Source organism: Eurosta solidaginis, chromosome 2, assembly GCF_040869045.1.
Source record: "Eurosta solidaginis isolate ZX-2024a chromosome 2, ASM4086904v1, whole genome shotgun sequence".
Taxonomy (NCBI): Eukaryota; Metazoa; Arthropoda; class Insecta; order Diptera; family Tephritidae; genus Eurosta; species Eurosta solidaginis.
The window spans coordinates 303,916,481-304,140,381 of record NC_090320.1 but is presented as its reverse complement, the minus strand read 5'-3'; the positions used below and the strand labels follow the sequence as shown (position 1 = coordinate 304,140,381).

General features: G+C 37.1%; 7 protein-coding genes across 30 annotated transcripts; 3 read left to right on the top strand and 4 right to left on the bottom strand.

Moving 5' to 3' along the window:
* The first annotated feature begins 7,210 nt into the window (after positions 1-7,210).
* On the top strand, positions 7,211-66,278 carry LOC137241362 (uncharacterized). 6 transcript variants are annotated; one of them, XM_067768883.1, is made up of 10 exons: positions 7,211-7,798; positions 44,794-44,974; positions 45,038-45,343; positions 49,234-49,335; positions 49,739-52,807; positions 53,033-53,131; positions 55,506-55,589; positions 57,213-57,281; positions 64,635-65,175; positions 66,136-66,278. In XM_067768883.1, the coding sequence occupies exons 2-10, from the start codon at positions 44,863-44,865 to the stop codon at positions 66,140-66,142; spliced, it is 4,389 nt and encodes a 1,462-aa protein (XP_067624984.1). In that variant the 5' UTR covers positions 7,211-7,798; positions 44,794-44,862; the 3' UTR covers positions 66,143-66,278. The 6 variants fall into 6 exon arrangements, with proteins under 6 accessions (XP_067624984.1, XP_067624986.1, XP_067624989.1 ...); XM_067768884.1 differs by lacking the exon at positions 7,211-7,798 and adding an exon at positions 7,805-7,954; XM_067768885.1 differs by lacking the exon at positions 53,033-53,131.
* A 1,606-nt stretch (positions 66,279-67,884) lies between these two features.
* cact (NF-kappa-B inhibitor cactus) lies at positions 67,885-121,669 on the bottom strand. Of its 6 annotated transcripts, none has more exons than XM_067768900.1 (6): positions 120,581-121,669; positions 91,025-92,195; positions 90,046-90,223; positions 89,752-89,935; positions 69,774-69,862; positions 67,885-69,701 (listed from the first exon to the last, which is right to left on the bottom strand). In XM_067768900.1, the coding sequence occupies exons 2-6, from the start codon at positions 91,681-91,683 to the stop codon at positions 69,450-69,452; spliced, it is 1,362 nt and encodes a 453-aa protein (XP_067625001.1). In that variant the 5' UTR covers positions 91,684-92,195; positions 120,581-121,669; the 3' UTR covers positions 67,885-69,449. The 6 variants fall into 6 exon arrangements, with proteins under 6 accessions (XP_067625001.1, XP_067624999.1, XP_067625005.1 ...); XM_067768898.1 differs by lacking the exon at positions 120,581-121,669 and adding an exon at positions 98,232-98,369; XM_067768904.1 differs by lacking the exon at positions 120,581-121,669 and adding an exon at positions 98,232-98,353 and having other exon boundaries at positions 91,025-91,918.
* On the top strand, positions 104,046-172,002 carry LOC137241363 (NF-kappa-B inhibitor cactus-like). Of its 8 annotated transcripts, none has more exons than XM_067768892.1 (8): positions 104,046-104,173; positions 108,581-109,379; positions 125,163-125,340; positions 126,065-126,275; positions 162,693-162,781; positions 162,849-163,112; positions 169,211-169,295; positions 171,789-172,002. In XM_067768892.1, the coding sequence occupies exons 2-8, from the start codon at positions 108,703-108,705 to the stop codon at positions 171,794-171,796; spliced, it is 1,512 nt and encodes a 503-aa protein (XP_067624993.1). In that variant the 5' UTR covers positions 104,046-104,173; positions 108,581-108,702; the 3' UTR covers positions 171,797-172,002. The 8 variants fall into 8 exon arrangements, with proteins under 8 accessions (XP_067624993.1, XP_067624997.1, XP_067624994.1 ...); XM_067768896.1 differs by having other exon boundaries at positions 104,132-104,448; positions 108,601-109,379; XM_067768893.1 differs by having other exon boundaries at positions 104,132-104,448.
* Positions 134,740-136,725, bottom strand: LOC137241366 (uncharacterized). The gene is made up of 3 exons (XM_067768905.1): positions 136,608-136,725; positions 136,029-136,544; positions 134,740-135,399 (listed from the first exon to the last, which is right to left on the bottom strand). The coding sequence occupies exons 2-3, from the start codon at positions 136,529-136,531 to the stop codon at positions 135,294-135,296; spliced, it is 609 nt and encodes a 202-aa protein (XP_067625006.1). The 5' UTR covers positions 136,532-136,544; positions 136,608-136,725; the 3' UTR covers positions 134,740-135,293.
* Positions 172,003-172,463: 461 nt separating the features above from the next.
* Positions 172,464-179,252, bottom strand: LOC137242902 (putative uncharacterized protein DDB_G0282499). 3 transcript variants are annotated; one of them, XM_067770150.1, is made up of 9 exons: positions 179,231-179,250; positions 178,998-179,162; positions 177,328-177,465; positions 177,052-177,231; positions 176,607-176,800; positions 175,000-175,091; positions 174,471-174,899; positions 173,622-173,784; positions 172,464-173,514 (listed from the first exon to the last, which is right to left on the bottom strand). In XM_067770150.1, the coding sequence occupies exons 2-9, from the start codon at positions 179,022-179,024 to the stop codon at positions 172,773-172,775; spliced, it is 1,965 nt and encodes a 654-aa protein (XP_067626251.1). In that variant the 5' UTR covers positions 179,025-179,162; positions 179,231-179,250; the 3' UTR covers positions 172,464-172,772. The 3 variants fall into 3 exon arrangements, with proteins under 3 accessions (XP_067626251.1, XP_067626252.1, XP_067626253.1); XM_067770151.1 differs by having other exon boundaries at positions 174,471-174,785; positions 178,998-179,252; XM_067770152.1 differs by lacking the exon at positions 174,471-174,899 and having other exon boundaries at positions 178,998-179,252.
* A 4,104-nt stretch (positions 179,253-183,356) lies between these two features.
* On the bottom strand, positions 183,357-190,967 carry shv (DnaJ homolog shv). Its single transcript, XM_067770149.1, has 3 exons — positions 190,018-190,967; positions 189,741-189,951; positions 183,357-183,713 (listed from the first exon to the last, which is right to left on the bottom strand). Exons 1-3 carry the CDS (start codon positions 190,810-190,812, stop codon positions 183,658-183,660), a joined length of 1,062 nt encoding a protein of 353 aa, XP_067626250.1. The 5' UTR covers positions 190,813-190,967; the 3' UTR covers positions 183,357-183,657.
* A 4,062-nt stretch (positions 190,968-195,029) lies between these two features.
* On the top strand, positions 195,030-219,293 carry crq (croquemort). 5 transcript variants are annotated; one of them, XM_067768881.1, is made up of 6 exons: positions 195,030-195,196; positions 217,018-217,193; positions 217,253-217,555; positions 217,857-218,656; positions 218,729-218,819; positions 218,891-219,293. In XM_067768881.1, the coding sequence occupies exons 2-6, from the start codon at positions 217,056-217,058 to the stop codon at positions 219,041-219,043; spliced, it is 1,485 nt and encodes a 494-aa protein (XP_067624982.1). In that variant the 5' UTR covers positions 195,030-195,196; positions 217,018-217,055; the 3' UTR covers positions 219,044-219,293. The 5 variants fall into 5 exon arrangements, with proteins under 5 accessions (XP_067624982.1, XP_067624979.1, XP_067624983.1 ...); XM_067768878.1 differs by having other exon boundaries at positions 216,879-217,193; XM_067768882.1 differs by lacking the exon at positions 195,030-195,196 and adding an exon at positions 202,214-202,579.
* The last annotated feature ends 4,608 nt before the right edge of the window (positions 219,294-223,901 follow it).

The window sequence follows — 223,901 nt, the reverse complement described above, 5'->3', positions numbered from 1 at the left end:
TTCGCGACATATCAATCGCCAACATTTTCGCCATTATAAAATAGATTTCATATAATATCCGTTTTGCTTTTAATAACAAAATCACTTTTGCAAATGCTTAAATTTCCTCCACAAATTGATCAGCTATTCATTTATCTGTCAAATCATCACTTTCTTAGGTTGGCAACATCAATTCAACTTCAACTGAAATAAGTTTTAATTCGTAATACCAAATAGGAGTTGAGTTGTCTTAAAGTTGAGTTGTTTTAATTACAACCCAACTAAGTTGAGTTGTTAACCATAATAGGGGCACAAGTTAATTTTGTTTCCTAGAATTCCAGAGAGCATGCTTCGGTGGCTAAATGTCGGGGCCGGAAAAGCGGGCTAAATGAAAACTCTCTTTAAAAGTTGAAACAAGCAGAGGTCACAGGAGCTCTAAAGTCGCATCCAACTGACGCACCAAACCTGCTAGAAGTTACCTGTTCGGCAGCAAGACTTAGTGAGTTTGACTGTTCTGACAAAAGTAAATAGACTGGAAGGGGACAGGTTGGGGGAAAAGGAACCAGTCTCGTTCTACACATGCGGGTCCAAAATGGATCGTTTTTTATTCCATTAAGTATTTTCAAGACAAAAGTTCTGGGTTTAGAGAGGGTCTTAAAGGCTTGGTTTCCTCGAAAGCGGTGCCGCTATATAGCGGCCGTTACATAGTGGTACATTATTTTGCAGTGTAAAAGTAATTATGTGGAAACTAAGAAGACGGCGAAGTTCACCGTAACGTAATGTAGCGACAGGGCATACAATATTACGGCTGTCATGACGGTAGAAACTCGTTCATCACCGTTTTTTGCCATCGCTATTGTCAAGGCGGTGAACATTTTGTCAAATAATTTAAATTATTTATTATTTATTTACATGAACATTTTTGAATTAAAATTATTTTCTTGTACGTTTATTTAAGGAAAATAGTAAAAAAAAACACGCAAAAATGCAGAATTAAATTTGGCGAAGTTCCTGATCACACGAACATTGAATTCAGGGCAAGAACTACGCAGACAAACTTACAAAGCAGAAGCATTGTTGGCTGTTGCTGAGGCTGTCAAAATGTATCATCCAATCACATCAATGCAAAGAAACAGCAGATTTCAAGTGGTAGAGTATTGCGGCTATTGTTTATCGGACGCCTGTATGACAGTAAAGCAAACCAGGCCCGTTTGCGATGTGTACAACAGAGTGAGAAGATGAGAATAGTCAATTTTAAATGCGAATGCGTCATATGGGAATGAGAATATTCACTTGTAAATGAGAAAGCATCCAATGAAAGTGCGAAAGCGTCATTTGTAATTGAGAATACGTACTCAGTTATAAATAAGATAGTATCACTTGAAAATGCGAAAGCGTCATATGCAAATGAGAATAGTCATTTGTAAATGAGAAAGCATCAAATGAAAATGCGAAAGCGTTATATGGAAATGAGAATAGTCACTTGTAAAGGAGAAAGCAGATCCAAACAAATTGCATAAATAACTTAAAACCGTGGGTAGCTTTTAGAATGGTATTTAACCACTACTTCACTAAAATAACACCAGGTATGAATATGGCTTCGTTGATTATTCCCATTGTGTCCAACGGACTTCGGACTCCTTATGCATTTTTTGAAGAGAAGTCCACGTTCTTGTACAGTGGTGGGAAATGGGTAATGAGAGAGAACCATTATATTATACTTTAACATAAACCACTTTACGATTAAAAAGTGTATGCACGAAGTAAGTTATAAACACATATTTGAATTAATTTATAAGTCTATCGGTAACTGACCAAATAAAAACTTATGACCGAACTTTTCGAGCACTACCAAAATGGAGTTTAGAGACAATTATGCTGTGTGCGTAAATAAAATGCAAAGGAAGTCCGTTGTTTGCCCACTAGCATCTCTCTTCATGGGCAATGCATTGAACTAATACCAATATATAGTTATTGTCATTACTCGATATACTATTTATTACACGTTTATTTAAATTCAATGTTAAAATTACTCAATAAAACGAATTTCGCGTTTTCAATTGACAATTTTTATTGTTAATTACAAATAAGTCTTTCGCATTTTCATTTAATGCTTTCTCATTCAAAATTTACTTATTTTTCTCATTTCTATATAATGCTTTCGCATTTGCAATTGACTATTCTCATTTAGCATTTTTAAGTGATACTTTCTTATTTATAATTGACTAGGTATTCTCAATTACAAATGATGCTTTCACATTTTCATTTACGACTTTCTCATTTACATATGACGATTTCGCATTTACAATTGACTGTTCTCATTTACAAATGAGAATTCTCAATTACAATTGACGCTTTCAAATTTTCAAATGACGCTTTCTCATTTCCAGGTGACTGTTCTCATTTTAATGTGACGCTTTCGCATTTATAATTGACTATTCTCATTTACAAGTGACTTCTCATATCGAAGTGATGCTTTCGCATTTACAATTCACTATTCTAAATTACATATAACGCTTTCTAATTTACAACTGACTAATCCCGTTTACAATTTACAAATCTTATTTTCAAATTACGCTTTCTCATTTTCAAGTAACTATTCTCATTTCCAAATGACGTTTTCTCATTTACACCTGGAAATTGTGTAGAGCTTTCAGCAAAATTTGAAAATACGGTTATTGGTAGAGATCGAAAGGTCATAATTTCAAATGAACAGTAAATTAATAAACGATACGAATGTCATCCAATTTTGACAAATTAGTTTTAGTTAAAAAATGAATGCAGGTTTGTGTGGGTAAATAATTGTTTGGCGTGTGGGATGACAATTGATCTTGCGAATTTGAAATAATTTTATGGGTAATACATATAAACATATGTATATATGCACATATGTTTATATCTACTTTATAATTGTCCATTACATAGCACAGTGTACTGTCTGAGACGGCGTAGAAGTTACTGCAATAACAACAATGGGGATACAATTGCGTGTGGGCTAAGGTTGTCTCGATTGAACCACAACGACCAACACAAATAAGAAAAAAAAATATATTTAAAAATTAAAAATGTTTGGTATTTTTGTACACCGTTTGCAAATCTTTTATAAAAAATAAAACAAAAACACTTTTTATGTTTTGGTTTTATTGGTCTGTAAATAATTAATTATTATATTAATTTGTTGTCTTCAAGAACAACTTTCTAATTTTTGTAAAATGTATATTTTACAAGTTTTATTATATTAAATAATTATAAATAGAAAACGAGTAAATTAGAAAAAACAAAGCTCATAGACCGTATAGCCGACTATTTCAAAACCCATGACGGTTTATCATCAGCGATCCACACATTGAAGGCTTGACGTTTTAACGCACCAGGCCATCAATGCACTTTATAATTATTTAATACAATATAACTTGTAAAATATACATTTTACAAAAATTATAAAGTTGGTCTTGAAGACAACAAATTAATATAAAAACACTTTTTATTTATTTATTTGGATTAAAGTCGACACAGATACACTTCTAAGATAAAATATTAACATAAATTAATGTTCCAATTAAAAATAATTAAAAAAATGTGTATATATTAAATTCATGAAAGAAAGTTCAAAATATCAGGCTAGACGTGAGAGTATTGAATTATGCAACGCGGTAAACGAACATTCAAAGATTATGCAGTTATACAAGTTGTAGTGCGAGCACCAGTTACGCAGTGGATTATTTTATTTTGGTAAATGAAAACGCACAACGTTCTACCAGGCACAGCAAAATTTAGCCGACTAACAATGGCGGCTACCGTGGTGTGATGGTAGCGTGCTCCGCCTACCACACCGAATGGCCTGGGTTCAAACCCCGGGCAAAGCAAGATCAAAAATTTAAGAAATAAGGTTTTTCAATTAGAAGACAATTTTTCTAAGCGGGGTCGCCCCTCGGCAGTGTTTGGCAAGCGCTCCGGGTGTATTTCTGCCATGAAAAGCTCTCAGTGAAAACTCATCTGCCTTGCAGATGCCGTTCGGAGTCGGCATAAAACATGTAGGACCCTTCCGGCCAATTTGTAGGGAAAATCAAGAGGAGCACGACGCAAATTGGAAGAGAAGCTCGGCCTTAGATCTCTTCGGAGGTTATCGCGCCTTACATTTATTTATTTTTTTTTTAACAAGATCAGAGGAGTCAATCTCGCTCATAATGAGCTTATGAATAAATATTACCCAGAGTAAAGTTCTTAGATTTTCTAAAGTTGACAGATTAATAAGGAGAAGCCTATTTCTATATGGCGGCAGATGCACACCTGAATCCCAGTTAAGACCATGTAGTGCAAATATAAGGAATTGCTTCTGTACCGACTCAATACAAGCACTAGTGAACATATTCACCAGAAACATTCAAAACACATTCTAAGCATTGAGCAACATGAATATTTTGGCATTCCTCTCTACTACTTTCTTTTGCTTTTTTAGCTTGACATCCATTTGCCATTAAATATGGAAAAGCTTTTTTAATTGAATTTAACATTTTGAGTAACTAAATATAATATATGATATATATAATTGGGTTTATATTGAGAAAAAAATGTTAAATTTCATTTATTGCATTATATAGATCTTCCCACCTATGTATACATATACTTGGGGAGGGAGTGCCACGAAATCACCAAAAAAAATATATATGTATATAGATTTGAAAAAAGTTCTGAGATTTATTGTTCCGAAAACATTTTTGAATTCTCCCAAACTTCATATCATTCCTGCTGTCCCTTCGATGGGACACCACTGCGTATACGTAACTTAAATTACAAAAAATATTTCTTTAAATTGATGGTTGACATTTATTAAAGGACAAAGCTGAGCAGGAAAGTATTCAACGGCGAAAGAGCGGAGCGTCAGCGTCGCGCTGGCGGCGCAAAATGTTAAAAGTACCTGCACGTAGTCGACGTACAGCAGCGTCATGGGTTCATAATCGGGTCGTGGTCGGCTAATCATGCATTTCCAGCCTATCTATGTATCTTGTATATATTTTAATATTGGGCTAACTGAAAAGGAACTACTGATTTCATTGGCACCTAAGTTAATTACATAGCAGTATCTCAGCGGCCGCCGTGGTGTTATGGTAGCTTAAACCGCCTACCACATTAAAATTTTAGAAACAAGTCTTATAGGTTAGAAGAAAAGTTTTCTAACATGCCAATCTAATAAAATGGCACTGCGTTCTTTTAGCGCACGTAAACAACCGGCGTTTTTTGCCCTAACCCAAATAAACATGCGTTGCGACAATGTAAAGCATGTGTGCAAACGTCAAATCTAAATGTCACGCAGAACAAAAATTGGAAATCGAGTTAGGCTTTCACGCATCAAATTCAATTTGGGTTGCTCTCATACAAGTTGTATGTGCATGAGACATTTTTGACAGAAAATGACTTGCATGCGTTTATATTAGGTTGGCATATAAGCGGGGTCGCCCTCGGGAGTGTTTGGCAAGCACTCCAAGTATATTTCTGTTATGAAAAGCTCTCAGCGAAAACTTATCTCCCTTGCAGATGCCGTTCGGAGTCGGCATAAAACAAAAAAGTCCCGTTCCGCAGGTTTGTAGGAAACATTAAAAAGGAGCACGACGCTAATTGGATGAGAAGCTCGGCCTAAAATCTCTTCGGAGATTATCGCGCCTTACATTTATTTATTTATTTTATCTCAGAATTTTTTACTTAAGCGTTATTTTGAAATATATCAGAACAGGTCGTCCTTCAAAGAAGTTCATTTATCTAAATAAAGTATAACATAGCCGATATTTTCAATGCATATCTTTGAGCTTGGAAGAAACGAATCGGTATATAGGACTATGAATTTCAGGATGTGTGTCTGGAACGTCGGGACGCTTATAAAGGTACCGCTACCGATGTCCTCAACAATACAAAGTTAGAAAATAGAATCTTAGGGGCGAACTCCTGCAGAAAAAATAATGGCGACCAAATAACCAACGCACACAGCGTTCTTGAGTTATCGAGCTTGTCCCCTCGTCAGCAAAGGAGTTGACGTATCCGATACACTAATCCCTGGTAAGGAAATATACGTTCCACTGCTTAGAAATAAGAAAGCGCTGGAAAATTGCGTATTATAGACCGCGACATGACCTCTAGCTTGGAATTTATGTGTGCTCTGTCCAATCCACGAGAAATGCGGTACGGCAAATCACAAATGGTTCAATATTATATTAAAACTTAGAAAAAACGTGTCTCTACATTGGAGATATCTTTGTAAAAATTACCGAAGGTTACGATGTAGAATTATCTGCATCTTGCAGTCGATTGCCGGACACTTCATTCCACACTATACTATTCATTTGAGAAACTAATATCACTAACAATCACTTTCAAAAACTGGCTGTTATGATATTTCCCGTTATGACGACGAGGTGTATTGTATAAGCTGAAGACGTTTTACGCAGATATGATTATGCCAGCTGATGGCTTGAAAATGAATGAAGACGTTCATATGAAGAAAGTATTATTCCCAACACCCCCTTGACAGAGTAATACAAAAAGGTGACAAAAAAATCAATCAGCTGTGGTTTAATATCGAAATCATATTGCGACAATGGATGAAATGTCAAAAGTATGAAGCAGCTGATTGATTTTCGCCACAAACGCTGTTCCGCCATGGGCAGAAAGGGAGGAACTTGCACTGACTTCTGAGAAAGGTGGAGGAGGACTTGGTCTTCCAATTAGGGGCATTTGTCACGAAAGATGCATAACTTTCGTGACTTGATTGTGATGATGAGCTAAATCTGATGATGATGAACAGAGGCCTAATTATGTAACTCCATGTAAAACTATGATTTTATAGCTTTCGAATCGCATTTCGTATCGAATCGAGTTGCAGAATAGGCCCCTATCTCTCTCTCTCCAGAATAATTTGTTTCATTATTATTGATGTTCGAATTTCAAACATTGAGATGTCAAAAGCATTTACCGTCAGTATAATTTTGACGATCATAAATGGAAGTTTTTAGTTGAGGCTCACACATGCACACAAAGGCGCTCTCACAGTCATTCACACATACATACATATATCAGCAAAATCGGATCTACATACCAATTCATAAATAACTGCATAGTTTAGATTTGACAGCACCTTGTCAAGTGAATGTGGAGCTTTTTCTGTAAGCTCTTTTAAGCTAAACAAGGCATACTAACTATAAGCTTCTTACACAAAAGTTAGACGAAATCCAAAAACGTTAGCGCTAAACGTGTCAGTTGTAGCTCAACCGCCTATCCGAATAGTGCAAAGTATTTAATCTGCCGAAAATTGTATTTTTTTCTTTTCATTTAAAATCCCTATAAAACGCAATCAAATTATCTTCCAAAGCAGCGGCAAAAAATAAACAGAAAAATTAATAAATAATAAAAGTGCATGCAAAACTAAATTTATTGAAACGAGTTTATTTAATCTAATTCAATCAAATAATCTGCTTACTGACCTTAGTAAACTTCTGAAATCAGCATTATTTTAACGATATATTTTTTTATTTACAAACAAAAAAACTCACCCCAATCCTCTGGATTCTTCCTTGCATTACTTCAGTGTTCAAAAGGGAGCTCTTCCAAGTGCGCGCAGCAAACAAAAATTAAAAAAAAAAAAAACAAATTTTGTGTAGCATAAAAAGTTGTATGCAACAACAACGTCTTTGTGTAGTTAACTTGAGTTAATTGAATGTAACCTGAATTGGTTTAAGAGCTAAAGCACAAGGACAGCAAACACCTTGAGGAAACCGGAAACCTTAATAATTCCCGGCAAGCGGGTGTTTTATTCGGAGAGGCAACTAAGGTAAGCTACAAAATGCTGTTTACTGATAATTACAACAGCGAATGCGCTCAAAGTGCAAAAGTGGGCGGGCGGATTTTTGACATTGGAATCGAGAACTCAGCCAGTCCTTGAGGCGCCGCGGGTGGAAAGCAATTTTACTTTGCAATGCATTTTTAAGTAAGAGAACATTTTCATATGTTTGTATGTTTTGTATATGGTGCGAGTAGTAAACTACTTCTAAATCTATTTATATATATAACTACATATCGTTGTATACTTTATTCATACATACATATGTACATATTTATTGTAGGTGCAAGTTTACTCTGATTGCATTGCGTTTTGGTTTTCGGTTCATTGACTCATTGCTCTGTAAAATAAGGTGGGATAGGCGCCATTGTTGTTTGCACTCATTTACATATCTATCGATCGTGTTACATCTTGTTGTAGTTGTAATAGATTTTATTAAAAAATCTAGAAAAGTCTATAAACATGGAGGCGGGGCTTTAGAAAGCGTTTACGGCATGTGCTACGATAAGTTTTGTTGAGAAAGCAACGGAAATACCCAAATAAGTAATTCTCTCATTAAACTCATGTTGTTTTTTTTTTTTGCAAAAATAATTAGTATTGTGACAATGCATTTAAGAAATTATGACATTCAGCGCTGTTGCCAATTATGGCACCATCTTTTAAGTAGGAAAAAAAATCAATGGCAAAAACAAGAAATTATGTAGGAATAAATGTGAGTTGGTATTAACAATCTTTAATCACACCCATCGTGTTGTTTTATTATAAAATAAAAATAAATGTAAGGCGCGATAACCTCCGAAGAGATTTTAGGCCGAGCTTCTCTTCCAATTTGCGTCGTGCTTCATTTAAATTTTTTTTACAAATAAGAGTGACGGGACCTACTTGTTTTATGCCGACTCCGAACCGCATCTGCAAAGCAGATGAGTTTTCACTAAGAAGCTTTCCATGGCAGAAATACACTCAGAGTGCTTGCCAAACACTGCCGAAGGGCGACCCCGCTTAAACAAATTTTCTTCTAATTGAAAAACCTTGTTTCCAAAATTTTGTTGTTGCTTTGCTCGGGGCGTGAACCCAGGATTTTCGGTGTGGTAGGCGGAGCACAATGCTACCACACCACGTTGTTGAATTAGCAGAGAAATATTGATGCAAAGGATTGAAAGCCGCTGCTGATGTGCGTCGGCATTGGGTTAGCATAAAGGCAGGAAATCTAAGGTAACTGTGCATTGCGCACCGAGATACCGTCCTATATTTTTTGGTGGAGCAACAAGCGATACGCTTTCCTTTCAGGATATTGACTTCGGACATTAAATTTTTGTAAACTGTTCAAAAGTTTTTTGGGCATAGTAAATTGATTAAGCGCCGTTTTCACCATCTTTAGCTATGTTAGAAATTAGCTAGAGGATTGCAATCACTGAGATAGCTTCATTTGACATTTTCGCTTTCACCAACACACGGTGACCAACTCTCAGTTAAATCAATAATTGTGAATATTTGGACACCTTCACACCGTCGAAAGGGAACGGGTTGAAGAACCCAACAGATGTAGTGAACCGATTAACTGACTCTCGGATATATCGAACTTTGAATGGAAAATTCGTGGCTGGGGTATCTGTCAAGAATTCCGGACCTTACATAACTGAATCATCTGAGTAAACTCCTCATTCTCCTCCTATTCTCTCTAGAATTGCCATTGCATGCTCGCTAAGGTAAAAGTGAAGTTAATTATCATTGCCTTTAATAAAACTTTGTAAATATAATTTTTTTATTGGTATTGTTTATTGTTAGGAGGGCAACCTATAACTTTCGGAGTGGAAGATAAACACACTTCTACTGATTGTAACACGGTGGGCACTTTTGTTGTTAAAAAACACTAATGAAGTCGTTTTTCAAAGTTCATACGATAGCCGTTGTTAAATACATACGTACATGCCATGTATAATATCCAGACATGATTTAAGATTTAATTTTTAGTGTAAAATTATGACATCAATACATTCAGATTTACTTCTAAAAAGTGTTGTGTTTGCAATTTTTAGAGATAACAGCGGTTTCAGCCAAATCCAGACTCTATACAACTATTTTTGTGCATATACATATATTAACGTACATATATTAGACCGACTAGAAAAAACACATTTTTTTTCATTTATGGAGCTCATCATAACTTTAAGGTTAGAGCAACATCCATTTGGACCTAATAGGTCTGACGCATACAACTTTTGATGCAGCATCGTGTGCTGACAGATGTATAGTATACATTGGCATTGGGAGTGACAAATAGAACATCGCCAGCGTCATCTGACATGCAAAACTAGCCAACTTTCAACTTTTGTTGCAAGCAAAGTATAAGAAGAAGATGTTGACATTTGTTTTGGCTTGTATGAATCGGATACAAATTATGTCAGCAACTGTTTTTCTTCTACATTGAGATGTTAATGTTTCAGTGCTGCGCGAAATTTTGTATATGATTAGACAAGTCGAAATAAGTTTCACGTTCTATGTCTGAATTGCTCTTTGTACTTACAAATCAACATTTGCGCGATTGTGAGAGCGTTCGTTTCTCATGAACATGAGAAAATCCATTCTGACGAGGCCATAATAGAAAACACTCCTTATATTTCCTTCTTTTTTTTTTCTGCCACTACTCTCGTAAACGGCTGACCCGTTTGGCACATTAATAGTGTATTACATTGGCCATGTTTTTGATGACGCGTTTGCGCTTAAATTTGGTAACAATAGATAAGCGCCCAAGCTGCATCCATATATTCACAGAGTTTATACATATAATATATAACTTGACTTATATATAGCGTACATATCCCACCCGTGACAGCTATAAATTTGCTAGCAGACCCGGCAGACGTCGTTATGGCCTAACTTAACTTTTACGAAGTGTTTTACCTTTTACTCTCCCTCCCTCCCTCTCCTCCTTTTCTCTATCTTATAATCACTCCTCCATCTGCTGCACCTTTCTCTGGATATCTCCCTCTCCGTCTTTTTCGTCACTTTTTTCCGCTCCATCTTTTCCTATCTTTCCATCGTCTAACCGTTTCTCTTTGTCAGTCTCTTTCCATTTCACTCCTTTCTCTTCTCTCTAGTTCTTCCTAGTTTTCTCCATTCCATTCCCAGTTCCAACCAGTCCCAGTCCCTGTCCCAATTCCAGTCTCAATCCCGGCCCAGTCCAATCCCAGCTGCAGTGCCTGTCCCAGTCCCAGTCGGTCTCTGGTCCATTCCCCGGAAAAAAATGTCGTGGTGTGCTGGTTGCGTGCTCCGCCTATCACACGGAAGATCCTGGGTTCAACTCGCCGGTAAAGCAACATCAAAAATTTAGAAATAGTTTGTTCAGTTAGAAGAAAGTTTTCTAAGCGGGCTCGCCCCTCGGCAGTGATTTGGCAAACATTCCGAGTGTACTTCTGTCATGAAAAGCTTCTCAGTGTAAACTCATCTGACTTGCAGATGCCGTTCGGAGTTGGCGAAAAACATGTAGTTCCCGGCCCGCCAATTTGTAGGAAAAATTAAAAAGGAGCACGACGCTTATTGGAAGAGAAGCGCGGCCTAAATTCTCCTCGGAGGAATACCGCAACTTGTATTTCTATGCTTTTTTTTTACGATTAACCGAGGCAAGGGGCTGGCATATACCAAATTTCAGGCAAATCGGATCGTGAATATAATTTATTCGAATAGATCAGTCCCTGGTCCACTTTCCACGGGAAAACTACCCGGGTTGCTTGAAACTATCCTGTATATTTGAACAATCGGCAAAGTAGTATCGGAGTCCGTGAGCTGAAAATAATCAAAAATACATCCTTCTTTATTTATGTATATTAACCTGGGTCGATTTGTATGGACGCGCCATCGATTTTTCGATATGATTTGGGCTCAGGAAAAAAGTTCCACTACGCATACCCAAAAAAATAATTTTCGAGTCTGCGAAAAAAAATGGCGAAAGAGTAAATTTATTTTTCGACCAAAACACTCCCCAAAACCCAAAAAATATTTTTTTTTTCAAAAAGTTGTAAAAACGTTGGCGTTCGCCATTTTTTTTTTGCTGGCTCGAAAACTATTTTTTTGGGTATGCGTAGTGGCACTTTTTTTCCTGAGCCCAAATCCTATCGAAAAATCGATGGCACGATATCGGTTAATAAATCGACCCAGTCTAATGTATATAGAATATAATTTGTATATACATATAACTGGATAATATAATTTTTTTTGTAAATAACAGAAATGGTAATTCTTAAGTGTTTCAACCTATCTATAAGAGGCCGACATGAGTACCTAGTCTTCATAATAAAGTCTTAACCCTCAAACGGGCAAAATCGTAATACTGTTCAAATCAAGTTCATATTTTGCGGGCATGTAAATGTTGGCTATATATGCTTATAAATAAGTTTTCACTAAAAAATAATGTCTGGAAAAATATTTATGGGAGAAATAGTGAACACCGTTTCCAGACGGTCTTGCCGGTTCACGTGTGTATAAAATTACTAAAAAGGAGGCACGTGTTTTTAAAATATTTTTATTTTGAAAAGATCGTAATTCGAACGATATTCTTTAAATAAAGCTTTCAAAAACATAAAGTAATAATGCGCTAAAGCTTGGCCTTAACAACGAAAAGTAACACACAACACAACATAGATATTGTCACGGATATTACCACCCCTAAGTTATCCCATCACTAAGGCGATGCTAAGGCCATGCCAAGCAGTATTTACGTTAATAATCAAATCAAGTATACACATATATAAGGCAGCCCAGAGAGATGTCACACACAGATGCATTTACTTATGCGGCTATGTGCGCGCGAGAGACTGTAAACTACAAACATTCACATCAATAATTCAATCTTTATGTGTTTACATAAACGAATAAATAATTGCGTCTACACATATGTACGTATACGAGCAGCGGAGCGGCAATGCACAAACACATGCATATATCTTATCTCAGTGGTCACAAGAGAGGGCAATAATTTGTGCACGGAGTTGTGGCTGGCGATTTTGTAGCCGAAACAACTAGTAACTTCTGGAAATCGAAGAGCCTAGAAGTATGCAGCGTAAACTATAAAAGCAGTGCAGGCGAGTAAGAAGTAATTGAGTTTAATTTGAGTTATCAATCAGTTTGGTTATTAAGCCAGCGAGTAGCAAAGTAGAAGTGTTATTGTGAAGTACTTCAATAAAGGCCATTTTTTCCATTATTCAATATTGGAGTTATTTATTCAACAGTTTAGCGATACGAACCTAGCAAAAGGGCAAATAAGAAGATTTGCAGCAAATTCGTTACAATTGGTGTCAGAAGAGGAATTGTTGAATAAATTCCGAAGATTGGGAATACAACTTGGACATGGCAAAGTTCAGTGAATTGAAGATCCAGCAACTGAAAAAGGAGTTGGAGAACCGTGGATTAAATACAACCGGCAATAAGATCGAACTTCAAGCACGGCTACGAGAGGTAATGGAGTCGCAAGGAATTTATGTGGACGAGTATGCCTTTTATCCTGATGGGGACGAGACAACAACAAAAATTGAAGAGAAAAATGAAACATCGCAGACAGTTACGAGCACAGACTTGAACATGATATTGGCTGCAATAGCTGCTCAAACATCGACAGTATCATCAATGTCGTCACATATATCATCCCAACTAGAAGCACAAGAAACACGTATGTCAGAAATGTCGACACAGATTACATCGAAGATTGAAGCACAAGAAACGCGTATGGTAGAAATGTCGACACAGATTACATCAAAGATGGAGACACAACTGAAAGAACAAGAGGCACGCATAACAGTACAACTCGAAGCGCAAGAGGCGCGTATATCATCAAAACTCGAAGCACGTATGGACGAGAAAATAACGCAGTTTGAGGAAAAAATCGAAGCCGAGGTGGATGCTTTGAGAGGTCGTATACAAGAGTTGCAATTAAACCGCCCAGCTGTTTCAGCAAGCAATCCAAAGGTAAAAACACCATCCTTTGACGGTTCTGTTCCTTTCCAGGTCTTTAAGCTACAGTTTGAGAAGACCGCAGCAGTGAACAACTGGAATGTGGAAGATAAAGTTGCCGCACTCTTCGTAGCATTGAAAGGACCAGCTGCCGAAATCTTACAGACTATTCCAGAGTACGAACGGAACAGTTATGACGCATTGATGGCTGCTGTAGAACGGCGATACGGAAGCGAACACAGGAAACAGATATTTCAAATAGAATTGCAAAACCGCTACCAAAAAGCTAACGAGACTTTGCAGGAGTTTGCTTCGGACATTGAAAGATTGGCTCATCTTGCAAATGCGGATGCACCCGTGGAATACACCGAGAGGGTAAAAATCCAGAGTTTTATAAATGGCATACGAGATGTGGAAACGAAGCGGGCTACATATGCGAATCCCAAACTAACATTTGCTGAAACGGTATCGCATGCTCTGATACAGGAAACAGCGTCGCTTCTGTGTAAGCCAGTTTTCAAAGCACGCCGTGTGGAAGTAGAAAGGCCAGAGTGGGTAGAAACAATTTTGGAAGCACTGAAGGGATCTCAACAGAAGAATGCCGGAGTTATTAAATGTTTCAAGTGCGGCAACCCAGGTCACATTGCACGTCATTGCGATCTTGGTCCTAATAGTTCCAACAATGTGAGTGGCCATAAACGCAAAGCTGGAGGAGATGAGCAAGAGCGAGTAAGAGGTAGAGAGCTAGATCCAGCAATTGAATGCCCTGTGATATCTGTGTCGCAAATTGGTAGAAAATCGAGCAGTCTTACCGTCAGAGAGAATGTGGATGGCAAAGAACGAGTACTGACTGTAGATACGGGCGCATCTCATTCCTTGATCCGATCTGACTTGGTCAACAGGAGAGTAAAACCGTTACCTGGAGCAAAGTTGCGTACGGTCACTGGCGAGTATAACCAAGTTCAGGGAGAAGTGATATGTGAAGTATTGATTGGGAAGGTCATGGTTCTACACAAATTTGTTGTGGCGGAGATTGTTGATGAAGTTATATTGGGAGTGGATTTCTTGGTTGACCATGACATCAAGATCGATATGCAGAGAAGAGTGATGCGTTATGAGAACCAAGATGTGCCACTTAACTTTAGTTTGGAAAAAGGGTTCAGCAGTAATCGGGTACTGGTGGAGAATACTCAACGAAGGCCACGAAATTCAAAGGTAAAGGTTGATAGATCGAATGGGCCAAATAAATCAAAATCAAAAGTACCTGCGAGAGAAACACTGGCATTGACAAAACCTAAAAGACGCAGGAAAACGAAGAAAGAATGCGAGGGTAGTTTCAAGCCGGAGCGCACTACTGTTGTAAAATGTGGGAACGATACCGATTATGCAAAGAAAATTCGTCCAGCGCAAGCTCTACGAAGTGGTTCATTGGCCAAACAACAGAGTGTGAAGGAACGAACCAGGGTATTGAGTGGTACGATGAAACACAGGTATCATGAGAACAATAATTCGAAAGGTTTCTTGGCGGGAGATTTGGTAGTGTTATACAACCCTCACCGGCGGAAAGGTGTTCCATCCAAATTTCGGTGCAGTTGGGAAGGCCCGTACAAGGTTGTGAAGAAGATCAGTGATACCATCTACCGCATACAAAGCATTGAGAAACCACGGAGTAGAAGAGTGGTACATTTGGCGATGCTAGCAGCGTTTAGATCGAGAGATTTGTCTGATCGGGACGATCAGACTTAGGTGGAGGGCAGTGTCACGGATATTACCACCCCTAAGTTATCCCATCACTAAGGCGATGCTAAGGCCATGCCAAGCAGTATTTACGTTAATAATCAAATCAAGTATACACATATATAAGGCAGCCCAGAGAGATGTCACACACAGATGCATTTACTTATGCGGCTATGTGCGCGCGAGAGACTGTAAACTACAAACATTCACATCAATAATTCAATCTTTATGTGTTTACATAAACGAATAAATAATTGCGTCTACACATATGTACGTATACGAGCAGCGGAGCGGCAATGCACAAACACATGCATATATCTTATCTCAGTGGTCACAAGAGAGGGCAATAATTTGTGCACGGAGTTGTGGCTGGCGATTTTGTAGCCGAAACAACTAGTAACTTCTGGAAATCGAAGAGCCTAGAAGTATGCAGCGTAAACTATAAAAGCAGTGCAGGCGAGTAAGAAGTAATTGAGTTTAATTTGAGTTATCAATTAGTTTGGTTATTAAGCCAGCGAGTAGCAAAGTAGAAGTGTTATTGTGAAGTACTTCAATAAAGGCCATTTTTTCCATTATTCAATATTGGAGTTATTTATTCAACAGTTTAGCGATACGAACCTAGCAAAAGGGCAAATAAGAAGATTTGCAGCAAATTCGTTACAATATTTTTAATTCATTTTGAAATATTATGGGGGATGGGCACGACTGGTTTCATTTTAAAATTTATTTATTTTTGTGATGGTAGTCCCAAAAACAATTTTTGTCTGTTTTCAATATAAATGCAGATTACATTTGGAACAAATGGCTGGTTATTCGACTGTTTGCAATGTTTGTAGCGTTTTTTCCCGTTTCTATCCATCCACTTTAGGAAGTGATCATGGCCGTCAAATCGCGCATCATCGAGAAGATGAAGAGCCCTTTTCCTACCATTGAGAGACCAGCCTGTGCAGATAGTGAGCGATCAATACTTTGCTCCGATGTCTGTCTACCAACTGCCCGCTTTTCTTTGAAAAGGACAAGACCAGCAGCTATTTCCTCACGGAATTGCGGAGGATTGTACTGGTTTTTTTCTTCGGACATATTGCTCAAATCGTTTGCTTTCTCAGAGTGCATACGTTTATGCAAAACATAAGCATTTGTTGCTGCCATGTCCACAAAGTGATAAAAAATTCTAGTCATAATATTTCGGCTTTTAGTCTGAATATGAAACGACCGATAAGACTGTTCATCAGATCGACTCGGCCCATATGAGCATGTATTCTCTAATGATTTGGGGAAAGTTTCCTTGCATGAAAAGCTTTTGTTTTCTATCATATCTTGATACTTTCGCTGGTTTAATATCAGTATTCGCTCTCAAAAAAGGTTCAATACCAGCATATGTAGATGTCAGACGTACACATTTATTTTCCTTCCATAACACCATGGTCACACCGGCTCCTTGAAATAAGGTCACACAATCGACGGAAAATCCTCTGCTTTCTTTGCTCACGTCAGCGCCAGTTGGCAGCTTGCAACCAGGAATGCGATTGACCAAGAAATCCCATACTTCTCATTGTACCCAAACTATATATTGCACGAGTTCGAAGTATATTAACAGAGGTAATAATGTATAAAAATTATCAAAATATAATATGTGATGTACAAGATCGGGAATCGTAAGCGAATGACAGTATTTGATGTGGCTCCAAGATCTCGTGTGATAGGCAAGGCAACGTTATCGCCGGTACCATTGTATATTTCGAAACGGTAGGCAAAGCCGTTCGTGTCCATAGCACAAATAATTTTCCACCTCATTTGTGCGGCTTATTTAGCATATATTGTAAAACTAGGTTGAACTGGCGGTCCAGTAGCTTCAACTGTTGGTAATGGAGATCGAGGCGTTTTGGACGATCTTAACGATCTTTTTGCTATGGGTGTAGACGATGTGTATGGGGTTTGTGAACCAATTGATTCGTCGAAAATCAGTGTTGATCTAGCTACTGGTTGTTTGATTGAACTTATATGCAGCGACGAATTTACAGTCGCGTATCCTGAGCCTCATTCATTTTATTTATACATTCTGCAATTATCTGTTCAGCTGAGTCATTACCCTCACTGTTATCAACGACATAGTCAGTGTTATCGAAACTGTCATCATTGCTGAAAGTTTCGTTTCCGACACCCACGGAATCGATGAATTCTATCAATTCTTCATCGGAAAATGCTTCCAAATTTATTTTTCCTTTTTTTAAGAATGTCCAGAGCGATCCATATTTACCACAAAACTATATATTCCCCTGCAATGAAAGCACATCTTTATGTCAGTATGGAATAATTTTTTACCCACAAACCGCTAAGACGTCCTTGAGACGGCCTTACTTTTTTTGAATCCAAACCCAACTATAAATTACTTTTTCACTTCAAACCATTTTTAAAAATCAAAAAGAATATGTAAGGTACTTACCGTAAAATTATGAACTTGATTGTTTTATTCTAAATGTATCTCTTTTTAAAATGAAAAATGCAAAACTGGATAACCAATGTTTAACGCTACTTCACTCGTTCCCCGCACTTCATTGATAATAACTTTGAAATGCATTGTCACAATACATTAAATATTGCATCAAAATACTACTAAAAGTAATTTGCACCTATATACCGTAATTTTTGGCGACAAAAATGTGTATTCTGGACTCTGAAGGCAAAAAGAAGAAGACTGTTTTGAGACGGTCTTACCCGTTTGAGGGTTAAGCTTTACAAAAATAGATATATTTTTATTCCTGATCGGTCTAATGTACATATATGCATAAAAATTGTAACAAAACAAAACAAACTTATTATGACATCAGCATAAGAAATAAACCGGTCTTTTGATTTCAGAGCTAATCTCACTTACCATTTCCCGACTATGAGCTCACTTATGTATATAATTTGTGCCACAAGAAATAAACCAATCTCTTACATCAAAAACGGTTTGGGCGGCTTAAAAGTAAATGAATTGAACTTTTATTTTTTTTTTTTTGGTAATTCAAACAAATCAAACATAAAAGTGTTTGTTTCCTAATAAGTGGGTAAATACGATGTACAAAATGTTAAGATGTTTGTATGTATGTATGTAACATGTATATGTGCATGTTTGTGCAATTTCTTCACCACCAACGCAAAAAAGTGCGATCTACAAAATAACAACAATCAAACGAACAAAAAATATTTAAAAGTATTTACACCTTTGCGGATGTGAGATGCGTAAAACTTTGTATTGGTAGTTGTATTTTCATATGTATTCATGTAAATGTGCACGTGCATACGCATGTATGTATGTATGTATGTTTATGCACTCGAGTAACCGCAGCTATTTACGTTTTTGATCCGATTCGCGCGACCTGATCTATTTGGCAAAAACCCAATTGTTGGGCCGGCCAAAACGTCAATGACACTTTTCAACATTTTCTCCGTTGAGAGAAAGCAAAACTTATAGGCACACAGTTATAGTCAAAATAATATAGGTTTTGTATTCAGTTGCAGCTTTTTTGACAGATAACTCATAGAAATTATGTCAAAAACTGCAACTAAATTTAAAACCAATTGTTTTTGTTTTTATCGGCCTATTGATAAATCATTCAAGGTTCGAATCGAGCTCAAGGCCAGAATAATAATTTTTTTCTAATGATAATTATTGTTATTTTTTTATTTTTTCTAAATTTGAAAAATTGTATTTTGTTTTTGGAATAGTAGGTAGAAAATTTTTCAGACAACCTGCCATAGCTGCGCAGATAGATCCATTTCGAAGGGTGCTAAGCCTTCATCATCAGTACGCTTTAGGCATGCTGCGCTAACCATTTAGCTATACAGCGGTGGTTTGTTTGACTGGCAAATTTGCTACTTCTATTCCTTTTTACCAACTATATTTATTCAGTGTTGCGCCATCTGGTGCAAATCACTGATAATGCTGGATTTTTGTTTATTGTCAAAAACAAAAACAATTGTTAATAAACCATGAGCACCTGGGAATGTCAAACAAAGTAATTGACAATAAACAAAAATCCAGCATTATCAGTGATTTGCACCAGATGGCGCAACACTGAATAAATATAGTTGGTAAAAAGGAATAGAAGTAGCAAATTTGCCAGTCAAACAAACCACCGCTGTATAGCTAAATGGTTAGCGCAGCATGCCTAAAGCGTACTGATGATGAAGGCTTAGCACCCTTCGAAATGGATCTATCTGCGCAGCTATGGCAGGTTGTCTGAAAAATTTTCTACCTACTATTCCAAAAACAAAATACAATTTTTCAAATTTAGAAAAATTAAAAAATAACAATAATTATCATTAGAAAAAAATTATTGTTCTGGCCTTGAGCTCGATTCGAACCTTGAATAAATTAAAACCTATTTTATTTTGACTATTACTATGCGACATAGAATTTACATATGTATATGTATTTATTTAAAAGTACACACATATGCAAACGTACATACATACAAATACATATATTTACAGAAATACATATTTTAACAAAATTATTTGAAAAAAGGTTAATTACTAAACAATATATAGAAGTAAACAAAGGCCCGTAGTCATAGTCGAATAAAAATAGAGTTTTATTGGTTTAAACATGGTTCTAAATTAAATATCATTTCAAGTCTGTTATAGTCCACTTAAACACTATTTTATCTCTAAAGAAATATTTTAAATTTAAAATGACATGAGCGCGATGCTGGCATTTCCTTTTGTGTCTTCTATTCCCCTTTACATTTGCCAATTCCTCTTAAAAGAAAGCGTGAAATAAAATACGGAATACAACAAGAATTAGCAACAAAAATTTTAAGAACTGCTTGTTACGGTCGCTGTTGTACTACATCCCTCCTTTATCACCCTCTTAGTCTATGTCATGATCGACTTGAGTTCAATGATTTTCTAATGTAAAAGGGACTTACACTTTGCAGATCCATGTACAATGGCCTTAACATTCTACGTCACTTCTTTCCAATTGAAAACTATACTAAACTCGCTTTATTTATGCTGACTTTGCGAAGACAAACCTAAATTTTATTTAACCTGATTATCATTGAATGTCCTACATACTTATTAGTATCGAGGTTAGACATATCCCTATTCGGTTTCTTGTCTATTAAGTTAAACGGCTTTACCGGTTAGGGCCACCCAACATTTAAGGTTTGCATCATTTTGGCCGTCAGATCTGTCTTAATGCAAACAACTTTTCTACAAACTATATAAACTATTCAACATGAATACGAGTGTATGAGTGAATCGCCTTGTTGCCTTGTTGCTCCTAAGGAGCCCAAATCCGCTTTAACTACCTAATCGTTTATGTTGCGAGATTTAAATAACTAAAACGAAATTAAGTAAATTTTCTTTAAATAAGTATGTTCATGTTCCGTTAATAGATTGAGCACTCAATTTTAAATTGACGGCTGATGAAAAACAGCGAATTTTTACAAAACGTTTGCTAATAACTTTTAAATAGAATTGAATGATGATTATCCGCCACCTGATAATGATCAAAACGCGTTTTCAGGTACTCCTTTGACAATTTTTGTGGTATTTTAAGTTTTTGTCAAGTAAAAAGTTACCATTTTTTATACCTGGAGTCAAGTAACCACGGTGGTAAGAAACAGGGTGAAATTTTAAAACTTCCAAACAATTTCTTCATTTTATCAATCAATACCTTTTTTTCATGCGGATACCCTGTCCATGCTGATTTAAGCTGAAAACTGTGTTTAATATGTCTATGACAGATCAAAATTTTAAATCCCATTTTTAATTTAGGCACGATTTTAACAAAAGAGTATTTTAGTCAGCGACTATGATTACGGGCCAAAGAGTTTAGAAGAATTCGCGTGAAAGTTAACCACAAATCTTCGTTCAATCTGTGGACTTTGGATACGTACATACATACATATGTACATATATAAATAATAGTGATTTCAATTCTACTTCGATTTTTATAATGCCGAGATTTCCGAGATCTCTGTATTATAGTCCCGGGGTCTCGCGATCAGTCGCGGGATTGAGGTATTCACTATTCTGCTACTGTTTAATTTAACTAAAGGTGAAGCAAAACTGCTTATAAAAATCACCCACCTGCAACATAAGCAATAAACCAAACGATTTGTTAAATTTTTCATTCAGATTAATCAATTCTTTCAATTATTATAAATTGTGCTTTTGAAAAAAATATTTTTGAATATTAATAAATAGGAATATTTTAGGATAATGAAATAAAAACTTTCGTCCAGCAGAGCAGCTAACGTAGCTTCGAGTAACACGTTTAATAAAAACAATACGGTGTTTAAATTTTTCAAAAATGTTCGCTATATTTTCTATTGCAAAATGCTAAAAAAATAATTCATTCTATAACAGAGTATAGAACCATACCCCAAACTCTTCAAACCTCAAACATTTTCTTTTTTTCGATTGTGTTCTTATATGATTTCCGGAAAACTCGAGATTACTTCTCAATAATACCACCGGGACTGAAAAAAGATAGTTGTCCCGGAACTGGCATTCTCCAATATATACATATGAACATGTATAGCATACTTAAGCCTATTTTAGTCTTGGTAAGGTTTGATCTGTAATTTGTAATGCCCTGCGGCTGTTAAGCAACTAGCTAGTAAGGCTTACAGGCTTTTATTTTTTTTAAATCAGTGCTGGAAACAGTACAAAAAAAATCACAAAATTTCCTATTTAAAAAAAATTTAATAAATTGCCTACACTCTTAATTAAAAGTTCATGGAAGAACATTAGATCGGAACGATCTGTGCCGTTAACCAAAATCCTTACAACTTTTTCTTACAATAAATTAAAGGAGAGGAAAGATTAGAGAATAATTTGGATACCTGAACCTAAACCGGACGGCGTGTATCAGTTTGTTATCGGCGAGCTAACGGTTTGTTATCGGTTCGTTGTTGGTGAGTTACCGACGTGTTATCGAAATGTTATAAAATTGCTGTTGATAACAATAATTATCAAAGTTATCAAGAATTTGCGGCTTATTTATCGAAAAGTCTCCGATGTGTTATCAAACAGTTATCGATTTATTATCGGAGTCTTTCATTCTGTTATTTCCGTCGATTTTTTAAGAAAGACTTGTTTCTTATGGAGCAGATGCCGATAAAACTTCAATATAAAGTCGATGAAATAAATGTAGACCATCGATAACAAGCCATTAACAAACCGATAACTTGACGATAATTTCACGTTCAATAATAAGCCGATAATAAAAAATATAGTTTATCGGTATCGGCTGTTGCCATCTTCTCAAATAGTCCGAAATTATTTGTTGCTGGTAAAGTTGCCGCTGTTGTGGTTTAATATAAGTCTCTTGACGAGCTCTAGATAGACATTAGTTTTCAAGACGTACACCTGTTCAAACCGAGATGCACCTTAATGTTAAGCTAATCGTTTATCAAAAAATTTCCACCGTTTCCGTTGAAACACGTCGAAATATTATCGATAAAGAAATTATCAAGATAAATTGTATCTCGTTTTTAACCGAAACGAAAAGCTTTCGTTAACGTTAAAAAAGTTTATAAAAACGTGATACTTTATGTTCGAATTGTCCTGGCAATGCTATAGCCATGGTGAAGCCGTAAGGTGGTAACAGTGAGCGGACATACACACACAAACTCCATGTAATTTGTTTGTGTAATTCGTTGGTGGTAATGTCAAAAATACTCTGAGAAATGTTCGTACTGTCAAAATTCATGAGAAAAGTTGCACTCAGCTTGGCTAATGCTTTCACCTTTAGTGACTCCGCCATCAATCAGCTTTGGCAGCATAGTTTGATATTAATAATCAACATACACGATTTGATTTCGTTTTGATATGGCAGAAAACGAAACAAAATAATTTCGTTAATTTGACGTTCTTAACGTTAATAAACGAAAATAAATGACTTTGTTTCGTTTATTAACGTTAATTATCGTAACGAAATGATATCGGTTCGTTGTTAAGCATGCCTGGTTCAAACTTAACAAGTATGTATTTGGCACTGAACTTTTTTTTTAAGTCATACAATAAATTACACTGTTGTTGTTTTGAACTCTTCCTCTAAAAGTAATACACTAAATTAAATGAAGTTAATGCACGGCCCAAACAAAATTTATAAATAATTATTTTTAGTAGGCTTTTTATTGTAAAAAGTTTGATATTTGGATGGTTATTCTTCTAAGAAATCAATACAATAAAATAAATTATCAATTGTTTTTGTTTTATCGGCCTATTGATAAAGGATTCAAGCTTCGATTCGAGCTGAAGGCCAGAACAATAATTTTTTAATGATTATTATTATTTTTTTCTATAATCGAAATGGATCTGCAGCTATGCCAGGCATGGTGGAATCACCAGGTGAAGTAAATGAAAAAATACAGAAGATGTACGCTATCTGAAACGGTAGGGATATATTTTCGACGGTCAAAAGAGGGTAAAATTTTTACCCGCTTTCAAAAAATAGGTGTAGAAAAATAAATACCTTGCTACGAAAATTATTACAGGAACTGCTTTTTTCAGCATATCAGTGCCACCTACCGCAAATGCAAAATTGAATACAAAGTACCAGTGCGAGTTTACATTACTTTACTTTTACTTTAGCAAGCTGACCTCCTCAACTTCAACTGCAGTTGAAACTTTCATTGAAAAACCGGACATAAAAGAAACATGTGTTAGTCATATATTGTAGGTATGTACGTCAGTTATTTAGTTGAACTTTTCTGCCTTTTGCGGAATTTAAATGGGTTTCATGTTCGATGAAAAGTTTTACAGTCACACTTGGAAGTGATCGTGATACCTTAAATGTGTTTCCGCCCCTTTAAATGCATTGACATATTCATCTGCTTTGTTGATTTGTCGTTGAGATTCGGGAGTAAAAGATAAATAAATAAAAATAAAAAAAAAAAACAATTATTTACCAAAATAAGTCAGGGCATATACTAGCCCATTGGCAGTCGGCTTCCCACACAGCATTTAGATGATAAATTTTTAAACTTGCCTTCATATCAATACAATTTGACTACTCCTTGCGAATAAATACAGATTTTTTATACAGTTGAACAAAATAAATAATAAAATAAGATTACTTTTAATGATCAAAAACTGAAAATCATTTTTCGGTCACTTTTTGAAATAATTTTCGAATAACTTTGATGAATAAATTTTAAGATTTTATAAAAATGAACATAGAGAATAATTAAACTTGTTTGCTTTTGATGGTCAATAACTGAGAAAAATTTTTCAATCACAATTTGGAATCATTTTTGAATTTAATTTCTTTAACATCGGTGATCAAAAATTTAAAATAATTTTTCAATCAACTTTCTTAATATTTGCAGACTACCTTTCTTGAATAAATGATGAATTTTTTACTTGTTAACACTATACTTCTCATTGAAAATTTGATTTTTCTTCATTAGCTCACAATTTTTCAATCATAAAATCCAAAAAAATGACAAATATACAACACATATTCAAGACTAAAAGTAATATACATAAGTGCTGCTGCTAACCTAAGATGCCTTCTATCATTTCTCTAGATGCGGGTTCCCAGAAAAGACATGCTGGATGGAACCGATGTACGGAAGTTGTAAGCTGTTTAGCCGCTGGTAAGTTAGGCTTGATCGACACGCCTGGACCCGGCTTCAACATCCTCCATGAGTTATGATTGTCGAAAACATCTAGTTATATTTAAAGAATGATATGAGACATAGTAAAATCGTGATTTTTAAAGTGACATCGTTACCATGATCTAAGATGATGATCATAGATGATGTTGGATGTTGTAGTCGTGTGTGTGTACAACGGTCAAGTTAATTACTACCTGCGGTTCAAAAAGCTTACTTCCGAGCTTCCAGATGCTTTCACCCCCTGATGAAATATGATCTTTATATAGTATTTAGTTATGTATTAAATATGATGGAAAAATGAATCACAATCTTATTCACAAATGATTCCAAACCATCATATAATATGATTGAAAATTGTTCTTAAATGTGATCAAAAAATGACTGTGAAAAGTAATCAAATGTTATTCCAAAAGAAGTAAAGTACAATCTTCCAGTAATATCAAGTATGATAAAAAGATGAATAAAAAGTGTTTCGAAATATGAATCATAAATGATTATTCAAGAATAATCACATTTATGGTAAATTTTTATCCCAACGATACGTTAATTTTCGAACAGAAAATGCTTTTAAATTTGAACGTTTTTAATCATCTTGGGGTATGATATTTGAATATTGTTTTATCAAAATTTTCAAAAAATGCTGGCTGGGTTAGAACCAGAAGATGTTGTTGTTGTTGTTGTTGCATTAAGGATAAATGCACTCCCCGAAGGTTTCGGGGAGTGTTATCGATGTTGATGGTCATTTGCCGGATATAGATCCGGTACGTTCTGGTAAAAAAGCACCATTAAGGTACTAGCCCGACCATCTCGGGAACGATTAACATGACCACATTAAACCTTCTAGGCTATCCCGCCTCCACACCCCACATAAGAAACTTGGGTTCACCAGGGTCTCGCCTGCTAAATATGTGTATGATTCATTCATATTGTCACGCGTAGGTGAGGTTGACAATTGGTTTGCAGACGCTTTGAATCTTTGTATTGCGCTTATCAACCCCTTGAATCACAGGACCAGAAGATGCTGATCGGAAGCGTGCTGGATTCATATATTCAAAATTACAATCCTTAAGTGTAACATTCATCTCATCTTAGTGGTCTGATTTTTAGGGCAAAACAGAAACAGTGCGTTACAATTTTTTGTATATTTAGAAGACTACTGTTTTAGCGAAGTATTTTCAAAATAAGGTATAGTACGACAATTGTGGTGTTCTTGTAGGAATGAGAAAAACATTCTTTGAAAGTCTTCACTAGCACTGTTCAGGGGAGATCCTTGGTTGATTACGACGTGAATGCAAATAGTTTGTTCCAACAAAAACCTTTTTAAATTTTTTTGGGAACAAATTAAACATATTTAATGAAAACATCAAATATATGGACATATTTGTTTAGCACGGCCTTACTAATGGAAGCCAACGCATGATGCATCTCTGTAATTAAATTCAGTAAAAGTCCATCGATATTCACCTTAAAGCCTTACAGTTTATGTGAAAAAAAGTACTAAAAGTGGAATATTTTACTCCTGAAAAATGCAAGAGCAACACTTTCGCGGGGACAACATTGGTGAAAAATTCTCAGATAGCCGAATGACAGAACAAAGAAGAATTTAGAGAGAGACAATTGACGGCTTACTTCACCTGGTTATTCCACCATGATGCCAGGTTGTCTGAAAAATTGTTTACTAAATATTCCAAAAACAAAATGCAATTTTTCAATTATAGAAAAATTAAAAAAAAAACAATAATTATCATTAAAAGGATGATTGTTCTGGCATTGAGCTCGGATCGAACCTTGAATAAAATAAATTATACGGAAGTGATATTTATTGCAGGAAAAAAATATAAAAGCCAGGGAATTATTCCCGTTCTTAACTTTAGTTGTTACACAGCTTTCACAATTTTCGCCAAAAATACACAAACCGGCAATATTGACAAGTAAATGCTTTCGATAAAAATGTTAATTTGTTTTGGCATAAACTTATTGTAACATGAAAAAATATAAATGGACTGACTGGCTGCTGTTGCGAACAATAAAGAGTGAAAATAAAATCAGTTGTAAGCGCTCAAGCGGCAAATTTTACTGCCCAAGAAAGCCAATTACCGAATAAAATTTTATTAATTTAAATAAATATATTTATACATACTAACATGGGTCGATTTGTATCAACGAATGTTAACCGCTATTGCGCCATTGATTTTTCGATAGGATTTGGGCTCAGGAAAAAAAGTTCCACTACGCATACCCAAAAAAATAATTTTCGAGCCTGCGAACGTTAATTTTTTTTACTTTTTTTCGACTTTGATTTTTAAGGTTTTTTTCATTACCCAGGTACTAAAAAAATTTTCATTTGATTGTAAAATTTTTATCTATACCCTGTCCGGCCCAAAAATGTCCGCTAAAACGGTTGTCAATAACAGTTTTTTGAAAAAACAAATGAAAGTTCGCAGGCTCTATAATTATTTTTTTTGGTATGCGTAGTGGAATTTTTTTTCCTGAGCCCAAATCTTATCAAAAAATCGATGGCGCGATATCGATTAATAAATCGACCCAGTCTAATACATATTCATGCATACATACGTACATACACATATTCTAAGTCGCATTCATATATTGTATTTGCTCATTTTTATTTTTATGCTGATGAGCAAAATATATTTACACATTTCCTTGGAGTTACTGATCTTTTGCTCCTTTAATTATTATTTATTGTGTTTATATGTAAGTACATACATTCATACATACATATTTGCATTTATTTGTATGGTGCTTTGTTTTTAGCAATGAATTTAATCTCAGTTGTGCCATTTTTATTTCATTTTAAAATTTTTCGCATTACATCATCTAATAATGAAAAAAAAATTGACAAATTATAATCCAATTTTTTGCAAAATTTGAATGTGACAGCATGAAAAAAAAAACGCTAAAATATATTTGCTTACTAATTTTAAAACTGAGTTATTAGAGGCCTATTTGGTACATTCATCACTTTTAGCTACTCGATTGAATATTTGTCTGGTTATATGTAAATACATACGCATATATACATATACGCTTAATGAATATTAAACACCTTTTTACAGTCTCTTTCTGAAGACTTATTGTTAAAAATTCTAAACTTTTATACAAAACAAACATAGCCGGTAATTGAAATATTGAAATCTTCGCCTTTAAAGTGTGAAAAATGTGCTTATAAGTATTCGTTTCATTAGAGCCAAATTAGCATACTTGGACCACGTTTGCGCATGCACTTATCTACAAAAAAAATTACAAAAATCAGTGTACGCGGTCACAATATCCCATGCCTAGGAAATAAATTATTAGCTGTCAAATTTTCACGCTTCGCTTTCCTCATTTCTAGGGGGCTTACCCCTGAACAACCAGTCTTTTAATTGTTTTGAAATCGCCTCAGGAAGGACTGTAAACGGTCTTAGCAAGAATTTCATTGTAAGAATCGCCGAATGTTTGTAAAGAAATCGATATATTCGTTCACTAAAGTACATACTTTTTTCGATAACGTAAACAGACTGAAAGTGACATTCAAAACAACATTAAACATCTAAAAAACATTTTTTTAAATATCGTCGCCTTTCGGCATTATTTGGCAAGCCCTTTCAGTGTATTTCTGCCATGAAAACCTTCTAAGCAAGGTTCAGTTGCATCAGCAGATGCCATTCAGTTAACCCTACCGCCATTAGTCGTAACCATACCCATATCCATATCCATCTCCAATGTGATCGAGTAATGGTGCCTTAACCTAAAAATCGTAAAAATTTCATAAAAATAAAGAAAACGCATAAAATTACAAACAAGTTCCACAAAAAATAAGTCTCTTAGTCATAACGTATCCAAAACAATGAATAAAATCTACAAAAAGTTATTAAATGCACCAACTCAAATATTTTTAGGTTATTGATATGGCGAAAAACCAAAAACGAATTGGTTGGCTATGGTATGGTTATGGCGTTAGCGTTATGGTATGGCACCATTAATCGATTACATTGATTTCCTGGTTATGGTGTTATGGTTATAAGTCACCATTAATTGGCCCTTAACGTCGTCAAATCATGGAAAGCATAGATCTTTTATGCGCACTTACAACTCATTGATCCTCACGCATGGTAGGTAGGTAGGTTGAACTGGCCGGTCCAAGAGGACCTCACATAGACTGATTGAGTCCGTAGTGTTACCAACGTTACCAACGAACAAAACGACCAAACTGAAAAACCCTATCAAAAACCAGGACCTATGTTATAAATAACTCCGTCCTCTTGGCAAATACTAGAAGCTTCCTAGGACTTAAGCCACTTGCTGCTTCTAGATCTGACAGCTGTATCACTCTTAATAGCTGGAGTCTTAGCCTGGCAAGTGCAGGGCACGAGCACAGAACGTGGTCGATTGTTTCCTCCTCCAACCCGCACTTCCTACATCTGCTATCACTGACCAAGCCTAGTTTAAAGGCATGCGACGCCAGAAGGCAGTGTCCAGTCAGAATACCTGTCATGAGTCTATAGTCCTCTCTTTTTAATGATAGTAGCAACTGTGTTAGTCTAAGGTTGTAAGACCTACACATAATCTTCGACACTTTACAGCCCCGCGCTTGAACCCACGCCTTTCCCGCTTGGTCGATCATGTGCACCTCTCGACTTCGCTTAATCTCGCCCAATATAATTGGGACATCTACGGAGCAAGCTTCAAGGGATGCGCCCTTTTTAGCTAGTTCGTCCGCTTTTTCATTCTCATCTATTCCCATATGCCCTGGGACCCAATATAGATGTATGTTTCTCCCTGTCCCGATTCTCTCCAGAGACTGCTTACACTCTAACACGCATTTAGATGCTGTGCTATGCGAGATTATTGCCTTAATTGCTGCTTGACTGTCAATATAAAAGTTAACACGGTTGCAGCTTAAGCTATTTCTTCCAGGGTTTCTACTGCTTTGGTTACGGCTAATATTTCCGCTTGGAAAAGGCTACAGTAATCCGGCAGCCTGTAGGATCTGCTTATTTCCGGATCAGCGCAGTATACCGTGGACCCTACTCCTTCCACTACTTTGAAACCATCGGTGTACACATGTATTGCCTCGTCCGCCATTTGCGCACCCTTGCGCCAACCGTCCACCTCAATTGTGGCCTTAAGATCTCCGTCGAAGCGCAGATAGGGAATCATGTAGTCTGTTCGTCTTGTGATTGATGACGCTATACTACTATGGCCATATGGTCGGCGCTCAAGCTGCCCCGAAATACCGAGCCTGGTTGCATAAAAGCCGCATAAAAGCCACCATTTTCTCAAACTTGGTTGCTAATAAAACGGTCTTTTATCTTCGCTTTTTATGAATGAGGCACTTTGTCAAATATTTCCGAGACTTACTATTGCCATTGAACTCCTTCAGAGGCATCTTATCTATCAAAAAGTCGAGCTTTTCTTCCAATTTGCGTCGTGCTCCCTTTAATTTACCCTAAATTTGGAAAAATTAACGGTACAAAACATGTATGTAGGGAGTTTTCACTGAGAAGCTTTTCATGACAGAAATACACTCGCAGTGTTTGCCAAACTACTGTCGAGAGGCAACCTAATTGAAAAAAAATTGTTTCTAAATTTTGATGTTGCTTTGCTCGGAGCGTGAACCCATGATCGTCGGTGCACCTACCACTAAACCACGGCGGACTGCAATCTGCCTAAATAGATATGAAAACAAGTAAGGAAGGTTAAGTTCGGGTGTAACCGAACATTACATACTCAGTTGAGAGCTATGGTGACAACATAAGGGAAAATAACCATGTAGGAAAATGAACCGAGGGAAACCCTGGAATGTGTTTGTATGACATGTGTATCAAATGAAAGGCATTAAAGAGTATTTTATGAGGGAGTGGGCCATAGTTCTGTAGGTGGACGCCATTTAGGGATATAGCCATAAAGGTGGATCAGGGTTGACTCTAGAATGCGTTTGTACGATATGGGTATCAAATGAAAGGTATTAATGAGTATTTTATGAGGGAGTGGGCCATAGTTCTATAGGTGGACGCCATTTAGGGATATAGCCATAAAGGTGGATCAGGGTTGACTCTAGAATGCGTTTGTACGATATGGGTATCAAATGAAAGGTATTAATGAGTATTTTAAAAGGGCGTGGACCTAAGTTCTATAGATGGACGCCTTTTCGAGATATCGCCGTAAAGATGGACCAGGGGTGACTCTAGAATGCGTTTGTACGATATGGGTATCAAATGAAAGGTGTTAATGAGCATTTTAAAAGGGAGTAATCCTTAGTTCCATAGGTGGACGCCGTTTCGAGATATCGCCATAAAGGTGGACCAGGGGTGACCCTAGAATTTGTTTGCACAATATGGGCATCAAACGAAAGGTGTTAATGAGTATTTTAAAAGGGAGTGGGCCTTAGTTCTATAGGTGACGCCGTTTCGAGATATCGCCATAAAGGTGGGCCAGGGGTGACTCTAGAATTCGTTTGTGCAATATGGGTATCAAACGAAAGGAGTTAATGAGTATTTTAAGAAGGAGTGGGCCTTAGTTCTATAGGTGGACGCATTTTCGAGGTATCGCAATAAAGGTGGACCAGGGGTGACTCTAGACTTTGTTTGTACGATATGGGTATCAAATGAAAGGTGTTAATGAGTATTTTTAAAAGGGAGTGGGCCTTCGTTTTATAGGTGTTCGCCTTTTCGAGATATCGCCATAAAGGTGGACCAGGGGTGACTTTAGAATTTGTTTGTATGATATGGGTATCAAATGAAAAGTATTAATGATTATTTTAAAAGGGCGTGGTGCTTAGTTCTATAGGTGGACCCCTTTTCGAGATATCGCCGTAAAGGTGGACCAGGGGTAACTCTAGAATTCGTTTGTGCAATATGGGTATCAAACGAAAGGAGTTAATGGGTATTTTAAGAGGGAGTGGGCCTTAGTTCTATAGGTGGACGCCTTTTCGAGATATCGCCATAAAGATGGACCAGGTGTGACTCTAGAATGGGTTTGTACGATATGGGTATCAAATGAAAGGTGTTAATGAGTATTTTAAAAGGGAGTAATCCTTAGTTCCATAGGTGGACGCCGTTTCGAGATATCGCCATAAAGGTGGGCCAGGGGTGACTCTAGAATTCGTTTGTGCAATATGGGTATCAAACGAAAGGAGTTAATCAGTATTTTAAGAGGGAGTGGGCCTTTCTGGACCAGGGGTGACTCTAGACTTTGTTTGTACGATATGGGTATCAAATGAAAGGTGTTAATGAGTATTTTTAAAAGGGAGTGGGCCTTCGTTCTATAGCTGTTCGCTTTTTCGAAATATCGCCATAAAGGTGGACCAGGGGTGACTCTAGAATGAGTTTGTACGATATGGGTATCAAATTAAAGGTATTAATGAGAGTTTTAAAAGGGAGTGGTGGTAGTTGTATATGTGAAGGCGTTTTCCAGATATCGACCAAAGTGTGGACCAGGGTGACCCAGAACATCATCTGTTGGATACCGCTAATTTATTTGTATATGTAATACCTGCCAAGATTTTAAGGGTTTTTTATTTCGCCCTGCAGAACTTTTTCATTTTCTTCTACTTAATATGGTAGGTGTCACAACCATTTTATAAAGTTTTTTCTAAAGTTATATTTCGCGTCAATAAAACAATCCAATTACCTTACCATATTTCATCCCTTTTTTCGTATTTGGTATAGAATTATGGCATTTTTTTCATTTTTCGTAATTTTCGATATCGAAAAAGTGGGCGTGGTCATAGTCGGATATCGTTCATTTTTCATACCAAGATAAAGTGAGTTCAGATAAGTACGTGAACTGAGTTTAGTAAAGATATATCGATTTTTGCTCAAGTTATCGTGTTAACGGCCATGCGGAAGCACAGACTGTGTATAAAAACTGGGCGTGACATCAACCGATTTCGCCGATTTTCACAGAAAACAGTCAACGCCATAAAATCTATGCCCCTGCTAAATTTCAAAAGGATTGGTTAATTTTTGTTCGACTTATGGCGTTAAAAGTATCCTAGACAAATTAAATGAAAAAGGGCGGAGCCACGCCCATTTTTAAATTTTCTTTCATTTTTGTATTTTGTTGCACCATATCATTACTGGAGTTGAATCTTGACATAATTTACTTATATACTGTAAAGATATTAAAGTTTTTGTTAAAATTTTACTTTAAAAACAATTTTTTTTTAAAAGTGGGCGTGGTCCTTCTCCGATTTTGCTAATTTTTATTAAGCGTACATATAGTAATAAGAGTAACGTTTCTGCCAAATTTCATCATGATATCTTCAACGACTGCGAAATTACAGCTTGCAAAAGTTTTAAATTACCTTCTTTTAAAAGTGGGCGGTGCCACGCCCATTGTCCAAAATTTTACTAATTTTCTATTTTGCGTCATAAATTCAACTCATCTACCAAGTTTCGTCGCTTTATCGGTCTTTTGTAATGAAGTATCGCACTTTTTCGGTTTTTCGAAATTTTCGATATCGAAAAAGTGGGCGTGGTTATAGTCCGATATCGTTCATTTTAAATAGCGATCTGAGATGAGTGCTCAGGAACCTACATACCAAGTTTCATCAAGATACCTCAAAATTTACTCAAGTTATCGTGTTAACGGACGGACGGACGGACATGGCTCAATCACATTTTTTTTCGATCCTGATTATTTTGATTTATGGAAGTCTATATCTATCTCGATTCCTTTATATATGTACAACCAACCGTTATCCAATCAAACTTAATATACTCTGTGAGCTCTGCTCAACTGAGTATAATAAAAGTCCACCTATGTAACTTCATACGAGTACGGTATATCGCCGTATATGTACTTGAAATTTGTATTCAATAGAAAACTTTCTTCTAAAAATAATTATTCATTGCAAAAACCTACGCATTTTACTAGTTTTGTCCAGTAAATTTTCATTTTCATTTATTGTACAATATTTTTCATTAAATTCTGTATTTGCGCTTGATTTCAACTAAGCGCAGCTCCATTTTCAGCATTGAACCAGCAAATGTAGACAAATAGGTGGGTGTAGGCAAGTTTTTTTTTGCAAACCTGATTCATAATGTAACGTAATGTTTGATGACACAAAAACAAGTCGCAATCAATGATTTGTGTAGGCGTAAAATTTTATAAAAAATGTTCAATGCGATTAATAAATTAAAATATGTATGGATATATGTAAGTATGTGTGTGAATGTTCTTTTCGTTAACCCTTGCATAGACATATTGGTGTAGATATGGTTATACGCAGGCCGACGAGAGGGGAGGGGGAATGGGGGATTCCCCCGGGCCCGGGATTTCTCAGGGGGCCCGCGATTTAGAGGTACTAAGACATTTTTTAAACGACTTCGATTCCGGTACCGTGAATAAGGAGTTATTGCGATCTGAAGAAGTCAACGAAATAATTCGTCGAGGTCATCAAAAGTGTCCTGTTATTTTTCCACGTGATTTTCTTGAAGAGGTATTTCCTACCTCGTTGTTAAGCAGAATCTTGCCAAATGGAGAAAAAGTGGAGCGTGACTGGTTAGTGTGGAGGGCCAGTAGCAATGTTTTTTATTGCCTACCATGTCATCTGTTAAGCACCAATACTTTAAGTCGACCTAAAATTTGAAATTCCAGGTATGGAAGAAGCTATAAGATAAACTGCCATCACACGAAAATGCTCAAGATCATATTAAATGTTATATTCAATGGCGATCTTTACAAAACCTAATTCAAAAGGAGGCTACAATTGATACATTTATCAATGAGCAGCTAATCACTGAAACTCAAAAGTGAAAAGAAATTTTATATAAAATTTTGAACACCATTTTATTTTTGGGTAAAAGAGGCCTAGCTTTCAAAGGCGAAAGTATACATCTTGGTGAACGAATACTTAGAGATCATTTGAAGAAAGTTAGGATTTCACAACAGCAGCACAAACGTTTACAAGTTCATTATCTTTCCCCAGATATTCAGAACGAGTTTTTAGAAATTTGAGCAAAGCACGTGAGGGCAACTACATATATTAGATCAAGGCAAGAAAGCCAAGTATTTTGCTATTATCGTTGATGCTATGTCTGTTCCTAGTCACGTGGACTACATTCATTTTGAGCTAACTCCATTTCAATTCGAAAGCAACAAATTTTACCATTCAAGAATGGTTTTTGGCTTTCGTTAATTGTAACCAAAACACTGGTCAGAAAATCGCTGATCTAATTTGCCATACTCTAGGTAAACATGAAATCCCATTAAAAGATTGTCGTACAAAAGAGCACAATAACGGCGCCAATATGAAAGAAGCTTACAACGGAGCACTACGTCACATTCTCGACAAAAACTCGAATGTTGATTACTCGCCTTGTGCAACCCACAGTCTCAATTTATGTGGTGTTGATGCTGCAGAATGTTGTACGGCTGCAATTACTTTCTTCGGAGTTGTACAAAAATATTTTACTATTTTCAGCAGCACTCCACAACGATGGGACATCCTCAAAAAAAAAAATGTACCGAGCTCTCTTCATAGTCTTTCAGCTAAAAGCCTAATTTGACTGCGCAAGCATACGAAGATGTTACCGGCATTCTGAAGTACATCAACAAGTTCGAATATATCTTGCTGTCCTCAATTTGGTTCAAAATACTGACTACCATTAATGAAAGAAACGTGGTCCTCCAAGCTAGAGACGCCAACATAGATGTTGGGGTCCGACATCTAGATGCTTGATTTCTGGAACCAAATGGAAACAATTTTAAACGAATGCAAAACAGTTGCTATTCAATTGAACATCTCGCCAAAGTTTCCGGACATTCGAAAGAGAAACCCGAAAAGACGTTCTGAAGATAATTTAAATGAGTTCATTACGGATGATTCAGAGTCTGATTTTAAAAACAATACATTGCAGGTGATCGTTGATTCGGTAATTACTGGCATTACTGAACGATTTGCAGCTATGAGAAATTTGAGCCAGCGATTTTTCGAGCGCAGCAAAATTTGTCCAAAAATACAAGTCGGACATTTCTCAAAGCTTAGAATGCGAAATAATTCACTTGAAACCCATTTACGAAACAAATTTTGATAAAGGTCTGTCACCATTGGAATTGTTAAATGCCATCTATGTTCACAATCTGTATACAGTTTTCCCCAACATTTGTGTTGCTTTACGTATCTTTTGCACTATACCAGTCACTGTAGCTAGTGCAGGACGTTCCTTCGGCGTCCTTTCAAGAATCAAAAACTTTCATAGATCGTGTTCATCTCGCGCTTTGTGTTGAATCCGTTTTGGCAAGATAGTTATATTTGTATATTATTATAAAAAAATTTTGCTGCGAAAAAGCAAGAAAAGCCACTCTTTGATATCCGAACCATCTATATTGAATAATTAAAATTTATAATCATCATTCAATTTATCAGAAATGTATTAAAATGTTACCAAATAACTAGAAAAGATTATTTGAAACAATACGTGGCTGATGAAAGAGAATTTTATTTCTACGTTACAATGAGATATTATAAATAGTAAATATTCTGTGTTAATTTTATTTTCAGCTCTTAGTCCAAAAATCATTTAGTTGATGTGGCAAAAAATTTTTTTTTTTATGTAATCCATCAAAAATGATTAATACATGAGACATCATTAATTCAAATTAATCAAATGTATTAGTGGATTTTTTATAGGGGGCCCGTAATTTGTTTAGTCCCGGGCCCGGATTTTCTCTCAACGGCCCTGCTTATGACTATCAATAGAAATTTGACGCGTCCAACGCTTTTATTTAATTGTCTGATCAACGCCCTAGATTGATGAGGAGTGTGATGACTAGTACCTAGGACCTACGTAATTATTTTCTAGCTTTTAGTATTATTATTATTTCATGTAAGTATTGTTTTCAATAAACCCGTTTAACTTAAACATTTTTTTTTAATTATTTTATTTTCAAGTTTTTAGTCTTTATTTAATTCCCTATTATTTCTCAATCTATTTAGTTCATTTAGTGACTCATTACTTTACTGCAAGGACTTTCCTGACAATTTGTTACAATCTAATTCCTCAATACATAATCCTTCCAAAGACTTTACTCGACTCTGCGCCACGTATGCTTGTCCCTCCTCCAACTCCAAGATATTTTGATGTCATTTATACCGGACTGTATGTAATATTTGTTCCAAATATGGATCAAATTGGACCACAAATACGACTTTTTTGAATATCTTGATCTTTGCGCCACCTAGCGGCGACTTTTTTTCATAGGTAGCTTTCTATTCTTGTATTTATTATGTGTTCCAAATATGAGCCAAATCGGACCACAAATACGATTTTTGTGAATATCTCGATCCTTGCGCCACCTAGCGGCAGATTTTTCCTTATTATTGCATTGTCATCGGGTTCTGAACTATATTCCACGTTTCAAGCTCGTAGCTTATCGGGAAGTTACTTAAATTTCAATTACAAAATTCGTTCACAACGGCCATGCATGCGGCCGTGCATGCGGCCGTGCGGCCTGCCTGTCAAGTCAACCTTTTTTCAAATAATACTGAAATTACACTCAAAAGTCCCTAAAATATAGTACCGCAAGGTCTCCAAAGAATAGAACTACGACACATTTGTCATTCCTGAAAACAGGAAAATACCGCTACTAAAGCCCTGGAAATCAGCCACCTCATATCGCCCGTTATCCCTCTTATCGACAGTAGCCAAGACATTTGAAGTCAATCTGCTCCCTTCTTTCGCCGCAAACCATCAGCTTTTCGAAATTGCAGATTGACAAAAACCCCACACAAAAAGACTTGGAAGGGTCTTTCCCTCAAACCGGTCTGAAAACAAGGACCGCAAGCCAAAAAGAAGAATATTTTGCTTAACTTTTATATATCAAAGCTCCCTTTTCTACCAGTAGGAGCCAGCACTGTATCCTATGCCGATGACTGTACGATAATGGCAATAGGTCATGTCTCTTCCACCGCTGAGCGCCGCTGCAAAATTAAAAACTATCTCCCTAATTTTTCCAGCTTATTTTGTCCCGCGCGCCTTGGTACTATCTCCGACCAACCACACAGCGACCTTGTTTACAACGTGGACGTCTCAAATGTCAGCAATTTTGGGCATCCATGTTGATGGAATAACGCTACCGACTGTCCTGTACCCAAAAATACCGGGTGTGATCCTCAATGCACCTAAAGTTCGGAGCCGTAACAAAATGGCCAAGCCCCTCGCTGTCCGCGCTAAGACAAAGGAACGCTCAAAGCTACTTCCAAAGCAATTTCCAGTCGTTTATATGCTACGCGTCTCCGATATGGTCGGTGAGCGAAATAGAAGCACACTAGAGGAAGCTGCAGGCCTGTTAAAACACCACCGCACTGAAAACTGTCGCGGGATGTCTCCTTATGACCCCAAAACATCGTCTACACATAATGGGGATAAACGAAATGTTAAACAAAGAGTTTCTGTTAAATAAACCCGGATATCGCAACAGCCAACTGATTTATGAATCCACGCTACCCTATATAAGGTGACATCTCTGCAAGCAATACGAAGAAGTCCGTTAAACAAGAATTCACTCGTATGAAACAGATTCGCATCAAGAGACCCTCACGTCATCTTCAAAGAGTTTGCAAAGCCTTATTTTGCAGGACAAACTCCATCCTCAGAGTGCAATACCCAAAACTGGAAGTAGAGGAGAGCACTCTGGCGTTGTGCCAGATCGATCTGGGTACTGTAATAGGTTAAGCTCTCATTTATCCAGAATCAACCTCGGCTTCGCCTGTATGAGAAGGTATTTTGTTTTCGATTTTGTACCATGAAATGTACATAACCGTACACATGTATTGTTCAACTATAAACTCTGACCAAAACAGCCTGTAAGCAATTAAACAAAATCTTCAGTATTTTTGCCTATTAACGGTTATTATTGTTCCAACAAATGATTTAATGTGCATTTAAATGTATGTACTATAGCCGTGTTTTTTTCATGTATATATGTATAGCGGCAACTAGCTACAGAACATGTTGTACCGAAAAGCGGAGACACAAACCTCTATATATCCTTGTATGTGGTCAGAAGCACTTTTGTCAAATCATTAAATCCAGTGTACCCAAATAATTAAAAAATTAAAATCATTTCAACAAACAACAAAGCCTTTTATGTGAAAAATTATGCAGCTAGAGTTGACATTTGTCTAATAAGATAGCAGTTTGACGGGTGGTATGCTTAGCCACTTTGATTTCTATACTCAGCTGAGCAGAGATGACAGAGTATATTAATTTTGTTCGCATAACAGCACCCCGTAACGGTATAAACATAGCGTTACCCCATAACGGCATAGATCTAAACTTCCATATATCAAAATAATCTGGGCAAAAAAAGAAATTCATGTAGCCATGTCCGTCCGTCCGTCCGTCTGTCCGTTAACACGATAACTTTGGTAAATTTTGAGGTATCTTAATGAAATTTGGTATGTTAGTTTCTGGGCAATCATCTCAGATCACTGTTTAAAATGAACGATATCGGACTATAACCACGCCCACTTTTTCGATATCGAAAATTTCGAAGAACCGAAGAGTGCGATAATTCATTACCAAAGACGGATAAAGCGATGAAACTTGATAGGTGGGTTGACCTTATGACGCAGAACAGAAAATTAGTAAAATTTTTTTTAAGTTTTGCAAGCTGTAATTTGACAGCTGAGTATGTAATGTTCGGTTACACCCGAACTTAGCCTTCCTTACTTGTTATTCAATAAATTTGACTAAAGCAATGCTTATCCTATGAATTTTTAATACGTTTGTTTGTTTAAAATTCAGCGGACTTGTTTTTATGCCTGCATACCTATGCATGTACATACACACTTATTTATTCTTTAAAAACAAAACGGCTAGGGAAACAACCTACCTCAAAAATAGTTATTGACTCAGTACCACCCAAAATCGGCCAAACACGTTGCTACTGACAACCGAACATCAAAATAAACTCAAAATGAGGACACTTAAATGTTGGCTGTGAAAAGGATATTATCTATATATATGTGTATGTATGTCGTATGTGTGTGTGTATGATAATACATATGGGCGGCACGTCAACTCGCGTATACATCACTGCTTCCTTATATTTTGAACATGGCAGAGTTTCCTTTTTTTTCTTTTATATATTTCAATTTACTGCACCATTATAATAACGGTTGTCCTAGAAAATTCCACATTTTCCACGGAATACCTGTACAAGTGCATACAGTTTGTATGGTTATACTATCTGTGGCATGTTAATATGTATGTATGGTTGTATATAATGTAAACATTTTGTATTTATATATGTAGGTATATATAGGTAACTATTATATAATAACAGTGCAATGAAAATATTCGGTAAAGGTATTTCGAAGTAAACACACTTCCATTTAGTTCAAAGGCAATCAGCTGTTCGACAAACTTCCTCCGGCTCGTGTTACATGTATGAGATACATACATATTTGCATATTTACTTTATTCTAGGTCATGATATTTAGCTTAATTTTATATATTATCATGTTTATAGAGGGACATATGTATACGTGATAAGGTTGATTTAAATACACCGTGAATATCGTGGGACTGTTCTCGCTAAACTCAATTAACTGCTATATCTGCTGTCGATTCGAATATGATCGATCTGAGGATTTGTTAGAACACCCTCCGTATTTATCGCCAAGATAAGCAAAGAATTTATATTTGCATCCTGTGTTGCAAGCGAAAGAGAGAGCGCTGCCTACAGGCGCACTATTCCAGTCGGAGACAATTTTGTCCATTGTGACTGCCCTTAGTACGTGCCAGGTGGCGGCATCATCGTTCAGCCAGATTGCTTCCTAGTGGTCCTTGTCCAAGCACTTGCTTTCTCAGATGAACTTAAATAGGACTTTCAAAAACCGTGCGCCCAAAAATCTCAGTCGTCTTGTTTGCAGCCCTGGACCTCGGAAGAGAAAGTAATAAATCGACTCCTCTGCCTCCTTAGCCTGACAGCTTCTGCAGAGGTAGCTTATTGTTATGCGCCATCGTCGGAGCGTTAATGCAATAGCGCAATGGCCTGTGATGACAGCCAAAAGTACTCTCACTGCAAATTTGTTTAGCTTAAGAAGGGAGCTAGTTCCTTTCTTATCCAAACATGGCTATAAGGACGTTGAGAACTCGATATGAACCCACAGCAAATTCGTCGCCTTATTCTCATATTCCTCTATTTCTCTCAGGAGATAGTCGTACGACATTTATGTCCATTTCGGAGCATTTCCTCGCCATCTTATCTGAAAATGTATTCCCTTCCATATCGCTCTACCCATGGACGCGGCGAAAGAAGACATTGGTATGCCTTATGCACCCCAGCCAGGCTCGAGATCTCCGCACTATATCCGACTTTATTACGTTGGATTTTAACGCCTTTAAGGCGGCCTGGCTGTCGAAAAAGATCGTTACATAGGATCCTGGGACCGTTCTATTCTTGAGTAATCTGGCTACTCACTGTATGGTATAAACCTTCGCCTGGACGGCACTGCATGAGTGTGGAGATGCTTTTGAGCTCCACCTCCCTTTTAAATGTTTGTGCCGTCGGTGTAGGTTGTAGTGCCACCACTACTGTCAAGGCCTTCCTCCCATTCTTTCCTTGAAGGATATCTTATGCTCTGCACCTGGTAGTCAAAAACTGCCACGATATGGTCGGAGTGAAGCTAATATAAGAGCGCTATATACTTTTGCAACTCTTTTTACTTCAATAAACATAAAAAAATAACGGAGAAACTCCACAACCCAATCTTAGTGGAAGAAAATGAATCTGCAGAAAAATGTATATAGGAAATCTAGTTATTTAATTACAGATTAGAAGTTAAGTGCGAAAATGAAGATAACTCTTAGCTTATCGGAAATAATGTCTTGGTAATATTTTTACGGTCATGGTGCGTGATGGGTATCAAATTGGGGTTCATTAGTTAGACCACGCTTACACATGCACGAGTCTACAATAAATCCTCAATAGATAATCTATGCGTTTACATATGTTCCATCTCTAAAAGCCAGATTATTATCAGTTAAATTTCCTCGTTTCTCTTATATTTCGTCCTTCTAATTATAGATTACACTCTAGAGTGGTATTTTTTTTCTATAAATAAAATAATTCAAAAAAAAATTTTAAGTTAAACGGTTTTATTGAAAGCAATACTTACACGAAGTAATAATAATACTAAAAGCTAGAAAATAATTAGGTAGGTCCTAGGTGCTAGTCATTCCACTCCTCATTAATCTAGGGCGTTGATCAGACAATTAAATAAAAGCGTTGGGCGCGTGAAATTTCTAAAAATGTGAGACGTAGCATAATCTGATTAGGGTTCAGTTGGTCTTATGTATGACTATCAATAGAAATTTGACGCGTCCAACGCTTTTATTTAATTGTCTCATCAACGCTCTAGATTGATGAGGAGTGGAATGACTAGCACCTAGGACCTACCTAATTATTTTCTAGCTTTTAGTATTATTATTACTTCGTGTAAGTATTGCTTTCAATAAAACCGTTTAACTTAAACATTTTTTTTTTAATTATTTTATTTTCAAGTTTTTAGTCTTTATTTACTTGCCTAATATTTCTCACTCTATTAGTTCATTTAGTGACTCATTGTTACAAGGACTCTTTCAGAGTCTGATTTTAAAAACAATACATTGCAGGTGATCGTTGATTCGGTAATCACTGGCATTACTGAACGATTTGCAGCTATGAGAAATTTGAGCCGGCGATTTTGCGAGCGCAGCAAAATTTGTCCAAAAATACAAGTCGGTCATTTCTCAAAGCTTAGAATGCGAAATAATTCACTTGAAACCCATTTACGAAACAAATTTTGATAAAGGTCTGTTACCATTGGAATTGTTAAATGCCATCTATGTTCAAAATCTCTATACAATTTTCCCCAACATTTGTGTTGCTTTACGTATCTATCGCACTATACCTGTCACTGTAGCTAGGGCAGGACGTTCCTTCAGCGTCCTTTCAAGAATCAAAAACTTTCATAGATCGTGTTCATCTCACGCTTTGTGTTGAAGCCGTTTCGGCAAGACGGTTATATTTGTATATTATTATAAAAAATTTTGCTGCGAAAAAAGCAAGAAAAGCCACTCTCTGATATCCGAACCATCTATATTGAATAATTAAAATTTATAATCATCATTCAATTTATCAGAAATGTATTAAAATGTTACCAAATAACAAGAAAAGAGTATTTGAAACAATACGTGGCTGATGAAAGAGAATTTTATTTCTACGTTACAATGAGATATTATAAATAGTAAATATTCTGTGTTAATTTTATTTTCAGCTCTTAGTCCAATAATCATTTAGTTGATGTTGCAAAATTTTGTTTGATGTAATCCATCAAAAATGATTAATGCATGAGACGTCATTAATTCAAATTAATCAAATGTATTAGTGGATTTCTTATAGGGGGCCCCTAATTTGTTTAGTCCCGGGCCCGGATTTTCTCTCTACGGCCCTGCTTATGACTATCAATAGAAATTTGACGCGTCCAACGCTTTTATTTAATTGCCTGATCAACGCCCTAGATTGATGAGGAGTGTGATGACTAGTACCTAGGACCTTCCTAATTATTTTCTAGCTTTTAGTATTATTATTATTTCATGTAAGTATTGTTTTCAATAAAACCATTTAAATTAAAAATTTTTTTTAATTAAAATAATTTTCAAATGTTTAGTCTTTATTTAATTCCCTACTATTTCTCAATCTATTTAGTTCATTTAGTGACTCATTACTGCAAGGACTTTCCTGACAATTTGTTACAATCTAATTCCTCAATACATAATGCATTGGCCCTCCGGACTGTATGTAATATTTGTTCTAAATATGGGCCAAATCGGACATCATAGGTCGCTTTCTATTCATGTATGTATTATGTGTTCCAAATATGAGCCAAATCGGACCACAAATACGATTTTTGTGAATATCTCGATCCTTGCGCCACCTAGCGGGGATTTTTTTCTTGTATGTATAATGTGTTCCAAATATGAGCCAAATCGGACCGCAAATACGATTTTTGTGAATATCTCGATCCTTGCGCCATCTAGCGGCGATTTTTTTCTTATTATTGCATTGTCATCGGGTTCTGAACTATATTCCAAGTTTCAACCTTGTAGCTTATCGGGAAGTTACTTAAATTTCAATTACAAAATTCGTGCCAGCCATCCAACCAGCCAACCAGCCAGCCTTTCAAGTCAGCCTAAATAAAACCGTTCAAAAACAATCGCCATTTCTAAAATTTGTTCATAATTACCGATTATCAAAGGGAAAAATGTATATGGTAAAGCGAGTTATTTAATTAACGATTAGTACGAAAATTAAGATAATCTCGTTATATGTAAACTAGGTCTTAGGCGTCGATTTGGTAATTCATTTTTATTTTTTAGTTCCACTAAAGTTTGCATTTCCAATTTAATTTTCAATGTATCGTAATCACTTTGTATGCAAGCTACACAACACCAACTTTTGATTTTGATATGAACTTCAAACTTGAAAAAATATTTCCATAACATAAATGAACATATATATTTGGTCAATCTTAACTATCACCTAAACACAACTCTTAAATAATAAAAAAATGGTGGCGAGGGTAAATAAATGCTATCTTATTTAAACATTTGGTTATAAAAGTTTATCTTGTTTATATTCTAAGGGTAATAAAATTTTAATATCTATCTATCCACCGAACAGTTCAAAAAAGGAAGAACGAAAATTCTACGTGGACCCTGTGAAGAAGTAACTAAAAAACGACTATTGACCATGGGTACCGGAATAGAGCAGAGACCTTGGACACCGACTGTACGCCGCGGTAAAATTGCCGCAGAGACTTCAAGTCCGGGACCAGCGTGTGTACAATTACCAACACTAGTCGGTATGATTTGCCAATGCGACGAATTGTCCTATAATATAATTAATCGTGTTTACATATTTTAAGGCCGTAAAGTGCCAGACTCAAAGAAACCAGGCGCACCAGCATTCACATTCGGTCAAAAACATCGCAAAAATTTCGATTCAATCGGACCAGGCCCAGCGCAATACGATGTTACGGGTCTGGGAATGAAGGGCAAAGCAACACCACCAGCCGCAAGTTTACGCAGCCGCCCCAAAGACAGCACACTTTATAAAACACCAGCACCTGGTGAATATGATGTAGATCGCTCTGCAAAGGCCATCATCGATTCAACGCCCAAATATTCATTTGGCCAAAAGCCGCCAAACGAAAAACCAAGTCTAACCCCAGGTATGTTATTGTTTTTTTTTTTTAATTAATATATCAATTAAGCATGTGGTATTGGTCATATAAATTTAAGATTATGAAAGTTGTAGAGATGGATGGCTAAATGGATGGATGGACTAGAAGCAAATGTGGCAAACTTAATTAATTTTATTTTCATCTGCCTTTGTGCGTTCAAAGTTTTATATATTAACTTGATAATTACATACCTACATATATTGTATATATTTTACTAACATTCATTAAAAGTATGCGCTCCATTTAAAAATTTTTAGCTTTTTAGATTCGTGTTTAACCTCACAATCATTCTAACCAATTCCATTAAAGAGAGAGAAACAGAGTGAACGCAGTTTAGATGGTGGCGTTTAATTATCTGTTAATTTTAAGATTACGCGCATTTCTGATGTCGTTTTACGTGTTTCGAATCTTTAGTTCTGAACTAAGGTAAATTTTGTTGATTCTACTTTACTGAAGTTTCTTGTTCTCTAGTGTAGTAATCTTTATAGTAGTATTGATGGAGAGATAGTTTCACGTAATTTCGTAATTAGAAAGTACAAACACAAACACGTTTAACTAAAAATGTAGATTTAATTATGTGAAGTAGAAATATCACACAAACAACGACATTCACAAGATATGCAGCCTTAACCTTGTGCAAATTATTGGTTGTGGCCGATATAATTTCAACTCTGGCTGAAAGTCTAGACGGATCGTTTTGCATTCTTTGGCTAAACTTATAATATTTTTTATTATAGATTAAAAAAATATAACAACAAAAATTGATTAAATAAATAAATAAAAACAAGTAAGGAAGGGTGTAACCGAACATTACATACTCAGCTGAGAGCTTTGGAGACAAAATAAGGGAAAGTCACCATTTAGCAAAATGAACCAAGGGTAACTCTGGAATGTGTTTGTATGACATGTGTATCAAATGAAAGGTGTTAATAATTATTTAAAACGTATTGAGCCTTAGTTCTATAGGTGGACGCGTTTTCGAGATAATAAGGGTGGACCAGAGGTGACTCTAGAATGTGTTTGTACGATATGGGTATCAAATTAAAAGTATTAATGAGGGTTTTAAAAGGTAGTAGGCCTTAGTTGTATATGTGAAGGCGTTTTCGAGATATCGAAAAAATGTGGACGGACCAGGGTGACCCAGAACATCTAATGTCGGGTACCGCTAATTTATTTATATATGTCATACCACGAACAGTATTCCTGCCAAGATTCCAAGGGCTTTTGATTTCGCCCTGCAAAACTTTTTCATTTTCTTCTACTTAATATGGTATGTGTCACACCCATTTTACAAAGTTTTTTCTAAAGTTATATTTTGCGTCAATAAACCAATCCAATTACCATGTCTCATCTCTTTTTTTCATATTAGGTATAGAATGATGGCCTTCAGATAAGTACGTGAACTAAGTTTAGTTAAGATATATCGATTTTTGCTCAAGTTATCGTGTTAACGGCCGAGCGGAAGAACAGATGGTCGACTATGTCTAAAAACTGGGCGTGGCTTCAACTTATTTCCCGCATTTTCACAAAAACAGTTATCGTCATAGAATCTATGCACCTACCAAATTTCACAAGGATTGGTAAATTTTTGTTCGACTTATGGCCTTAAAAGTATTCTAGACGAATTAAATGAAAAAGGGCGGAGCCACGCCCATTTTGAAATTTTGTTTTATTTTTGTATTTTGTTGCACCATATCATTACTGGAGTTGAATGTTGACATAATTTACTTAATACTGTAAAGATTTTAAATTTTTTGTTAAAATTTGGCTTTCAAATTTTTTTTTTTTAAAGTGGGCGTGTTCGTCATCCGATTTTGCTAATTTTTATTTAGCATACATACGACTGCGAAATTACAGCTTGCAAAACTTTTAAATTGCCTTCTTTTAAAAGTTGGCGGTGCCACGCCCATTGTCCAAAAGTTTACTAATTTTCTATTTTGCGTCACAAGGTCAACGCACCTACCAAGTTTTATCGCTTTATCCGTCTTTGGTAATGAATTATCGCAGTTTTTCGGTTTTTCGAAATTTTCGATATCGAAAAAGTGGGCGTGGTTGTAGTCCGATTTCGTTCATTTTAAATAGCGATCTGAGATGAGCGCCCAGGAACCTACATACCAAAGTTCATCAAGATACCTCAAAATTTACTCAAGTTATCGTGTTTACAGACGGACGGACAGACGGACAGACGGACGGACATGGCTAAATGAATTTCTTTTTTCACCCAGATCATTTTGATATATAGAAGTCTATATCTATCTCGATTAGTTTATGCCGTTACGGTTTACCGTTATGCGAACAAAGTTAATATAGTCTGTGAGCTCTGCTCAACGATTAAGATTATGTTCAGGAGGTCACTTAAGGGTTAAAATGTCCTACAATAATAGCTGTTTTTTTTTTGCATCTATAGACGTTTACCCTTAAACTTTATATGGGCTGCTATGCGTCAAACTGCTGCGCATAAAATTAGTACTCCTAAATTTCAATACACATTATACTCAGATGCAACTGAAATATGTGTCTATGTTTCACCTCAACACCAATTCTATGTTTCACGTCTAAAAATGCTGTGTGTCCACTATTCATCGCAACCGAGTTAGCTATATGTTATACATTATGGCCACCAGAGGTTTGTGTCTCCGCCGCGATGGGTCTCCTAAGCATTATCTAAGTGAGGATAAGCGTTTTTTTACGCGCAAACGTAAACATGTTAAAATAAAAAAAAATAAATGTAAGGCGCGATAACCTCCGAAGATATCTAAGGCCGAGCTTCTCTCCAATTTGCGTCGTGCTCCTCTTGATTTTCCCTACAAATTGGCCGGACGGGACCTACATGTTTTATGCCGACTCCGAACGGCATCTGCACGGCAGATGAGTTTTCATACGGCATACGGGCATACGGTGTGGAAGGCAGAGCACGCTACCATCACACCACGGTGACCGCCCATATACGCTTTTAAAAAAAACACGGCTAATTTGAACCACACAATTCTTATAAGGGTAGCCTCGCATTCCGACTTAAGTTTAATAGTTTATTTTGTAATACATATAATTAAATTTTCGCCACGAAAAAACGTAGTGAATATAGCGAAGAAGCTACCACTATATCACTTTCAGGTTCTAATGTTTCCAAAACGCAGAACCATTTTAAAAATTCTGGCACCGATTTCAGATTCTACGTTTCGGGGACGTTTAGAACAGTATATCATCAGTTCTGGGTTTTTTAATATGCCGGCCTGTGTTATCAACAAATATCGAAATACTTTATTCTGACCAAAGACATATTTTATCTGACATCCGAAAAAAATTTGACCTGTGTTGATATTCAAGCAATCTTAATAATTCATGTCATCTTTCAGTAGATGTGGCAAAATCAAGGACAAACGCCCTAAAGCCTCGTTTACTCATGCACTAATATAAAATAAATCCACAATAGCTAATCTAGAGATTCACATTTGTCCCATTTCATGTTTCACCTTTCTTTCGTGCTTCCATCTAGAGGTATAGAGATTGTTCTAGGTCAAGGACAAAACACCGGCATCTGTAATATTAAACATTGTTCATATCTACTGATTATCGAATAGATAAATGTATATGGAAAACTTATATATTACTGATTTAGAGTGAAGATTACCTCGTTACATGTAAACTAGGCTTAATTTATAGGTAGTTGAAAATTTGTTGAGTTAGTTGCATGTTACTTAAACTTAACTTAAAATTTATTTCACAAAATTGTAGTATTAAAACACTTTTTAAAGTCGACACATTTAAGACACGCGATATTGATGTCTTTTTTAATTTAAATTTTCACATCTTTTCTCTTTTAATTCTGATTATAAAACACAAAAATGGTTATTTGCATAAATTATGAAATTAAATAGCGCCAAATAGTTACCATCCTGAGTTATCATTCATTCAAAAGAAATCACCGAGCTACACATTTGGTACAAGAACAAAGTTAAACTTCGATAAGGGAACTCCAGGTAAATCGCAATTTAAGCAAAAAAAAAATTGTCAACGCGCATTCCTCAACTGGACAATTGAAGGGGACCTAATTCGAGCTTCCTTATTCTTTTAGAATGGCGCTAAAATCATAACAAAGTTAGGTCCCTTTTAAACGTCCAGGTGGCTACGTCCAGGTGACATGTGTGTTTCTCTGCACCCCCCTATAAATTTAAATTACATAGGTAAAATTATGTATGTATGTATGTATGTACATATTGATTTTGAACAGAGTATAAATTCACATACACCGTAATATCAGTTAACCAGTTCGTAGCTTTACTAAACTTTACTTGGCCTTATTAACTATTAATATCGAATCTCATAACACCATCCCGACTTTAATTAACGGCAAAATCTCATTAAATTTCTTTACTTAAACAGCACCTGGCGATTATCAACCAGAAAAAGTTCGTTTGGATCACAGTCCGGCATACTCCATTGCGGGCCGACCTGAATTAAGCAAAATCAACGATTCACCAGCACCAGGAGCTTATTGTCCCGAAAATGTCCGCCTTGATCATACGCCCTCGTACACAATAACTGGTAGACATCAAGTTTTATTGCAAAGTCATAGCCCAGCGCCAGGAGCTTACTATCCAGAAAAAGTGCGTCTCGATAACACACCAGCTTATACGATAGGGGGAAAGCATGAAACAGTTACCATCAGCCAAACTCCCGGCCCGGCGAACTATTGTCCTGAGAAGGTGCGGCTTGATCATACGCCTGCATATTCGATGGGTGGTCGGCACGACCTTCAAAAACCCAGTGATACACCGGCTCCTGGAACTTATTGCCCTGAGAAAGTGAGACTTCATTATACTCCCTCCTACACAATGGCAGGAAAACATGATCCAAAAGTTCCAAACGACACACCCGCTCCTGGAGATTACTGTCCTGAGAAGGTTCGTCTTGATCATACACCAGCATACTCGATGGGTGGTCGCCACGACTTAAGCAAACCCAATGACACACCGGCCCCTGGAGCTTATTGCCCTGAGAAAGTAAGGCTCGATCATAATCCGTCATATACAATGGCAGGGAAACACGATCCCAAAGTTATCAACGATACTCCCGCGCCTGGAGATTATTGTCCTGAGAAGGTACGCTTAGATCATACACCAGCATATTCGATGGGCGGTCGGCACGACTTAAACAAACCCAGTGATACACCGGCCCCTGGAGCTTATTGCCCTGAGAAAGTAAGGCTCGATCATAATCCGTCATATACAATGGGAGGAAAGCACGATCCCAAAGTTATCAACGATACTCCCGCGCCTGGAGATTATTGTCCTGAGAAGGTACGCTTAGATCATGCACCAGCATATTCCATGGGTGGTCGGCATGACTTAAGCAAACCCAGTGACACACCGGCCCCTGGAGCTTATTGCCCTGAGAAAGTAAGGCTCGATCATAATCCGTCATATACAATGGGAGGGAAGCACGATCCCAAAGTTATCAAGGATACTCCCGCGCCTGGAGATTATTGTCCTGAGAAGGTACGCTTAGATCGTACACCAGCATACTCGATGGGTGGTCGTCACGACTTAAGCAAACCCAGTGACACACCGGCCCCTGGAGCTTATTGCCCTGAGAAAGTAAGGCTCGATCATAATCCGTCATATACAATGGCAGGGAAGCACGATCCCAAAGTTATCAACGATACTCCCGCGCCTGGAGATTATTATCCTGAGAAGGTACGCTTAGATCATACACCAGCATATTCCATGGGTGGTCGGCATGACTTAAGCAAACCCAGTGACACACCGGCCCCTGGAGCTTATTGCCCTGAGAAAGTAAGGCTCGATCATAATCCGTCATATACAATGGCAGGGAAACACGATCCCAAAGTTATCAACGATACTCCCGCGCCTGGAGATTATTGTCCTGAGAAGGTACGCTTAGATCGTACACCAGCATACTCGATGGGTGGTCGCCACGACTTAAGCAAACCCAGTGACACACCGGCCCCTGGAGCTTATTGCCCTGAAAAAGTAAGGCTCGATCATAATCCGTCATATACAATTGCAGGGAAGCACGATCCCAAAGTTATCAACGATAATCCCGCGCCTGGAGATTATTGTCCTGAGAAGGTACGCTTAGATCATACACCAGCATACTCGATGGGTGGTCGCCACGACTTAAGCAAACCCAGTTACACACCAGCCCCTGGAGCTTATTGCCCTGAGAAAGTAAGGCTCGATCATAATCCGTCATATACAATGGCAGGGAAGCACGATCCCAAAGTTATCAACGATACTCCCGCGCCTGGAGATTATTGTCCTGAGAAGGTACGCTTAGATCATACACCAGCATATTCAATGGGTGGTCGGCATGACTTAAGCAAACCGAGTGACACACCGGCCCCTGGAGCTTATTGCCCTGAGAAAGTAAGGCTTGATCATAATCCGTCATATACAATGGCAGGGAAGCACGAGCCCAAAGTTACCAACGATACTCCCGCGCCTGGAGATTATTGTCCTGAGAAGGTACGCTTAGATCATACACCAGCATATTCCATGGGTGGTCGGCATGACTTAAGCAAACCGAGTGACACACCGGCCCCTGGAGCTTATTGCCCTGAGAAAGTAAGGCTTGATCATAATCCGTCATATACAATGGCAGGGAAGCACGATCCCAAAGTTAGCAACGATACACCTGCACCTGGAGATTATTGTCCTGAAAAAGTTCGTCTAGATCATGCGCCCGCATATTCTATGGGTGGGCGCCACGGCTTCAGCAAATCCAGTGATACACCAGCTCCAGGTGCTTACTGCCCCGAAAAGGTGAGACTCGATCATATGCCCTCGTTCACAATGGCTGGAAAGCACGATCCAACGATAAGTAACGACACACCAGCTCCGGGTGATTATAGCCCCGAAAATGTGCGATTGGATCACACACCCAGTTACACATTTACGAGTCGCCATGAACCGAAAATTGGGGCTTCAACACCAGCACCTGGTGAATATTCACCTGAAAAATTCCGTGCAGATAACTCGCCTGCCTACACAATAAGTGGAAGACGTCGCCAAACTATAACAATTGAAACCCCAGCTCCCGGTGACTATGCGACTGAAAAAGTTAATTTGGATCATTCGCCAGCGTTCACCATTGTTGGACGTAGAGATGTACAGAAAGTGAATGAAACACCAGCTCCATGTGAATATTATCCGGAAAGGGTTCGTTTGGATCATACTCCTGGTTTCACCATGAATAGCCGTAAATATTTACAACAAACTGACAACACCCCCTCGCCCTGTGATTATAAGCCCGAAGAGAGTAATGTCGATCACAAAGCAGCTTTTACATTTGGTATGAAAATAAAACCAACCGTTAGAAGTGAATCACCGGCACCGGGCCAGTATCATTACGAGAAATTGGATTTGGATCATGGCCCAGCGTACACATTTGGTATGAAGGTGAGGCGTGACTTAATCAGTGAAACCCCAGGTAAGATCTTACAAGTGTTATCAATAAATAATCAGTGCTCGATATAATTGAGGATATTTAAGTTCTAAATCTACGCACAAATTATTTATAAATTTATTTGGAAATTGATTAATACATATCAATTTGTTTGTGTAATTTGTATAAATCTTAATCTACCTCAAACTCTTCCTTGCCTTTGCATGTGTTGTTGCTTATTTCATGTTGACTGGCGTCTAATTTTGACAGCACCCACTGCTTATGAGCCAGAAAAGCACACCTTCGAGCATGCACCCTCTTATACTTTTGGTCTGAAGCCCAAGCAAAAATTAACTTCAAGTGCACCAGGTATGTTTTTTCTCTTTCACACTTGTTTGTTGTTTTTTTTAAAGAAGTCAGTGATAAAAATTATTCATAATCATTTTTGCTTTTATTAGTTAAATTTTTGGTCCAATTTATGTCGAATTTGGAAATACATATATTAAGTTCGAAGCTTTTTTGACAAAAAAATAATTTCGCTCAGATGCGGCCTTATTGACGGAATTCCTTAAGTTCCATTAGAATAGTTCGGTATCTTCACACACATTCGTATTTCCATAAAATTTGTATCACACACTTTTAGGCGCTTGCCTTACGCATTCATACACATCAACATACTTCAATTTATACGACTTTTTAAAGAACATTAGACTGAATTAAAAAAATATTTTTTCTTCCAACAATTTTTCTTCCTTTCTGTGTAACAATTAACTCTTAACATTTGCTTAAACGAAGGAAACGCACAATTTGACATTTTTTTATTAAAAAAAGTTTGGTTAAAAGTGTAAAGTAGGGGTCGACTGCTAATATACGTTTACAAAAATAGAAAGAGGTTTCTAAAAGCGCGTCTTGATCTCGGCATCATTTCTGTCAAAAAAAAATTTGCAAATAATGGTTGACAAATTTTTGGTTGTTCTAATTTTGATGATTTTGTTGCACACACACACCTGTGCATAAAAGTGTTATGGGCGGGGAAAATGTCGATGCCCAAACCGATGTTGGACCGGCTTGAAGCGCGGACGAATGCCTCTAATGTATATGAGTGCTCTTCGCAAATTCTATAGATTAAAATCTCGGTTTCGGAGCGGCCCATTGTAACTTTTTGGTTTTTCGTGAATAATTGTTGATAAAAGAAAATTTTTTTATATCCTCTTTGGATTACTAGCCTGAGCCAAAAACTCGCCTTGTAGCTCCTCTTCTGACATTTTTGGAAGTATATTAGCAGTCGACTCCTCTTGTACACTCTTAACAAGGTTTGAAATAACACATTTGTGTGCTACAAAAAATTATTTTTTTAAGTAAATGCAAGGCGAATTCAGTACCAGGTGTTGTTATCCCAACAGCTGATTGCTTCTTCTTGATTATTTTCCATGGAACGCCTTGTACTACAATATGTCAGTTAATCAATCAATGAAAATTTTCTTTTGTTGCACACACACACCTGTGCATAAAAGTGTTATGGGCGGGGAAAATGTCGATGCCCAAACCGATGTTGGACCGGCTTGAAGCGCGGACGAATGCCTCTAATGTATATGAGTGCTCTTCGCAAATTCTATAGATTAAAATCTCGGTTTCGGAGCGGCCCATTGTAACTTTTTGGTTTTTCGTGAATAATTGTTGATAAAAGAAAATTTTTTTATATCCTCTTTGGATTACTAGCCTGAGCCAAAAACTCGCCTTGTAGCTCCTCTTCTGACATTTTTGGAAGTATATTAGCAGTCGACTCCTCTTGTACACTCTTAACAAGGTTTGAAATAACACATTTGTGTGCTACAAAAAATTATTTTTTTAAGTAAATGCAAGGCGAATTCAGTACCAGGTGTTGTTATCCCAACAGCTGATTGCTTCTTCTTGATTATTTTCCATGGAACGCCTTGTACTACAATATGTCAGTTAATCAATCAATGAAAATTTTCTTTTGACTTGACATTCTTCTGCACGGCGAATTGGTTGAATTCGCTTTGCCACCACCTGGTATGGATTTGCCTTAAGTTAATGAAATGTAAAGGAAAAATGTTAATTTTTCAATAAATTATAAAAAATGTACAAAAACTGATTGACAATACACCGTGGTTCAACTATATGATTGGCTCGTCTCTACAGCAACAACATACTTTTGTTCAGATTGTCAAAATCTGCGTGTTGGTCTTAAGCGAATGGAATGGAGAGAAAACATAAAAATTTGCAATTCTTGTGTGTTTTGCTAAAATAATGCGCTAAATTAGATGCATTTACTAAAAAAATAACTTAAAGTGATGTGAAACTATTTTTTATAAAAAATTTACCACCACGTCAGTAAATAGTTGTCAATGTGTTGGTAATATTTTGCGTTTTCCCTCTCCCTATACCAGGGAAATCAAAAAACTGAAATGAGCTGTTAAGATGAGCCAACTATATAATTGAGCAATGCAACACACCCAAAAAAGTAATCAGAAATAAATAATATAATTAACTCATAGTTTATTTGTCACTGTCTTACAGCAAATTAAACTATTTGACCTGTTACGATGAAAGAAGGGAAACAATTATGAACATTAGATATCAAAAAATCAAACATTTTCCAACTTCATATCTGCATTTAATTATCTTTATTACACATAAACGTTTTGTTGTATTTCCTTGTAAATATTTACATATATGTAGCATGTTTATTTTAAATGTAAAATTTTCATTATTCTCAAAGCACCTGGCCACTATCGTCCCGAAAATTGTAAATTAGACACCTCACCTGCTTACACATTTGGGCTTAAGGTGCAACCAATGCCAGGTAGGTTCAGTGAAAATAATATCTACATACATTTACCCCAATACACTCATAAAATATATATATGTATTTTGTCATTGGCTTCAAAAGTTTTAACTAAATATTGATTGGGTTAAAAATATATTTTATAAAAATACTTTTTTTTCTAAATATCTACTGAATAATTTTAATTACTCCACTATGAATCTAAAACAGTGTACATATAATAAAAATTGCTGCAATCCCTAGAGTAGTCCACTGGATTTATGCGCGGTATCCACAACATAAGAAAACGCTCCAGACATTTTGTGTATTTTCCCATATTGATTTTCACATCCTTCACATTCTTCACAAAAACTCTTTGAAGATGCGGTCTGCATGCATCAACTGAAACGTAAAAGGATTTCCATTTATTCAAGTGTCCAAGAAATACCTTCAGGGTTAAATTAATGGTTGCAGCACACATTAAAAAAACTTGAAATTTTGCGGTGTGTGACAAACACCCTGTGTATAAGCTTGGAGGCTAAAAAAATTCGACTCTGAAATTATTAGCGTTTAGTTATCGGATTTTCAAACTTTCCATACAAATCGCGCTAAGAAATTTGGTTTCACATCTTCCGATTATTATAACTGTCAAACTGAAGAGGATGGCCTATATATTAAAACTTTTAATATGCTATTTTGTAGAGACTATAAAAACATGCCAAAACTTTTTCTCTTCATCAAACCAGTTGAAAGTTCGAAGTATATCTAAAAACTAAATATGAAACAGGCTATTAAGGCAGCAGAGTTTTGTAAATTTGGTATTGGAAACGTTGCTATAGCAAATATAAGCTTCGGATGGTGAAGAACTTTTGTTGCTATTCAGAGTTTAATAAATATATAACGATTTTTAATGTTGCCTATTTTCAATGACGTAGAAAATGCACAGCCGTATATTTTGTTAGAGTATTGCGCAAATATACTACACCAATCTGCGAATTCAATAGGTGGATTCGATTTGTATTGCAAGGTGCAGGGATTGCATGGATTGTTCAATCCTTCGGCAAAATATGCAAGACTACGAGAACACCCCATTGCAAAAGAAAAGCATGCATCCTTAAGCATAGTCAAAATATTTTCAGATAAAATAACAAAATAAGAAAAAATAGTATGAAAAACAAATACTCAAGCTTTTCGGGAGCAAAATGAGAGGAATACCGTTGAAGCACAGTTCATTTGCATTTCCAACAATTCGTTGCACGAAAATATACATACGGTTGAGCATACTATATGTGACCCGGTCTATGAAAAGGTGGCTTATGACTCAAAAACGAAATTGTGAGAAAAATCTGTTAAGAGCTGTTTTTTGTTTTTTGAGTCATAAGCCACCTTTTCATTGACCGGGTCACATATATTGCACGAAGTGCATATAGATTTTTGTATGTATTTTGTTCTTGTAAATTTATAGTCCTTACAATCCGTGCATTCTGTGCAATACAAAGCAAATCCCCCTAATGAAACAGAATCCAAAACTATCCTATTGTAAAAAAATGGATGCGCTTTTCCTTTATTGTTTTTCTTTTTATTGCTTTTTAATTATTTTTCCACATTTGTATATAAATACATCCCTACATACATACATACATCTATGTGTTGCAAATTCAGCTTTACCAAAGGGTGCTTATGTTGAAGATCGAATTTTGCAAAGACGTGAACGGCGTTTAGCAAGTCCTGGTAAGTAAAAATGTACACTCATCAAAACTTCTTTTCTTGCATTGTATATATTTTTTCTATGTTATGTAAATTTATGTGCATATTTTTTACGTTAAGGTTAGGGCGTAGCCATAACCATAAAGGCCCGGTAGTACTTGCAATATACATACGTATTCATAATTTATTTTCTTTTTTGGCCGTTAGTATATACCGTTGTTGTTATTGTTGAGCTCAAGGCCGGATTAAATAAAACGCTTTTATTTGGTTTTAATTTAATTTAATGTCAATATTTCGACCTCAGTCTGAAGTCATCATCAGGACTGCAAAAAACAATACGTATTTATAACAAACATATGCACCTAAAAACATTAAGTAACATATATCATATCAACACAACTTACACTTGCAATACTAACATTTAACAAAACAATTATAAAATGAAACAGCGATTGATAATCTAAACAGAGAGTATAAACAAATGAAAGAACCGTAATTGTAAACAAAAAACTTTCAAAACAACAAAGTAATAGACGGAGAATACATAAATGCGTGGTCATCTCAGTATTACAATTACATTCAAAACGAAGACGAAGCCTTTATATTTGTGTGGGTGGGTAAAAAATGTGTCACGAATGTTTGTTGTTCCTGATTAGGTTGCGGTAGACATGTGAACAATTCGCGATGTCCGTTTTAAAATTCATCCTCTTATCATTAGGGGTGTCCACTATGTGTAGCATTTCTAACATGAAACGTTTATTATAATTTCTCTCCTTTTCTAAAATAGCGACATTGTCAAAGTCCGGGTAATGTCCTGTATCTTGGCAGTGCGAAGTTAAAGCTGTTTTGTTGTCCGCAAAATTGTTCATTAATTTTATGTTAGATTTGTGTGCGGATATCCTTGTCTTGAGTTTTTTTTTTGTAGTACCCACATATACTTTATCGCATATGTGGGACCCGTCACCATTGCAAGGAATCTTGTATACAATATCCGATTTTTCTTGTGTTGAGATTTTATCTTTTAGATTACTGAAAATTTTCCGTAGTGTGTTGTCATAGGTGAAAGCTAACCGCACGTTTTCTTTGTCATACATGTTCGAATATCTTATTCTTTCTGATAATCTCGGGACATATGTTGCAGACTTGTATATCTTAACGCTTTTAGCTTCTTTATTAACGCTATCACTGGGTCGGGAATAATAATCGCGAATTATTTTCTTGGTCAGCTCTGTGGGAAAGTTGTTGTTTTCCAAGATCTTTTTAATAACTATAATATTTTTCTCATGGTAAATATTGTCGCTGATGGACAAAACTCGTCTGACAAAATTATTAGCAGTGTTCAAAATAAGTCTTTTTTCATGTTGTGAGTAGAAATTTATGAGCCTCCCCGAGGCTGTTGTTGGTACCAATCTATGGTTAAGAAATTATTCCTTCTGATGACCAATGTATCCAAGAATGGTAGTTTTCCGTCTCTTTCTATTTCCAGTGTGAATTTGATGGATCTGTGATATCCAATGAGTGTACTCAACATTATGTTCGTATCTTCCGTTCTTATTATAGTGAATAAGCCGTCCACATACGTTGTTAGTAATCGTGGTTTGTTCACCGATTCAGTCTCAAATCTGGTTAACAGTTCTTCCATCACGATATCCGCTATTACAGGTGAAGCTGGTGATCCCATTGGCATTCCTGACCGTTGCTCGTATATTTTATCCTTGTACTTAAAATATCGGTTTTCCTTGATACAGAACTTAACAGCGGTCAAGAAAAGCTCTTTTGCCATGGACGTGTGTTCTTTTATCTGGTCCCATTTGGAATCTATTATATCAAGGGCCAAATCTACTGGGATACTGGGAAATAAGGAAGCAACATCGAACGACACTAAACACTCATCATCATACACATAAGTATCCTTAATCCTATTCTTGAAGTCTATCGCGTCTTTTACATTATACTTGGATACCCGCGTTAGATTTTTTAAAATTTGGACAACGAATTTACACAGACTGTAGGACGGAGAATTGACCGACGAACAAATAGGTCTAAGCGGAATATCTGCCTTGTGGATTTTGGGCAACCCATAAATTCGGGGTGGGTTTGCTGTTTTACAATTAAGACGGAATTTTCCTTTTAGGTCGATGGATTTGTTGTTGTACATTTTTTCTACTATTTCATTATTTTTTTGTTGTAGCCTACTGGTGGGGTCGCGCTTTAACACTCTGTATGTGGAAATATCATTCACGATCGTCTACATCTTTTTGTCATATTCTAACTTATCCATCACTACTGTGACGTTTCCCTTATCTGCGTTGACGATTAATAGTTGTTCATTGTTCCTTAAAAATTGTTTGGTAGAGCGCAGGGTGTCCTTTGTAAATCTATCTCTAACCGAAGTTGTCGTCATGTTTAAGTGATTTTGCAGAAGTGCCGTCTCTTTTTCTTTAATTGTCTGTATGTAATTTTCTCCGTCAGCTATTATTTTAAACAGTGGAATTTTACTCACTTCTGTTGGCAGCGCATGTTTAGGTCCTAGAGAAAGGAGCCATTGAATGTTTGTAGGTATTTGTGTGTTGGTCGTGTTTGCAATCCATTCCGGTATCACCCTAATATTCAATAGTTGTTCTTGTTTTCGATTAAAATCCTCATATTTGTTAACTTGTGACGTTTTCATGTTCGTTTTGAGTTTGTTCGTCAACATTCTTCGCTTTTGAAGAATGCCGTGGAGTCGTGTGTGTTGATGTATTGTGTTATTTCTGTCCTTAATCTATTTACCTTATTTCCTTTTTGACGCAGAAGTTCGTGCTTTATTGCTATGATAATATTTAGAAGTTTCCACTTGATCTTTTCTATGTATGTATTCACGATGTTTGAAAGTTTTGTTGGTATTTTGCTGTTGCTGATGTTGTTGTTGATAATGTAAGTAATGTTTTTGGTCGCATTGCTGATAAATTTCGGTGTTATTCCGTTTCTCCTACACCTCTCCAGAAACAACGTAGACTCTGAAAGTCTTGTGGTCTGATGTGTAGTGCGTTGGTATTGTTTTACGCGTTTCTGGGTTTTGTTGTCATAACCTTTGTTTAAGCGACTTAAACTATGAACATTTTTCGTTCGTTTGTTTCAGTAGCCATTGAGTGTGCTTGTAATTCTCAACTGGTTAGTGAAATATTCTAAAGACATAGTTTGAGTTTTTTAATTAAAATCGAGGTTCTTCGGATGGTGTGTTAATACATCAGAGCCCAGTGCTCGCCTCCATATCACACTTTGAAGGGGTTCTTCAAATAGAAGATGAGGTGGCTCATTAGAGCGAAACCTCAGAGTGCCCAACTCTCGCCCCAAATTAAATAAATAGAGGTTTTTCTTGTAGAAAATGGGGTGCCAATACCTCAGAGCCGTCCCGTGCTCGCCTCCATATCACATTTTAAAGGGTTCTTCAAATAGAGGATGAGGTGGCTCAGTAGAGCGAAGCCTCAGAGCCCCCCAGTGCTCGCCCCCAAATTAAATAAATAAAGGTGTACTGATGCTATGCATCCTCCCATGACTTAAATACACCAATAACACTAAAACTACCCAACTCAATAAATGGAATACATTAAATCAAAAACCCCATAAACTCAATACAGTCCATTAATAATAATAATTTATAAATTTAAAAAAAAAAAAGGAATGCTTGGTGGGAGTTGAACCCGCAACCCCGGGCGTTTGGTCGGGTACGTCAGCCACTGTGCCACGACTCATACGCTTACAAGCACATAAAATTACTCATTTATAACTCTTATTAAACTGCTCGCCCTCAATTGCCCAAAGCTTAGACAACCTTTCTTGATGTTTTTATAGACGTTGGTGACGTCTTCAACTTCTCGGTGTGCTCTCCGGTTTTCCATAATTTATTTTCTTTTTTGGCCGTTAGTATATACCGTTGTTGTTATTGTTGAGCTCAAGGCCGGATTAAATAAAACGCTTTTATTTGGTTTTAATTTAATTTAATGTCAATGTAATGTTACCCACCCACACAAATATAAAGGCTTCGTCTTCGTTTTGAATATAATTGTAATACTGAGATGACCACGCATTTATGTATTCTCCGTCTATTACTTTGTTGTTTTGAAAGTTTTTTGTTTACAATTACGGTTCTTTCATTTGTTTATATTCTCTGTTTAGATTATCAATCGCTGTTTCATTTTATAATTGTTTTGTTAAATGTTAGTATTGCAAATGTAAGTTGTGTTGATATGATATATGTTACTTAATGTTTTTAGGTGCATATGTTTGTTATAAATACGTATTGTTTTTTGCAGTCCTGATGATGACTTCAGACTGAGGTCGAAATATTGACATTAAATTAAATTAAAACCAAATAAAAGCGTTTTATTTAATCCGGCCTTGAGCTCAACAATAACAACAACGGCATACGTATTCATATAAAACAGCCGATTCAAACAACCTTAGAGAAATCAATGCAATCGATTATTGGTCCCATACCATAATATCTTAACCATAACCAGCGGCGTAACAATAGGATGGCAGGGCTGGCAAAATGCCACGGTCCCCCGACCCAAGAGGGCCCCGGGCCAAGAGGCGGCGAGCTCAAATAGATTACATTGTACCTGAGTATTTTATTTTATTTCAAAAGTAGATTTTTATAAGTTCTGCTAAAAATCCAACGTGAGACAACTAAAGACTATAGTACCATTTCAAGTTAATCGGGTAAGGTTATTGATATGCAAACATTTTTTGAAACAGTTCAACAAATTTATAATTTTTTTGGGCATAGGTTCGAAAGATGGAATATGTCATCAAGTTTTATATCTAATGAAAAAATTGAGTGTTCAACTTTAATAACATTAAACCCTACTAGATGGACAGGACGTTGTGATGTCGTTTGTTCTTTAAAAGTTCGGTTTGTTGTCCAAAAAGCGTTAACGAAAACATACCGTTAAATTGCAAATCAGATGAAAGAAATGAAGCTCTTTCATTCAAAAAGAAGAACAAAAACTAGAGTTTTGTTATGTCATTGCACGATCCTACTTACTATCGATGCAGCCTCTAAAGCACTTCAATCTCAAATGCCTTATGAAAATGTCTAGATATCGACATGAATTTGAAAATTTAAAAATTTAAAGATCGATTTTTAATGTAGCAGAAAAATGATTCATCATCCCTGAATTTTCTAAAACTCGCCAGACGATAGTAAAACGCCATTTTGATGAGCTTTGCGAAGATAAGCGTCTCCAAGATCTGGAAAGTTTGTTCAAAGTGAACATATTTTATCGAGTATTGGACATCATTATAAACCAACTGAAATCGCGTTTCAATCCAATGAATGAAATTGTTTTAAGTTCCAGTGTTTTGAAGCCTTCCACTTTTTAAAGCTCTAGAATTTGTTCAGATATATAAAAAAAGACATATCTGAATTATTTGCCAGTTTTCGACCCACTTTCAGAGACGAAAAGGAAAAATAGTTTGTGACTACAGCTAGTGCTGAAGGATCATTTTCAAAATTAAAAATGATAAAACCCTACTTAAGAAACTCTATGAGACAAGACCGGTTACCAGTTACATAACTTGGCTATTCTGTCTATTGAAAATTCGATCTTTAACTTTGATGATGTTATAGACACTTTTGCGGAACAGAAATCTCGAAAATTCTCTCTTGCCTAAGAGAGGAGGCCTATGGCCATTAGTGGGACAAATACAACGTGTAATTGAGTACGCTGAAAATCTCGAAATTTATTAAAACTAAATTGAGTGCAACGTGCCGTAAACAGGAGGGTGCCGAGGAATCGGTTACTCACTTTTTCTGCGAGTGCCTAGCCCTCGCGAATTTTCAGTCCCGAACTCTAGGCAGTTATGTGTTTCCGAACTTAAGGGTTGTGTCAGACTGCCGAATCAAGGACATCAGTAGGCTTATTGATCTAAACAAGTGGTTTGAGTAAAACTATACACAGGGTCCATCAAAAGAATTTGACACAGGCCCCAGATATAGATATAGTTACGCCACTGACCATTACCATATCATACCGAACCAATTAGTTTTTGATTTCAAGTACGTCATATCCATAACCTATAAATAGTTGAGTTGATGCATTTATTCACTTTTTGGATATTTGAGTTTTCGCTTAAGATACGTTTGTTTACGTGACTTATTGTTTGTGTCATTTGTTAAAAATTGTTTGCATTTTCTTCTTTTTATGAAACTATCAAATTTTTTAGGTTAAGGTACCAATAGGCGATGCCAATAGATATAGATCAGGTTGAACTGGCCGGCCAAGAAAAATCTCACATAGACAGTAAGGGTCCATAGTGTTACCAGCATTTATTTGACAACCAAACGGAAAAATACCAGTTAGGCAGCAGGACTTTGTTGTAGAATTACTCCGTCCTCATGGAAAATACTAGAAGTTTTCTAAGACCTGGCTTATTTGCTACCTCGAGATTTGGCAATTCCACCGCCTCTAGTAGCTAGAGCCTTAACCTCGCGAGCGTAGGACACGAACACAAAACGTGCTCAATTGCTTCTTCCTGCAGGTCGCATTTCCTATATCTGCTGTTGCTGACGAGGCCTAATTTATAAGCACGTGACGCCAGAAGGCAGTGTCTAACTAGAAATCGTGAGCCTTGAGTCTTGTCTCTTTAGAGATATGAGCAACTTTGTGAGTCTAAAAAATAAAAAAATCTAAAATAAATGTAAGGCGCGATAACCTCCGAAGAGATCTAAGGCCGAGCCTCTCTTCCAATTTGCGTCGTGCTCCTCTTGATTTTCCCTACAAATTGGCCGGATGGGACCTACATGTTTTATGTCGACTCGGAACGGCATCTGCAAGGCATATGACTTTTCACTGAGAGCTTTTCATGGCAGAAATACACCCGGAGCGTTTGCGAAACACTGCCGAGGGGCGACCCCGCTTAGAAAAATATTCTTCTATTTGAAAAAACTTATTTCTAAAATTTTGATGTTGCTTTGCCCGGGGTGCGAACCCAGGGCATACTGTTTGACATTATTGCCTTGGTCGTCGCCTGACTATCAATATAAAATAAAAAGTAATTTGACTAGGTTTGCCAACTCCTAATATAATCTCCGTTAAATAAAACGTTTACTAAGAATTTGGTACTCTGTAGTTCTAACGCTGATAACTTCCAACTTATAGTGGAACTCACGTTTTATGTTCATGGCATTGTCCCACTTTCTTGATTGTAGCAGACGTTTTTGCGGTTATGGCTACATATGGCCATATTAATTTCACTACCATTTAGGTATACAAATACACAAAAATTGCATGAAAAACCTGTTTCACATTTCTTTCTCACCGACCAGCTCCTCGCAGGCATACTTTTAATTTTATTTTATTTTTAATTTTTCCAAATATTCACTGTACTTAGTACGTCCAAATCAACAAACTGGTGAAATTACCAACACAAAGGTTACAGTAACCGAAACACACACTAATAAAATTGGCAACACCACGCCCACTTCGATCACTTCCACCACAACAACCAAAGCCAACAAAGTTTTGGGCGATCAAGTTGATAAAACAATAAAAATTTTACGAAGCCATGACGGTAGCAACACCAACAAATCAAATTCCACTGCTGTCACAACAACGCACCACAACACTAACGGCACATTGATTAATGGCACCACCAACGAGCTTAGTAAGTCTAGTGCAGCTGATGCAGGCTCTAAAGTAGTCAGCACCACCACAACCACAGTACGCACTATTAAAAATGATATAACGGATAACGGTAAGGAAATACGCACTGCACAAGGTCTAGCCAATGCGATGGCATCCAAATCTGGTAAATCTCATACCAAAACTGTGGTAGAAGCGGACGGCACAACTGTTACAACAACGACAACTACAAAATCGGCAAAAGTCAAATATGCTGTAGAGGCGAGCTCTACACAAGAAAAAATGATAAGGTAATACAGATGGCGTATTTTTATCGATCCCTAACTATTAAAAGGGCTTGAGCGACAAAATTCTAAATTTAAATTTTCTGATCTACCGTTTAAAAGTTAGGTAACGCTTCACAAGACGGTGCCTTTGTTTATCGAAAATATCAAAGGTAGTATCAAAAGACCCGTTTCGAAAGCGACAATTAAAATTTGTATTTCTGTCAAAAGATGTAAGCAAAAAATCGGTTCAAATTTTCATGTGGTTGTTGTATTTTGCGAGATTTGTTGTATACATACACACACTAATGCAGAAAGCTGTTCTGTGCGCACTTAATTTTGATCCCCAAACCAGAGTTGGAACCACCCAGGGTTAATATTGTAAATCGCGGCCGAAGGCCGCCAACGCAGGGAGGTACTCTGTGCAAAAAAAAACTATGGATCGGACCCCATATTTCGGACCCTCTCGGAGTCATTTTACGCTTCCAGATTCTAAAAGCGGAGGTCGAAACGGATCTTTTGATACCACCTTCGATATCTTTGATAAAAATTAGGGGTGCACCGTCTTGTAAAACATTACCAAAAGTTATTACGTATGACATTTTCACTTAACCCGAAAGTTTAGACGAGAAGAACTCAATCAAACTTGTGCGTGCTACGTAATTTCTTAAACCACGCAGGTCTTTAAAACTTGATGGAAACCCAGTTTATTTGCAAAGTTCGCCAGTTATTTACAATTGAATTGCCCAACTATTTTTAACAGTTAGCGATCGGCATGTACATTAGTTCCTGGAAAAGTAAATTTACTAAAGACTAAATAAAAAATGTGTTAATTTCTTTAAACAAAATTTTATTTTCCAGTGCGCCCACTAACCCATCCATCCATCTCATCATATGTTTACTTACTAATTATAACCTCAGTTTGATGTCTATATCTCATCTTAACAACATATCTTCAAAGTCATAATACTTTCCTCTCTCCAACAGCTCCTAATGTCTATAATATCCCAACCGTCTTGGGTGTTAGTAAAGAGGGTCCGATACGTTCAGCACCGGCCTTCACCATGGCTGGTAGACAAAAACCCCGTTTAATTCCTGCACTACTACTACCAGGTCCTGGTTCATACGATGCCGAGTATACGGTTATGAAAAATAAGCCACCCATGTATACGATGCGCGGAAAAATCAAATATCCGAGTGATGAACACAACAAGCCTGGACCGGCTGCGCATTGCCCTGAGAAGGTAATCTATTTGGTTTTTTATGAAATGCTTGTTGTCGATGTTTTTGCAAAATGGCCGCCATATTATCATTGTTACCTTCCTCCTATGAAATTTTCATTTCAATGATATGGGTAAAAGCATTTTCTTTTGATTGACTGAAGATGCAGTAACGCTTGCGCGCCCAGCGTTTTTTAAGATATTTTTGAATTGACGGTCTTGGAAGAACATCAACATTTTTCTCTCCTACGTAAATCCTTATTGAAATTAAATATTTTATTTATTTGTTTGTTCGCTAAAACAGTATCAATTGCACAAAACTGCGCCAGCACCATCATTTTCAATTCATCATACACCATTTGCGGGCATAAGAAAAGCCTTCCTTATACCAAAATCATATGAAACCTATACAAAACCGCATTTAGCAATAACTAAATTTGATATAACTTGTTAATTTTGGAATCATTTGGACGTTAACTTTATCTGATAATTTGAAAAAAAAAAAAAATGTCACCGAACAGCTCCCATATGAAGAATTTTTGCAAGACAGCTTCAAAATAAAGCCGGATTAAATAGTCCACTTTTCCAATTGTTTGTCATATCCTCATAAAGGTTCAAAGATGTATTGAACTTAAGTCTCATATACAGAATAAGATTCATTTATAATAGATTACATGTCGCTGATTTTTATTTGAAACTGCCTTCAAAATTTACTTCCGTCGGTGGGAGCTTACGGAAAACTTTAATATCTTGATATTTATTAGTTTTTATTTCAAATTATTTTTAGGTAAACCTTTCACATGTTCCAGCATATAGTTTTGGCATCAAACATTCGCCTTATGTGGGACAATTTCATGAAAAATGCGACTTCGGTTTCTCCGGCATTTGTTAAACACTGAGCACCATTTGCTCGTAGTTCTTTTGATCATCGGCGACCCAAGACGGACATACTTAACATTTCGAATATTAATTTTAATTAACAATTTATTACTAAAGGAAATTTGTCCCACGATTTCTACTCATTTGATTTTTTAAAATGCTAATATTATTTTGTAAAAATTTAACATTAAGCATAAAATGGAATAAAAGCACTTTTTAAGATAAAATTATTTCGTTTATAAACTGGTGCTAACAGAATATTTGTATAGTCGTCTACATTTTGAGTAAAGAAAATAAAAAAAGGCCCACATGCAGGAAATTCCTACGAATTTTACGTGTAGAATCTTGTCGTAATTTTTTTTTTTTTTTTTTTTTGCAGCAAAGTGTTGTATCAACAAGCTAATAAGTTTTAGCACTTGATTTATTTTGGAAAAGGGTTTGAAATCCATGTATGGAGATAATGGCAGTATGAAATTTTAATCTTTAATTTAAGAACACATCTCGTCTTTGTCAAAAAAAAACTAAAGCCGTTCAAATTTTAGAGGTTTTGATACAAGTTTCTCGAGACTCCAATAAAGTTTAAACAACGTGGCATCAGGGCGAACAAGGCGACTGCTGACTCAATTATACAAGTAGATTATAGTTTCATGTTATTTATTTTTTTTTTAGTTTTAAAAGTTCACACAAAATCAGTCAGATTATATGATTTCCTTATATCTAAGTGTGTACTATACTAGTATGATTAAATAAAATATTTGAAAACGTTCAGTTTATACTTAAAACATAGACAGGCAATTCACAAGGTCTCCTTTTCGCCTTATGTGCTATGCTTAAATCAATTTCTAAATTGCAAACAACTCAAATTTTAAAATTTTAGAAGAATACAATACTCTTGTATTTTCTATTTCTGTTTTTTTCTCACAGGCACATGGACTTAGATTAAAAAAAAAAAAAAACAAGTGTTAATACATTCATTTATTAAGGCACAATTACCACAATTTTCAGAACTTTTTAAGAACTTAGATTAAATATGCAGATGTATGTGTAATTAAAAAGTAAAAGGAGGAAGCATGTATGTAGAATGTTGTGAAAATACTCGGTTTGCAAAACCAAGTCAATCACCCTAGTAAATATCCTCTTAAATAAATTGGCGATTTATACTTGAAAATTAGAATAAGAAAGTAATAACCTCTGAATTTCAAAATTAGTTTATGTATATATGTATCTCAACATGTATGTATGTATGTATGCAACTCAACTAGTCAAAACCTAACGTTAAATAGAAACTCTTTTCGAATAATTTGAAAAGTTTAAAAATTTATATTTACATTTTGTAGTTTTTGCATAACGCAGGATTTGGGTGTGCAGCGATCGACCAGAAAATGAAACAAACTACGATTACCAAAAATATTTAGTTTTCTCTCAAGGCTTTTATTGCTAAAAAGTGGATTCAAATATAGCTATTTTTTTTTAATTATTGTATGTGTCTTGTCTTGAATAGCAAAATAAAATTGTTTAAGCTGATATATAAGACATTAAATGAGTCCCAAAATTTTAATTTTTCGAAGATCGACCATTCTTCAAGGATCTGCTTTTTAATTTTATCAAATTCGCTTTCTGGGATGCACGGAGTAAAAAAAAATTGGAAATGTGGTCCTTTTGAACAGTTACTTTATAGGGAATTCAGAAATATAAAAAAGAACTTGCGGCACTTTGTTATTGCATCAAAATTGGGCTTTTCATTTTGTTTTCTGTATCTAATTTTCAATTTTTATTTTTGCACTGTGGTAAACACTTTAAAGAAGTAATTTCTGAGTAAATTAATGACATACAAGTGTAATTTTAATCTATTCTAATTTTATTCAAAATTTTGGTTTGAAACCTGGCTCAAATTAAAGGTGCAGTTTTTAGGAAAACGTTCATAAAACCTAAATTAAATAGGAAATTTTAAGAAAAAAACCAATTTCGTAACTTTTACAGGGCGTGTGCTGAAAATTTATTTTTTCAATTTTTGAAATATCTACGAAGTATTTCAACACGGTCGTCACATTTTCAACCTTTTTTAGTGGTACACCCTAGTCTAGTGTGGATGGCTGCATTTACATTAATTCTACATGATTTTGGTTAATTTTATTTTGATTCTACTAAAACATAGAACTTTTTTTAACGTAGTCAGATGTGATTAAACAAATATTCGAACATTTAATCAAGTTCATCATCGCTGCTTTCATATTCGCTATCTGGCGGTGTTAGTGGTTCGGCGCCACGATTTTCTAAATGACTTTGCATTTTCGTTCTCTTCAAAATGCATGCGAATTGATATGCTGTTAAACGTCCAAATGTTTCTGTTTCCAAATTTAATTTATTTTTGCATTCATCGATTAGGAATTCGAAAAGTTCATCATCACCCTTTTCGATGGCGATATGTAGCGGTGTGTAGCCACCTTTTCCTTCCTGTAAATATACAAATACGACAAATATTAGTTATTAATATTACAAATGCATATGAATGTTAATATTACTTACTCTTGCATTGATATCAGCACCATAATATGTTAACAAACGCAAAATCTTTATATCTCCCGATTCGGCAGCCAAATGAACACAAAATTCGCCTGAAAAATAAAATGGAAATCATCAAGCTAAAAAATAAAATGTTTTACAAAGCTAACGATAACAAGTAAGAGTGTCTAATTTCGGGTGTATCCGATTATTATATACTCAGCGTGAGCTTCTTTTGTACAGTTCATTTCAGATAAATTACTTTTCTATATAACACGTGGCACCGCCCATTTAAAAAAATGTCTCCCAATTTTTTCTTACAATAAAACTTGGTAAATGAAATATCATTGATACCAAACTATTTTTCGGTAAGATGTAGGTTTTTATTCTAGTCGACGACCTTTTTAAATTTCTTTTATATAAAAGTGGACGTGATCTTTAACTGATCTCGTCCATTTTTTCTAGAAATATTTCCTGCTATAGGGAAAATTTGTGTACCAAATTATATTACGATCCGTTAATTTTTCTTCGAGTTATGGCTCCCGAAACATAGAAAATTGCTTAGTCATAAAGGGGCGGTGCCACGCCCGTTTTTTTAAATTTGAGGTTTTTCCTATTTATTGTTATAAATACACTTGGGATATGAAATACTATTGATATAAAGCTCTTTTTGCAAAGATATAGCTTATTTTATTCGTCCACGACCGTTTTAAAAATCTTTTATATAAATGTGGGCGTGGTCCTTAACCGATTTCGTTGTTTTCTTCAAAGCATTCCTTATAGTAAAGGCAAACTCTCTGCCGAATTTTGTCACGATAGGTTTAACGATTTTTGATTTATGATTAATAATATTTGTAAAATTGATTTTATCACAAGTGGGCGGTGCCACGCTCATTTTAAAAATTGTATTCAAATTTTGATCTAGAGCCTCAATATCAGTCCACACGTCATATTTCAACATTCTAGGTGTGTTATTTACTAAATAATCAGGTTTTTTGTGTTTTCCAAAATGATATATATATAAAAAGTGGGCGTGGTTATCATCCGATTTCGCTCATTTTCAATACCAATCCATTCTGGGTCCAGATAAGCTCGTGTACCAAATTTGGTGAAGATATCTCAATATTTACTCAAGTTATCGTGTTAACGGACAGACGGACGGACGGACATGGCTCAATCAAATTTTGTTTCGATACTGATGATTTTGAAATATGGAAGTCTATATCTATCTCGATTCCATTATAGCTGTACAACCAACCGTTACCCAATCAAAGTTAATATACTCTGTGTGCAAAGCACTCTGAGTATAAAAATATTATGAAAGCGATATGCACGGCGAATTGGGTCTAGATTTGTTTTGATTTCACTTTGTATTGATGAGAGCTTAAAACGCTGCAGCGAATATCGTTAAGTTACGAAGCCAAAAGCGTCACCTAAACCAGGAACAGACAGTAAAATATATCATAAGGACTGTATCAAAATCGATGTTGCGCTTATTTTTCATGGAGAGACTAGAACGTGTTGGGTTATTATATGCATCAAAATGTCCAAAGTAGGCATTAACAGCTAAGCGAACTTTTGTTAGTCCCCTTGTTCAAAGTGTGAATTGCAAATATGGTCATAAATAAATATACGTTACGAGATTGTAAAATGTCTCACCCATTCATAGATATGACTGTGTAAGCCCAACAAACAAATGGTGTGAGCGTTATGAGGGATGAGTAACTCGATGGCAGCGCTATGTTCCAAATAAATGGGTATCTTCCAAATACAAACAGGTATTTCACCTTGTGAAATTTGAAACCACTACCGATTGCACAAGATTTGTTTCATTTCTCTTTAAAAGCTTTCCAGGCGTTTTTCGTCAAATTACGGACTAGGGATAGCTTTTTCAATAATTTTTATCTCACTCCCATCATTCCAAATGCCAACGAAAAGAAGGGCTATTCGCGTTCTATGCTTCTCCCTAGTTCTTTAAAAACATTGCAGTATTTTCTAAACTGTCCTAACCACCGAAGTTCTTTTCACTAGGTAATATTCCTGCAAAGTTTTTTTACTCAACTAAACAATCATAATGCGAAATCGACATTTGTATGACAAAATTATCTCTCAGTTTTAGCAAACAACAAAGCCAATATGAGAAATACTTTATTTTGGTGTCGTATAGTAAAGAATGTTTCATACATATCGCTCATTTAGTTCAATAGAGTCATAACTCAAAAAACATGACTTTTGAGTTAATAAAATAGAAACGTACGCAATATCATGACCTATGCTGTGTAAAAAAATCTGTGGAATCAGTTAAAAATTTGCCACGTGCTATAAAAATGAAAATATGCCTTTATATGCGCAACATATGGCATTTAAAATCTGTGAATGGCTCCCCTGGAAAATTGTGTTTTTTGAGTTATGACACTATTGAAGTAAATGAGCGATATGACCTCCCTCCGTACGAAACCATTCGATGAAATGAAATAAACCTTATATACGATGCAAATTTTTTTTTGTTGGGAAGCAGCTCCAAATACTTTGAGGGCCATGACAATCAAACGATGACGCTGTTAAAACGTGCCTGCACTTATGTATGTGGTCGGAGGGCTGTGTTTGTGTGTGCTTTTGAAAAAACCCGATAAATTCCCATAATAAAGCGCAGGCCAGATAAAAATAGGAAGACACAAAAATGTGAGTTAGATACGTAAAAGCTTAAACTAAATTATATATCAACATAAATAATAACGGAAAGAATCATCATAGTAGTAAATAAACGCAAAATGGAAATAGCACGAGAAGTATTTAGTTATTTTTTTATTACAAATATTAACTGTGTAACGTAGCAAGATAACGTAGCATAACATATTTGAAGTATTTTATAAGACAACTGTATGGCAACTCCTTTCACTTTAAAACGTTCGTTACCATGGTAGTAGTAGTATAACTGAAGAACTATGTTTGTCTCTTTCCTTCTTTTGCATTTGCATTGTATAACATTTTTCTTAACATTTCGTTTTGTGATCGGTGGTAAGAACACTTATCAGTAGAAGTGCGGAGTACGTGGTAAGCGCTAAGCTCGCCGTACAAAGCATAGTGTACAAGTACAAGTGTGTTGACTTATCTGTCAAGCATTCTGACAGGCACTCGCTGGATTCGGAATGACAGCGAATTCAAAATGGATACCATTACCGAGTGCGCCGAATGATTGAAAAATTGAAAAAGTCGATACGATTGGTAGTCAAAAATGTTGTCGTTGAGACCAAAAATGCGACTCTAGACCTGAGATTTCCATCAGGTGAGCGAGGCTGTTTGTAGTTTTGACGTTTATCGCTTAGTGAACACACTTGTATAGGTACACTATGGTACAAAGTACCAATTCCAAGAATTGGAATTAAAGACAATTTTGACTGCGTTGTAGTGTGGACAGCGAATAGTTTTACTTTAGCTGTGAAAATATACATTTTGTGAACCTATAGACATTTTTTTCTGAACAATAATAAATAATTATAACGAAACAAACCAGTTTTCGATTTCCTTCATTTCAACGAGAGTAGAAATTATTCAATTTAAACTCTACAACTGATGATTTATTTTTTTCTTATACCAAAAATGAGTGTCATGCTCCTACAGGGTCTCTGATAATGAAACATTTATTTGATCCAAATAGAATAGCTAATATGCAAAAGAACAACATCACGTAACAATAACAATAGAAACAGGTTTTACAGTTCATTAGCTTAGAAATTATATCGTAAAGTTGTAAAAAAAAAAACAATAACATTAGTGATAATAACAAAGATGATACACACAGAATTGGAGATATGATGCAACTAACAGTTAATTTTAAATTGTTGCAGTTAAATCGAAATCCAATTAAGAAAAAAAAACATATTTACGATTAGTTAAGATATTATTGTATACAAATTATTGGGAAAAGCCAATATTTTTCATTTTATATGTATATCATACATCAATTATAGAACACTTATTGTGTTTTGTTTACTTATTTAAACTGATCTTGACCCAAGTTCATAAAAAATTTACATTTTTCTGTTGTTGTAACTCACTGTACTATGCGTATTATCAAAAGCACTCAGTTTTTCTAATTCAATAGAAGCCAGAAGTAAACATATATTTGATTGGCCAGACAGGCTGTTTTTGTTGTTGTTCTGGCGATAAAAATACCCTGGGCAGTGTAATCGATGTTGGTTCGATACGTTCCGGTAACAAGCAACATTAAGGTACAAGCCTGACCATCTCGGAAACGATTTAATATGACCACATTGAATTCCTCAGAACATTTTCCCCCTGGTGTTTAGGCCGCCCCGCTGATATAATGGTGAATAGCTGAAGCATTGCTAATAACGCAGTGCTTTAAAATCAAAATTCTTTTGAACGCGTCTTAAAATATTCCGCACAATTTGTGAATAAAAGGCAAACTTTGGAGACAAATTACAAAGCGTACAATGCCCTTCATATGGCTGAGTGAATAGAGGCATCAAATGTGGCCACTGCTCGAGATCAAAATTCAGCACTCGAAAAGCTAGCTGATAATGAAGTGAATTTCAGAAACATCCCGTAATTACATCGCCTGGAGAGAATCGGGACAGGGAGAAGCATACATCTATATTGGGTCCGAGGGCATATGGGAATAGATGGGAATGAAAAATCGGATGAACTAGCTAAAAAGGGCGCATCCCTTGAAGCTTGCTACGTAGACGTCTCAATTAAACTTGGCGAGATTAAGCGAAGGCGAGAGGTGCACATGATCGACCAAGCAGGAAAGGTGTGGGTTCAAGCGCGGGGCTGTAAAGTGTCGAAGATTATGTGTAGGTCTTACTAAGGTAGGTCAGACTAACAAAGTTGCTTCTATCATTGAAAAGAGAGGGCTGTAGACTCATGACGGGTATTCTGACTGGATACTGCCTTCTGGCGTCACATGCCTTTAAATTAGTGTTTGTCAATGATAGCAGATGTAGGAATTGCGGGCTGGAGGAGGAAACGACCGAGCACATTCTGTGCTCGTACCCTGCGCTTGCCAGGCTAAGACTCCAGCTATTAGGAGTGATATAGCTGTCAGATCTAGAAGCAGCAAGTGGCTTAAGTCCTAGGAAGCTTCTAGTATTTGCCAAGAGGACGGAGTTATTTTATAACACAGTTCCTGGTTTTTGATAGGGTTTTTCAGTTCGGCAACATCTTGTACGGCAATTCAACCCCACATATGTATGTAATTTAAGATGGATCCAGGCGCTTACCAAATTCGATCTCAAATTAGTTGCATACTTTCGGAGAATACTGCGGACATACTTTATATAAAGATTTCTTAATAGTTTTCTAAGCAAGAAATGGCACTTGCCCTGTGATTCTTTCAGGGCCGAATTAACCCTCAACGGGCCCTAGGCAACCATCAATTTGGGGGCCCTTTTTTATGTCCGTTCCTAATTATATCATCAGTATCGATTTTATTCAATAAATCTGACTCAATGCAAAGTATACCTAACACCTCAAGACGCTCTTGTCGAATTGTAGCTCTTTCAGCAGCTTCTTAATTGCGAGAAGGATTGTGCGGCAGAACAATTTGTGATCATTAATAGCCGTGTTTTTTAACACGCGTATATCCGTTTACGCTTAAACTTTATATTGACTGCTAAGAGACAAACTATAAATACACCTCTGAAATTGCTGCGCATAAATTTTGTCCTACTAAATTTCAATACGCATTATACTCAGATGTAACTGAAATATGTGTCTTTGTTTCACCCTGTACACTAATTCTATGTATTATATGTGTGTCCACAATTCATCGCAACTGATTCAGCTATATCCCTGCAAAAACGCTCTCGTCATTCCACGTCATTTGACTAGTCATTTGACAGTCATAGGTTATTTTCATAATCACATTTGCTTGGGCGCGGGTAAGTTTTGTGACCTAATTTTTTGTAGGGATGTTATACCCTATGGCCATCAGAGCGTTGCGTCTCCGCTTTTCGGTACACCCTGTTGCTGTAGCTAGTTGTTTTACCACAGCCGCTAGATGGGTCTCCTAAGCATTATCTAAGCGAAGATAGGCGTTTTTTAACACGCGCAAACGAAACGTATACGCGCGTGTTAAAAAACACGGCTAATATTAAATAAATCCATAGAGCTATTTCTCTATCGGCTAACTGATCTTCCATTAGAATCCTATACAAATGACTATGAGTTTTTTTGTTTTGCATCAGTGTATCTGGAGTTCACGTAGCTTTGCAATTGTTTCATTTCAATGAAAAATTCTTCTAAATCTCTAGAATAAAAAGGAACTAAGTTATTTATAGCCTCTTGGAGGTCTCCATCACTTAGAGAAAAGTTGATGAGAAATGCCATATACACTTTCGCACGTCGTTTGATTTCACTGTGAAGATTGTCGATGATTTCGAGGAAACCTTTTGTTTTAAAATCATTGCGAGGCGAAAATTCTACTTCTGGAGCATTTCCGTCACTAAGTTCTTTTTTCTACGACGAGTACGTTTTACGATTTCTCTATAACCTACACCAGGTAATAATTGTTTTCCTTTTTCCTCGAAATCATTGAACTTTTCACGGAATGAAACTAAGCTCTCTTTGAACGATCCGTACAAAACACAAGCACACGTTTGCAAATCTGCTTTTTCATTTTGCAATGACTGAACATGAAACCAAATTCGAATTTTTGCATTTTATTCGCGATAACGAGTATCAGTATTTTGTGATTCATCAGCAGCAATGATTTCTAGAGCCTCTAATATGATATCAAATGAATCGTAAACTGCATTCGTCGCATTCGAATGACGATAGGTGGAAGCGGAAAAAATATTATATAATGTCTGCATAAATGCGAATAAATCGACTGCATAAAAGCAGCACTTCACAGCATGTTCTCCAACCAAATTAAGGGAATGCGCGGAACAGGGAACATAGATCGCATTCTCATTCAAACTCCATATTCTTGTTTGTACACCTTTATCCTTCCCGGACATGTTTAACGCGTTGTCATATGATTGTCCCCTACAACTTTGAATATCTAAACCACAGTCTTCGGTAAGAAAATTTTAAGTTTGATTCGCTAGACTTTCACCAGTATGACCTTCCAACTGAAGAAAAGTTATAAACCTTTCGACTGGTTGAAAAATCGTTCGGAGAAACATATTGTCACGTTTTTAGTGCAATTACGCTTATTTGCAACCTTCTACTAACGTTCGAATCACTAAACTGTTGAATAAATAACTCCACTATTCAATAATGCAAAATGGCCTTTATTAAAACACTTCACAATACTTCGCAACTGTTAGCTTGCTTAAATCAAACTGATTGCTTATTGCTCAGATTGCACTCTTTTATACTCTTCGATTTCCTCGTTCCATACTTCTAGGCGTTTCCAGAATTTACTTAGTCACTGCTATAAAATTATAACTACAGACGCACGTGTATAGCTTCTCATATGCAGGTGTATATGTGAGTGACACTTCTACAGATAATTGCCTACTTTTGGGAGCATCTCAGATAAGATATATGCATGTATTTGTGAGTCTCTTCTCCGCTGCGTGTACGTACATATGTGTAGACATAATGATTGATCCGTTTATGTAGATACAAGTGACTGCCTGCCTTATTGTTGTTGTGGCTTCATTACTTAGCATCAGACTAGTGATGTGAGTATCACTTAGTGTCACTAATATTCGTCACAATATCTTAAAATAATAGACAAATGATCAACATGCGATACATCAGGAGTCGAATCGATAGATAAGCTAAAATGCCTAGCCGAAGTAACCTCTTTTAAAATGTGTGATCTGACTTTTTTACCCATAATGTTAATGAACTCCTCGCAGATCGTCTTCGATAAATAAGAAGTTACACCTGTCCCAGCATTGCCGTATCTAACAATATGACCTTACAAAAAGGGATCAAATTTCGCAACGAGTTCAAGTAACCCTAGATGATTTCCGTTGTCCGGCACCCGGAATGTCTCATTCGAACCTCTGAATGACAAACCTCGCTCTGCTAATATGCTAATGACAGCAACTACCCGTTTTAAAACGTCGCGCCAGTATTTGAGTAAAATTTGTTTTCAGTTCTGATTATATTTTTCTTTCACTCTCTAGAATTTTATGTTTGTAAGAAAATATTAAAAGTCTTTTTCATTTTTCGGAGGCCCCCTAAAATCGGGGGCCCCAGGCAACTGCCTACTTGTTAATCCGGCCCTGGATTACTTTCCTAATTTAATTGCTTATTTATCAGTGAAAAAAGGAATACATCATAAATTAATTAAATTGTTAAAATTATCTGCTTTATTTCATATACTCAAACTAATATGCACATTTGACAGAATTGATTGAAAAAACTGATGTCTAGGGAAACCCCACAAGCCCAACAACAAGAATTGAAATACTTCTAAAATAGATCAAATCATCAATCAAAAAAATAAAAACGCAAATTTGTGGTAAAATCGATAACTCGAAGACAATGGTTATTATACCAATGAAACGTAAACCAGATACGGATAGAGATTTAACCATATGGATCACATTGTTGTTGCATTTGCATGTTAAATTTCTATCCATATCTGGTTCATGTTTCATTGGAACACGAGGATAGTTATATGTAAATTGAATAAATATTTACGCATTTTGGCACGGAATGTGTCATATATACGAGATTTGAGCATACATTTACAAGCTGTAAATACTGTTATCGCTGATAGTTGCATAATGCCAATTGAATAAATAACTAAAATGATTTACGTGCATGAATTCTACATTCACATGCCGAGCATTGGCGGGGTATGGGGTGGTATAATATGCCAAACCGCAATGATTACAAAATTTATAATGCCTTGATTGAGGGAATTTTCGGGAGCAATGAACAATTTCGCAAACATAACACGTGAGAATTTCGTGTGTGGAATAACAGGCATAAAGTACAAGTAGTTAGAGGTAATCGTGGAGAGGTAAACGTAAAGATAATTCTAGAGGCAGACAATTACTTTAAAATTCGTATCAAACTTGTCATATTCAATCCATATAAAACAGCTGATCCAAACTACATTATGGATATCAATGTAATCAGTCAATGGTGCTATATCGTAACGCCATATTTCTGGCTCTTAAAATTAAGCAATCGACTTGTAAAATCTGTCAGGAAAATAAGAATTAAAAGAAATGAGGCAAGTCTCAGTTTGGTGGCAAAGTTAAGATATGGTATCTTTACCCCGATAATGGCACTCTGTCTATGGGCACTATTTAATTAGAAAAAGTTTTCATAAAATTAACATTATTTCAATTTTAATATGAATTCAATTTTCGCATTTCAATGTTATACAAATTGACTTATGTATTTACTTTAATTTTCTTCTTCTGCTTATTGCACAAAATAAAATCAGTTAATGCAGTCTTTAGTTCTTTGTATTCTTCTACACCCCTTATTCACAGTCCGTGTCCCAGTTCCACTCCTAGTCCCACTCACAGACCCAGTCCCAGTCCTTGTTCCAGCTCCATTCCCAGAGGGTTGTAAATACATATGTATTTCTGAATGATTTTTCCTAAATAAATAAAAACAAAAACAAAAAAAATAAAGGACCATCTTACCATTTTGGCCTACTTGATATGCTCACAAAATTTCATGAGGATCGTTCGAGCCGTTCTGTCGAGCCGTTTCGATGGGAGAAGGAAAGGAAGAAGTTTAACTATATTATTTTCCGGTATAGATTTAAAGATTTGCTTGTCCTTTGTTAACTGGTGTATATTGTTTCAAACAACGTGCTTTGCACACAGACTGGATAACGGTTGGTTGTCCGTCCGTTCGTCCGTCTGTCCGTTAACATGATAACTTGAGTAAATATTGAGATATTTTCACCAAATTTCGTACACGAGATTATCTGGACACAGAATAGATTGGTATTGAAAATGAGCGAAATCGGATGATAACCATGCCAACTTTTTATATATATAACATTTTGGAAAACACAAAAAACCTGATTATTTAGTAAATAATACACCTAGAATGTTGAAATTTAACATGGGACTAATATTGAGACTCTTAAAATTTTTTTTTTAAATGGGCGTAGCACTGCTCACTTGTGATAAAATCAATTTTACAAATATTATTAATCATAAACCAAAAATCGTTAAACCTATCGTAACAAAATTCGGCACAGAAGTTGCCTTTACTATAAGGAATGCTTTGAAGAAAAATTAACGAAATCGGTTAAGGACCACGCCCACTTTTATATAAAAGATTTTTAAAAGGGTCGTGGACCAAAATAATAAGCTATATCTTAGCGAAAAAGAGCTTTGTATAAATAGAATTTTACTTTCTAAATCGAATTATAACATTAAATTGGAAACCACAAAAAGTTTAGAAAATGAGTGTTGCACCGCCCCTTTTATATTTATATATGTTTCGGGAGCCATAACTCGAAGAAAAATTAACACATCGTAATGAAATTGTGTACACATATTTTCCTTATAGCAGGAAATATTTCTAGAAAAAATGGACGGGATCGGTTAAAGACCAAGGCAACTTAGATATAAAACAAGTTTAAAAGGGTCGTAGATTAGAATAATAAGCTATAACTTAGCAAAAAATAGTAAGAGGAAATGGGGAGACAATTTTTTTTTTTAAAGGGCGGTGCCACGTGTTATGTAGAAAAGTAATTTATCTGAAATGAAATGTACAATTGAAGCTCACGTTGAGTATATAATGTTCGGTTACACCCGAACTTAGACATATTTACTTGTTTTTGTGTTGTTTTTGGGAATTCCCTTATGTGCCTACACTTTATCTTTTGCGTTATCGTTTTCGACTGTCAACGTTTACCGGTTTATAACAAAGAGAGTTAATCTCTTAAAGCTCATAAACAATATAACAAAATATGTGTGTATGTGATGTGGAAAAATCAAGAGTGATATAATAAATATGTATGTGCATAAATACCATTTTGGGAGGCGGTAGGTTTTACTTTCGCTAACTCGCATTTCTTTTTTTATGCCTACATGAAATTTTTCTGGAAAAACGTCGTAAGCGTATTTTTTTTTTTTTTAAGTTTACATACAGACATACACTTTTAAATACAGGTTTTATCGCATACATATGTACCTGTTTGCTTTATATGTAGGTACGTAACTCAAAAAAACCCAATTTAAATTTGTTTGACTTTGCGTGGTTGCGATGCCACGGACTTATTGTATTCATACAAACATTTGAAAGTAAATATGTATGTTTTATAGGGAGTTTCCGAATTAAGTTTGGCGTTTTATGATATTTTGAATTTTATTTAGCATGAACCAGCTTTATTTATTGCCAAAATGTGACAAACGTCCGGTTTTTGGTATTTCATTTTCAAGCTTACGCCAGAGAATTTATACACAATTGTGTTCTATGAAAAAATAAGCGTGCTTTTTAAGGGAGTTTGTTGGCAAAATTTAAAGTGCCGTTTTCTCGTAGGTACCATCTTTGAATCTCACATTTATGTGTCAAACTACTTTTGTGCCTGCCGGGGCATGATGATAGATACGAAAAGTATTTATCGCGAACCAATAAGAAGAGATCCGTTTATGTAATTCCAAATTGACACAACATGTCGCATTAGCTTATTTCCTAAACAAGTAAGGAAGGCTAAGTTCGGGTGTAACCGAACATTACATACTCAGCTGAGAGCTTTGGAGACAAAATAAGGGAAATCACCATGTAGGAAAATGAACCTAGGGTAACCCTGGAGTGTGTTAGTATGACAAGGGTAACAAATGGAAGGTATTAAAGAGTATTTTAAAAGGGAGTGGGCCAGGGTTCTATAGGTGGAGGCCATTTCGGGATATCGCCATAAATGTGGACCAGGGTGACTCTAGAATGCGTTTGTACGATATGGGTATCAAATGAAAGGTGTTAATGAGTATTTAAAAAGGGAGTCGACCTTAGTTCTATAGGTGGAGGCCTTTTCTAGATAACGTCATAAAGGTGGACCAGGGGTGACTCTAGAATGCGTTTGTACGATATGGGTATCAAATTAAAGGTATTAATGACGGTTTTAAAAGGGAGTGGCCCTTAGTTGTACATTTGAAGGCCTTTTCGAGATATCAACCAAAATGTGTCGCGTACCGCTTATTTAATTATATGTATATGCAATACTGGCGGCCACCGTGGTGTGATGGTAGCGTGCTCCGCCTATCACACCGTATGCCCTGGGTTCAACTCCCGGGCAAAGCAACATCAAAATTTTAGAAATAAGATTTTTCAATTAGAAGAAATTTTTCTAAGCGGGGTCGCCCCTCGGCAGTGTCTGGCAAGCGCTCCGATTGTATTTCTGCCATGAAAAGCTCTTAGTGAAAACTCATCTGCCTTGCAGATGCCGTTCGGAGTCGGCATAAAACATGTAGGTCCCGTCCGGCCAATTTGTAGGGAAAAATCAAGAGGAGCACGACGCAAATTGGAAGAGAAGCTCGGCCTTAGATCTCTTCGGAGGTTATCGCGCCTTACATTTATTTATTTTTTTTATATGCAATACTACGAACAGTATTTCTGCCAAGATTCCAAGGGCTTTTAATTTCGCCCTGCAAAACTTTTTCATTTTCTTCTACTTAATATGGTATGTGTCACACCCATTTTACAAAGTTTTTTCTAAAGTTATATTTTGCGTCAATAAACCAATCCAATTACCATGTTTCATACCTATTTTCATATTTGGTATAGAATTATGGCATTTTTTTCATTTTTCGTAATTTTCGATATCAACAATGTAGGCGTGGTCATAGTCGGATTTCGGCCATTTTTTATACCTAGATAAAGTGAGTTCAGATAAGTATGTGAACTAAGTTTAGTAAAGATATATCGAGTTTTGCTCAAGTTATCGTGTTAACGGCCGAACGGAAGGACAGACGGTCGACTGTGTATAAAGACTAGGCCTGGCTTCAACCGATTTCGCCCATTTTTACAGAAAACAGTTATCGTCATAGAACCTATGCCCCTACCAAGTTTCACAAGGATTGGTAAAATTTTGTTCGACTTATGGCATTAAAAGTATTCTAGACAAATTAAATGAAAAAGGGCGGAGCCACGCCCATTTTGAAATTTTCCTTTATTTTTGTATTTTGTTGCACCATATCAATACTGGAGTTGAATGTTGACATAATTTACTTATATACTGTAAGGATATTGAATTTTTTCTTAAAATTTGACGTTAAAAAATGTTTTTTAAAAAAAGTGGGCGTGTTCGTCAACCGATTTTGCTAATTTTTATTTGGCTTAAATATAGTAATGTGAGTAACGTTCCTACCAAATTTCATCATGACGTCTTCAACGACTCCCAAATTACAGCTTGCAAAACTGTTAAATTACCTTCTTTTAAAAGTGGGCGGTGCCACGCCTATTGTCCAAAATTTTACTAATTTTCTATTTTCCGTCAAAAGGTGAACTCACCTACCAAGTTTCATCACTTTATCCGTCTTTGGTAATGAATAATCGCACTTTTTCGTTTTTCGAAATTTTCGATATCGAAAAAGTGGGCGTGGTTGTAGTCCGATTTCGTTAATTTTAAATAGCGATCTGAGATGAGTGCTCAGGACCTACATACCAAATTTCATCAAGATACCTCAAAATTTACTCAAGTTATCGTGTTAACGAATAGACGGACGGACGGACGGACGGGCATGGCTCAATCACATTTTTTTTCGATACTGATGATTTTGATATATGGAAGTCTATATCTATCTCGATTACTTTATACCTGTACAACCAACCGTTATCCAATCAAAGTTAATATACTCTTTAAGCTCTGCTCAACTGAGTATAAAAAATTCATTCGTATGTCGTGTGTGCCCCAAACAACGAAGCAATATGCCGAAACTTGCAAAAGCAACCGTTATTGAAAATAATGTCACCCTGTTGGCTCTTCTTAGCGCTCCTGTGAAATTGTGTGATCCTTTTACAAAATATTTCCACTAAATATGAAAAGGTATACTATTACCTACAAAAAGAGCCATTTCGCAAAGCGCCAAGTTATCTAGTTTAATGCAGAATTAAAGAGTGCAGCATGAGGGTAACATTTTTTTCAGAAAAGAAAACGCCATTAGAGGCAATTAGCCGCACAAAAGCAATTATGTGATATTTCTAGTTTAATTTAAAAAATTGCTTATTCTATTAATACACAAAAAAAAAAAAAATTAATTAATACACATCGCGAATGTTATTTCCACAACTCCGCCTCTATTCCAATATTCTGTAAGTAGATTGAAGGACAACCAATTAAAAAAGGTTGTAACAACTAGCCAAGTAGAATAGCATAGAAATATTTCCTATTGCGAGGAGGCTGCGCGATGACGTTGTGCTGTTTTAGCAAAAAAAAACATGCAAGAACAGGACTGTTTTCGGCTGTGCCGAAGACCTCAAACCTTTCATGAATGTAGCTGAACAGTAATCTGATGAAATTATAAAAACACATAAAATCTGAACAATCAATTGTATGGGATATATATGGATTACATATGTCTGTAAGTCATGTATATGTGAAATTCAAGCTTATTTCTGTTAAAATGAGGAAGAAATGATAAAAATCCTATATTGGTCTGATCCGGTTGGTTCCGATAAATGATTAATCGGGTACCGACAACAAATTTGAGTTTTCACTAAAAAGCTTTTCATGGCAGAAATACACTTGGAGTGTTTGCCAAATCACTGCCAAGGGCCGACCCGGCTTAGAAAAACTTTACTCTAATTCAAAAAAACTTGTTTCTAAATTTTTGAGATTGCTTTGCACGGGAGTTGAACCCGCCACTTTGGTGTGGTACTCCGCCTACAACCACACTACGGCGGCCAGTTGACGGATTATTTTGCATTTAAACAGACAGACCTCTCTTCTCATTTAAGGACTTAAAATATTCGAGAATAAACATTTGCTAGGTCACTGTAGCTGTGGTTGTAATACACTGGGTATGTAACGGAAAGCTCCGTAGAAATTTAGTATGACGAACAAAGGCGATATGGCGCGCATTTTTTTCGGCATTAAAACGTGTTGGATAAACCACTTTTACGACAGACTAATTGCTTATTAGTTATTGGCCGTATGCAACTCAACAAATTATAGTTTTACCTGGGTTTTTTGCTTTAACAATTTGTACCGTTTCTTTTTTTGTTTTTTTTTTTTGTTTTGTGTTTGGCATATCAGCGAATGTTTACTTTGAATGCCGCATTTGGGATTTTTTATTATTATTTCACCTGTTTCGCCCAAGTCTTCACACTTTTTCATACAGTTTTCTCCACAACTACTTCTATAAATAAATGTGTTTGTACATATATTTGTATGCCATTCACCGCTACATATACATAAGTTTGTATTGTTTCGTTTAAAGTTAAATATTTTTATCTTTTGTTTGCATTTTTATACCTTTCATGAACATGAGAATGAATGGTATATTAAGTTTGTCACGAATCTCAAACATGTAAGTCGTTAAAGGAGAAGAAATGGACCCACCAATGCCGAAATGATTAGGACGACGAGCTGTTAAAATGGATTTTTTGTGTATATTTATGTGTATGTGCTGTGTGTTCATTCAGAAGGGAGGGTGGTTTTACTGATCGATTTGTGCGGATGACTGAGGCAGGTACACGTCAGTAATTCTAGTCGTTTGACCTTCTTTGTGGGTTTGTTGCTTTGGTGCGTTTATTTTCTGTTGTGGGTTGGCTGTTGTACCTGGGTGATTACTATGTTTCTTGTAAGCAAGTTTTTAAGGCTCGAATATTGTGTCAGAAATAGTGTTTATCGGTTCGTTGATTATTCTACCGTCGAATATTTTCTGTTTGTAGATTTCCATGTTTTCGAGTACCATCAAATCCGTGTTTTTTTGTTGTAGGTAATCCCTAATGTGTTCTCTGAACTTCGTTTTATTTGCCGTCCTGTTTGTCCTATAACCCATACAACCGATTGTTCAGATAAGAGGTTTCACGTCTTTTTTCCTCATTTTAACCGTTAGAAGCTTCAATTTTTTCCAGATGCTCACAAATACGGCACATAAAAAAAATCGTGAAGATCGCTCATATATATAATATATATTTATATAAATACCATACAACTGATTGTTCAGGTGTTATGAATTATTGAAATTTCAACACATTATCATTCAGATCCATTCGTGAAAGGCATGAGGTCTTCGGCACAACGGAAGACAGTACCGTCCGTACTTATTTTTATAGACGCAAAACCCGCGTTTTATTTGCAACCATTGAGTGTAATTTAAACATGTAAATATGTAACATATGTATATACCTACATATGTAGGTACATATGTACGTACATATGTATGTATGTAGGAATCCATGCGTGGTTTTAATATGTCATCTCTGAATAAAAGGACGTTTAATTATTTACGTAGCCGAGAATTACGTTGTTGGAATTCCACGTTCAAGTTGTTTACTTTGCCTATTTATAAATTTTCTTAAGTAAATTTACGACTTCGCATCAAACTGATACAACGATTTTCCTTTAGATGACGAACTCAAATATCAACAGCAGGTGGGAAATTTCCAGTTTATGAACAATAGCAAGAAACGTTTGAACAATTAGTTAGTAAAATTAAGATTAGTTTGCCTAATACCTCAATGTAATTGGGCTACAAAACACTGTTGTTTACTCTAACTATATATAGCAGCTAATTATTTGAAATAAAATAATAAAATCGAATAATTCGAATATACTACAAACTACATCATAAACATCTATAATAAATAAAATTATGCTCACGTAATAGCCATGAAGTGATAAATATATACATATATATGTATAATGATTTCTATAAATTTTTTATATTATGTCTGAATTTATAGTCTAAATTAGTACGTCTATCATGCAATATTTCTATCTGATTCAAAAAAGTCTGCGGCTATTTTGGCCATCTGTCGAAAATAAATGTCAGTCGCAACTTTGCTTCATTGTTCCTCTATATAACACATACATATGTATATGTTCATACATACATACCTACTTCTATATAAATTTATAGACACATTCGCTCTGAGCATAATGGAAATTGTTGTTGGGGAAAACCCCAGAAAAATTATATTAAGCAACGTTCTACAGGCTGATGACTACAGAAAAAGCTTCGTTATCTTGTTAACGGAAAGAATACTCGTACGATCATGGCTATACAGAAATACTCAATAAATTTACATAAATATTTGCAAGTACAGATTTATTAGAGTGGTTCAAAAAACCGTTCCGAAACCGAAACAGAAATAGATATTGAAGAACGAAACCAAAACCGGACCCTTATTTTAATCGATTCATGCCTTCATCATAACTCAGAACCTGGGGTGGCAATGCAGCAAAAAGGGAAAAAATGCACTCGATAACAAACGTTATTTTGAAAGCTCCAGGGAAATTGGGTGTCTTGCGATCGAATTCTAAGTTCCTGTTTCCTGTTCCAGTTGATACACGGGTCGAGATATTTCTGAATTGGCGTTAATCAATTTAAAAATTGAAATGAATCATGACTACTACCTCTTAAAGGAAACATTTTTAGACCATCTACTTAAAAAAAATTCATTGGAAATGATAACCGCTTTAAGAAACCTCTAAACATTTTCGAGTTTTGGTAAGAGTAGGCATATGTAAATTTTGGCCTACTAGTAAATTGCTAGGGATTAAGTCTGAAGAGCAAAATACTTTGAAAAAATAACGGCCACCCTAATGCAATACATATGTATGTGAATGAGCAACCGTTAGTAGACAAATTCTTATAAGTTTCTTAGACATCCCTTGATGATTTTACACGGTATAGTCTATGCTTAATATGTTCCAAATATATATACATAGGTACATACATACATGCATACATATGTATATAGCAATGACAGACATTTGCGTCATTTTCCTCAAAGGAAATAAAGAGTTGTTTGACGTCCAACTGACTACCCAAGTCATGATTTTCAAGAAGCAATAAAAAGTTGGCAAATGACACGCATCGCCATGGGAAGCATTAAAATGAATAACCGCAGTTTTTCAATTGAAACTAAAAAGAATTACGAGCGCGGGTTCGAATCTAGCTCAAAGCCTAAAATAATTATTTTAACTTATTATTGTTATGATACATTTTTTTTTAAATAGTAGACCGATATAATAACAAAAATTAAAAAGAATTACTATGTTTTAATTTCTTCGTGAAATTATCGCCATAATCTGACAAATTTAGTCCAAGTTATGTAAATAATTGTTTCTAGCGAGCCATCTCTTAGTTTTATAGTTTGTACGAAGAAGCATCCCACGAATTTTTTTTACAATTTTGCTGATTAATAAGGAAATAAGTTTTTAAAAACATGTGGAGGTAACATCAGGAAAGGATCTTTCACACCTTGATAACTTTTGCAAAAATTCACGACCTCACGTTTTTACTGAATTTAAATGCGTCTCATGTCAAAAATTTACATCCGGCATTTTAGAGCTATTCTGATTTGAAAAATGTGTTTCGATCATGGATCGTAAAACGTAATACGGGCCCAGGGCACTTATCATCGGCTTCTTTCTAAGCATTTATAACATTTATTTCCTAACTACTTTTATTTTGCTTTTATACTTTTATTTACAAAAAATCGTTTGGTCTGAAAATTTTTAAAACTTCCCAGCTCGCGTTAATCTTTTAAGTACAAGTGTCTTAATTAATAATTCTTAAGTATTTTACTTTAAATTTTTCACGGAAATAGAAAAGTTGGTTCACTCTATGAATATCAGTAAATTGGTATATACGCATTTGGTAGTTTAATTAACTTTAGTTTAAAATCCGTCGATATTCGCATTAATTAAAAAATTTGGAACGAATTTGGTTTTAGAATTTCTTGCATATAAAAAATTTAATTACACCCAGAATTTTTAAAATTTGTATTGCAGTGTTTTCTTCGATAAAACTCGAAATCTAAAAATTAAAAAAAAAAAAAACATAAATAACCAATAAATGTTCAAATAATGTGGCTACTATTTTTTGTGAACACAAGTGCAAATATGTATGTATGTATGCTTGTCAAAAACATGCTGACGACGTCAATTCCATACTAAAATGTTTTTTTTTTTTTTTTTTGGCTCGGATAGGGTATACATATGAAAATTTGTTTAGTAGGTCATGAAAAAAACCTTACAAATCAAAGTCGAAAAAAGTCAAAAAAAATGAAATTTCGCAGGCTCGAAAAATTATTTTTTTGGGTATGCGTAGTGGAACTTTTTTTTCTTGAGCCCACATCCTATCGAAAAATCGATGGCGCGATATCGGTTAACTTTCGTCCATACAAAAGTACATATTTTTAATATATGCCTAATTATTTCATTATTTTTATTTAAAGGAAAGACTGCCAATAGCTTTTATTTTTGTTTACTTAATAGTTTCAATATAAACAGCATCACATAACCGTGCACAGTCTGGGTAGTGATTAGCCTAAATACGAAACAAAATATTCAAACTACAATAATAAAAATTATCTTGTAAGACAGTCAAAAAGGGCTTGAAACTACATAAATATGTAGAGCCTGATCATACAAGTAAATTGAAAGAAGGAAGAAGACTGATGAAAAACTGTAAAGATATTACAAAACAAAAATGGAGAATTGAAAATGTGGTAATGAAGATTATTCGCGAGTACATCTAGGCAATAAAATTTCGATGTACATATATTGGAACGATTTTCGGTCATCTCGTCATCCCTCCGTTCGAACGAAAATTGACACTGATGATGGCACAACGCCGAAACTGGGTTTTTTCGAAACCAAATTTGACCAGGGATGACAGAAAATCGTTCCAGTATTCATCAATTATTCATCCTGTCGAACAATCTAGAAAACAAAATAAGTCAATAAATTCCGCTTTAGGCCTAGTATAACAAGCACTTTGTTTTCAATCAAAAATGACCATTCTTGAGCTGCTATGATCCTTGCAGAATTTCGAATTTGACTTCGTTGTTTTCTTAAAATCTTTTTTGATAATAAAAATAGAACCAAAGAAAATATTAAAATGAGCGCAATACTGACCATCATAATTTCTAATCTTCAAATTGCTTAACAGTTTCTGATTTGATCTAAAACCGTACTGACGCTCAGCTTCAGTGATCTCTGTGGGGCTGAATGGCATTATTAAGGCATTGACACATTGATCATCACCTGACATACAGGCAAGATGCAGAGCTGTATTTCCATGATAGTCACGTAAAGTTGGCTGTAAATTAAATAAAAATATATGCATATATTAATATTTTTGTTTCCGTTTGACTTAAACATATGTATTTAAAAAATTTTCAATTTAAGAAAATTTATCCCATAACATACCTCAGCACCGGCAAGCAATAGCATGCGTGATATCCTCGTTTGTTTGGTGAGTGCAGCTAAATGCAATGGGGTTTGACCGTAATCATTTTTTATGTTAAGAAAACAGGGATGTATTGCGACCCGAATGAGAGCAGCAACCACATTCTCATGACCGGAGAGGCAAGCCAAGTGAAGGTAACTACATGAAAAATATAAAAACGAAATATGAAAAGATTTGTTATCAGTATCATAAATAAATATGTAAATAAACAAATAAAAAAATTGCAGCGAGCATGATTTGCAAATTTTATCAATTAATTTCACCTTTTTTTTTATTTATTTAAAAAAATTAAATTTAATGAATTTTTTCAAAAATTTCGAAAATGTTTGCGAAAAAATTTTTTTGTTTGTTTTAATCTGCATTAAAATTGCCAAATTTCTTGTCTGTTTTAGATTTTTATTCATATGTATGTATATAAAACTATTTATTCCAATTTGTATGAAAGAAATCAAATACACCATTGTAAATAAGACGAGTGTGATATCTTCGGCATATTCGTCAATATGACAAATAGAAACGATGACCTGATTTTCAAACTGGCTATCGTGGTCTCATCTTGTATCTATTTCTACCACCCGCTGAAGAAAGAAGGCCCTATGCGCCGCCATATTGGACATCCTGTCAAAACCGCTGCCGAAATGCTAAAAATTATTTGTCTTGAACATCCTGTCAGGCAGTTGACGGATAGGATATCACACATGTTTTCTACTAAATGAAAGACACCTTTCAGGAAACTTTTTCTAATTCAACGCGAATTTTGAGAGAATTTCAGTTTGTTCGTTGCCAACATCAAATAAATCGCACTACTGGATTATAAGATTCGAAAATAACTTTTGACCAACTCTACAGTACATACATATTATAGATGAGCTCAGAGCAAATAATAATTAGCTTGAAGCTTATTCAAAAACTAAGTAAAAAAATTAAAAAAAAACTTACGTGTCTCCATCGTCATTTTGTTGGTAGTATTGTTCCCATAAAGGTAATTGACTCGATGCCTTGTCGTCCAATTTTTCAGCAGCTTGTGGCTTCGCAGTCACAGCTCTACTTGGCGCATTCAAATTATTTACAGAGCCAGCTTGTAAGCTGAGATTGCAAAACCTTTCGGATAAATGAGCATCAACATCGTGTTTGAGTTTCATATTTTTACTATCGCTTGAATTTGTAATAATTAATGTAACGGTAATGTTATTTTGTTGTGTACCGTTTAAGTTGTCTACACTTTCGTCTTCTACTTCTTCAATGCAACCCGAATCAATACCAAACTCTTCAACTTTTTTCGGATTATGCAGTGTAGCTTGCAAGTTATGTGAGGAGGCCGGTTTGTTTCCTTTACTTTCCTTGGCTGCAAAGTTTTGTTTCTGCACTTCTTGATCTTCGCAAAAGGAACTTTGTGGACCAGATAAAAATCCAGAGTCCGTTCCTTCTTCAAACTCAATATTTGCTATGTAATCCTTTATTTTTTGTTTTTCTTTACTTTCGTTGCTTGCTGTTATAACCACAGTGGCATTACTGCAGTCTGAGCCACCACCTACATCATCAGTTGCTTGATTATCAATTGCTGTACTTTTTCGCTTTGTTGGGTTTTGGCTCGACATTTTACAGCTTTGGTATTTTCCGTTGTATGCGATTTCAGCAGAATTGCTTATTATCTGGATTTTTACTTTGTTGGGAAAATTGTGTGCACATTCACCACTATAATTTGTATTAACGCTTATTTCTTAGTTATGACTTGGTAACAAAAATTATATTACGATTTTGTTGATATGTGTGTATGTTATTTACAGTATTTATTTGTGTAGCATTTTTCTTGGTTCATTACTCTCGTAAAGCCTGTAATTTTTAGAAATAAATACGCACAGATGTATTGTTAAAGAACACCGATTTTAATTTAAAGATTTGTTCACGTCTATGCTTCTGCATTCAAACTAATTTTAGTTTTGTTTGTTCTTTACTTAGACACCTCAAAAGAGAATTGCTTCAAAACAGGTTTTTATTTTCGTTATCCAAGAGCTAATTGTTCACAATTTATGATATATATCAATTTATGACACCTCTTCTTCATTATATTATTTTCTGCTTTTAAATACGCATTTGGCTTTTATGCCCCCTGTGAGAAAAAAAAACGTTTATTTAGAAAGTTGTATTTTGTTTGTTCTACAGTACGTAAATTTAATATTTGTTTTTTTTTTTCATTTCAAAACCATTGATGTTTACCAAGAAAGTTTGTAAAAATAATATAAGATTTTCATATACGTATAGCTACCAAACGATTTCTCTTTTCGTACTTCCTTTCCACTTATTTCTTTCATTACAAGATGGAGAACTGAGTTCATTGTCTTGAAACCATTTGGCAGATGTAAATATTATGGTAATTTTTTTTTTTTTTTTTTTCAAATAACTAGTTTACTCTTTCACTTGTATGATATTTTAATAATCTGTACGGGTGATTTTGGAGAAACTACTATAAAAAATAAAATATACTGCTGATCACAGCTTAAGCGGTCAAAGAGGCAAGGGTAAACGTTAGTCAACTTTGACGATAGCCACTTGACTTTTGCGGGGACAATGACAATTTCCTCAAAAACAAGCTATCAGAAGGAAAAATGTTACGAATTTTTCTAATTTTGATGGATTTCATGTTAACGAATACGACTAAATTACTTTCATAGTTATTTTAAATAAAAAAAAAAAAAAATATGAGCCCCATGCCTTCGAAATATTTTAATACGAAATATCAGCCTAGAAAAGAAGGTTTTTAATAAGTTTTTAGAGCTCCCGAAAAGTGCTTTGGTGGAAGAAACATGGACCGAAGTATATCAAGCAAGGGAATATAGCTTTCTTAAGTGTCCGTACGTTTGCTCAGAACATTTTGACAAAACATACACGTTTGTCAATTGCTTGCTCAAAGGAGGTCTTGAGAAATTGGCTACAGGTCCAAATTTTTTTTTTATTTATTGTATAATTCAAGCGTTGCGCTTGAGGAGGGAATTGTTAAACCATTTTTTAGGGAGAACATTACCATGTAGCTCTGCAGGTTAGCCACTAGTTATGAGTGTTTTTGCCCGTTGTACCAGGGGTCACCTTGGGGCATCCCCGCCTATACACATTCTATGCCCTTTTAGCATTGGCATAGATGTGCAGACTTTGGAGGTATACTTTTTCTCAACATGCCTTGAGAAATATCCACTGTAGAGGCATGATAAAAAGGCCATGCTAAAACAACAGGACTTTTCGTGTATTTTTTTTCTGTCTAGGGGTCAAACTGCCATAAAGATATGAGTCAGTAACCACTATTTTTCAATAAAATTGCATGTTTTACTGTATGCTCAATCGATATATATGCACATAAATCGTGCTAAAGCATATTATTATTGTCTCAGATGATCATTGCGTTTTCATCCTAAAGGAAATTTCCATCTAGAAAAACCACAATTTCGCCTTAAACAGTAACGGTATGGCAACGCGTCTGGCAAAACAACAAACATTATGAAACTTCAAAAATCCCCAAATACGATACAAAATTTTGAGTGGAACACCTTCTTTTTTGTATCATGGCCTGAACCAGAGAGTTGCAGAAACTAAATACATGAAATATGTGTGTTTGTTGGTAAGTATATTAGGGTGGGTCGGTTTGTATGGACGAAAGTCATACCCAAAAAAATAATTTTCGAGCCGGCGAAATTTCATTTTTTTTTTTTACTTTTTTCGACTTTGATTTTTAAGTTTTTTATATGACCTACTAGAAAAAATTTTCATATGTATACCCTGTCCGACCCAAAAATGTCCGCTAAAAACGTTGGCGATAACAGTTTTTTGAAAAAAATTTTACAATCAAATGAAAATTTATATTGAAGTTTATACACCATGCAAGATTGGGAATGTTACCGAGCTACCTTAGTAATAAAATAAAATACAATCATGAGATCCATAACTATGGAACAAGGTATTGCAAAAATATACGACTGCTCGACTGAGTTTGCAAAGAAGACCCTAGAATACAAAGGGTATAAAATGTATAATGAATTACCTACTGCGATAAAAGACTGAAAATATTAAGAAGTTTAAAGAAAAATTATTTATATATTGTAAAACACAGCATGTAATGAAAACAATTTTTATTTATTCTAAAATAGGTCTTAAAGACCGTAATAAACAACCAAACAAAAAAAAAATTGTTAGTAGGTCATGAAAAAAACCTTAAAAATCAAAGTCGAAAAAAGGCAAAAAAAAAAATTATTTCGCAGGCTCGAAAATAATTTTTTTTTTTTGGCATGATTCAATTACTAGAGGTTTGTTCTCCAATGATGACAGATCTTTGGCACTACCAAATTGAAAAATCTGGACGGGTTGCTTTTACAAAGTAAGGAAAACGGGGAATAATGCAATCCCCTTCTGTGAAAATTGTACTAGGAAAGTATCTTTGGTAGTATATTAGTAGTGATAATAAATTTGTAAATGTCAAAAGTTTTTGGGGAAATAATTAACTTTCTACTAAATATTTCGTGAATTGATAAAGTTACATTGGTTTGGCCATTCTTTCAGAAATTGAAGAATGCCATACGTTAGAATTTTATTCAAAAATGCGCTATCTCAAAATTTGTTTCAAAAACTCCCTATTTGAGCATAAGTTAAATGCATTTTGTCATAAGATGGAGTTATTGAAAAGCATTCTGAGATGAAGCGTTCTTCAATCTTACTCTAATATAGGGCGGTTTTGTGACAAATCCTGAATTGGGAAATTTTTGAAAAAAAAAATATTTTGAGATAGCACGATTTTGAACAGGCAGCCAACATGGGGTGATACGCTACTCAGCAGCCGCAATGAACTGACAAAAACAAAAATAAAAGAAAATGGATTATTGTCTTAGAGCTTTATATTGCGGCCTTGACTTTGACAGAAAAGTTGAGCTTTTGTGCGGTCCTGCTACAGAGGGAGTATTCACGTTTTTATTCTGAAATTTTGGAAAGCTCTTTTCCGTTAAGTATTCATGGAAGCGTTCCGGATAAACCGTTAATTTAGAATATTCGGAATACGTTCAATACTACTTCACGAGATCCGAATATATATATATCAACTTTGAATACGCGCACAAAAATATCGAGAGAAGTGTCAAAAGACGCGTATTGACCTCGATAACAATAATTCGAAAGCGGAAATAAAAATTTTAGCTCTTTTAAAAGATATTGACGAAAAACCGAAAAATGACCCCGGGTTGCGTTGGCGGCCTTCAGCCGAGCTTATAAAAAATTACCCTGGCCGGTCCACCCATTAGGTGGGATCAAAATTAAATGTGTGCAAAATCCCTTTGTACACAAAATCTTTTTCAGTGCACAAAAACATTACAAAAATCACATGAAAATTGCCAACTGCAACTGCAAATATCTCCGGACAGAGATACAATTTTTCTTTTCCGCCTTAGGATTATTGTTGCCGAGGTCACCTCTCTCGATATTTTTGGACGCCTATTAGCAGTAGATTCCTGTTCTAAACTTTTACCTGAATAAGTTAACATGCCCAATGAGTACATTTCGTTATGGCATCTCCATTATTTACGAATGACATTTTTCGTGAATAGATTTAATAGTCGAGGTTTTGACGTTGAACAATGCATTTTGGATTGGTTCAGGTTTCGTATATTCATTGGTTTACGAAAGAGAACGATTTCTTGGTGTCCTCACTTTTCACAAAATTACCTATGTTCAATGTTCAGCCATACTAATGGATCGAGGCACAGTTAATAAATTCACTATAAAATTAAAAAGAAATGTTCTAAGGAATTATACAGTTCGGTACTTGTCCAGTATTTGTAAACTGATTGCTTCCTATTTCTACTAATAAACTAATATTTTTCGAAAATTCGCAAAAAAACAACACAGTTAGCGGATGTCAATTCGATTTGGGAGCAAAATGGCCGCAATTGTCAAAAAATCTCAGAATAAGCATTCAAATGAATGCAGCCTTTGCTGAGTGTGCACACACTTTTCGAGTACCAATCAATTATGAAAAATGTCGTACATGCACAAAACCCGCTCAAATGTCACATGGTTGCATTTAATTAAAGCCACTGCAAAACATCAACACAAAAATTTAATTATTGTCCGTGATGACCAGTTTTTTCCATATTTAAATGACAATAAAGTACGAAGAAGTTAACTGGAAAAGTATTCCTATTGAAATTTTCCTAAAGATTTAATAATAAAAAAGACAAATTACAAATATTTCAACATCTCTGTTCCGAAAATTGTCATCGTTCTAAATGAGTGTTGCCAAGGTGCCATATAAAAGGCTTGCTTTAAAAAGTACTATCCTACATTTGCACGTCCTCAATTGGTGATTAAACAATTGAAGAAAAGGCAATACATTATAAAAGCTCTTAAGTTCCTCCATATATTCTTCCTAGCGGTATATGGTCAAATACTGTATCTATACTGGTTTGTGAGTTTGCAAATTGCAATGGCAATATCCTATTTTCTAAGAAAAATATTCTTCTAAACACAATAATTTGTAATTACAGCCATATAAAGTAGGCTCTATAGGTAGTTGTAGCTTTTTTGATAGCAAGGAAATTAACTTTGAATACATATCTGCTCAAGTAAGATAGACTTCAACCAAAACAATTTCAATATTTTACCAATGCCGTGCAAATAAATAGGCAGAGAGACTATTCTCAACCACTCGGGTCCTATATTTATATTCCGTCAAACACTGTTAAAATATCAGCTGTAAAAAAACTGTAGTCCGATGGAGCCAGTCAATAACCTCTGAAGAGTTTCTCCCAATGGAACATTTTTTTTTTGTGGCACAGATGAAAAAAAACGGGGAAGGTGAAGCAGGTGAATAGAAAAAGCCTGAATCACCGTAGGACTGCGTAGAAGGACATCATGCGTAGTATACCCTTCTGCGTAGAAGGACATCATGCGTAGTGCACCCTTCTGCGTAGAAGGACATCATGCGTAGGGCACCCATTTGCGTAGAAGGACATCACCGTGGCGGTAGCCATGTTTATACCACACACCCGGACTTGGCATGGCGTAGCCCAGGGTTATTTTTTCTAAGCGCGGCCGAAGGCTGCCTATGCAGAAAGGGTACGCAGAATTACTGTGCATGTTTAGTTAAGCCTTGAACTGCTAACCGTTCAGACAATTACAAAAACAAAATACATAGAGCGTGATCTCTATTTATCACCTTCCGTTATTATGACTTGAGAAAAGCAAGAGTAATTTCTTGTTCAGTTAATTTCTATTATTGCTCATCTGGCAGCACTCTTCACCATCAGGTGTTTTTCTTCAACAACGAATCAAGTGATTAGAATGTATTTTCTGTATTTTTATTACCTAATTGCATATTAATTAGAAAAATTAAACAAATTTTTTTCACTAATTCGTGAATATCAAATTGTATTAATCTATCGAAAAACAAAACAGGATGTGATTTGTGCGCTTAAAAGATTGTAAATGTGCGGGAATATATGTACAAGGCGAACAAGTTTTTCGCGCATAACTTTTAAACGGGTAAAAAAAAGTTAACTTCCGCTTTCGGATTCTTGATCTAGACGGGAATACGCGTCTTTTGATACCTCACTCAAAAAAAAGGCCCAATTTTAGGGTGGGGCCTCTAAACAGCACAATTACCAATTATATTTTACCATTCAATAACACACACACTTTAGCTTTGAGTTAAAGTATTTTAAGCCATTCAGGAATAGAGATTTATAATATGCAACCAAAAAATCACAAATTTTTAAAAGAATGCTGAGAGAATGCATACTCAATTGATTCAATCTTTTTACAGCTCTACAAAAGATCTTCTTGAATTAATGTCTTACACTTCACATTATAATGCATTAAGTTACAACGTTTGGGATCCACTGTCATTTTGAGACACAAGCACTTTCGGCACAATCAGCTGCGCCAATGTGCTCTTATTAATTTTTTCACTTCATAAGTATTTATACTTTTCTTACACTTTACCATTTTTTGTTGCAGTTTGTTCTCTCGAATATAAAGGCATAGCTTCACACTATATTACGCACCCATTTAATTCAAACACCAACCCGTTTTCCACATATATAAATACCTTTGCTTTTTTTAAGCTAATTACCTTTTTTGTATGAAAAAAATAAACGCACTTTACGGTAATTACCTTTAATTTTTATGTTTAATATATTTGCACAAATTACGTCTTGCACGGGCTTAATTCCGTTTACGAATGTACTTTAATTTCCCACGTCCAACACTTTTATTTTAACCCAACAGCAACTTTGATCAGGTACATCTAAACAGCTGAGCTCATAATTAGCACACACACACAAACATCACTAATGGCCATATTACAAAAATTTTTTAAGAGACCTGAACTGTGATAATTTTTGAAAATATAGCATTAAGGGCCCCTTATTTGCAGTAATTAAGATAATATATTTGCTTATATTCAAGTATTTAGTTAGTTTTTCTACATTTATCTCGAATATTGATACAAATATTGAATGTATATTGATGCAATGCAACTCTGCTCATCCTTCACTTCATTCCACTACCATTCGACGACCAACCACTCTATTCGCAACATAACCTCAATTTAAGCTGGTACCAAGGCGGAATGATACAAGGAGGCAGCATGGGGCAGCTGATTATAAACTTTTTTTATTTGATTTAATACATCAACGGCGCAGTACGATTTTCCCAATTGTCCATCGTATTTATAAAAACAAAGTACATACAATTTTTATATATTCTTGTAAGCATGGCAGAACGATACAAGGTGGCAGCATGGTGACATACCTACAAAACATATATAAAAATCCCATGTACCATAGATGAATGGATTTGCAACTCTTTGTTTCGAGAGAGCGCTGTCAAAATGCACATTTTTTATAACATTTATCAATGATGCCACTCCAAACAAAAATGAATAGATCTGAAAATGGGGATTTTTGACATAAATTTCGGCGATTATAGTTTCAATCATCTAATAAAATGATAGTTGTAAAATATTTATTTCTTTAAACATATTTTACAATAATACGACTAGTTAGAGTTAAATATAAACAAATCTAAGTAAAATTTACATTTCAATTAAATTACTTAGTCAAATATTGTAACGCATTTAACTCGCAGTGAAAACCATATATTCTTTTGAAATTTCAGTAAATCGGAAGTATGATAACATTATTTAATGGATAGGGTTTATCCTACATGTGTGTCGTTCCAGGTTCTGTGATCAAAATGGAGTGGTTGCATCGGGAGTTCATATTTACAAATCCTGTTTTTAGTGATAACTTTTGAATGGGAAATAATATTTACCCTCCGCCTTCGAACTAATAATATATAGACTAAATTAAGTATTTTTATCCTTTTTCCTATAATTTTTGAACGCTATTCTACAGTTGTAGGCCAAACTAAAGTTTACCGAAATTTTTGGGCCGTTTTTCGTTTTAACTGGCACATTTTTTGTTCTGGCACCCGCTTCAGCTGGCGCGAGGGATTTATCTGTGATTGTTGCTAGCAACAACTAGAAGATAAATCCGTCGTGAGAGCGAAAATATGAGAGCGTAACCAAAAGATTCGTATCAATCTAATCTATGCCATGTACTTTGTTTTTGTAAATTCGATGAACAAATGCATAGTGTACCTATAATAGTGTGTCAGCTAAGCGATAAACGTCAAAACTACAAACAGCCTCGCTCACCTGATGCTCATCTCAGGTCTAGAGTTGCATTTTTGGTACGCAAGAGTACTTCAAGCTGAGTTGCATTTGATAGTTTAATAAAACTTTGTAGTATTTACAGATGAAATAGCCTGCAACAATGCGGAAACATACGGAAAGCAAAATCTATTTAAATTAGAGTCAAAATATAAAGCGCCACACGTGTAACATGGAAAAATTTCACTTCTAAGGCTGTTTACACAAATGCATAAGGGCAAAATTATATAAACGCTTTGGTCGCTTCAAAGCAAATATAACGTACGGCGTTTCATTGTTTTTCGTCTGGCGTTGTCAAAGCGTAGGCACGCAACCAAAGCATTTATGTAAATTTTTCGATACTTCGCCCGACAGATGAGTTAATGAATGCAACACAACCAAAGCGTCTGTGTGAAACAAATCAAACTCCTATATGACACTACTTTATTTTCTATTCTTGTATTTTCTCTTATACTTTTTGTCGAGGGAGCCAATAAGATTTCAGTACTGGTATAAGTGTGTGAATTATATTTAAAAAAAACTAACGAAATACAAGAAAAATACAACGAAGTTCATTAAAAACAAACAAGCCAGTTTGTATTTCGATAGGGTTTTTTGACATTAGGCTGTTTTATTTATTTTTTCTGACAAATGAAAATTTGGTTTTTAGTTTCAAAATTTTGTGCATAAAAACATAACTAACTACTTCGTTTTTTAACGTCGTCGCGTCAAGTTCGTTTCCCCACAGCTCAACCGCGTGTTATAAAAGGACGCTATTCATGCGGTTGAGAACAAAATAGCGGATAGTGAGGGAATCGACATGACAACAAATTAATTAAAACATTTGAAAAACTTAAAATTTATCGTACTTGGAATAAACCATTAAATCATTTAATCTGAATATAATTTATCTAAGGGGAAATACCTGGCGTGTGGAGACAAGTTCTCTGGCTAACAAACCCCAAACTAAAAAAAAAAAGCATAACTAAATTCAAAGTGTAAATTGTGTGTGCAAATGAATTTTCAATAAGTGTACATTTTTCAGTTTTTCATAGTTAAGGAATTGACCTCCAGATTCTTGTGTTACACAAATATAGTGAACTTGGGTACAGAAATTCAAATTAAAAAGTTTTTCACAATAATTTGAAAAACTCTACCTTTTCTCTGCTTTTTACACTTAAAGGAGTAACCCTCCATAATAAATTAAACTTTTAATGAAAAACAATACCTCTGAACTGAACACTTTTCGCCATGATATAAAATTAAAATGGTGTGGAACAGGAGCAACACTTTTGTGACTACATAAACCCTGTTTCAATCTTTTACGTCTCTGCACAGAATCCTAATTGACCGTTTTCAACCGAAAAAGCAATGGCAACCCAGATTTTCCCGTTATGCTCACTTAAGCGAGTGCCTTCAGAAAGAAGTCAACACACTTGTACTTGTACACTATGAACAAATGTCAAAATTGTACTGCGGCGGAAGTTGATGTATAAATTCAAATAAAAAAAGTTTATAATCAGCTGTTCCATGCTGCCACCTTGTGTCGTTCCGCCATGCTTGTTAGTATGTCACCATGCTGCCACCTTGTATCGTTTCAACATGATTCGCAACATAACCTCAATTAAAGCTCTGTTACATAAATGGTACTAAAGGCCGCGGCACCATGACATTTTTCATATAGATGCGTTTAACACAAGCTTATGCATTCAAATAACATCGCCACAATCAACCAAGATGTTGCGTTTGTAAATATGCCTTGCCCATTCACATACAAAATTTCGCGAAGCACTGTTATAAACATTCTCCCTATACAACAGAGATACTTGCCAACATATTTTGTGTCATATGCGATTGTTATATTACAGTTTTTAATTGCGAAAAATCGTTTTTGTTTTTATCGGCCTATTGATAAATCATTCAAGGTTCGAATCGAGCTCAAGGCCAGAACAATAATTTTTTTCTAATGATAATTATTGTTATTTTTTAATTTTTCTAAATTTGAAAAATTGAATTTTGTTTTTGGAATAGTAAGTAGAAAATTTTTCAGACAACCTGCCATAGCTGCGCAGATAGATCCATTTCGAAGGGTGCTAAGTCTTCATCATCAGTACGCTTTAGGCATGCTGCGCTAACCATTTAGCTATACAGCGGTGGTTTGTTTGACTGGCAAATTTGCTACTTCCATTCCTTTTTACCAACTATATTTATTCAGTGTTGCGCCATCTGGTGCAAAGCACTGATAATGCTGGATTTTTGTTTATTGTCAATTACTTTGTTTGACATTCCCAAGTGCTCATGGTTTATTAACAATTGTTTTTGTTTTAACTGCTAACCCATCAACTTCCGTATCTTCTAACCCCTAGAAACCACTCCTACCACACCACAAAATTTCAAAATACGATAACTCAGCGAAAAAAATGATATTTGAGCAAACTCAACGCCATTTGAAAGAATAAGACTTGTATGCAAAGATGCCATCCTTTAATAAAATGATGATATATCTTTTTGTATGGTGAGAAATCTTTCTAATAGTAATCTGTGAGTAATTCCAATTACTCATTTCATTTTGGCCAAAAATATGCATTTAAATATATTTTGCTAGAATTAGCCACGGTGCATTTCAATTTTATTAGCGTGTTTGAAATTAAGAAAATTAAGTCGAATCATGTGTAAGATTTTTTTACGAAGATTTTTAACTTTAATGTTCTCCTTTATAGCTTTAATTGAATATGAGTAAGTATAGTACTATTTCGTCTAACTACCCCACCCTAAATAGCAAACCTACTCAAAAATTTCCCTATTGTCATGCAGAGTGAAATACCTATCGGCATATCTCATGCTATTATTTTTTTTTATTTCGAATAGGTGCCAACCCTAAATGGCAACCCTACTCAAAAATATCCGTATTTTAATGCGGAGTGAAATACCTTTCGTTTGATACCAATATCGGCATATCTCATTCAATTTTTTTTTATTTTCGAATAGGTGGAACCCTGAATGGAAACCCTTCTCAAAAATGCCCCTATTGTAATGCGGAGTGAAATACCTTTCGTTTGATACCCATATCGGCATATCTCATGCAATTTTTTTTAATTTCGAATAGGTGGCAACCCTAAATGGCAACCCTACTCAAAAATGTCCCTATTGTAATACGGAGTGAAATACCTTTCGATTGATACCCATATCGGCATATCTCATGCAATCTATTTTAATTTCGAATAGGTGGCAACCCTAAATGGCAACCCTACTCAAAAATGTCCCTATTTTAATGCGGAGTGAAATACCTTTCCATTGTGAATGATGACTAAGTGTGATATCTTATCTGTAAACTGCCTGACAGGATGTTCAATATGGCTACTTTTTGGCGTTTTGACAGGGTGTTAAATATGGCGGCGCCTATCTTCATCGGGTGATAGAAAGAGATACAGAATGAGACAGCGATAGTCAATTACAAATCAGGTGATCCAATCACTTTGGAATTTTGACGTCTATGCAGAAGATATCACACTTTGTTATCATTCACAATGTACCTTTCGTTTGATACCCATATCGGCATATCTCATGCAATTTTTTTTAATTTCGAATAGGTGGCAACCCTAAATGGAAACCCTACTCAAAAAGCCCCTGTTGTAATGCGTAGTGAAATACCTTTCGTTTGATACCCATATCGGCATATATCATGCAATTTTTTTTTTAATTTCGAATAGGTGGTATCCCTAAATGGCAACCCTATTCAAAAATGTCCCTATTGTAATGCGGAGTGAAATACCTTTCGTTTGATACCCATGCCGGCATATCCCATGCATATTTTTTTTATTTTGAATCGGTGGCAACCTTTTGAGACATTCTGAGTGGCAACACCTAGGTAGAAAGTCTTAGAAGGTCATACATTATCTCTGTGCCAAATTTCATTTAAATTGGTTGAGCCGTTCCCGAGATCGTTCGGCTATATAAAAATACAAATATACCAATATACAAGAATTGCTCGTTTAAAGTTATTAGATATAAATGTATATCGTATTTACTTATTTTATATAAATGTGGGGCTTTTTGACCAGAAAGAGTATTTTTTTGATGGAAATATTTGTAATAAAATTTGGCTTGGGGTGGTAGCCATGTTTTCATGTAGAAACAGCTTCGCATGGCGGAACGATACAAGGTGACAGCATGGTGACATACCTACAAACATAAAGAAAAATTCCATGTACTTTGTTTTTGTAAATTCGATCGGCAAATGTCAAAATCGTACTCCACCGGAAGTTGATGTATCAAATCAAATAAAAAAAGTTTATAATCAGTTTTCCCATGCTGCCACCTTGTATCGTTCCGCTATGCAGCTTCGTGTGCAATATTTCTGTCTCAGTTTTAATGAAATAGCGAAAAGATTAAGTTAAGTTTAGGTGAGGAAGATTAATGAGCGGATAACCGAAATACTTACGATATTTGCCACTTGTTTGATTTATCGCAGTTTAATAAAAATGCATTATAAATGTTTTCGGGAATGCTTTACTTTAGCTCACAACTGATAAAACTTAATAATTTACGTTCAATGAAGTTGTAAATTAAAAACAAATCCAAAGCGAATTTGAAGTGTATTCCAAAACTGTATAGCAAACTGAGATTGGGTATTTGCTGAAAAATTTATGTTTTGTGCAAACAAGTGGAAAAGTGATTTGTAAATAATTTACATAAACTTATCGATAAGCAAATAGTAAAATGACAAAATAATGAAAAAAAAACCTGATTGGTACGAGAGTGCTAAGTCGTGTTTATGTCAATAGGATTTGGTTTGGCTTTTAATGCTCCGAGTCTGTTTCATTATATACGTTTCCATCATGGTTCAACGATATACGAATGCCAATTATGGTAACGTTTTACAAGACTGTGCACCACATAATCTTTATCTAAACTTATCAAAGGTGGTATCAAAAGACGCGTCTCCACCTCTGTTTTTAGAACCCGAGGCGAAAATAAAAATTTTATTTCTGACAAAAGATATAAGCAAAAAATCGGATCCAAATAAATAAATAAATAAATAAATGTCATGTGGTTGTTTTGGTAATTCTTTACTTTAGCTTACAACTGCTAAAACTCGACCAGGACCCAGGATCACTAATCTGAAAGCGGAAATTCAAAATTTTATTTCGTTTCGTAGATATTTGCAAACCAAATTGAAAATTTTCATGTGGTTATAATTTTGATAATTTTGTTTACCCACAAGAAAAACTGGGTAATAGTCTAGTTGAGGGGTCGACTGCTAATACGCTACCAAAAATATCGATAGAGGTGTCAAACGACGCGTCTTGACATCAGTATTAATAATCCGAAGGCGGAAAATAAAAATATTAACTCGTTCAAAAGATATTAACGAAAAATCGAAAAAAGATCCGTGGGTACCTCCGAAACCGGGGGTGGGATCCATAGTATTTTTGCGCAGACACCTTTCTGAGTTGGTTGCCTTCGGCCGCGCTTATAAAAAATAACACTGGGCTACGCCATGCCAAGTCCGGGTGTGTGGTATAACCGTCGCTACCGCCACGGTGATGCACAATTTTTTTTTGTGGGTGAAAACACAACAACAACCACATGGAAATCGCCAACTTCAACTGCAAATATCTCCGGGCATAGATAAAATTTTTCTTTTCCGCCACCGGATTATTGTTCTCGAGATTAATACGCGTCTTTTGACACCTCTCTCGATATTGTGGGAGCGTATTAGCAGTCGACCCCTCAACTAGACTATTACCAAATTTTATCTCTGTCCGGAGATATTTGCAGTTGAAGTTTGCGATTTTAATGTGGTTGTTGTGTTTGTACCCACAAAACAGATTGTGCATCACCGTGGCGGTAGCCACGGGTATACCACACACCCGGACTTGGCATGGCGTAGCCCAGGGTTATTTTTTATAAGCGCGGCCGAAGGCCGCCAACGCAGAAAGGTGTTCTGCGCAAAAATACTATGGATCCCACACCCGGTTTTAGAGGGACCCGCGGGTCTTTTTTCGGTTTTCCGTTAATATCTTTTGAACGGCTAAAAAAAGTTAACTTCCTCTTTCGGATTCTTGATCTAGACGTGAATACGCGTCTTTTGATACCTCACTCACTTTTGGGCCAAATTTCGGTGTGTACCGTAAACTGCACTATTTACCTTTAAACCGCAATTTATCTGGTTGCTAATGGCATTTAGCGCGGTGGTGGTGCTATGAAGTTTTCTAAAGCCATGCTAGCTGCAAATTTGCTTTGAAGTGGAGACAGGTCATGAGACAAGACATGGTTAAATCAACTTAGCTCGTACCCTGATCATTTTGGTATACTTATTGGTGGGTCTAACGGAAACATATACATACAAAATAATTTGGAGCCTTGAAAATGAAAAAAATCGATTTCGACCAAAACAAGTCCCAAAGACCAAAAAAAAAAAATTTTTTTTTAAAACTGTTAATGCCAACATTTTTATCGCATAATTTTAAGTGGGATAGGAACTATGAGACAAATTTATTTTCATCGGCAACAATTTTGCACGTTTCTGAAGAAACCCTTAAAAAATGGCTAAAAAATAAATTTTTTCACCAGAACACTCCTCAAAACCCAAAAAATATATATTTTTTTTTTTTTTTCAAAAAACTGTTATCGCCAAAGTTTTTAGCGGACAATTTTGAGTCGAACAGGGTATACATGAAAATTTTAAAATCAAATGAAAATTGTTTAAGTAGGTCATGAAAAAAACCTTAAAAATCAAAGAAAAAAAGTTAAAAAACTCAAATTTTGCAGGGTCGAAAATTATTTGTTTGGGTATGCTTAGTGGAACTTTTTTTCCTGAGCCCAAAACCTATCGAAAAATCGATGGCGCGATATGGGTTAACTTTCGTCCATGCAAATCAACCCAGCTTAATATACATATTTTATAATATAATTTTGTTCAATTTGTATGCTTCTGTAATTTATCTGTAATCCGTACTATACTTGGTCTAACTGTTAAATTTGTAGACAAATAAATAAATAAATAAATACAATTTTGTCATGGTGCTTGAACGGATTCGATAGGGACTTTACGGTGGACCAAAGCTTACCCACACCGGCAGATAGGTTACAACGACTTAGATGCTCCTCCCATTTCGCCCGCTTGTGTTCATCCACAAGCAATCTGATGCGTTGGATTATATCCCATATTTGCGGGTCGCCGGGATCGAGCTGTCTTTTATAAGGTCACGCTCTTTCGCTAAATTTGCGGCCTCCACCGGCAAATGAGGCCGAATTTCGGGAATTCTTCCAGCGGGAATAAAGCGAGCCGAGGCGGATTCAATGGCCTTGAGGAAAGCACGCTCCCCTTGGATGAGAATACTCGCCATCAGGAAGAGAAATGAAATGCTAACCAGACTGTTCCTTTTGAATACCAGAAACCTGGGCATCCCAACAGACAACTGATTAATGAGCCATCACCTCCCAGGCGCTTAAGGAGTCATCTCCGTAAGCATTATGAGGAAATACGGCAACTGAGAACACAGCCGTATGAAACCAAAAAACACAAGCAGATCCTCAGTGAACTCCACAGACAGGCGTCGGACCCCTATGTCCGGAATTGCCCGGCGAATCTTGTACTCAAAGAAGAATACCCTAAACTTGCAGAAGAGGAACGCACACTCCCTAGCTCAACTTCGTTCTGGATACTGTAACAGGTTAAACTCCTACCTATCTAGAATCAACCCCGACAAACAAAATGTATGTCCTGCTTGCAATGTGTCCCCTATGACACCAACCATCTCTTCCATTGTAATGTGGAACCAACGCCTCTACCACCCCTCATTATGGTCCACCCGCTTTTGAAACAGCAAGTTTCCTTGGACTCCCGTTAGAGGTTATTGATGACAATTTGTGATCGGTCACACCTATTGCATGGGGCGAAGCACTGCTACAACAACAACATGCAAAAAAAATTTGGATCGGGCCCCATATTTCGGACCCTCTCGGGGTCATTTTACGGTTTTTTGTAAATAACTTTCAACAGAATTAAAATTTTTGATTTCCGCTTTCGTATTCCTAAAACGGTGGTCGAGACGCGTCTTTTGATACCACCTTTGATAATTTTTGATAAAAATTAGGTTGTTGTTGTTGTAGCAATGCTCGCCCCACCTAATAGCCGCGACCGATCACAAATTGTCATCAATATCCTCTAACGGGAGTCCAAGGAAACTTGCCGTTTCAACAGGGGTGGACTATAAGGAAAGGGGTGTTAGAGGCGTTGGTTCCACATTACAATTAAAATTAGGTGGTGCACAGTCTTGTAAAACGTTACCGAAACTTTTTTAGGTAGATACTTTGCGAAAGTATTTTAGCTCTGTATTATAAAAGTATGAAAATTTGGAATAGAAATCACGCTATTTCTTAAATAAATAGTGCGTATTTCACTAAAAACGGAGCAGGAAACGATCGAATGCGGTTTGGGCTCGTTCCCTGTGCTTGCCAGCCTGGGCCTATTAGAATTGATACAGCTGCCAGATTTAGAAGCAGCAAGACCACTCATAGGTCCTAGAAAGCTTTTAGTATTTGGCAAGAGTACAGACGTTTTTATTAACATAGGTCCTGGTTTTTTAAGGGGTTTTCAGTTTGGTCGTTAAACAAACCTCTACTCATTCAGTGTATGTGAGGTCCTCATGGACCGGCCAGCTCAACCTAACCTAACCTCACAATAAAAAAACAGCCGCCATTTTTCAATAAATGGTGTATATTTAACAAGAATAACTCTTTAACTACAAATTAGAATTGCCCTCTAACCTCCATATTTCTTCATTCGTCGAAAATATTTTCAGACTTCATCTAAAGATTAAAGAATGCGAATACACAAACCTTATTAAAGAAAACAAAAGAAAAAATAGAAATTCATTTAGTAGCTCGGAAATCACACAACTCGGAAAACAGCAAAGTGGAAAAGATGTCGAATCCACACCCAAAAACCGCAAAAGATGAAGCGCCTGCTGCAAAAGACAGTGGAAACAAAAACGATTTGGCAAAGAAAGAAAATATTGACTTAGAAGAACAAGCGGATTCTGGATTTTTATCCGGTGAACAAAGTTCTTTTTGGGAAGACCAAGGAGAACAAAAACAAAGTACCGCTTCTGCGACACGGGGGAGTCATGAAAACAAATTCAATAAACCTACCTCCCGTAACGTACAAAGCTCAGTGCATAATCTAGCGAAGGTTGAGCAGGAATTTGGTGGCATCGATTCGGGTTGCATTGAAGAATATGAAGAAGACGGTGATCCCACCAATTCAGATGTCAAAGCCGTATTTCAATCTAACACACAAAAGAATACGCAATCACGCCGTCAAGAGCAACAACAAAAAGTGCAAAACTCAGAGGGTCGTGGTTTCAACATCGCAAACACTAACGCCACATACGGCGAAAATATGGGACTTAAACACGACGTCGATGCTCATATGGCGGAAAGATTTTGCAATCTTGGTTTACAAAATGCACCGATGAATAATTTGAATTCGTCGAGTAGGATTACAACTGCTGTTGCCGCAGCGACAACAAAGAATACAACAGAGTCAAATCAAATACCAGCATGGGAGAAATGTTATCGACAAAATGACGAAGGAGATACGTAAGTTATAATAAGTAGCGTTGTTGTTACTTTGTTATTTGTTCTTCTAATATATTTTATTTTAAGTAATCCAAATCAGAAGATTCTAATTTAACGGTATAAAATTACATAAGAATATAATTTTTCCTTTTAACAACTCAGAGTTAGATAAACGTAGGTAATAATTTGTTTTGACCTTAAGGCCTGATAGCAGTTAATAACTACAAATGTTTGGTTTTCATCAACTTGTACATTGTACTTATCTCACCTTGTACTTTACTAACCCTACTCCTAAAATTTATCGATTAATCTTAATATCAATTATTCTTCAGCACTACTTGTTAACCATCACTACTTTGAACAAAACAAAAGATATTAGCAGCAAAATTCAATCGTGTTGAGTATTTATTTATTTTTAATGCACTAAAGTCAAGGTAGTGAGTTCTTTTTTCTATTAATGTATGCAACATTAAATGGTGCCGAAACCCGGGAATAACTGATTCTACAATCATCCCACATCAATTGCCAAACTTACCAGCTAAGTAAAGAAAAGTAATCACGTGGATTACCTAACCTCTTTATATCTATACACTTTATAAAATTTTCTAAAATGGCCACCGTAGATTCGATGATCGAGGACCAGCAAAAGACATACAAGCAACTACAAAGGTTCCAAAAAAACTTTGCCGAAAAACCCGCTGCATCAAAAACTGCGGGTCTTATACAAGGCCTTCTTACAGAAATTGAATTGCTGTTCCGTACTTCTAAGCAAGGCCACGACGATATCTGCGCGGAAGTACGAGCAAACTCTATTGCTGATGCCGACGTTCCTTATCTAAAAGATGAAACCTTTTACGACTGCTATGATCTTTTTATCAATTTCAAAGCAAAACTGTTAGACTTACAATTGGAACTTGCTTTGCCTACGACACCTGGTACAAACAGTACATTCGCCGCCACTAATTCACGCAACGATACCATTTCAGCTGCCGCTCGCTTGCCTAAAATCGATATTCCTACGTTTTCAGGGGACTACTTGGAGTGGATTCCGTTCCGCGACATGTTTCTGTCGCTCGTACACAACAATACCAACCTAACGCAGGTGCAAAAATATTTTTATTTAAAGGGTTCGTGTACTGGAACTTCCAAGAAAATAGTAGAGGAGTATCCAGCTACAAAAACCAGTTATGAACCAGCTTGGGCTGCGCTCGTGAATCGGTATCACAACAAACGCAAACTCGTTGACCAAATTCTAAGAAAATTGGTTAATGCTGAAAACACAGACGGACGTTTTCGTACTATACAACAATTGCTAGACATAACACGCAATTGCTTGGCGCTTTTAAGAACATTAGAGGTGGACACCTCGAACTGGGATCCAATTCTTATGTTTTTGTTAACACAAAAAATTGACAAGCAAACTCGAAAGGAATGGGACCAATCACTTCACGGCAGCAGTGACATCCCACAAGTGAAAGAATTTCTTAAATTTTTAGATTCCACTTACAAGGCATTAGAGTTTGTTGAAGAAGGGCTTCCAATTGCGAAACTGGCAAAACCTTCTGTCAATTCCCATAAAAATTTACGGTGTGGTGCTTACGCAAAATCAGTACTTACAGCAACAACTGCCACTGCCAATAACAGCTGTTCCTGCTGTCAACAAAACCATTTTCTTTATAAATGTTTTAAATTCGCTGCATTGCCAGCAGTGGATAAAAAGAAGTTCGTTAAACAAAACAAACTCTGCATGAACTGTTTAGGTAAGGGTCACACCTACAGTAACTGTACAACAACATCACGATGCAAAGTCTGTGGAAGCATGCATCATACATTACTTCACAGCGATTCCTCAATTGGAAACTCAACTTACAACTCTCACCAATCTGGCGTATCTAACACCTCTAAAGCTGCGACCGTGCAGTCAACCAACGTTCACACTTTGTCCAATAATATTAGTACACAAGTTCTCCTAGCTACCGTTCGCGTAATAGTCGAAACGCCCAGTAGGAAATTTTGTTTCAAGGCTCTTGTAGATCAAGGAGCTCAAGCGTCTTTTATATCTGAGGATGCAGCTCAATTGTTAAGATTAAATACACGTAACGTTACTGCAAATATTTCGGGTATTGGAGGTTCTCAGTTTTTTACAACAAGAAGGGCTGCCCACATAAGTTTGCGGTCAGCTTACAACAAGCACTTTAAATCTAGAATGCCAATTTCTTTTACTGCCAAGGGTTACAACATACTCTCCTACTGCAATCGATCCCAATTACCTGAAGGATTTACCAAACGTATTCCTTGCAGATCCAGAATTCAATTCTCCATCTAAAGTCGATTTTATTTTGGGTGCTGAGCTTTATTGTAACATTTTGCTCTCGGGAATGATAAAATGTGAAAATGGTTTACTACTGCAAGAAACCTACTTTGGGTGGATGATTTCAGGTCCTGTAAAAACCAATTTTAATGAGTGCAATCTTTCTGCAAATTTATCGTCAATCGATTCCATCGATAACCAACTGCGTCTGTTTTGGTGGAAGGAAGGGTTGAGGAAGCTGCGGTAGAGAAACATTTTTTGGAAACTCACTCTCGTGACGACACTGGTCGATATCAAGTCCACTTGCCATTCAACGTCTTGTTTTGCAAAATGAGTTACCAACGTTCAGTCACACCAATTTTAACGCCCTTCGAAGACTGAATCAGCTCGAAAAACGATTCAGATCTCAACCTGAGTTTTCGAGGCTTTATAGAGACTTTATGGAGGAGTACGTTCGTTTAGGCCACATGAAGGAAATCGGAAACTATCCGCAAGATCTTCCAGCTACCTCATATTTCCTATGTCATCACGGTGTCTTGAGAGACAGCAGCAGTACTACTCAGTTAAGAGTAGTATTCGATGGCGGAAATCATCATAAAAAGCAAAACTCCCTTAACCTGGAACTCGCTGCAGGAACTGCTTTACAAAATAGTTTGTCGCTTATATTGTCTCGATGGAGACTACATCGCATAGCTTTTACCGCCGACGTAGAAAAAATGTTTCGACAGATCAATATCTGTGAAGAACACCAGCTGTTCCAATGTATACTCTGGAGAGACGCTCCTACAAAACCAATAAAAATATACAGTTACTTACGGTTCTACTTCAGCGCCTTTCTTGGCCATACGTGTGCTACATCAGCTAGCAAATGATGAGCGGAGCTCATATCCTCTTAACTGACAGCTACGTCGATGATATACATTCAGGTGGAGACTCTATTCAAGAGGTAACCGAATTATACCAACAGCTGACGCTGCTTACCAAAAGTGGTGGTTTCAATTTAAGGAAGTGGAACTCTTAACTCGGCAGAGTTGCTGGAATCTATTCCACTATATTACATTGATAAGCATCACTCATTCGAGGTAACTTCCGAAAATTTTGTTAAAGCGCTTGGACTTCATTGGGAAACAAAGGATGATAATTTCTACTTCAAAATTAACTTTGAATTTTCTGCCACCATAACTAAGAGCAGCCTTCTTTCTGAAGCGACAAAGCTCTTTGATCCACTTGGTTGGCTAGCACCTACCATTATCATTGCAAATATTATATTTCAAAAATTATGGTTAGAAGGACTGGATTGGCAAGATCCGCTTCCACCTCAACTTCATTCAGAATGGGTTCGATATCGTCACTCTTTGAAAGAGCTAGAGCAAATCAAGATTTCAAGATGGATTGGCTGCAAACAAACAAGTACAGTTGATTTACACGGGTTTTGCGACGCCTCTCAAGCCGCTTACGGGGCTGTAGTGTATGCAGTAGTATGTACAGATGGCGTTCTCTCATCAACATTAATACAATCGAAAACAAAGGTAGCGCCGCTTAAAGCCGTATCCATTCCTCGACTTGAATTATGTGCAGCAACACTTCTGGTAAAACTAATGGCCATAGTAAAAACTTACTTCACGTCAAATCTTAAAACTACTTATTACTGGACCGATAGCACCACTGTTCTAAGTTGGATTCGAAGTCATTCGAATCGGTGGGCAGTATATGTCGCGAATAGGGTTGCCGAGATTCAACGGCAATCCAGCACATCTCAATGGAAATACGTTTCAACTTGTAACGGCTCTCTCCTAAATGGCTGCTAAATAAGAGGGATCAAATTGTAGGTGCATGCTTTCAAAGCGGGTCTGCATACCTAGCGTTGCTTCAGCGTGGCTCAGGGAAAATGGGCGTGGGCTTGCCTTGACGCATGCAGCGAAAGCCATACAAAAAATATAAATGTATGCAGGGTTGAAAAGATATCCAGCGAAAAAAAAAAAACAAACACAGGGAACCAAAACTTACGCAGCGACATGGATATACTTACTAGATGTGGTTCCTAACAAAAAAAGGAATTCCGGAAGCCAACTCCAACAACATTTCGATGAGGGAACCAGAAGGTGTTGATGCTCCCTCGGTCGTAACCCACCCTACCTGTTAATGGTTCACGTTTTGTTCCATTAACCCAAGTCAAATCTGCTCTAACTTACCATAGCCAATCTCTACATTTCCCCATAAATTGAATAAATTACTCAAAAGGCATATCTCTGATTTTACTATAAAGACAATATTTAATTCATTATCATCAGAATCTATACATTTCTGATTTTACTTATACTGACAATCTTTAATTCATTACCATCAAAATCTATACATTTCTGATTTTCCTTATACGAAAGTTTAAGTTCATGCTTTATATATTTCTGAATCCGACTGGAACAACAATTGTAAGTCATTAACTTAGAAATTTACCTACTTCAGATTTCACTATATAGATAATTTGAATTTATTATAATTTAAATTTTACATAGCCTACTAAGGTTCCGCAACACTTTATAGTCTTTGCCATGTGTCAACATGTGTTGACCAAAAAACGTAGTATGGGGATTTTCCAAGAGTGTGATGCAACCCATTCCTTAGCGATGAGTTTTTACTACTTATATACTTGTTCCAATCTCGTTGATCTTTACGGATATATGATCTTAGTGCTTCGTTAACTGAACGATTAACTCGTTCAGAGGCATTAGATTGGGGAGCGTAGACAGCAGTTCGTACGTGCTTGACACCATGTTTGCGTAGAAAATTCGCAAATTCCTTCGAAACGAACTGGCTTCCATTATCCGAAACTACAATCTCAGGTACTCCGAAGCAATCAAATATATTTTCTTTCAGGTACTGTATCATCAAGTTCGACGTAAACTTTTTAAGCGGTTTTAGAAAAGTAAATTTAGAAAAATGGTCTAATACTATAAACAGTCCGATATGTCGTTGTTGAGACCTCGGAAAAGGTCCGATAAGATCCATGTATAGACGTTGGAATGGACGATCTGTTTCCACCAATTGTCCCATTGGAGGTCTAAGGGTGTAAGTGGGGCTTTTAGATGTTTTACATAGATCGCAATTTAGTACATAGTTGCGTACATCTATTACCATTCCTGGCCAGTAGAGATTGCTGCGAATTCGCTCTAAAGTTTTTGCAATTCCTCCATGAGCAGATGCAGGTTGGTTATGAGCAGAATACATTACGCTTTCTCGTAGTTCAACTGGTACGAATAGTTTCCAGGTATCTTCTTCTATCCTTTCGTCACTGCTAAACGATGCGCGATAATAAATATATCTGTCTACTACCTTGTAGTCTGGCAGGTCTGACTGAGCATACTTTTCTCTAAGGCTTTTATAATCAGCGGACTTGAAAAACTCTGACTCCAAGTCGACTTCTGGCATAATTTCTAACTCTATTTCTGCAATATCTAACTCTTCATTTTCAAAAAGTCGCGAAAGTGCATCGGCTACTTTGTTTTCGCTACCTTTACGATGTTCAATTGAAAAGCTGAATCCCTGCAGTTTCAATGCCCATCTGGCCAATCTACCATTCAGGTCTTTCTGGCGCATAAGCCATTTTAAACTGGCATGGTCCGTTGCTACCTTAAACTCTTGCCCTTCTATATACGGTCTGAACTTCTTTATGGCCATCACTACTGCCAAACATTCCAGCTCCGTGACAGTATAATTTCGTTGAGCCCTATTAAGCTTATGGGACATGTACGCTATTGGTTTTTCCTCACCATTTTCATCGGCTTGGGCCAAGAGTGCGCCTACGCCACATTGGCTTGCGTCGCATTGTACAATAAAGGGTTTAGAGTAATCGGGATGAACTAGTAAGGGAGCTGATGTTAATTTAGCCTTTACTGAGTCGAAGGCCTCTTGTGCGGCTGTACTCCACACGAATTTCTTCCTCTTCGACAGAAGCTCAGTTAGCGGAAATGTAAGGCTAGCATAATCTGGGATGAATCGACGATACCATCCGGTCATACCCAGAAATCGTCTTATCTGGCGTACGCTTTTCGGAGCCGGATAATCGGTAATTGCTTTTACTGTGTCATCATCGACTGCTAGTGTCCCATTGCCCACAACAAATCCAAGATACTTCACTTTGCGTAACGCAAACGCGCTTTTGCTAACATTAATCGTAGCCCTGCTTAATATGTTCATCAAAAGATTGAGATACTATTAAAAGGTCATCCAGATATACGAAAACGTGAGTTTTTAGATGGTACGGTATCACTTTGTCCATCAAACGGCACATTGTTTGTGGAGCATTACACAGCCCGAATGGCATACGTGTAAACTGATACATTGGCCGATTGGGAACCGTGAATGCAGTTTTGGGACGTGACTCTGGCGAAAGACTAATCTGCCAAAAGGCGTCTTTTAAATCAATTTTCGAAATGCAGTACACAGGTGGTAAACGTGAAAGTAACCCCTCAATATTAGGTATCGGATAAGCGTCTTTGATGGTAACTTCATTAAGCTTTCTGGAATCTAAGCAGAACCTTGATTTCCCCGGTTTAACGATAAGCACACCTGGAGACGACCAGGGCGATTCTCCAGCTTCTTCAATAACACCTAGTTCGAGCATTCTGTCAAATTCCTTACAGAGTATCTTCTCCATTGCAGAGGAAATAGGGTAATATCTCTGTTTTATCGGACTTGCAGAACCTGTATTAATTGTATGCTCAACAAGAGTAGTTGACCCAGTCCTTCCTTTTCGTATGAGGGAAATACGGCTTTCGTCATTTCTAGTTTGTAGCTCTGCTCTGAGGAAAGGGGTAAGGACTCGGCGTCTAAATTTAAAGAATTTATCTGATAATTTAAGGGATCAGTAGTAACTTTTAAACCGAAAATTTGCCAAAAATCCATGCCACAAATTACATCATTGGTTACTGAAGGTACTATCAAAAATTCAACTTTTTTCTCCTGATTGTTAAAGGACAATAGAATAGAGATGGTTCCTACTACGCTTTGTTTCTTACCATCTGCTGTTCTTACACTGCCTAAAACTCTACGGATCTTATACGTGGGATCTAGTGAAATTAATTTTGCCAAATTGGATCCTATGCAACTCTTATTAGCACCGCTATCTAATAAAGCCAAATAGTTTTTTCCAAATATAACCAAGTTCGCATACGGGCGAATATCCGAGCCATTATATTTTACGGGTGATATATGTAATTATCTTTCGTAATGCCTTTTTGCGTTGCCAATAAGCACGCATTCGCTTTGAAGATCGAGTCTCTTTAAGCTTTTCATTTTTGTTTGCGAAAATCTTCGCTCTAATACGTTTATACTCAGCTAGTCGAACGTGATATGGTTTAAAAAGGAAATGTTTGTCATTGTGATCGCCATTGGCGGATTCGTTATTCGATGGTGGTAAAATTAGTTTTGTAGAAGTCGGTAAATGATTAACTTGGTCGGTATTTCCCTTTACTTGAACACGATCATCCGGTTTTGATTTTTCGCCTAATTCCGAGAACGATTCGCAGGACGTCCGTCTGATGTCCGACGAACATCCTTCCTCCCGTTTTCCGAAAGGGTCTTACACTTGGTGCAGTTGGGTTTGTAGACGTTTACTGCTCCGCATCCATAACAGAAAATCCTTCGCGCGTTTAGGCAATCCTGGTACCGATGACCTATCTCTTCGCAATTCCAGCATTTCAGTTCGCTTGAAACTAACGCATCAATCTCCATTTGGGGATCTTCCTCCACTACTGCTAGTTGTCCTTCGTCGTTCGGTTCGTTCCTGACCTCGAAGACTTGCTTCCGAATAGGGTATTGACGTGGACCAGAGGTATGGAAATCGCGGAAGAATTTCTCGTGTTTACGGACCTCTTTTCGCAACATATGAATGTCTTCTATATCAAGGTGTAATAATTCGTGTCTTAAATCGGGTTTTAAGTTTCGTAAAAGAATCTCTACAAGTTCATGTTCACCGAGTGGAAATCGTAGCCGGTCGCATATCAACATAACCGCATCGAAATACTCGTCAAACAGTTCGGTAGGTTTTTGTTTTCGTCGCCTAATATCGGCTTTGATTTCGGAGTCTGTAGAGTAGTCTTTGAATTGTCGACGCATTGCATCGCACAACTCGAACCACTCGAGAGTATCTATATGTTGGCGATATCTCCAAAATCAAAAGTTGAATTAACATGTTTGCATAAAACGTCAAAATTTCCGTTTAGGTGTAAGGACGTTAGAGTGTTTATACGATATATAAACTGATCAACCGACATACTATCGGTGGAGCCATTGAAGCGAATTTGCCAATTTCGAATAAAGTTAGAGATTTTTTCGTTGGCCAATGTAATATTGCCAATACCTAAGGATTCTGTCCTTCGTGGGTTATTTAACAAGCGTCTAGATCTCCGTTCCTCAAACGGGATTTCGCGTGACCAATCTGCCTCTTGGTGTCGCAATTGGTTAGGTGACGGAGATCTTCGTCGATTTAGATGTAAATTTTACATCATACTTTGCTTTTCATTGGCGAGAGTGCTCGTAATTTCCTGTCGAAGGTCATTCATGGAAAAAGCAATTATTTCCTGAACTCTGTGTTCCGTTAATGGGTTAACGTTAATATGTTGGTGGTTAGTCCGACGCGGGTTTCTAGGGCTATGAGTCTGCTCAGACGTTCGTGCATTCGCTGTAGTTAGACGAAGCTGTTGATTTCCTTGAGGATATCTTCGCGTATTAGGGCGATCCCTGGAAACTGCGCCAGTGCTTCTATTAACGGTTTCGGTAATGGGTTTCAAATCAGGTAAAGTACATGCTTGACGACAAACAGGGCATGTCTGGTTATTTTCTAGCCATGTACGAATACAGGTCAAATGAAACTGGTGTTTACAGGTGGTCTCTATCTTATCTGAGCTAGTATGAAAACCTTCGCTACATATTGTACAGATCGTGACATTCATGGAAGCGGGGTCTGTACCACCAGTAGTATTGTCGGGACTGAGCGTAATCGGCATGGTTAGATTTACAGCCAAAAGAATTCGATATATATATTAAAGTTTAAATGATTTTTGTATTTTAATCCGACGAAAGAAACTCAAGGTTTGTACGACGGACGACAAAGGCTAAATACCTATGCTTACACGTTTTCAAATTTTCAAAAAAAAAAGGTTAATAAAAAGATATTTGATTGACTACTCTGTAGAGAATGCTATGGCGGGTAACCTGAAAAAAAAATTTAACTTTTACTAAACGTTGTTGTTGTTGCTTCCTTCCGTAGAAAAAACATTAATGCTGGCGAGAAAGCAAAATTCTCACTGCTTTACCTTCACTACTTTGTAGGATTACAGCTCAACAATTCGCTATATAATAAAGTCAGTTTGAGATATGAAACATGTTTTCAGTAAAGCAAAGGGTATGATTCAAAAGCGATCGAATCAAAAAAAGCTATTCACTTAACTTACTGGGAACTTATGATAGTAAAAATGAAAGTTTATTTCGAATGCGAACAAAGCGGTAATTAATCAAGAACTCCCGATATAATAAAGTCCAGCCTATTCGACATTCAAAACGAAAAAACGATAACAAAACGTTTGACTTAGAAAAATCCGCGGAAAGAATTCGAAATAATCCGAAATCCTCATATCCTGGCTTCTTTCACTAAGCGCGAAAATTATTTGTGAATATTATGTGGGGAAAAGAATAGGTTAGATGTTATCGCATGTTTAGCCAATTTGGTCAGACATAGCGATTCACATCTATTGTTTTCAAGTCATCTATTTCTTTTAGGCCCCACGTTGGGCGCCAATATTTTTTATGTAACGGCTCTCTCCTAAATGGCTGTTAAATAAGAGGGATCAAATTGTAGGTGCATGCTTTCAAAGCGGGTCTGCATACCTAGCGTTGCTTCAGCGTGGCTCAGGGAAAATGGGCATGGGCTTGCCTTAACGCATGCAGCGAAAGCCATACAAAAAATATAAATGTATGCAGGGCTGAAAACATATCCAGCGAAAAAAAAACAAACACAGGGAACCAAAACTTACTCAGCGACATGGATATACTTACTAGATGTGGTTCCTAACAAAAAAAGGAATTCCGGAAGCCAACTCCAACAACATTTCGATGAGGGAAGCAGAAGGTGTTGATGCTCCCTCGGTCGTAACCCACCCTACCTGTTAATGGTTCGCGTTTTGTTCCATTAACCCAAGTCAAATCTGCTCTAACTTACCATAGCCAATCACTACATTTCGCCATCAATTGAATAAAATACTCAAAAGGCATATCTCTGATTTTACTATAGAGACAATATTTAATTCATTATCATCAGAATCTATACATTTCTGATTTTACTTATCCTGACAATCTTTAATTCATTACCATCAAAATCTTTACATTTCTGATTTTACTTATACGACAGTTTAAGTTCATGCTTTATATATTTCTGAATCCGACTGGAACAACAATTGTAAGTCATTAACTTAGAAATTTACCTACTTCAGATTTCACTACATAGATAATTTGAATTTATTATAATTTAAATTTTACATAGCCTATTCTCCTCTTTTCGTACGTCTAAGCTTAACCTGTTTGTTTCGTTAAAGTTTCTACTACTTATTATAAGTTTTAATTCAAACAAAATTTCATGAAATGAGCCTACAGTAATTTCCTTGTACATTTATAAAGGGTTTTAGAAATTTTATCCCGAACGCACAAATTTAAAATAAAACCAAGGGCGAATTTCAGATTTCACTATCCAACCTCGTACCCTTATAATAAAAGGTATCCAAGAAGGTGCACATATGTAAGTACATGCGTAATGCTCTGCGCAAAAAATTTACCAACGATTAGGCATGTATATACATACACACATATGTGTAAGCAAAACTATATGATCAATTATATGAAATTCTTACGTTTCACTTACCATCATACAAGCAGCATCAGCGAAGGGCCCAACGACGATGATGATGTTGATGTTATACGTCGAACATGTTTGATCGGTAGGTTTAATGATAACTTATCAGTTCGATAGTGACGCATGTTTAAACCAATTTGTTAAGCAGATTCGGTATTCGCACAAATAAGAAAAAACCACTAAGATTCATATTTCATTCTAAAATTTAGCGGTCTAACGCCTTGAAATATAAAATGTAAAATCGACATTTATTTTTTTTTTTCTTCACAACTAATAAACGTACTATATGCACAAAAAGGGTTTTTACTTTTTCTTTTTTTTTCTACTATTTCAAGTACAAGCGCAAATCTCTAATTGTATAGTAGAAACTTTTTCCTTTTTTCTTTTGGCAGTCACTGCTAAGAAGTATTAATACACTACCCTATACGAACTAATCAATTCCACATATTTATTTCTTTAATTTTTACGAAAAGAAGCCTTAATTGGGTTACACAAAAAAATATCTATAAGCACGCCTTCTGCTACGGCTGGGACATCCAGATTGGTCATTCTCCGTGATTGAATCTTGGTCTATATGACGAGCGAATTACGGGATCATCTCTGTGCTTCCCTTTTTACTGGTGGCACATATTTTCTTTGAGCTGAGTAATATGGTTTGAACAATTCTTATATAGTTCCAATTAGTAAAATTGAAAGAATGCACTTTTTGGTTTTTTCTCGATTACGTGTCTTTACCACGATAAATTAAAAATTTTTCTTCGACCTTTTTGGTACTCATGGTTTTGGTCTATAGCTTGACCATTGACCTTCACTAGCACATATATCACTTTCTAGATCGCAATTTGATTTGGGGATTTATCATTGATTTTTGATAAATTTTATACTTCGATATTTTATTATTTTCTGTTTTGTAATCAATTACACATTTTATTTATTTTTGGTCATTTTTACGAGCGGGGAGCAATCTCGATCACATGTGGTATCAGAAACTTAATTTGATTTTTCATCTCGCCCGACTTGAACATATCACCGTATCACTTGCATTGGACTCGTCGTCCACCAGCTCACTTGCATACTGAAACTTTTTAGACAATCCCCGTTTTTCCCAAATATTCTCCTTTTATAGCCTCTGCGGTCGTCTTTTTTTTCTACGCATTCTTAGTTAAATGAAAAACGGTACAGTCATCCGATTTAGCGGTCTTGACTCATTGTTATTATTAAAACTATAAGCAGGTATTCTGCACCCATGTATGTTTGTATATACATTTGTATTATGTAGTTATAGAAAAAAAGAAAACTGCAATATTTAACAAAGCAATCAAGAACGTCCTTGTCTTCGGCTGGGTTATGTACTTTATGCCCTTCACGAAAGCACCAAAACCCTTAGTTGGCATTAGAAAAATATCATATTGGTCCGATCTTTTTGGGTTCCATAAAATTATCGCTACATTATAAAAGTGGTTTGAACATAACATTTTATCCAGATACCTTAAAACTACATGCTTCGTAGGATTTATTTAGGCTTTCCAACAGATATGCATCACTTACTCATCATTATGATTCTGTCTGTATACTTATGGGTTAGGTCGTCTACATCATTACCTACTATATCAGGCAAATCTTTCAATAAAGTTATAATTAATTTTTGGTATTCGTGTACGGTATAGAGAAGGTTGACGAGCGTCGGATATGTATCAGCTATGTCATCGATGGTGTGATCGCGCGCTCTTTGATCTACATTGGCTATACCAGTTATCATTATACATATAAATGATAACTAGTTTGGTATCCTCCTACCCAGTGTGATATTCACTTGGCGCATATACCCCTCACAAACTAGCGAATATCCCGCCGACTGTTTAGCACGAGGTCTAACACCTTCAAAACTTCGTACACATGTGCTGTGGTGGAATGGACCACCATGGATAGCAACTCCATCTCGCTGGCCGACACAAAATTTGAATTTAAATACTGAGCTTGAAGAACGAAAGACTAAGGTCAACTTTCACAACACTGCTGTAACCTCAGATAAGCATGAATATTTTTCTTTAATTACTAAATACTCTACTCTTTCGAAGCTTCTTCGCATTACAGGTTACATTATTCGGTTTTATAATACGTTTAAATCAGCTGTGAACAAACGCAAACAGCAAATGCAAGAGAATGTAAGCCACGAAACAGGTTTTTTAAAATCGAGTTAAAGCGAGCACTTATCACTATCGTTAAAGTAGTCCAACGTGTCGACTTGCAATTGAAATCGACTGTTTATCAAAGAAGACCACGTTAGGCAAAACCAATCGCCTCCTACAACTTGCTCCATTTCTCGACGACAACAGTATACTTCGAGTCGGAGGCCGACTGTCTAAGGCCAACATTGCCTACGACAGTAAACATCCAATAGTGCTAACTAAGCAAAATCCAATATCGGTACTCATATTTAGAGATTCTCACAATCAAACACTTCACGGTGGAGTGTAACAAATGATGGCATACGTTATGCGTCGATTTTGGATCTTATCTGCCCGAAGCCTGGCTAGATCAGTACTTCGACACTGCCTTGTGTGTTTCAAATATGTTGCGAAAATGCATGAACAAAAGATGGGTGATCTACCAGCAGTGAGACTTCAACCTACTAGACCATTCAAACACAGCGGACTAGACTATGCTGGGCCCGTTTTAATAAGAAATTCTACATCACGTAAAGCGCCAGCTATTAAGGCTTATATCTGCATTTTCGTCTGCATGTGCACGAAAGCTATTCACCTTGAAGTAGTATCCAGCTTAACTACGGAGGCCTTCATGGCAGCTTACCGAAGATTTATTTCAAGAAGAGGACGTTGCACAGACTTGTATTCTGATTGCGGTCAACGTTCATTGGAGCCGAAACAGAACTTAAAATTTGCTTCGAAATTCAAAAATTAGAGTTACCCGAGTATTTGGCAGCTGGACTGGCTAACGAAGGAACCACCTGGCATTTTATTCCGCCCGGCTCACCTAACTTTGGTGGTTTATGGGAAGCGGGTGTAAAATCCGTAAAGCATCATATGCGACGTGTTATGCGTGATCAAAGACTTACATTTGAAGAATTAACCACGCTTTTAGCCCAAATTGAGAGCTGCTTGAACTCACGACCACTGTGTCCTTTATCCGGCCAACTTGCCGACAACCACGCGCTAATTCCCGCACATTTTCTTGTTGGTGAACCAACAACCTGTGTATCTGAATATGAATTACTAGCTTACGAGGAAAATTCTTTAAGCCACTGGAAGTTAGTTGAACGACTTAAACAGCATTTTTGGAAGAGATGGAGCAGTGAGTATATTCACACCCTACAAACACGTTCCAAATGGCCTCATACTAATCGAAACCTAGAAGTTGGCGACATTGTTTTACTGCAGCACGAACGAAGTGCACCAGGTTACTGGCCCTTAGCGAGAGTACATCAAACCCATCCTGGGACAGATGGACTGGTAAGGGTGGTTACACTTTTACTTAACGGTAAACTTCTGAAACGTCCGATATCCATGGTGTGTCTGCTACCAATAATGGAGTCTACCAACAAGGACCAGGAACAACCTGAACCACAAGATAACACCTAAGCAATTCAAGAACAGTCGTTCTTAGTGGGGGAGAATGTTTGGTTTTCATCAACTTACTTACTTCGTTTTATCCACATTGTACTAATCTCACCTTGTACTTTACTAACCCTACTCCTAAAATTTATCGATTAATCTTAATATCAATTATTCTTCAGCACTACTTGTTAACCATCACTACTTTGAACAAAACAAAAGATATTAGCAGCAAAATTCAATCGTGTTGAGTATTTATTTATTTTTAATGCACTAAAGTCAAGGTAGTGAGTTCTTTTTTCTATTAATGTATCCAACAACAAAAGACGACTCATCTGTGAAGATCCAGACTCGTTTCAAATTCGCTTTATGAAGAGCGAAGTAATGGTACAAAAGCAATAATTCCAGAAGTTCACGTAGTTGTATTAACGACAAAGACACTCCCAGAAGGTTTTGGGGAGGGTTATCGATGTTGATGGTCCTTTGCCGGATATAGATCCGGTAACAAAGCACCATTATAAACCTTTTAGACCATCCCGCCCCACCTCCTAGTTCCATGAGGAACTTGGAGTCGCCAGAGCCTCGCCTGCTAAATATGTGTATGATACATTCATAGTTGTAATAGGATTCCCCTCGCATAGGTGAGGTTGACAATTGGGTTGCGGAAGCTTTGAAGCTATGAAGCTTTGTATTGCGCTTATCCTTATCCCCTTCAATCCCAAGTTCACGTCGGATATGTTTACTCTTTTTCTGTCACTCGCTTCGAAGCAAGTCTGGTGTTCTATCCTATGGATGGACTACTGTTGTTATTAAACTACACGGTTATAGTTAACATCGGGATGAGCAGCCCTTAATATTGAAACGCACGTTATATTGCCTACGTGATAGAACCAGTTAGTACTTAAGTACTTTTAGGTATAAGATTCAATAGCTTTCAAATCGTATTCTTAATTATTTAGGACAAAAAAAATTTGTTGAATCACTTCATGCTTTTAAAATTTATCTTACTTTCTTTGCAGATACCTACATTTGGCCTGCATATCGGGCCATGAGAATGTGGTTGCTGCTCTCATTCGTCTCGCAATACATCCTTGTCTTCTTAACATAAAAAATGATTATGGCCAAACTCCACTGCATTTAGCTTCCCTTACAAAACAAAGAAGGATTTTGCGCATGCTATTACTTGCTGGTGCTGAGGTATGTATATCGAATGATTTTCCTATTGTTGTTGCAGCGAGAGGGACGCTCCCCCATGGTTTTGGGGCGTGTTATTGATGTTGATGTTCCTTTGCTGGATATAGGTCCGCTACGTTAAGGTACTAACCCGACCATCTAAGGAATGATTTAGTGTGACCACATTGAACCTTATATTACGCATTTTTAGCTGAAATAGAATGTTTTTGTTAACAAAGTCTAAGTTAAAGCGTTCTTCAAATTCAAATACTGAAATACTTGGCGCATTTCCAAAAGCCTGCTTACAAAGCGTTTTAAAGCGAAACCCGATACAGGGTGATAATCTACTCAGCAGTCGACATACATATTGATAATAATAACGTGATATAATGAGATGCTGGCGTCCGCAGTGGTGTGGTGGGCAAAGCAACATCAAAATTTTAGAAACAAGTTTTTCAGTTAAAATAAAGTTTTTCTAAGCGGGATCGCCCCCGGCAATGATTTGGCAAGCACTTCGAGTGTATTTCTGCCACTGAAAAACTTCTCAGTGAAAACTCATTTGCCTTGCAGATTCGTTCGGATGTTTTAGCTCCCGTCCCGTAAATTTGTAGGGAAAATTAGAAAGGGAGCACGACGCAAATTAGAAGAAAAGCTCTGCCTGAAATCTTTTCGGAGCCTATCGCGCCTTGCATTTATTTATTTCAATAAGATGCTATGAATGTATTGCATATAATTGTTTAATTTACAGCCTTGTATTCGTGATAGCCAAGGAAATACAGCGCTACATCTTGCTTGCATGTCCGGTGATGAACAATGTGTAAATGCATTAACGATACCAATTAGTGCTTCAGAGATTAATGAGGCGCATCGTCAGTATGGTTACAGGTCGAATGATAAGGTATACTCATCCCTTAGTGCAGCAACTTTACCTCCCGATTTGGAAATTCGTAACTATGATGGTAAGTGAATTTAAAAATAGCAATTTAAAACAAAACATTCATATGGGGCCCTCACAGCAACTGTAAAAAAAAAAAAATAAAATTTTTTAGAAGGCTTTCACTCCATGCCCTCAAGAGGTCTTCAAAGAAAACACATCTTGTACAGTAACATGGTGTCAATTTTTTCTTTGGAACTATTGCGTGGTTACTGGCACTAAAAGTGCTGTTGGCGCTCCATATATGTATAATGGTTTCATTAGCCATTTTTAATTGCAAAACACAAAAACATATAAAAGGCAATATATCAGCACTCTGATGCTTGTAAGTGTACCCAGCCTTTAGTAGCAATATAGAAAGAAGCAGGCATGCTTAACGAACGAAACGATATCATTTCGTTACGATAATCAACGTTAATAAACGAAACGAAGTCACTTCGTTTCGTTTATTAACGTTAAGATCGTCAAATTAACGTTAAGTCGAAGTCATTTCGTTTCGTTTATTAACGTTGATTATCGTAACGAAATGATATCGTTTCGTTCGTTAAGCATGCCTGGAAAGAAGTATTATACGTATGTAGGTATTAGAGCTTACGATTTCTCGAACTTGTTCGAGAAGACATTTCTCCCGAGTCTCGTCTTCCTTCGCGAGATTCTCGAATCTCGAATAACTAGTAAGGCTCGCGAGTTTCTCGACATTCAATTTAATCGATTCATTGGCTGTTTTATATAGAGCTTACGATTTCTTCTGTAGCACAAATGTCCACCAAACCACAAGTAAAACCACCGAATTGTATAGAATACCGCCAATGCAACGACTGAATTGAAAGTCGAGAAGCTCGCGGGTATTACGAGTGCTTCGAGACACGAGAATCTCGCGAGAAGTCGAGTTCTCGATTTTTCGGGTCTCGAAAATCTCGCTTGTGTTCGAGAAGAAATCGTAGGCTCTAGTAGGTATATGAATTCTATAAAGTATAGCTTTATAAAACATTCCTTTAAAAGAAATAAATAAAAACAAAAATATTTTTGCAAATTTAGCTGTCGCATAAATACTTAAAATTATGTCTCGACTCATGGCTAGTCAAATGCACAGACGGTCTATACTGTAATATGCCTTGGAGCGGTTCCCTAAATTAGACGTTTATTTATAACCAAAAGATATATGTACATTTGTAGATACCCATTTTTTTGCTATACTCGTATTATCTACGAATATCTTATATATACATGTGAATGTATGTATTATGTATGCGTTCTTTTCTGGTGCTAAGATAAACAATCGCATGTGTCTTTATTTTGAAAATACACCAAACGTACCGCGTGAAAATGATTTTGTTTTAGTAAGACGTGAATTTTGCATTCCTCGCTTATGGGCAATTTACACTGCTGAACAAATAAATTTTATTTCAACAGATTTAATCATTTTATTTCAGCTGCTAATTGTTATTATTGGGCGATATGCATAATCACTTTTATTCAAGTTCACCTAAATTCATGTTACCCAATAATTCACAAAAACACAGCTTATGCTGTGATTTTCCTGTTATTTTGTGTGATCGTTGCCCTTCAAACTAATTGCTTAAAGAAGAAGGGTTCACTGGTTTTCTGCATATGATGCATTATTATACATAGGATTTAACTGCAGTATGCCCATATATTTAATAGAGCTAAAAAAATTCATTTACATTTTATTTTGAAGCTGCTTTTGATTTCGCTTCAATGTTGATCAAATCACATCTGTCCGTCCGTTAACAATATAACTTGAGCAAAAATGGAGACACCTTTACCAAATTCGGTATACCCAGAATAGATTTGTATTAACTTGGCGAATTTATTAAATTTAATTATTATTACGGCTGTTTAGGCCTAAAACTTAAACTACTAAATATAATTCATTATTACAACTCATTTTATTGAATATGCTATTGTAATGCCAATGATTCCAATCTGCCGGTACGGCTGGCATAAAAGACGGGCGAGTCTGGGAGCCACTGTTTTAGGGGATGTCGGAAAGAACGTGTTTCCAACACCACCCCCCTACTTCAGCTCTTGGCTCGATCATTAGTTTTTGTAATAATGCTGTCGGAATGTATGAATATTGGATCAACACAGCTCTACATATACATATATATTGGGAGGTTCCAATTTTTGTTTGGTCTTATATTCGATTTTACATCTTATTATTTGAATGCTGTCGGAATGCAAATGATTCCGATCGGCACTGCAAATATCAGTTCAAAATATCGAATTCCAGCAAAATTAGTTGCTGGATGGCTCTAATTTCCAATTCACCCAGATTTTCTTGTCCCTTTCCCTCACACCGCATGTATTGTTACATGCTGCTGCAGCGATTATTGTTCTCGTCTGCGCTCCAGTATCGGATTTCATGCAAAAAATAAAGAAATAAAGAAAACGTAGTTTATCTTGTTTGACGACAACACAAAATAGGAATTTAGTAAAATTTTGGAAAATTATCCACATTTAGTAAAAGAAAATGTAAGAATTTTGCAAGCCGTAAGTTAAAATCCGTTGATTACATGTTGCAATTTGGCAGGGGTGTTGTACTTGCTATCATTTAAAGACCTAAGTAAACTCGTTGGACCACCACACCCACTTTTCAAACAGAAGGTTATTTTTTTATCGATTTTCACTGTTCTTACATGACTATTTGCCGAGATATGCCGCATGTTATATTCAGTTAGTATGGGCAGTGCACAGCCCTTTGATATACATCATCTTTGAAAAGTTTAAACAAGGTGGCAGTAAATTTCCTTTTTCATTAATCAAAATAATAAAGATAACGTGATTGATCAAAAATTTACGTAATTAATCAATCGCACAACCCTAATGTTTTCTTCTCCAATATTTATAGAATGTGTTGCTCTGCAGCTCATAAAAAATATATATTGACGTCAAATACGTGGCTTGTATTCGATATATGTACATACATTAGACTGGGTCGAAAGAAAAAGTTGCTAATATCCGCCCCTAAATTTAAAGATTATGTTGAGAGGGTTTCGGAAAATTTTTTTATATTTTTTTTGATCCTTCGAAATACAGTCGAAAAGGTTTTTTCGTTGTAACTTGGTTATTTGACGTCCGATTTTTAAAATTGATACGTCATTATTTTGGTCTTGAGAAGCTTCACATTTCCGTTTAATGTCCTTTTAAGCTATAAAGTCGTTTTCACATGATTAGGTCAGCTAACAAAGTTGTACCCCCCTAAAGTATCCTTTTTTCCTTACCAAACGAAAGTGCTTACAAATTCAAGAAAATTTTGCTTTGAAACCATATTACTAAAATAATAAACAAAGAAGTTATAGCACTTTCAATATTTATTGCAACTGTTATTTTACCTGATTCTTATTATACTTAGACCGGAAACTCATGATATTTTTGGAGGAAAAATTATTATTAGGGTTTGCATTGAAAATATGATAAATAGGGGAAGTCAAAGTAAATAAGTGAGGCAAACCTGTTGTTTCGTATTTATAATAATAACACTATGCGACAAAATCAACTTTTTTTCTGGGTATTGGACAAACCCCACTTTTTTGTAGAGATTGAGGCTTATGTAAACAAAGTACTAAAAATAGATATCGGCTTTAGAAGTTCAGAATTTCGAGAATCAGAGTCTGACTGTAGTTAGAAGTCAGAGTCTGACTTTTCACCTCATATAACAGCTGTTAAAAAAAATTTGTTCCAAAACCCTCTCAACATAATCTTTAAATTTAGGGGCGGACATTACCAACTTTTTTTTTTGTATGGGGACCAACCCAGTCTAATGTACATACTTAATAAATAGCATGAGATATGTATGCATGTTATATCATTTAGTCGCGGACTGCAGACATGCAACATTCAACGCATAATACTTGAACGTAAATTTTTACTACTAAAAAAACAAAAACCATTCTATCTAGCGGGTTGAGTATATCGATCGATTAAATTAAGTTATAAATAGCTAAAGGCTTTCGTGAGAACAGTAATTTTACCCTAGTGAGAAGCTAAATTTATATGAGAATAGCGCAGTAAACTATTCGTGTAGTATTCAAAAAATTTAATGAGTACAACGTTAATTTAAGACAGCATTGGTTGTACATGTAAGACAAGTATAGTATTTTTAGACTTACATTAGTGAACAAAATTTAACAATATATGTTAAAATTACCGATTATTATCTATTAATTTATAACTAAAAAGGAAATAGGTACATGAAGATTAGCAGAGAAATAGATATAAAGGTAAATTTTAGATAACAGAGGAAGAGATGAAAACGATTTATTACAATGGAACTCACTACACTGACTTAAAATAGTTAAGCATAGTAATCTTGAAGTTACTCCTATTGAGCACAGATTCGATTGATTCGGGAATGTTATTCCAGAGTTTCACAGCTTTGATGAAAAATATTTTGGATGATGTCAAATAAATATGAATGTATGTTTCGGTACTGTCTGACTATGAGGCCTAGTCCTTAAGTTGGAATTAATTTCTCATATAGGTACTTGGGAAAATTCTACACGAGTAACTTATAAATGTATCTGCAGTTTCCAGCAGCCAGAAAATCACCGATAACTACACTCCAAGATCTCGTATTTAGACCACAGACATAACGAGTAATATTGTTAAACAAAATATGAAATTTGTTGGCGGAAATTGAGTTAAGCTTGCTATATACAAGTTCGGCGTATATAGTACATATGTGGCATGATGATCTGTCGAGCTAACTAACTCTTGGCTTGCAATGGCGTAAATGAAGCGGACAATCTTTATATACGTAAAATCGAATATACTTTACTGACAACATTATTTAAATAGAATAAATAAATGTAAGGTGCGATAATCTCCGAAGAGATTTTAGGCCGAGCTGCTCTTCCAATTTGCGTCGTGCTCCTCTGGATTTTTCCTACAAATTGGCGGGACGGGACCTACTGGTTTTATGCCGACTCCGAACGGCATCTGCAAGACAGATGAGTTTCCACTGAGAGCTTTTCATGGCAGAAATACGCTCGGAGAAAATTTTTCTTCTAATTGAAAAAACTTGTTTCTAAAATTTTGATGTTGCTTTACCCGGGGCTTGAACCCAGGATCTTCGGTGTGGATGGCGGAGCACGCTACCATCACACCACGGCGGCCGCCAACACTATTTACGTGGTCATAACAAAGAGTTAATTACAACACTATTACCAATACTCAACTCTTGGACGCATTTAAACATAAACAATTATCACTAGCCCATCGTTAAATGGCAGACAGATCACTATTCAACTTAAAGCATAAATCTTCAACAAGCCGAATTTTCCTCGACAGATACACATGAATATCGTCTGCATATGCATGTACTTACACACTGAGAACATATCGTTGACGAATAAACCGAACAGTAGCGACCCTAATATAGCTCCAGCTGAGACTGTCTTAACACCCGAGACAGCTCTTCATTAATTTAAAAGAGTTCTAAAAAACCAAACAAGTAAACTAAATAAATGCAAAGCGCTATAACCTCCGACGAAATTTTAATCCGAGCTTCTCTTCCAATTTGCGTCGTGCTCCTTTTTTTCCTACAAATTGGCAAGACGGGACCTACATGTTTTATGCCGACTCCGAATGACATCTGCAATCTGCAGATGAATTTTCACTGAGAAGCTTTTCATGGCAGAAATACACTCGGAGGGTTTGCCAAATCACTTCGGAGGGGCGACTCCGCTTAGAAAAACTGTTTTCTAAATTTTACGATGTTTCTTTGTCCCAGGATATTCGGTGTGGTATGCGGAGCATGATACCACCACACCACGGCGGCCACCAAACAAGTATGTATTTAAGTTTAATGCATAAAATGTTATGGTCGGTCAACCATGTCGAATGCCTTAGAGAAGTCCAAAAGGCATAATAATAAAAAAATTTAAAATGTACATATATCGTCACTGCTGAATGTATGAACTCCTTATCTCAGCATAAGAGGAAAAAATAAGCAATTTCAATATGAGCTCAAGACATTTTCACATGATATAGGACGTTTTTAAACCAAATTCGGAATTAGAAGTAGAGGCCGTTTGTTGTCGTACGTTTTTATAATCTTTCTAAATAATCGTTTTCAAACTATTGAAAGGTCAAGTGAGAAAAGAATTAATTATTAAATAATCGCATACTTATATACATAAATTTTAATATGTAGAACAATCAATCGTACATTGCTATCAGTGTCGATATGTATTTTGACCGCCACATTGGCGAAGCTCGCTTTGTAATCAACCTAAACGCTATGTTTTTAACACAATAAATATTTTTGGGTTTTCCCCACAACAAAAAGCCGACATATGTCTGTCAGCAACAATAACTGACGGAGCGAGATATCACTTTTTATACCCCCTTAACTTGTACACAGGGTATTATAACTTTGATTGGATAACGGTTGGTTGTACAGGTATAAAGGAATCGAGATAGATATAGACTTCCATATATCAAAATCATCAGGATCGAAAAAAAATTTGATTGAGCCATGTCCGTCCGCCCGTCCGTCTGTCCGTTAACACGATAACTTGAGTAAATATTGAGATATCTTCACCAAATTTGGTACACGACCTTATATGGACTCAGAATAGATTGGTATTGAAAATGAGCGAAATCGGATTATAACCACGCCCACTTTTTATATATATAACATTTTGGAAAACACAAAAAACTTTATTATTTAGTAAATAATACACCTAGAAAGTTGAAATTTGACTTGTGGACTGATATTCGGACTCTTGCTAAAAATTTGAAAAAAAAATTTTTTTAATGGGCGTGGCACCGCCCACTTGTGATAAAATCAATTTTGCAAATAATGATGAATCAAAAATCGTTAAACCTATCGTTACAAAATTCGGCAGAGAGGTAGCCTTTACTATAAGGATTGCTTTGAAGAAAAATTAACGAAATCGGTCAAGGACCACGCCCACTTTTATATAAAAGATTTTTAAAAGGGTCGTGGACGAATAAAATAAGCTATATCCTTGCAAAAAATAGCTTTATAGTATTTTATTTCCCAAGTGGATTTATAGCAATAAATAGAAAAACTTCAAATTTAAAAAAATGGGTGTGGCACCGCCTCTTTTATGACTGAGCAATTTTCTATGTTTCGGGAGCCATAACTCGAAGAAAAATTCACGGATCGTAATTAAATTGGGTACACAAATTTTCCCTATAGCAGGAAATATTTCTATTAAAAATGGCTAAGATTGGTTAAGGACCACGCCCACTCTACTACACTACACTATATAAATGACTTCAAAAAGTGTCGTAGGCAAAAATAATAAGTTAAATCTTAAAAAAAAATAGTTTTGTACCAATCGTATTTTTATTGTTCTGTTATATCTTTATTTTAAAATAAACAGTAGGTAAATCCCCATATCTGAAGGAAAACTGCATTATTACCCGCTCAAGGTCATTGGTGTTAGCCCTCTGTATCCTTTTTGCTTTTTTTAAACGAAAATTAGCTCAGAATAGAACCTATGTATGCATATGTATTATTGCGCAGCCTTGTAACACTATTAAGCACACAAAACAAACAACAGCAGCATTTCAAGTGTACAGCTGGGTGTGTAATGTTCGGTTTCACATGAACTTAGACTTCCTTACTTGTTTTTTGTTGTTGCGGAAGATCATTTTATTTAATTGATTGAAACATTTTCTGCCAAAAGCACACAAAACCATTTTTTTATTTTCAACACTGTTTTGTTTTTCTAACGTAATAAGGCCAAAGGGCCAAAAGCCAGACGTAAAGCAGCGGACACTTTCGCCACACCACAAACTTTAACAAAATTTAAGCACACAACATACACTGATTGGAGTTTTAGAGAGTAAAAAAGAAAATTTTGAACAGATTAGCTGAATAAAAAATGTACAAATAATTGTTAAATAATAAATACAGACAGTGGTAGTTTACCACATTCTGTTGTGGTGTGAAAGTGTCTCACTACGAAATTGTTTGGAATATACATTTTTTATTTTAATTCAGTAAAACAACTGAAATTACAGAAAAAATTACTTATATGGCTTTTTGTTTTGTGCTTGCTTGGGATTTTTGTTACCCAACACTGATTCTATGCAGCAAATTTTGTTTGCACAGCCCTCAAATCCCAACCCTCGCTAAAATTTCTAAGCCCTATGGTCATAAGGAATAACAGCCTAACTCCTATATTTTTACATAGGACTTAGACAGTTATTTCTTATTACCATATGATTCTAAATGTTGCAAATCTTTCTGCGCACTTGATAAACAAAGAATAAATCTAGACTATGAAATAATTACATATGGTAATATTGTAACGAATTTGCTGCAAATCCTCTTAGTTGCCCTTTTGCTAGGTTCGTATTGCTAAACTGTTGAATAAATAACTCCAATATTGAAGAATGGAAAAATGGCCTTTATTAAAATACTTCACAATAACACTCAAACTGTGCAACGAATAGCTTAATAACCAAACTGATAGCTTAACCTTCACCGCAGCAGTATATACATATGTAAATATTTGAATTTTCAAAATGTTGTAAATTCTACATTTTAGGTCGGATTTTAAAGCCGTTTGGACTCAGTGGCCAACTTTTCGTCTTTTATCCAAAATTAACACAAAAAAATTTTTTTTTTATTATTATTTTTACTTTTTATGGGTATTTTTTCGCTTTGTGTCCATATCGCAGCGGTATATACATATGTAAATATGGGGTATTTTATGTAGGTTTTGAAGTAAGGTTATCTTCTTTCGCACAGAACTGAGTCAGAAAACATTTTTTTATTTTTTATTTGGAAATATTATGTTGGCAATTGTTACATTTTATTAGTGTTTTACTGTGTTAATTAATGCAAACAGGCTTTTTGCACTGATGGCATAGTCTTCTTGTCGGTCTCTTTCTTTTAGATTCTTTGCGATAGCATGTGAAGCATATTCCCATAACTTTTGAATGCCCACGATCGTCCTTATCTTAAAAAGTTTCATCGAATGCAAGATCCTTTGCTGATAGGGTCTGAATACTTTTCCCAGTCACGCAGTCTATAGCGCTACGCGTTGGAAAATAAGCTACAATTCTTGGCTTCATTGCCCGTTTCAGTATCAGAGGCATACATAACTTTTCTCCCAATACTTGCAAAAACATGCGACGGCGACCTGTAAAATAAAGGGGAGTTTTATAGCCAAATAAAATTTTATGTTATAGACGAGGGATTATTTTCCGTATATATGATATATGCAGCAAGAGCAGATATGTCTAAAAAATATAAAAAAGTGCAAGCGGCGGTTTGTTTTGCGTTTGCATGAATATTGTCCCAGCATTTTGTCCACTGTATCCAGACCTCCTTTGGTCTTGTTATAAAACAATATAATGTTCGTTTTTTTTTTTTAAATTTGATATTGTACTGTCGCTAAGCAATGTTGACAGTAAAACTACAGCTTTATTCTTCTTCGGAACATATGAGCAAATTGTTTTATTTTGTCCGAACCCAAACAATGTTGACAACTCTTCTCTTTGAGATGAGGCTTTGAACTACAAAGGCAGAGAGGCTTTGTTTTTCTTCATTATGCCAACCAAAGATATTTGTCAATTTTCCAGTGTATCTGCTAGGGCAATGGATGTGAAAAATTTGTCACATGTCACATTTCGACCAAAATTTTTATAGCATGAAACTAGATCTTTGACAACTCTCTCCCCTTGATTTACCTCCCGCACGTTGTTAGACTTTCCAGTAAAAATTTTCATAAATTAATTGGTCTAGAACTTGAAAAAAATGCATACTTACTGTCTGCATTTACTAGTTGATGCTCTTTCACTCTCCAGCTTCTGATAAACAGCCCTGCTTTTTCTGTTAGTATTACGACAGATAATAGATTGCATGGTCGCATGCATTAGCCGAAAGAAAGTATCCACTTCGCTTAAATTCTTTGTACCAGAGCTTGGACCAACGAAGCGAGCTTCACAAAAAACGAGGGGCGATTTGCTCCATTTTGTGCCATCTTTGCCAACGTAAAATGCTTCATTTTGTTCCTCGTTTTGCTGTTCATTGACTTCATCATCTGCGTCATCAGCTTCTTCCTCCAAGCTCCGCTCGACATCCGAATCGCCGCCGTGCCCACCTTCAATTGGATATACCTCTAACTCAACCTCAGAATCCAATTGGTATTTCATACCGCCCTCTGTAAATGTGGCATTGTCTCCAAGTTCATCTAAGGCAAAGTCGGTTGCATCATTCTCGTTATCAGAGTCCAAGTTTTGAAGGAGCTCTTCAAAGTATTTTTCTTTCATATCATGTGACAGGCTAGAAGTAAGATACGCAAATAATTAAAATATTTATGTATAAAATCTAGGGGAAAGTACTTACCGAGCCACTGCAGCGGAACTTAAAATTTTAAATATTTCACTTTATTTTCCATATTATTTTAATGGCCACTAATCTTATTGTTGTTGTTTTAATATACGACGTGTTTCGCTTAAAAATCCAAAAAGACTGAGAATCCAAAACTGCATATTCCAGTATTTATATGATTTAATTTTCACTGTAATAAAATCGCATCAGCGACTGACACAGAATTTGGTTCACCGATTCCACGAAAAAATTCAACTTGATAATTTCTGAGAAAAAAATATTTCAATGCCTACTTGATTAGTAAATTTGAAATTTTGAAATAAACCCCCAACTTTCCAAGTGTAAAACGTACGAAAGCTGCAAAAACTTAGAGGATTTACATATGTAAATACTGCTGCGTTATGTAGTTAAAGCTTGCTGCTGCGGTGAAGGTTAAATGAAACTGACTTTCAAAATAATACTGCTATTGCTCGCTAGATATCGTCTTAGTCGTAACTGCTTGACAACTCAAATCAAACTGAATTCCAGCGCCTCTACATCTTCGGCTTTTTATACTCTCTGGTTTCCTCGTTCGCATCTTCTAGAATCTACTAGCATTGTCCATGAGCTCTCAAACTTCTCAGCTATAACTAAAATTGCACAATTTTATACATCTTCTAGGCGCTTCCAGAATCTACTAGTCCAGTAGCTCTCAAACTTCTCAGCTGTAACTACAATTGCACAATTTTCTAGTTTTTCTCATTGCATACTTATAGTAGTATCTCAGATATATGCATGTGTTAGTGCATTGACTCTCCGCTGCTCGTATACGTACATGGTACATATATGTAGACGCAGTTATTGTTTCGTTTATGTAGATACATAATGATTGAATTATTGATGTGCATTCACGTCACTGCTTAGCATCGGCTTAGAGACGGCAGCACTCCTTAGTTTTGCTAATATTCGTAACACTGCCCTCCACCTAAGTCTGATCGTCCCGATTAGACAAATCTCTCGATTTAACCGCTGCTAGCCTCTCCAAATGAACCACTTTCATTTTGGTTCGTGGTTTGCCAATGGTTTGTATGCGGTACACTACATCGTTGATCCGTTTTACAACTTTGTATGGGCCTTCCCAGTTACACTGCAATTTCGGGGACAAACCTTTTTTTCCTTGTGGGTTGTATAGCAGCACCAAATCTCCTTCCTGAAACCCTTCCGAATTAATTGCTTTATCGTACCTCGCTTTCATCTTGTCACTCATAATCTTTGCTCGTTGCCTTACCAGATCGTGTATCTCTCTCAGCTTTTCTTCCAAGACACCAGTGGATTTCTTGACATTCCTCTCGGCATCGGCATCTATCCCATACTTCAAATCAGCTGGCAGTCGAAGGTAATTGCCAAAAATTACCTTTGCGGGAGTTTGGCCCGTTGTGTCATGTACTGCCGATCGGTAGGCCATCAAGAATAATGATATGTGTGTATCCCAGTCCTTATGGTACTTGTCTACTACTTTCCTTAAATGCTCCTCCAATTTTCTATTGAAGCGTTCCACCATACCATCGGACTGAGGATGCAATGCAGTTGTCCGTGTTTTTCGAATGCCCAACTTCTTGCACATTTCTTGGAACACAGCTGATTCAAAATTCCTGCCTTGGTCAGAATGTAACTATTGGTACACCATACCTTGCAACCCATTCGTTTTTAACCACTTCTGCTACTGTTTCTGCTTCTTGGTTTGGGATTGGGTATACCTCTGGCCATTTACGGAAATAATCCATAACCACCAGTACGTATTTGTTTCCGCGGTTGCTAGTAGGAAATGGACCTGCGACATCCATGGCGATCCTTTCAAATGGTGCACCTGAAATATACTGCTTCATCTGGCCATGACTTCGGGTTTTGGGCCCTTTCGCTCTGTTGCATACCTCGCAGTTGGCAATCCACTCGGTGACCGACTGACGGTAACCAACCCAATAGAATCTCTGCTTAATTTTCTCGAGTGTCTTCATGATTCCAAGATGACCCTCACTTGGACCATTGTGCAGCTCGCTGAGCACGTCAGGAATCCTCTTCCTAGAAACAACTATCAGTTTCTTCTTGCATTGACCATCCTCACTCTCCCATACTCGATGCAAGCAACCGGATATCAATTCTAAACTGTTCCACTGTGCCCAATATGACTTCGCAATGGGACTCTCTGCTGACATCTCTCTGCTTGGTCTTTCGTTTCGTTCGAGCCCTTGCATAACATGTGACAGATCTGTATCTTCTAGCTGACACTTTCTTAGTTGTTCCTTGTCCCATTCATCCGTACACGTTATAGTCATTAGCCGGACATCTATAATGTCTTCTTTAGTCTCGGCCTTTGAGCAGTGCTTGCATTCCAGACTGCATGGTCTTCGTGACATTGCATCAGCATTTCCATGGGTACTACCTTTCCGATGCTCAATGGAAAAGTCATCGCTAGATCCACCGTGCCAATTGTCCTTCCGGATTACGGAACTGCAGAAGCCATTTCAACGCTGCGTGGTCTGTCCTGACACGGAATCGCTGGCCGTAGAGGTATTTGTGAAAATGTTTAATGCACTCTACCAATGCCAACAGCTCTCTCCGTGTAACGCAATAGTTCCTCTCTGGTTTTCCAATTGAACGGCTGTAATATGCAACTACCTTCTCTTGTCCATCGACCAGTTGTGATAAAACGCCTCCTGTAGCATATCCGCTCGCATCTGTATCTAGAATAAACGTTGCTCCTGGAATCGGGTATGCCAACATTGGGGCAGTGCACAACCGCTCTTTCAATATTTGGAAAGCTACTTCTTGCTCCTTCTTCCATTCAAAAGCTTTATTTTTTCTTGTTAGCTCGTGGAGACTATGGGCTACGCTGGCAAAATTTGGTACAAATCGGCGGTAATATGTGCACAGCCCAAGGAAACTTCTCAATTCATGCAGATTCTGTGGTCTTGGCCTATCCTTTACTGCCTCTATCTTTTCATTCGCTGTACAGACACCTTCTGTCGTTACCTTGTGGCCCAAATAATTTACTTCCTTTTTAAACAGCGTACACTTTTTGGGACTTAACTTCAGACCAGCGCCAGCTATTCTCTGGAAAACTTCCTCCAAGTTCTTAAGATGTTCATCAAAATTCTTGCCTAATACGATGATGTCGTCCAGGTACACCAAGCATGTTTTCCAATGTAGTCCTTTCAGTACCTGGTCCATGAGTCTCTCAAAAGTAGCTGGTGCATTACAAAGTCCAAAAGGCATCACTGTAAATTGCAAAGGCCCTCACCGACACTGAAGGCTGTTTTCTCTTTATCTTCCTCCTTCACCTCAACTTGCCAGTAGCCGCTTTTCAAGTCCAGTGTGGAAAACCATTTCGTACCAGATAGCGAGTCCACAGTGTCGTCCACTACGACTAAAATATGAAGCTTCAGAAAAATCCACGGCCGTCATCAGTTAAATTGTCTTGAATTTATTTTATCACATTTGACTTTCGGAAGACTACTAAAGTTTTACAGAAATGAAAGTGGGAAAGTTTTTTAAATTTTGATCAAATACAACTTTATTGAACAACTTGCAATAATTTTTATTCAGTTATTAATAAAATATTTTATTATTCACGATACATTTTAAGCACCCTGTTATTGTTGCATCATGTATATATGTATATTAGACCAGGTCGATTTGTGGGGAGGCAAAAAAATCGCCCATTGCTCTGTGAAAATCATATTCTAGGGATCAAAATAAGAAACTTTGCCGAAGGAACCATACCTCTAAAACGAATTCTGATATCCCTCCTTTGGGTCGTAGGGGCAAATTTTGAAAAATCCCACTTTGAAATGCCTATGTTTTTTCTTTTTGGAGTTTATTTTTCTCTTTAGAAATTTATTTAGTCAGAACATATGTAAATGAAAAAATGAATTTAACTTAGTAATAGAAAAGAAATTAAAAAATCTTTTTAGAAATTAGCGTTTTTACAACCCCCTTTTAAAACCAAGGCATCACTGTGATGCATTTGCATGTCGTAAACATAGTTGTGAGGGTTTTTTATTCAACCGTTTTTAAGCCACCACAAGACACAGCAGGTAGAATTGAAATTGCCCCTAACCAAAAGTTCGCCTCAAAGTGGGGGACATCAGAATTCGTTTTAGAGGTATGGTTCCTTCGGCAAAGTTTCTTATTTTGATCCCTAGAATATGATTTTCACAGAGCAATGAGCGATTTTTAAATCGACCCGCCGTAATGTATATTCATTCAAAGCATGGACATTTGACTTTTATCAGAGGACCGATACGTCATCAAGTTTGGTGCAGAATGTCAACATAGGTTCTGAGATGCTTTTTTTTATCATAATTGGGCGGTGCCACGCCCCTTTGTAAAAATCATAAGTTCATCTGAATTTATGCATATATATATATATTCACCACTCACCACAGCAGATTGTGTTAAACTACCACTGTCTGTATTTCTTATTTAACAATTATTTGTACATTCTTTATTCAACTTATCTGTTCAAAATTTTCATTTTTACTCTCTAAAACTCCAGTCAGTGTATTTATGGGCTTAAATTATGTTAAAGTTTGTGGTGTGGTGGAAGTGTGCTACCAGAATTTTGTGAAGCTCCGCTGCTTTCCGCTGAAGTTCGCGCATGCAACATCTTTACGTGATTATGCATAACTTTCTTACTTACTTATTTAATTGGCGCTTAACAGTTCAAACGGTTATCGCGGTCCAACAAAGCGCCAACTGAAAATCTTTCTAATTGTCGAGGGTTCAATATATTTCCTATCTGCACACGACCTTTCTTACTTGTTATTTAACCGTTATCACTAGACTCCAAATGTACCGCTACACATTTTTGCTATAAAAAAAATTACTTGAATTACTTTATAAAATCATATTATTCTTTCGATAATCATTTTGAAATTTGTTTACATATTGATGTACTATATTGGAACGATAATTAGGAGTAGTTAAGTTACGTTCTTTTTAAGATATATGTATAACCGAACTAGAAAATTAATAATTATTAAAAGCATATCGTTGCTGCGCTAACGAAAACAGTTATGTGTTTTTTTTTCAAAAATTTTTTTTATTGCATATTTTATTATCACTATATAGAACCCACATTTCTGCATATGCCTTTTTTTATATCTCTTTTGGTTTAGAAGTGATCGAAAACAGCTATGTGCTCACAGTAATAGAACTACTCTAAAAAACGGTTATGTACTTATTTGCTGTCATTTCAGTGTAACCCCATTTAATTTGTTGCGTCCCTCCCACAAATTGTCATCCTCCCAGCAGATCCTTGCAGCGGGACTGCGCCATATTCTCCTGCTCCGGAAGGGTGTCGAACCCAATCCGGGCCCTGTAACTGACCCCGGTCCAGAGAAATGGTTTTGCTGAGTTTGCCAGAACATATCTTTTTAGGACGGTCACACTCTTGTCAGTGTGTCACGTGCAAGGGATGCTTGCATTGGACAGGATGTTCTGGGCTAGACCCCAAAACCCAACGTCCTCGTAACTTTTATAAATCTTTTGTTGCTCCTTGCTGTTCACTCCCAAGAGCGTCCCGTAGTCTGCGCCTTAGTGCCCCACTACCTTCTAGCAGCCTCACTGCTCAGCAAGCCACAACAAGTACCCGCTGCTGCTCACGCCCCACGGCGCTACTAGCTCATACGGCCGCTCCTACTCATAACTACAATCTCCGCAGTAGAGTCGGTAGAAATGCCGAGCATCAGCCCCGTCTTCTTCTGCCCCTTTGCCCAACACTAGCATTCGAGTAGGTCAGGGAAACATACTCTTAGTCCCTACCACCTTTTGCACCATTTGCCAGCACAGAATATGTATATATATTTGCGACATATGGCCAATGTAGCTCCTGCTTTGGACAGTGCCTCTTTCCTAGATGTTCTGGTCTCAGCGACGGCAAACCTCCGACGGGCTTCATCGCGCCATGCTGCCAAGCCGCAAACCCAACTACACCGGGTACCCAAATGCTTACCCAGCGGAAATCAGTCCCTGGGCCACAACAGCAATTGCTTCCTGGCCTCCCTCAACTCAGACGTAGTCACCTATCACTTACCCCCCGAGTGACGACGTCTCCCGCGTTGTACTTCAGAATTCTGCAGTTAAACTGTAATTGAGATAGTTGATTTCATGAAACGGCATAACATCCGCATTGCAGCGATCCAAGAGACCAAACACACAGCAAGATCTGCTCTGAAGACCTGCTCAAAAAAGATCGCGAGAGCGGAAATGGAGGCGGTCTCGCGTTTATCACCCACCACTCAGTGCAATATAATCTATTTGATCGCGAAATCGGCATCACGCTATCGACTGTCTTACACCCTAAAATCTTGGATGTACCTTCGATCAGGATCTACATTTTGGAGAGCATGCAATCGCAATTTTACCGAAAATCCAGAGCCGTAATAAAATACTCAAATTTCTTGCCGGCAGTACTTGGCGTAAAGACGAAGAAACGCTCATTACTACTTACAAAGCAATTGCCCGACTGATTGCATGCTACGCGTCCCCGATATGGTCGCCAAGCCTAAAGGTTACTCACTGGAATAAAATACAGGCCTGCCAAAATATTGCCCTCAAAACCGCTACGGGCTGTCTTCTTATGTCCCCAGAACACCATCCACATAATGAGGTGAGAGTACTCCCCATTAGGGAGAGAAATGAAATGCTAAACAGTTTCTGTTGAATACCCAGAAACCTGGGCATCCCAACAGACATCTGATTGATGAAGCTACACCTCCCAGGGGTTTAAGGGGTCATCTTCGTAAGCATTATGAGGAAATAAGGCAAAAATTTCATACATTTCCCTACCGCCAAAAGCAAATTTGAATCATGTTTGAAAGCATCTATGTGCTATAAACGGCGCAAATATTTATCACGTCGTAGAGGGTTAAAAAACATGATTTTTTCCTTCACAGATCAATAACATACTTTCCATAAAATATTTCAAAAATACGACATTTGCAAAATTTTGCAAATGGACACCAGCAATAAGTTTTTTTTGATCTCCTGAAAAGTTACTGAAAAACACATAACTGTTTTTGTGCGCGCACCGACGATATGGTCAATACCAAATTGTGTGATAATTATATAACAGAAATCTGTATTGTTTTTTGATATACATACATATTAAATTGTACAGTTCTAAAGCGAAAGATTAGAAAATGTATCTGTGACGATGACAAAAAGATCTTATGTTTAGTTTAAGAACATTTCTAGCAAAAATTCAGTACTTGGCGCCCAACGTGGGACTTAGAGTTTTTTTAAATATCTATTATTTTCTATCAGAGTTTTTATTATAATATAGCGAGATTATCTTCGTTTTCGTATTTAACCCCTAATCGTTAAATAAATGACGAGATTTGCCACATAAATTGTTGCCTTCGGTAATCGGTCCCCTTTTACACCATGCAATTCTTGAATTTCAGTTTGCTGCAACACTGGCGAGGGGTGAGAATAGAGAGAATAGAGGGAAAGAGTACAACACCCGTACCGTCAAGTCCTTTCAATTTCTTCTTGCTATCTCTTCCTCTCTCTGCTTGTATTCCAATTTTTGTTTCGCATTTTCTTTAACGAAATTTTGATGAGAATTGATAAAAGTAAATGCGAATAGAAAGCACAAAAGGGAATGCTAACAGAGTTGAATTCAAGAATTGTATGGTGTAAAACGGGACTTTTTTCATAGACAAAGTACCACCTTTAGGGTGTCATTTCTAATTGGAAGCACAAAATAAAAGAGAAACGAGAAAATTTTACTGCTAAAATCTAGTTTCTAGGGATGGGACATATACTAACTTGTAGATTTGTTGTAGATTAGTGAATGTGTAAACGTGGTCTAAAGTAAACAATTTTCATTTTCACCGCCATATTCTGTCTTTCAGTGACTGACGATTATTATAAAAAATTCCAACTTTTCCTATAATTTTTAATGATTCAATGAGAACGGAACTATAACAACTGTCAGTCACTGCAATCCAGCATATGGGTGTCGGTTTCAAGCAAGTTTTGAAAAATCTTGTTATGCTCAGTTATGGTTGAATGCCGAACCAACATTTTCTAATATAAAAAAAGTTAAGTCGAAAATAAACCATCTTTTTAGTACGAGTTTATACTAAAGCTAACGTTGACACGAGTTTATCCTCGCATACAATTGTGTCTAATTCAGAAACTTCTTCTAATATTAGAAAACGTTCAACAATCATTCATTGTCCTATGCGACCTACACCAATTTATAGTTAGCTGTAGGTTTTCCCGCAGAGTAAAGGGCCAGTTAAGCTTCCTTAACCCTAACGCCATAGTCGTAACCTTTTTTTTACTTATCCATATCAAATTGGCATCAGTTATTGGTGCCTTAACCTAAAGATCGTGAAAATTTCAAAAAAATTATGAAAACGCAAAAAATTACAAACATATACCACAAAAAATAAGTCTCTTAGTCGAAACGCATCCAAAACAATAAAATCTACAAAAAGTAATAAATTCTCAAACTCAAATATTTTTAGGTTATGGATATGGCGAAAACCAAAAGCCAATTGGTTGGCTATGGTATGGGGATGGCGTTAGCGTTATGGTATGGCACCATTAATCGATTACATTGATTTCCATAAGGTTGGTTCGATCAGCTGTTTTATCTGGTTATGGATAAGTCACCATTAATTGGCCCTTAAATTGTTTAAAGTGCACACCTACACTACAGTGAAAGGCTTTATCTGCTGTTTGTGTTGCTTTCGCAGTGAGTTATATATCCCGTTATGCTACGTACGTCGAATATGCCCAACCCAACTTACAATACATAAAACCCATTTAATTTTTTGTCATTTGTGCGTGGTTAATGCCATTGACTTTGCTGAATTGTTAAATATTTGCGAGGGATTTCCCGAACATAGTTTGTCATGTAATATTTTGTGACCTTTTCAGTTTTGCTGGCATGATTCAGTTTGGTTTGCACTGATAAGCACTACAAAGGGACTTTATGTTAAAGTCAGCGGAAATGTGAAAAAAAATTCCTAGGGCTCACTTTTTCAATTAACTTACAAATTTTTATTTGAATTTAGTATAAACGGCAAAAGTCAAAAGTGTTCCGATATAACATCTGTGAATGTAAAACTAACTTGCGTTCTGATTAACAAGTTTAGCGAAGATGGTACAAAAGATCAACCAGCGAAGTGATTATCGAGATACATATTTGCATTTTTATGTACATACATATGTGCATATATATTTACTTCGGTATTCCCATAGACACGTGTGGTCGCGTTGTATAAACTACTGTTATGCACATTATTATACATTAGAGTGGATTAAGCCAATGCTTACACGGCTACGCGTTTACCTCTCTGCTCAATTTTTGTAACTCATACATACTTAGCTTTATATTTTATCCTTTTCAAGTATTTTTGGTTCTAGTGCTGCCTTATTATACCTTTCATGAACATGAAATGGTATATTAACCGATGTTTGTAACGTTGAGAAATATAGAAGATAGACTCACCTGTAAGTATACCGAATTGATCAGGGCGACGAACTGAGTTGATATAGCAATGTCCGTCTGTCCGTCCGTCCGTCCGTCTGTCTGTTTGAACGCAAACTAGTCCCTCAAATTTTGAGATATATCAATGAAATTTGGCAAAAGAATGTATTTTTGTATTATATTAGACATTTGTCGGATCCGGTAGGATCGGACCACTATAACATATATCTCCCATACAACCGATCGTTCAGATAAAACGATTTTGGTCATTCCTGCCGCAATTTAGAAAGTATAAACGTGAAACTCGGTGATATATATTCAAATATATCATAGAAGATATCCTGAAAAAATCAATTTGATCGGAGCTGTATATAGTTATATCCCATACAACCGATCGTTCAGATAGAACGATTTTTGGCCATTTCTCCCTTAGTTTCCAATATAAAAACGTGAAACTTGGTGATACATATTCTAATATATCATAGAAGATTTCCTGTAAAAATCATCTCGATCGGAGCTATATATAATATATATCCCATACAACCGATCGTTCAGATTAGGGAGTTTTTTGCCATTTTTTATTTTATATTTATCTTAAAAATCGTTTAGGTGTGTACATCTGTTCACTATATATTTCTTATCTTATAGATACATCCGATTATTTGGAGATTACGAACGGGATAAGATTATTGTTCAGCTCCATTCATGAAAGATATGAAGTCTTCGGCACAGCCGAAGACAGTCCCGTCCTTACTTGTTTTTATTTTCCTTTTTCTGCATTCAATAGGACAGCGATTTGCTATTTTTTCTATATTCCTAGTTATATAATTAGTCTTCAACATGAAGATGAAATGCACTCCTTAACCCTTCAATCAGCTTAAGCTAGATCACATCGTCGTAGTCGCTGAAGTAAATAAGCGTAAATGTGTATCTCGTCTGCGTAACGGCGTATACACGGAAAACGTGTGAGCGCCAACGCGAACTAGTATAAGGAAGTACTAGAGAAAAGGCGTGAAAGCACTCTAGCGTGAAAGCGTTAAAGCCTGCTAGCCTTAAAGTGAACTAGCGTACTACCGCAAATGCTTTGCCAAAATAATATGACAATGAATAAAAAGATGCGCATCGCCGCCTTAGAAGTCAATTTCAAACTAAGAAATTAAGATTTATGTATCGACGACTGTGGAATATCACACTATCTCAGCTACCAGTTCGATAACGCCCTATCTGAGAACATTCATTAAAAACACCGTATTTCAGAACTTTTTTTTACAAACTCCTCAGCTAATGTCAAAATGTATTAAATTTTTGCTCAGCTATGGCGTTCATCAACCGAATTCTGAGATATGGCGTTTTTGAAATAAATCGGAAATAGGGCGTTATTCAATAGTGCTCTGCGATAGGGCGTTTCCAAACCGGCAGCCGAGTTAGGGTGATATTCCACTAAGTATATATCCTCACCGCCCAGCTTTGGTTGAAAGTGGCTTTTCAACCACCCTACTTTAAATCTTTAAGTATGTATTGGCTTCCGACCAAATTCGAGTTTACCGGTTGCTTTATATCTTGGCGCTTTTTCTGTGCGCGTGTGCCATGTTTAACAACATTATTGTTGGCGCTGTGACCATCATTCGGTTTACGTTAGTTTGGTTTGTTTTCACTTTATTTTTGTTTTTTGTTTGTAGATGCTCGTGCCGAAAGTCTCGCTTGGGTTTTTTTGTTTGTTATTTTTATTTCACCTGTTTTGCGCAAGCGTGCTCAGTTTTATCCATCACTAACTCCATAAATACGTAACTTTGTGGGGCATTCACCCCTCATTGCGGGAGCTGAATTGCATTGTTTAAGATTCAATTTTGTTTCCTGTTTTTGCACTGTTTGTCAACGGAAAACCCCTCATTTTATTTTTTATTGTTGTGTGAAGTGTGTACTTGTTCATGTAAATATGTATGTATGTATGTATGTAACAGTCTTATGCCCCTATTACGGTATACAACTCAACTTAGTTGGGTTGTAATTAAAACAACTCAACTTTGAGACAACTCAACTCCTGCTTGGTATTACGAATTACAACTTATTTCAGTTGAAGTTGAATTGATGTTGCCAACCTAAGAAAGTGATGATTTGACAAATAATTGAACAGCTGATCAATTTGTTTCGGAAATTTAAGCATTTGCAAAAGTGATTTTGTTATTAAAAGCCAAACGGATATTATATGAAATCTATTTTATAATGGCGAAAATGTTGGCGATTGATATGTCGCGAATACGAAAAACATTCGCGTGATCATTCCAATCCCTTGGAACTACCAAGCACCAAGTAAGAAAATGTTCAAGTGACAAATGATGAGCTTCGAATGAAGTTATTTTGCAGATTTGAAAGGAAGCATTTTGCTCATTACTAAACAAAATTAAGGACCATTTCCGCAAACTCTTTCGAGGGAAGGCTGTACCCTTATTTTAAAATTAAGCTCCACACTCAGATTCCTTGCTGATGGCAGCTATCAAAAATGCTGTGGAAATGATTTTGGTGTTGGACTGGTTTTAGATATTATTGAGGAGCATATTTGTGCGAAGTGGACTAAAACCCAAACAGCAAAAATTTTATTTTACTCTAAAACAGGATTCCCAGGAGTAGTGATTAGTATCAATGGGACTCACGTTCGCATAATTTCACCTATTTTGGCTGTATCCGAACTGCGGCCAGCCTCGTCCAATTTCGGAATGTCGCTCCATAAAGCCAAAAAGTTACTCAATATAATCCTTCGTTTAAACGTTGTTTTTTCTATAAATGTGTACAAAATTGTTGATTATTGTTTGATTTAAAAAAGGTTTAACTACCGGCTTTCAATTTTTTGTTTGTGGTATCAAAAGACGTGTTTCGATCTCCGTTTCGGAAATTAAACATTTTATTTCTGTCCCAAAATATTTACAAAACCCACAAAATGGCCCGAGAGGGTCCGAAATATGAGGCCCGATCCAGAGTTTTTTTGCACAGAAAATTTCTGTGTTGGCGGCCTTTGGCCGCGATTTGTAAAAATAACCCTGGGCGGGTCCAACGCCTTTCTGCATTAGTGTGTAAAAAAAATCTGGCAAAATACAACCACATAAAAATTTGAACCGAAATGATATGACTGAAATTAAAATTTTAATTTTTGTTTTCTGATTCCAAAATCGGAGGTCGAAGCGTGTCTTTTGATACCAACTTTGAAAATTTTTGTTAAAAATTAGGTGGTGAACCGTCTTGTAAAACGTTACCTTCTTTCAAAACAACCGCAAAATTGTATGAGACAACTGCTAGTAATCAGTGGTAAGATTTTGACGTCTTTGACAACTACACCAACGCAAGGTTGTAAACAGTAATGCCACAAAAAGTTGTTAGACTAGACAGCTCAACCGACATTTTTTTTGACAGGTTTAGTTGTAATCTGAAATCCCAATTTTAAATCTCAACCCAACCATAGTTGAGTTGTAAACGGTAATAGGGGCATTAGCTTAATATGTCATCTTACATACGTACATACGTAGTCAATACTTAATTCGTTGGTATATCGCCACGCCTAATTTGTTTAATTGTTACATAAGAATGACCCACAAATTTTGCTTTCCATCGTAGAGTGAAACATCGATTTTCATTTTAACTACAAATTCAGCAGCAGTTGGGAAAAATCAAAACGATTTTCGTACAATATTAAGAATCAATTCGAAATAAACAATAAAAAACCCAATTCTTTATCAAAACTTTTTTTCGCGTTAAGTGTTTCCTTATTGTAAAATAAAGCTTAACTCAACCGCAAGTTGTCGTGAATTGGATTCTTGATTGATTTGATTGATTGCGTTTGTGAGTTTGTTTGTGGTTTGGTATTGACGATTTATGCGATTCTGGGAGGAATTGATGGGTAATGGCTTTTCCCCGCTGATGCACGCTTTTTATTTTGTATTTCAAATAGTTAAATTTGACAAATTTCTTTGTTGAGTTATAGAGTCAGATTCAAGGCGGTCAGACGTTGCTTAAGGTAGTGTTAGCGTGTAATGTAAAGGCATGTAGCTTAACCCATCGGCCAATTTTCAGATATTCAAGGCCAAAGGTCATTACAGAGTGGTAGACCATGACATTTCCTACACATCCTGTTTGCAGTTTTTTTTAGTGGGGTCAACTGTTTCTACGTTAAAGCTCGTAAACCGCGAACTGTAAATTAGATCTTGCATTATCCATGGTTCATGATTTATGAAGCGAATTGGATGAAGTTTTGTGTTTTTACTAACATTAAAATCTCAACTAAGAAAATTTACGGATTTTGTAAAATTATAGGGATACCGCACATTTGTAGAGTTCGCGGTTTCAGCGCTGTAACGCAAAAACGATTGACCCTTGACTTATTGAGAATGTCATCTTTCACAACTTTGTAATGGATCAAAAACGCTGTAAAGCCTTGAAAATAGCGATATTGATTACCAAACGTCCCACGAACCTTCATAGAAGAGATAAGCCGTTTGACGATGTGGCCTGGAGGTTAACTGCATTATAGAGCAAGAAGTAGAAATTGTCATATTCGAATAGGGGTCTAACTAATGTTGTATAACGAGCTTCAGCTACCTTAAGGCCGATATTTTTGACCACGTTTAAGAATGTTAAATACCTCTAACTTTATTGTTTGTAGCATTTTTTTACGATTAAAAATCCCAAATAGATTCCAAGCTCGAAGAAAGTTCGATGTGACGCTCGGTGAATAAAGAAAATAGCGTGCGAGGTACCATTTCGATGGACTTTCTTCTGGAGTCCTCCTAAAGACGCTTTGTTATTTGAGCATCGTTTAATAGAAATCACTTACTGTGGGGAATGAAGTTTAGGTAGAACTGGCCGGTCCATGAGGACCTAACATAGACTGAATGAGTACATAGTGTTACCAGAGTGGACAATCAACTGTTATGGAAAGGTTTTTATTCTTCGTTTCCAGCCATAGGATAAATTGATTACCTAGATTCTGCAGCAAAAGTGATAATGTCAAGGCCAAATGCTTTATATTTAGATAAACTGCTGGCTGGAAGTCTTATCTTCAGGATGCTCTACGAAGCCTCGGCTGCTAAAGAAAAAGGATTCGCTACGAGTAGGTGAAGTTGACAATTGGGTTGTAGAAGCTATAAATTGCTCTGACATTCCCTTGGATTGCGCTGCCACATTCTTTTTCCATTCCATCCCATTTCGACCAATTTTGAACCCGACCCCTTTAGAATTGGCTGAAAGTTTTTCTTCTTTTTCTAGCTTACAAAAGACGTTTTTCAGAATTTTTTCAAATTTTTTCATCCAACTCAAAAAAAGTTATGAATTTTTAAAAAAAGACCGTTTTTGTTTTCAAAATGCTATAACTTTTTCAAAAATTTACCGTTTGGGATCTTTTTTTTTTAAATTTGTTTTTAAATGTACTTTTCGGAAAAAATACAAAAAAAATTTTAAAGTTTTTTTTTTAAATTTTTCAGTTTTTCGAGATTTTTCGAATTTCGCCATTTTTTTTTTCTCAAAAAAACTTCAATCAATTCTGCAATCATCGCCACTAATCCCGGAGTGGGCCGATTTTTTTTTATATTTTTTTTTTATTTAATTGAAAAAAAATTTTCAAAAATAAAAATTTTTTTTTATCAATTTTATTTATATAACAAAAAAATTTAAGAAAATGATTTTTAGGTATTCTTTTCTTTATATATTATGGTAATCTACGATTAAAATGGCTCGCTTTCGCTGTCCAGCAAATGCATTAGGCCGGTATACACATACATTCGTATGTGTACCACTTAAAAATCATTTTCCTACTTTTTTTTGTTATATAAATAAAATTGATAAAAAAAAAAATTTTATTTTTAATAATTTTTTTTTTCAATTAAATAAAAAAAAATTAAAAAAAATCGGCCCATTCCGGGATTAGTAGGGATGATTGCAGAATTGATTGAAGTTTTTTATGAGAAAAAAAAATGGCGAAATTCGAAAAATCTCGAAAAACTGAAAAATTAAAAAAAAAAAAACTTTAAAAATTTTTTTGTATTTTTTCCTAAAAGTACATTTAAAAACAAATCCCAAACGGTCAATTTTTGAAAAAGTTATAGCATTTTGAAAACAAAAACGGTGTTTTTTTTTAAATTCATAACTTTTTTTGAGTTGGATGAAAAAATTTGAAAAAATTCTGAAAAACGTCTTTTGTAAGCTAGAAAAAGAAGAAAAACTTTCAGCCAATTCTAAAGGGGTCGGGTTCAAAATTGGTCGAAATGGGATGGAATACCCCATATATACTATACTAAATAATAGAATAATTTTTAATTATAATTTTTGTATTGAGCAATAAAAGACTAAGTCTTAATGGGCTAATGTATCAATGATAATTAAAAATAATAATAATCACATTGAAATTGGTTTGCATAGTTTTCTTTTTGCAATTTATTCTATTATTGGGCTCAGGAGCCCCTATAACACGGCGGCCGCTATCCATCTACAATGCCAATATTAAATTTAAATCTTTTTCTTCTTGCTAAATTTTTTTGTTGTCAAAATTGTTTTGTATTTACAAAAGTCTGCTATGTATTTTCCAAGCTTACAAACTAGAAAACCTGTTGTTGTTCTTATTTCTTAGCGTATTGTTTTTGCAATTTGTTATTTCATTTAGACCCAAAAAAAAAAAACAAAGCCAACAAACCGAGTGGATATTATGAAGCCTACAAGTAGAAGTACGTACATTAACAAAGAATTTACAAATTTCCTTATATTACGTTTTGTAATATTGGCTCAAGGTCTACATGTTTCTTTTATTCAACTACTTTTTCACATGGAAGTTTTGATTACGATATAGATTGTGCAACTTTTCAAAGAACACATCAACTGCTGAGAGGAGTATTACCCTAACCGCCGGCTGTCGTTTCGAGAATTCCCTATCTCAGAATTTTATTTAATAAATCCCTATCTCAGAATTAAAAAAAAAAAAAAATAAACAAAAATGAGTTGAATATCACGCAATTTGAATTTGCTTTATCTTAGAATTTGTTTGAAAAGATAGAGCATTTTTGAAGCAATTTTAGATACGGTTTTGTTAACAAAACAATTCTAACGGCGTTTTTATTTCTGGAAAAAATGTTACCCTCATGTTACACCCTTAAATTCTATTTTTGAACTAGGTCAGCTAGTAAAATTACTGAATTTCTAGGTGAAAGGAACGCACAAACGAGACAGCAGAGAAGAACGAGCTTAATTGGCGCTTAACCGTTTAAACGGTTATGACCTTCCAACAAGGCGCGCCAGTCGCTTCTTTTCTCTGCCAACCGGCGCCAATTGGTCACACCAAAGGATTTTAAATCGTTTTCCACCTGGTCCTTCCAGCGGAGTGGGGGCCGCCCTCTACTTCTGCTTCCATAGGTGGGTTCCGATAGAAACATTTTCTTGGCCGTCATTTTTCATTCGCATAAAATGGCCTAGCCATCGCAGCCGCTGCGTTTTAATTCGCTGGACTATATTGATGTCTGCGTATAGATCGTACAGCTCATCGTTAAATCTTCTTCGGTACTCGCCATCGCCAATGCGTAGTGGTCCATAAATCTTTCGAAGAACTTTTCTCTCGAACACTCCCAGAGCCGTTTCATCTGATGGTGTCATGGTCCATGCTTCTGCACCATATAGCAGGACGGGTACGGGGATCAGCGGGTTAGGGGATCAGAATATAACCGCGGTAGGTATGCCTGTCGTAAGAGGCGACTAAAATACCAGATTCAAGGGGCTGTGTAGCGCAACCCTTCAGGTTGCCAGCGCAACATATAGCTTCTCCAAACCCAATTGTCAACCTCACCTATCCACGGCGAATCCTGTTTCACTAACAGACGAGGCTCTGGCGACCCCAAGCTCCTCATGGAACTTGGGGGTTGGGAGGGAAGGAATAGCCTGAAGGTTTAATGTGGCCATATAAATCGTTCCCGAGATGGTCGGGCTAGCACCTTAATGGTGCTGTGGTACCGGAGCGTACCGGATCTGTATCCTGCAAAGGACCATCACACCGATAACACTCCCCAAAGCCTTCGGGGAGCAACCTTATCGCTACAACAACAACAACAACAACGGGTACGACAAGTGACTTGTAGAGTATGATTTTCGTTTGCCGAGAGGGGACTATACTTTTCAATTGCCTACCTAGTCCAAAGTAGCATTTATTGGCAAGAGTGATTCTTCTCTGGATTTCTGAGCTGATGTTCTTGTTAGTGTTGATGCTGATTCCCAAATAAACGAAGTCTTTTATTATTTCGAAATTATGGCTACCAACAGTAGCGTGGTTGCCAGGGCGCATAAGCACTGACTCCTTTCTCGATGACAGCAGGTACTTCGTTTTGTCCTCATTCACCATCAATCTTAACCGCTTTTTCCACTTTGGGAGTAAGCAGAACTAACGGCGCGGGTGTTTAGGCCGATGATATCTATGTCATCAGCATATACCAGTAATTGCACGCTTTTATAGAATATTGTTCCAGAGCGGTTAAGTTCTGCAGCTAGTATAATTTTCTCCAGCATCAAATTAAAGAAATCGAACGATAGGGGTCTCCCTATCTGAAACCTCGCTTAGTTTCGAACGGCTCGGAGAGGTCTTTCCCAATTCTGACTGAGCTGATGGTGTTGCTCAACGTCATTTTGCAGAGCCGTATAAGTTTTGCGGGGAAACCATATTCAGACATAGTGGCATATAGGCAGCCCCTTTTCGTGCTGTCGAAGGCGGCTTTAAAATCGATGAAGAGGCGATGTTTTCGCGGGTTTTTCCAAGATTTGGCGCATTGTGAAAATCTGGTCGATGGTAGATTTACTAGGTCTGAAGCCGCACTGATAATGTCCAATCAGCCGATTCACGGTAGGCTTCAATCTTTCACACAATACACTTTACAGAACCTTATATGCCATATTAAAAAGGCTGATACCGCGATAGTTGCGCAGAGAAGAACGAGCAGGGTTATATTATTTTCAGAAAAGAAAACGCCGTGAGATAGAGCATTTCGCACTGGCAGCCGAGATATGCCACACAGGCTTCAATATTCTGTTCCACATATCTTCATCTTATTCGACTAGCAGATGTAATTTTGATTTCAGGTGGTAGTAGAAACTCCCACGTTATGTTCCTTTGCTGTGCTTTCGGAAGTATTTCGAAAAACCTGATTTGCTTATGACACTTTAACCACGCTTTTTTCAATACCTTAATAAAATTAAAGAAACTTGCGACCAAGAGATCAAACGTGAGAGTTTCAAAATAGTTTTAATATTCGCTTGACACGATTTCTATTTATTTTTTTTTGTCAACCTTTTCACTTGGCACGTGCGAACTTTTGAAAACCACTTATATATATACATATATGTAAAATTTCCTATTGGGTGTTTTGGTATCATCGTCAGACAACGATTATTATTGGCGTTATTATTTATATCGTTTTGTTTAATTTTACCATTTACGAACTTAACTCCAATTTTTTTCTTTGAGTTTATTTTTATACTCAGCTGAGCAGAGCTCACAGAGTATATTAATTTTGTTCGCATAACGGTAATCCGTAACAGCATAAACTAATCGAGATATATATAGACTTCTATATATCAAAATGATCTGGGCGAAAAAAGAAATTTATTTAGCCATGTCCGTCTGTCCGTCCGTCTGTAAACACGATAACTTGAGTAAATTTTGAGGTATCTTGATGAAATTTGGTATGTAGATTCCTGGGCGCTCATCTCAGATCGATATTTGAAATGAACGAAATCGGACTAACCACGCCCACTTTTTCGATATCGATTTAAAGCGATGAAAACTTTGTATGTGGGTTGACCTTATGGCGCAGAATAGAAAATTAGTAAAATTTTGGACAGTGGGAGTGGCACCGCCCTATTTTAAAAGAAAGTAATTAAAAAGTTTTGCAACCTGTAATTTGGCAGTCCTTGAAGATATCATGATGAAATTTGGCAGGAACGTTACTACTATTACTATATATGTGCTAAATAAAAATTAGCAAAATCGGATGAAGAACACGCCCACTTAAAAAAAAATTTTTTTTAGTCAAATTTTAACAAAAAATTTCATATCTTTACAGCATATAAGTAAATTATGTCAACATTCAACTCTAGTAATGATATGGCGCAACAAAATACAAAAATAAAAGAAAATTTCAAAATGGGCGTGACTCCGCCCTTTTTTATTTAATTTGTCTAGAATACTTTTAATGCCATAAGTCGAACAAAAATTTACCAATCCTTGTGAAATTTGGTAGGGGCATAGATTCTGTGACGGTAACTGTTTTCTGTGAAAATGGGTGAAATCGGTTGAAGCCACGCCCAGTTTTTATACACAGTCGACCGTCTGTCCTTCCGCTCGGCCGTTAACACGATAACTTGAGCAAAAATCGATATATCTTAACTAAACTTAGTTCAGGTACTTATCTGAAGTCACTTTATCTTTATATAAAATATGGCCGAAATCCGACTATGACCACGCCCACTTTTCCGATATCGAAAATTACGATAAAATGAAAAAAATGCCATAATTCTATACCAAATATGAAAAAAGAGATGAAACATGGTAATTGGATTGGTTTATTGACGCAAAATATAACTTTAGAAAAAACTTTGTAAAATGGGTGTGACACCTACCATATTAAGTAGAACAAAATGAAAAAGTTCTGCAGGGCGAAATCAAAAGCCCTTGGAATCTTGGCAGGAATACTGTTCGTGGTATTACATATATAAACAAATTAGCGGTACCCGACAGATGATGTTCTGGGTCACCTGGTCCACATTTTGGTCGATATCTCAAAAACGCCTTCACATATACAACTAAGGGCCACTCCCTTTTAAAATAATCATTAACACCTTTAATTTTATTCCCATATCGTACAAACACATTCTAGAGTCACCCCTGGTCCACCTTTATGGCGATATCTCGAAAAGGCTTCCACCTATAGAACTAAGGCCCACTCCCTTTTAAAATACTCTTTAATACCTTCTATTTGATACCCATGTCATACAAACACATTCCAGGGTTACCCTAGGTTCATTTTCCTACATGGTGATTTTCCCTTATTTTGTCTCTAAAGCTCTCAGCTGAGTATGTAATGTTCGGTTACACCCGAACTTAGCCTTCCTTACATGTTTATTTTTATTGTTGTACGTCGTTTATGTGTGCTTTATTATGGGAATTTCTTGGGTTTTTCTAGACGCACACAAACAGCCCACTTACTACATTAAGCAGCCGCTGGTGCATTCAATCCCGTAACTTTTTCCAACTCGGGGCCTCTTGAAATTTCCCGATTGATTTTTATACTCAGCTGAGCAGAGCTCACAGTGTATATTAATTTTGTTCGCATAACGGTAATCCGTAACAGCATAAACTAATCGAGATATATATAGACTTCTATATATCAAAATGATCTGGGCGAAAAAAGAAATTTATTTAGCCATGTCCGTCTGTCCGTCCGTCTGTAAACACGATAACTTGAGTAAATTTTGAGGTATCTTGATGAAATTTGGTATGTAGATTCCTGGGCGCTCATCTCAGATCGATATTTGAAATGAACGAAATCGGACTAACCACGCCCACTTTTTCGATATCGATTTAAAGCGATGAAAACTTTGTATGTGGGTTGACCTTATGGCGCAGAATAGAAAATTAGTAAAATTTTGGACAGTGGGAGTGGCACCGCCCTATTTTAAAAGAAAGTAATTAAAAAGTTTTGCAACCTGTAATTTGGCAGTCCTTGAAGATATCATGATGAAATTTGGCAGGAACGTTACTACTATTACTATATATGTGCTAAATAAAAATTAGCAAAATCGGATGAAGAACACGCCCACTTAAAAAAAAAATTTTTTTTAGTCAAATTTTAACAAAAAATTTCATATCTTTACAGCATATAAGTAAATTATGTCAACATTCAACTCTAGTAATGATATGGCGCAACAAAATACAAAAATAAAAGAAAATTTCAAAATGGGCGTGACTCCGCCCTTTTTTATTTAATTTGTCTAGAATACTTTTAATGCCATAAGTCGAACAAAAATTTACCAATCCTTGTGAAATTTGGTAGGGGCATAGATTCTGTGACGGTAACTGTTTTCTGTGAAAATGGGCGAAATCGGTTGAAGCCACGCCCAGTTTTTATACACAGTCGACCGTCTGTCCTTCCGCTCGGCCGTTAACACGATAACTTGAGCAAAAATCGATATATCTTAACTAAACTTAGTTCAGGTACTTATCTGAAGTCACTTTATCTTTATATAAAATATGGCCGAAATCCGACTATGACCACGCCCACTTTTCCGATATCGAAAATTACGATAAAATGAAAAAAATGCCATAATTCTATACCAAATATGAAAAAAGAGATGAAACATGGTAATTGGATTGGTTTATTGACGCAAAATATAACTTTAGAAAAAACTTTGTAAAATGGGTGTGACACCTACCATATTAAGTAGAACAAAATGAAAAAGTTCTGCAGGGCGAAATCAAAAGCCCTTGGAATCTTGGCAGGAATACTGTTCGTGGTATTACATATATAAACAAATTAGCGGTACCCGACAGATGATGTTCTGGGTCACCTGGTCCACATTTTGGTCGATATCTCAAAAACGCCTTCACATATACAACTAAGGGCCACTCCCTTTTAAAATAATCATTAACACCTTTAATTTTATTCCCATATCGTACAAACACATTCTAGAGTCACCCCTGGTCCACCTTTATGGCGATATCTCGAAAAGGCTTCCACCTATAGAACTAAGGCCCACTCCCTTTTAAAATACTCTTTAATACCTTCTATTTGATACCCATGTCATACAAACACATTCCAGGGTTACCCTAGGTTCATTTTCCTACATGGTGATTTTCCCTTATTTTGTCTCTAAAGCTCTCAGCTGAGTATGTAATGTTCGGTTACACCCGAACTTAGCCTTCCTTACATGTTTATTTTTATTGTTGTACGTCGTTTATGTGTGCTTTATTATGGGAATTTCTTGGGTTTTTCTAGACGCACACAAACAGCCCACTTACTACATTAAGCAGCCGCTGGTGCATTCAATCCCGTAACTTTTTCCAACTCGGGGCCTCTTGAAATTTCCCGATTGATTTAGACTTTGGGATCGAATGTGTAACGGATGTTGATCAGCTGAAAGATAAATAGAAAAACATATAGATTCTACTCAATTGACTCTCGCTTATTATTTATAGCGTTCACAATGTGCAAATGTCAAACAAATTTGATGAAAATAAAAAAAATTCTTGCTTAATAATACTGAAAAAATGGATTCGAGTTCACGGGATTCCGTGACATGAAAAAGTGTCAACGATTTCGGTATTCGGTACTTCAAGATGGCATGGCCTGGCAAGCGCTTTTTGCCGCCGCCATCGTTTGATTGACGCAGCTTTAACTTTTCCGTCACTCTATTTTTTTGCACGCCTTTGTATGGATATGGGCTAACGCATGCATTGTTGTCGTTTGTTTACATAAAGAAAGTCATAACTCAAACAAATCAAAAATCGGGCAAAATAGACTTCAATTCATATGAGTTCTCAAATACGTTTTGTAAGTGGCTTATAAGTTTTATAGTTTCGTATCGTCTTTTTTTAGTCAGACAATTTTAGTAGCCTTGTGATTTACTAACATACATATTTACATATGTAACGTTTTCATTTAAAGCTTTTAAAATCCCGCTTGCATCTTAACCCCACCAAGCCGGCAAACAAATGCTGGAAACTCAATCCGCATTGCTTGTGAGCTCTGTAATTTGTTGGGACTCTTTCATAAGCTTTACGAACAAATAATTTACATGCCAATGTATGTGAAAAACAAAATCAAAAGGGTCCTATCTAAGTCAATCCAAAATCAAATCAATCCGAATAGTCAAATAACCAGCTAGCTAGTATTCATTCATAAATACGCTCTCTTGATGTACGTATGTATGTATGAAAGCTTGGTTAAATGGTGAATATTGTTTCAGGAAACGTACATACCTATCTTTGGTTTTGGGTACAAACGTCCTAGGATAAGTTAGGAAAGCACTGGCCGGCCCATGTGTACCTTACATAGACTGACACTTTTAGACGTTGAGTTTAATCTATTTTCTTCCAATGTTTCTACTGCTTTGGTTACGGCTACTATTTCCGCCTGAAAAACACAACAGTGGTCTATCAGCTTGTAGAATCTGTTTATTGCCGTATCAACACAGTGTACCGAAGACCCTACGTCCTAAGTAAAATTTTCATAAATATGTTGACATAATAAATACAATAAGATATCACAGCTCAAAACACTTTACTTACCAAAAATAACTTACCAATATGTCGTTAACCTTTTTAGTCATGCAGAAGTATGCAAATGTGGCGCGTACTATTTGTTTACAAAGGCTGTTTGGGATAACCATATGCAGCGGAGCGTGTACCGACTTTCGGAGTTGGCCTAAAATATATAAGTCCGGTCACGCCAATTTGTAAAAAAAAAAAATTAAAAGCACGACGCAAATTGGAAGAGAAGCTCCACGCCGTTACTACTGGTATTAAATCCGACTTTTCAGTAAAATGAGACCGGAATATAGAAAGTAAGTGCCACAGGCCGTTTTGGGCCAGTTTTTTTATCAGATTTTTCGCTAGAATGGGATCAAATATAGGATAAAGAGCGCCGTATCCGTAAATTCGAAATAAAGGGTTTTTTTTTTTATTAGACTGAACAAAAATATAGCGAAAGCAATAAAACGTGACTGTATTTCAACATTTAACATTTTAATACGTGAAGGTGCAAAACTAAATAATTGACCTAAATGTTACCATTTGGGATGGTCATAATTTCAATATTGTTGACATCATAACCAATTGAAATTTGACGTTGTGACCATTCCATATTGTAACTAATTTAAGGAAACTATTGATTATTCTGCCATTCTACTACTGTTCGAATCTCTGAACTGTCGAATAAATAACGCAAATATGCAGTATATCAAAAGATTATTTATTGACAACACTTTGGTAGTAGTACTTCACAACTAGATTACCCGCTTACTTCACTTATGGCGTGTTAAAATCAAACTGATTGATTGTTCATCAGCTTGTGCTGCTTTTATACACTCTGTTACCTCGTTCGCATATTTCTCCAAGGGTCTAGACTTTTTACAAACAAGCTTCTCGAATAGCTGCTTTTTTATCTTTCATTTCTGCATCTGATATGCACGTTTGTCTTCTAGTTATATGCGTGTATATGTGTGAGTAATAACTTCTGCTGTTAGGTGGTGATTACATGATATGTGATTGTTTCTCTTTCTTCTTCGCTCTTAGCTGCTGACTACATTTGTGTACATATGTGAACAAATCTCTTCTCTGTTTACAAGTATGTGTGGTTGCTTGCTTTGCTGTTGCTGTTGTGCATTTATTTACTAGCAGCTTAGTAATGTATCGAAATGCTAATATTCGCCACAATATGCTCATAACTTCAATTGAGCTTGTGGCCATTTGAAATGGCCATAACGTCAATTTACGTTGATCTTCTGTCACCCCTCAATTTTGCCGTTTCGCTAGAGCATTTGCTGTTTGCACACAACTCTTTTCATTATGATATCTTTGAATACCGAGCTCTTTTCTCCGGCTTTGCTTTGACCCATCATACACTAACGTCTTTGTTACGATATTGTTGGACTCCTCCAACTCGTCAGTAGTCTTAACCACCTTAGGTTGCCCAAAACTCCTGCCTAACAATTTTTGGAATTTCTTCCACTCCACTGTTCTGACAGTTCTTACGTAGGCTTTCCCTTCCTCCACCCTCTTTATAAATGGCATAGCTTTATGCTTTTAAATTATATCCCCTCAGATCTTGCTTTTAATACTGAATGAGAAAAATGATCTCTATAGAATGATAATTATTGGGTTTTAATACAAATCCGATAACCGCAGACAAGCAAACGAAATACTCGTTATTTCATATCCATTATAATGCAAATTAGTTAATTTGTTAATACACAGTCCGTGAAAGTGCAAAACCGCGTATGTGGTGTTAAAACTTTTTATCGTAGCTCTTACTATGAATTATCCGAATTATAGATTAGCGGAACTCCACGTTTACCGATAATTTGTACGTTGTTGTTGTTGTAGCAGCGGTAACCTTGCAAAAATCGTTGGACCATGTGGTCCACTGGAGTACTTACCATTCTACTCCACTATAATGCAGCGATGGACAACTCATGTTTCTACACGAACATGTTGTAAGCCGATCATTGCTCGTTTTTAACGAATGTATTATTGGACTGTGGGTACTCCATGGATTACTCTGATGTAATGCGGAGCTGGAGTATATGGTCCGGTCCTAGGACATCGCAATGTTAATTGGACCATATTTTTTGTATGAATTGTGGTTAATTTTGGAGCACTCGCTTGGTCCATAGCGAGTACTCCAAACATGCATGCATGGAGTACTCGCGATTTTTGCAGGGAATTTGTACGTAAAAGTTCGTGCTATCGTAATCTCCTAAAATGTAATCGAGATAAAGCCAATAAAAATGTTCATTTATAATCTCATTATACTTCATTAAGCATTTTGTAAACATTCATGAAGCTATAATAAAATCTCTTTTTTTTTTCAATTCTTTTTTAGGCGAATATTGCGTTCATATTGCTGCCGAAGCAGGTCATATAAATATTTTAAGTACTTTAGTACAATATGGCGCAGATATTAATGCAAGGGTAAGTATTTCTCCGAACACATTTCCAGCCTTCTAATCTAATGAGATGTATTTTGTAATGTTTTTAGGAAGGAAAAGGTGGCTACACACCGCTGCACATAGCAGTTGAACAGGGTAATGAGGACGTTTTCAAATTCCTGATGGATGAGTGCAAAAATAAACTGAATTTAGAAACAGAAACATTTGGCCGTTTAACTGCATATCAATTTGCTTGTATTTGTAAAAAAATAAACATGCAAAGCCTTTTGGAAAATCGTGGAGCAGAACCATTAACACCCCCAGATAGTGAATATGAAAGTAGCGACGATGATTCAGATTTTGAAGATTCTAAGGTGAGCTATATGTTTGCAAACTCAACTTGTAATGATTGGGCGCATTCAGAACTGGCAACTGTTTAGTGATATGTTTTCAAAATGTCTAGGTCAGCTCAGTTCAAAACATTTTAAGGAAGAGGCCTTTTTGAGTGATTGTTCACACTTCACTAGAAAACAACACTTCGAACAGCAGAAGCAATGCAATAGTGTATGTAGCGCAAAAAATGTATGATCAGGAATTTAACGTAAAATTGTAGTTGTTACTAAACTCTTGATCAGTTTGGAGAAATTAAACCAATTTGGAGAAAAAAATCCTTTTGTTTACACGAGCTACCTAATTTGCCCATAGTTGCAATAAGACAGGCCCCTTTTCTGCAGTGAATGAATTCAATTGAACAGGACGTTACCAATCTTCGTTCAAGGTTAAGTGGCACTATTTAGCAGAAATAGTTAATTAATCGGTGCAAGATAATGTTAACAGGAGGGCCTAAGAACAGAGCATTTTCCAGATTCAAGGGGCTGTGTAGCGCAACCCTTCATGTTGCCAGCGCAATATATGCTTCTCCAAACCCAGTTGTCAACCTCACCTATCCGCGGCGAATCCTGTTTCACTAACAGACGAGGCTCTGGTGACCACAAGCTCCTCATGGAAATTGGGGGTGGGGAGGGAGGGAATGGCCTGAAGGTTTAATGTGGCCACATAAATCGTTCCCGAGATGGTCGGGCTAGCTCCTTAATGGTGCTGTGGTACCGGAGCGTACCGGATCTGTATCCGGCAAAGGACCATCACATCGATAACACTCCCCAAAGCCTTCGGGGAGCAACCTTATCGCTACAACAACAACAACAGACCATTTTCGAAAGACTCCAATGTATGTGCGTGTGGGATATGAGGTACTTTGACGCTGTATAAGTATTTGTCAAGGTCATTACATTTTGTGCAACACTTTCTTTCGTTGGCAAAGCTAGGATACCTGCCGGTTCGGCCGATCAGTAAAAACGCCAAAAGAATAATTTTTTTTTAAGTTTTTCCTAACTTTTCTGATAAGTAAATAAAAAGATGATAAAAAAATGTTAAGGACTACCTTTATATAAATGGACCAAAAAATAGAAGGTAATTTTTCCTTTAATACAGACATAATCTTGTTGAATTTTGACTAAAAAAATTTAACAATAGCGCTTGTACAAGAATTTTGGGATTTAAAACTATAAAGGTGGAGCGCAATCTTTCAATTTAAGGCAAAACATGTACTTGGGATTAACTAATTGATTATTTAAAATTTAAGCACGCGCTCTACCTTTATAATTTTAAATCCCAAAATTCTTTTACAAGAGCTATTGTTAAAGTTTTTTAGTCAAAATTCAACAAGATTATGTCTGTATTAAAGGAAAAATTGCCTTCTATCTTTTGGTTCATTTATATAAATAGTAGTCCTTAAAATTTTTTTATCATCTCTTTATTTTCACTTTTTTAGTGCTGCCTACAAAAAGGCATTTGGAATTTTGGGTTCTGACTCACGGCCCAAGTTTCAGGTCTCTAGCTCTCCGGGAAGTTACTTAAAAATTGATCGCAAGATTCCTTGCGTTTTTTCAGAGATTTTCAGGGATTTTCGTTTATCTCGATTCGTCTGCCACCTGGCGGCATTTTGTTTTCCACGAATTGTAGTGCCATGGATTCGCAAACTATGTGCTAAGTTTCAAGTCTGGATCGCCGAGAAGTTAGTTAAAAGTCGTTCGCAAAATTTCCATTTTAAAATTAAGTTTCTGTATATCTCGATCCGTGCGCCACCTAGCGGATTTTTTTTCACTTGCATTGTAATGTCTCCCAGATCTGAACTATGCTCTAAGTATCAAGTGTCTAGCTCAACGGGAAGTTACCGAAAAAGACTTTTCCGTGGGTCAAAAATTCGTATGGAAATGAGGGGACAAACATGAAAGCGACTTAATATAAAGGTATAAAAACAACCCTTTACCAAACATTGGGCGTACTTAATGGGCGCTTTCAGAGAACACTATTTTTGTTGAGACGTTGCAAACATGTTTCTGTCAACTAAGTGCGAGAAATTTTGTTCTATGAACAGCAAGTTGAGCCCACTGTCAAACGAAATAACTATCCTTAAATGTGAAGGAAAAGGACTTCATTAGTTTTTACATTTCCCCATAATATTAAGAGAACAATTTTGATTCATAACCAACACTTTGTCAAAGAAATGCCAGACAGACAAAATAATACGTTGAGCAAATGTAGACAAAAATCATTGTGGATAAAACAAGTGTGATAACTTCTGCATAGACGTCAAAATTACAAATAGAATGGATCACCTGATTTTTTATTGACTATCGCTGTCTCATTCTGTATCTCTTTCTATCCGCTGAAGATAGCCGGCCCCATAATACAAAAAAGAAGGTAGTTCCACTCAAAATATTTTGACGTTTCGGGGGATTTTTGAAGTTTCATAATGTTTGTGGTTTTTCGAGATGGAAATTTCCTTTAGGATGAAAACGCAATGGTCATCTGAGAAAATAATAATATGCTTTAGCACGATATATGTGCATATATATCGATTGAGCATACAGTAAAACATGTAATTTTATTGAAAAATAGTGGTTAATGACTCATATCTTTATGGCAGCTTGACACCTAGACAGAAAAAAAATACACAAAAATCCTGTTGTTCTAGCATGGCCCTATTATCATGCCCCTACAATGGATATTTCTTAAGGCATGTTGAGAAAAAGTGTACCTCCAAAGTCTGCACATCTATGTCATAAAAGGGCATAGAATGTGTACAGGCGGGGCTGCCCCAAGGTGACACCTGATACAACGGGCAAAAACATTCTCATTAATAGTGGCTAACCTGTAAAGCTACAGGGTAATGTTCTTCCTAAAAAATGGTTTAACAATTCCCTCCTAAAGCGCAACGCTTGAATTATACAATAAATAAAAAAAAAATTTGGACCTGTAGCCAATTTATCAAGAAATTGCGGTGTCGGGTTGTAAGGACCTCCTTTGAGCAAGCAATTGGCAAACATGTATGTTTTGTCAAAATGTCCTGAGCAAACGTATGGACACTTAAGAAGGCTATCTTCCCTTGCTTTGCATACTTCGATCCATGTTTTGTCCACCAAAACAATTTTCGGGTTCTCGAAAAACTTAATAAAAACCATCTTTTCTAGGCTGATATTTCGTAATAAAATATTTCCAAGACCTGGGGCAATTTTTTTTTTCTTTTTTATTTAAAATAACTATGAAAGTAATTTAGTCGTATTCGTTAATATAAAATCCATCAAAATTAGAAAAGTTCGTAAAATTTTTCAATCTGGTAGCTTGTTTTTAGTGAAATTGTCATTGTCTCTGCAAAAGTCAAGTGGCTAACGTCACTCTAACGCCCCGATTCTAGTGTGGTAACAACATTCTTCACCACGGTAACGAAATCATGTGGCAACTTTTACAACCTTTTGGTATTCTAACCGCGAAAGTAGCCGGATAATTTTTTACCAACAAAAGTAGGTGGTCACATCGAAATAACCACACAACAGCTGTTGTTTAGAAAAAGGCAAAACTGAAAAATAAAGAATTGTAAGCTCAAATAAATAAAGATAATAGTAAAAAAGTGTTGCCTCTTGCTATACATATTTGTTTATATTATGTACTTTCACAGAATAAATTACAATATACCTATGTATGTACAAACTTATCATGCATAATATGCATATACACATCGTCCAGTTTATTCGTTGACCTCGTATCTACAATTTCGGTAAAGCGAACACGGTTGCCACACCGTGTTTTCATTTGGATCCAAAATTCATCGAAAAAAAGGACCAAATTTTTGTTTTATTATATTAGTATAAAATACAAAATTTTAGGATGTTTCCACATAAAATTTTACTAAACATAGTGAAGACTTTCCTTTAATTCAGTCTGAAAAAACAACCAAAAATGGTACTATATTTTGACATAGAATAAGTATATGTCTTTCACCAACCAAACGTTGTGAACCTAGTTTTGGTCACAAAGCTCTTGGTTCTAGCATTATGTTGTTGCAGCATTGAAATGGTTCAAAATTTGCGTTCTGGTGTTGCCGAACTATGTATGTGGAAAACTCAGTAAGTCATAAATGAAACTAGGCAATTTTGTTAGTGCTATTTTTTAGACGCTTAATTTTTCCCTTAACATTTAAACTTCATATCAGAGCCTAAATTCAGTAAGTTTAAGTTTTGATCCCAGGCCTCAGGGGTTCTGCTAGGACCTACGGGAACAATTTTATACAAAAAATTTCTTCTGAAATCAAATCCCTTTTGCATTTGCTTCCTTCTGTCTTCGAGTTAAAATATTTCTTGTGCCAAGATACTTAGTTTTCAATTACCTTGCGTGGCTTAACACCACAGTAGTCCTGAAATTCCTTGAACTCATTGAGCTGGGTGAGAAAGATTTAAATATCAACGTGCCAAATGATAAGTAATGCATGGAATTTCTTTGTATAAGGTTTGAAAGTGTTAGGCTCACGACAGAATGCTCGCCATAAGCTATGCTATACGAGAAGCAATTTTATTTTCATATATTTTACATAGTGTTGTATAACCGATCGAAATATCTAGCCGTTATTAATAGCCGTGTTTTTTTTACACGCGTATACGTTTCGTTTGCGCGTGAAAAAAATCGCCTATCCTCGCTTAGATAATGCTTAGGAGATCCATCTAGCGACAGTGGTTAAACAACTAGCTACAGCACAGGGCGTACCGAAAAGCGGAGACACAACCCTCTGTTGTATTTCTGAGTATAACATATAGCTGAATCAGTTGTGATAAATAGTGGACGCGCATAGAATACATAGAATTAGTGCAGAGGGTGAAACATAGACACATATTTCAGTTACATCTGAGTATAATGCGTGAAATTTAGTATTTTATGCGTAGCAATTTCAGAGGTGTATTTAAAGTTTGTCGCTTAGCAGTCCATATAAAGTTTAAGCGTAAACATATATAGATGTGAAAAAAAAACACAGCTAATATTATTATAAAACGAGTTTTTTTTTTGATTAATCGGTTATTTCATCAACACTTAACGACAATGTGTTTGCCAACACTTTTCTTTTTATTGCCTGGCATAAATTGTATCCTAGGTGAAATGTTATTGTTCTGGTACATTTTATTGATTGAGCAATTTTTTATGGCGAGATTTCCATTGAAGTAAATTCAAAATTATATTGGGGCTAACGAAAGGGTGGCGAATTTTTGGGCAATATTGTGAATTTTTACCTGAGTGAAGAAGAAAGAAAAGTACCAGTCGTGGCTACTGCCTTAAAAGGACCAAAATTGAAGAAAAGGGATCAGCGGGCCAAATGTGGTTGGAAGGGACCATTTTTGGTCCAAATGGACCAAAGTGGCAACCGTGAAAGCGAAGAAAACTACCTTTCAAATTTCTCCACAGACACTGGTGAGTTTTTCGGTGATGACAGCGTTACCACTTGGGCCAGAATCGCGGATAAAAGCACTGGTAACGATATTCGGTTACATAATGTTCTGGGTACTATTTTACTGGTAACGCTCAGAATCGGGGCGTAAATGGAACTACCTCCATTTTTTGTATTATGGCCGGCCCTATATTGAACATCCTGTCAAAACGCTGCCAAAATGCTATAAAGTGGCCATATTGAACATCCTGTCAGGCAGTTGACACACTTGTTTTATCCACAATGACAAAAATATTTGTGCTCAGTAATTTGACCTAAAATTCCAAGTAGACAGTATTTACTCTACGACTGCTCCACATTTATGTTTCCTGAAAGCGCCCAATGTAACATGGTGAGGGAATGGAAATTGTTATTTGCCATAAAACTTTAGTAGAAATTCGTACATGTTATAAGGCGTAGGGACGAAGATAGTAGAAAACTGAGATGGTGAGGCTGCAGCTGACCCTAAAAATAAAGGAATTCCAACAGTCCCAAAAGGTACCGGTATTAGTCTCTACATGTTCCCAAAACTACACGATTTGAAGCGGATAAATTTTTTCTTCAAATATTTTTATTTTAAAGTCATAGCTTTTATTTAAGGATTCTTAGATATATTATTATTATTAACTTTTTTTTGTTTTTATCGGTCTATTGGTAAAGGACTTCGCGGTTAATGACAAGCGTGCTGATAATGAAGGCTTAGCAACCTTCGAAATGGATCTACATATCTGCGCAGCTATGGCAGGTATCTGAAAATAATTTAAGGGCTAATTAATGGTGACTAATAGCCATAAAACCATAACCAGATAAAACAGCTGATCGAACCTACCTTATGGAAATGAATGTAATCGATTAATGGTGCCATACCATAGCGCTAACGCCATAACCATACCATAGCCAACCAATTGGGTTTTGGTTTTTCGCCATATCCATAACCTTAAAATATTTGAGTTGGTGAATTTATTAACTTTTTGTAGATTTTATTCATTGTTTTGGATACGTTATGACTAAGAGACTTATTTATTGTAGAATTTGTTTGTAATTTTTTGCGTTTTCTTCATTTTTATGAAATTTTCACGACTTTTAGGTTAAGGCACCATTAATCGATCACATTGGAGATGGATATGGATATGGGTATGGTTACGATAATGCCGGTAGGGTTAAGGAAGTTTAATTTGGCCTTTAATAATAAAAAAACAAGACTTATCATGAAAATTATTGTTCTGGCCTTGACCTCGCATTTGAACCTGAAATCTATTATGTATTACTATTATTATTTTATCTGTTATTATTATTGTTGTTGTTGTTGTTGTAGCAATGCTCGCCCACCTAATAGCCGCGACCGATCACAAATTGTCATCAATATCCTCTAACGGGAGTGCAAGGAAACTTGCCGTTTCAACAGGGGTGGACCATAAGGAAAGGGGTGTTAGAGGCTTTGGTTCCACATTACAATTAAAGAGATGGTTGGTGTCATGTGGGGACACATTGCAAGCGGGGCATACATTTTGTATGTCGGGGTTAATTCTGGATAGGTAAGAGTTTAACCTGTTACAGTATCCAGAACGAAGTTGAGCAAGAGTGACGCGCGTTTCCCTGGGGAGTATGCGTTCCTCTTCTGCGAGTTCTGGGTATTTTTCTTCAAGTACTGGATTCACCGGGCAATTCCCGACATAAAGGTCCGACGCCTGTCTATGGAGTTCACCAAGGACCTGCTTGTGTTTTTTCGCTTCATACGGCTGGGTTCTCAGGTGCCGTATTTCTTCAAAATGCTTACGGAGATGACTCCTTAGGCCCCTAGGCGGTGCTGGTTCGTCAATCAGATGTCTGTTGGGATGCCCAGGTTTCTGGGTATTCAACAGAAACTGTTTGGTCAGCATCTCATTTCTCTCCCTGATGGGGAGTATTCTCGCCTCATTATGCAGATGGTGTTCTGGGGACATAAGAAGACAGCCCGTGGCGATTCTGAGAGCAGTATTTTGGCAGGCCTGTAGTTTCTTCCAGTGGGTGGTTTTTAGGCTTGGCGACCATATGGGTGACGCGTAGCACGTAATCGGCTGGCTAATTGCTTTGTATGTGGTCAAGAGCGTTTCTTTATCTTTTCCCCAGGTACTGCCAGCAAGGGATTTGAGGATTTTATTACGGCTCTGAATTCTTGGAACAATTGCGGTTGCGTGCGCACCAAAATGTAGATCCTGATTAAACGTCACACCCAAGATTTTGGGGTGTAGGACAGTCGGTAGCGTAGTGCCATCGACGTGGATGTTCAATATGGTCGACATTTGGGGCGTCCATGTTGTAAATAAGGTCGCGGAAGATTTAGTCGGTGACAATGCCAGGTTTCGCGAGGCGAAAAAACTGGAGAGATCAGGGAGATAGCCGTTCATTTTATTGCATAGCTCATCGATCTCTGGGCCTGGGCCTGTGGCCATTATTGTGCAGTCATCGGCGTAGGAAACGATTGTGACTCCTTCCGGTGGTGAAGGTAGCTTAGATATGTAGAAATTAAACAAAAGCGGGGATAGGACACCACCCTGTGGCACCCCTTGTTTAATTCTCCTTTGTTTTGATGTTTCGTTTCTGAATTGTACCGAAGCCTGCCGACCACCCAGATAATTTGCGGTCCACCTTTTAAGACATGGGGGAAGGGTAGACCCTTCCAGGTCTTGCAGTAACGAGCCATGGTTGACCGTATCAAAAGCTTTTGATAGGTCTAAAGCTACGAGTACTGTTCTATGGTGGGGATATTGATTCAAACCGCAATTTATCTGGGTGCTAATGACATTTAGCGCGGAGGTAGTGCTATGAAGTTTTCTGAAGCCATGCTGATGAGGGGCTAGCTGCAAATGTGCTTGGAAATAAGGGAGCAAAATGGCTTCAAGCGTCTTTGCCACTGGCGATAGGAGAGATATCGGACGATATGACTCACCTACGTTAGCTGGTTTCCCAGGCTTTAGTAGCGGGACCACCTTGGCCATTTTCCATTTCTCGGGTATGACAAAGGTGGAAAGAGACAGGTTGAAGACATGCGCTAAATATTTGAAACCCTCTTTCCCTAGGTTTTTAAGCATCGGCATGGCTATGCCGTCTGGGTCCACTGCTTTGGATGGTTTAGCGCGACCAATGGCGTCCTCAACCTCTCTAGCGGTGATGGTAATTGGTGACGCGCTGAGTTTGTGTATTATTATTGTCATATTTTTTAATTCTTATTTTCACTATTATGTTTTCTTATTTGCAGAACTATGACCGATTCGTTGATTCCAACTATTTTAGTGGCTACAAAGGAGGAAACGCAATGGCAGTAATGTAGGAAAACAAATATTTACTAGCTGAGGACCTGGATTGTGTTTGGTGCGTGCTTTTCGGACCTTAATTCGCTAAATCTACTTGAGTTTATAATTTAAATTTAAGTCATACGATTTAAAATAAATGTCGAAAACTAAAACAAAGAATTCCAAAACTTATTTTCTAAATTAAATAGCTCATTAAGCTTATTAATTTGTTTTTACAAATTTATGCTTATTTTCTTTCTTTAAAATTTTTATATATTTGAGACTTTAACACCTATTTAAAATGCATTAGTACAAAGATATCAAACAAAAAGATTTACGAAAAATTACAAAAACAATCATTAAGTGAACCGTAATACTCCTTATTGCTACATTCCCAAACATCAGAGTGCCGATATATTCCTGCTTAAACGTTTTTGTTTTTGTATTCAATAATCGAATGTACCCAAATTTAACTTTTTTCTTGTCACACTTATGCTGCTACAATCACAAAAATTTTGTAGGCTGTCTTGTTTTGATTTCGAATTCAAAACACATTGGGATCATTTCCTATTAGCAATAGCAATATACATAAGAGTATTACATACATATGTATATGACCAGACAAAAGAAATATTTAAGAATTTTACTTTGTGAAATGTTGGTACTTTATTAATTAGAGTAATGACACTTTTATACTTTTTAAAAATTCATTCAAGCATAGTTCAAGTATCGAGCACAAACTTACACAATTTCGATTCTTTGGCTTTGGCGTATAACTGTAAAATGTTTTATTAATATTGCGCTTTAAAAAATCATCTAACTTTCCACATCTTCAAATGCAGCCTTTATCAAGTAAAAAATGCATCTCCATCACTTGCTAACAACTGCGACCGGGCTATCAGAGATTGTAAGCACTGTAGCCATATTTTTTTTTTTTTTTTTTTGACTAACTATTCGTATTTATCGAAATAGCGCTTTTTCAAATCCGGCGGATAAGTCACATAGATGTAGTGCTCATTTTGGCCAATATCATTTTGCATAAACTCATTTATGGACGATGAAGTGCGAAGTGAATGCTGAGATGCACCACTATTGCGATGATGCGAGTTTAAGGGCCTTGGGTGGGTATTATAATGACGTCCACCACCACCACTTCCTAATGCTGCACCTAAGTTCGGCTCATTGTCCAACATAGTGACACCGCTTGATCCCAAACCTGAAGTGCTAGCGGACTTTATTGAACCGCCTCCAATGGACATCGATTTTCCACCCACACTTGTGACAGCTGTTGTCGCTATCGGTCTATTTGTATAATCGCGTCGGTCTAAAATGTCCTGTTGGTAAACGTGACTCTGCGTCGGTACGTGGCGATGTCGATGTGGTGTTCCTCCCATGTTTGCGATTGTGGATGTGTTCTGCGTATACGAGTCGGCCATATAACGTCTCGGACTGTGGCGGTAATCGTATTGATGTTGTTCAGGGTATAATTCCTGCACTTTTTGTTGGTAATAATATGGATGGGACATGCTCTGGCGCATACCACCGTGCATACCGGTAGTCGCGTACTCGCGTTGATGCTGCTGCTGCTGTTGTTGATGTTGTTGTGGCTGCTGTTGCTGGTGGTGTGCCATCTGCGGATATCGTTGATACATATAGTCCTGTTGATCGGTATTGATTGTCGTTTCCTCGGAACTGAAATATATAACTTTTGCTTAATCACGATGTATTCAGGGAAAGTGGCGCTTAGCAGCACCGTCCATTTAGGTGGAATAGAAGCATTGCATACATAAATTACTTACTTAAAAAGTATCCAAATAATGTAGTAGCAAAAGCAAACTCCAGTGGAGAGAACAAATATGAGTATGAGTAGTAGCCCCCAAGGAAAATAGCGGGGTTCAAGCGGACCATCCTCCCAATAGCGATCGCATGATAGATACCAACAAACTGCTCTATTCATTTCCTCTGTAAAAAATGAAAAATCATTCAAAAAGATGAGCTTGAAACTCAAAGAATCATAGGCATATACAGGTGGACAGAAGCAATGCTAATTGGGATTAACTAAGCGCTTAATCGGAACGACCCAAATTCGATTCAAACGATCGAAAGTATACGGTTTTAAACATATCGACTGATTCGAAAACGCACTATCTTGAAATTAAAGTTAAAATAAATACAAGGTGCGATTACCTCCGAAGAGGTTTTAGGACATGTTCTACGTCGACTCCAAACGTCATCTGCAAGACGGATGAGTTTTCACTGAGAAGCTTATCATGGCAGCACCGCTTAGAAAAACGGTTTTCTAATTGGAAAACTTCTTTTTTATAAATTTTGTTTTTTCAGGATATTTGGCGTGGTATGCCACTCTACCACCACACCACGGCGACTGCCGCCTTGAAATTAGTTTGAAAAGTGTCCGTCTGGGAATTCCGCCGAAGGACGTATCTCTATGAGACATTTAAAAAGGAATGCGCTGTCTGCGACACACTTGCAATATAGGTTAGGTCTCAGTCGTCGATGGGGTCTCTACTATCTTCTCTGAAATGCTTGATCAGAGCTATTTTGAAACACACATACGCAATTTTATCGCGCTTAGCTTGTTAATCCAATTGAACTTTCCATTTGTTTAAGCTATAAGAAATCATACAAACCTTCTAGTTCTTTATAGGACTGATCCGTCATTGTCAAAAGCAGATTAGCTATACAACTTCGTACCAGCAATTCACATTGTATTTTCAGTTTTCTGAGTTCATCGACTTTGCAATTGGCACGTATCTTCTGTGTGTTTCCATCGCCATTTCGCGTTCTACTCGCATTATTGCTTTGATTGGAACCCTCATAATCGTCGTCTTCGTGTTGATTGTTCTGTGCATTTGAGCCATTCCTTTTTGCCTTCGTGTTGGAGTTGTGGTGTGTTGATGGTGTATTGGCCGCTTTGTTATATTCCGATTTTGTTGTTGGAGTTCCTGTTGAATGTTTACCATCATCATGTCCATTTTTCATAATTTTCATAGGTTCATTGGCATTGTTGGTGGTGGTGGTCGTCGTCTTGCTCTTTTCAGCAATAATTACATTTTCGACTACAACATTTTTGTTTTTCGGTTTATGGGATAGGGATTGTGGAGGGGTTACCGATTGAGAGCAGGATATGTATGTATGAATCTAAATGTAATATCTTACCAGTATCTTTAAATTTATTTTGGCCAATTTTATCCTGACATAATTGACGGTTTTGTACTTTAGCTCCTCGAGTCCCACCAATGGAGGAAGTTCTACAATACATATTTGGTAAATGTAACACAAGTATTTAATTGATTTATAATCATAGGAATGAAGATCAGGCGCACAAAAAATATTAATTAAATCGTCTCGTTCTCCACAAGGGGCCCAGTTCTGACTCGATTGCCATGTAGATATGCAATGAGTTTACACCACGGGAATTAGCCCTCGCATTTCAGGAAAGAAATAAGCTTAGAAATCTTTGTCATCGCACGAGTTAGGCCGACGTACAGCATATCAGCAGTAAAAGTTTTTCAGTATCTTGAGACGTGCCCCATGGACGCCCATTGGATAAAGACCCGCCATAATCCGAATAAGCATTGGTGAACCCTTTAATTTTAGCAGACCATCTGCTCTTCACTTCTGGACAGAAAAATCCTCCTATCCTGCAGGAGTAAGCGAGCATCAACGTTTTTGCCTCCTTACAACACTATAATTCAGGCTCAGTTGCATACCTGCGAGCTTAAAGATCCGCGTGCCATTTGCGCGGGACCCAGATAAGTTTAATAGTTGGATGCCGTATTAAGCGAGGTCAAGCACCACCAAGCTACTACATTGCACTATATTTAAGTTAAATTCCCTAGCTATACTAGCATCGGATAACATCTCATTCCTAATGGCACGAGTGCTACAATCATGGCGAAGCCCTCAATTTTCGCCTTACACCTTTTTAAATTGGGCCTATCTGTGAACCAGTTTACACGTCCACTGGGAATAACTGTGCTGATACTTTCAAGGAGTACAGACACTCAGGGCCATCGTGGCCGTTGTAAGAGCGCCGCTAATAAAACAATAATAAAACATCGCGTTCCAGAAATATACCCTTGACTAGAATTGATATATAAGTCATCTGCGTAGGAAACTACTAGGCAGTCTTTCTCTTCCAGCGCCACTAGAAACTGGTTTATTGCCACAAAGCCGAGTAGAAGAGTCAGAAAGCACCCTGAGGCGTGCTCCTCCGTGCAAATTCTTTACACTATATATTTGCAGTGCTTCGCGAAAAATTCCTTATTCTATGTTTCCACCTAACTTTGCTCCTTCCGTGAACATGCTAATAGTACTCTGTTCCATGTTACCTAATCCCTCCTAACCTCTTTATAGGAGAAATTTCATGATGCAGTTTTCAGTTGGACTAAGAGCGCCATTTAACAATTTGTTCTATTATAAATACATAAAAACAACGTTGCTTTCTGTCTTTCTTTGTCCTTCCAAATACCAGGCTCGCCCATGAGGTACATCGAGCATTCAGGACCATGTATTGAGTTCAGAGACGGTTGATAGTTCTCTGCCGCCTTTGACAATAGCTATACCTATTAGTGCGGTGGCAAACCAAGATTCCATACAAAATTTTGGATAACCGTTTAATCCTGATAGCTCCTAAACCCTAACGAGATGGAAATTCCGGCAGAGAGAGAGAGATTTTAAAGCAATAATCTATCGAAAGTAGCACGAAATTTACACGAGTTTTATGTTTCAGTTGTAGTTAAAAATAATCAGAAGCTCCTTACCTTAGTGGTATTAAACTCAAATAGGGCGTGTTTGCCTTTGCCAACGCTGAATTTTGACTTAATGAATCGCCCCACACTTCAACCTCGGTGACGACATGCTGATCACTGGTTTTTAGACTTGACGATTCTTCAGTTTGGAATACTTCACATCGCATTATATCACAAAAGTCTGCTAGACAAATGGAATCTTCAGCCTAATGAATTAAAAACAAATTTAATACACTCCTGTAAGTTGTGACTAGACAACGATCGAACCTCGGTTTTTTATTCGGCTCGATGGGGTTTCGGACAAACGAAGTTCGTATACCTACATTTTATGCGCATTTTTTCATATAAAAATGTTGAGTCAATAGGTATTTATTTTTTAAGCACTTGGAAAGTGTCCGGTTGGGGCTTGAAAATCGAGGTTCGGTCATTTGTACAAAATTTCTTTTTCTTTTCTAACCTCATTGATGGCACTCTTGTGACGCGTCTCAAAATGCAAATCCAAAAATCTTTCCTGATAGAAACTTTTGCCACATAGACGGCATGTCCACTGTGTTGGACGATCGCGTTTTTTGGCATCTTGACACGGAGCGAAAATATCACGCAAAGGATGTAGAGGGCACTCCAAAGGCAGTTTGGCCTAAATGTGAACATTTAACGAAAAAATTTTACTTACAATTATTTAATTTACAATTTTACAACGTTTTAGAATATCCCTTGTATTTTTTTTCCATACCGAATATTTATCCAATATGGGCGTCCATTTAGCTCCTACAATTTTGCGCACCAAACGGCTGTTATCTTTGGAGCAAAAATACTTTATGATGTGCGTTTGAGGCCATGGTATGAGCAGAAGAAAGTAAATTAAAGTAACCTGAAAAATTAAAAAAAAATATTTATATTGTGACGAATATTAGCAACAGTAAGGGATACTATCATATCGTAGCCGATACTAAGCAGTCACTTGTATCTACATAAACAAATCAATCATTATGTCTACACATATGTACATACAACAGCGGAGAGATACTCACAAAAGTATGCAATCTTCAGCAAAGTAGTTCTCACACCTACACATGCATATATCTGAGAAACTCACAAAAGTATGCAATGATTTGTGGAAGTATTACTCACATATACACGCGCATATTGCTATGCGAGAAGCTTTAAACGTCAAACTTAAAATATAAATATTCAATGCGCCGTTACAGCTTATTATCAGCTTGACAGCTCAAATACACTCTTTCTGGCGGCACCCGCCAGCAATTTAAATGGATACCTTTACCAAGTTTTGAACACCTTTGCTGGTCCCGACTGCCGTCTGCTATTTCGCAACAGGGTTAGCTGGTGTACCTTGTAAAATCGCTTGGCGGTTTAACGCCGATTAATTATGATGATTATTACGACAGGCATACCGTACCTTTGGAATGATCTATGCCTCTAACCCACTGGGACCACTCCCTTCACTCTACGGTACTCGCGATCGCTAAAGCATAGAGCTCTCTATATATTTCGAAGATATATCCTCCCGAACATTCTCAGCATCATTCAATCACTATATTGCAAGGCGGATATGATAAGTAACCTGAGCCAAGACACTTCCCGAAAATTATGAGTTGTGACAGAATGACATTCTATTAATGAATACAGGCTTTTCTGGCAGTTGGACCCAACGAAATGTTGCAAACACACGACAAACACATAGATGGCTAATTGTCAATTAAGAAGGAAACTTTTTTTTTCAAACTGAGGTGAAAATAATATAATAATAATTCAAAAATCCTCTAGCAGTATACTCCCTTGGACTCAGCATGGCTTTTGCGTTTTAATTTGAAAATAAAATAAATGAAAGTTGCATGAAATCTAAATATTGACCAACTGGCCTGATTTCGTTGTCAACATCACCCGTGTGCCTTAAAAGGACATGAATGCGTGTCCTGTCCATACATGTACATATGTATGTATGAATGTGTGTATGTATGCAGCGTTGTTAAGGCATTTGACTTGGTTGAGCCGGTTATGAGTGGATTTTTAGGTCATTGTATGAATTTTCGGGGCGACAATGAAAGGAAAATCGATAGTCAAGCAAAGACTGAACAACGTTAGAAGTAATAAATAAACTAATAAAGGATTTCTTATGGCATAATTTGTAAACATATGTAAGTACATACACTTGTAAAACGATGTTAGCACATGCTTCGAATATGATTAAGGTATGTTATGAAATGTTTGTATGCATGAATGTATGAATATTTTTTATTGCTTTTGGGGTTTTTCCTTATTCTTATGGGGAGGTTTGTGCGCAATATTTAATATTTAAGTACGTGTGTATGTATAGTAGTTGGAGGAATTTCATGAGCTTTGCTGTAAAAAAAAATTTTTTTTTCGAAAACAGCAAATACTTACTTTAATATTAAAATATTTAAGCGACATTCATAACAATCACTTTTGCTAAAGACAATGCCCAAAATAGCCTGGCCTAACGGTATAGATAAAACAAACGCGGCTAATTTGTTAAAAAATGCTTGCAATGCCAGCACTTTTTCTTGAAATTTTTATTTTATTTATTCACTATATGGATTAAAAGTTTTTTTAAATCAAGTTTTTTATTTGAATAGTCACACAAAATTTATATTTACACGAATTTCTGTAAGAAATGCAACCACACCACGGAAAGGTTCTTCATGTTCTAAATGTTCGAAATTCGATTATCCTTTTTCTTTACCTTTAGAGTCCATCCTTTAGCTAGCGGTGTTGCCGTTGTTTGAAGACGATTTTAGTGCATGCGCCTAAAAGTATGCTACAGTGAACAAGCAAACAAGGTGCCATACCGTTTGTCTGTCCCATGCGTGTTATACAATATAAAGGGTCTGAACGGGAAATTGAACGGGGATTCCACGATATGTGATTTTTCTTCTTTTTACGCTTTGCTAACGTCATTTCAGTGTTAGGGTTTAAAGTGAAAACATATAACTGAGTGATTGCTATCGCCGGTATAGTAAAGATTGAAGTTTTCAGTGAAGATATGCCTCAAGATATTGAAGAAGTGTTTCGTGACTGTGGCGATTGCGATTATATCGAAGTGATAAATTTCTCAGAGGTGGAAGAGGATGAAACCCAAGAAGAAGAAGGTAATATATCTGCAATAGAAACTCATGCCAATCAGCTATATGGCAAGAATGAACAACCATGGGGTACTCGATACAGCCCATTGACTCATCCAAGAATAGTAGATATCGTACGTGAAAAACAGGGAATACCTAGCCGAAACGCTTAAGATTTTCTGAATCCCATAGATGCTTTGCAATCGTCCAATTTATTGAGCAACAATGCCTTTGAAGCGTTTCCATTTTTGCGTTTGCGATTTTTACGATTCGACGATATTCGCACAGGACAAGAGAGAATTGCTTCCGATAAAATTGCTGCTGTTCGAGATATTTGGGATATGTTTCAGTCTCGTCTAAAGGACATATATAAACCTTCTGTTTATTTAATTGTAGAATAGCAGTTAGTGACCACTCGTCAATACCTACCATCAAAACCAGGGTGCTGTGGCGCAACAAACAGTTATCCAACGAAAGGCAACCAAATGCCGACCGAGCACAAACTACTAGCTGAGCAAATGCTAACACATAAAATTACTGTGATAGGAACAATGCAGAAGAATAAGGCAGATATACCCACCATGGCGGAACGATACAAGGTGGCAGCATGGGACAGCTGATCATACCCTTTTTTTATTTGATTTGATACATTAACTTTCGACGCAGTACGATTTTGACATTTGTCCATCGAATTTACAAAAACAAAATACATGGAATTTTTATTTATGTTTGTAGGTATGTCACCATGCTGCCACCTTGTATCGTTCCGTCATGATACCCACAGAGCTTTTAGCAGTAAAGGGAAGACAGGCAGAAACTAGCATATTTTGCTTCAACAAAGATCTTGTCAGTTACATTCCAAAAAAAAGTAAAAAATGTTCTTCATCACACTTCGGAGGTTGATTTCGAACAAGAGAATAAGCGGGAAGCGACAGCGAATGGCGTCCTTTTTATTTTATCAATAAAAACTAAAATAGAAGTAAATAACAGATAATAAAAGCAAAAATCATTCTTTTGGACATTTTTTAAACATAATTAATATATTTTTCTAAATTTTTCGCTACTGTTTGCTATAATTTAAATTCGTGGCTGCCGCTTTCAAAGTAATCAAGAAGCCAATGCTGACTACGGTTGTCGTCAAGCTTTGCTTTATGTGGTTGTGGTCTGTAGACGCCGTGTTGAATGTGATCAGCCCTATTATCTTGGACTATAACCAATATAAAGGCGGCGTTGATACTCTGGATCAGCTGGTTTCTACATATACATACATGCAAAAGAAAAACTTATAGGTGGTCAATGGCCGTATTTTACAAAATGATCGATGTTGCTGCCGTAGCTGCTTATAATTTGTATAACATCAAATTCCCTAATTGGAGCACACGCACTACGAAACGCAAATTATTTCTACAAAAACTTGGTCGATAGCTAGTGGATCCGCTTATTGTGAACGTCTGGCGAATCCTAATATCCGCAAGGGACAAGCGGCATGTGCCATACGCCAAATGGGATTTTCAGTGATAGAAGTACCAGAGACGTCTGAGCCATCAAATTCTCGGAAACGTTTGCGATGCGCGCAATGTCCTCGATCAAATGATCGTAAGGTAAACATTTTTTGAAAATCGTGCAAGAAATCCACTTGTAAGGAGCATTCTTGCATAATATGCAGTAAATGCATAAGTGCGGAGGAGGACACAACGACGCTTCCCAAGGCAGCCGGTTCTTTGTACCGGAGCGACTTGGGATTTTTCCCGACCAAGGGCTGTAATTTCAGTGTAACCACATTTAATTTGTTGCGTCCTTGGTCCCACCTATTGGATGGGGCGAAGCACTGCTACAACAACAACAACAATAAGGACCACAGCGGGTTATGGGGTTAGAATATACCCGCGGTAGGTATGCCTGTCGTAAGAGGCGACTAAAATACCAGATTCAAGGGGCTGTGTAGCGCAACCCTTCAGGTTGCCAGCGAAATATACAGCTTCTCCAAACCCAATTGTCAACCTCACCTATCCGCGGCGAATCCTGTTTCACTAACAGACGATGCTCTGGCGACCCAAGCTCCTCATGGAACTTGGGGGTGGGGAGGGAGGGATGACCTGAAGGTTTAATGTGGCCATATAAATCGTTCCGAGATAGTCGGGCTAGCACCTTAATGGTGCTGTGTTACCGGAGCGTACCGGATCTGTATCCGACAAAGGACCATCACATCGATAGCACTCCCCAAAGCCTTTGGGGAGCAACCTTATCGCTACAACAACAAACAATAACAACAACAACAACAGCGAGACCGAGATGGATTCGGATTATATTTGTTTGAAAATCTAATTTTATACCACTAATTTTGTGTTTATTTTTATTGATCAAGGACATTTTACTAAAGAATGATAAATTATTAGAACAATTTCCTCAAAACCTCTTGGGATCAGTGTGACCCCAAAGGACAACAAGTGTGAGTTTATACTTTATGTCAAAATATAAGGCTTTGGGGAATTATTGTAGGGTTACAATCATTTCGAAAGCGTTAATAGTTGGGTATTCAAGGATGTCCTATAAGCTGAAATACGTGGGAATTGAGGAAAAATAATTATAACAAATTAAAGTGGTCTGGGGTCAAATAGACCCCAAGGGACAGAAAAACGGTTTAGAGCGAAATTTCTCATGGAAAAGTTCCACAACTACAAAAATAGCTTCATACTTTTTGCATTTTAACCAACATTTTATCTTTTAATATTTTGAGTTTGTATGCTTGAATATCTGTTGTTCAGGTGTTTCTTTGTGACTCATTTACGCCCGAACGACTGAACAAATTTCCGTGAACGGAACAACTGAAAAGACAGGTTCTCACGCCCCGTGAGAATAGTTACCTTTTAAGTATTTTGAATATCGTCGTCCTCTTGCCATAAAATCGCATTTTTTTGATTTTAACTTAAAGGGTTTACTCTATTAACATAATAGCGAACTTATGGCTTTTTCGCAGAGCCCACCCAGCAGAGAAGCGTATTTAATACGGTCGTGATATTTTTCCATCGTTTTTCAGATTCGAAAAAAAGCCCTCTTACCGCATTGGCGCGCTGATGCGTTACCAGAAAGAAATATTTGGGCAGTTCACAAGAGTATCGGATTCATGTAAAATTTTAAGATTTGAGTTGTTCTATGTTTTCCAATATAAAATTTGGTTAAAGCATACCGCATACGACGTTGGGACTTGCATAATTATAACACATTTTCCTTAGAAAAATAAACGTAACCCTTTTCAGTTTTGAGTTCGAAAGAAAAAATAAATAGAAAACGCAAATTTCGCTGAAGATTTTGCAGATTAAATAAAGTGTGAGTAAAGAAATATTTACTCTCAATTAAAGAAAGAACATAACTTTTATTTTTAAGCTTACATATGAACTACCGTTCATGCTGTAGAACTCTGCTTTGATGGCTATCTTGACAAGACGCTCATTAGCATGAATTAGTCGGACAATTTTCTGGCTGGTGTAAGCGCAGCATTTTAATTTGTACACATTCATGTTTCTGCCAAGGGGAGATGATATGTCACCATTTCGTCTTTTATTCTACACGCTTAATGGCTAAAAAATTATTTTCAATCACGGATAATTTAATAAACAAAAAAGTTGATAATCAGACTGCCGTGAATACATAGACTGAAATATCATGTTTGAGTTTTTTTAGTTTTTATTTTATCAAAGCATACACATGTAATTATTTGTTTCTCTACTAGATTATTTGGTACCTCATAATAACTTAGGATTCAGTTTGCAATTGTTGAAATTGAAACACGTTTTTAAAAAATAACTTAATCATAAAGTTCAAAATATATTGTACAATTTAAATGTTTCTCTATGGCTCGCCTGTGTATAACAGTTTTACGTTATTTCAGGCAAGACTTATTAAAGAAACTTAAAATTACTATAACCTGCCATTCTAAAATGGTGACAGTCGTTATTCATTTTTCACAGCCCATTATAAGTCCGGTTGATGGAGGTTTGATCAAGTATTTTTTTAATTGCTGAAATTCAAAAAATAAAAAAATTATTTAATATGAATAATATTTAGGATTGCTATAGTAAATACTTAAGATACCTTAACGTCAACTATATAAATTATCGCCTATTTTGGAATGCACGCATTTACAAATTACTACAGGCGCCAATCGGTGACATACTGATGTTATTTGTCTTGACACCAACGGGCTTAGAATAAGCTGTAAGAGCCGACAAAAATCAACAGTACCAAAGATTATTACCAGAAGGTGCTAGTACCAGAAGCGTTCCGCATTCGGATAAGGTAATTTACTACCCACATATCGTAACACAGCTAAATATCCAGGGACTGTTTTGTTAGCAATAAAGGTATTGATGTTCTTTTGTTGCATATAAATCCTACGTGTTCGGTTACAAGCACAATAAGGTACCAGTCCGACCATCTCGGGAGCCCAGAACCCCTTAACAGTTGTAAAATTTGCAATTTAATTGAGTAGGCAATTAAAAAAGGAAAGTGGAAAGATTACAAAACTTATACTGACAATTGTTTTGCTGCCCGCCCTATCTCGACTGATGCCTATCAAGGGGAGCATGCTTTTCATAAGGTCATTGATTCCGCTTGTTGTTGTTGTAGCGATAAGGTTACTCCCCGAAGGATTTGGGGGGTGTTATCGATGTGATGGTCCTTTTCTGGATACAGATCCGGTACGCTCCGGTAACACAGCACCATTAAGGTGCTAGCCCGACCATCTCGGGAACGATTTATATGGCCACATTAAACCTTCAGGCCATCCCTCCCTCCCCACCCCCAAGTTCCATGAGGAGCTTGGGGTCGCCAGAGCCTCGTCTGTTAGTGAAACAGAATTCGCCGCGGATAGGTGAGGTTGGCAATTGGGTTTGGAGAAGCTATATATTGCGCTGGCAACCTGAAGGGTTGCGCTACACAGCCCCTTGAATCTGGTATTTTAGTCGCCTCTTTCGACAGACATACCTACCGCGGGTATATTCTGACCCCCTAACCCGCTGGGGAATTGAATCCGCTTCGGTTCGTTTTATTCCCGCAAAAGAATTCCGGAAATCTAGTCACATTTTCCAGTGGAGGCCGCAACTCTAGCGAGAGAACGTGACCTTATAGCACGACCCCGGCGACAACCAAATAAGGAATATAAATCAATGCATCAGATTGCTAGTGGATAAACACAAGCGGGCGAAATGGAGGGAGCACTTAAATAAATGTAACCTCCCTGACGGTGTAGGTAAACTATTGTCCACCGTAAAGTCCCTATCGAACCCGACTATGCACAATGACAAAATTTTCATTCCCAGCGGGTTAGGGGGTCAGAATATACCCGCGGTTGTTGTTGTTGTTGTTGTAGCAATGCTCGCCCCACCTAATAGCCGCGACCGATCACAAATTGTCATCAATATCCTCTAACGGGAGTCCAAGGAAACTTGCCGTTTCAACAGGGGTGGACCATAAGGAAAGGGGTGTTAGAGGCGTTGGTTCCACATTACAATTAAAGAGATGGTTGGTGTCATGTGGGGACACATTGCAAGCGGGGCATACATTTTGTATGTCGGGGTTGATTCTGGATAGGTAAGAGTTTAACCTGTTACAGTATCCAGAACGAAGTTGAGCAAGAGTGACACGCGTTTCCCTGGGGAGTATGCGTTCCTCTTCCGCGAGATCTGGATATTTTTCTTCAAGTACTGGATTCACCGGGCAATTCCCGACATAAAGGTCCGACGCCTGTCTATGGAGTTCACCAAGGACTTGCTTGTGTTTTTTCGCTTCATACGGCTGGGTTCTCAGGTGCCGTATTTCCTCAAAATGCTTACGGAGATGACTCCTTAGGCCCCTAGGCGGTGCTGGTTCGTCAATCAGATGTCTGTTGGGATGCCCAGGTTTCTGGGTATTCAACAGAAACTGTTTGGTCAGCATCTCATTTCTCTCCCTGATGGGGAGTATTCTCGCCTCATTATGCAGATGGTGTTCTGGGGACATAAGAAGACAGCCCGTGGCGATTCTGTGAGCAGTATTTTTGCAGGCCTGTAGTTTCTTCTAGTGGGTATTTTTTAGGCTTGGCGACCATATGGGTGACGCGTAGCACGTAATCGGCTGGCTAATTGCTTTGTATGTGGTCATGAGCGTTTCTTTATCTTTTCCCCAGTACCGCAAGCAAGGGATTTGAGGATTTTATTACGGCTCTGAATTCTCGGAACAATTGCGGTTGCGTGCGCACCAAAATGTAGATCCTGATCAAAAGTCACACCCAAGATTTTGAGGTGTAGGACAGTCGGTAGCGTAGTGCCATCGACGTGGATGTTCAATATGGTCGACATTTGGGGCATCCATGTTGTAAATAAGGTCGCGGAAGATTTAGTCGGTGACAATGCCAGGTTTCGCGAGGCGAAAAAACTGGAGAGATCAGGGAGATAGCCGTTTATTTTATTGCATAGCTCAACGATCTCTGGGCCTGGGCCTGTGGCCATTATTGTGCAGTCATCGGCGTAGGAAACGATTGTGACTCCTTCCGGTGGTGAAGGTAGCTTAGATATGTAGAAATTAAACAAAAGTGGGGATAGGACACCACCCTGTGGCACCCCTTGTTTAATTCTCCTTGGTTTTGATGTTTCGTTTCTGAATTGCACCGATGCCTGCCGACCACCCAGATAATTTGCGGTCCACCTTTTAAGACATGGGGGAAGGGTAGACCCTTCCAGGTCTTGCAGTAACGAGCCATGGTTGACCGTATCAAAGGCTTTTGATAGGTCTAGCGCTACGAGTACTGTTCTATGGTGGGGGTATTGATTCAAACCGCAATTTATCTGGGTGCTAATGACATTTAGCGCGGAGGTAGTGCTATGGAGTTTTCTGAAGCCATGCTGATGAGGGGCTAGCTGCAAATGTGCTTGGAAATAAGGGAGCAAAATGGCTTCAAGCGTCTTTGCCACTGGCGATAGGAGAGATATGACTCACCTATGTTAGCTGGTTTCCCAAGCTTTAGTAGCGTTGGCCATTTTCCATTTCTCGAGGTATGACAAAGGTGGAAAGAGACAGGTTGAAGACATGCGCTAAATATTTGAAACCCTCTTTCCCTAGGTTTTTAAGCATCGGCATGGCTATGCCGTCTGGGCCCACTGCTTTGGATGGTTTAGCGCGACCAATGGCGTCCTCAACCTCTCTAGCGGTGATGGTGATTGGTGACGCGCTGAATTTGTGTTTATGTGCGTGTCTATTGGCTCTCCGTCTATCTTTGTCAACCGTAGGATGCATTATATATTGTCGGCAGAAAGCGCTCGCGCATTTTTTCGCATCCGACAGCACCTTATCGCCAAAGGCGATGGAAACTTTGTCTTTGTGCTTAGTCGGATTCGATAGGGACTTACGGTGGACCAAAGTTTACCTACACCGGTAGAGAGGTTACAACCTCTTAGGTACTCTTCCCATTTCGCCTGCTTGTGTTCGTCCACAGGCAATCTGATGCGTTGGTTTATATCCCTTATTTGGGGGTCGCCTGGATCAAGCAGTCTTATAAGGTCGCGTTCCCTCGCTCAGCTCGCGGCCTCCGCCGGGAAGTGGGGCTGGATTTCGGGAATTCTCCCGGCGGGAATGAAATGTGCCGAGGCGGATTCAATGACTTTACAGAAGGCACGCTCCCCTTGGCGGGCATCAGTCGGGATAGGGAGGGCAGCAAAGCTGCTGTCTGTTGCAGATTTATATTCTTCCCACTTTCCTTTTTTGAAGTTTATGAAAGTGCGTTTTTCGGTGACGATGAAGTCGGCGGTACGCTCGAACGAAATAAGTATGGGCAGGTGGTCGGATGCCAATGTTACCATCGGCTGCCAGTTGACGCAGTTTACGAGTTCTGCGCTCACGATTGAGATATCTGGCGAGCTATGACAGCTTCCTACCATACGTGTGGGGGCGTCTCCGTTTATTGTGCAGAACGCGTTTCTTCTATTTGATCCGCCAACATCTCACCCCTACTGTCCGCCCGCAAGTTTGAATGCCATAGATCGTGATGGGCATTGAAATCGCCTAAGATAATGCGATTGTTGCCAGTGAGTAAGGCCTCGATATTAGGGCGGTATCCTCTGGGGCAACAGGTGACAGGAGGGATGTAGATGTTGATGATTTCTAGATTTGCATCGCCTGACCGAACAGATAGGCCTTGACGTTCTAAGACATTGTCCCTGCGGTCGATGCCAGGATCAAATATATAATATTGCACAGAGTGGTGTATAATAAACGCGAGGCCGCCTCCATTTCCGCTCTCGCGGTCTTTCCTGTGGACATTATAACCAGAGCAGGTCTGCAATGCAGATCTTGCTGTGAGTTTAGTCTCTTGAATCGCAGCAATGCGGATGTTGTGCCGCTTCATGAAATCGACTATCTCCGTAATCTTCCCAGTTAGTCCATTACAGTTGAACTGCAGAATTCTGAAGTGCATGAGGGGTGACGCCGCCACTCTAGGGGTAAGTGAGGGGTGACTACGCCTAGGTTGTGGAAGGCCAGGACGCAGTTGCTGTTGTGGCCTTGGGACTGGGCGCCCTTGGGCAAGCATTGGAGTACCCGGATGATTTGGGTTTGCGACCTGGCAACATGGCGCGATGAAACCTGTCGGGGGGTTGCCGTCGCGGAGACCAGAACATCTAGGAAAGTGGCACCACCCAAGGCAGGAGCTGCATTGAGCGGATGTCGCGAACCTATATATTCTGTGCTGGCAGACGGTGCAAACGGAGGCAGGGACTAAGAGTCTGTTTCCCTGACCTGCACGATTGCTGCCAGAAAAGAGGGGGGAGAAGAAGACGGGGGCAGGGGCTGATGCTCAGCATTGCAACCAGCTCTACTACGAAGGTAGTAACCCAGCGGGTCAGGGGGTTAGAATATACCCGCGGTAGGTATGCCTGTCGTAAGAGGCGACTAAAATACCGGATTGGCCTGAAGGTTTAATGTGGCCATATAAATCGTTCCCGAGATGGTCGGGCCAGCACCTTAATGATGCTGTGTTACCGGAGCGTACCGGATCTGTAAACGGCAAAGGACCATCACATCGATCACTCCCTAAACCTTCGGGGAGCAACCGTATCGCTACAACAACAACAACAACAACAACAACGAAGGTAGTAGTTATGAGTGGTATCAGCTGTTTGAGTTGTTGGCGCCGTGGGGCGCGAGCAGCAGCGGGTACTTGTTGTGGCTTGCTGAGCAGCGAAGCTGCTGGAAGGTAGTGGGGATACGCTTAGGCGTAGGCTACGGGACGCCCTTGGGCGTGAGCAGCAAGGAGCCACAAAAGATTTATAAAAGTTACGTGGACGTCGGGTTTTGGGATCAAGCCCAGAACAACCTGTCCGATGCAACCATCCCTTGCACGAGACACACTGAACATAGTATGACCGTCCTAAAAAGATTCTTTTCTGGCAAATGCAGCAAAACCATTTCTCATGACCGGGGTCAGGAGACGGACCCGGATTGGGTTCGATACCTTCCCGGAGTAAGAGAATATGTAGCAGTCCTGCTGCAAGGAGCTGCTGGGAGGATGACAATTTGTGGGAGGGACGAAACAAATTAAATGGGGTCACACTGAAATGATAGTCCTTGGTCGGGAAAAATCCCGAGTCGCTCCGGTACATAGAACCGACTGCCTTGGGAAGCGCCTTGGCCATCCGGCCATCCCTTCCCGCCCCCTAGTTCCATGGCAATTGGGGTCGCCAGAGACTTGGTGCTAAAGAAACAGAATTCAACCGGGTAGATGAGGTTGACAATTGAGAGGGAGACGTTACAGATTGCGCTGAAAACTTCTTGACAGGGTTGCGCAACACAAACCCTTGAAACATTTGGGTATTTTAGTCGCCACTTACGACAGGTACCTGCCGCGGATATGTTCTAAGCCCCCTAACCGTGTAGTGCAACACTTTCAAGGAGTTGCCAGCGCAAATATTTAGCTTCTCCAACCCAATTGTCTACTACTTTCATGAGGTATAACATATTGAGAAAAGAAACAGTTTCAAAAAAATTATACAGTATACGCTCTCAATAATTGTCTCACCTTCCTTTTCTGCATCAGTTAAGTCTTTTTTCGGAAACTCCACATCAAAAGTTATAAATAAATTGCCATACAAATTGTTATTTTCGTAATTGGGCATTCCTTCTCCCTTCTTGCGTATCCTTGCACCCGGCCATGTTATTTTTTCACGTGAAACTCCCACCAAATGCCCATCCAGATGTTTAATATTCATATTAACACCAATAAGCGCATCCTAAACAAATTAGATTATCTTGTTGTACATAAATTTATACTTTTAGTATTCAAATCGTTTACTTACTTGTAAGCTTATGGTGACATTCGTATACAAATCATCGCCCTTCCGATGGAAATGTGGATGTGGTGCTTGTACTATCTTAATTATTAGATCACCAGGCTCGCCATCCATATGAAGTTCACCTTCAGCAACAAATTTAGTTTCTTGTCCATCAACCATACCAGCTTCCACTTCAACCTCAAGTGTACGTTCTTCGTTGACTAGTTTGACATTGGGGCATTCATCACAGACGGTTTGTTGGATCATTTGGAAGCGTCCAGGACCCAAATTACGCGTCACCATCTCTTGCCGACAGTTGCACTTGCGTTTACCACTTGCCGGTTTCAACACTGGTTTATTACGCACAAGTTCAACAAAGTTTCCTGAATACAACTCTTCGAGTGTGACATATAATTTCATTACAATATTCGCTCCACGTGCTGTTTGCTGCTCATTTTGATCGCTGTTACCAAAGTGAAAACCGAAATCTCCGAAAAAGCTAGCAAATGGATCTGCTCCATCCATCATACCGTCCTTCTTCAAACATTCTTCGCCACATCGATCGTATGTTTTTCGTTTCTCTGGATCTGAGAGTGCCTCGTACGCGGCACCCAGTTCTTGAAACTTTTCAGAAGTAGATGGATCCTTGTTCTTGTCTGGATGTAATTCCTTTGCCAGCTTTCTGTATGCTTTTTTTATCTCGTTGGTTGTAGCAGTTTTTCGCACATTCAGAATTTTATAGAAGTCACGGCCAGCGAATGCAAAGCTGAACAGGCAGATAGCAATTTGCACTAACAAAATAAATGCAAGACTCTTCATTATTTTTTTGGAAATTCTCAAGTTTAAAGAATTATTTTCATAATTCACTAATTGTTATTAAATTCTAATATAGAAATTGTGTTGGCAAATGTAAAGAGACACCCATAGAAAAAATGTTGTCTTTGTGTGCGTGTGCGTGGTCGAAGCTGATTGGTTGTTGGCAGCTGTCAAACAGCCGCGCATGTTTGTATTCACATTTTCACCATCCGTCCGCCTTGGCATTCACCATATCCATATACCATTCACCACAGCCGTTTTCTACTCGGATAAATTCACATCCACATCCGGATCAATTTGTTGTTGTATTTGCATCTTTAGTCATCAAAGTCCTCTAACGGGAGTCCAAGGAAACTGGCTGTTTCAACAGGGGCGGACCATAGGGAGATAGGTATTAGAGGCGTAGGTTCCACATTGCAATTGAAAAGAAGGTTGGTGTCATGTGGGGACACAACACATGCAGGACATACGTTGCGTATGTGAGGGTTGAATCTGGACAAGTAAGAGTTTAACCTGTTACAGTATCCAGAACGAAGTTGGGCCAGCCGCTTACCAAGGCCGTCGGTTCTATGTACAGGAGCGGCTCGGGATTTTTCCCCATCAAGGACTGTCATTTCAGTGTAAGCCCATTTAATTTGTTGCGTATTGTCATCCCCCCGCAGCTCCTTGCAGCGTGACTGCTCCATATCCTCATGCTCCGGGAAGGTATTGAACCCAATCCGGGCCCTTCTCCTGACCCCGATCCTGTGGTTTTGCTGCGTCTGCCGGAAAAGAATCTTTTTAGGACGGTTATATCTTGTTAGTGTGTCTGGTGCAAGGTATGGTTGCATCGGACAGGATGTGCTGGGCTAGATCCCAAAACTCGACGTCCACGTAACTTTAATAAATCTTTTGTGGCTCCTTGCTGTTCACGCCCAAGGCCGTCCCGTAGTCTACGCATTAGCACCCCCACTACCTTCCAGCAGCCCTGATGCTCAACAAGCCACAACAAGTACCCGCTGCTGCTCGCGTCCCACGGCGCCACCAACTCATACGGCCGCTCCCACTCATACCTACAATCTCCGTAATAGAGTCTGTAGCAATGCCGAGCATCAGCCCCCGTCTTCTCCCCCCTCTTTTCCGGCAGCAATCGTATAGGTAAGGGAAACAGACTCTTAGTCCCTACCTCTTTTGGCACCTTTTACCAGCACAGAATATATATGTTTGCGACTTCCGCCCAATGCAGCTCCTGCCTGGGAAGGTGCCACTTTCCTAGATGTTCTGGTCTCCGCGAAGGAAACATCCCGACGGGTTTCATTGCGCCATGTTGCCAGGCCGCAAACATTCGGGTACCCCAATGCTTACCCAAAAACGTCCAGTCCCAGGGCCACAACAGCAGTTGCGTCCTAGCGTTTCACAACCCAGGCGTAGTCACCCGTCACTTACTCCCAGAGTGACGACGTCTCCCACGTTGCACTTCAGAATTGTACAGTTAAACTGTAATGTATTAACTAGGAAGATCACGGAGATAGTCAATTTCATGAAGCGGCACAACATCCGCATTGCTGCGATACAAGAGACTGAACTCACAGCAAGATCTGCTCTGCAGACCTGTTCTAGGTATAATGTCACAGTAAAGATCGCAAGAGCGGAAATGGAGGCGGCCTCGCGTTTATCATACACCACTCTGACATCGGCCGCAGGGACAGTATCTTAGAACGTCAAGGCTTATCTGTCCGGTCAGGCGATGCAAACCTAGAAATTATCAACAGCTACATCCTTCCTGCCACCTGTTGCCCCAGCGGATACCACCCTAATATCAGCGCCTTACTCACTGGCAACAATCGCATTATCTTAGGCGATTTCAATGCCCATCATGATGGTAACATTGGCATCCAACCACCTGGCTATACTTATTTCTTTCGAGCGTACCGCCGACTTCATCGTCACAGAAAAACGTACTTTCATAAACTTTAAAAAAGGAAAGTGGGACGAAAAAAGGAGCGGAATATCAGATATGGGTTGCTGTGATGGTACATTTTTTAACGAATTTAGTATGAAAATGTAGTGCACCTATATGAGTCCTACAGAAAATTACACAAAATATACCCGTTCAAAAGTCCTCCGCGAAAAACAGTTTGAAACCGAGGTCGACAGCAATAACCCGCCCAGAAACGTGGAAAGAGAAATAAAAAGACGCGTTTTGTCCTGTTATCAATAGTCCCAAGAGAAAAAGTATTCGAATTATTAGAAGCGAGGCAAAAACGCGTCTATTAATACCCCCCCCGACGGTTTCGGCCGTGTTTTCGCAATCGTCCCCGGTAACAAAGTATCACAATTTGTTTATTAAAATTGTCCAAAACATATGGGCGCATAATCATAGTCAAAATAAAATAGATTTTAAATGTAGTGATTTTAAAGAGAGATGTAATTAAGTGCTCGTTTGGCAGTAAATAAAGATATTTCTTTGTAATATAACAGTAAAAATTTTACGCAGTTTTCTTTAGCAGCTACTACATTTTTTTAGGACCTAAGAAGTACAACAGTGCCAAATAGCATCCACAAAAAAAACGAACAAGAACAAGCATTTTATCAGGTGAGCGTGGCTGTTTATGTGCGTGCTGCTACATATCCTTGTTGTAGACCTTTACAATGGCCAAGCCGCTTGAAGCCATTTTGCTCCCTTACTTCAAATTAAATTTCCAGCTAGCCTGTCATCAACATGGCTTCAGAAAACTCCATAGCACCACCACCGCGCTAAATAAATTACGGTTTAAATCAAAACCCCCACCATAGAACAGTATTCGTTGCGCTAGACCTATTAAAAGCTTTTGATACGGTCAACCATGGCACGTTACTGCAAGACCTGGAAGGGTCTACCCTTCCCCCATGTCTTAAAAGGTGGACCGAAAATTATCTGGGTGGTCGGCCGGCATCGGTGCAATTTAGAAACGAAACATCAAAACCAAGGAGAATTAAACAAGGGATGCCACAGGGTGGTGTCCTATCCCCACTTTTGTTTAACTTCTACATATCAAAGCTACCTTCGCCACCAGATGGAGTTACTATCGTTTCCTACGCCGATGACTGCACAATAATGGCCACAAGCCCAAGCCCACAGATCGATGAGCTTTAAAACACAATAAATGGCTAACTCCCTGATATCTCCAGTTTTTTCGCCTCGCGAAACCTGGCATTATCACCGACTAAATCCTCCGCGACCTTATTTACAACATGGACGTTCCAAATGTCGACCATTTTAAACAACCTAGTCGATGGCACTACGCCGACTCTCCTACACCCCAAAATCTTGGGTGTGACGTTTGATCAGGATCTACATTTATCCATAGCCGTAATAAAATCCTCAAATCCCTTGCTGGCAGTACTTGGGGAAAAGATAAATAAACGCTCATTACCACTTACAAAGCAATTAGACAGCGCCGATTTCATGCTACGCGTCCCATATATGGTCGCCAAGCCTAAAAACTACTCACTGGAAGAACCTACAGGCCATGGAATGGAATGAAAACATAAAAATTAGCAGTTTTTGTATAGCTGTATTTCGTTGCAAACTATTACAATTAAAACACCAGCTAGCTTACCGAATTGCATGGAAAGCAAAAATGTTGCCAATGTTCGCCCCTGAAGAAGCTAGGACGGCTAGCTAAACGTAGGGCCGCAACAGTGGAATAATCACCAATCTTTTATTTCCTACTGGAACCCACAATAGGTCAAATAGCCTAAAAACAAAATATTAAAATTTATTAAAACTGACCGGAATAACCCAAATACTTGCTGCCAATGTTTCATTTTGAATTTCGGTTTCTCCTTTTGACAATCCCATCGACCATGCGGTCGAGATGAGCAAACCATTATAATTGAGCCATGTGAAATTTTAAGAGGAATTCACAATGATTGTAAAACACCTGTTTTCCAGATATTTTGAATATTTTGCTATTCCTTTATTATTTACAAAGCGGTCAAATTGCAGGCAAACAATAATAACAAATATTTAAATTGTCTCTGACAGCAATTAACGCTATTTATTAAAATTTACCGGAATAACCCAAATACTTGCTGCCAATGTTTCGTTTTGAATTTCGGTTTCTCCTTTTGACAATCCCATCGACCATGCGGTCGAGATGAGCAAACCATTATAATTGAGCCATGTGAAATTTTAAGAGGAATTCACAATGATTGTAAAACACCTGTTTTCCAGCTATTGTGAATATTTATTTTGCTATTCCTTTATTATTTACAAAGCGGTCAAATTGCAGGCAAAAAATAATAACAAATATTTAAATTGTCTCTGACAGCAATTAACGCTTCGCTTTCAAATGCGCAGCGCTCAAATTCCGTGAGAAGTAAACTAGATCGTAAGCTCCCGGCGGCGAAGTACAACCGAAATGTAAGTATCTCTCATTAATAAAAAAGTGTTTGCAAAAGAAATTATAAGTTGTGAATTGAATATCATAAAAATGATATTGAATCTTCCCAAGATCTTTGCTGAGTGAACAGTAAAACCAATATACATATATCCTTCGCTGGCGCAATCCGCAACAGTCCAAAAGGCCAAGGTTAAGTCTGCTGCCACCTGTGCTTAAAATAGTGTGACTCCCATTTAAAGCAGCATATTATGCTATAGTATAGCTTAGACTTTGTAAACGGGCTGATGATTTCATTACTTTATCTTGAATGACTAATGCGCCAAGAAAGACGCAACAAATAGCTCAACATAAGCTTTAAAGTCACATCTAAATACATATTAAAATGCAGTGTTATTATCTGGGTAACGTTTTACAAGACATGTACATATGTGCTTAGATCGTTGCCAAACAGAATTTTCACTCAAAGCACTTCTTAATACCTGTTATATACTTGTTATTGCAGAAGCATTTGTAAATATTAATTTCGAACATGTAAATTGGGTGTAATGTAAATTTAAATCAGTTGGGTGTTCGTATTCACACAAGGCCTAGCATTCACTACCAAAGGACAATAAATTTGTTGCACCCCAGAGGGTTACTGGGCTTAGAATATACCCGCAGCAGGTATGCCTATCGTAAAAGGCGAGTACAATACCAAATTGATTCAAAGGGGTTTTGTAGCGCAACACCTTCAAGGGGTTGCCAGCGCAATACATAGCTTCTCCAACCCAATTATCAACATACCACCTACCGGTGGCAAATCCTGTTTCTTTAACAACCGAGGCTCTGGCGACCCCAAGTTCCTCAAGGATCTAGGGGGTGGGAGGGCGGTATGGCCTACAAGGTTTCATATGGTCATACCAAATTGTTTCCGAGATAGTCGGGCTAGTACCTTAATGGTGCTTGTCACCGGAATGTATAGGATCTGCATCCGGCAAGGACCATCAACATCGATAACACTCACCAAGGCTGTGTTCTCATGTGCCGTTTCTCATTATGCTTACTGAGTTGACTTCTTTAAGCCCCTGTGCGGTGTACGCTCATCAATCAGGTGTATGTTGCGTTGCCCAGGTTTCTGGGTATTCAACAGAAACTGTGTGGTTAGCATTTCATTTCTCTCCCTAATGGGGAGTATTCTCGCCTCAGTATGTAGATGGTGTTCTGGCGACGCAAGAAGACAACCCGTGGCGGTTCTGAGGGCGGTATTTTGGCAGCCCTGTAGCTTCTTCCAGTGAGTAGTCTTTAGGCTTGGCGACCATATGTGGGACGCGTAGCATGCAATCGGATGGCCAATTGCTTTATAAGTGGTAATGAGCGTTTCTTTATCTTTACCCCAAGTACTGCCAGCAAGAGATTTGAGGATTTTATTGCGGCTCTGGATTTTCGGAACAATTGCGGCTGCATGCTCATCAAAATGTAGATCCTGATCGAACGTCACACATAAGATTTTGGGTTGTAAGACAGTCGATATCGTAGTGCCATTGACGTGGATGTTCAAAATGGTCGAGATTTGGGACGTCCATGTTGTAAATATGGTCGCCGAGGATTTAATCGGTGACAATGTCAAGTTTCGCGAGGCGCAGAAACTCAAGAGATCAGGCAGATAGCCGTTTTTTTTTTACAAAGCTCATCGATCTGTGGGCTTGGGCCTGTGGCCATTATTGTGCAGTCATGGGAGGAGGAAACGATAGTAACTCCTTCTGGTGGTGAAGGTAGCTTTAATATGTAGAAGTTAAACAAAAGTGGGGATAGGACACCACCCTGTGGCGCCCCTTGTTTAATTCTTCTTGATTTAGATGTTGCGTTCCTGAATTGCACCGATGCCTGCCGACCAGACAGATAATTTGCTGTTTTAAGGCTTGGGGGATGGGGAGACCCTTCTAGGTCTTTGCAGTAGCGAGCCATAGTTGACCGCATCAAAAGCTTTTGACAGGTCTAACGCAACGAATACTGTCCTGTTGTTGTTGTTGTTGTTGGGGCAATAAGGACACTCCCCGAAGGCCTTGACTGAAAAGGCTCCGCTACACAAACCCCTTGAGTTCGGTGGAAAGGGGCAAGTTGCCGACATGTGCTATATATTTAAATCCCTCTTTACCTAGGTTTTTAAGCATCGGCATGGCTCTGCCGTCTGGGCCCACTGCCTTAGATGGTTTAGCATGACCGATGGCATCCTCAACCTCTTTGGCGGCGATGGGACTTGGAGACGTGCTGTATTTATGTTTACGTGCGCGTCTGTTGGCCCCCGGTCTAACTTTGTCAACCGTATAATGCAATATATATTGTCGGCAAAAAGCGTTCGCGCATGTTTTCGCATCCGACAGCACTTTATCGCCAAAGGCGTTGGAAATTTTGACATTGTGCGTAGACGGATTCGATAGGGACTTTACTGTGGACCAAAGCTTACCCACTCCCGCAGAGAGGCTCCCTTAAATGCTCCTCCCATTTCGCCCGCTTGTATTCATCCACAAGCAATCTGATGCGTTGGTTTATATCCCTTATTTGGGGGTCGCCGGGATTGAGCTGCCTCATAACGCACAGATAAGCCGTGACGTCCCTGCGGCCGATGTCGGGATCAAATATATTGTATTGCACTGAACATATCTGCAGAGCAAATCTTGCTGTGAGTTTAGTCTCTTGAATCGCATCGATGCCGATGTTATGCCGCTTCATAAAATGAACTCTCCGTGATCTTCCCAGTTAATCCATTACAGAATTCTGAAGTGCTGCGGGGGTGACGTCGTCACTCCAGGAGTAAGTGACGGGTGACTACGCCTGAGTTGAGGGAGGTCAGGACGCAATTGCTGTTGTGGCCCTGGCACTGAACGTCCCTGGGTAAGCATTGGAGTACCCGGTGTAGTTGGGTTTGCGGCCTGGCAACATGGCGCAAGGAAACCCGTTGGGGGACTGCCGTGGCGGAGACTAAACATCTAGGAAATGCAGCCTCTGCCTTGGACGATGGCGCAAACATATGTCACGATAGCTGCCGGAAAAGAGGGGTGATCAAGACTGAAGGGGGGGGGGGGGGGGCTGATGCTCGGCATTGCTACCGACTCTACTACGGAGATTGTAGTTATGAGTGGGAGCGGCCGTATGTGCTGGTGGCGCGGTAGGGCACGAGCAGCAGCGGGTCCTTGTTGTGGCATGCTGAGCAGCAGAGCTGCTAGAAGGTAGTGGGGGTGCGTTGAGGCGTAGACTACGGGACGCCCTTGGGCATGAACAGCAAGGAGCCACAAAAGATTTATAAAAGTTACGAAGACGTCGAGTTTTGGGATCTAGCACAGAGCAACCTGTCCGAGGCAACCATCTCTTGCACGTGACACACTGACAAGAGTATGGCCGTCCTAAAAAGAATCTTTTGCGGCAAGAGCAACAAAACCATTTCACAGGACCGGGTTCGAGAAAAGGACCCGGATTGGGTTCGATACCTTCCCGGAGCAGGAGAGTATGGCGCAGGCCATAACAATTTGTGGGAGGGACGCAACAAATTAAATGGGGTTACACTGAAATGACAGCCCTTGGTCGGGAAAAATCCCGAGTCGCTCTGGTACATAGAACCGGCTGCCTTGGGAATCGTTCCCGCGATGAACGGGCTAGTACTTTAATGGTGCTTTGTTATCGGAACTTACTGGATCTATATCCGTCAAAGGACCATCAACATCGAGAACACTTAACAAAACCCTCGGGGAGTGTCCTTATCGCTACAACAACAACAATATTAAATTTGTTGGTTTCACATTTTTAAGAATATTCGATGGTGCAAGTGAAGCAATTTACCTATTCCGTGCATATGTATAAAACGCATTATATTATTTGAATTTAATTATTACTAGTATCGCCTGTGGTTGAAATTCGACCAACTTGTATTTTTTTTTCAACTCAGTCTATGCATCCAGTGTTGGGGGTAGTGCAATAATGCGTCAATAGTTAAGCAGTGAGTGGAAATATAGCATACTGGTCTAACTTACTTTAATTTTTCATTAAAATTTTGAATTTGATCTAAGACGTTGTACTTTTTGATTGTGTTTTCTTAAATTTTCTACAAACTTTTCAAATGTAATTATAACATTTTGGTATGGAGCTCCTTAAACAAAAATATAAAAAATATGTAAAATCAAATGAAATTTATATAGAATTATGGTGAAATTACTTGAAATTGAATTGAAAAATAGATTTTTCCACACCACCCGTGGGGTCCCCGTTGGCGTGCTTCCGAAGTTAGTTTTGGGTTCCCCAGTAGGCCTATATCGCCCATTTACTTCAATAGTGTCATAATTCAAAAAACACGAACTTTTAGTTAAAAACGAAGAAATGTGCTGAAGGAATTTAGCCTATTTCACGCCACCCATTAGGTATGCAATTGGCAATTTACCGAGTTTAATTTTGTATAAATACATACGTAAGTGTGACACAAAACGAAAATTTCGAATAGAATAGAGGATACTTTCATAAAAAATAAAATAAAAATATAAAAAAATTATGTAATGAGAAAGAAGGCAGAGTTTACTAACAAAATTTTAAATGAAAGAAAAAAAATAAAGTACTTAAAGTGCGAACAAATTAAGTGAAGTGAATAAACAGTTCCATATAAAAACGCAATAAGTGCACTTAGAATTTTTTCCGGGTTTTATTTTATCATTGTGGAAATATGAAGATTCTAATGTTCGGATATTTAATGTTGGGATTCCCATTAAGATCTATGTACGTAATTAATTTGTAAACACTACATTTCATGAATATATATGACCATATCTACCTCCCCCCACACGTAATCCAACAATTTTTGCAGGGGTGTTCCATTTTCTTCATGTTGGAGTACTTTAACAATACTCCTTTGCAATGCGTTTGCGGACCACCATCAGCCGATCATTGCTCGTTTTTTAACGACAGTGATCACGACACGATGACGATCGAACAGAGTTGCCAAAAGTAAAATATTGCTTGCAAATAACTAATAATAAAATTTTACTTTGGCAACTCTGATAAAATGCAACAGCGCACTGGTTTTATATATACATACTAAAGTATGTATAGAGAAATATTAGTTTCTTTATTCACGCAAATGGTAAATAACATAAGAATATTCGTAGTATAAAATATAAAAGTTGTATTGCCCCTCTTCATTTACTTTCATTTTAAATTAAATTCACTTCGATAATTCTTTCCGACACAATTCCTCTTTAGTACTTTGGCATATGATCCTCTGTGGGTGCTCTATGGAGTACTACAGTGAAAGTACTTTGGAAAGTACTCTCACGTATGTACTCTATGGAATACTCACAAACAAAGCGAGAGTGGGATCACCTACTCCTCTCCTAGGACATCGCAATGTTAATTGGAGCACATTTTTTGTATGAATACAGATTAGTTTTGGAGCAGTCCTGTACTCCCAAAGGAGTATTCCTTACATTATTTATAGAGTACTCGCGTTTTTTGAAGGGATAATATGTAGGTTTATGTCTTAGAGCACTAACATAATTGGTCCTACAGATTGCGCACTTTTGGACACGAAATTAAATTTCGATATTTGCAGAGATTGTTCGAATTTACAAACAACTTTTTCTATTAAGTATATACAAATAGAGCAATATTTGTTAACAAAAATTGGCCTATGAACTGCGGCTGATCCATACGAATCGATTCATATAACTTTTATATGATTTTGCGAACGCTAACTATGCGAAACAGCCTGTCAATTGATTGTATGGAAATTTTGTTAGCGTATTAATATATAGATATATATACACAAAATTACAGCGCTAAACGTAGAACAATGAACACCAAGAAAATGCGGGAGCTATCACATATACTCAGCACACAATACTTTTTCATTTGAGATACCGAATTTTTTTAATGAGAATTCTTATAAATTTATCAGGTAAAGATAACAAAACCGAACAAAAAGGAAGTGGTTTGGGCCCGTCGTAAAATGAATAAGTTCTATGATAATATTTGGCACCAACCAGCTGTTGTCGTTGTTGCATTAACGATAAAGACACTTCCCGAAGGCTTTGGGGAGTGTTATCGATGTTGATAGTCATTTTCCGGATATAGATCCGGTACATTCCGGTAACAAAGCACCATTAAGGTACTAGCCCAACCATCTCGGGAACGATTAATATGGCCACATTAATACTGTTTTCACACAGACGGCTTATTGAATAATAAAGGCAGTTTTCTACATTAAGACGCTTATTGAGCTCAATCTTCCCTACAAAATTGGAATCTATAATTATTTCATTAGAGACTAATGGAATGCCTAATGAAGTCAAAAGCACAATGCAACTCTGTTGGGAGCGTTCAGTTTCTTAGTTTTTGGTGTGCTCAGTGCTTAAAAATGTTATTTGTCAAAGAAAATGTCATTGTCTGTCATATAGCGTTGTCATTTTATTCGCTTGACATTTCATCCTTCATACTAATCGAGCAGTTACTTCTGTGTGAAAGCAAAAAATTTACGATTTCATTAGAAGGTGAAATGAGATCATTAAGTTTCTGTGTGGAAACAGTATAAACCTTCTAGGCCATAGAACCGTAGAACCCTGCCGACCCCCTTTTTCCATGAGGAACTTGGTGTCGCCGTGGAAGACCACAATAGAAGGTGGTTACGTTTGGGAGTGTATTTTTTTAATTTCCTTGTTAAACTTCAGGGGCCAGTTGACAATTCAGGTTTTTTATAGGATCGAAGTTCAAACTCTCTGTCAAGCTGTGTATCTTGATAACACTTGCCGGCGTATTAGCAATGACGATGTAAAAAAAATACGTAGACCGAGGCGAATATGACTTTTATTTCTCCATAGAAAAAAAGAGATTGTCGTTTATAACTTTGTTAGACCCTAATGTACATGCACATTCGTGCTATGTTAAAAACAATAAAGCCAGTCTTCTATTTAGCGCGTGTAATCAAAAACTGATTGTTTATTTATAATTAGCGCTGCATTTCTCTTTGTTAGCAAAAATTGCTCAAAACATAGAACAATAACAAAGGGCCAGCCATTCACCAAGCAGTGGAATATCATATAACTAGTCGCATTTAATCGGCTTTCAAAGTGACGCATTGCAATCCACAACGTTGAGCGGCTTGTTGTTGTTGTTGAGCGGCTTCGTTCTCTGTTAAATAAAATACAATCAAATATATAACATATACACTTAATATAATAGTCGTTAGAACCTAACAAGTGCCGGAAAATAACGTAGAACCGTTCATGAATTATATGACGAGATAATGCAAAGCTAATAAAAGTGAATTAACTGATTTTTGAATTGATCGCTGCTGCCAAAAAACTTCTAGCTTACAGTACGTTATAACGCTCTTTTTTTATTTAGACGGTATATTCAGTTGTTGTTGCAACAACGATAAAGATTTTAAGGTAAGGAAGTCCTTTGAATGGAGTTCACGGTGACTTTGTAAGTATTTTCATGTGCCTCAACTTCGGAGGTATATTGGCCTTCTATTTATTTATTTTAAATTAAATTATTGTGATCGACTCAGTGGCTTTTCCGATTAAAATATCAAAATATAATCATATAATGGCCTATATTATGTTTATATGGAAGTACAAAAATGCAGTCTATATGTTTGCAAGCTTTGTATGCATGTTTAATGTAGAAATATTTATGCATATATACTAGGGCTGTGAACTGCATCCGGATTTTTCAACTATCCGGATAAACCGGATATTCGAATAAGCGGATAGCTAAGCAAAAAATCCAGATATGCGGTAGCCGGATTCATAAATTGGAAATGCGGATATCCGCTGTTCGGCTATCCGGATACGTAAACGGAAAATCCGGATATCCGTATGTTCGGATATTGGAATATAATATCTGCATATCAGAATTGAACGAAGCAGACATCGAAAAATTATTCACAAAATATGTTTGTATATTATTAAATTAACGTCAAAAATTAAAAAGCTACAATTTTACAAACAAGTGAAAATAAGAACAGTGCCATTTGTTTATATTGTGAAAAAACTCATTGATTTAAAAGCCCCACGAATATCTTGTTTTTAATGTTAAACATAAGTATATGGCACATCAATTTGTTGCTTTCACTGCATATCCAAAAATACGGTTATTAACCAGATCTTCATAAATCCGGATATCCGGATAGTTTCACAAACGAATATTAACCGGATATCCATGCCGTCCGGATTTTATCCGTGTCAACGGATATCCGTATGGATATCCGGATATTCGAATATGCGGATAGTCCCAGCCCTAATATATACACTTGTGGATATATATAAAAAAGGAAGCCAGATATCTTTGGCTGTAAAAAAATCTTCATTTCCTTCTACAATGAAATGACCATCAAATAATGTGCCGTCAATAAGTACGGAGATCCTGCAAACCACGTATTGTTGTTGTTGTTGTAGCAATGCTCGCCCCACCTAATAGCCGCGACCGATCACAAATTGTCATCAATATCCTCTAACGGGAGTCCAAGGAAACTTGCCGTTTCAACAGGGGTGGACCATAAGGAAAGGGGTGTTAGAGGCGTTGGTTCCACATTACAATTAAAGAGATGGTTGGTGTCATGTGGGGACACATTGCAAGCAGGGCATACATTTTGTGTGTCGGGGTTGATTCTGGATAGGTAAGAGTTTAACCTGTTACATTATCCAGAACGAAGTTGAGCAAGAGTGACACGCGTTTCCCTGGGGAGTATGCGTTCCTCTTCTGCGAGTTCTGGATATTTTTCTTCAAGTACTGGATTCACCGGGCAATTCCCGACATAAAGATCCGACGCCTGTCTATGGAGTTCACCAAGCACCTGCTTGTGTTTTTCCGCCTCATACGGCTGGGTTCTCAGGTGCCGTATTTCCTCAAAATGCTTACGGAGATGATTCCTTAGGCCCCTAGGCGGTGCTCGTTCGTCAATCAGATGTCTGTTGGGATGCCCAGGTTTCTGGGTATTCAACAGAAACTGTTTGGTCAGCATCTCATTTCTCTCCCTGATGGGGAGTATTCTCGCCTCATTATGCAGATGGTGTTCTGGGGACATAAGAAGACATCCTGTGGCGATTCTGAGAGCAGTATTTTGGCAGGCCTGTAGTTTCTTCCAGTGGGTGGTTTTTAGGCTTGGCGACCATATGGGTGACGCGTAGCACGTAATCGGCTGGCTAATTGCTTTGTATGTGGTCAAGAGCGTTTCTTTATCTTTTCCCCAGGTACTGCCAGCAAGGGATTTGAGGATTTTATTACGGCTCTGAATTCTTGGAACAATTGCGGTTGCGTGCGCACCAAAATGTAGATCCTGATCAAACGTCACACCCAAGATTTTTGGGTGTAGGACAGTCGGTAGCGTAGTGCCATCGACGTGGATGTTCAATATGGTCGACATTTGGGGCGTCCATGTTGTAAATAAGGTCGCGGAAGATTTAGTCGGTGACAATGCCAGGTTTCGCGAGGCGAAAAAACTGGAGAGATCAGGGAGATAGCCGTTTATTTTATTGCATAGCTCATCGATCTTTGGGCCTGGGCCTGTAGCCATTATTGTGCAGTCATCGGCGTAGGAAACGATTGTGACTCCTTCCGGTGGTGAAGGTAGCTTAGATATGTAGAAATTAAACAAAAGCGGGGATAGGACACCACCCTGTGGCACCCCTTGTTTAATTCTCCTTTGTTTTGATGTTTCGTTTCTGAATTGCACCGATGCCTGCCGACCACCCAGATAATTTGCGGTCCACCTTTTAAGACATGGGGGAAGGGTAGACCCTTCCAGGTCTTGCAGTAACGAGCCATGGTTGACCGTATCAAAAGCTTTTGATAGGTCTAACGCTACGAGTACTGTTCTATGGTGGGGATATTGATTCAAACCGCAATTTATCTGGGTGCTAATGACATTTAGCGCGGAGGTAGTGCTATGGAGTTTTCTGAAGCCATGCTGATGAGGGGCTAGCTGCAAATGTGCTTGGAAATAAGGGAGCAAAATGGCTTCAAGCGTCTTTGCCACTGGCGATAGGAGAGATATCGGACGATATGACTCACCTACGTTAGCTGGTTTCCCAGGCTTTAGTAGCGGGACCACCTTGGCCATTTTCCATTTCTCGGGTATGACAAAAGACAGGTTGAAGACATGCGCTAAATATTTGAAACCCTCTTTCCCTAGGTTTTTAAGCATCGGCATGGCTATGCCGTCTGGGCCCACTGCTTTGGATGGTTTAGCGCGACCAATGGCGTCCTCAACCTCTCTAGCGGTGATGGTAATTGGTGACGCGCTGAGTTTGTGTTTATGTGCGTGTCTATTGGCTCTCCGTCTATCTTTGTCGACCGTAGGATGCATTATATATTGTCGGCAGAAAGCGCTCGCGCATTTTTTCGCATCCGACAGCACCTTATCGCCAAAGGCGATGGAAACTTTGTCTTTGTGCTTAGTCGGATTCGATAGGGACTTTACGGTGGACCAAAGTTTACCTACACCGGTAGAGAGGTTACAACCTCTTAGGTGCTCTTCCCATTTCGCCCGCTTGTGTTCGTCTACAAGCAATCTGATGCGTTGGTTTATATCCCTTATTTGGGGGTCGCCTGGATCAAGCTGTCTTATAAGGTCGCGTTCCCTCGCTAAGCTCGCGGCCTCCGCCGGGAAGTGGGGCCGGATTTCGGGAATTCTCCCGGCGGGAATGAAATGTGCCGAGGCGGATTCAATGACCTTACGGAAGGCACGCTCCCCTTGGCGGGCATCAGTCGGGATAGGGAGGGCAGCAAAGCTGTTGTCTGTTGCAGATTTGTATTCTTCCCACTTTCCTTTTTTGAAGTTTATGAAAGTGCGTTTTTCGGTGACGATGAAGTCGGCGGTACGCTCGAACGAAATAAGTATGGGCAGGTGGTCGGATGCCAATGTTACCATCGGCTGCCAGTTGACGCAGTTTACGAGTTCTGCGCTCACGATTGAGATATCTGGCGAGCTATGACAGCTTCCTACCATACGTGTGGGGGCGTCTCCGTTTATTGTGCAGAACGTCGTTTCGTCTATTTGATCCGCCAACATCTCACCCCTACTGTCCGCCCGCAAGTTTGAATGCCATAGGTCGTGATGGGCATTGAAATCGCCTAAGATAATGCGATTGTTGCCAGTGAGTAAGGCCTCGATATTAGGGCGGTATCCACTGGGGCAACAGGTGACAGGAGGGATGTAGATGTTGATGATTTCTAGATTTGCATCGCCTGACCGGACAGATAGGCCTTGACGTTCTAAGACATTGTCACTGCGGTCGATGCCAGGATCAAATATATGATATTGCACAGAGTGGTGTATAATAAACGCGAGGCCGCCTCCATTTCCGCTCTCGCGGTCTTTCCTGTGGACATTATAACCAGAGCAGGTCTGCAATGCAGATCTTGCTGTGAGTTTAGTCTCTTGAATCACAGCAATGCGGATGTTGTGCCGCTTCATGAAATCGACTATCTCCGTAATCTTCCCAGTTAGTCCATTACAGTTGAACTGCAGAATTCTGAAGTGCATGAGGGGTGACGCCGCCACTCTATGGGTAAGTGAGGGGTGACTACGCCTAGGTTGTGGAAGGCCAGGACGCAATTGCTGTTGTGGCCTTGGGACTGGGCGCCCTTGGGCAAGCATTGGGGTACCCGGATGATTTGGGTTTGCGACCTGGCAACATGGCGCGATGAAACCCGTCGAGGGGTTGCCGTCGCGGAGACCAGAACATCTAGGAAAGTGGCACCACCCAAGGCAGGAGCTGCATTGAGCGGATGTCGCAAACCTGTATATTCTGTGCTGGCAGACGGTGCAAACGGAGGCAGGGACTAAGAGTCTGTTTCCCTGACCTGCACGATTGCTGCCAGAAAAGAGGGGGGGGAAAAGAAGGGTCAATGAACAGTGGGGACCTTCACAGTGCAGTTTAAGACCTTGCTGGTGCCACTTTGCGGAACGTCTCGGATAATTGATTATACTTCCCAAAACCTTCAGGAAGAGTCCTTATATTGACAATTCGATTGCGACAGCTGTGAAGATATAAAGCTACGCATAAAGTGGGATTATATATCCTTCAACGTATTTTAATGATCATTACGCAATAGCTAAATTCTTTTTTAGTCCGGCTTTTAAAAACACAAAGCCTTTTTTACACTTTTCAGAATAAGCTAATGTTTTGTTGTTTAAAAATTTTACTGTCACCATAACTTCGTAAAATAAACCATCTCCTCTCTCATTTTCTTGACCGGGTACGTAAATTACTTTAGCACACGAGTAACCTGATTAAGTGTCCACAAGTGTATGCACGTACAACAACTTAAGCACATTAAATATAAGCGATAAGAATGTCAAAGACATTTACATACATATGTACATACATGTATATGAGTATATGAGAATATACATAGAATCCAAGTAATAACTAAAATACCAAATAGCGATTGTTTTTTAAAAGTGAAGCCTAGGCAGTATGCCTCTGTTCATTACTCAAACATTTTATCATACTTTAAATGCACAGATGAGATTCATTGTACAGTTGCTGTAAATAAGTAGGCACAGCTAAAAAAAAATTCTCAAAAACCGCGCAAAACTTCATTGCATTTAGCACATAAAAGTAAAGTAAATACTTTTGTTGTTGTTGTTTAGCGATAAGGACTAGAGTTGTCATGAATATTCGGCAACTATTCGGTATTCGGCCCATTCGGCCACTTTTTGCTATTCGGTATTCGGCCGAATAGTACGTATTATTCGGCCGAATACCGAATATCAAATCATGTAAAAAAGACACGTTATATTACTCAAAATTATGTATTTATTTCCAAATTACAACACTAGTATTTAAAATTCATCAGTGGTAAGTTATGAGGGATAAAAACACGCTTTTCATCGCAAATGTTACCAGCCTCAGAAAATAACCTCTCACTATACACGCTACTTCCAGGAGAAGAAAGATAAACTTTAGCAAATTTCGAAAGGTTTGGGTATTGTTCTTCGTTTACTAACCACCACTTGTAAGGATCGGCCTTCTGATCTAGGCGAATAAAAATCCAACTCGTTTGCGACAGCATTCTTCTCCACGTCCTCCTCATCATTAGCATTTCGCATATTATCTGTAGCGACTTCCTCAAAGCAGTTCCAGAAACCATCGTGTATTTCAGTAGTCCTATAATTTTCATTCAAGTTTCTTTTCTTATGAACTGGAGAAGAATCGTCATCGGTACTACTAGATTCATCACAACTAAGATTCATCATAACTAACTCGCCCCGACAAGCATGTATTTCGTGCCGAATATTCGGCGGCCTAATATTCGGCGCTTCGGCCGACAGCGTTGCCGAATTTTAGGTATTCGGTATTCGGCCAATTCACTATTCGTGGCATCTCTAATAAGGACACTCCCCGAAGGCCTTGGGGAGTGTTATCGATGTTGATAGTCCTTTGCCGGATGCAGATCCGGTACGTTCCGGTAACAAGCACCATAAAGGTACTAGCCCGATCATCTCGGGAACGATTTGGGATGACCACATGAAACATTGTAGGCCACCCCGCTTATCCACACCCTAGATCTATCAAGAGTTCAGGGTCGCCAGAGCCTCGTGTGTTAATGAAACAGGATTCGCCACGGGTAGGTGAGGTTGACAATAGGGTTGGAAGTGCTATATATTTCGCTGGCAACCCTTTGAGAGGGTTGCGCTACACAACCCCTTGAATCAATTTAGTATTTTAGTTGCCTCTTACGACAGGCATACCTACCGCGGGTATATTCTAAGCGCCCTAACCCGCTGGGAGGAGGGGGGGGGGGGGGTAAAGTAAATACTCGTAGTTATTTTATAATAAATGAAAAACAAGTGAATGAACAAATATCCCAACTGAAAGGAAGTTGGTGGTTATGATTGATTATACTGCATTAACCGGGATACAAACAACAGTACATTGTAGCAGCATAAACGAATCGATATAAATACAGTTTTCTAAATACAAAAATACTCAGTTAGCGGCCGCCGTGGTGTAATGGTAGCGTGTCCCGCCACCATACCGAAGATCCTGGGTACACGCCCGGGCAAATCAACATCAAAATTTTAGAAACAAATTTTTTCAATTAGAAGAAAGTTCTTCTAAGCGAGGTCGCCCTCGGCAGTGATTTGTCAAGCATTTCGAGTGTATTTCTGCCATGAAAAAGAAAGGAGCACGACGCAAATTGAAAGAGAAGCTCGGTCTTAAATCTCTTTTCGCGCCTTACATTTATTTTTTTTAATTGGTTATAAATGAATTACCTTTCAAATATCATCAAAAACTCGGCAAACAGATTACCCAAATGAAAAATCGGTCGCTTTTATATAAGAACTGTATGCCATAATTCTATGCCAAATACGAAAAAAGGGATGAAAATGGTAATTGGATTCTTTTTTTGACGCAAAATATAACTTTGGAAAAAAATTTGTGATTGTATAAAACTTATATTTTTGTTCCTCATAAAAGTTTTCACAGTGGTTATGTTAAAAATTGAATATCAAAGATCAACAAGATTGTGTTTTTTTCGTTTCTTTTGGTTCATTTATATAAAGAAGGTACTTAAAAATTTGTTATCTTCTTTTTATTACCTTTATATCCCTTTTATGTTTGTCGCTTCATTTCCATACGAATTTTTGACCCACGAAAAAATCTTTTTCGGTAACTTCCCGTTGAGCTAGACACTTGATACTTAGAACATAGTTCAGATCTGGGAGACATTACAATGAAAGTGAAAAAAATCCGCTAGCTGGCGCACGGATCGAAATATACAGACATTTAATTTTAAAATGGAAATTTTGCGATCGACTTTTAACTAACTTCTCTGTGATCCAGAGACTTGAAACTTAGTACATAATTTGCGAGTCGATGGCACTACAATTCGTGGAAAACAAAATGCCGCCAGGTGGCAGACGAATCGAGATAAACGAAAATCCCTGAAAAAACAATGCAACATTTGATCAACAAAATTCCGCTAGGTGGCGCATGGATCGAGATATTAGGAAAGTTAATTTTAATTTGGGCATCATTCAATCCATTTTTAACTAACATCCCGGTTACCTAGAGACTTGTAACTGAGCACATAGTTCGAAACCCGGTGACAATACAAAACGAGGGGAATCTTGCGATCGATTTTTGAGTAATTTGCCGGTGAGCTAGAGACTTTAAACTTGGGCCGTGGGTCAGAACCCGGTGACAATGCAACATTTCATAAAAAAAAAATTCGCTAGGTAGGAAAACAAAGTTCCGCTAGGTGGCGCGCTAGTCAAGATAACTGCAAATCCTTTAAAAACGGGGGAATCACGCGATCGATTTTCGAGTAACTTCCCGATGAGCTAGAGACATGAAACTTGTGTCGTAAGTCAAAACCCGGTGACAATGCAATATATTATCAAAAAAATTCCACTAGATGGCGCATGGATCGAGATATTGAGAGTACTAGTTTTAAATTGGGAATCTTGCAATCGATTTTTAAATAAATTCCTGGATGCCTAGAGACTTGTAACTTGAAATATAGTTTAAAACTTGGTGACAGTGCAATGTTTGATCAAAAAATTTTAGCAACGTAACGCACAAGTCGAACTATTTAGAAGATTAGGCCATACCTTCATGGCTACGCTCCTGAGTGTTGCAGGCGTTGTAGAATTCCACCTCGTTAAAGGCCCAACTCAATGCACGTGCTTGCATACTTTTAGGCGTACGCGACTTTCACCACGATTATTTTAGACTTTCAGGCGTATGCGAATTTCACGACGATTTTCAGCTGTGCAAATTAAATAGCTGACAAACGAGGTGGAATTCTCTTGTTATGATGCGAGGTGGAATTCTGTTGTTTTCGCCAGTGTTGACAGCGAAAATTCCACTAATTCTATTAAATCTTGCTATTTATAAGCTTTTATTTAGTTTCACTTGGCTGTTGTATGTAATGAAATCTTGCAAGTTAAATTTGATACACTTCCCGGTGTCCGATTGAGCTGAAACTTTGCACACATGTATAACTCCGATGACAATGCAATATTACTTTGCGAGAATTCGACAAATTTATCGATAACAGAGTTATCCGAAAAGATTTGTATTCACAAGGGAATAACAGCCTAAAGCCGGAGTCATTGGTGCCGTATGTCGTATCGCTGTATCCGTATCCCTAACGTAATCATCTGTTTATCGTTACGACGGTAAACCAAAACCCAATTGGTTGGCTACGATACGGTTACGACCTTAGCGGCACCAATAATTGATTGCATTGATTCTCATAAGGTTGGTCGAATCAGCTGTTAAAAGGTTACCGATACGGATACCGATAAAGCACCAATGTCTCCAGCTTTAGTCATCAATAAAGCACGTAACTTCGCTTTGTTTGTGTATGCAACAAACGTTGAAGTTAGGCGTTCCTGCGCACTTGATTTTGTTTTACAGATTTTTGGCGATCACGGTTGCCACTTTGGGTCCATTTGGACCAAAAATGGTCCATTCCAACCCTATTTGGTCCACTGGTCCATTTTCTTCAATTTTGGTCCTTTTTAGGCAGTTGCCACGATTTTGGTACTTTTCTTTCTTTTTCACTCAGGTAAAAATTCGCAATATTGCCCAAAAAGTTTGCAGCACATTCTTTAACCCACATATAATTTTGAATTTACTTGAATGGATTTCTCACCACAAAAAATTGCTCAGTCAATAAAAATGTACGAGAACAGTGACATTTCACCTAGGAAATAATTTAGGCGAGGCATTAAAAAGAAAAGTGTTGGCAAACACACTGTCGTTAATTGAACCAGGCGACTTATGAAAAAAAACCCCTTTTTTAATATTTATAATAATAATGACTAGATATTTCCATCGGTTATTAAACACTTACAGCCTGATTCTAATGTGGTAACAACTTTCTTCACCACGGCAACTTTCTTCATGTGGTAACTTTTGTACCCTTTTGGTATTCTGCCCGCGAAAGTAGCCGGATAATTGTTTACCCACTAAAATAGGTGGTAACATCAATGTAACCACACAAAAGCTGTTGTTTAAAAAAAGGCAATACTCAAAAATAAAGAATTGTGAGCGGAAATAAGTAAACATAATAGTAAAAAAGTGTTGCCTCTTGCTGTACATATTTGTTTCCATGTACTTTCACAGTATATATTACAATATAGCTATGTAAAAACGTATGCATGTATGCACATATGTATATACACATCGTCCCGTTTATTCGTTAACATCGTATCTACGAGTGACACATTTTCGGTAAAGCGATGGCGGAACCATACACGGTGGCAGCATGGTGACATACCTACAAACATAAATAAAAATCCCATATACTTTGTTTTTGTAAATTCGATGGACAAATGTCAAAATCGTACTGCGCCGGAAGTTGATGTATCAAATTAAATTAAAAAAAGTTTACATTCAGCTGTACCATGCTGCCACCTTGTATCGTTCCGCCATGGGTAAAGCGAAGAAAACCAACTTTTAAATTTCACCACAGACACTGGTGAGTTTTTCGGTGATAACAGCGTTACCATTTTGGCCAGAATCGCGAATAAAAAAACTGGTAACGATTTTCGGTTACATAATGTTCTGGGTACTATTTTACCGGTAACGCCATTAATCGGGCCTTTAGTGAAAGATTTTTGTCACTAGTATAGCTAAAAGTATGTATTTCAAATGCACTTGCGTCTCTAAGAAATTTGACAAGGCTTGCAACTGATGAAGCGTGGACTTTAATGAATTGAAAACTAAGTAAAAGAATGAAACTCATTTAATTTATATTAAGTGTACTTGCCACTTACTTAATTCAAGCCTACCGAAAGATATTGAGAGTTTGTGAAGGCACGTCGATATTTAAATCTTTTTCACCCAGCACAAGAAATATTTTAACTGGAAGGCAGAAATACTTCTTGAAGGCGATAACTTTAAAGATGTACAACGAATGCGATTAAAAAAGTTTACTTTTATATTCAGCTTTTGAAGCAAATGCAAAAGAGATTTGATTTTGGAAGAAATATTTTGTGTAAAATTATCCCCGTAGGTGCTAGCATTAACCCCTGATGCCAGGTATCAAAACTCACACTTACTGAATCTAGGCTATGATATAAAGTTTAAACGTTAAGAAAAACGTAAGCATCTATAGAAATAGAACTAACAAAATTGCTTAGTTTCTTTTTGCTCTACTGAGTTTTTGAACCCTTCCTTACTAAAACTTAACTGCGCTATACATTTTATTTCAGTGCAGCCAACAACATAATGCTGGAACTAAAAGCTTTGTGAGCAAATCTAGGTTCACAACGTTAGGTTGGTGAACGACATACACCTATTCTAGAAATGTGAAAATACGTTACATTTTATTTTTGTTTGTTCCTTGAATTTAAGCAAAGTATTTATTATGTCCAGTAAAATTTTATATAGGAAACCATGGAAACATCCTAAAGTTTTGTATTTTACAACGAATACGACCTCCTTATAAACCAATAAAATAAAACAAAAATTTGGTCCTTTTTTTTGAGATTTGGTCCGTTTTTTCCGTGAATTTTGGTCCCAAATGAAAACATAGTGTGGCAACCGTGTTGGCGATGGAACAGAGCAGAGATCTGCAATGAGTATTTGTAAACTGAACGCGACATAGGCAAAGTCACAATAAAATATGATTTTAAGTTAGTTAACACTCGAATAGAAGAACTTGACTGTTCAAAGTTGACTTCGAAGAAACCTTGTAATGTTGATGCATCAAAAGAAATGGATAGGATGAGAAACGTTACAAATAACTAAGTAAAGATTACATAACTAATTTAAACAATATTTTACCCTACTAAAAATTAAAAAAAAAGATCATATTTGAATTAAATTTAACAAAAAAGCTTTTCTAAGAACAAGCCTCTATTACTTGTTAATAAAACGAACTAAAAAGTAAAAAATAAAATTAAAGAACAAAACTTTTTAAAAATTAAGCTTTTATTTTTGGTTAATAAAATTAACTAAAAATAAATTGACTGTAAAGAAATATAACACTTTATAAGTTCATTGTAACCTTTAATGATAATTAGGCTTCTTCGCCTGCGACAAACAAATTCCATATTGTACATAATTATATATTTTTAACATTGAAACTTTACACCTAAATTATTAAATCTTACATTTTATATCACAGTCTTAATTGTTCTAATAAAAGCGTCTTTTATACTATTTTCACACAGACGGCTTATTGAATAATAAAGGCAATTTTCTACATTAAGACGCTTATTGAGCTCAATCTTCCCTACAAAATTCGAATCTATTATTATTTCATTAGTAGCTAATCGAATGCCTAATGAAGTCAAAAGCACAATGCAACTCTGTTGGCAGCGTTCCACTTCCGTTTCCGCTTCTTAGTTTTTGGTGTGTTCAGTGCTTAAAAATGTCATTTGTCAAAGCAAATGTCATTGTCTGCATGGCGGAACGATACAAGGTGGCCGCATCGAACAGCTGATTATAACCTTTTTTATTTGATTTGATACATCAACTACCGGCGCAGTACGATTTTGACATTTGTCCATCAAATTTACAAGTACATGGAATTTTTTTTGTTTGTAGGTATGTCACCATGCTCCCACCTTGTATCGTTCCGCCATGATTGTCTGTCTCATCCTTCATACTAATCGAGAAGTTACTTCTGTGTGAAAGCAAAAAATTTACGATTTCATTAGCAGGTGAAATGAGATCATTAAGTTTCTGTGTGAAAACAGTATTACATTGTGATAGCAAGAAAAGGAGGTCCTAAATGTTCTTAATTATACCATCAAAATTTACACGCTTTTTATTAGAACAATTAGGACTGTGATATAAACTGTAAGAATTAATAATTTAACTGTAAAATTTTAATGTTAAAAATATATAATTATGTACAATATGGAATTTTTTTGTCGCAGACGAAAAAGCCTAATTATCGTTAAAGGTGAACTTATAAAGTGTTATATTTCTTTACAGTCAATTTATTTTTTACTTTTTAGTTAATTTTATTAACCAATAATAAAAGCTTATTTTTAAAAAAGTGTTTTTTCTTTAATTGTATTTGAACAAATAAATAAAGATAAGAATTTTCACTTAGGAGTTACTTAAATTACTAATCAAAGTTGCAATTGCCTTTTTCTAGGCAGTACTAAAAAATTGAAAATAAAAAGATGATAAAAAATTGTAAGGACTGCCTTTATATAAATGGGCCAAAAAATAGAAGGCAATTTTTCCTTTAATACAGACATAGTCTTGTTGAATTTTGAATAAAAAACTTTAACAATAGCTCCTGTAAAATAATTTTGGGATTTAAAACTATGTATAAAGATAGAGCGCGTGTTTAAATTTTCAATAATCAATTAGTTAATCCCAAGTACATGGTTTGCCTTAAATTGAAAGATTGCGCTCCACATTTATAGTTTTAAATCCCAAAATTCTTTTATCAGGAGCTATTGCTAAAGTTTTTTAGTCAAAATTCAGCAAGACTATGTCTGTATTAAAGGAAAAAATGTGTTAAATTTTTGGTCCATTTATATAAACTTTTTTTTATCATCTTTTTATTATTTTTAGTCTTGGTAACTTCCGGTCAAAATAAATTGCGCTTACGCATTTTTCATTTCAGTAGGATTCAGCGTTCATATTCATTTATTTAAACATTTTATTTACATTTTACCTGTTCTTTTCCAAAAAAGTGGTAAAGATACCTCCTTTTTACAAAGTTATGGGACAAAGTATTTGAAAAAGTGAGTTGTTTTCGCAATGACGAGATTTAGATATTCGGAACTAGGAAATATGATGCCCTATCTTTATATACTTAAAAGTAAATGCCATTAAATTAACTTTCCACAACGAACTTATTGATTAAACTCTAAGATAAAGATTATTTACAATATAATAAAAAAGGGGCACCTATTGCTTATTTGTATATGAATAAGATTAAACAGAATTTTGTAGCAATGAATTAAATTGTTGGATAGTTTGTGATTGTAAAGTGCTGGGACATTGTATGTAGTAAATTTAGGAATGTATATTGCGGGACATCAACAAATAATAATTTTCTACAAAACTAACCCCAACAATCTGCAAGCCGAACTTTCGCTTAGCCTCGTGGTGGGTGGAAATATACTTTTGTTTCTTAATCTTCTCCAAGAGAAGCTTTACGTGGTAAAAATATTTTTATTGTCATATCGAAAATATCTTCCATACAGTTTTGGGGCTTGCTTTTGTATCGATAGCTCGTGGTGGGTTATATTTTCGATGCTGTTCGGTAACTCGATCCAAGAACGCAGAGAATTTATAGAAAAAAGAAAACTCTTCATAAATATTTTTATAGTTAATTTAACGGCCACCTGGGTTCACATCCCGGGCAAAGCAACATCAAAATTTTAGAAATAAGGTTTTTCAATTAGAAGAAAATTTTTCTAAGCGGGGTCGCCCCTCGGCAGTGTTTGGCAAGCGCTCCGGGTGTATTTCTGCTATGAAAAGCTCTCAGTGAAAACTCATCTGCCTTGCAGGTGCCATTCGGAGTCGGCATAAATTTGTGGGGAAAAACCAAGAGGAGCACGACGCAAATTGGAAGAGAAGCTCGGCGTTAGATCTGTTCGGAGGTTATCGCGCCTTACATTTATTTATTTTTTTATTAATCTTATATTGCTATACAAAAATTTCCCGTCTCACCAAATTTCGCACAACTTTTAACATAAAAGTAAAATTTGAATTTAAAAATAAAAAATAATTTCTTCTCTTACAGTAATTTTTCATGCTGAAACTTTTTGCCCAGCTGTACTTAAGCTTTCGCCCACATTCTTAAAAAGTTACTAAAATTTATAAATCTGTGACAGCGTATATCTTATTAATTTACACTTATTACTTACACTTCTTAACTATAGAATAACAAAAAAAAAAAAAAAAACAAATAAAAATAAAAATGAACAGAATGTGTTGTGAATGTTGTGGTGTTGGCCAGCGGAAAGCATGGGTTTTCGGATTGGGAAGCTTCTTTGTCGCGCTTGGCATTGTCCTACTCATATTTTGGAATGGCATTGCAGATGGCATTATGCGAAAGGTGAGTTGTTACAATTAACGGTAAATAGATATGTGAAATATATATCATTACGATTTCAGAATTTAGTATTACAAGATGGATCTGAATTTTACGACAGTTGGGTGGAAGCGCCAATACCAATTTATTTAGATTTTCATTTATTTAATTGGACTAATCCCGAAGAGATACGAAATCCGAATGTTAAACCGCATTTCACTGAGATGGGTCCATATGTGTTTCTTGAGAAACATTTGAAAAAGAATATAACATTTTATGATAACAGCACAGTAGCGTATTTTCAAAAGCGTACTTGGTTCTTTGATGAACAACGATCTGGTGGTTCTTTGAGTGATATGGTTACAGCTGCGCATGCCATAACAGCGGTAAGTATTTTAGTGTTGACAGAGTTCTGGTTGTTGTTTTGTGACTCTCCGAAGGTTTTATTGGGTGTGTTATCAATGTTGATGGTCCTTTGCCGGATATTGTCGACCATTCAATTATTTTTTTCACTTTTTTCGTTTCCTGCTCTCTTTTTTGAAACATTCCATTTGCATACTTACCATCCATTTGTATTAGGACAATATCTAGGATAAGTATGTCGTTCTTTCACTCTGCCGTCGACTTTTGCATTCTTTATTGAGACGATTTGTAACACAATGTTAATAATACTGGCGTTTCTTTCAGACCGTTGCCGACGAAATGCGTCATAGAAATAAATATATAAAGAAAGTTGTAAATTTTATGCTGAATCATGAGGGTGGCGAATTATATACAACAAAATCGGTGCGGGAGTGGATCTTCGATGGTTACAAAGATCGTTTAATTGATTTCTTAAATCTGTTCAATACAACAAAAATAAATATGCCTTATAAGCGTTTTGGCTGGCTTGTCGATCGAAATGGGTCAACCGAATACGACGGCCGATTCACGATACACACCGGTGTCGCTGATCTCACAATGTTGGGTCGTTTAACGCATTGGAATTTGAAAAATGAGACTGGATTTTATAAAGCACCATGCGGCACGGTCAATGGCACCACGGGCGATGTATTCCCACCACATGTGGATACCGAAAAAGAAATTACTATTTTTGCAACAGATGCTTGCCGTTATTTGAATTTGGCGCCAAGTGGTACAATTGAAAAATATGGCATAAAAGCATACAATTGGGTTGGCACCAAAGAAACGCTCGATTCGGGTGAAAATTATCCCAATCAGAATTGTTTCTGCGATCCAAGCTATAACGAATGCCCGAAAACTGGTGTTGTTGACTGTAAAAAATGTCGGAATAATGCCCCAATTTATACCTCATTTCCACACTTTTATTTGGCTGATGCATCTTACTTGAATGCTGTATCTGGATTAAAACCGAATCATGATAAACATAGTTTCAATTTAGCAATCGAACCAACGACAGGTGTGCCATTGCAAGTTAATGGTCGTCTGCAAATTAATATGATGATGCAACCAGATGATGACTTTGAGTAAGTTGTTATGCGTTCACGTAAAAAAAGTGTTGTAGCTATTTCGATATATTTTATTTTTCCCCGTTTTAGCATATATCGTGGTGTTCCAAAATTCCTAATGCCAATGTTTTGGTTCAATCAGCGTGCTGAATTAGATGAAAAAATAGCTAGTCGAACAAAAGTAACGTGACTTTTTCGCACAACTCTGCACTTTTGTTTTTATTGGTTTTTTAATTTATTGTTTTTTTTTAGCTTGCGATCAACTTAGGCGACTATGGTAATTATATTGCAATCAGCCTTATAACAATTGGTGGCATTTTACTTATTGTTGGCATTCTTCTTACTGTAACAAAACGTTGGAAACCTACACCAAATGATGATGAAGATATGCTTACAGCTAATTAGGTTGACATATTGTGTGCTTTTACCTTGAATTATTATTAAAAAATTAATGCTGTTTGTTAGATTTTTTCAAAATCATTCATAAGCATGTTCATATAGATAAGTATGCATAATCGTTTGTACAAAATAACGTAAAAATTAGCCAAAGTGCCAGAAACTATTCTAGTAATTATACATACCTACATATATTAAGTAATTTCTTATAAAAGAACACTTGTGAGTTAAAAAAATAGAAACAAACATTTTATATAAAGTCTTTCAGTTATTTTTGTAGTGACTACCCAAATCAAACCCTGCCGCAATATGTGGCAACATCATAGAACAGCTGAGTTTTAGCAACTACAGCCAACGTCTAGTAATACTTTGAATTTCAACGCATATATAATTTGGGACTTTCCCTTTGAAGAGAAGACATTGTTCTTTTTAGTTTTAGTTTGAGTTATATTTGAATTAGTAAATATAGAATAATAAACATAATATTCTATAAGTGGTGACCCCGACGACAACAGAATAGTACAAACAAATATTTTACGGTCGTTGTTGAAATCGATTCAGCTGTACTGGCACATGCCAGCGACATTATTTCCTCGCCACCCATTGCAAACCAAGTGACGATGTAACAGCAGCCATTTCAGAGTTAGTGGATAGGCTAGATCGTTTAGAGAAGCGGGAAGTAACGTATAAACAGCAACGGATCGGAGCGCCTCGGCAACAAGCACGACCGACCAGCTCACGCAGTGAGGACACACGGGATACAAACCGCGATATCTGTCGGTATCAACATGTTTTCGGCAAGAACTCAACATGGTGTCACCAACACGGGCCACCATGCGCTTTCACACCAAAGCTTTCGGAAAACTAGTCAGCCCTCCGTACAAAGCGGCTATGTCGGAGGAGGATATGAACTCCAGCCGCCTTTACATTTGAGACAGAACGTCTTCAATGAGATTTCTCATCGACACGGTCGCCGAAGTTGCGGTTGGACCCAAACGTCACGGTGAGGGTATGCAACCAAACGCAATGAAACTGGTTGCTGCGAACAATACTACAATTAATACATTCGGCAAACGACAGATAACATTAGATCTCGGCCTACGACGGCCATTTAAGTGGTGTTTCATAATTGCCGACGTTGCGCATCCTATAATAGGTGCGAATTTCCTAAGACACTACGACGTGTTGGTGGATTTAAAATACAAAGCAAACTTATACTTTGAAAGCAAAGAATCGATAACGCATACGCATACGCAATCGCAAACACAAACCAAGGAATTATTTCCGAACAACCAACATAATTTTTTACGAGAACTACGACGGCATTGCGCTTCTGTAGTCATGTTTTTCTACGCGACGATACAATTAAAAAGCCGTTGAAAGCACCTTACGACGGGCCATATCTGGTTGTTAACAGATACCTCAAGACATACACGATAACGATTGGTTCGAGGCCGGTAACCGTATCCATCGATTGACTTAAACCAGCTTATTTCCCTAGAGATGAATTAGCAGCAATAACACAAGCCACAAGTATTGATGCCAGCACATCGGGCGAATTTTCTGGAAAGGGGGTGGTGTAGTGACTACCCAAATCGAACCCTGCCGCAATATGTGGCAACATCATAGAACAGCTGAGTTTTAGCAACTACAGCCAACGTCTAGTAATACTTTGAATTTCAACGCATATATAATTTGGGACTTTCCCTTTGAAGAGAAGACATTGTTCTTTTTAGTTTTAGTTTTAGTTCGAGTTATATTTGAATTAGTAAATATAGAATAATAAACATAATATTCTACATTTTCTTATTTTTTTATTTTCGTTAATCTGAAAACCACTTGAATGAGGTATTTAGTGAAGTGTGCAAATAATTTTTTAGGAAAGTAAACTCGAAAACTTAAAAAAAAAAAAACATTTAATTGTTTTGTGATTTTAATTCTTTGTTTGCAGATGCTAACTTATTAATCTGAAGATTTTCAAATTCAAATGTGTTACATTATAGAAAACACATTTTTATGAGTTGAAAACTTTAGAAGACCTTTTGAGCAGCACTTTTATAGTGCACATAACTTTTGTTTGACCAAATACAAGTAAATGTTCTCTTTAATTTTGACAACTTTTTCTTAGAAAAAATTTTAATTTTTAAAAAAGCTAATCTCTGTATTAATAATAACTTGGCAACGACAATGTAGAATAACATAAATATTTGTATAGCTTTTTTATTCTTACCTTTGTAGGTTGGAGGCCAATATTTATTATGCATTTTTGGAAAGGGCCGACCTGTTCCAAAAAATCTTTACATAGAAAAATTTATTTGAAATCAGCTTTTGCATATTTACGAAGAATTTTGTTAATTTTTGTTGATAAGAAATCTTGAAAATCTGATGTGACTGAATCGCCAAGGCGAAAAAGTCGCGTCTAAATGCTTTTACACTGAAAGAAATGGTGCTAGTAAAATCGACAAATCGGTTCTGTTGGTCTTGACTTAACGGAGATTTGGTGAAATTGATCGAATTATGGTTAATTCGACCGAGTTCTTTGTCAAGCGAACAAATTAGTTCAGTTTAGAAGAGAAAATGTCGCTCTTAAGTTAACAAAATTCTGTAAAATTGACAGATTCCTAATCAATCTAACTGATTTTTTTGTTAACACAACTGATCTCACTGGTCATTTCAACAGCGATCATGAGTCTATACATGAGCAAATTTCAAAGAGAATTTTACGCTCACTGCGCTCTCTACTTTGTACTTATGTATGCTATGTACTATATGTATGCACATATTTACGTATTTATATGGCGGCCGCCGTGGTGTGATGGTAGCACCTACCACTCCGAAGACCCTGGGTTCACACCCCGGGCAAAGCGACATAAAAACTTTAGAAATAAGGTTTTTAAATTAGAAGAAAAATTTCAAAGCGGGGTCGCCCCTCGGCACTGTTCGGCAAGCACTCCGAGTGCAATTCTGCCATGAAAAGATCTCAGTGAAAACTCATCTGCCTTGCAAATGCCGCAACATAGGTACTTTCGTACAAAGCTGTCGCAACAACTTTTTTTGTTCATTTGACTACTAAAACGGTCAATTACGAATCAACAATTTGTGCGCAGTTGATTCAACATCTTGCTGCGATGGATAAAAATTGACAGAAATTTCGTTTGAATTGACCCGTATTTCGGTTGATTTTGCCAGTCTTAAATCCGAATTCGGGCCGAAAAAAGTTTAGTAGGTCTGTTAGTTTCGTAGAAGAAAATCTAAAACAACTTTCGGAAACAAATATATCAAAAAGAGAAAGGCTTCAAAATTATACTGGGTAAGACTCAAATTAATTTGTATGCAGTTTTGTAACTCAAAACGTTTCCTAAAACTTGTTACATAGTTCATACAAGTATACTATTTTAATCTGAAGAAAATAAAAAAGGAATTAATAAAGTTTGCTTCTATTGTTTTGCTCGTAACTGCATATGCTTATTCAGCCCCATTCTGCATTTCGACTTGGATTGGAATTTTTTCGATTTGGCAATTTTGGTATTCTGTGTTCCAATTTCTTTCGATCCAACTTCGAATCGTTCGAATTTGTGTATTTGGATTTCGATCGTAGTTCCGTTTTTCTAAGTTGCAAATTAATTGGCGGAAAAATATTTTCTTTTTATTTTTTTGTTAATTTATAACGGAATTTTAACAAAAATGTAAGTAAAACTTGTTAAGAAACGTAGAAGGCTTGATGGTGATTGTTTTTATATGTTTCCAGGTCAAAAACAACATGATGTCGAAGTCCTTGGACGTATTTGCCCCGCAAAAGTATCTAACACATACTTGAAAGTATCCTTATTAAGTCGAAAGTTTTTTTGAACCTAAATAAGAAAATAAGTGAAGTAAAGTTTAATACCACTTTTAAGTTCAATTTCTTACAATTCGTCACTTATCTCAAATGGATTACACAAATCTCGCAATATTTGCCTTTCCATTCTCGCCTGGCCATTTTCGTATGCGCTGCTTTCCAACGCCACAAAAAATGCCGCGGCTATTGATTCCATTATAATAGAAAACTATCAAAATTATACTGGGTAAGACTCAAATTAATTTGTATGCAGTTTTGTAACTCAAAACGTTTCCTAAAACTTGTTACATAGTTCATACAAGTATACTCTTTTAATCTGAAGAAAATAAAAAAGGAATTAATAAAGTTTGCTTCTATTGTTTTGCTCGTAACTGCATATGCTTATTCAGCCCCATTCTGCATTTCGACTTGGATTGGAATTTTTTCGATTTGGCAATTTTGGTATTCTGTGTTCCAATCTCTTTCGATCCAACTTCGAATCGTTCGATTTTTTGTATTCTGCATTTCGATCGTAGTTCCGTTTTTCTAAGTTGCAAATTTGTTGGCGGAAAAATATTTTCTTTTTATTTTTTTATTAATTTATAACAGAATTTTAACAAAAATGTAAGTAAAACTTGTTAAGAAACGTAGAAGGCTTGATGATGATTGTTTTTTTTATATGCTTCCAGGTCAAAAACAACCAGCCCTATTCTGCATTTCGACTTGGATTGGAATTTTTACGATTTGACAATTTTGGTATTCTGTGTTCCAATCTCTTTCGATCCTACTTCGAATCGTTCGATTTTGTGTATTCTGCATTTCGATCGTAGTTCCGTTTTTCTAAGTTGCAAATTAGTTGGCGGAAAAATATTTTCTTTTTATTTTTTTATTAATTTATAACATAATTTTAACAAAAACGTAAGTAAAACTTGTTAAGAAACGTAGAAGGCTTGATGATGATTGTTTTTTATATGTTTCCAGGTCAAAACCAACATGTCGATGTCGAAGTCTTGGGAGGTATTTGCCCAGCAAAAGTATCTAACACATACT

Bases quoted from the DNA above. Each gene is read 5' to 3' on its own strand.
- LOC137241363 (XM_067768892.1), top strand. From the start codon at position 108,703: ATGTCGAATCCACACCCAAAAACCGCAAAAGATGAAGCGCCTGCTGCA. The intron at 109,380-125,162 runs GTAAGTTATAAT...CTTTCTTTGCAG, and splicing joins CAAAATGACGAAGGAGATAC to ATACCTACATTTGGCCTGCA. The intron at 126,276-162,692 runs GTAAGTGAATTT...ATTCTTTTTTAG, and splicing joins GGAAATTCGTAACTATGATG to GCGAATATTGCGTTCATATT.
- shv (XM_067770149.1), bottom strand. From the start codon at position 190,812: ATGAAGAGTCTTGCATTTATTTTGTTAGTGCAAATTGCTATCTGCCTG. The intron at 189,952-190,017 runs GTAAGTAAACGA...TAATTTGTTTAG, and splicing joins ATGTCACCATAAGCTTACAA to GATGCGCTTATTGGTGTTAA. The intron at 183,714-189,740 runs GTGAGACAATTA...TTTGAATTTCAG, and splicing joins AACTGATGCAGAAAAGGAAG to CAATTAAAAAAATACTTGAT.
- crq (XM_067768881.1), top strand. From the start codon at position 217,056: ATGAACAGAATGTGTTGTGAATGTTGTGGTGTTGGCCAGCGGAAAGCA. The intron at 217,194-217,252 runs GTGAGTTGTTAC...TTACGATTTCAG, and splicing joins CAGATGGCATTATGCGAAAG to AATTTAGTATTACAAGATGG. The intron at 218,820-218,890 runs GTAACGTGACTT...GTTTTTTTTTAG, and splicing joins AAATAGCTAGTCGAACAAAA to CTTGCGATCAACTTAGGCGA.
- LOC137241366 (XM_067768905.1), bottom strand. From the start codon at position 136,531: ATGAAAGAAAAATACTTTGAAGAGCTCCTTCAAAACTTGGACTCTGAT. The intron at 135,400-136,028 runs GTAAGTATGCAT...TTTATTTTACAG, and splicing joins TCAACTAGTAAATGCAGACA to GTCGCCGTCGCATGTTTTTG.
- LOC137241362 (XM_067768883.1), top strand. From the start codon at position 44,863: ATGGGTACCGGAATAGAGCAGAGACCTTGGACACCGACTGTACGCCGC. The intron at 44,975-45,037 runs GTATGATTTGCC...ACATATTTTAAG, and splicing joins ACAATTACCAACACTAGTCG to GCCGTAAAGTGCCAGACTCA. The intron at 45,344-49,233 runs GTATGTTATTGT...GAAATTAAATAG, and splicing joins AAAACCAAGTCTAACCCCAG to CGCCAAATAGTTACCATCCT.
- cact (XM_067768900.1), bottom strand. From the start codon at position 91,683: ATGTCGAGCCAAAACCCAACAAAGCGAAAAAGTACAGCAATTGATAAT. The intron at 89,936-90,045 runs GTATGTTATGGG...TTTAATTTACAG, and splicing joins TATTGCTTGCCGGTGCTGAG to CCAACTTTACGTGACTATCA. The intron at 69,863-89,751 runs GTCAGTATTGCG...TTTATTTTTCAG, and splicing joins GAAGATTAGAAATTATGATG to GCGAATTTTGTGTTCATTTG.
- LOC137242902 (XM_067770150.1), bottom strand. From the start codon at position 179,024: ATGTCGCTTAAATATTTTAATATTAAA. The intron at 177,466-178,997 runs GTAAGTATTTGC...TTAATTTTTCAG, and splicing joins TTAAATATTTTAATATTAAA to GTTACTTTAATTTACTTTCT. The intron at 173,785-174,470 runs GTTTGTATGATT...CATTTTTTACAG, and splicing joins GTCCTATAAAGAACTAGAAG to AGGAAATGAATAGAGCAGTT.